This window comes from Rhopilema esculentum, chromosome 15, assembly GCF_057945365.1.
Source record: "Rhopilema esculentum isolate cy_ngs chromosome 15, ASM5794536v1, whole genome shotgun sequence".
NCBI classification, from domain to species: domain Eukaryota; kingdom Metazoa; phylum Cnidaria; class Scyphozoa; order Rhizostomeae; family Rhizostomatidae; genus Rhopilema; species Rhopilema esculentum.
In genome coordinates, this window is record NC_142829.1 from 3,757,297 (window position 1) to 3,968,665 (window position 211,369).

General features: G+C 35.9%; 13 protein-coding genes and 1 pseudogene across 22 annotated transcripts; 11 read left to right on the forward strand and 3 right to left on the reverse strand.

Annotated features, from left to right (window-relative positions):
* Positions 1–5,444: 5,444 nt before the first annotated feature.
* LOC135685298 (uncharacterized) lies at positions 5,445–18,974 on the forward strand. The gene is made up of 10 exons (XM_065201193.2): positions 5,445–5,757; positions 5,884–6,080; positions 12,509–12,598; positions 13,485–13,677; positions 14,453–14,567; positions 15,104–15,248; positions 15,572–15,795; positions 16,219–16,357; positions 17,445–17,687; positions 18,133–18,974. The coding sequence occupies exons 2-10, from the start codon at positions 5,957–5,959 to the stop codon at positions 18,327–18,329; spliced, it is 1,470 nt and encodes a 489-aa protein (XP_065057265.2). The 5' UTR covers positions 5,445–5,757; positions 5,884–5,956; the 3' UTR covers positions 18,330–18,974.
* A 650-nt stretch (positions 18,975–19,624) lies between these two features.
* On the forward strand, positions 19,625–36,186 carry LOC135685301 (5-cytosine rRNA methyltransferase NSUN4). 2 transcript variants are annotated; one of them, XM_065201196.2, is made up of 3 exons: positions 19,625–19,871; positions 22,664–23,170; positions 34,507–36,184. In XM_065201196.2, the coding sequence occupies exons 1-3, from the start codon at positions 19,767–19,769 to the stop codon at positions 35,008–35,010; spliced, it is 1,116 nt and encodes a 371-aa protein (XP_065057268.2). In that variant the 5' UTR covers positions 19,625–19,766; the 3' UTR covers positions 35,011–36,184. The 2 variants fall into 2 exon arrangements, with proteins under 2 accessions (XP_065057268.2, XP_065057269.2); XM_065201197.2 differs by lacking the exon at positions 19,625–19,871 and adding an exon at positions 20,119–20,212 and having other exon boundaries at positions 34,507–36,186.
* On the reverse strand, positions 24,784–33,594 carry LOC135685300 (acid-sensing ion channel 3). 2 transcript variants are annotated; one of them, XM_065201195.2, is made up of 7 exons: positions 31,752–33,594; positions 30,586–30,735; positions 29,106–29,262; positions 27,644–27,706; positions 27,036–27,225; positions 26,428–26,516; positions 24,784–25,307 (listed from the first exon to the last, which is right to left on the reverse strand). In XM_065201195.2, the coding sequence occupies exons 1-7, from the start codon at positions 32,367–32,369 to the stop codon at positions 25,138–25,140; spliced, it is 1,437 nt and encodes a 478-aa protein (XP_065057267.2). In that variant the 5' UTR covers positions 32,370–33,594; the 3' UTR covers positions 24,784–25,137. The 2 variants fall into 2 exon arrangements, with proteins under 2 accessions (XP_065057267.2, XP_065057266.2); XM_065201194.2 differs by having other exon boundaries at positions 26,428–26,519; positions 31,752–33,591.
* Positions 36,187–37,546: 1,360 nt separating the features above from the next.
* On the forward strand, positions 37,547–53,910 carry LOC135685676 (uncharacterized). 3 transcript variants are annotated; one of them, XM_065201678.2, is made up of 5 exons: positions 37,561–37,892; positions 44,281–44,364; positions 45,334–45,519; positions 50,498–50,647; positions 52,298–53,910. In XM_065201678.2, the coding sequence occupies exons 1-5, from the start codon at positions 37,685–37,687 to the stop codon at positions 52,894–52,896; spliced, it is 1,227 nt and encodes a 408-aa protein (XP_065057750.2). In that variant the 5' UTR covers positions 37,561–37,684; the 3' UTR covers positions 52,897–53,910. The 3 variants fall into 3 exon arrangements, with proteins under 3 accessions (XP_065057749.2, XP_065057750.2, XP_065057751.2); XM_065201677.2 differs by lacking the exons at positions 50,498–50,647; positions 52,298–53,910 and adding an exon at positions 46,827–48,725 and having other exon boundaries at positions 37,547–37,892; XM_065201679.2 differs by lacking the exons at positions 37,561–37,892; positions 44,281–44,364; positions 50,498–50,647; positions 52,298–53,910 and adding exons at positions 44,378–44,848; positions 46,827–48,725.
* Positions 39,127–44,274, forward strand: LOC148958440 (uncharacterized; annotated as a pseudogene).
* A 1,447-nt stretch (positions 53,911–55,357) lies between the features above and the next one.
* On the forward strand, positions 55,358–58,813 carry LOC148958441 (uncharacterized). The gene is made up of 2 exons (XM_089112791.1): positions 55,358–56,962; positions 57,496–58,813. Exons 1-2 carry the CDS (start codon positions 56,912–56,914, stop codon positions 57,943–57,945), a joined length of 501 nt encoding a protein of 166 aa, XP_088968917.1. The 5' UTR covers positions 55,358–56,911; the 3' UTR covers positions 57,946–58,813.
* A 9,847-nt stretch (positions 58,814–68,660) lies between these two features.
* LOC135685674 (uncharacterized) lies at positions 68,661–92,647 on the forward strand. The gene is made up of 10 exons (XM_065201674.2): positions 68,661–69,387; positions 77,544–77,836; positions 78,661–78,716; positions 80,666–80,828; positions 83,349–83,476; positions 86,151–86,379; positions 86,620–86,884; positions 87,033–87,383; positions 88,166–89,156; positions 89,658–92,647. Exons 1-10 carry the CDS (start codon positions 69,229–69,231, stop codon positions 90,287–90,289), a joined length of 3,267 nt encoding a protein of 1,088 aa, XP_065057746.2. The 5' UTR covers positions 68,661–69,228; the 3' UTR covers positions 90,290–92,647.
* A 132-nt stretch (positions 92,648–92,779) lies between these two features.
* On the forward strand, positions 92,780–113,394 carry LOC135685675 (uncharacterized). Its single transcript, XM_065201675.2, has 13 exons — positions 92,780–93,055; positions 96,023–96,093; positions 97,947–98,080; positions 100,007–100,122; positions 100,756–100,855; positions 101,201–101,258; positions 103,681–103,760; positions 108,537–108,601; positions 109,249–109,348; positions 109,679–109,726; positions 109,986–110,871; positions 111,695–111,723; positions 112,520–113,394. The coding sequence occupies exons 1-13, from the start codon at positions 92,997–92,999 to the stop codon at positions 112,586–112,588; spliced, it is 1,815 nt and encodes a 604-aa protein (XP_065057747.2). The 5' UTR covers positions 92,780–92,996; the 3' UTR covers positions 112,589–113,394.
* A 1,168-nt stretch (positions 113,395–114,562) lies between these two features.
* Positions 114,563–117,881, forward strand: LOC135685678 (cystatin-A). The gene is made up of 3 exons (XM_065201681.2): positions 114,563–114,732; positions 116,581–116,682; positions 117,500–117,881. Exons 1-3 carry the CDS (start codon positions 114,589–114,591, stop codon positions 117,638–117,640), a joined length of 387 nt encoding a protein of 128 aa, XP_065057753.2. The 5' UTR covers positions 114,563–114,588; the 3' UTR covers positions 117,641–117,881.
* Positions 117,882–118,029: 148 nt separating this feature from the next.
* Positions 118,030–125,423, forward strand: LOC135685677 (uncharacterized). Its single transcript, XM_065201680.2, has 6 exons — positions 118,030–119,154; positions 120,816–121,042; positions 121,520–121,754; positions 122,898–123,121; positions 124,517–124,719; positions 125,312–125,423. The coding sequence occupies exons 1-6, from the start codon at positions 119,121–119,123 to the stop codon at positions 125,391–125,393; spliced, it is 1,005 nt and encodes a 334-aa protein (XP_065057752.2). The 5' UTR covers positions 118,030–119,120; the 3' UTR covers positions 125,394–125,423.
* Positions 125,424–129,061: 3,638 nt separating this feature from the next.
* LOC148958442 (uncharacterized) lies at positions 129,062–133,550 on the forward strand. The gene is made up of 2 exons (XM_089112792.1): positions 129,062–129,516; positions 133,215–133,550. The coding sequence occupies exons 1-2, from the start codon at positions 129,394–129,396 to the stop codon at positions 133,413–133,415; spliced, it is 324 nt and encodes a 107-aa protein (XP_088968918.1). The 5' UTR covers positions 129,062–129,393; the 3' UTR covers positions 133,416–133,550.
* Positions 133,551–135,441: 1,891 nt separating this feature from the next.
* LOC135685679 (uncharacterized) lies at positions 135,442–142,676 on the reverse strand. 4 transcript variants are annotated; one of them, XM_089112790.1, is made up of 3 exons: positions 142,501–142,676; positions 138,755–138,823; positions 135,442–136,682 (listed from the first exon to the last, which is right to left on the reverse strand). In XM_089112790.1, the coding sequence occupies exons 2-3, from the start codon at positions 138,801–138,803 to the stop codon at positions 136,129–136,131; spliced, it is 603 nt and encodes a 200-aa protein (XP_088968916.1). In that variant the 5' UTR covers positions 138,804–138,823; positions 142,501–142,676; the 3' UTR covers positions 135,442–136,128. The 4 variants fall into 4 exon arrangements, with proteins under 4 accessions (XP_088968916.1, XP_088968914.1, XP_088968913.1 ...); XM_089112788.1 differs by having other exon boundaries at positions 135,442–136,734; XM_089112787.1 differs by lacking the exon at positions 142,501–142,676 and having other exon boundaries at positions 135,442–136,734; positions 138,755–141,158.
* Positions 142,677–153,247: 10,571 nt separating this feature from the next.
* Positions 153,248–170,183, forward strand: LOC135685460 (NADPH oxidase 4). Of its 2 annotated transcripts, XM_065201408.2 has the most exons (22): positions 153,248–153,743; positions 154,388–154,446; positions 156,676–156,771; positions 157,684–157,797; positions 158,295–158,379; positions 158,712–158,809; positions 159,513–159,540; positions 159,998–160,044; positions 160,238–160,263; positions 160,937–161,017; positions 161,163–161,292; positions 161,797–161,889; positions 162,348–162,419; positions 162,793–162,855; positions 163,190–163,250; positions 163,966–164,101; positions 165,064–165,100; positions 165,199–165,281; positions 165,763–165,883; positions 166,199–166,273; positions 166,640–166,746; positions 167,278–170,183. In XM_065201408.2, the coding sequence occupies exons 2-22, from the start codon at positions 154,390–154,392 to the stop codon at positions 167,393–167,395; spliced, it is 1,728 nt and encodes a 575-aa protein (XP_065057480.2). In that variant the 5' UTR covers positions 153,248–153,743; positions 154,388–154,389; the 3' UTR covers positions 167,396–170,183. The 2 variants fall into 2 exon arrangements, with proteins under 2 accessions (XP_065057480.2, XP_088968919.1); XM_089112793.1 differs by lacking the exon at positions 153,248–153,743 and having other exon boundaries at positions 154,035–154,446.
* A 20,805-nt stretch (positions 170,184–190,988) lies between these two features.
* Positions 190,989–207,540, reverse strand: LOC135685348 (intraflagellar transport protein 88 homolog). 2 transcript variants are annotated; one of them, XM_065201263.2, is made up of 25 exons: positions 207,386–207,540; positions 207,126–207,191; positions 206,515–206,556; positions 205,943–206,008; positions 205,304–205,370; positions 204,152–204,227; positions 203,705–203,795; positions 203,200–203,304; positions 202,357–202,574; positions 201,077–201,308; positions 200,424–200,494; positions 199,708–199,794; positions 198,762–198,861; positions 198,152–198,238; positions 197,886–197,955; positions 197,233–197,349; positions 196,716–196,824; positions 196,309–196,347; positions 195,865–195,976; positions 194,518–194,633; positions 193,827–193,945; positions 193,400–193,509; positions 192,965–193,088; positions 191,762–191,875; positions 190,989–191,190 (listed from the first exon to the last, which is right to left on the reverse strand). In XM_065201263.2, the coding sequence occupies exons 1-25, from the start codon at positions 207,461–207,463 to the stop codon at positions 191,063–191,065; spliced, it is 2,544 nt and encodes an 847-aa protein (XP_065057335.1). In that variant the 5' UTR covers positions 207,464–207,540; the 3' UTR covers positions 190,989–191,062. The 2 variants fall into 2 exon arrangements, with proteins under 2 accessions (XP_065057335.1, XP_065057334.1); XM_065201262.2 differs by having other exon boundaries at positions 204,152–204,230; positions 207,386–207,539.
* Between the last annotated feature and the right edge of the window lie 3,829 nt (positions 207,541–211,369).

The window sequence follows — 211,369 nt, forward strand, 5'->3', positions numbered from 1 at the left end:
ATTTCTACGGTTTGTTGCTCAGTTTAATTTAATAGAAGAGTGTGTTAGGGCACTGCTGGGTGTACACAGAATGTCAGGGAAAAACAGAAGCGAAGTAAAAGATCCTGGCTTTTTTTGCAACCTGTTGCGAAATTTAGAAGCAATCGAAGCAGAATTTTGGTGAACAAACGGTACAGAATAACGTAATCAATAAATGCTGGCATCGGCAAAATTAAGAAATTTATATATCAAGTAAAAGCACTTTATAAGCTGGATAAAGTCTGACTATTTTAATCGTCATTCGCAGAGTATTTCAAAGCTGTATTCGCTTTTTTTAATGTTTCAAAGTAATTTTTGATGTCATAGATCACATATTTCTTGGAAAGATTTTTTGTGTTCATCTCGGAAAATCGATCAATTACTAATATACAGAAATATCCCGATAACAGATGTAGCACTAGGTACTTACTTAGTTTGTCACAACAATTTCACTGTCTAAACTAAAACCTTACTGTATGTGTCAAAAGCACTAACACCACACCTGCAGATGTGTTGCGTTACCTGATCAAAGTGCAAGGTGCAAGTCTTCCCAATTATTTGAGATAATTTTCTTTAGCAAGTTTTTTCACGCTAATATTTGTTACTTAGTTACAAAAAACTCAAAATAGATGATAACACACCAGCTCACAGTCAAAATATTTGTTTGCTTTTACTTGAGTTGCACTAAAAATAAGCGATGTTATACTCCCATCTAAGTATCATAATAATTTAAGTACGAGATTCATATGACAATATATTAATTAGTTGGGTTCTGCTTCCGTAGACTTAGCTCTTAAATGCTGCAATATATTCCATTGACACAAAATATAGGCAATACATACGCACCCATTTGCTGCTGTAGTTGTCTTCTAACAGTAGAAAAATATATAAAAACACGAACACTATATTTACCACGCTGCATAAAATCAACATGATAATCGAAAAACGTCAACTTAGATGGTTAGGACATGCACTTTGTTTACCAGATAAAACCCCTGCAAAGCTAGCCTAAACATACGCGGATGAAAAATATATAAGACCAAGAGGCCTCCCCCATCTAACTTGGCTCTCAGTAAAAAAAATCAAACCTACGGGACATTTATAAAATCAAATGGAAAGAAGCTTGTGAACTAACAAAGGATAGACTTGCCTGGCAAAAAAATTTCATTTTGAGATCATGTTTACATTTAGTAAATCTGTTTACGAAAAAAGTGTTTTATAATAATAAAAGATTCAATATCCATGAAAAGATCAAGAATTTCCATTATTGTTTTCCTCGAAAATCAATCTCGAGACTTGGATAGATTTGAATTCTTATCAGTAATAACTTTTGCATTTTGGAATCATTTCTAAATCAAAGTTTGATTTGAATTTCATGGAAACCTTATTGAAAATACTTGAATAAATCAAAAGTTACCATATTTTATTGGTGTCCCGGACGAGTCAAGGCTCATACAGACATCTCCCAAACAGGACTGCCATAGACCTTGATGGTAGGTTCCCAGTGAGGTTTCCTTCTCCAACCAGTTTTTGTTAATAACAGCAATCAATAACATCACGAATACACTTGTATGTAATACCGTAATCATCAATTTTGAGAATCTTTCCCAAAAATTTGCCATTTTCTTCGTTATACCGTGTCCTCCTCGCGTCCGCTAAGAATTCGAACAAAAACTTTTTACATAGCCTGTTGCATAGAATTCTTTTGCTGCCTCGTTTTGACATTCGCATGCCCAGTGTACGCGGTCACACCTCTTTTGCCTCAAAAATGTTGTCATAGCATTGGGCTTATGTGCATTGAAGTTGACTACCTGTTTCAAATGCCACCTTTTACACTGACAATCGCTAATGCGTCACTCGACCCAGGTCACTTGGCCATAAACCTTTCTTCGAGCTCCAAATGATAAAGCTACTATCATTTTCTTCATCAGCGATGTAGGATTAATTTCAAAAGCAAAGTAAAACCAATAATAATATATTTGATAAGATATTTTGATGCAAAAAGTTTACTAAGACCCGATTTACACGGTGTCGGTACCATTCCGACATGTTTTGATGCCCGCATGAAACAATACCGGTATCGGTAATCCTTAGCTTTCTCGCGCCCTGTTTACACTATACCGGTATGGTATTGTATCGCTTCAGTGAAACATTAGCAGATTAGTCTTATTGTGCACTTGTACGCCTGCGCAATGACTCCAAAAAGGCGCCAAAATATGTGTAAACAAAGAACCGAGACTCAATGCGAAATTAAACGCTAAGCATAGCCAAAAACGAAGAAAGATACGAGATAGTAAAATGCACTAAAACATTGTCCAAAAATTCTGCCATTATTTCCCAGCTCTGCCTAGCCGAATCCAGAATCGTTTAGGTTTTTGATTTTAATTAACCTTCTGTACTTTTCGCTGAGAATGCACTCGAACGCCTTTTATAGTGAGCAGTTGTCTGCAAGATGAGTTGAAAATTGATTTGTAGGAGCACAGCAATAATTCTGATTTGACGACGAGAGTTCGTCAACTTGTAAAACATACTCGCTGTGGATATTTTTTAGCCTCGAGGAGAAAGCGACTTGAAATGATATCGGTTTTGTGTCGATACCATGCTGGTATGACCCGTTTTCACGATATCGTTACAACGCCGGTATGAACCTGTACCGGTATGTATACAGGTACAGGTTATCTGGCCATCCCTAAGACACCATTATTCTTAAACTTTTCTTGCCGCCAACCATGGTGGCGGCCTTTCCTAAGCCCTTTCAAAACTTTGATATTTTGGCCCCTCCATTTCCAAATACGTTTCGCCGGCCCTGCAAAACCGCTGAAATATTGAAGATATCTCGTTCTCATTATCAATGGGAGGTCAAGTAGCCGAAACAGTGGACTGGATCTATGCTAGTGTAAACGCGATCTAAATTGGACCCGTTCCAGCAAACACCAACAAAACTGGTCACGGACCCAAAGTGGATCCGTAACCATTTGGATTTCTCTAGTCAATCTCGGCTCTGTAGTTACTGGACACTTATATCTTAAATGAAGCAAAACAAATTGTTTCTCTTGTTGTACCAGAGTAGAAATATTGTTCCGGGCTGAGTAGCTGAAAAATCTCGTTTGGCATACTCAAGCCTCACCCTGGGTAAATGTAAACCATTTTCATTACTGTTACGATATTTGAGACCTTGAAATGGACAGATCCCTTATACTTTGCATTTTCGATCAATTTTTGCTTCATTCTGAAACCGATCTAATTTTATTTCTGATAGTTTGTTCAGCTAGGTGTAAACAATGACGTCGAGGGATAAACATAAATTAACTTTGTTAAAAAGCAACATTGTACATTGAAAAATAGGTTCAGTAACAGCGTTTCATCAGGTAAAAAGAGTTTGAAGAGTATGGTTGAAAAAAGACCAATTCTATTATCTTTGCTTTAATTTCTTCTTCTTTTTCCGCCCATTTTTGCATTTCACGCCTCATTATTTTCGCATTCTCTATCATATTTTTTGCTTCCTCTCTTTTCTTCTTTTTTTGCTTCTTTTCTTTATTTTGATTTCTTTTTTGTTTTTTATACAAGCAAAACCTAACTAAACGAAAAACATACATTACTTCCATGCCATTGACAGCAGGAAAAGACACAGGGTTACCTAGTTCTAATTATGAATGACATTTCTCCAACAATTCATTACCTGAGGAAACATACACGCTCCCCAATGCTCAAGTTCTCTATTCATATTTTCTTAAAATGGCTTTGAAAAAAAGCAAAAATTTCACATCACAATTCTAAAAACTGACACTTCACTCTCACAATTTTCGTCTGACATTCCTCAGAGTCTAAAACGTCAGAATAAAGGGTCCGAAAGAACAGGATGAAAATATATTGTTATCAATATTTTTATCCAAACCGCTTCGTCTTTTCGATGAACGAAATTGTGGCTTCAATTATTATTCTGTTCATTATGATACTCAGATCAGCGTTTTCATATAAAAGTAAAACACACGAAGCTTTTGATTCCGTATCTATAATATCTAAATCATGGACTTCTGACGGAAGAGATCCATGCGTTCCAGGCTAAAATGGGGGTAGTACAGAAAACAATGATCGTTATCCTCATCTCCAATTCCACATAATTTGACGTTATCTTAAGACGTTGTTTTGCGTTATAATGGACAGTTGTAGCCAAGCCATTCTTCTTAGTGAAACTGTCTTTAAACTTTCGCAAAGCTTCACAACAATAGCAAAGTATGATAGAAAATAACATGTATTGGAACATCATTTAACTGACAAAATCGTCGAAAAAAAAACAGGTGCTGTACCAAATCGGTTTAGACGCCGTATTTACCAGTAACTAAATTGATTCTATTTTTTATTGCACCTGGATAACACGCCGTATGAACCAGGCTTAAGTTAAACAAGAATAAACCTTAGACCCGGTTTACACGATGGCGGTACCACACCGGCATGCAATGACACCAGCACGGTATATTTTGTATTTAGGCCATCTGTTTACACGATATCGGTACCATGCAGGCATGAAAAGGTGTTAAGCCGGATATAAGCCACGTGGAATTTAGATATTTAGAATAACCACTATCATATAGCTCGTAATGAAACCTTTTTTAGATTTTTTAGAAGTACCCGAAATAAGATGGGGGAGAAAAATAAATGAAAACATGGATTAATAAAAAACATTAACATTGAAATATCAACAGAACTATCAACTAAAAATAAAAAGTTCAGCAATTTTGTACAGTTAAGATATAACTTTGTAACATTTAATCTTAACTTTCTCGGAAATGAAGTATTTGTCAATGAGTTTAAATAGAATTTATAATTGCGTCGATATTTTCTCTTTCTGAGTAGGAATGGATTATTCAAACGATCAAACTCTAAAGTTTTCTTCATGATAAACTTTTTAAGAACAAAACTTTATCTCTCATATCCTCAAAAAAGTTCTTTCCTGCTGTTTCTTTTCCTTCAACAGCTGATTTCTCTCTTTTTGTAATGTTTCTGAGAAAATTTTCGTTAACAAATAGACCTTGTGTGCCAACTTTAGGCAATTGAAAAAACGAAACTCCATCAATTTGTGCTGACACCAATCCTCTTCAAATTCAAAATCCAATTCAAAAGGTTTCTCGATCTATTTGCTAAGCCAAGCTGTTACTCGTTTTAAAACTTAGACAATGACCGATTTTTTCGATCTAATTCCCATTTTCAATGTTATGTATGTCTTCTATGGTAAAGACATAGCAACCAAGGTAAAGCTAAGGACACATTTAAGAGAATACTGGGCAAAGTTACTTACAGAGTCATACTACATTTATTTCCACTTTTGCCTAAAATTTTTCTTTAGCTCTGCAGAAAAGTGGGGGGGGGGGGGGGGAGGGGGGGGGGCAAATTTCATGCCTCGTATCCGAAGTGTAGGTACTTGGTTTTCGGTTCCAGCCGTTTACACTAGACCTAAACGGGAACGGATTCAAGTGATAACACCTTGGAAAGCGATCCCACACGGGTCCAGATAGCAGACCCAAATGAGTACGGATACAGCAGGTCTAGTGTAAACGAAAAGCCTACTTGTGCTAGTTTGGGTATTTGAGTACAGATCCATTTGGATCCGTGCTAGTGTAAATGGGGTCTAGACATCGAATTTAGAATTTTGCATTCGAATGTAGCGCAATTTGTCGTTTGAATTCGTCCCGTCTTCTCTTTTCATTGGAATTGGAAGTGGACTGCTATTATGAAAATACGGTAAGTTGTTTGATTAGATTTATCTAGCAGAAACTTCTGTCGGGTACTTATTTCTTGCTAAAGCCTTCAAAAAGGACTTTTCTTTTCCTTCAATATCTCAGGTTAATTCTGGAATTTTCCTTTCAGCGCTGCAACACTGTAGTAAACTGTTATCAGTGGTCCAAAATATTCAAAGAGCAGTTGTCTACAAAAAAACACCATGAGTCTCAACGAAAGTATAGCTTCTCTAAACAAGAGTATCGACTCACTTCAAGTGCAGCAAGATATTCTCATTGGCTCCACCGACACACTACTGCTTATGCTGTCTGGTGTTTTCATTTTGAGTAAGTTTTCAACTATACTGTTTCTTCATGAAGTAGGCCTACATATTTGTTGTGAACACAGTTAAGCATACTTTTCACAGAAAGTGAAGTACATCAGCGAAAGTTAAAGTAAAGAAGCTTTCTACAGTAGCATAAGCCTTTTTTAGTGTAGCTCGGTTATGGAACACCCTACCCATAGGCGTACGGCGTACGGGGTGAGTTCAGGTAGGGGGGCTGAATTTTTTTGCCCGAAAAAAAATAGCGCCAAAGTTTTTAAGGAGTATACTTTAACACATGTGAGCTTTTTATATTAGTCAAGAAATGATTGAAATGCAACGCCATTATAATATAACTATTAAGCCTTTTCAAAACTTCACACATTTTCATTAAAATAAGCGAATCTCTTTCACGACAGCGACCAAATATGTCGATTATTTTATCGTTATCTTTAGTGAACATGATTTGCATCATTTTCAGCAATTCATACACTTTTTTGCTTACCTGCCTATTCTTGTGATTATTGAACAGTTTGTGCTCCATTTCTAGAAGGTCAGCAAATAATTTGTTGAAGGAGCAAACCTTCGTGATGATTTCTGTCGAATTGTTAGCATTCACGCTTGCATTCCCTTATCACGGCCAATGGCGTAACACAGTTTAGGCCACCTTGATTTAGCGTTTTTCAACCTTTTTTCTACGGCACATTATTTGCGGATAGTTATCAATTTTGTTCAATTTTTTAGACCAATTAAGTAAAATTGGAGAATTTTTCACGGCACACTAGGCAATACCTCAAGGCATGCTAGTGTGTCATGACACAGTGTTTCAAAACATTGCCTTAGTTTGATAACCAAGGGCCCCCGACCAAAAGGGTGCATTAACGTCCAGATCTTTAAAGCTTTGCTCAATTTCAAATAACTTTTGAAAACTTTGAAAGTTCTTCAACTGAAGCTCTAAAACTCAGTTCTCCCTAGCTAACGAGAAAATAATTCTCATTTTTATCTTTTTCTATCGTGTTTGACATGCTCTAAACCATTTAATGTGATCTTCTTGTTGTCCGCGAATGAAAGTCCTGTAGCAGTTTTTTGCTTAGGGTCCTAAGTAGATGCCTCCGTTACGCCAAGGCACATAAAATTCGATAGTCACTATCACTAAATCGCGCATAGATTTCTCGCAAAACGTTATCCATTATATTGTAGAAACAATTGAACAAAGCTTTTCTTTCTAGATGGGTTTCGGGGTCTTTATCCTTGCATAATTGTCCTGTCCACTGCCTTCCCCCTCTGGCAAGCCTAGCGCGTTATGAGGGCATAATAGCCGCTTTCTTTTACATCTTCGACAATCCTCTCAAACATTATTTGGGCTGTGGCTGTTCTTGTCGCGTTTTTGTGTTTTTTCACCTAACAGATTTTTACCTTCTTCCTTCACTTCCGAAAGCGCTCACGATTAAGACAACTTGATTTTTTCATATCAGAGATTTTTAAACATGTTCCAAATGTAGTTTTTCTTATACTTTTTGTTTTTGAAGAAAGCTCCTGCCCGAATTTTGTCCGAAAAAATCAGCTGCCCGAATCTAGGAGGACTGAAGCCCCCCCCCCCCCAACCCCCCCCATTCCGTACGCCTATGACCGTACCAGAAGTAGTTAAAAATCAACAAACCTTTACCTCCTTGATAAAAGCAAAGGAACAACTGAATTGCTCTAATTTATTGCATTAATGCTCTATTATTAATATGTTATATTACCCAACTCTTTATTAATAAGGGTTTTGAAGTGGAATTAATAAATTTTGACCTTAGAACTGAAATGAAGAATTGAAACGGGCTATGAAGATACCCACGCGCGAAAATAAGTTGCTGACGTCTTGTCTTAAGTTGCTGGCTGTTTTTGATTTTTTTTCTGTGCTTAACTTGACCCAATTCATAAATATCGTTTGATCTTTTAGTAGGCTTAACGTAAAACTTTGGTTAGTAAAAGTTTATTACAGGGACGTTATTTTCTTTATGGGATTTTTGTTTGTAAGGAATTGATCATTCATAAAAATAAATGAATTTTAAAACACTGTAAAAGCAAAGTTGTCCTGGCCCTAGAAGGCCTTTCATCCCTCTGTAATTTTGAATACACCAAGGGGCAAGCATAAAAACAATCCAGGATTTAAAGAACCGATTTGTCAAATCCATCTGGTTACAAACTTCCTGCACTTAGCTTTACAGTTCTCCGACTAGGGGCAAAAATTTCAAAAGGTATGCCAAATATTTGGAGGCATGCTCTCCAGCATATTGAGAACCGAGAAACCTTCAATGCCTGCCAAAAGTACTTGGAACACCCACCAATTTACGCTGCATTTGATATCTTTCATTCCTTTCATGAAAAAAATTCGCTACTTCCGCCCCCTTCCCCCTCAAACAATGTTGATGATTTAGAGACATATCATAAAAGAAGCGCAAAAGAAAGTGCTTCCTAAAATCCTAATCCGTTTGATAGTAAACCAACATTGTTCCGTGGGGGAGAGGGGGATGATTGGTTTTGACCTTGGAAATTGATGTCAGTGTTCCAAGACTTTTGGCAGGCATTGTTGTTTTGAATCGAGCGTCAGCTTGCAGGAAGGCTGGTTTTTTAGGTTGGTTTGATGGGTTCGAAGAATCCTCAATGAGCAAGGGATCATTTGTTCAGACCAAATCTTCAGTTGTGATTTATCTGGATTCCTCCTTCAAGCTTGCTCTTCTAAGAAGGTTTGCGTTCAAAAAATGATAAGCCTGCTTTCAATCTTATCAATTCTACCAAGACTCTGATCACGACGCTTCAGTGCATTTCTCCCAGGTGGCCTAGTACTACTTCAAGCAGTGTATATTCGAGGAAAATTTTTAAACAAATTGTATTGCCCTGGCTTCTCAAAGAATGTCTACTTTGGATTTGCAGAGAACTGTTGGATGTAAACTTATCATCTTTATGTAACATGTACTGAACCAGAAATCGTACCTGAATCTTAAAGAAACCAAAAACAGCAAACTTGATTGTCTTCGTTTTTCTAACAATGCCGATTCTTCCATGTCTACAGCTTAGCCTACCAAGAATATTACACAAACTATACCTTAGGATTTACCATAAATTTCTGATGAACATAGTGTACTGAACAAAGGCTTTAAACTTGGTTAAGACATTGACGATTTCAAAACAAAAGAAGATACCATATCCTCGAAAACGAGCGAATTGCCAATGTACTTCTACAGAGATCAGATCTTTCTTTTCGGTTGGACAGACGCGCCGCACGCCTATGTATTCTCCGCCAAGTTGAAGAGAAAGTATTTCCACAAGATTAGTTTCTCTTCTAATCCCGTGGAACCATTTTCTGATCAAACAGCTACTACCTCAACCTGGCCAACAACATGCTGTGAATCTTTGCATCGACACAAATAGACATCAAATTTCTTAAGTCGATTTCAAAGCTCGACACAAACTATCCACCTTACTCGAGTAGAATGGGTAACTTTGAAACATCTTCAATCAAGAAATGATATTGTTATCAAACCAGCAGACAAGGTGGTAGTGTTGTCTTTTGGCGTAAGGATCTATACATTCAAGAAGGCAAATCACAGTTAAATACGTCATCCTATGGCGAACAAACAACCAATGCCACTGAATCCTTCAATAAAACAGTCATCAAAATCATTAAAGAAGAAATTAGTCTTGGAGACCTTCCTGAATACGCTGATCTATTTATTTTCAACACCCTCGCACGTCTGCTTTCTATATGCTCCCAAAGATACACAAACCTGATAACCCTGGCCTACCTATTGCATCTGTCATCGCCTGGCCTGCATCACAAATCGTACCCTACCTCGACAGCGTATTTACACCAATCAACCAACAACTTTCTACGTTTGTTAAAGATACATCTCATGTCCTGCTTCTATTCAAAACCTCAAATTCAAAGGCCCGAACAAAGATCTATTTATAGTGGACGTTAAATCACTATACACATGCATCCCTCATGCTGAAGAATGTCAAGCACTGAAGTTTTTCTCGATCAACACTCTAAACAAACCCCACCTACCAAGACTCTAGCCGAGCTTGTGTTAAATACAAAGTTAGGTTAGAGTATGCAAAGCGAGGTTTTTATTTCTCTGGTGTCAAAAACTGGAATGATATCCCTAACTACATTCGAGAAAAAGAATCCATCGCTCGTTTTAAAACAGGTTTTAGAGAGTATCTTTCGAACCTTCCACAGGACCCAAACACCGACCCCTTGGTAGAGCAGCAATATGCAAATAGCTCTTTTTTTAATAGTTCTTTTTTTTGTAAATAGTTCTTCTTTTGCTAAAAGGTATCTCGTGTAAATAAAAAAATAAAAAAAAATATTGACAAATGCATTTTTATTTAACGGAGTTTTTAGCTTCAAACCATTTGTGTGGCCATGGATAGCAAACTTTGTCCAAGCTCTGCCTGCCTTTTTGTTGGATACCAGGAGCATTTGATTTTCAATTCATAAGATGGTTCTTTTCCTTGCCTGATCAAAAAATATATTGATAATCATATTGTCGTTGCAACATCATTACCACTTGAATCTCTACAGAATTTCCAGCACTCCAATTCACCCATGCTATCTTTGAACACATTACTCTTTCTTGATATCTTGCTCACCATCCAAAACAACTTTATGCTACCAAGGAAACAGATTGCAAGGACTCTATGACATACTCCAAGCTACGTCACCTTCGTCGAATCTTCGCCATCAATGATAATTTTCAAGTAAAAGCTATTGAAATTCTATCCTTTTTCCGCCATGGTCGATAGTTAGGAAGTCCTTGTGTTATGTTTTGAAGCGAACATTTTCACGCGTATTTGTGAAAGCATTCGACAAAAGAACAAGACCAGATGTGGTCAAAACTTCCCTTTAGAACCAGGAGTCTGGCAAGTTAATCTACTGATCGTTTTGCATTCGCCTCCTCCTAAGTAACTGAAAGATTTGCTGGAAGAGATCGGTGGAAAGAAAATATAAAATCAAAGCAAATATAAGTTTTGAGGTGAATAAAATTGAAAATCGAGATAAGGAAAGAAACCAGATGGAAAGGATCACCAATTGTGAAAAAGATAAGGAAATGATTGACGAGAAGGAAAACAAAGTTCAATGGAGAATATGATCTAGAATACGAAGACGACGATAACTGGGTTCAATGCGACTATTGTAATTTCTGGTATCACATCATTTGCACCAACTGATACATCTAATCCTTGAAGAGATGGAGAATGCTGAATGGTTTAGTCCAGCCCACGAAAAATGTTTGCAACTCTTTTGCAATATTAATTTAAAAAGATTGATAAATGAATTATTACCCCCACGCAGTTAGGCAATGGGCCGCCGGGGTGCAGAATTGTGCTCTCGCCAAAATCTCCTAGTTTAAAACCTTTGTTTCCGACTCTTCCGATATTTCACTGGAATATTTTAAACCGCTTGTGACATAAAATCTTAGGGTCTTAACATTCCCTTAAACAGTAACCATCGTCAAATGATAGAAGACATCTGCCACGTCTTCATCAACTGCCCAATTGCATTCCCAGTAGTCTTCTACTCCTTGAAGCCGCTTTTCAGACTGCAGCTCGGCACATTGAATTCCCCAGCTTATATACAAAAGTAGCCTTTATACAAAAGCCTACCCTGGGTACCAGACTCACTATGTATTAAATAAAATAGTAAGTCTGGTACCCAGGGTAACAAAAGCCCTACCGAAATGTATAGGTATCCCCTATTGTCATTTTTGCAGTTAAGTTGTTTACAGTTAAAAGTAACCAGTTGAGCTTTATCATAATATCCCTAAAATATTTGCTGTTGAAATTAACTGGCTTAGTTTTAAAACAGGCTTCACAAACTTGCGTGGGTATCCCCTATCGTAGTTTTTCTTATGGATGCGTCATTTTTTTTCAAAGTCTTGTAATTTTTTTTAAGAAATTGAATAATTCAATTTAAAGAAACTTCATTATATGGCAAAGCAATTTCTTGGCATATTCAAGATTCTTGTCTTATTTTCAATTCTGAGCCCATCTGAGAAGGGTTTGATGTTTTTTGATGTGGACACCGCTGAAGGGAATTTCTTGATATTCTGTACCCCTTTAAGGGGACACCTTACAGCTAAGAGACTAGGCTGTGTTAGGGTTATGTATTCGTTTATGGGTTTTAAATGGCAAAACATCCTTGCTTCCCTTCAAGACCGATGGCCCGTTTTTAATTTCATTTGTTGTTTCTCTAATTCAATTTCAATGGTTCTTTGGAACTTTTTTTATTTACAGGTTTGTCAAAGGCATTCTTCGTAAAATCTGGAAATTTTTTAGCATGGACTATGAGAGGACTAGTTATCCTTATATGCGATTATCATTAATTAAATCATTAATTAAACTTCCTTTAAATAAATGTGCACAATTAATTTCTGTTTCCGTTGCTTCATTTTCTGTTTTTAGGTTTGCAAGCCGGTTTCGCCCTTCTTGAGGTTGGATGCATCAAAGTCACCAATGTGAATGAAATCTTGTTGAACAACATAGTCGACTTCTGTATGTGATTAGCGTTATTTCTTGACATTGCTCTTTTGACACAACTCATTTTTGCTGCAAAATGTAGCGTTTATACCTCGGTAACGTTTCCACAAAGCGAACAGTGACATATATTGTTAGAGATATAACGAGCAACAGCAACCTTTCGTCTAGATGCAGAATCTGCTGCACTCAAGTAATGTTAAGGTTCCTAGGTTCTGCATGCCAAGTAAATGCCAGTTTCCTGTCATAATCTGTTTGTATTGATCTCAAATAGCCTCTTTTGGTTCATTATATATCCATTGCCTTTCTTAGGCTGTATACCATACTGATGAAAGGTAAATATACCTCCATCTGATTCTTCAGTGTATGGTTGTTTGTAATGTTTCAGCATGTTTTTTTCTTGTTGAAATGGCTGTTTGCTATTACGATTAAATCATGAGCCCTTTTGAATATTGAAATTTGTGATAAAATTTCAAACCCCATTTTAATGAGAACGATGTATCAAATAAAGTAGACCCAAAAGTATACGTACTTTCCAGTGTCACTAGTTTGGCGATATTTTTTCGAATTTGAATGAAAAGGCTCATCTTCATAATAAACTGCATACTGTTTCGTCCGTTTTAGAAGTTCAAAATCAGAGAATTTTTCTGATCTCGGCCCAACCAGTTTATTACAGTAAATCCATAAATAACTGATTCTCAAATAGACCATTGCTTTGTAGGTGATTACAGGTATTGGAACCTCTTCATGAAAAAGTGCATGCTCAACAACGTTATTAGCAACTTACCGTTTCGATTAAGAAGAAGTTTTAGCTTTTGTAATTTTGTGAAAAATTTAGATACAATAAAATAACTCAATTTTATCAATAACTATTCAATTTGATAAACCTTGTTGCTTCCTAAAGGTATTGGTACTGTCGCTTATATACTTTTTGGTTTTGGCTTGTCATTTGGAAAGAGTGGCGGGCAGTTTGGTGGCGGCAGCTATGTCGCTTTGGTCGGCGCTGATAACATAGGATGGGTCTTCTTTCAGTATACATTTGCCGCTACTGCCACGGCTATTGTCTCATCTGTTATGGTTGGCAGAACTTCCTACAGGTAAATGCATTAATATGACTGTTATAATATGTTTGATTTAGTCGTTATTCATAAAAAATGCAACGTAAATGTAGAGGTTCTTATGGCATCAACTAAAGGTCCGTTTGAGATTTATTAAGGGATGATCTAGTAAAAGGAAATGCCAACTACTTCTAAGCCAGATTTCACCTTAGACAAAGTTTCACGGTCAGGCGAATTGTAAGTAAAGTACTGTATCGCAAGAGAAGAGTTTAGCTTTCCACTAGATCGAGTACTACCACAGAATTTGGAAGGGTACTTGACCCAACCTAAGAATAAGAAGAGCCCGGGGGTGCCCTACAGTGCTACAGAATGCCTGATATCATCATTAATAAATAAGCAAGAGGCTATGGGGCTGCTTGTTGTAAAAGTTGCTACTGAAATTTATCATCAGTTTGGCAGTCTTTGTTTTTCCGAATCCTAGAATGACTGCATATGCTACTGCTTCGATGAAAACTCTCCTTTCCACAATTAGCAGAATAACAACAGCAAAAAACTATAATCTACCTTTGCATCATGCCTCAAATATTATGGAACTTTCAGCGATCGGTCAATCTCGTTTGACCTCTTTTGAATGAAAGCTACCCCATTTTTTCTAATTGAATATTATAGTTCCTTCATGCTTTTTCTACAGTATCGGTAAAATAGGAGGTCACCGCTTTTTTCGGGATGGCAGTCGATCGATTTGTATTTTAGGGTTTCTGGTTGTGTTTTTCATGTTACAGTTTAAATTTTTTTATTATTACTTCGACTGCAGGGCATACCTTATATATTCCTTTATAACAACTGGCATCGTCTATCCAATTGCTGTCCACTGGGCCTGGTCTGGTGATGGATGGATGAGCAACGGGCCTGGCGGCGTTTCCTATCAGGTAAGCATGCCAATTAAATATTTGAAGTACATTAAAACATACAAGTAATTCATATTTTCTCTACTAGCGCCTTCAATGTTCGGATTCGTCATGCATTTTTATTTTGTAGTGACGTCCTCATTCTTAAAACTTTCTTTTAAACAGACAAAAATGTCCAATGTGTCTGCCGGTGTTCTACAAGGATCTATTCTAGGTCCTATTTTCTTTTCTGTCGCCTTATTAGACAGTCGGATGTGCAGCGTTAAAATTTTTGCAAATGATACATCAACCACATTCTTCACAAGCTTATGAAGAACTTTATTAAAGCAATGAAAACACATTTTCATCAAACAGTCAACCTTTACAGCTCTACCTATATGGCATCGAGCACTTATGCCAGACCGGTAAACAGTAATTTTTATTAGGAGAATTTATATATAGATTTGTAAAGAAAGAAAAGCAAAAATGAAGACAGGAAGCAAATTTATACTCCATCTGTAAAGAAAATGAATCCCTTTTAGCTTGTTATCGAATTAACAGAATTTATATTTTAAAAGGACTTTGCTGGATCCAGTGTGGTGCATTCACTCGGAGGGGCCTGTGGCGTTTGTGCCTCGATTGTTCTTGGTAAAAGAAAGTTAGAGGACGAAATCGTTGACACTGGCTCAATTCCACCTTCATCGCCTGCGTTGGTTACCCTTGGTTAGTTGCTTTTAATATGTTAAACCAAAGGGTCGTTTGCTTCTTATGAGTGGGCCATGGCGTGTTCACAGTTATAGATGTTTTGAGTTCTGGTTTCTATTCACTACTTTTTGTCATGCGCAAATAGAACCCTTGCGCATATAATGTATACAAAATCTCATATATCTGGACTCCTGATGATCACATCGGGTGCGATACTGGGAGTATCAGTTCAAAATGGTGCTGCTCTACACGCCATGGCATATACAGACTGGTTAACAATAATCTGGATTATGATCTAATAATTTTTTCACATTTTTCATGTGTCGTTGCTTTTTTGCCAGGATACTTCATCCTGATCAATGGCTTCTTCTGCTTCAACTCCGCATCTCAAGGCGCAGTATCGGGCGCCGATGATGTTGCTGTTATTACAAAAGTACTCATCAACACTGGTTTGGCAAATTCGTGCGGCACACTGATCACTCTTCTTGTCCAAGAGGTTATCCTTGGTGTTGAGCCCGGTTACTGGTTGTTGCTCGCTGTTGCAAACGGTGGTCTTTCCGGATGTGTAAGAATCTTTTTTAGATCTATTTAAAGTTTCTATACCCAATGTTGCAAGTATTATGTTTCTGCCACCTGCTCGACCTCAAGTATGATATTTTGGGGTCTTAAGGAACTTTGTAGAGATATTTCCACACCTCTAATATATGGATGACCTCGTTAATTTTTAACGTTCGGTGGTGGCTTCTCTTCACCCCGAATATTGAGATTTATCTGTTTGTTGTGGAGCCACCAGTAATTTCTTCTTTGCAATGAGGAAGGTTTGAATCATGTTTAACTGAAAGCAAACGACTCGAAAGTTACCAGCTGAAGCTTGGTAATGAAAATAACGTCAAATACATTTTCTCACAATTCGTTGGCAAATATGGCAAGTTTCCTCATTTTCGGTTGAAAAATCAGAGTACAGAACAAAGATATTTTGATGTTATAGGTATCTATATGTGCCGGCTGCAATGTTGTGTCCTTTGGAGGTGCTTGCATCATTGGTGCGATTGGTGGCCTAATTAGTATGTTGTGGGCAAAGATGTTTCACCTGACTGGCTTTGAAGATCCATGTGACAGTACAGCGGGTATGTTGAGCAAGTATAAATACCCTTGGTTTAACATGAGTGGTCTACAGTGAGGACATTGCTACGCAGGAGGAGAGGGAAATGAGGGAGGCTTTAGAAGCGAGTGCTCTGGGGGTAAACTAAGCCCAATTTTGGATGGGGACGTGCCATTTTGGTTAAAATGGGGGGACCATTATTCTGCAAATGTCTGAAAAAATGTGACCAATAATTGCGCAAAAATGATGAAACGACACACATAATTCTGCTAAGGAAAAAAATTTTTTAAAGCACATAAAAAATCATTAAACAAATTTTGCATGTCCTTTGCCCCAAAATCTCAATATTGCATATATTTCATACCTTTATTTCTAACTGGACATTCGTTCTGTTAATGCTAAATCTCCCTCCTAAATATTTTGCAATGTTATCCCTAAATGGTACCCATAGTAATACTGCATATTTCGTCAAATGGTCCCATAGTTCCTAACATATTTCAAAAACTGATACCGATAATCCCACACTTTTCAGAAAAAAGTACCCCTATATAATGACACGTCCCCGTACCTTAAAAAATTGTTAAGGTACACCCCCCCCCCCCCAGAGCGATTGTTTTGTAAAGGTGCATGGAAAAATGGATTTTAGGGGATGATTAAGGTGTTAGGGAAAAGGACAGGTGTCACAAAAGGAACGGGCTGTAAAGGTAGAAAAAGCATATACGAGGGGACCTAGAATTAAGGAGAAGAGAAAAGAGGTGTGGTCTGAGTTAAGGGAAAGTTGATACAATGAATGAATATAATTAGAAAGCGTTATAAGGCTTGTGTACGGGAAAGAAGGAGCTGTGAGAGAATGAAAAAGTTTAGGAGATGGAAGAACTGTTAGGGGAAGGAAGATAGAGTAAATTGAGAAATAAACGTTGGGACACAGTAGATAGGTGTGAAAAAATATTTTCAAATTCTCAGATTGATCCTTCATATTTTCAGTGGGCTTTCTCACTTAAATATCAAAAAAGCTCTTTTAGTTACTTTCTTGCCAGCCACAGATAATATTATTTTTACATATAAAGACAGTTTTCGAAACATTGACCGCACTGATAGTTTTTTTCCAACAGTACACTTGTCTTGTGGAATCTGGGGTACATTGGCCTGTCCATTGTTTGACGCCGAACAAGGGTTCTTCTACACTGGTAGCAGCAAATCGATGAAACAATTTGGTTGGAATATGCTCTGTTGCATGTGCTTTATACTCTGGGGCGTCTGCACTATGTTTCCAGTTTACAAGACGTTGGATATGATTGGCATTTTACGTGCTGATCACGAGAAAGTGGAGCACGAACTCGCTCTTCATGAGCACGGTGTGTATGCCAAGTTTCATACTCTATGTCCCTCAGTATTGAATGCCTTTATGTCAATTTATTGATGGGTATTCATTCTTAAAGGCAATAGCCATGTTTCAATAAATATTAACCAATCAAAAAGCGCGTGACTCCGCATCATGATGGCTGAAGGCTGATTTGCCAATTGTTGATTGACTGATGCCTTGACCTCGACTTGATTTAAATTTGGGGTACCTAATTGGTTCAAATGTCGCACTTCTCATGTACTTGTTCGGCACATGAGAAGTTCGACGCTTGAAATGGGCCTAAAAATTCATTACTATGTTTTCCCTGTTTGGAATTTTCTTATCGTCGGCTTTCTTTGTATAAAAGCATGAAATTTTTTAAAATAATACCCATATGATTTTGGTTACGGATATAAAAAGTTTTTCCTTCACGTTGCTTTTTGTCTTCACATCTTCAGATGATCCCCAACAACAGCACGAGCTGGAGAATATGGAAAGCTCCTTCGCCGCACTTCCTATCTCTTCACAACATTCAGCCAAAACAAAAGATTCACCGCCGAAGTACAAAGTTGCCTCAGTTGCAGCAGCTCCGTCAGATTTTTCTGATCATCTTTCTGACAGCACGAGGCAGGCAAATATAACCACCGAAATGTAAAGATAATTCCAATACAGTAAATGTCCGCATATGGTGTTTGATTTGTAGCTTATTCATGATTTTTCAAGAAAAAAGGCGATGAACTGTTTTATCTGGGTTGAACTTTCATAGTGAAGCGCAAGTTACTAACTGAGTTTCAAAAATGCTGATAAAAGATGTTGTAAGGCTTAATTTTTCACTCCGTAAAACCCAAATGGTTTATTATAAAGTAAATTATAGCTTAAAATTTGCTATCCACCATAGAGTACCAAAGTGGACGTCATCAAAAATGTATTTTCAGAATTTCTTGGTTTTGACAGCATTATATAAAAGTTCGGCATAAAATGCCTCTCAACATGCGAAATCAGCTAGGTATGTTTAAAATGGGGCGATATATGGCCAATGAAAGATTTCGAACTTGCTAACGGATTACAAACTTTTTTTTCGATATCAACAATGTTTAAATCTATCAGAATCAACAATTGAAAAAATTTGATTTTTCATTTCAGTGCCACTTTAACGGTGGTTTCACTTCTTTCCATGTTCTTTATTACTAGTGCTTACTGAAGATTTGAATATGGGATATAAAATCGCGCCAAAGCCAATCCACTAAATGATGTGAGCGGTAAAACGACAACATCTTTTCAACACTTTTGACTGCCTAGAAAATCTATTGAGCAATGCTCAACATCGCTGTACAAGACAGGACAAGGTGGCAGAACTATTCAAAATTTACGCTTGACATTTGTCTAGTGCTTGTTCAGTGAAAATTTCCAGTCGTTTTGCAAAGCCCTAAGACTCGCCATGATTTTTTCAGAAGAATATGCCAAGTTGTTGATAAAACCCATTATCTTCTTTTGCATCATATTCGGACATTTACTGCCTCTTCAACTTTGTTGTTTATATCTGTATGCGTTTCTTTTTTTTAAATTAGTGAAGTTAGAGCCATTAGTATTATGTCAACCAAACTTCAAGCAAGTTTTGAGAAGTTGTATTGATTGGTTGTACGATGATGGATTTTTAAAAAATAGTGTATAATTTCTGTTTGTCTGCTTCGTGTATTTTCCTAAAGAACTAAGAAATGTATATGAAAGCCTAAAATTATGACCCGTCCTGGAACAATATTCTGAAAACAGGATACCTTTGCTGGGATAAGTTTCTGGAAACTTGATACCTTCAGTCGGCATATCCTGTGCCAGAAAAAAGAGAGGAAAGGTAATGGTCCGGAATTTTCACCTGAAAATGACACCGTCTCGGCAGGCACGTCCCCGGATAGTCAGTGAATTAAGTGAACCCCCAGGGTTTTGCCGTGATTTCTTTCAAATTAAAACTAGTTTCGTCGACCAGAAAGCTAGTCAGTGATTATGAAAATTTAAAATTAGAACAGACCTAGTAGTTTGTTGCGAAAATATTCGCCTTTCCCCGGGATTCAACCTCGTTTTGATTCATTTCACTAGAATGAAAATGGCGGCAAATTATTTGCTCGGGAGGTGTTTTCACTGTAGTAAGAAGTCAATTGGCCTTTATATTTCAAAGAATATAGTTCCAGTTAATCAACCAGTGGTTAGTTCTTGTTAACTGTCATCCATTCTTTGTTTGTCAGGCTCGTAAAGTATTGTGTGGATAGGACTATTATGAGCTGAAGAATTGAATATGGAGGGCAGACGATTCCATCCAGTATGGAAAGTATGGCAAGCTACCAGGGCCGTAAAACTGTGTGGGGGGGGGGGGAGTGTGGGGGGGAAGTGTGGGGGGGGAGGAAGTGTGGGGGGGAGGAAGTGTGGGGGGGAGGAAGTGTGGGGGGGGGAGGAAGTGTGCAGTGGGTCATGGCACCACCAAGCAATTTATGGTATGTGTTATGAAAACAGTTTGACAACAAACTGGGTTTTTCAGCTCTATAGAAGGTATTTACAGATATTTCTTAGCACGTTGACTTTTTTCATAGTTGAGTTGATAACATTTTCAGAGACAGCTTGAAGAATTGAACCTGGGGGGCTGAGATTCACGCTTAGTGACGTAGGAGAACCCACCATGGTTGGGGCGGACTTGAAAGGAAATTTTTGAAATCATACCTTCTAAATAGCTAAAAAAGCATCTCCCAGACCAAGTTTAACAAAATACTATACCGTATCGGATTTGAAAAAATAAGGATGTGTCTAAAAACATATTCTTGCTCCAAATGAAAATTTTCTTAAAAAAATCGGGGCTGGGCACAATTTATTGCATTTTAATAATAAAGAGTTTAGTTATTGCTTCTCTTTATTATATGAAATGCAAAAGTACTTCTTTATTGACGTGGTACTTTTACGCAAATTAATTTTACTTCTTGCTCTCTTTGTCTTTTAGTTTTGGCCTTGTTCCTAGCTCACAGTTAAAAGCAAAAATCATAATTTCTTTTTTGTGTCTATGCTATTATCATGTCACTTAATGTGCAGTTAAAATTATAGAGGTGTTATGGAGGTCTTGGTACTGCAATTTCACTAATAGAGTACCAAAGTGTGACGTCATCAAAAATATATTTTTTGAATTTCTCAAATTTGGCCACATAATCTGAAAGAACGACATAAAATACCTCTCAATGTGCAAAATTAGCTAGATATGTTCCAAATTTGGCGAGATATGGCCAATAGGAGATTTCAAGTTTGTTAACGAATTTCTGTTATTCTGGCCTGGTTCATAAAGTTCACAAGAGCCTGTGCTCAAGTGGCCATATCTCAGCCAATTCGTAATGCCTTTAACTGACTTTGCATATTTAGAGGTACTTCATGATGCTCTTTTAGGTTCTGGGATAAATTTTTATGATGTCATCACTTTGGTACTCTACAGAAGTTCAGAAATTAGGAACTTTAAGACCTACGTTTTGAGTTAGGATTTTTATAAAAAGGCGTGCATGAAAATATGTGTAATGTGGGTTTGTCGAGATTTATGGCGACTTGAATGATTCTTTTCTTACACGTTTTTTTGAGATTTATTCAAGGGGTGACTGGTGGAGAGGATATTTGTGGCTAATCTTTTCCATGGGCATCGTCGCCAACTCGCCACCACTCTGCAAACATAAGTAACAGCTATCTACAATAGTCAACTTGCGCTTGACACCATGACATAGTGGCTGAGGTATGTTACAATAACACAGCAAAGTTTAGTTTGGTTCTAACCCAGCTACCAGCAATTCCTTTCTTTAAAAGAAAATGACGATAATTTCTAAAAAAAATCATTTAGCTCCAAACTTTTTTTGGGGGGGGGGTCCAGGCAAAGACCCCTCCCCCCAGAATTTACGGCCCTGGCAGCTACACAGCTGATATATTTTTTAAAGTTATCATTGCACACTTGGTAAAATGGGTTTGTATCAAATAGATTGGGTGTGGTTGGAAATAGAATTCAGGGAATTTTGTGGATCTAAATCCATAGTAATAAAATCGTAAAGATACCGTTTACCCAAAAAAAATCTTATCAAAAATGCCATACTTGTTTGCAGTATGCATATGTTTGCAGGAGTGCAGTCTTAAATAAATTTTGTCAGGACTAAAGCAGATAAATTTTCTGAAAAATTCTGAGAAAGAAGCAATAATGTTAAAATTTTCTGGTAAAACTTGCTCTTTATGAGAAGCATTATCCCTATGTGGTATAAATTTTTTTGACTATAGAAAACAAATTTCTTAAGTAAAGAATATATGTACTTGGTAAACTAATAGTGAAGAACTAATGGATAATTATTTCGCAGTAACTGTAGTTTTAGAAACAAATAATTCAGCTACATGCTCCTATGCAGTTACAGCAAAGCAAATCTTCCAGAGTGTGTAGGGGGGGGGGGGGGTATACGTTTTCTTGGTTTTAAGGAAAGATCTAAATAAATGCAAAGATGTGAAAGAAAGTGGTACAGAAGCTGGTACAAAAAATCCAGATTCATCAGGAAGCTGATTTAGCATAATAAGAAATCTGTCATTAAAAGCCTTGAATGATTTTTTCACATGTTTTGCAAATTTTTTTAAATTGGCAAAAGTTTTATAACTTTTGTAATATGGGCAAAACTAATATAAACTAATGTATAGAGAGTGAGTATAATATATATTGAAACAAGAAACGTTAAGGAAACAAACATTAAATTTTGACAAAAAATGTTTTTTTTCTGGTATATTGAGTTTCTTTGGAGGCAGCTGTTTGGTATATAGTTATAATCACCTCCTTGCTTGTGCCTATTGATAATATCAAATGCCTGGCCCTCAAATGGCATTATATTCTGAGAATGTGATTGTTTACAGATGAACCTGTTACTGTTTATCTGTGAAGCCCAGTCGTTGATCACATACAAGATAACAATATGCCTGTTTTACAATAAGATTTTCCTTTTATTACAGAGTATGTTCAGAGCTGAAAAATGTATGCAAGCATTAACAGACTGCTATCTTGACATATTTGGTAAAAACTGGTGGGAAATACTTAGTCATCTGAAGCAGGAAAAGTGGCAATGTGCTTTGCTGAACAAAATGTCACCTGAATGTAAACAAATGGAAGATCTGTTTGAACAATTAGGTGCAGAGAAAGTTCATTTGCATAATTTTCAGAGGGAAGGTGAAAATTCTGTGGCAAATTTGAATGATGACATAAGCGTTTACAAATTTGGATCCAAAATCTTTGATCCTCCAAGCATGTATTTAGATTCAAATGGAAAGATGAAATACTATCTATTAGATATGTCATCTATGATCCCTGTTTTGTCACTGGGCATTCAGCCATCTGAATTTGTTCTTGACATGTGTGCTGCACCAGGAGGAAAGTCTTTGGCTATCTTGATGCTCATGTTGGGAGACTGGCAGCTCATTTCAAATGAATATGATAAATCTCGACGGAAGAGGCTTCATAAGGTATTTTTGATCTTCACCTAAATTCGCAATATAGCATTCTTTTTTTCTCAACAATGTTAGGAAAAATGAATTTTATTAGAATCCCGTAATGTGATCTAGGCATAAGCATAGGAACAGAGTAATACAGGGGTGACATGCCTCAGTTCTTAAAATCAGAGAAAAAATGAACTATTCTCAGCTCATAATGGTGCATTATTTTGCCTACATGTAACCACCCAACTCCACCCCACTCCACCCCACTCCACCCCACTCCAATCTCTAAAATGCTTCTGACATCTATGGTTCTGGGAAGTGTTGAGGCATTGGATGTCTAGATTTATCCAATTTTATTTTTTATGCACTTTTGGATGCATTCAACAGCATGCCTTTTGCTAGGGTCTACTGTACTTAACAGGGTACAACTGAAATGTAGTTGAAAATAGATTGAATACAGTTTTTTAGACCAGCAGCTTTATCTCTGATAGAATTTATGAACTACTTCAATCCCTACTCAGGTAATGCTCTGGTGTTCCACAGGGCTCTGTCGTTTCTCCTGTTTTATTTATACTTTTAATGATCAACTAACTTTCATTGCTATAAGTTTAATTCTTTTGCCGATGACACTTATCTGACCTCTTCTTTCTCCTCCAATTCTCAGCATAATTCTGCTTTCAACATCCTCCTTCAAGGAAATATTTCAGCCTCACTTCTTACTTATGACCAGGCAATCATTGAGAATTGGGGTAAAAACAATCTGATTAGGTTTGATCAAATTGAAACCATGCAGGCTGTCGTTGCTTGTAACTTAAAAACTTGGATTCCTCTCTAGAGAACGTGGATTCCTCTCACCTTCTCACTCGACAATGCTCGACAGAATTCGCGCGATGTAAAGCTCTTTTAAAGAGGACTGGTCAAATGCTCTCGATTTTCGGATATCGCCTCGCAAGTCCGCTTTGCTTTTGGTTTAATTTTTAAAAAAACTTCTGTTTTTGTGATTGTGATTCTCCAAAAAAACTAGCATAAGTACTATGAAGATTTCATATTTAAAATATAAGGCATAGAACAGATATCATCATCAGGTACCATCTTCTATCCGAAGGTTGGCTACCATGACCCTCCAACTATCCCAAAATCTGAGTTTTGTTTTGGTTTGTTGTCATGGTCATAGATAAAACAGATAGCCCCAAACAAAAAGTGACATCGACGTTTGAATAGACAAAATATCGAACATTGCCGATTATAATGTCGAGAGTCAAATGGCCAAAGCTTAAAAAGATAAGAATCAAACACCATATCTATTTTGCCCTTGCATGCTATTTTGGACTGGAGCTCATTTCCTCAATGGTGCATCGACCATAACTTTGACACAAATGGTGAGACAAATCTGAAAGTTGTTACAGTTGCGTCATTAGGCACTGTGAATGACATTTGAGAATTTGTCCCAGGATGCTATTTTTTTAATCGGGGAAAGAGAGCTTAGCCCCTTCAAAGGGTATCACTGTAACTATGGCACAAATAAAGATCCAGTTTATTCTGCCCCCGAATGCTATTTCTAGAAAGAGGGTACTGGAGCCCAGACCCTTAAAAGTGTATCAACCATAAATAGGACACAAATGGCGAAACAAATCCGAAACTCTGTACATTTATGTAGTTTGATACGATGAATAAAAACTAAACCAGACCCTTTTAAAATCGCGTCGATAATATGAAATTAACAGCGAAAATAACTATTTGGTACGTTATCTATCCAGGGTACTTAATGAATTGTACGTAATTGCTATATGTTTGCAAAAGCTGATTACACTTTACTATTAAGATCTGAACTGCATGATAAAATAATGGTGTCAGTTTAATACATTTATCCATATTCATTGTATAATAGTTTCAAATGATATCCAGACAGATATAATTATTCAGGAATAAATTTAAAAACATTACACATGTAGATAAATTAAGCTGGTTAGTTAGTTGAAATTAAAATAATTATGCTAAATAGCAGCCATTGGTGAGCTGGTTGTTTCTTTGCTTGAGACAGAAGTTTGACTTTTCTTCTCTTTGGAGATTTTTTGAAAAAGGTAGAAAAACAGAAAATCAAGTAATTCGATGATAGTCAAGAAGCTTGCACCGAGTGAAATGCCAAGCAAACCTCCAATTTCAGCTAAAAATTAAAGAGTAAAAATGCTTTAAATTTTAAAAAATGAAAGGTCGAATGTAGGTTTTTTCTTAAAGATCGAATGTAGGTTTCTGCATATTAACTATCTAAGCAACTTTCACCCTTTATTCAGTGTTCACTCATTTGTGAAATTTTTATCAGCAAATAAATTCACCTAAAATTGTTTTGAAAATTGAACAATTTTTTGATTTTACAAAACTTGAAAATGGCTTTGAAAAGCAAGCGTTTCACAACATACTGAAACCGTTTTCGTCTGACTTCTCCTCAGAGTATTTAACCTCAGAATAAGTGTCCGAAAGAACAAGGGTTCCTTTGTATTCTGAGGAATGTCAGATGAAAAAGCTTTTTATAGACTGTAAAATTTTTGCTTTTATTAAAGCCACTTTCAAATTTTGTACCCGAAAAAACTATTCACACTTTTAGAACAATTTTAGCTGAATTTGGTTGTTAATAAACTCCTAAAATTAGTGAACCCCGAATGATGGGTGAAGATCCATTCAGTTAAATGGCGTTTTTGTCAGCAAGGGTGAAAATAGCAAGCACCCACAAGGGCATCACTTTTAAATTAGTTCTTAATCTTATTGCAGAAAAGTTTTACTGACCTATGTCGAATGAGCAGCAATCTACATTTCTAGGTGCATTCAACATAAAAAGATGTGGAACAAAATAGGCCAATCAGAAATGCGAGGAGTACATGACTGTAAATGTTACCCAATCATAATGCTACTAATGGAGTTCAGGGCAAAAACGAACTCCTTCTGTTTATACAAAAGTGGGTTTTGTCAAATTTATGCCCATCGACTCTCAAACTGCTAGATGGAACGACAACCAAGCTCTGTCAATTATCCGAAACATGTCGCCATTTAGTTCTTGGCTCAATCTGTGTTTTCTAGTAAATGATAAATATAGGTTACCAATTCATGGTACTTTTAGATGAACTCGGGACTTTCTATTCCAAGCTATTTTTCAACAAAAACGCTAGAAAAAATTTTGTTTTTGTATATGATTACATATTGGTATGGCCCTTATCAAAAGGATCTTTTCTAATTGATTAAGCTCTGAACTGAGTCCAGTTTTAGAATTCTATTATTGGGGAATTTCTCACCAATAAGGCCACCTCCGGTTGTTGCTGGAACATGCATCATAGTCAAGTAATCCAGTTGATGATAAAAGATGTCAATAATTATTTTGTTCCTTCTAAAAGGAGAAGCAAAAATGAAATTAAATGAATGAATCTAATGAACCTTATTAAACGATATCTTACTCATTGGATCTTAGCTCATTTTTTTACATTTTACCAACATGAAAAAAGGCAATATAATTAAAATGAAGAAGCTAGTTAATTTAAGTAAAACAATAGACTCCGCTTAAGTCACACTGCTGGTTACAGTCGCACAACTTGTATCCCAAACTTCCAAAACTGTTCAATTTAGCTCTGTTTATAGGTCACCCTTCGCTTTTAGTCATAACATTCCAAGCAACATCGAGCAACAAGAGTGGTATGACTATAACGGGAAACTACTGTAGCACCTCTCTTCTTTGATTCGTTTTTGTATTTACTTTTGTCTGATATTTTCATTATTTTTATAGCTGCATTAGAACGATGTCTCGCACATTTGTTTTTTGCTTATTTTCTTTCATATATAACCAACATAAGCAAAAACAATGGAAATGAAATAGAGAAGATAAGTAAATTAAACAGAACAATAGTACCTCTCCTCTTTGATAAATTCTTTTATTGCCTCTTCTGTGGCATTTTTCTTCATTTTTGTTAAATGCTTTATTGCTAATTTTCTACCCTCTATGTCTGAGGGGTATGGTGAATATGAAAGGGTCGGTATATACTCGGTAGATTCACAGGCAAATGGGCAAGAACACTTGATCTTCTGGTTATTAAATGTTTCTGAATAAGATAAATGGAAAAACATCAGACTTTATATTTTAAAAATTTGAAATCATTTGAGGTTGTGTTTGTCATAAATGCTTTTTTTAAGCTATGCTAAACAAAATGCTTATTTTTTTGAAGCTAAACAAAAATTATGTCATTATATGGTGCTCTTGTTAATTGTATTTTTCGCCAATATGAAGTTAATTGAAATATTTGTAATTTTTAAACTAAATTTGACAGCAAACATGCTGTCTTTAACCGTGAATGAGCCTCTAAATGAAAACAATGTCTCTGTTTCATAAATTTAGTCTCCTCTTCGTTTATTCATAACAATTTCCTTAGTCACCGACGTGAACCTAGTGGTGAAAATAGAAATGTGTCATTATTGCCAAGTGAATGATACAAATGAGGAAGACAAAATAGCTCGAATCACCTGTTGCAGCTGGTAAAGCACACATGAATGTCTGATCCATGTCACATCTTTTAATTCCAGTTTCTATTGTTGAAAAAGAAAAACAAAGAGTTTTGAGTGATCAGACCAAGAAATATGCCTCGAATGGATCTCAGGCCATTGTTTTTACTGGGTATTGTGACCTGCTTGTTGCCAAGATAAAATAAAGTTCTTTATCTCTTTATCTTGTTTTGGGGCAGTTCTAAATGAAGAAATGGACAGCAATATGATAAATAGCTAAAGAAAGAATATGCCAAATATTTTCTGTGCTCCGTTATTGATTTTATTAAGCGTTGTTATTGACAAGATATCATTGCTAAAGCACCCTCAGTGCCTCGTTCTTGATATGAAATAGTATAAACATCTTTCATTTGATATATTACATTCAGAAACTTTATCCAAGTCTGGTTCTGACCAATTATATATGATAAGATGCTGTGGTTCTATTCTTGCTCTGCTGTGGTTCTATTATTGCTCTGCTGTGGTTCTCCAGGTGCGCAATTCATTACCCATTTTTTGCTTAATAAGTTAGCAGTCGTTTATGAATTACTTCGGTTGCTCGTATTAATCCTTATTCTGTTAATATTTTCAATCTCATTAGCCCAGTCGCTTTGCACCAGTTTTCTACTTTTTTGTTCATGACTAACTAGTATCTTGCAATAGGATATTTGTCAGAGTATCTTGTCCATCCCTAATTACAACATTCCGTGTGTAAATCATTATTTCATAAAAGCTGGTTAGGTCGCTGTAATCCAGTGACTGGGAAATTCCTGTGTCCACTTACTGGCAAGGTTCCGGGTATTCTACTTGCACTACTAATTAATGCAATTTTTTTATATTTTTATGATCTATTCTTTCTTTCCCAAAAGATGATTAGAAACGAAAATATTTCTTTTAACCCTGTGAAGTTAATGAACAGGCCTAAATAGCATGCACTCCCCTCAAAAATTAAACAACGGTTGTTCTATGATGAGTTTATAGAGTTCCCAATTGTTATATTTTGAATGAAGTACTTTCAGTTTTTTCGATTTTTGATCACATAGATTTAAAGAACGCCATGATAATTAAAAATATATTAATTTGTAAATTGTTTTCATAATTTAGTGGAAATGATCAATAAAGATTTTGTTGTTTGTTGACGGATTGCAGTTTTATTGTCTTAGTTCATAATGTTTAAAACAGAGACAAAAGTAAATGATTTGATGGTGGAATGACCCCGTACTACTGTCGCAATGTGTCAGCCTTTTGAAACAAATTCAACTGATTTCAAGCATAATCTGTATATAATGATGCTCTCTTAGTTTATTCCATGCAAATTCAAAAGTTCTAAGCATAGATTTGATGACGTCATTACATAAAAATCTATTTTGTGGTGAACAATGTTCGTTTGACCATGAACTTTAAAAATGGCGAAGCTTTGTTTGATGCAAGATGAATAACTTACGATTTAAAATTGTATCGACGATATTATTGCATCCACATTTCTTGACAACAAACTTTTCTTGACATCTTCTCAGGCACCCCAGCCTTGAATATGGAACTCCGGGGCCTAGTTTCTTGTCATCGCATTCGGATTCGAAAGGATACTTTTTACTTTTGATCTAAAAGAATGAACTTTGTTGATTTGTTCAACGCTGAAAATACAATGACCTAAATCAGGGGTCGGCAACCTTTATAAAACAGGGGGCCAAATTTGATTTCTGAAATGCGGTGGAAATGCATACCAGGGCTGCAACTCAAAAAACCGTATAATTTTAACATATACCAATTCTACCTAACTGCTAATCTAATCAATGAAATTATATTTATCGGAAAATTATCTGTAACGTGGAAGCTGTACGTAAATAAAAACATAGATGTGAAGTACATGTTCACTGGTCAGTATATTACAAGAAGCTAATGTGCAAGTTGGTGCTGCATGTCCTTGTCGAACTTCTCAATATTTGGCAGAATTGTTGATGTTGGCAGCCGCAAGTTGCCTTCAAGGTGCTGCTCAATCATTCGAGATCGCAGTCGACTCTTCGCATACTTCATATTTGAGAAGAGACTTTCGCAAAGGTAAATACTTCCAAACATGCAACACATCATCCACCATGGAGATACTCCATATAAAACTGGATGATACGAGTTTCCTTGTATTTCTGTTTCAATTCACTGGTACCCTGCAGCTCGATCAAATTCATTTGAAGATGGAAAATGAACTAAGTTCCCTTGATTTAGCTTTGTTTTTCAAAAATGTAGCATTCCCAGGAACATGACAACATGCTCATACACGACATTAACAAATTGAACATGTCCTTGAAGCTTCTTTTTCAGCTTGTTCGAGTGACTAGTAATGACAACGAGGAATGCTAATCTAGACAAGACTTTAGGATCGCTGAATCCGGGCCGACACTCGTGCATTGGGCCAAATTATTTACAGGTTAACAGGGGCCTTCCGGGCCACACAAAAGTACCTTGCGGGCCGCATGTGGCCCGCGGGCCGCGGATTGCCGGGAAATATTTGAAGGGAGTGGTCCATTTTCGGACAATCCTTTTGTCCCCTTCCTTTCTTGTCTTCACTCAAGTCATATCCTTTGCATACTTCCTCGCATTTTATCGGTGAATCTTTTGCAACATGTTGTAATATCAAACCCAGATAAATCAGTAACGAAGCAAGAAATGACGAACCCTAGTGAATTATGTAATGGCTCATCGAAATAATGTGCAATCGACACCAAATATAAGGGAAATAAAGCAACGATTAGACTGCTTGTTCAGTATCTGCTGTGAAGGAAAAACCAAGAAATAACTGTCTTGGGTAATTTTGTTTTCAAAACACAAGCTACGTTTGTTGAGAATTGTATTTGTATGAAGACTAAAGTAATTAAGTAATTCTGCTACTGTGATCACGGCACCAATAAGCCTTTGGGATGGGGAATTACCTTTTGCTTACGTATACCAATAGATGCAGCCACGCCCGGCCCAATTGTCATGCCATGTGTATCTGCAAGAGGCGGATCCAGCTGATCGTGAACCAATAATCTTATACCTGTTGACGATGATTTTCCAATTGCCTCTGAATACTCATCAACCTGTGAAAGAACGCACTGGATCAAAGTCATGTGATCAAATCAGTTGGCACCAGGCTCAAACTACTTTCAAACTATTTGGTTTTTTTGCTGTAGACGTATGGCAAGTCAATGCTTCATATTTGTCTTTGTACAAGGGCTCCAAATTTATAGAGATTTAATTTTTAAACAAATATGTAGAAATTTATTTGAAAATCCTCAATTTGTCGTTATCTGGCTAACATAGTGCGCTGGTTTCCAAGATACCACAATAACCTAGAACCTATGTTGATAATCACAAAACTTGTCTTCCTAGTAAAGAATCATTTCATAGGTATTTTCAAAATTTAAGCCATTTCCTAAGCTCTCTAAATTTTCTAAAAACCTTCTATGTTACAGAATGTGCTGAATCATGTACTATGTGGCGCTAAATAAGAACGACGCGTTAATCAATGCGAGTCGAGAGACTTAACGTTTACTAAACCCACTTTAATTAGTGTTCCATGTTCAATGTATGTTGATGATCCCGTGTTTTTTAAAGTGCTTTGGTCTTTTTTACAATTGCTGAAATACCAAAATCGAGCGCCATTCTTTTTTTCCTATTGGAGCTCACCCGAAGCCCCTTGGAGTCTGTTTGCCTCCCTATTGAGCCTCCTCTTAACTTTCAAAGTTGAGTACCCCGGTAGCTTCATTCCCTAAATTTCATTAAGTGAACAGCTTCAAGTGCCTGTTTTTTAACTTTTCACAAATCAAAAATTCCTTTATTTACAAATCATTCAAAGTACGTTCTTATCAAAATGTAGAAACTGCGTGCAGACACCAAAACCTTTCCTACGTGAAATACTAGTAATTGAATTTGCATGCAGACTAAAACTTGGACCAAGTCATTAGTTTTCTAAAGAATTTTATCAAATTCCTAGGGTTTACAGGAAATATTATAAAGAACTCCAGATTTCATTTCAATCACCTAGAAGGTCTGCCTAATCACAATTTGAACAAATTGACTCAAATAGGTCGAGCATGGAAGTTATTTATTTTACCTGAGTTGAAAGGATAAGTCTTATGGACGCCAGGTTGCCAGAAAGACTCGAATATGCAGTCTTCATTTGCGCAGTTCGCATCGAGTTAAGGGTGTAGCATAGTCCAGCAAATGTTAACGTTCGCACAAAGTCCTTGGCGGAACATAGACTGCCGTCCGGCGTCCGGCAAAACTCCAGCATCCCACCGTCATCGATGTGCTCCATACTGTGACCATACTTGAAGTACAAGTCCCGTAGTTGTTGGCCAGTGATGTGGCCATCTGGAGTGCTCTTGTTTGAGGTACTGTTATCTAAAAACTTTCTTGTCATGTGCAGAAGCGATTGAATAATGGCATCGTGTTTATTTGCTTCCAGTTTGCTTTTACGTAAGGCATTCTGGTTGCAAATCGTGATGGCGGGAAATTTCGTATTTCCATCATTTGACAGGTATACAACAGTATTCACTTTAAACTTGAAGTAATTGCCTACTGTCTCTATGAACTGGGAGGCAAAAAGTGCGGTCCCTACGAGAACAAGTGCTCCCCAAAAAAGTCTTCTTTTCAAAGACTGTCCAAAGTTGACAAATCTTAGTCCATGCACAGTGGTTGCTTCTGAGAATTCTCTCCATAACGCTGCCATTTTGCAGCAAGGCAGCTGCTTAATGCCGTGCCTTTTTATGCTTTAGCGGTGCCTATTTAATTATTTATTTCACATTTTGATTCGCACTGTGATTTATATTTGTAAAGTTAAAATAACATCAGACCGTTTAGGCGGAAATGCGCTGTTGCCATCTGATCGCAATAACCTGTGTACTAACCTGGAGGATCTATATAAACAATCATATTGTGATCATAAACGATCTTTCTGTAACAACACATCTTGGTCTCTTTTAGCTGGAATTCATTGTTCAAAAGCTAATTCACAAATAATGTTTGTTTGCAAACAGAGCTACGTATGTTTGATTACGTATACTCCATTTCTATGCAATTCGTGCTCATTGAAAACCGCTGATTTATAAAAAGGAAGCATTTTATTTTGTTTTAAAGTTTTTGATTGATTTAGGCAAATCATGATTGAAATTTGGTAAAATTTGCGACCATTATGTTTTTACAAAGATTAAACAAAAATTATGAGCACAGAACGTTTTTTAGGATCTTAAATTTGTTGACTGTTCTCTGCGTAATGCATAACTGTGGCAATTAAAATATGCATGAGATGAGGTTTGACTCATTTGATTGGTTATGTTGTAGCCAATCGGTGCGTGCAGTCGATGCTTCATAGCGATAGTTTCATTACAAGAAACTAAAAGCAACCGTGCTATTTTTTCAGACGTTCTGTAGAAGGCCGCCCAAATTTTTTGTTCGAACAGAAAATTGCAATAATATTTTAACACAAAGAAGTATGACACAACAATGTTTAATCAATTTGGTTTTGAAAGTAGAAAACCTTTGAATTAGCCTCGCGCGCCAGATTTATACATGCTATCCAACCAGCTGATTGACGCTCAGTTGGAGCCCTTTGGTTGCAATCAAACGTAGGAAGCCGTGATCCTGTAATCATCCTCATTAATTTTAATAAGCCGTCATTTGTCTCTTTTGATTGCATCGTAATTAATAATGGTAACGGCATCAACTTAAGTGTGCTTGAGTTTTCGAAAACTATTATGTTGCTTAAATATTGAACTTCTCTATGTACCAAGGTTTTGCAATCATATTCATTAAGGTGAATTGTATTAAAACATATTGAGCTGAATTACATAAATCGTTTCCAATCTGATCGCAGTTGATAGTTCAAATAAAAGCTATGTCTTTAAGGTATTTTTGCTGTGTCGTTGCGAAATACACACATTATATGAAATCCGATGTTCAATTTGCCAAAAAACGTAAGAACGGAAAAGTTGGACGGAAAAGCTTTGAAAATGTGTTTTCTCGTACTGAAAATTTTGATAAATCAATTTTGAAATAAGAACTCAACTAAATGTTATCTGCATTTTGTCGTGGAAGCATTTGCGGACGCGGTTCAAAGTTGTTTTCAAAATTCATTAAGGACGATTGATTGGTTTTTCCTAGACCAACCTGTAGTCTACTATCTAGCCAATGTCACTGTTTAGAGTATTCATTGGAAGGCGAACCTTTAGCAGGTACAAATTATCGACCATTGGCAGACTTTGAATTTTTGTAGTGTTAGGACAAGCGCAGTGAATTGTGCTAGAAGCAAACCTGATTAAATTGTTATAACCTCTTCATCATTTCTATCTAAAGTCTAACAATCATCTTGTCAGAATCCATTGCTATTCATATTGCGAGTCATCGTTTTCATTTCGTGACTTTCATCAAAACAATGGACTATAGTCAATGTTACATGATAAGGGGGGGGGGGGGATAAGGGGGAGTTGCATCGTATTCGGAATCAGCTACGTGCCCATTGATCCAGTTGCTAAGTGGCTGGTTTTGATTGGTCAGGAGATAAATACATGTTCTGTGTACCAGTCATGTTAACAATAACCCTTTTTTATTGATATTCAAGAATTTCATGTTAAGAGTAATCTAGGACACACCATCGAAAATTGTCAGATATATCTATGCCTTTTTCCGATTCCATGTCATGTGATATGTACGTACATATTGTTTTTCTACTTGCTTTTGCTTAAAATTACCGACATTAATTTCATCATTTGATTATATTCCCGTGTTCCTTTGCTAAATAAGTTATAACCTGGCATTCATTGGTTATGTTACATAGTATTGAAATGATCAAAATCTACGCTCTATTCTAGGTGTTAAAAGAATACGTTCCGAATCGCAGATTGCAGAAAGTCAAGATCACAAACTTGAATGGTATCAAATTTGGCGAGCATGAGCCAAACACATTCGATAGGGTTCTTTTGGACGCTCCTTGTTCCTCCGATAGACATTTGATTCAAGACGATTTCCGGATGGCTGGCTGGTCAGTGAAAAAGTCACGAGAATTCGCAAAACTTCAAAAAGAACTTCTTGTATCGGCCCTGCGAACTGTGAAGGTTGGAGGGGTAGTCGTCTACTCCACATGTACACTGTCGCAAATAGAAAATGATGATGTAATTTCACTGGGCACTCAACAAGCATATGAAAGATACGGTATAAAGACAAAGATAGTTGATTTGTCACCTTCTGTTAAAGCTTTTGGTGGGAATGCATTCTTTCTTAGTCGATATGCGAATCTGGGTTGTTTAGTACTGCCAACCCCCGTGCAAAACTGGGGGCCTATGTACACGAGCAAATTAGTAAAACTTTCAGACTGATTTTTGCAGTAAGATATTACCTTTGTACCTTTGAACAGAAAAGGGGCCATTCCCCATATCCTTAACTTGAAAGGAACAGAGACAAGATATTCTATCTACATGTTGTGTTTCCAAGACAAGGTAGTAGTGAGTAAGACACCAAAGTATAGGATAGGCCATGAGGTAGTCATTGTCTTTCTCTCCTGATCGTATGCAGTATGATATCTTTTTCATTACTAAAAAAACCAAAGGATTGAATTTGCTGCACTTTAGAAGTGATTTTAACCTCTTTTTGGAGACTAGGTTATGAGTTTATTCGTTACCACACTTCCTGGTATCCCTGCTTTGAGCTATTTCCTAATTTTCTCTATTTCAGATCAATACGCATTTATTTTGCAATGGGGTCCTCCCAGACTTTCGACTAGGCTTTTCTGACCTTAGCAATTGATATCGCGAAGGAGATAGAAAACCTCCATTTGTGTATAGGGCTCCGGGACACATGGTGAGAAGGTCTCATCATATTTGACATTTTCGGCATCTCGTCGCATCACGCCCTCTCATGGTCAGTATTAAGAGCACGAGGCATGATCTCTCTTAAGTATAAATAATTACATATATATATATATATATCTTTTTATTAGAAAACATGTTTCTCTCTGTGGTACACACTTTTGTACCGCCCAAGTCACAACAGTTAAGATGAAATCATTTGAAATGTTTCTACGATACGTCCTATGCGTGAAAACATTATAAAGCAATAGGATTATTACAATTATTATTACAAACCAATAGAAATACTTCTTAAAAGCAAGTATTATATGTAAATTCTAAATAATTTTTACAGTAAAAATTAAACTGAAACCTTTTTATCACTTTTTTCTCTGCTATCGTTAATTTCTGGCAGACAGTTTAACAGTGAAAAGTTTTCCGGGAACTTAAAGGCAATAGAAAAAAAGCAAAGTGGCCCATCTGTTAATTGAATATTGCCCAATCAATAAGCTTGATACCACACAGACCTTGGATAATTGGCCAATAGTTGATTGACAGGTAGCTAAAGACTCATTGCTAACAATGAGCCATTGCGCTACGCAAGCATCCCATAATGCATTTTCAGACACTCTGAAATCAATTATAGTTAATCCGTAGAAATTTGCTGCCATTGTTGGGATTGTCACCTGGATAATTTGCCACCCTCGCAAAGGCTCATTGTTAGCAATGAGTCTTTAAGTATCTGTCGACTGTCTTTTAATCACTTTGACATGACTCGGTAATAACTGGTGTCTCAGGCACCGCGGAGCGTTGAGAAAAATGGGGGGTCTAAGAAAGTGGGGGGGGGGGCTAAAACCGTATAAAAAGAGGCTTTTCTGGTAGTTTGATAATTCATATTTGGCATTCTTTGCAAAAAGTGGGGGATGGGCTAAAGCCCCCCAGCCCCCCCCCCACCCGCTCCGCAGTGCCTGCTGTCTTTCGGATACATCGTATGTGAAAAAGAACATTTGTTTGTATTTGAAGTTGGACGTTCTGTACCAGGGTTGCATTTAGAGCTATACATTTTCGTGTCGTTCAGGCTTGAAGGCACGGCTTTCCATGCACACGAATCTAGATGCAAAACATATTATCGGGATTGCATCACTTTCACTTTTGAATGTACGCAGTCTTAGTACTTTTTTGCTATAAGCCATACACAATATTTGTCTAAAAGATTGAAAATGATGATTGCTCGCTAGGCTGCTGCAGATATCTTGATTCCTTATAGATTAAGTTGTACCTCTAACCTCAACACTACTTTCGAAGTCAATTACACTGCTCTCATTATCTTCCCAGAATCCATTTTAGTAATCACAAAGATATATTACGGTGACCACAGTGGCACAGTTTCTAGAAAGTAGGGGGTCTGGGGTAAAGAACTATTAATCGCATAATTTTACAGTATTTGAACCACTTGGCAGTATTTGAAAAAGATTCTTAATTACACTCGGGATTTTAACTTGTCAAAGTTCTACTGTAATTTTCAAAGCTCTGGAATTGTTGCTGATAATGAAAGAAAAGTTTCAATGGCTGCCACTTCACTACCATGGGTACCAGAGCTGCAAAAATTAAAATTAAAAAATAATGAGATTAAAATTAAAAATAATGAGAGCTGCGGAGGCGAAGGAGAGAGAAGAGAGAAGAATAAAACCGCTTTTCTTCTCCTCTCTTCTCTCTCTTCGCCTCCGCAGCTCTCATTATTTTTTAATTTTAATTTTTGCGGCTCTGGTACCCAGGGTACCACTTCACTAACCAGGATGCCAGAGCCGTAAAGATTCGAAGGAGCTTAGAACTTTGGGGGGAAATGGCAAAAAAGAAAATGGGAAAGGAGAAATAAGTACTGCACCACCATAGTTTTGTCTGTAAGTTCACCTTGCAGATGCAAATAAATCGTGCACTTGGAAGCAGAATCACAGTATTTTGAAAATCTTGCCTATCTAAATTTTTTTTTAAACAATTTTGAAAAAATAATGTTGGATCAGGATCATCGAGATTGGTGTTTGATTGACCGTGTGCCGCGTTGTGAAGCCGAGGCTTTGTTGTTGTGTCCTAACGGAACAAGAAGCGACGGTGGAGGAGGCCGCGGGCTGGGGAAGGTCAAGTGAAGAAACCGAAGATTCTGTATCGTTTTTTGAGAAAACGGCCTAAATATTGCTTAACAGAAACTATGTCGACAGGGACAATGAATTTCCCTTCGCCACAAATCGATTTATCTGGCAAGTTGATAATTAAAGCACAACTCGGAGATGATATACGAAGAATTCCGATCCACAACGAGGACATCACCTATGACGAACTGCTGTTGATGATGCAACGGCTCTTCCGAGGAAAAATAAGAAGCACTGATGACGTGCTGATCAAATATAAGGATGAAGGTACGACTGCAGTTTTTCCTCGATGGGTGAATAATCTGATTGATTGGAAAGATATGCTGTTATTCCCCTAAATAGTTCATCGTCTGGACTCCTAATTTTGAACAGCGCTTTCATTCGTTTCGTCAAACTGAGCTCAAACTCGCAAATACTTGATATCATTGAGTGTTTCATATCACTCGTAAAAGCCATATTAAAATACCGATGCACTGTCTTGGCTGTATGCTAAAACTTGTGAAACATTGTTGTAAGTTTCAAACCCTGGCATTTGTTGGTCACCTTTCTGTAGAATCCAGTTTTGATATTATTACCCCCTCCCGTCGAGACGACCGATTTTTTCTACATATGTTTAGAGATAATTGAGAAGTAAGATTTGTCCCGTTTAACCGATCTGGGATTTTAGAGGCAGGGGGTTTCAGGCGGAATTTATTAAAAGTTGTTTATTTCAGACTAAATTTACTTTCTTACCTTGCACCAATAGTCAAAAATTAATTTGTGCCACCTCGAAGTTTTAATTAAAACCCAGACCTTCCAAGTTTCGAATTTTATGCGTGAGACACAGGCATTTTGCCCTTGACTCACATTCATCAATGAAGAATTCTCACACAATCTACTAAAATTTTTTGGCGTCTTCAAACTTTTTATTTTGTTTTTTAAACTCTAGCCTAAACCTTTGTTTGTAAAAAGGCTTGGCTACAGGATAGAAAGTGACTCCAAGTAGGGTGGCAAACACAGCAAAGCCATACAATTAATGCCTCTGAGCGGACCCAACCTATCAGGAATTTGCTCAGTGTGACAAAGGGAAGTTCTTATCTGCAACCATAGGGAAAATTTCAACTAAAGACTTTGAGGGTTTGCACACTTTGCAAAGTGATAATTTGCTCAATCACTAGACCAATATAGAAGCGATGTTTTTGTTCTTTCCGGCAAAACCACTGGGCATTCTTTTGATTAAGACCAGTTGAAACCCATGATGGAGAAAAGAAGCGTTTCACTCGATTCAGAAAGAGATAGGTCTCTCTGAGATACTCTGTCAAAGAAAATGAAGTTTTCTGAACCTTCGTCTTCTAATAGACCATTCAATCCAAACTGGACATAGAAATGGACCTGTATAGATGGTATTACTGGATCAGAGCATAAATTTAGGTGCACAGTATGTTGCAAAATTTGTAGCTGTTCACATCAAGGCAAAGCAGATGTTTCTAGGCACTTAGATGGTGTAAAGGACAAGGTACGAATGAAAAGTGCATCATCATCTATAAAACTCTCAAGCCTTGGCTTCAGAACTGAAACAGACCCAGTTCAAGAGCAGGTAGGTTATTTCTTATAGACATTTCCCCCTGGAAGGGGGGGGGGTAATTTCAACCAAAAAATTACAGGGGCATGGCTCTCAAAATATGGAAAAATTACCTACGTTGAGTGTTTTGGATAAAAAATACCCAGTTTTAAGTTTTATGAAATCAACTGTAAGTACAGTGAAACCCTGTTAATATGGTCACCAAAAATTGTTGATATGTTAAATAACTAGTCCACAAACAAATCAAAAAGGAAGTCCTGGGTTCTTGGGCCTTAATCACCAAATCATGTTTTCATGATTTTGCAAAAAATCAGTGACTTTTGACTGGTTGGTTCTGCGTTCCAGCCAGTCACTTTGAGTGTGGACAATCACACCTGAAAGCAAGCAACTTTCATACTGAAAAGTTTATTTGTAAAATCAATGATATTTCGATTTTGTTACAGTTTTGCTAAATACAAATGGCTGTATCATCGCAAAATGTGGCTGCTGGCCGTATTAACGGGGTTTTTTATGAGACTATGTATAGCCGTTTTTCGAGGCCAAACAAATGTGGCTGTATTAACAAGGTGGCTGTATTAATAGGGTGACCGTATTCACGAAGTGGCTGTAAGGTTGGGTTCCACTGTAGCACGGAAGAGACCACATATCTTTGGGAATCAATGCATTTCGGATAACCATATTTAGAAATTTTTTGGACTTCCAACCCACCACTATTTCCACACAACCCAGTTTGGCCCCCCCCCCCTCCAGGACATCTCCCCATGGATATGTGACAGTGTTTTACTGCCCCAATTTCAGCTGCAACTTCTTACATTATTTCATTTTTGATAAAAGAATATTGTTTTAGATAATACATGCAGAAAACAACATCCAGATGGCTTTTGCAGACAAGCTTAGTGATATTTTTAAAGATATTTCACAGACAGCAAACTAGCCAAAGAATATGGATCAAAAAGGACCAAATCTACATGCATTTTGAATGAAGCATTGGCTCCACACTTTCTCAAGAACACTGTTCGGATTTCTTTTCATTGTCCACTGACGGTTCATATGACACAGATATTGAAAAGATGAATTCAGTCACTGCGTCTTGTTGACATTAACAAAATTGTGTTGTAACACAATTTTTGGATAAGTGTTGTACATCAGGGAAGGGCTATGGCAAAGCTCTAACGATATTTAATAAGATTTATGAAAAATTGGCTGCATTAGAAATGATGTGCCACGGAAAAACTATGTAAGTTTTTCTGTTGATAACACCAGTGTGTATTTTGGAGCACACAATTCTATTGTAAATCGAGTACTGAAAAAGAGCCCTACCTGCTACTTCATGAGCTGTCTGTGTCACATTATTCACAACACTGTTCATGCAAATGCTGCTGTATTTACTCAAGCTACTGGAGCAAACGAAAAGGTGTTTTGCAACAGTTTTGCAAATATGTTAATGTCAGATGGCTTGGTTTGGAGCAGGCAGTAGATTGTACCTTGAAACAATACCAAGGTCTTACAAGCTATTTTTCAAGTGAAGATGACTCCTGCTCTATATTTCAACGTCTGAAAAGCCACTTTGAAAGACCACTGACAGAAGTATATGTACTGTTTTATAATTCCATTATGCAGGCATTCTCGACAACAAATCGTTTTTTGCAGTGGGAAGACCCTTGTATCTAACTTGTCCATGAACAGCTTCAAACTTAATTAAACAATTAATGGGCAAATTCCTTACCTTAGATGCCATAAAAAGATCAGTCCATATCACAAGGCAAGATAAATCCTCGTTATTCATTTGTATTGTGACAAGAAGCAAACTACATGGGCTTCTGAATGATGGAATATTTCTACATATGAAAAAGACAAATTTGTGGATGCTGTTATACAGTTTTATTTCTGTCACAAGATATGGCATAGAAAAACTGCATCTTGGTGATGATTTATTAAAACATTCAGTTTTTGTCCATTTTAACAACAGAGAGTACTGTGATTTTGTGGATGTGGAATATTTCATTCATAGATTTGGACTAGAGTTTAGTCCCAAGGAACTAAATTAAATGCAAGAAGAATTTCTTGCATACCAATTACTGAGTGAAACAGACATTCTAAAAGATATTTGGAATGATGCTCTGATAATAGAAAAAGAAGGGGAAGAGAAAGTTAAGAGATTCTACAGGATGGTTGTTTTATAGGGGTTTTGTCTAAGGTGGCCTCAGTAGAAAGACAACTAATGTTTAAGAGGCTTTTCACAGAAGCCAAAGTTGCCTTGGTACTGCCTCATGCCAACGCTGGGGAAGAGAGGGTTTTGAGCATGGTTAGAAACAATAAAGCACCATTCCGTTCAAGTTTATCAATGTACTCTGTCCTCGATTCTTACTGTCAAGCTTGCAAATGCCAATGCTGTCAAGTTTCAACCCTCCAATGAACTGCTAAAGAAATCAAAAAGTAGTACATGGAACTATAATGAAAATCATTTACAAAAAATGACTTATAGCACTGGATAAACATATTGGAAATAATGAAGCAATTCTAATTCAAAGTCATTCTAATCTACTAATTACATTTAAGTACATTTTGGCTTTAGTACTGTACTATTAGGGTCACTCTGTATTTTATTTTCTGTTTCTTGAACAAATAAACCTTTGTTTTTAGTTCCTATTTTATCCTGTTAATGTCTCATATATCTGTTGTCATTCAATAAAAAGATATCTATGTTATCAAGTTCAAACATTACTATGTCAACGGGACAAAGAATCCTGAATTGTTAGAATGAAAAAAATGCTGAAGATTTCATGGACTGATAAGATATCAAATGAGCGAGTACTCATAATTGTTAACGTGAAGCGAAAATTGTTGCAGACCATCAAAAACAGGAAATGACATTTTTGGGACATGTTGTGCAGAAAAAGGCATAGAGAACCTATCGCCAACTGGAAAAGTAGAAGGTAAAAGAGCAAGAGGCAGACGGAGAATGATGTATTCGAGCAACATCAAAGAATGGACAAGCAGCAAAAATGGAAATGAACTCATTCAAGGAAGTAAAGATAGAGAAGTTTGGAGGAGCACAACCGTCAAGCCTGAGCACATGACACAAAGAAGAAATATAACTGTGTTGTGTGTGAAAATTGGGAATTTTCTTTTGTGTGTGCTTCGACATTCCATAACTGTTTGACCATCCCTGTGCTGCAGCACCAGTCACTAGGGTCAGGGGGGGGGGCGGTAAACAACAAATTCTAGGCCACACCCTTTTTACCGCCTCAACGCCGATGTTGCTCCTGTTTTTCTCGAAGCTCACTCATTTTCAAAACTGAAACTTGACAGGTCTGAAAACCTTACATATCTTTTCAACGATTCAATATTCAAATTATTAAATACAAAGTAACTTTAGCCTTCATAATTCACAGGCTGTTGTTTTATCCTGTTAAGTCATAGCATATTTTGGATTTGGCTTCAGCGTTTTTGTATGCAAACTAGGCCATTTTCACCAAGGCCCTGGTATGCAATTAGGTTCTACGATTCAGGTCGGAAAAATTCCAATTTTTCAAGAAAAGACAAATACCATGAAACCAAGACTTTAAACAGCTTACTAAAACTGTTCTGATGCCCAAATATATTTCATTTTTGTCACAAAATTTATTGTATTTGTATTCAAAGATAATGTTTTGTGGCCCTTTTGGATGATTTGCTGTAAAAATATATTTCTGAGGTTTATTAATCCATTGGGTGGTCATATTACCTTGCACTGAATATTACATCTATCTTTATCATAAATATGGCAGGGTACCAAAACTGTTTGATGTTCTCATTACTTTCATCTATCAGGCGCAAAGGATTTACATAATCATTAAAGTTTTGAATAAGTGTGGGAGAATTTAGCTCATTGACTCTTATACAAAGCTGTGTTTACATTGATAAATCTTATGGGTCCTGAATGTTATCAACCTGTTTTTTAAAGAGCACTGATTAGTGCTAATATTTTTTCTTGAAAACATTCACCTAGCAGGATTTTAAATCTCAAGGTTGGGGAAGGTTTTATCATTTTTAACAAAGCTCATTAAAAGCTTTTTAGCAAGATGAACCTTTCCAAGTGCTCAGTGGTGATGTTTGCAGACTATAAATCCAAAGGTCTTCTGTGGTTCTAGTCACTGACATGATCAATCTTCACTTTGAGTTACGATTGGGTCAGCAGCTCTATGTAATTTCAGGTGTGTGAATCATGAGGTGTGGTCTCATTGAGAGAAAAAGCCAGGTCATTATGTAAAAAGCACAGGTTCTCAGTGTCCTAAAAAACTATTTTGAGACGCAAGGTAGCAATAAACACAAGTACAGAACACATTTCCCATTGGTTGAGATCTTATCATCTAATGAGATTAATGTCTCCCAAATGTTTGACATTAGTTGTTCTATCCTGAAGCAGGCAGCCAATCTAGATAATAAACAGTCTTTATAAACTTTTTTATACACATTGGTTTTGCTAGCCAAAAATCATCAATTTTTAAGTTACCCTACTTTATTATCTAGTAATCCATCAAGTAAATTGATAAAGGGAATTAATTTTTATGTTTAAAACAACACAGTCATATAAGCTTCCTTTCATCTTCCAGGTTTTCAGATTTCAGCTCTTTATCTTATCGAATATTGATTTATACTTATTTGTGCTTGTAAAGGCTGACTGTCTGATAATGTTGGAAGGAGGATGAACATATTGTGTTATGTACATCATAATGCACATAGAAGTTTTGATAAAATCCAAGATTTTTCAGGCTAGATTTTTTTAAGTATCGAACAGGCAATCCAAACGGTTCAGTTTCAGGTTTTCTTTGGGTGATGGGGCTCAGGCCCCCAATTTTCTAACCAGAAGACAGACTCAACAAACAACCCGAACTAGAGGTCTCTAAGCCCAAAATTTCCAATAAAAGCATTGATTAAAGAGGCTTGTGAAACACTCAAAGTACTTTATGGCTGTTAGGCTGTTAGAAGTTAAGAAGTGTTGGGGAAAAATTGCTTACCATATGGCAATTATAAAAATTTTCATAGCCAATAACAGCTGGGCCTGAATGGACAGCTTTCTAGATCCAATAGTCATCTTTTTCTTTTTTGCAGATGGAGACTTGATAACAATATTTGATAGCACTGATCTTTCATTTGCAAAGTCGCTCAGCAGATACTTGAAGATCACTTTGTTTGGTGAGTAGAAACACCCATTTGGAGCTTTGTAGTGATTTTAATACTGTAAATAAGGCCATATTCCTACTTCATGCCATCACCATGACATCCAACTACGGCATTCACAGCATCACCTAGCACATGAAATTCCCTTTACCATTGATCACACGTTCACACATCTATGTCATGCTGATTTCTTTCCAAGCCTAGATCTTTCCTTCTCCATTGCATCATCATTACATCATCACAACATATCATTACTCAGCACATTTATTTTGTATATAAGTATATTAATTTGTATGTAATTCAGTCAGTCAAGTTCAGTCAAGTTCAGTTCACATCAGAGTTACACAGGCAACACACTGTCTCTCTCACTGGCTCCGTGTTCTCTGCACGTTAAATAAGATTCGTCGAAGCGAACACCAACGATGGAAAGTCACAGGATATGATAGGAACCATTGCAATTCTTGCTAAATAATAGCGTTCCTATAGCTTTTTGTGCAAGGTATTTGTACAAAGAGATGATTTACACAGTTACGTTTATAAAGTTACAGATAATTCACAGCCTGGCAATAAATGTTTCTTCACACTTCAGCAATTCATGTTGTATTTTTTGGTAATATTGCTGCTTTGGCTAACTTTTCATAATTCCATCATTTTTTCTTTTGTAATTTTCAATTATAAGACATTAGCTTTCTTCAAAAGTTCAAGTTGCTAGGATAGAAATTACATCTTCTGTTTGAGTACCTGATTATCTGTTTGGTCTTGTCCACTAAGTACTTTTTAGTTACCAAACATTATGTCATTCTTTTTTTTATATATATATTCCACTAAAAATTTACAAGACAAGTTACCTATTACGCTACCTACTAATTACTTCACAAACACTACAGGGACGTTGATACCACGGGGAGCAATAGACCATGACAACATTCTTTTTTCCCTGGATTCCAGAAGTGGATCAAGTGTGAATTTATATTATCTTTGCAGTGAATGATAAGCCAAAACCATTAGAACATGACCAGGTGAAGGAAATCAAAGCAGAGCTGCTTGTAATGAGGGATAAGCTTAATGATATGATAACCAGATTGGATGCATTCTCTGAGGAACGGACTGTAAACAAGCAGTTTGCAAGTAGAGAAGCAGAAGCCACAAAGGAAGTCTCCCCACCACAAGGTGTGTTCGGCACTCAAGCATTTGTTTCTCATTGCGTTTATTCCTATTTGCCTTATAGGTATTTTTTTTTCTAGGATTTGTTTTTGCTTTTGTATAACTATTTGTCCTTACGTTCTAATCCCTTTGATATCCCCCATCCAAACTACAGAAACTTGGTTTCGGTAATCTGCCCCCGCTATTGCATTTGCCCATTCCCTAAGAACTGAAGTTTGACTCTAAGCAAAGCATTTGATAGTGTTGTTTGTCAGAAAGGTTTAAATTGCATTTCTTAGGAAGAGTTTGTGACTTAAGCTCTATCTTCGCTGCAAATTCTATAAACTTTACCCCCGTTTTCTAATAAAAGAGATGTTATTTAATCATATTAATCATTATTAATCATAAACGCAAAAAAAAAGTTTCAAGGTAACCCTTTGTGATACAGAATCTAAAGATTGGCCGAAAAATGTATTTAGCACCATTCGCATATTTTAGGCACATTTTATCCGAAAGAGCCTAGGGCATAAAACTCCAGGTAATGACCAAAGGATGGAAAATTTTATATTTTTGAAAAGAATTTTAAAAAATCAAAATAAGAGATTTGCCAAAAGAAACTTAAGCTACGTTTAAGCTATTATTTAGAAAGCAATTTGGCCTTTTGAGGCTCATTCTCTAATGAAATGCCAAAAAATGAATCTCGTTTTTTTTATTTTTCATGGATCTTTAAGAATACCGCCTTACTCTTGTTGACACGATTTTACCAAGATTGGTATTTGCCTTTACCTATTTGAGGCAAGGAATTTTATTATTTTTTTTATACTTATCTTCACTGACATTGGGAAGTATGGAGAAAACTCTCGCTCAATCGATCTGCCATTTTGAATAAAGCCAGTTAGTTTGTTCTCAAGATGTTTATTTGAAAAAAATTATCTTACAATTAAGACATACAAAAAAAATGCTCCCCGATAGCTGTTTTAATTAGTCTGTCAGTGCTCTGTTATCAAATACATTTTCTATACTTAGGCTTTAACTAACACGAAGCGCTATAAGGCTGCCCATTCTTCATAATCTACTGTCCGAAAGCCCTGCGCATTTGACTGTCATCAGCGCATTTCAGCTAAATTAACAGCAGGTTTGATTTGAGCGAGGGTTTTACATACTTAGCGCGCTTTTCATGCTAAGTAATAAAGCTTTTTGGCGGCCTAAGTCTTCTGAATGTTTCGAGTTTCGAAGAAAGAAACATAACCAGCGAGAGTTTGATCCATATTGCCCGAACTGTTTGCTGTTAAGATGGTGGCATTGATCCTAAGCTTGGACATTTTTCATGGCAGCCCCTACGAACAACGATGAAACATCTCATATAGAAAATGCCATGGTGCTTAACTCGCTGAATCAGCATGTATACAGAGCCGATGAGTTACGTCAGCAGCCTCTTATTGCTGCGCAAGTGGTCCGAGCACAGTCGTCTGAAAATGTAAACATGTTGGACGCAGGGCTAGGAGCCAAAAAGAAAGCGTCGGCGACAGCTACCCGGAGAAGGTTAGAAGACTTGACGCATCAGCTCGGAATAAATCCGTTTCGTAAAAGAGACAATATAAGCACACAGGAAAATTTACAGCCACAACTATCGCTATTAAATACGCAACAGAGTGCGGAGAGACACGTGGTTGAAGAAGATAGTCAGCAGTCTAAAGCTGCAATGCAAGCGTCGTTCATGCGCACGGACTTCGAGGGACACGTACCGGTATTGCAAACTGAACAGCCTATGAATATGACAGAGAGTGCAGATGCTAGGCCGATGGGTAATATAGACACTGGCAACGCTCCAGGGCCTAGCAGGGACCAGCAAATCAGTGTGGCAGATAATAAGTCGGACAGGAGTACACAGCTTTTTAAACCGGGTGTGAATGGGAAGGAAGGGAACCAGGCAGCAAGCAAGAGGCAAAGAAAAGCTTGTGGGTTTAAGACCAGGTTTTCTGACTATACAAAAAATGTACTGGAACATGCATACGAATTTAACGCAGAGGGTGCGCCTGGTAGAAAGCACTTAGAGCCGGGTATTGTTAAGAAACTTTCCGATAAGTGTGGAATTTCTCATGAGCAAGTAAAACAGTGGGTACGAAATCGAAATAAAAAAGTGAGAAGACGCTGTCAGATCTCAGAAACGGAACTCGATTTAAGAGCAGATGAAGATAGTATGGAAGCAACCTATCAGTTTTCAAGGTTAAGAGAAGAAGGCATACGACCGTCCTTTACTCTGAACCAATAACTTTAGAAGCGTTTATCTAGTCCATATTTTGTTACAAGAAAGGCCAGGGTGCTAGCCTCCTGTATCCTGCGATTTTCAGCTCTTTTTTTAGGAAAACCCGACCACCATCCCCAAGCATTTATTTGTTCCTCTCGGTACTTGCAGTGAACTGGGCTGTGAAGTTTATATTCAACTTTCGAAATCGAACGGGTTTTAGCGATTTGGTTGTAAAAAACCTTTGAATATTGTCTTAGTGGTTTAAATGTTACCTGTTTGGTGTCGAAATTACAAATAAATTTTATTATTTGCAAAAGTTTATAATTTTGTGCAAAATAGCAATGTCCCCTTTATGAGGTAGAGGTAATTCATTTGGTGTGATAAGGAAAAAAAAGGAAAATAATAAAGGGAAGTTATGATGTTATGGGTTTGCTGCCTTCCAAATGTTACTTTACAAATTTTGATACAATTTAAAATTAGAACTATTTTTCAATAAGACAGTGCATTTTTCAAATCTTTTGCTTTCCTAAGAAAGTTAAAGCTTGATCAAGAGAGTTACTAGATTCGGGTTGGCTCGTCAGAAGTTAGTCGCCAGTATATAGGACTTCTTCCTAGGAGATAGAATGCCTAAATATTACCATAAAACCATCATAATTTCTTTTTTGTCCGCCTTGCTGTCTCGTAATGAACTTTTTTATTTCTTTTTTTGTAAAATTTCTTTTTTTGTAAAACATATGTGATGTGCTTTGATTCGTTGCTAGCTTTGTTTGTATTTTTGTCCTCCGGGCAATGTGATTTTGTCAAGAGATATTTTAGCGATAGATTTTATTTAGCAGAAAAATTATCTTTATGTTTTTTCTTTGTAAATACTTACATATGTTATGCTTTGTATATTTTGAAGCGAGTATGACGTATGTATATTAGAAGCTATTTCTCTTAAGGGGAATTCGGTAACACAGAAATGTACATTTCTTAGTTATTATTAGCCTTAGTGGTTTTTCTTTGGTTTTCTGCCTTGTTTTCACGGTGTTTGGGCCAACGTGGTGCATTCGGAACATCGATGATTTTACAATGGATTTCCGTGAAAATACTTGTCTCCCGTGAAAATACTTGTCTCCCGTGAAAATACTTGTCTCCAGTGAAAAAACTTGTCTCCAGTGAAAAAACTTGTCTCCAGTGAAAATACTTGTCTTCAGTGAAAATACTTGTCTCCAGTGAAAAAACTTGTCTCCAGTGAAAATACTTGTCTGCAGTGAAAATACTTGTCTCTAGTGAAAATACTTGTCTCTAGTGAAAATACTTGTCTCCAGTGAAAATACTTGTCTCTAGTGAAAATACTTGTCTCTAGTGAAAATACTTGTCTCTAGTGAAAATACTTGTCTCTAGTGAAAATACTTGTCTCTAGTGAAAATACTTGTCTCTAGTGAAAATACCTGTCTCCAGTGAAAATACTTGTCTCTAGTGAAAATACTTGTCTTCCGTGAAAATACTGTCTCCAGTGACATTAGCTAAACGCACCAACCAGATGAAAATGCTGAATGGAAGCATTTCTTGATTGAATTAATTCCGATGATTGTTACTCCATTTTCTGGAAGATAGAACTTTCAGAATAGATGGAACTGTTTAGAGATAAGACAGAGATTCATTTGGCTTGAGAAATCTTCGACCACATGTTTTCCTCTTGTTTTAGGGACATTTTCTCCATTTATCAACCACATATTGTCCTCCTGAGTTGAGGCAAGCGTTAATCAGACGTTTAGGCAGGTTTTTTGTTGCTGCGTCAGACAAAAGACAGCATTAGAGCTATCACCAAAAAAATTTTTCATCTTTAGATTATTTTGATGTGTTATCGACAATCGACTGTTTTGCGCCACCTGCTGCATTCTAGGGCCACCAAGCCACCTTTTGTCAATATTAATCATAACATAGCATCATTATTATTATCATTTTACATTTATTTACAGTAGAAAAAATATGTTGAAAGCGAAAAGCTAATTCAATGATACTAACCTAAACTATCTATTTTTGATAAATTATGAATGCTCAAGGTTTGTCAAATAATGCTCTCAAAGTGGTATAGTTAGAGCTGTATATTCTTTGGTGTAGAGAACAAGTTATATTGAGTGTGAAACTTCGAGTTGAAGCCAATGTAGAACCGCCCTGTTCTAAACACAAAATAATATTTTATTAATAGATGCAATATTTTTTACTGTTTTGCACAAAATTTTGCTATCTGAAAACGCTATTGAGGAAACCACCAAATGCCTCACAGGTTTAACCTAACCTGAAATTGCACTTGTTTCCATTCCATTGTGCTATGTTACTTTATTTGAAGTTTATCCTACTTTCAGGTCCCGAATAGGCGGGGGGTTCTAATAACCGCGGGGGGGGACTTCTTAAAATTCAATAAGCGGGGGGGGGGTCGAAATAAGCAGGGGGGTCGGAAATTTGGTTAATGTATCCGACCGCAATATAGCCCGCGCCTCACTTCTTAGATGTCTTAAAGAAAATTTTGACACATACGTAAATTAGACAAGTGGGTGCTAATTCAGCGCAACGAAGCACACGTCTCACTAAAGCTTACTATTGAGAATGGAAGGTGCTCATTCCTGATCTGGGTAAACTTATTCGGGACCTAAGAGTAACTTAAATTGCACTTATTTCCTTTTCATTGTGCTATATTACTTGATTTGCAGTCTCGAGTTTCCCTCTTATCTTTTTATACTGCCTGCTAGATTACAACGTGTATCTTTTTAGCACCGGAGACGAAGGCGCCTGCTAAGAAGCAGCAAGTGATTGATGGCAAGGCCCATGCTGCACTTTTTGATCCGTTGAAGACCATCAAGAATGAGGCCGATACTACAAACGAGGCTATAGATGTCAAGCCAGATCCATTTGCAGAAATAGGTATTTATTTTTACGTGCTTTGAGTTAATGAATTTCTACACGGTAAGAGCATTCACAGTTTGCCTGCCTGGTGCTTAGGTTGCAAATTTCCTAATTAAAAGGGGTCATAAGCACTGGTTCGTTGGTACTGATGCTCGAATGATTACTTCTCCGCATCCCCGATGCGTTTTCTAAGTCGCACGTTGTGTGTTACCTGCCTATCATCTTTTTAACTCCAGAAAGGTGTATATTTCGAAGAATAGTTTCAAAATTTAGCTTAAAGGTTTTTATGGATTTCTCTAAGAATCAAGGCTATTCTAAAAACCCTACATTTCATCCGGATAACTTGGACCTCCTGTATCTCGAACTTTCCTTTACTCGAACCATTTCCATCCCTTAGAAAAATTCCCCTATGCATATGAGCGCCCGATAACTCGAACGATAGGGACGTACACTTTGTATTGAGGTGGTTGGTTCGATTTAGTATTAAATTTAACTCGATCCTTAGTTGCCATAATATTCGCGCGCTAATAACATGTTATGAAACTCTGTTTGGCTGCAAGGGTTTACTAGGATTCCTGCTAGCTGAGAAGTACGAGAATATAAGTCCAAAATAATTCTTATAGTGGAAAAAATTTCATTTAATCAAGCAAATATACTTGTAAATTCGTAAGTTCAAAGTTTGCCAATATTATGGGCCTAGGACAGTAAATTTCCCCGATTTCAAAGAAAGAGACTTTATCATGTTTCTTAATGATAGTTACAGCTTTAGAAAACAGCCACTTTGAAAAAGGCTTAAGGTTGGTGTTGATAAAAACCTTTCAGTTACTTTTACAATTTGTGGGAATGCTTCATGGAGATGTCTCATCCACAACAAGGTCATACTTTTCCACCAATCGCATGCGTGTTGAGGTAACCTTCCATTTCCATGATCAATATGTTTTCCAGTGAAGAGCGACTTATTCTACTCATCTACGACTGATCTCCCTATCACTACTGTTTCTCTTTCCGGATTGTGTCTTTTACAGTAATTTGTTCCTTGAGCAAACTTTCTCATAACCCACAAAAGGAGATTGATTTCTTTTTGGAGTGATTCTCTTTTTCTTTGAATTGAGGCAATCAGCATCTGAAACTTCTTCTCTTATTCTAAGTTTGATGTCGTATTTCTCTAGACCTTCGTTTTATTGGAGCTTCCAAAAGCATTAACCTCGCACTTTGAAACACATTTTGCGGCATATATTGTTCTCTTAATCATGAGCCTACAATGGCGCTTGTTTTGGATTATTTGGCAGATTAAGTTTTAAGTATCAAGCCTGTATCATTTAAGAAAAATACCAAGGGATATAAAATTGCTAAGGTAAGATGAAAAGCAAGGAAATATTTCCTAGAGTAAAATCAAGGAGGATGTGTCTGATCAATCAATATCACAAATTTTTTTAGTGATATTTGCCATTGGAAAAACGGGGAGATTTTTGATTAATAGTAAATTGTGAATTGAGAAATTATTGAGGTTGAACAGACGTATAAAGTAACCTGATGGTACTTGAAAAGGTTATTTTGCCTCGAAAATTATCTTTGGTCGAATGATAAAGTCCTAATGCGGTACATTCATACGTGTCAAAGCAGCAGGTGCACCAATACGATAATGTACAATTTCGCTTATTGCTTTAGGGCAACAACGGCAGCAGTCTCAGCCATCTTCATTAACAAGCAACCAATCATACCCTTCCAGTGCTCCTGCTCCTTCTTCACAACAAGGCTATTCTGCGCAGCAACAGTCCTCTTATCCCACTCATTACCAACAGTATGGAAACTACCAAAGCAGTGGCAGCCAAGCAGTGAGCCAGAGCCAGGCTCAGCAAGGCCAATTCCCTGCGCAGGCCTCGGCTCAACAGGGTTATTACGGTACGGACTCCGCTGCCTATGCCAGCCAGTCACAACAAGCCAAGCCGGTCGACAGTAATGTGCCTCCTGGGCAGTATGATCAGTCGTATTCACAATACACCTCTCAGGGGTATGGGGCCGCTCCACAATCAGCATCGAGCTATGCCAGTCAGTCACCTTTTCCCCAAGACCCCAGTGCTGCCTATAGCCAATCAGGCAGTCAACCCTACCTGCCCGGTCAGCAATCACAGGCCTCACAGAACCCGTATGCCAGATCGATGTCACCAAGACAGCAGTATCCGCAACCAGCCAAAGGTTACGATGTGTATGGTATGTCAGCAGGACAGCCACAGAATCCTGGCTACCCGCAATATCCACAGCAGTGATCGAATGTGATTAAGGTATTATACAATATTTGACACCGTACAAATACGGGATTGAACACCGTATTACATGATAGTGTTTAGCAATGCCAATTAAAATAAATATTCGCTTTGTGTACTGCTTAATTTTCATATGTTTTTCAAATTGTGAATCATATTTGCTGTGTTCTATATTACTAGTTGTTTGATACCGTCACTGTGACTTTTGCTGTCTTGTTCTGAAGTTTACAAAACGCAAGTTTCGTCCATCCATTGTAATCAGAATTCCAAAAATTTTCTTTGTTTGCTGATATAGGATAAGCTATAAAAATCTCCTTGCCCATTCGGTATTAAAAGCTCAGCCAGCTTTTTGTCTTTTTCCTTGTGGTAGATACAATGTTTAGTAGCTATCTTTTTGTTATTCAACACCGTGTCCCTTAAAAAATTTCATGAATTTTCTTCAAAGCACTTTATATCATAAGCTTTCTTTATTACTTTCACTGTACCCACAGCCTGACACCCAGATCCAGATTTCAAAGGAAATAGGGGTATGGTTATCAGGCTGTTGTACCCTATCATTTACTAATTTTCCATCCGTTGTCCCATTTTTCATCCCTCGGAAACTGTACTTTTCCACAATTAGTTGAACTTAAGAGAGTTAAGTATTGTGGAAATAATGTTTTATTATTGGCTGCTTATATCGATTCTGAGCCCCAGCTTTTATTCTTCGACCCTTGGCTGGGTGTGAGAAGTTCGGATCAGATAAAGTTCCAAGAATCTAGAAACTTCACCCAGCAATGTACCCTGTGTATCTGATGAGTTTGGGTTTTTGTAAATCACTGGTTTTTTTCCATAAAGAGGTTCTGATGAATTTTCTTTATCCTATGTTGCAATTAAGTACTTCGTGTGAAAACCTGTACATGTTTACCTTTGCTAGTTTCCCGTTCTCGATAAATTTTCTTTATGTAATCAATGGGATGACATGATTTGATGGACTCCTGTTAATCAATATGCTAATTGCCATATCAGTCGGTCCTATCTTTTTGTGTTGTTTTTCGTGACCATAGAAATTTCGATAGTTTGAGACAATGTTGTAGGGTTTGCACAAAATAGCGTGATATCATATGGCCTTCGTTGGAACAGACTACCTTTGAGTTTTGCATCCTGTTTTTGAATTGAAGAATTAGATTGAAGATTAAGATCATGGGTGCCATAATGGAACCTTGAGAAGCATACTTTGCCAACACTGTATGAGTTTAAGTCAATTCTGCGTCCGCTGTTCCAAATTCTGGCAAATGTTCCGGCCCAATCATTAATGAAAATCTACAGATACTATTACGCTGATGCTATTAATGAAAACTGATAGACAGACTGACAGGTATTACGGTTGTTGATTGGCCAATTTTGATTGACAGATGACGTAAGCCACTCTAGACTCTGTCGACTGCTTTGAAGGACGCTTCTCAGATACGACCTTATATAGCATTTCGTGTTCCAAAGTAGCTGTTCAGCTAATCACGATGTGGAAATACCAAATTATTGTGCATTCTAGCAGCCAGATTAGAAAAATCTCGAACAAGTCTAGTCAAAGCTTCAGGGTCTCTGCATAGACACAGCGATATCAGAGAGCCCAAAAATATTAACATCCGTTGTTTTGATAGAGGATGATTTCAGTTACTTCCCATCGAACTCACCACCAGCAGTGTAAATTGCACTTTACTTGCCCTTTGTTAAACTAGTGTAATCATATATTAAAGTTTATATAAGTGCCAGCAAAGTCCTTCTCCGAAACTCAAGCTAGATACCCAGAATGTTTAAGGCTTTCAATAAGGTTTCAAAGGAGAAGGGTGGTGCCGGAAATTGTTCGACGAAGCTGGTGACTTTTTTATTTGTTCTGGATTTATTGTGTCTGTGAACCTGTTTGTAGATACTGACTTCTACCATACAGGCTCTTCCTATCCATTATTATTGCAAGAATTCTTAAAGGTTTGTACACGCTTACATTGTTTTATTAATCTAACAAATATTTAATACCCTGCGGTCAAAAGATTTCTTTCAGGCTTTTAGAAATGAATATCTTAATCAGTGGCTTGTCAAAGCATGCACAGTTTTCTAAAACAGCGTAACTTCTGTTTTTTCTGTTGATTCAAGTTTTTAGTCTTTTTTAACCTAAAACGCAGAATTCTAGCAAAGCCTAAAAAGTTGACAGACTATATGTGAGCTGTTCAATTTTTTAATTCTGTTTTTTGATGAAATTATTATTGATAAAATTAAATGTATCATAATCTTTTTAAATTATGTATTGCAAGATTGTGCATTAATTTTGTATCTTTTAAAGCTGTCTCCGCTACTTGATTACAATAAACAATGTTTGTGATGAAAAATATTTAATTTGCCCCTATCCGATTTTTTTCGTAAAGATTTCTAGATATTTGATCAAATGTCGTAAAGATATTTGATTTCTTGAAAATCGCTATTACATTCCATTAACACACATATTTTTACAAGAAGCTAGATTCGCGGTTAAGTACTCAGTCTTTTAATTTTTTGCCATTGATTTTGTAACTTTAAGTCTCTTCAAGATTTTTCAAAATATCTACTGCTTAAAAGTCTTTAGATATACAAAAACGCAACGTAAGATAACACAAAATATAACACCGAAACAGCTGCAATAGCATGAAAGAGACGCCCGATCGCAAAAAGAATCATTACACATAATCTTTAAAAAGTTCCGGGTGATTAGTAATAAGATTAGTAATTCTTACAGATCCGGGTGATTATTAATACGATTTTTTAATTTTTTGTCATCTTGAGGTTCGGTTTTTCTAGAGACGGTTTCTTACATAAGCGTGTATACCGCAACTGGGAATTACAAATCTATGTCACCTTTCCGCCCTTTCCGGACAATACGCTTATTTACATGCATTTACTCATTTATTCTGAAAGATAAACTTTATTGAAGAAGCAATAAAAAACAAGGTGGGGTTGGGATGTTTTATTTTAATTTCCGTGTGCTCGGCATATCAGGGGGTCTTTGTTTTTAAGTTGATTCTTGGAATTCTCCTTGCTTCTCTGTAATCATTACTAAATTCTCAGTTCAAATTATTTTCCGGGTTACACCCAAGTGTAGGAATTTCCTCTCAAGAGTTTCCGACTATCTTTCACAAAGTCTTTGCTCCCACCCCCAGTTTTCAACTTATGTTGGGAACCTTCTAAAAGCAAGATAAAATAAGAAAATCCTTATTTTGTCTTGCTTAAAGCTAATCATCCCATTCAGAGGTTTGTTTCAAACAGTTTTCGTTTTTCTGTGACAAATGTTTGCAATTTATGATATTGGCAACGTTTACTCAAAGAAACCTCTCCATAAATACATGCTGTAATCGACAAGGACCCGTTGTTGAACATTACTAAATATTGTAATTAAATCTCTAAATATTATTACTATGAAAATAAAAGCTTTTATAAAAATTATTGCGATTTTCCAAGTTAATCATACAGTTGGAATTTTGGTTATCAGAAATAAGAAACGGTTCGTTGGATTGCGTTATTCTTTTGCATAAAATTAGATTTTTGGAATTAAAGCAGTTGCACACGAAGAAAAACTCTTGTTATAAACCGTGCTGCTCCGCGCAACCAAACTGAGTCACTGTGCGTTCTTTTAGGCGTGGAAGAAGTTATTCTTTTCCTGGAAACACATATCCGCTCCAAAACGCAATCTCTAGCTGCTTCGAAAACAGACATCGCTCTTTTGCCACGCTTGAAGTCATTTGACTGGTTACAAATGCGTCTGACCCCTGAAATTAGGCTCAGTTGGACGTCGTTCCAGCGTTATTCGAAGTCATTTCTAAGCAGCTCTATCTATATTTATCTTCCACATTTCAAATGCAAATCCTCCTTATTGTCTCCAGTTTTTTCAGCTCCAGTCTTACAACATAGGTCAAACTTCAAGGCTTGTGCGTTTGAAAAGCCTGATATTTGATATCAACATTCTATTGGGAAAGTCTGCGAAGACCTAGATCTTTTAGGCCCTGTCGCTTGCATGGTTGGTTGCCAATTTTGGGTGAATTGCAGATTGGCAGAAGTATATCAGGTGTGCGTACTGTTTGCGTTTTCTACAATCGAAAGTGTTGAATTTGTATTTAATTTCTTGTTAACCATCATTAGATTGCTGGTGGTACTTTGTCTGGCAAACAACTTTGGTGTGATATATTTTTAAAGTTTATACTTTTCTTTGCTAGAGTTATACGCGTTAAATCCAATCTTCAATTTCATATGATGATCTTCTGGATGCGAACAAAGTCGTGAACCATTACTCAACATAAAAAGCGAACACTAAACAGGATCTTACTTTTACTTTTATGACGTCATTTCTGGATCCACCTGAAACAAGCCACGTGAACTCACGTTCAGCACCAACAAGGAAGTTGTTATTGTTTAGAAACAAGCTTAACTAAACGCTCGCATTTTTGGCAGCCTTCCTTTCCTTTCACGAGTGAACCACTTTGTGGTAATTGAGGGACAATTCAGTAACTTTAAAGAGGCCGCTATATTCCTGGTTGCCGCTGTTGTTGCATGATTCGTTCCTGAAACTGTATTTAAATATTTATTTTGATTTTCCATCAGACAATGATGGAGACACTTCGAAGCAACTTGAGTTCGTTTGAAGAAGACGAAGAGGAAGTTTTTTATAAAAGTACTCCAAGCTCGATTTTATCAGCAAAACCTTTGAAAGACTGCTCATTTGCAGAACAGGTTGTTTACATGGAAAAAGCTCTGACGTGGCTAAAATTCGAGATTTCTGAACTACAAAATCAAGACAAGCAGCTGATGAAGAAGTTTCGATCAATGATCAGCACTGTTCAAGCAATAAAGAAATTCAAAAACACGGTAGAAGAACAGAGCGGAATTCTAGGTGACATGCAATCGATCGATGGCATTGAAGTACAACCGAATTTCGTAGACTTGCCAGTTAGTGTTGTTACTAGCAAAGAAAATAGACTGAAAAGACAAGTTTCGGACTACAAAAGATACAAAAGAATTGGATATGAAGGGCGCCATGTTTCTTTCCACTGATCTCATCTTCAACAACAAGATTCTATTATGCGATATACTATGTTTGTTGCATAATTTTTATTTTCAAAGGGCAACGAGGGACATCAGAACGGCCTACGACAAGGTCCTAAAAAGTTTCTTTAAGGGTTGGTATTTTTAACTTAAGTCATGGTAGTAGTTAATCGGCAAGGAAGTGGTCTGGTCATGCGATGTTCATTGCTAAAATTTGCCAAAATTTTGCGAGGATTTGTTCAGGTTATATTTTTAAACTAGTATTAATTGCCTAAAACTGTGTCCATATTTAGAGTGCAGTTTTTGTTGTTGTTTGTCACTATTAAACGACACATTCTGTTGAAACATTTGCCACTTCAAAGTGGCTGCGCTCCAGACGATTGAATGTCCCTGGGCCAAGCTTTATGATGAGGAATGCACTCGTTTACTTTTCAGGGATGTATGTTGTATATAGTCAGATGTTGGGGTGGGGGCTGGATAATAGGCTGATGCATTTTGATACATCTCTGGTGCAAGTTGAAACGTAGTAAAGTTTCTTTGAAGTTGCAAACGGAAATGTTAGTTACCATTTTTTTATAACAAACAATTTTTGCTGCTCTTTATAAAGTAACAAGATGTAAAAAATTTGTTTTGAGACCAAGTCACTCTAAGAACATTTCACAACTCTTTTATAAGCGAGAAACACTTTGATGTTTTCATATCATCTTTTCTCGGATATCAGCTACTGACGTTGATTAGTATTTTGTGAAAATTGGTTAAACAAACTAGCTGCTTAGTGAGATGCGTTTGGGGTTTCAAGATCTTTTTTCTATGCCGGGGTTTTATCTGTGTAAATTAGTTTCCATTTGCAGGATATAACATAATTCAGAGAATTGCTCGTGGTTCATTTATTTGTCAAATATTTCTTTGTCTGCGACCTTTGTCTAGATTTTGTGTTGCTTAACGTGTGGGTACAGAACCCCTTAGATGTTTGCTGCGCAGCCAAGATGAAATGTGTCATAGCAACTAGAGTGGCAGCAAAAGGGCAAGGCTCCACTAAAACCTATGTCTTCTTCAATTTCCCTATTTAACTAGTATCGTAATTTCGAGATCATAATCTTTATCCCTTTTTCGTTATGTAATAAGCATTTAGTGCAGTGGCGTACCGCAGTTTAGGCACCTTCGTTCGATAACTAAGGGCCTCCGATCAAAAAGAGCCAAATTTTTTACTATCCATGTTTTTCGAACTTGCCCAGTTCAACTCACTTTCAAACAATACTACAATTTTGTCAACTGACGTTTCCATAACTCGAGCTCTCCTTAGTTAACGAGAAAATGTTCTCATAATCGCATTTTGCTATTGTGTTTGACATGCCCTTCAGCGTCGGATGTCACTTTTTTCCAATCGGGCCTAAAACCTGCAATGCTGGTGGTATATCGAATTTCTTGTAAAAGTTGTTTGATTTTCCTGCCAGGTTTCAAATTTTTGCAAGTGTTTGTCATCTTCTAAAGTTTTTAAAGATTAACCCCCAACCCCCATTTCCAATGGTAATTTGGAAACTTGAAAAGTGATGACGTGGTAAAAGTCTAAACTTGAAAATCTTTAAATTTAGATTATTTAATCTGAAAGTGACCACTATATACTACCTTATGAACGATACATACGATACAAAGTGACCAAATATGCAAAATCAGTCAAAAACAGAAGTAATTGTCTGAGATTTCATCAAAAAAATGTATGACCCTTGCTAGCAAGTTGGAGTTACCATGGCTTATAGTGATGTACAGTGAAAATGAGGCTGAACTCGTTTGGGTATATCTCAGCCAATTTTGGTCAGAGTAGTCTGCCTGTTCAGAGTCCATGTAGGAATATTTTATTTCATCAAACGTTTAAAGATCATAAACAATTTTTTTGATGTTACCACTTCACTAATGTAAACCTACACGAAAATGCAGTTTCATGCTGCTCAAATAAATTCTTCGAAGAGAAAAATTCAGGCCTTCTAATAACAAGGAAGGTTTTGTGTCTTTCCGAATATATCCACTTATCGTTCGATCACGCCCTATGAACATTTCTGTTATTGTAAATTGTGAAAAATATCTTTCTGCTTACACGATATTCGATAAATCAATTTTGTTTCATTTTGTTAATAGTTTATTGCTAAAATAACTACAGCATATACGGTCTTTACTTGTGTAAGTTATCTCGTGCTAAGTTTCTAGGGTCTAAATGAAGGAATGTAAGCTGTTGTGCATAGCGTTTATCAGCTGGGGTGTCATTTCTTTGTTTATAGGAGGTGAAAAACAATAATTTGTTGTTTTAAACAATGGAAGGTCGTTGGGGCTTGAGGAGGGATCCCCCCCTCCCCCTAGTTAGAAATGGCTAGTGAACTGTGAGAATTGTACGGAGCTGTGTATAATATTTTCTGTGTGGCTTGTCTGTTAATGTCTAAATATACATAACCGTCAGGGAACGAAGACGAAAGATGTTTGAATCAAAGAAAAAGTCTATTAGGAATTCTGGATTTTATAGAGAAATCTGAATGTAATTTCATTTCTAGCAAAATAACGTAAAATGTGTTTTTTGGTGTTGGATGTTCCATGTTTAGCTTTAAACGCAATGACAAGATTCAGAAAAAAGTTAATAGTTTTCGAGTGGCAAAAATGCAATGCAAGTAATCGGACGTATGAATGACAAAATTGTTAATGTTATTTAACCCCTTAAAGGTAGTCCCGCTGCTTTTTGATGTGACTTTAAGACTATGGTACGACCCACCTCAGTGGCAAAACCTATGGGAAAATTTACTTCGCCGAAAAATTTAAAATCTCTTTGTTTTTATTAGTCTTTCAATTATCAATTACCTACGGGATTGTTTACTTATAATATTTAGAATAAAAACGAATCAATACTATGCCCAACTCTCTTACCCCTTATAAAATATTAATGAAAAAGCTTGATAACCTGACCACAAAATTGGATACTTTTTCTTTCGAAAATATTTATTCTGCTTCACCCTGAGAAAAACTTCCATAATTTGAAATCCTTACAAGATTTTTAATTTCTTAAATGCCAATTTTATGATGAAAAGCATTATTTGTTATTCAAAATATGACTTTTGAATGTCAATAATCACCCAAAATCCCATGTTTATCCTTAAGAAAGCCAATCTGAAGATTGCTCTCAGGAATTGCTGCAATCTTGTGAAAGAGTGACCAAAAAGGTAGTCTGCGATCTTATAATTGTCTGCATAAAAAATTAAAAATTGCTGATAAGAAATATCCACGTAGATAAAACGAAACCTGGAAACCACTTTGACCAGTAATCTAAAGATAAGATAAATTCTCGCCTGACCCAATGTTATTTTATCTTAGCTTTGCTGTTCTACTACGGTGATCTTTCGGAGTTTTGAGAGCTCATTCTGCTAGATAATAAGTTTTATCAACGGGATAAATAGCGTCCAAGCTAAAATTTGGTCAGCGTGTGATAATGCATTGGAAAGCCTACTATTTTCCTGTCAATGACAAAGAATAAAAATACGTCATAACTTTGATTGCATGTCTATGGAAACCTGGAGGCAGGGTGGGATTACTTTCAAAGGATATGTTTCAAATTCTCTATTGCTCTTGTTTACAGCATTGTCTATTGCTGTTGATATACGAGTCATAATGATTCGATGTGAATTTTTAAAAATTAGACCTTCTGTCGTATTTTGATATCTTGCTCACACTGTACCTAGTTAAGACCAATGGTTAAAGGTCTAAACAGGTTAGAAAAAAGCGACAATTGTCAGCCTCATCTGTTGTTACCCGCCTTTAATAAGCTAACTAAGAAAAGATTTTTGATATCTTATGATCTTTGCCAGTGATTACACTCACTATTTCATTATAAAAGCTAAGCTGGTCAGAAGTGAATTGTCAAATCAAGGTTTTACCCAAAGAAAAACTCGTTTGACTTAGTCGGAATTATTCCTTCAGAGCCCTTGCTAATAACAACTGGGAGGTATAGACTGAATCTCTATCCTACACCAACCGTATTTAATACCAGTAATAGCCAGTGATCAAAAAAGGGGCGTTGTGCAAGGCAGATTTCTACGTGTAAAAATCTGTTGGTACGAGTTTTGTAGCCTTCTAGTAATTATGATGCTAACATCATTATTGACAATACAGTTTCTTGATCTATATTTATGCCTCTATTTATATCTACCTTTACTTGTAAAGCCCATTCTTTTCATTTTCTAGGCATCGCCTAGGTAGCTGTAATAATATAATACCTTTGTAGAGTTGTTTATATTCTTAGTGTGATGTCCTTCCAAGAGTTCTCGTTGAAACTCATTGAAACAAGATTCGACGAAAATAGCAGCTGCTCTTACAAGCATGTGATATTCAAGCCAACAATAAAAAGCTATTGCCTCTGCCAATGAAATTGAAACCCCGTGCTGGATGCAAAATAAATTTACTATTATAACATCGATATCAATAATGCGAGGCTCTTCGACCACCTCTTCCAACCCGTATGTATCGTTCTATATTAGAAACTTTTCGCTTGATGCCCTGTCTCCCTCCACCAACAGTATATATAGGCTTATCGAGAATATTTAAATTTTCGAACTCCCCTTTTTCAAATATGTCGTCTATATCATCGAGTATTTCCTGTTGCTCCTTGAATGCCTCGTTTACTCGTTTTAATTTCATCATGCTCTCTCTAATGCCTGTGAGATTTGCCAGCAAATCTTTATCAGCATCCTGTATAACCCGAAGCTCTCTGCGAATCCAGCAAATTGCATTTTCGACGTACGAAACTTTCTCCGTGAATCGACTGGACTCACTAGGCCTTTTAGGCTGCTCATTTCCCTGGCTAACAAGTCTCCCAGCAGCTTGATTATCGAGGGCACAACTTTCTGTTTCAAATACTCCTTTAGCGAACTTTGTTTCTCCTTTTTCATTATGAAACTGGTGCTTGTCATGCTCGCCGTAGGATGGCAAATCTAGACCTCCACATATTTTTGTGACAGAGTCACCTTCCACTGTAGAAATTGTCACTGTGCAAGGAATATACTCTTTGACACCGATAATGGTGCTTTCCTCGGGGAGTTCCTGAGGTTCTTGGTTTATTTTCTCGGCCCTGTTTGTTTTTTCAGTTCCAATCGGCATTGAATTCAGCTTTCTAGAAAATTCCAATCCCTTCATTCCAATTCTACTGATGCTTTTTTCATTTAAAATACTCGTCAAACCAGATCTTCGTGCTGAAATCTTATCTTTATGAAAGTTGTTGTTATTAATCTCGATACCGTCGTAAGAAGGCTCTTCAACGTTTCGATTATTGTCATTAGTTGTCCCTTCTTTATTAAAGACAATCTTCTTTGGCAATTGTTGCCAATCCGTCCCGTCCTTCGAACTTTCTACACACTCTTGTCGCTGCAAATCAGCTATTTCTCCATCACGCTCTCCTTTGCCGTTGTTCTCAATAATGACTTCAAAGGCACTTGTTTCTGATTTAGGTTCTGTTACCCTGATTCCACCCATAATACGATAAATATTTGGCGTGCTTTCATATCTACAATCCTTGACACTCTCTTTCTTGTTTATTTGAAAATTCTCAGCACTATTGTTATTTTCTGACATTTCTTTTGGCGTGTCCCTATCACGTTTACTTGCAGCATACATTTGCACTGACGTGACTTTTCTTTCCTCGCAATCTGGGATCCCTTGATTTCCAAGCCCTATTACGGCGTAGTCCTCCCAAAGCGCAATTGTAAACAAAGTTTCATTTGGTTTGCTCATTTTGAAACACAGCCATGCACCTCTTCACGTTGTATAATCTTACTTCTCTAGACAAATTTTGTTCTTTTTCCGCCAACCTTCAAAGGTACATTCGTAGTATTGTTCCTGTGACAGCAACTGCCTTGCAAAGACACACCCCTCGAATGTCACCCTGCTTTCTCGCCCATATCTGCAATTCTGGAGAGCCACTTCATCTGACTTCGAAGCTTAATACCTTCATTGATACTGAATACCATTCAATGTGTTTAACAACAAATAAACATCTATCTCTCGAATTTGGAAATCACCGCGGATTTTATTAAGCCCGACCTGCTATGGAGTTGTTTCCTGCTGCGAATCTCGAAGATAAATTAGAAGTCTCAATCTGAGCATTCGAAGAAATCTACCCTTTTTTAAATGCCAGTTCCGAACCTATCTTACGAAAAGTATTAGGTTTATTAATCATTTGTAGCTTCCAGCTAGATGTAGGTAGTAGTTAGGATTTCAAAGCTTTATTTCCACCGCTTCTTTCTGAAATCATTTATTCACCAAATTCTGCCTGCGAATTAAATATTGATGCTGATGATAAAGTAACCCTCTGGGTATCTGAAAAACTCTTCAATGAATATGCAGATAAACATTATTTATATTATTTACGCTGGATGTGGCGTCCTGCTTTCACTTTGAATGAATCCAGCAGTTCATCTGAGCAAGCACTCTTCACTCTTTCTATAAAGGCTCAAGCTGTCATATTAAGACAACCTTTTTTGCATTTACACTCTTTTTTTATAAGAGCAATTTTATAAGAACAAGGGCCACAAAAGTGGTCAAAAGTTAAGAACAAATTAGGAACAAGCTGAGACTTAGCTTCTGCAAAATTCAATTTTGAACAACGTTTTTTCTCAAAATCGAGGATTTTTAGCGATGTGTGGGTGCTTTTTCAGTGAATATTCAGATTTTTCAGCAAATTAAGGCTGTCTCACTCACTTTGTTGGCAAATGAGGCCTGTACACCACCCTAGAGTGAATAAGCTAGCACTCACACTGCTTACACCCTATTAGATTAAGAACAAATTAAGAACAATCCAGCCTCAGATTTTCGAAAAAATTAAGAACAGTCAGCCTGAACTTAAATTTTCTGGTTCTTATAAAAAAGAGTGTATATTTATGAAAAAACCAAAGTCTTGCTCTAGTATTCCGTGTTTTAAGCAATTTCTAACTAGATTTTGTGCTGAATGCTTTTTAGTTTCAAAATACATGTAAGGTATATTTTAATGCTGATCAAATGAAATTTTATCAGAGTTAATTTCACGAGGGATGTTGTAGAATTTGATTTCGCTAGTGGTTCTTCAGTTTGGTATTTAAGTCCTTGTGTGCTTCTTTGATGCCATTGGGAATAATAAAGAAGAAGGAGTTCTGTAGTTTGGGCTTCTGCGCGAAAGTGTGGGTCCCTTGACTCAGATCGTGCTTACTTCGTATGCTGTTTCCATGCTGTTCTCTTCTCCCGTCACACCCTCCTCTTTTGGTATTAAGCGTAGTGTGTTTCTTCGAATCCTTATTTATTCTATTGTATTAGGCTAGGGCCTGTTTACATCACGGGATTCATTTTAAAGTTCTTGTTATTTTTCGTTTAGGAAAGACTAGGCTTTTAATTAAGTCGTGTTTTCTTTTCCCCTCTCATACACTCTTTTTTTTATAAGAACAATTTTATAAGAACACGAGCCTCAAAACTGGTCAAAAGTTAAGAACAAGCTGAGGCTGAGCTTCTGCAAAATGCAATTTTGAACAATATTTTTTCTCAAAATTGAGGATTTTTAGCGATGTGTGGGTGCTTTCTCGGTGAATATTCAAATTTGTCAGCAAATTAAGGCTGTCTCACTCACTTTGTTGGCAAATGAGGCCTGAACACCTCCTTAGAGCAAAAAAGCTAGCAATCGCACATCTTAACCCTATAATCTAAGAACAAATTAAGAACCATACAGCCTCAGATTTTCGAAAAAATTAAGAACAGTCAGCCTGAACTTGACTGGTTCTTATAAAAAAAAGATTGTATTTTATGTATCTAAGGTAAGACTGGTGTATCAGCTCTATGGTGGGGAAAGGTGAACTTTTCTTGTCCATTCCCTGCCCAGAACTTTAAGCTGCTTGTACTTGAGTCTATTAAGCTAAATCAAAGGTTAGGATTCTGTTTGGGTTAGGTGAAGCAACATGTGCCGATGCACCAACGGCCCAACATTGCTTCCTGTGATGAGGGAATGTTGCCTCAAGACCTGATTTGATGAGAGATGTGGCAACGTCTTCTGAGGGAACATTTTTATTTCAATTGATGTAATGCATTGGTGGATGTTTTTTCCCCGACTAAGAAATTAACTGAAAATAAAAGATGATTGGAAACAGAGATCCCGTTTTTAGAGGCTGGCTTGTAATGAATGCAAAATCGTGGAACAAAATTGTAGAAAGTGACTCTTGCTAGGCTCTTGTGACCTTGTGACACGGGACCGAGTAATCCAGTCTAAAAATAGCATACAGGAGCATTTTTCGTCTGGATCCTAATTTTCAACGAATAAAACTATATATATCTACCTAGCTTCATGCTTCCATCCCGATTTGCACGGTTTAACAATATTTTGCCTTTTGCAGCCCTGATTGACGATGCAGCACCTTTATCTGCACTAATTTCTTCCCAAATGTTTGTTTTCTTTGCGGATCATGACTAGAGCTGGAATATCACATTTAGTTTCTCGTTCAGTTTGATTCGTTACTGTCACTGACTAGCATTACAAAACAAACGTTCACCTCGTTCTAGGAAAATCAATGAAAAATTATTTAACACCAAGAAAATAAACGCGGATAGATTCAATATTGAAAAATGTATTGGCTTTCCAATAAAAAAGTTGCTCGCTCTCTAGGCCAATGAGGCAGGCATTAATTTAACGTGTCTACGGGCACGGACGTGCCTCGTCGACCAAAATACGTGCTTGTCGATTTGATTAGAGTGCCTCAACTTTTCATGCAGCTCGAACATGAAATGTTTCGTGGTTATGATCGCTGATATATTCCATACTGTTGCAGAAACGGCCAAAAAAAAACGAAAACACAGGAAGGAAAATCTCAAATACACTCTTCTTTTCATAAGAACAATTTTACAAGAACACTAGTATCAAATTGGTCAAAATTTGAGAACAAATCAAGAACAAGCTGAGACTGAGCTTCTGCAAAATGCAATTTGGAACAACATTTTATCTCAAAAATGAGGATTTTTGGGCATTGTGTGTGTGCTTTTTCGGCAAATATTCAAACTTTTCGGCAAATGAAGGTTGTTTCACCCACTTTGTTGGCAAACGAGGCCTGAAAACCTCCCAGAGCAAAAAAGCTAGCAATTACGCTGCTTACACCCCCTATTAATATAAGAACAATTTAAGAACAATCCAGCCTCAGATTTTCGAGAGAAAAAAGAACAGTCGGCCTGAACTTACATATACTGGTTCTTATAAAAAATGATGTATACAAACTGTCACTTACCTAACAGCTGCGATACCTAACAGCAGCCTGGGCACAAGTACCAAAGTCTAAAAATAGCTTTTTGTGATGTTTTAAAGTTGGAGTTGCATCTTATTCTACTTAGCACGTCAAATTACGCCAGGAAACAATGATGGTTTAGTATTTTTTACTCAGTTTTGCTGACCGTGCATTTTTCACGCTTTCTGAAACATTACTTCCGGTCATTTGAAAGCATGTACCTAAGACTTAAAATGATCAGTGGCCTTTACTTCCATGACTTAAACTTTAAAAATTTCGGTTAGGCAGCTTGAAAGATGGTTATGCAAAATTCCCTGTATATTATGTAGTGTTGTCGTCACATTTAGCTTAGCTTAGCCGTGCTCGTCCAAAGAACCCTTAAATTAATCCCGGCAACAAGGTGAGGCGATTTTTATGAGAAGAAACTGAATTTAGGGTGGGCAGAATAGCAAGGCAAACAGCGTTGTCACACAAATATCAAGGTGCTATACCCTTTTCAGAAACTTAAAACAATGCTTTATCTCAGTACTAAAACTACTTGCTGGCTCCTATGAATATTTGGAGGGGGAGTAAGTGGGATATGTGATTTCCACATCCTCGATGGGATTAGGGAAATTGTTTTACTGTGCCAGCTTGAATTGCTGTGCACGTCAAAAAGGCCCTTTTCTCGAAAGGGAGGGAGTGGGGGTCGGGTGAAAAAACAACCTTTTCAACAAATGGTAGCTCAAACAAGCAAATGTGGATTAGGGCTAAATTTGTACAAGATTCTGCAAAAATCTTGAAGCCCAGAAATTGGTACATTAGATTTTCAGGTTTTGTGATTGCAAATCTAAGCATGATGTTTCTTTTTCAAAATATATATACATTTTCTATTGCAAGAAGAGAGTTTAAAGAATTATTGCCATAAAAGCTTTCTTATAATTTCGAGCCTCTCGACATTGCCGTCAGAGGACTAAGTAGCTAGAAATTTATTGCACCGTCAGTTCAAGGACTGGTACACTTATGAAATTGCAAGACAAAGCTGACAGATATCTAGTAGGTTTGTACGATCACCTAAAAAAAATCCGATGTGGCAGTGCCGTCGGAAAAAAATTCTATTGGAGGGGAAGGGGGGCTGCCCATTGTATTTCTTCTCATTCAGTACACAGTTATAAAGGAAACATACTACAGTTTGACAATTACTCCAGCCCCCCCTCCCCAACAACCCCAGCCCTCGGTTCCGACGGGCCTGCTGTGATGATAAGGTTTTCATTTTGAATCGAACTAGAATATCCATTCACAGACCTTGATGGCGGTGATGATGATGATGATGATTAAGGATTAGACATAAAATCAAATATTTGGCTTTTCCTTTCATCATTTCCGAAATTTTTATGTTAACTACTACCATAACCAAATATTCTCCGAAATATGAAATGTCTGAGATAAGTCGCCTAAAAAAAAATAAATCGAAAATTTTGGTGACTAATGTAGGAATCATTTGCGCACGTTTGAGAACAAGAAAACCATCATTATATGCGAAACGGAAGCCCTGTCATCTTGTATACTTTAATTGATGCTCATTGTCCTAGTAATCTCCTCAAAACATCGCGATCTCTATTCAAAAGGTGAGAAAATTCTTCTTCCAACAAGAGCTTACAAAGTTGCTTTCTAATTTTATCAGCGATAACAAATGACATGACATGGCCTGGGTAGAGGGAGATTCCCCTGGTTTTCTTTTTTGTATGTCCCCTGTGGCGGCTAACAGTTGTTTTCGTGGGGATATCAAACGAGTAATGTGCAGATATGCAGTCGATGATTAGAAATGCTCATGAACAAGCAACACATTACATAAATAGCAATACATTGCATTGTTTTTAAGTATATAACGACTCGTTACGTGTCTGTTATAATTTGTAAATGGAACTTGTTATTGATTGCTGAAAGATGTTTGGAATACGGTGATTTTTGACAACATTTTCGTGTTGTGTGTCCTGAGAAAATCGGATATCTACAGTTTTGCACGGAGAAATTTACCTTTCTTCGCTTTTTAAAGATGACCATCCTACCGGAGAGCGTGGTTAATGTTAGTAAAGATGAACTGGAAGCATTTGCCAATGGGAAAAGGGTTGGTAGTTATTTGCTGGGACGAACTATCGGACAGGGGTCGTTTGCCAAGGTGAAAGAGGCGATTCATGTTTCCACAGGAGAAAAAGTGAGTGAATACCAAATTGAATGTAACTTAGAAAATGTTATGCTTTATTTTCCAATAAACACAGAAGTTTACCGCTCAAAGACTTTTTTGCAATAAAAGCTTCGTAATTTTTCGATCAAAATGTTTATCCAGTTCTGTCCAATTTCCGCTGCATTTTAAGCATAACATTTTTCAAATGCTCTTGCTCTCGCACCAATATCGTATTTACAAATAAACACAAACCCAGACGAAATCTTGTTATGCGATTTAAAACTCTATCGTTTTCAATATTTTCTACTCTGTTTAAAAAAGAATGTACCACTGTTATTTTCAAATTTGTGGCCCAACCACTTGAGAGGCAGTTTTTGTTCTTATACATCGAATTTATATTTTTAGAAAACAGCGAGAACATCTGACTGTGAGCAAATGCGTTTGCCATGGGGATCTGTTTACAGCCAAAATTGAAAGGAAACCTTTCATAAGTTTGCGAAATCTGAACATTGACAAACACGCTACATGCTTGCAGCCTTTCCTGCGCCTCAGTACGGTTCACACTCCCTGTGGCTTTTGATTGCTTTCCGCAGGAAAAACGAGAACTTTGATTTCTTGTAATTGCATCTTAAAAATTTTTCAAGGCGCTCTTTATCTGTTTTACGACCCATTTGGATTCAATGGGTATTTGATCCAGGAATTGGGTGTTGTAAATAAAGACAAAAAGTAGGTTCGATATCGTTTTGTCGTTGTAAAGAAAGTGGTTGAGTTTTGCATGTCACTAGTTTCTCTGCCCTTGTCAGCGTTGATTTGTGGTTGGTCAGTGGTCACTTATAATTCTGACGGGAATAATTCTTAAAGCTGTGGCATCCAAGGAGTGTTCAAAGCTTTTTATGCCCGTATAAAAAAAGTAAACCTCACAGATATATTTGATTGGATCAATCACCAATGAGTCTGTCGAATGCAGGAGCAGCCCTCCTGACTTCCCCTTTTTATCGTGAAATCAATCTTCCCTGTTCCCAAGTCCATGCTTTCATGACTTTCGACAACTACTCACCGCCGTATGCAAAGTCCGTTAAATTCTCACCACCAAAAAGCACTTATTGCACGTTTCTCACAGATTTGCCTTATTCTTGGCTAAATATCTCATGCTCATCTAAAGTTACCATAGGATTTCAAAGTTGGATGAAATGGTATCCATATATATCCCATGCATAAATATAGCTTGTACACTATTTGCTTTTACGAAAGTTTTTGTGGTCTTTACCCTTTCATTATGTGCAAATTCATCTCTGCTCCGCTGCCAAGGGAAGTATTTTATTGCGAAATATGAAATTTCCTTCGAATCCTTGTTCATTACGCCCCTACTATAGATAAACCCAAATCGGTACCTCTTTCAAGTGGCTACCACTGTTGCCCCCTATTGAAGCTCGGTGTCCAATATGAGCTTTTCGTAAACAAACGTGGTTAACTAAGATTTGATAACGTAAACACATTTTTACATGTTCAAGAAGATTCATTCATTTTCCCGTCCGAGACTGCAGATTTTATCACCGCAGAGACAATTTGGTCCATACTGTTCAAAACGAATTCTTTGCTCATTAGGATCGTCCCTTTCAAAGAGATAAGGAAAACTTTCCACTGTTTGCCCGCTGAGAATAAGAAACGATTTAATTTACTGATATCAAAGAAGCTCATTGCTTTGTGCCCTGGTTGTTTCTAGCTAGCATCATGCCGATGCGTTGTTGATGATCGAAAAACCGCCCCTTGTTCCAGTAATAGGCGATTGCTGCGTAAATAAATGCAACTTTTGTTGTACCTATCACTGTAATCCCATAGAGGAAGACGACATGGCGCTCGTAAATACTTCGACAAATAATGTTTGTCTTATTGATATCCCAATTTATTGCTAATTAAACATAATAAACTTCATTTCTATCTCGGGCTCCAAAGCCAGCCAAGGTAAACAAGGGGCATTAAAACTCTAGTGGAGCATCAAATCGTTTTTCGGAATATCCAATAAAGATGGACAGGTCTGCAATGTGAGCGTTTTATCTTTGGAATGCTTGTTGGATCATCCAAGGTTTTGAGATCTGAGAATTGTCCAGACATGCAGCTTTCTGTTTGTATACATAAAAACCTAAGAATGTGGAAAAGATTTGAAGGCTCGAAAAGCTTAAATGAAATCCCCAGTAAGCCGTTAGAAACAAAGCTGATCATATTTATTCGATTGCATCACTTGCTTTGCTCTCCATCATTTTCATTACTTGATCCCCACCAAATTCCATTGCTTAGTTACATAAAGATTAAAATCTAGGTTGATATTTTCTACGGCTCGTTTTGTACGGCTTTCCTTTTTAATATTGCAAAACCTTCAAAACACACTATTTCTGCTTGCTCAAATGTGTAACATCGAGCTTCGAGTACTCGAGTCCATTTACAAATTACCGCCAGTGGGCTGATTTTCTGTTTTGTTTACCGCTCTGAACCACAATTGAAAAAGCGTTTGTTGGCTTTTAAAAAAACAGGAAACTTGACTGAGTCGGTTTGGACCGAAGCCGCCAGATCAGGTGTCGCATATTGACGCTGATCGCCTTTAAGTGCTGACCTCTGTTTGATGCCGATCGCCTTTTGGCGCCGGTTGCCTGTTGGCACCGGTTACCTGATGGCGCCGGTTGCCTGTTGGTGCCGGTTGCCTGTTGGTGCCGGTTACCTGTTGGTGCCGGTTGCCTGTTGGTGCCGGTTGCCTGTTGGTGCCGGTTGTCTTTTGACGCCCATCTTATCTTAGATATTGTGTCAGCATTAGATAGAATAGATGGTGGATAATTTAAGAGTCACCTGGCGTGAGTAGCAACACGAGTAGACTTTTGAGGTCTTGGTCTACCGAGACGAGAAGCTTTTCGAATCGAAAATCAATTTCATTTGTATTGTTGTACCGCTTGTTGCTTGTTATAACTTTTTAACAGTTATATTTCAGGTTAATGGTTGCCCATTCCTGCCACAAGTCGCCAAACACGAACATCGGGGAGAGCATTTCATTTTGTCTCTTCGTTTATAAACATTTCATTTTATCTGTACAACGTGAATGAATCACACATCCCTCTACCCTCAATTCATACTTGACTTTTTTCTGTTTCTCCAGCCGGTTTTTTAAGGTCATTTCTGGTTGACTCTTTTACTCAGGGAAGATATTCTAGAAGAATCATTTAGGGCGTGAGAGCTTAACCTTTCATTAAACGATCGTGCGGTATGTTCCTTGAACTCTTGCAGTTTCAACGTTCTCGCCTTATGTCAACTGTGAAAAATTCAAGGCCTTATATTCACGAGTTTTTTTAAATTTTCGAACACGAAATTGGGTATGCGCAAATGTTTCTTCTATCTAAACGCCCTCCTTTCGTTGTTTTTTGTCATTTGGTTCGATCTTTGCCAGTTCTGTAATTGACATTCGTTTTGCATGCTCTTGCTTTGGTTCTTCCTTTGAACAAGGATTCCATAAACTATGTACCAAGTGAACAAATTTTATACTGAATGTTTGTTTGTGGTCCTTTTCTTTCATATCCTTAAGCTTAAAATTCTCCAATTTCAACCTTGGTCGGCTTAATTATATCCTTTAACGACAGTGCTGGTTAGGCTCTATACAATATCATTTCCAATGTGTAGTCTACGCTATGAAGCTTGCTGTGTACTGGAGACCTTTGAAGTATTAGATAGGTCGTTTTATACGTGAGTAGCCTCTCAAAGAATTAGTGGTGCAGATTTCGAAGATCGTTTCGAATGGGATTTATCTTGGCATCTTAATAGTCACTTTCAACTCATGATGTCCTCTCTCGCTCCTTCGGAGGGACGTCCAGCCTCTCTCCGCTTAGAGACGCAGTGAAGAAAACAGCAAAAGAAACTGTTTAAAGAATGAAATTTTGTCCAAGTCCAGGAGCAATTTCTTGACGCCATCTTACGATCCTCATCTAATCATCATCCAATGTGGCAGATTTTCTATTTTTATCATCAAGGGTAATATTATTGACAGAAGAAAATTCGTCAAATAATTCAAGAGAAGGATAGATTTTAATTATAAAAAGGGAATGGTATATTTTAACCAGGGATATTTGTCACTTTTTAGCGTTTTTATGGAGGACAGTACCCTCGACGTCGCCCGCTCAACGCCAATCCTGTCATTATTGCTCTAGAACGGAACCCTTGATAGTGTTAATCTTCCTTGAAACCAGAAATATCTTCGCACTCCTTCTGGACAGTTTCCTCAAGTTTTGAAAGCTTTCCTAAGAAATAAAATAGAAGCTAGGCCAGGGTTGTGTGGGGTTTGGGTGGGGTTCTGGCGTGGTACTCTCATTTTATTTGTTTCCATTGAGTACTTACAAGTAGGATGGTTGTACCTTCTTAACTCTGCACTGAAAAACTGTTAGCTATGACAATTTTAAGTGTCATTAGGAATGTTTCCTTCAGTAAGCTTTGCCACGGACAACTGCACATAATTCCAATATGCAGATTTTAATCATCTATGAATGCATATAAGTATGAGAAAAATACCATCTGGGCTGGTCACCTACAAGTGTAAACGCTAGTTCCTTTTTGCGCTGCTTTGCAGTTGCAACTATTGGACTTGGTGTGATAAAATTAGTTTAATTTTCAACTTAGATCTTTGGCTTATTCTTTAAGCAAGAAGAAAAGATTCATTGTAGTCGGGTCCAATATTTTTAGTGTTCTGCATTCTTTTATTTATCAATGCTTGTCAAGTAAGGTGATGTATGACAGTCTAGTGTGTGAAGATTTAGGCCAAATCGCACATCGGATAGCGCACAAAGTGACATTTTGCGGAAGTCTGCAAGTTTATTCTGCAGAACCCAGGAGAGGTTGAAATTACAATGCAAACGATGCAATAAAGGTTATTGAGGAAGGCATTAAAAATAATTTTTCCGAAGGATTGATGAATTTTTTTCCAGAGTTCTGTTTGTATGGGCTTGAAAATTTGTCTGTTCTTCGAGTATACGCAGTCATGGACGTAGAAACATGGGGGGCGGGGGTCAGCATGGGGAGCGTATGTCCCAATTTTCGAAAAAATAGGTAAGGTGCCTCTATGCAGCTCATGAAGGTGCTTGTTTTCTCTTGCACATGCCATCTTCCACTGTGAAAACGCTATCTACGTCCTTGTACGAAGTTATCACCCGCAGCTGTTTGTTAGGATGGAAGCAACAAACCGGACTTTCAGGAAGATGTTTTTAACAAGACCCCTTGACCATTGCTATGATGTTTTGCTACGATCATATATTGCATCTGCTTTGCTAATGGGCCCATCGTGTGGTGAAAATGCACAGTGAACCCTCTCATTAACGCTTAGCTCAGCTGCCCTAGTGGTTTTCTCTCTAATACACCACTTTTCAATTTTCTCTTGTGTTATTGGATCGCTTATTAATCGCTTTAGATTTTCCGGTAATACCATTTATGATCAATAAGCTATTTCTTATTTTTCATTATCGATGTGTCTTTTAACAAGTGTTAAACGTTTCCGGAATTAGGTTAAGGTGACTGTGAAAATTTATCGATTGGATAATATTAGAAGGGAAAAAATTAAGCAATAAGGAGAACATATTTTAAACAAAATGTACTTTTCAGAGCTTTTTTGAGATTTTATCTTTCCACACTATGTTGCATCTTGAGATCCAAACTCCATAATTTTTTTTTCGTAATGCATTACAATTTTAGATGCAAGGAACTTTGCAAGTTGCTATATCCTTTACATACATGACTCGAGCATGTGCTAGAAATACGTTAAAACATAGAACTTGTGTTAAATTTGTCATAAAAGCAATACCAAAATATCTTTAAAGCCATACAAAAAAATTTGATATTCAGCTTTTCTCGCCGGGCATACGGGTGTGGTTGCTCCCTTGCCCTTATGAAATTTTCTTGGTATCTTGCCATTGCATCATTTTACACAATCAGTCTGTAACAACCTCTTATTTTTAGCAGTTTGTGTTCAGTTCGAGAACTAAGGGTTTTGTTAGATATCCTGTACTGCAAAGAGGTATTTGTAGATATTTTTGTAAATGGTGCTACCTGCAAAGTAGATTTTTGGCATCTTTTTACATCAGCTTTCTCGCATTTTGCAGGCTAGCAGAAAAGTTCATTCGCCTATTCTGTTGTTTACATTAGAGAAGAACTAACTCCATAGATCATAGGCAGGCACAGATAAAAGCACGTCTTTCGGGAAAAATATTTCGACCAATCTAAACCCATCATCTTTGCATGAGAAAATGGGTAACGATGCCATCTTTTTGTAATGAGATGTATCCGGATTAAAACTGCTCAGTTCGTATGTAATAATGCTAAACGACTTAAGTTGCTCAAAATGCGGGCTTAAGGTAATTTACCGTTTTTGTCTGTAGAGCACGAAAAGGCGGTATTGCCAATGCTATTACATGTAATTTAGACTTGTATTCTGTATTCAGACAAAGTCTTGTATTCAGTTGTACGTTTTAATTCGATATTTCTGCATGTTTGCTTGCAGCTTTCTCGACGTCTGAGCCCTTTGTTGCACCTAAGACCAGTTAATGCGAGGAAACCAGTAATACTTTGAAAATTATCAATTGAAATTTTAATTCCTCCGTATATAATAATTAGGTCTTGATTTCCCCTCCTATTTTCAGAGAAAAGAGTGAAAATGTCCTTTGATACTTAAATGATCTTGCGCAATGGACATGCTTTTCGGTAGCTGTTTTTTACGCAAGGAGAACTGGCCTGTACTTTGTATTTTCGTGCAGTCCGATATTTGGCCGGCTTCGAAAATTTAGTGGCAAGGAATGTCGGTGCGCAAGAGCCTAGTTTGAGATATGGGGGAGAACTGTGTTCCAAGAACAGCAAAGGATCCCGCAAAAATATATGAAAACACCTACTGCATTTTTGGATTATCAAAAGCTCTACATGAAAGAATAAGAGGGGGAGGGGTCAAAAGCTTTAGGGAAGCGCGTTGTATCTTGGTAGAAATGGGCTAAAACAGTATGGTGTGCCTTCCAAAAGATTCTGCTAACCAACGTCGTTTCTATTATCTTTGCCTTACAAAATGTATCCGAAACATCTTGTTGCTCGAGATGTCAAACACTTTTCTGTATAAAGACTTATTGTATAAAGATTTCTTTAATTATTGTATAAAGAATAATTCAAAATTGGAACGAATTACATGTCTAAGAATTCTTCAAAGACTGCTTACTGACTTGAGGGGCATATTACTTTAGTCAGTTTAATCAGTAATCACTTTAATCAGAAATTCATTTTTAAAGTGGGGTGGGGGTGGGGCAATGCCCACAAAAGCAAGCAAATTTGCCGACATATGGCAAAACCTGGGGGCGGTTGCCCCTCCACACCCCCGCAATTTCCGCCACTGACTTTTATTATCACTAACGTTTGACATCATTTTTCGGTATGGTGCTTTTATTATGATTTGTCAAGAAAAGGCTTGTTTCGTAGCGTAATGGTAGAGCAAAAGAAAAGTTTACTACATGCCGTGAATGGGTGGAGTTGAATGCATGTTAAACGTTAAACACGGAGTAGCGACTTAGAACTGCCATGTTCTATTAACAATAAGTGTTTACAGCTCTGCCTATTTGGCATCGAGCACGTTATGACAGACTGGTTGGTAAACGGTAATTCATTGAAGTTGAAGTTTGATATATTAGAAATTTCATTTAACAGTATTTCATTGAAGTTTGATATATATAAAAAGTTACTGTTTACCGGTCTTTGATAAAGTGCTCAATGCCATATAGGCAGAGCTGTACACGCTTTTGGTATTACTCCAAGTTTCACGCTTAATTCGATTATATGGGAACTGTAGCGTATTTCAAACGTCTATTCAAGTATACTTCTACTCGCACGCGTGTTCTCTCTTCTCTAAACTTGAATGTAAAGAAAACGGCGAAAGATGAGATTGGGTATGTTAGAAGGCAGCGTGTCACCAGACCTGTGGTCAGCCCTAAGAAGGCGAAGATTAGGCCCAAGTTCGCAAGAATGCGTTGCCTTCCATCGCTAACTTACGGCTAATTCGATCGCTTACTTGTGGTTATTGACAAATTTGGCCCTATAGCTAGTGATATATTTACGTAATTATATTGGATCTACCTTTTGCTGTTAGGTCATTCTTAAAGTTAATCAATTATTATCCTTTTTTATTTCTTAAGGTCGCAATCAAGATGATTAACAAGCGAAAAGCCAGGGAAGACCGCTACGTTAGCCGAAATTTGAAGAGAGAAGCAGATTTAATGCAAAGATTACGTCATCCACACATTGTGAGGCTGCTTGAAGTAATGGAGACAGATAGCTTCTACTATTTAGTAACAGAGCTGTGTACTGGAGGAGAGCTTCTTGATCTCATTTGTGAGCGAAAATATTTAGATGAGAACACAACGAGAAAGTACATTCAACAGCTTTTATCAGCCGTTAACAGTATGCATCTTAGCGGAGTTGTACATAGGTAATTTATAGCATTCTCACTTTGGCCAGACGTGCGTATAATGTTCTACTCAAATTTTCCTTGCCCCAATGAAAACAAATAGTTTTCTTCTGCTACAATGCTGCGGTAATCTTTTTCTTTTCAGGACTTTTCAATAATTCCTACCCTCAAAACAGGCTTAACTTCGTCTGTAAAACGTCCGGGTAAAAATCATAATTTTGTTACTATGTCCATGGTATGCTATGTTTCCATTACTGCCTGCCATCTTCACATTTTGTTACTGGAGAACTTTTGTTTCAAAAACAACCTTTAGCTTAAAAGTGTGCATAAAAGTTTATTGTTCAATCCCGTGACCGTAACTTTTCTGGACTATGATTAAAAACGAGGGAAGAATTTCATGTCAAAGGGACAATAAGTTATCGGTTAAAGCGAAAAATTAAATCGTTTAGGCCAAATATTAACGCCCCCTCTCTGCAAAAGTCTTAATGTGTTCCTGCAGGCTCAGGATTTCATCCGATTTGCTAGCGTTACAGTTTAATACACTTCCATTCAGGGTGTGTAGTTTGTTTCAAAGTAACGTCAAAGTTGCAGTTTCTTGCAAATTTAGCAAATATCTCAAATAGTGTAGCAATGTTTTTTTACCGCACGTATGTTCGGCATAGCAACTTTCACAACCCACAAATCAAATTTAGATTCTTCTCTTTATTTAGCAGTTCAAATTTGGCCTGACCACCCAGGATGTTTCTACTACAACGAATTATGTATTTGCTTACTGATTGGTTTTGCATTTTTTGAAATTTTGCTGTAATTTTCTAGCCTCTTACTTAGAATTGTTTACCTTGCAGAGATTTGAAGATAGAGAATTTTCTGTTGGATGAGAAAGATAATCTCAAGATTGTCGGTGAGCTTTTTCGATGAATCCTGTATTGATCTTGTCACATCCTTCTTAATACCTTGCATCTTACAATTTTGGCACTCCTTCCTATACATAAAGATCTGAAGCATGTCTTGGCTGGACGTGGGCACCATTATGAATAAGATGTTAACAATCAGTGTCCAGAAATGTGTTTATCTTTCTTGCAGAAGATTTTACAAAAGATGTGAAATTTTCCTGAGAAAGCAGGGAAAACTAAGAAATGTTGATTTGTTTTGTTTGCACTGGACCTCTTCATGGCTTTTGTTCTTGTGACCGCCATGTTTTGCTGGCTGTGCTACCTGCATGTTGTTAAGATGGTCGGATAATGGGGAGATATACTCCACAATAATATTTTGGTAGAGAATGTCGACATTGGTACGTGAATCGACTTGATGTTCATGTGGTCTATCACCAGATGACTTTGCTATTATGAAGGGAAGGGTGTATTCAGCCTTTTCCCATTTTAGCCATTTTTTCACTTCTATGACCTTTAATGTTAAGCCGTAGCAGTTCCTGTTGAATGACCCGACCTGCCTCTGCAACAAAAAGAACTCTTGAATCCCTTTCCAGTCTTAACCTATCCTTTCTTCAGTCTTGTATCCACTCAGATTTTATTCGTGTTCTTTGTTCTTTAGAGACGTATTTGTTCCTTGTCTTATGGAGGAGTCTCCTGTCAATATACTATATTTAAGCTTCCATACTTTTGCTATGTTTATTAGAGTTCAGAAGTATTTGCTTTCTTATGGATTCTGATTGAAACCGCTCTTTGCATACTACCGACATTGTTATGACGTAAAATCTGTTTGCTCGATGAAGATTTTCAGAGATTCGCTAGAATACCAAGCTTTATTTTTTACTCAATAAATGCAATCATTAAATTGTTTCTTATAAAGGGAATTTGCTATTACGTCAAAGTTATTTACTTGAATATTCAGAGAAAGGCATAGGTAATACATTTAAAGAGATCGCCTTCATTGTTATCAACAACCATTTTGAAATAGTCTCGTATTGTTCATACAGTACTTTAACTACCAACGACTTGAAAAACAGGAAATTTTGAAATCCCGCGCCTATAAGAATAGGATAAAAAATGTATCGTAGTTTCCCGCTGGAGGAAACAAAATTCCATTCCAAAGAAGATATAGCCGGGAAAGGAAGCTATGTTTAATTTGCTTGAAGGGATAAATCTTTCGCAAAGGAGTCAAAAATGAGTAGAAATAAAACTTAAATTGACACCGACTAACAAAGCGTCGCAGCTTTATCATTGGTTGAGATTTCTTAATAGCTTTACGACTGTGGTCGTGGAATCCCCAATCACAGTTGCCGAAAACCGCACAGCATCCTGAACGCTGCTAGAGCCTATCGATATATCAGCCATGGGCAGGGTTGCTACCGCCTTTTAATGGCATAAGAGATTTGCTGCTTGGGCATTATAAACAGAGAAAGTATGAGAATGTGAGGTGCCTAAAATGCGCTGTTTTAAAAAGGCTGGACCCGACAGACGCGCTGCTTGTCATTTATTTCCAATGTTTGAATGACTTTTCAAATAGACGTCTTTGTAACTTCTCTATTGGGTATATGCTAAGCAAATTGGGTTTTCAATCCACTTACCTTTTTAGATAACTTGCAAAATTTTAAAACTATATTCTTTTTAAAGACGCAAATATTTTTGCAACTTTATGCTAGCAGGTAATTGTGCTGTGCGAATGGCCTAAATATTTTTAAACCTGGTTTCAGCAAAAGTAGCGCTTTAACGATAAAGAGAATCACACTCGATTCAAAGCATAAAGATTTGAAAGAAAGTTCGGCTGAAAATTTTGATCAAAAGGGTTATCAAAGTGAAAATACTCCAAGACAACAACCTTCTTTTATTCAAGTTAAAGAAGACTGGTAAATTGAAGCCAACATCAAGTGATTTATTTTCTTTATTACAGATTTTGGTTTGAGCAACAAATTACCGTCTTCAGCTCTTGAGGCATGGGAACGAATCGGTATGTGTCCGTTGCTATTAACAACCCACTGTGGATCTCCAGCGTATGCGGCACCAGAACTGCTGGCCCAAAAGGCCTACGGTGCTCAAGTTGACATCTGGAGCATGTGAGTAGTTTAATGTGATTTCAGCAGTTGTTCTTGACGTGAAGTTTAATTATCGAGTTTGGTCCAGCTCAGGATTTTCTCCGAAAAACTTGTGCTACTGTTGCCTTTGTTGAATTTCTTTACTCTCTTCATTTACACTCCTTTTATGTGATCGATGAATTCATAGGTATTTAGCCTGGATTAAATTAAAGAATCAGCAATTTGAGGGCTCGACGAACAAGTGGCATGAAATGCATGAAAGTAACTAAACATCAAAGTTGTAAGGTATTTTAATTAGACTGTAAACTTGTTGTTGAGCAAGTCGATTCTACCTTGGAAAGCAAAGTTTCCTAAAATGTTTCACTAGAGGTTGCGATGAAGTTGTCAACCTTCTTGTAAATGGCTAAGCAATTTTAAACACTAGTAGAAAGTTTGCTAATAAAAGGAAAGTGAATCAGATTGCAGGGAAATAGAATCGACAATACTGCTTTATTGTTTACTATCAAACCATATTTACAAATAATTAAATGTAACTAAAACTTTTTAGATCAACTTAGAAATGGAACTCTTCATATTAAAGAAATAGGAACGTTCGTCGATCTTTAAGGCCTTTAGTTCAGTAACATGTCTGCAAAGACACTTTATTTATGACTGAGAAGAACCAGCATATGAAGGTTATTAAATGTCCAGCTGTTGCTTCCACCGCAATAATGCCTCAAAATTTTATCTTAAGCCTTTGTGCCTTTTTAATTAAAATTTCCGACAGGCTCCAATCCTCATTTTCCCTGCCACTTTTCCCAAATCTTGAGGATTTTTTAATAGTTTTGAGGTTAAAAAATAAATTTTGTTCGCATATGACGTTCGTCGAGTTGACAGACTGCATAGAAATTTATGACTGGAGATTAACATATCTCGACACCCACTTGGATTGATGGGAAAGTCTACATTTTTAGAAGATAAGAAGAGCTTTGTGACAGTAGTAATACTTCAAAGGCGCCACCTAGACGTTATCTCGAGGATATCTTTGCTTTCTTTGGATTCAACTGTGGATGTCATATGTCTTTATCAATATTAGTTTGACAATCTACCCGTTAATTAAAAGTAACAGAAATGATTGACTGTAAGGATAGTTTGCATCTCCCACCCAAGGCCCAGAAATTGCCCCGTTCGTGAGATACAAATGTTAAATTCATTCGCAATTTCACAAAAGGAAATCCATGTTTGGCCTTATGTAATTACGTTTTCTTGAAGACCAACCTCATAATCATCAGACGTGGTAGCAGCATATTTTTCTATACCGTGCTAGCAACCACTGCCCACTGGCATAATCCTTTTGAACGCCCTGTAACAAAAGAGCTGTTTTGAAGATCAAATTTTTTTGGGAATTGTAGGGGAGACTACTCTCTTCCCCTGTAGACAACGGTTTTCAAGTGGAGCTCTCTATCATAACTGTCCGATAGGAATCAATTTGACAACACTGAAACCCTGAAGTTCATATTAAACATGATTATTTGGCTGGGAAGAAGGAAAGCCGAGTTAAATTTGCAAAACGCCAGAGATTACTTGACAATAAAGCACTTACTCATAGTTTGAGGGGATTTAACCACCTCGATCTGCTTTCTCTTTTGAATTTGAATATCTGACTCGTTTATCTTGTCTGTTTCGAATGACGTCATGGAAGTACTTTTTTGGGCTACGGAGGGAAACTTTAATTTCTTAAAAGCTGATGTTTTGACCACGGTGCCACACATGTTTCTTTTGCCTACATAAAGAAGTCTCCTTGACAAAAATCGTAAGATTGGTAATTTTTCTTTAGGCTCGCGGCACTGATTGGTCAACTATACCGGTCTTGTGCTTGCGTTTTTCTGATTGGCCTATTTCGATCCACAACTGGGTATATATTTTTCAAACGTGTTTTTTCGGAACCTATTCTGACGTTTTATGCTCTGAGGAGTGTCAGACGAAAAAGCTTTAAGTATGTTGTAAAATGTTTGCTTTTTTCAAAGCCATTTTCAAATTCTGTACCGCAAAAAAATTGTTCAAAAATCGTAAGAGTGTCATATTAATTTGCGGATGCCAGTTACAATTTTGGAGTTGGTATGTTGCCATGTCGAATTATTGTATGGATAAACATGGGGAAACGCCCTCTGATGTGGGTTCCTTATGCACACGACTGTTTCGTGCTGGACATACCCTGTATCAAATAAGCTATCTTGACGACACAAACTAAGCCTCTTTAAGCAAATCCTTCTTGATGGACTTAATATCTCCTTTCTGAGCACAAAAATCCCTTTTTTAACCATGGTTCAAAAAAGAGCACCGCTCCTTTGTAGATACCATCCTTGTAAAGTTAACACGAACATATTTTTCTTCAACTTATGTTCAAGATACCCAAGCCCTGTTGACTTCTTTCTTCATCTTCTTATACGTCATACCAGGAAAAATACTCTAGCGATGTTTCATGATGACATGTCTATATAATTTCCCATTTTTGTTTCCATGTTGCAGTCTTTTGGTAACTGAGGTCGTTTTGTCTTTTAGTGGCGTGAATATGTTCGCAATGCTTACCGGGAATCTTCCATACAATCTAGAGAGATTCAATATCATAGATATGTACCAGAAGATGATGGATCGCCGAATGACGCCACTTCCGCAATATATAAGCCAAGGTTAGTATAACATATCAAGGTTAGCCTAGGTATAAGCTTCTTTCTCTTTTCATTGTACCCCTTGTGCCAGAACAGGTTATGCTCATCCAAAGGAGGTGAGGGGGGTCTGTTATAAGAAACTTGGTTGATAAGAAATCTGATTGGTTCTGTGCCTCCTTTTATGGATGATAACATTACTTTTTCAATTTAAACACCAACCAAATTCATCATTTGCGGAAATTATAGTATTGTGTATGTCCTTCCTACCATGTTGCAGCTACAGCACACGGCTAAAAGCACTTTGCCTATGAGATTCAGTATTTTATAAACCCTACAAGTAAGCCACCCCTACCACAGCCCTCCCCACCCCCCCCCCCCCTCCCGAAGAATTCATTTTAATTTATGAGACCTTCGCTCACGACATTTTAAATTTGACTAGCTTAGATATCAAGAAAGCTTCATTGAATGCTTTCATGAATTTTTAATTATCATTTCATTGATCAAATACCTGAATTTGTCAGAGTTCTGCCTTTCAACTGATATCACATTTTCCATAAAAGATTTCTAGAAATCCATGTACCACCGCTTGTATCTTCGCTACATAAAATATTTCACATTTGTTTCTGTACCTTTCACCTGGTATGAGAACTAAACCTGTAAACTAGGATGTGCTTATGTGTGACCTATAGTTTGATCTTTCTGAATTTATGCAACCAAACAGAATTCTAACCAGTTTTCTTTGCTTTTTCTTCATTATATCGTTTTCAACTTTAATCACCAAACAGCCTTATAAACTGGTACGCAAACATTACTTCAAGTTTATGTCTTGTTTCTTCCTAAGATTGTTTTAGTTCAAACCGCTACCAAACTTTGGGATTTTCCCCCAAAAATGCTCTCTCTCTCTCGGTGTCTTGGTTCACTTTTAATTACTGACTGTCTTTTTGTGGTACAGAATTTAAAATGGCTTTAAAAAAGCAAACATTTTGAAACACAGCACTAAAGCTTTTCGTCTGACACTCTTTAGAGCATAAAACGTCAGAACATAGATCGAAAGCTTTCATGTTTCGTTCAAGCTTTCATTGGCGACATGTTTCGAATTATTGGTAGAGCCCGATCGTCGTTCCAGCCAACAGTATTGGAATTTATCTGTTTAAACATGAAAAAGCCACTATTACTTAGACAGAATGAATTTGTTTTCAACTTAGGACTCCATTGACAACATTTTCAATAGGCAAGTGGCTCTGATTGGGCAACCTACATGTCTGCTTGCGTTTCTGATTTGCCATATGGTTCAAAGTTCTTTCTTTTTTCAAAACCATTTTTAGTAATTTCTGCCAGTTTTTCTGAGCTAAAGTGCAAAGAATTCCACAAACCAGATGATCGTGATCAAACATGATAATGTTTTTAAGAAAATCGTGAGATTTTCAAGATCTGTTTAAGATGGATATTCATGTCATTATCCTTTCATTGTTGAGAAAGCTTTAGTAGATTTTCAATTTTTAGAAGAAATCCAGGTTTTAGGATTGCCATTTGAAGATAACGAGTGAAATCGATTATGATTTTATTACAGTTTACGTCTAAATTGCTTAGCCAAGAAGAATGTTTAATTGACACTAATATACTTGAGTTCAGTTTGCGGCCAGTATCAAAAGGGATTCCACGAAGATTTTGTGCGAGTTTATGCACGTCAATTTATGTGTTATTGTTGAATCATGGGTGTTGTCTGAGCAAATATTCTCTCTATTAAGTCACTGATTCGGTTTCTGTTCTGAAATTTTGTGTGTTTTCTAGCTAGGAGCTCTTGTGGGTGTAGTTGATTTCGTCAATGAATTTTGTGTCTGAAGGCGGGTTTCCACTTGATTTGCTCTGGTCATTCATATAAACTAATGTACATTTAAGCTTACGCAATTGTTGCTTTCTCGTTTACTGTGAATACGCAACCATTTGCTGAGTAAGTAAGTAGTAGAACTACCGATTGTCACTGACATCCCGTGAATTTAAGTGGCAACCAGCAGTAGTCTTGATATTTTATTCATCCCTTGTCCTTGTAATAAAGCTCGGTGCTGGTCTACAATTACTGTTATTCCCCTTTCTGTTCAAATACTGTTATTCCCCTTTCTCTTGTATTTTAACCCTTCAGGGCTGGTCGTATGTTCCAGGGCTTGTTATGTTATCCTTCTAATTTCTGCAGATGTCCTCGCCATTAATCTGCTGTAGCATAACTAGCCTCATCAATTTGCTCCCTTTTTTGGCTACATAGAAAGCCATCAACAACCGTATTGTCATTATAATCGTTGTTACGCTTTTTCTTCATATAAAGACACTGTGTCCTGCTTAAAGTCAGTGTGAGATGTCAGCCTATAAAAGATATGAAAAAGGAAAGAAATTTTACCTTGTCACTGAGAAAACAAATTCGTATTAGAATTATGAAGTGAGAAAAAAATGAAACCTGATCCACATGCTGTATTATCTTGATCCAGTTTATAAAGTACATAATCAACCTGTTGACGGCCTAAGCTAGATAACTCCATACTTTACCTGAGTCGTGTTTATTACAGTATTGATATAGTATTCTTCTTCTGTAGTATACGAATCAAATTGAATTGAAAAATTGAATTGTATTGAAAGTTTGATCTCCTGCGTGTTATTGCACTGCTGACCTCATTTAAATATGTTTTTGTTCCTAATTTCTCAGAGGCTCGTGACTTGTTAATGCAGTTTTTGGATCCACTACCAGAAACTAGAATCACTCTGGAAGCAGCGTCAAATCACCCTTGGCTCAGGTCCTCAGCCAAGGTTCTGCTGCGCAGTGGTAGCCTGGGTAGCAGACTGGCACTAGAAGTTAACCAGGACATAGCCTTACACATGGCTGATAATATGGGGATGAGTATGAAAGAAGTGGTGAATTCAGTCACCCAAAACAGGTAAGATGGCTTTTATTGTTCTTTTAAAGGGCTTTTAGGCCAAGAAAGGGGTTGTTTGTGCAATCATTCGTAAGGACTTTGCAAATACTCAGTTATGTATAGAAGGTATAGTTAAGTACACTCAGCTTTTGGTAACTTATATCAGAAGGTAACATTACGAAGCTTAGTTGCGATGTGAGACTTTCCTGTGGCTGATATCTTCAGTGACTTGTTAACCCGTTCTTTGTCTTTACTTTTCAGAGCATGTCATTCGTTTGCAATTTACTATCTTCTAAACGAGCGATTCAAAAGATATGAATTACAGAAGAGGCAGAAGGATAAAGGACTGCTAGGGGAGTCATCTTTTGCAAAAGTTAAAGTTGTAAGGAAAGCTAAATTGAGAACGGATGTCAGCCCGAAGAGCAAGTTCACCTACAAAGGTGTCAAGATCACGAAAGATGGTTTATCACAGACCTGTATTATGGACGAAAATGACGACAATTTTGCAAGATCTGATGGAGAAAGTGTAAGTAATTTTGCCATGTTTGGCGCATGACTGACAAAAATAAAGTTTTTGTGGTAAGAATCAATTTGGTTCAATTTCTGTGTGCTGGGATCCTCTTTCGTTGACTGTAGGTATTTTCAAGCAGTTGAACTCAGTAATTTTCTTTCAGGAGCAAGATTTAACTGCCATTTACAGCAGCAACGATGGCTGGAACCAATATGCAACCTTTCCACGTGATCGTCGCACCTCAAGTTCTACGTCATCAAAATCGAATTCTAATCGTTTAGTCAACGCGACACTTGATAAGGGCTCTGATGACATCGATTATCAACGAAATTCGTCTCCTGAAACCACAGATAACTCCACCAGCAGCCTGGAATCCGCGCAAATTCTAAGAAACAAACTTTTAAACATGGAAACAGTAGATGTGTCCCTTCCAAGAAGTCGATCAAGAAAGGAAAGTGGCAGCGATGAAGAGCAGTTTTCAAGAGGCAGATCAAAAAGTCTAACGGGAAGAGAGGTGAGAGGGAACTTTTTTTGTTCTGGTAAAATGTTTCTTGTGAATGTTGCATTGCTTCCAGTTTATTTAGATTACTACTCACCTTAAATTCCAAAACGATGCCTCGGGGGTGAAGAATATATGTATTTACTATGGGATGAAGTTAGCATGACAGACGTCATTTTACTAGGTAGCATGAAAGGCGTCAGCAGAAGTGATGCTCTCTTGATTCAGTATTATCTCATGCTAAAGTTATTCTCTGGTAGAAGATATCTGGATTACTAATTTGACCACTCTCAATTACGAAACTGCTCTCCGTTTTGTAGATCTATGCTACCTTTGCAAATATCTAATATTTTTCACTTCCAAGTTCACTTCTTATGGCGGACTTAGTGCCGTTTATGCCAGTGTGCCTGACTCCTTGGGTGTCTGGGTGTCTTGATGCCTGAGTGCCTGGATGTCTTTATGCCTGAGTGCCTGGATGTCTTAATGCCCAAGTGCCTGGATGCCCGGGTACCAGGGTGCAAGATGCCTTGATTACCTATCTACTACCTATTCTATGGAACTTGACACCATGTGTTGACATAATGCAATATTGCTCTTTTGTCATAAGGACAAGGAAAAATCGATTAACTGCTACTCCAAGTTTAACGCGCTATGATTAAGTATTAGCTGCAGCTGTATCTATAGAGCATTGATCACCTCATAACAGATTTGTAACTTTATTCGTTATCAATGTTCAATTATATTACTACTAGATTGACGAACAATCTTTTGCTAATCTCACTTTTTTGACGTTCCAGGAGTATGATTATTCGCACAACCCCTCACCTTACATCGGCAGATCCAGAGCATTATCAATCGCAAATTCATTTCATCACATGGAAGCACCTTCCACAAAGCATGCTGTGTCCAACACTTTAAAGAACAATAGCCTCCAGTTTCGTACAGTAATTTCTCATCCGAAAAGCTTTAAATTACTTGAAGCAGATTTCAAAGACTTTGTTATTATTGAAAAGCAAGAACCTACTCGGGAAAACTCTCACCAAAAAGAAGGGACTTTAACAGTGAGAGATACACATGATTTGAATCTAAATAAGGACACTGATAACAATTCTGGGAAAACAGGAAATTCTTCTCATCGCAAAAAAGGCATCCTTAGATTAAATCAAACAAAAAGTGAAGAAGCAAAGGCATTAGATTCTAGTCAAGCAGTTAATGAAAATTTCACAGAAATTATTCCTCCACCAACTCCATTTAAAGACCGCGATTTAAAAGTGAACATTGAACTTGTTCAAACTCGTAAAGCTCCAAGTTGTCAAAAAGAAGCGAAGCTTGTATCGAAGCTCGAGAGAAAGACGGTTTCAGGAAGTAAGAGTGGTTCTAGTCATAGAGACAGTCGGCATATAAAAGGCAAAATCCGGAGTAGCGGGGATGGAGATAGTAAATTTCGAGAAGGAGTACCAAGGAGCCGTCGACAATGTGTACCGAGCAATTATGGCAATGAAAGCAGGGAGGTTAACCCCTTGCGAGGTGAGAGGTGTACAGGAGATGGGGACGGCACACCTTTGGAGAGTCATCAACAAGGATCAAAAGGCAAGAATCGCACTAGGGATAGAAGATTCAGTACCACAGACGTTGAGAGTCGAAGGCACGCACCAGATAGCAACCACAGCTCTAGAGGTTTGGAAGCTAGTCAAGTTGAAGGGAAGAAATTAAAAAAAATTGAGCTAGAGAAAGTGAGGAAAGTCGCCCTCGAGCCATTACGTAATTCTCCATTGCAAATTGCACCAGGTAAGATATATTTTGTGCTTTTGAAAAACACGCCCGTTTTTTCTTGCTAAAAACTTGAAATAGCTAAGAAGTAGCTACTACAGAAAAACCCTCGAATTTTTTACCAGACCCCTCTTAACCCTTTGGTGTGAAATGATGCTTTGATAAAGATATGTAATCTATTCTTTCATTATAGACAATAGCCAAAAAATGTTTGTGAAAAGGCATTGAGTAGGGAATGTCCAAACTGCTAAGAACTTTGCAATATCTCCAGAAATAATTTTTATGTCCAAAGATATTAAGCTACCATATTAAGTAAAAAATATTAATATTCCGCCGTAGCACACTGGGTCTCATGAGAGTGAATCTGACACACGTATCGAGAACAGGACTCGTTTTGACATGAAAACGAGTACATGCTCGAAATGTTATTCTATTTTTTTACTTAATTGATTCGCTCATTATTTTGTCATTATTTCGGTAAAGTAACAAACGCAACTTACATATTTTACTTTTTTCTAGTTCTTCAAACGGTGTCGCCATTTTCGTTACAAAGTGTTAGACAAGAAACCATGCCTAGCCCAGAGGTCGTTGTTGAAAGAATTCAATCAACTACAAAACCTTTTATCGACCTCAATAACAACGAACATGTAAACAACAACACAAAAGACAAGAAAACTGGCGCAACCCGTCTTGAAAGTCAGCCATTTAAGCTGAACGTTGTTAAACTTGCCAAATGCCAGTGTATACCTGTGTTTCGCCCGGAGGTTGTTGAGCCATTGCAGCTTAAGATAGGCAGGAAAGGTGTTGCCATGCCACTTACGTCCTCCAAAAGAGACTCGGCATTATCTTTACTCAAAGAAGCAGTGAGTACCCAGAATCCATACCGAGGCTCCGTAACGGATGAAAAAGTTCGGCGCTTTGTCGCTCAACAAGCAAGGCGAAAGAATGTTAGTAACAGTGGTAATAGGGAAACTTTAGCAGATACAACAAGCAAAACACAGACTTACACAAGAGACCGCAGATCAAGGAGTTTAAACGAGATCGATTTCTTAGAACAAATTGAGCGCCAAGAGAAAAGCCCCCCAAAACATAGGCTATGTTATCGAACTAACAGTGGCGGTAATTTTACGGAACTAGACTCAGAAAAATAGAAATTATCCTCTATTGGATTCGAAAAGCTAAATGCCAGATAAATTCTTTTTTGTAAAGAAGAGAGTGATGAAATTGTGAATAATCTAAATAATAGTAACTAATTGTATATAAGATCAAATTAATATTATTATTCTGCAATTTTTTGTGTACCTTAAAGTTTATCATGTAAATCAGTAAGCTGGAGTAAGCTTATTTATATCTTATTTTTGTAACCAAACGTCAAAATAATTTCGCATCCACTGTTCAGACATATTTATGTAACGAAATCATTATTATTTCAAACGTTTTGTAATTTTCTCGAATTCCAAAGGACTTCTCTACATCCTGTTAAGACGTTCTAGATCTTACATGTGAATAATCTGCTCAATTTCTAGATGGTTAATTCTATGATCTATAACGTGATTCAAACTTGTGTCTGTTAGATAAATTTTGAGCGCCTTCTCAAAAATAGATATGTTATTTAAGAGCGTATAAAGCTAAGCAAATGCCATTTACCAATCTGAATCCTGAATGCACTTAACAAGAATCCGCTTGATAAGAACCTTCTTGGTAACAGGAAACTTTTTGTTCTCTGATTCACAGGCACCAGTTATACAGGTGGCTCTATTATCCATTCGATTGTTATCTAAATATTGAATTGAACTCTACTTCTACCAATTTGGCTTTTTGCAAAATCACGCTCATTTTCATGTCAAAATCAAAGAGGTAAGGTAAACGCATTATATATGTTGTGGTACAAAATTTTAAGAATTGCTTTAAAAAAGGGACAGTTTAAGACATATTCGAGTTTTTCGTTCGCCCCCCCCCCCTCCCCTAAGAGCACAAAACGTTAGAAAAAAGTGATCGAAAATTGTCTTGAAATGTTTTTGTAAAGCTTTTAACATGACTTCTTAAATCTTCAAGTCAATGTCTAGTGGATGAAATCGTCACGTTAAAAGCTTTGCAATGGGAGAATGCAAAGGTCTTCGCCCCATGCGACGCATGGTATTTCAATGTCATCACAAGGCAAAATAACTCCAACACATTGAAAATACAGAACAACAGAACATGATATCTAAAAAGTAGCTCTCAAAATAGCTTTCAAAATGAAATTAGTTTCACTAGTCAGAAAATAGCCCCCCCCCCCTTTAAAGATAGGGAGAAAATGTTTCGATAAAATAAAAATTAACAACCAAGAAGAAAACCTTATATCAATGAATCCAGAACATGCAAGGATGTTAGATTAGAGGTGTGGGTAGAACCCTAATCAATAATAAAATAGTCAAGAAAATAACACAAGACTGAGTTTTTAGTTGTTTTGAAAGTTTTTATTACCAGATGCATGTATGGTACATGGATTATAAATTGCTAAAACAACACAGATGGAGTCAGAAAAGGAATGCTTGGGGGGGGGGGGCAAATACTGTCAGACTTCTTTTAGTGAGCGAAGCGAAGAAATATTTAGGGACCCAGCTGACTTAAAATACGATCACGCTCTCTAAAAACATAGCAAGCAAGCAAATAACCAAGTTCGAAACTGCACAAAGTCTACAATGCCTGCCAAAAGTCTAGGTACACGAACGTCAGTTTTCGAGGCCAAATTTAGCCTAAAAACTATGCTGGTTAACTACACAACGTTGTAGAAGATTAGGAAGTAACTTTTTTGTGATTTGTATGATATATTTTTCTGAACTATGTACAATATTGTTTTTTTGGGGGGAAGGGGTGCAAAAGAAGAAGAATTCAGGAAATGAATCGGAAAATATCAAAACATAGCGCAAATTTTTAGATGTTCAAAGTTCTTTTTGCAAGCATGGTAGATGAATTTTACAAGCAAAATTCAAGGGTTTGGAAATTTAAATTTAACATTCTCTATGATTGTATCTAAATCTAACGAGTTTGCTCATTCGCTCCGAATACAGCCACCGCGCAGTGTTGAGAAAAGTGAGGGGTCTAAAAAAGTGGGATGGGGGCTAGAACCGAATAAAATGAGGCTTTACTGGTTGTTTGCTTCTTAATAGTTTGCTTTTTTGCAAAAAGTGGTGTTTGGAATCCCCAACATCTACCTACACCAATGTTGAGTCTAGCATCGTCACTCATCCTACTTCGTATACAAGTTCGTATGTTCACTGAGATGAGAATGGTTCAAAGAAATTGGAATATAGCAAGTTACGTAAATGCAGACAGAGCAATCAAATTTAAAAAAATCTATGTGCCGAGGGCACCCTGCGCTTTTTGCCTCCCTTTCACCTATTGGTGCCATCCCTGTAAACGAATGGCACGCAAAAGGTGCTGAAATAAAGTCATTGACAACGTACAGTGAATTTTCTAAATATTTATTTGAAATTACATTCATTAAATATAATATGGGGTCAGTTTTTGATTAAGATGCGAAATTTGTGGCTAGCTTTGAGAAAACTTATGCCGACATTGTTGTTGTTGCTGAGTAACAATATGCAAATATATACCGAAGGAATATTGTGCGCCACCTTAATCAAGTCAAAAGTTTGTATTTATTCATGTTGTTAGAAGGTGTCAAGGACTTCAAGAGGAATATAGTCTGTTCGGACATTAACTTGTAGTTAATGAAATTACATATTTTATCTAGTGTTGCGTCAGCTTTTTTATCTACTCTTTTTTACTGAAGTATCGCGAAATCGTCCACAACGAATCAGCTCGAATCAGTTGTTAGGAGGACGGAAGAGATGCAAATTACTTGGACATATAATGTACAGTTTGATGGCTAACTGTTTCGATTGGATTAGAAAAAGGAAAGAGCCGAATAGGTTCGTATTCTGTTCAATATGAATTGTTCAACTTCAGTCATTGAAGTTATTTTTCAATCTTCTCAGTGAGTATTAACAAAATCCACACGAGCATTCATTATGACCACACAGACACCATCGTTTCTTCACTTTTAATTTATTAGCGCATAAAGTTATGAAAGGCATCTTTGATTACATGCAGCGAGCGCTTTGAATTTATCCTAAATATCATGATAGGTACGCTTGCAAATTCCAATTTTAACACAAGTTGATTTTGTTCGCAATCTGTCTGTGTAAACAAACAGGGTGAACATCTTGATACTGGCCTAAATAGCTACTTTCCCTTATTGACATAGTATCAAACACTTGTTCATGTAAGTTGCGCATGGAACTGGTGCCAATTTAACATCAATCTTCTAAACATGTGTCTTCTATCTTTTTACATACATTTTACATCAAGTTCTAAGCGTGAAAGATCTACAACAGTGTTTTGTCAACTGCATGTTTTCATTTTTTCTAAAATACCTTTCTCAGGGTCTCACCTTGTCTTCTATTTGTGAGTTATGCACACCTGGATCAAACTGGGCAAACTACTTCTGCGGTGTTTAATATGTGACATCTTCAAGCCTGACGTTTTAAAAATTTTGTAATCTTAAAATCAATGCAAAACAGCAAAGAAATCTTTTTCATCAAGGTTTACTGTCAACAGTAATGTCAAATGATTGTTTAGGGCTGTAGTTCTGGATAGACAGTGTTAAGATTACCCTCCTCTCTCCAATAGTTCAATGTTGAAAACTCTGTTATTTAAATGCATATGTAGATTATTCCATACCCACTGGCTACATAAGAGCTGAGATTGATATTTTTCATGTTATCTTTCATTTTGAAGAAAACATTTTATTTAGAATGAAACTTTATTTCTAAATTTTTCATCAAAGCCCATTCAGTATGCATAGTGATCATGACCAAGATGCAGACATGGTAGTACTGCTGGAACACCAGAAAACTAAACTTAAGATTTGGATCTTGAGATTGCAAAATATTTTCATACCCCTACCTGGACTTTGCAAAGTGGTTTTCCAATAGAATAAATAACTTGAATGTGAAAAATTTGCCTTTAGTAAGAGATATATATATATATATATTTTGAATTCATCTTCAAGAATCAGTATGTTTTGAACTTCCTGATGACATGTTTGACAGAGTGTCACCACTGACAATGTTACACACAGTGGTGGAAGTTTTTCTAAGGGATAAAATATATAATGTCTTAGGGCTTTTCCCTGGATATTTTCCAAAAGGCAATGGCCTGGGAAATCCCAGAAAACCCTATATATGTTTTACATCCAGCAAAGTACCGTGTTGTTATTTAAAAGGGATCTTAACTTTCTCTATAGATGTTTTAAGATTTAGAAATATTACTAATAGGTGAATGTCCCCTCACTCTCCCCATTTTCTACTTCAATTACCCTACAGCATGGTTTTGGCTTTTAATGGCTTTTTGAGGTTTTTTGACCCATCTAAACTTCCCCTTTCTTTAACTAGGTCAGTTATTAAAAAAATTGCTCACATCTTGCATATTTGGACAAAAATTGATAGCATTTGCACACCTAAATGCTGCACCTTGCAATTTCAGATGATTTTTGTGCACCTGATATGTGGAGATGTTGTGAACACCTGTCATTCACTGCAATAATAAATATCTCGAGAATACAAAACTTTATAAGACTAATGTCTCTTGACCTATAGCACTTTTAAAACAAACAGTTGTTACTGTCAGTTTCTGAAAGATACTTACCTACCTGAATGTGACACCAAAATGCATTATCCAGGAAAAATTTAAACTGATAAGATTTGGCTGCCCTCAATGCTATTGATATATTGAGGTACAACACAGGCAAATATAAATTTGAGCTTTTGCCTAAATTAACAATAGATATGTACCTGCATGGTTGTAAACAATGTTTCCTTTGTGAGCACACCAATATAATTTTCCTGTGCATAGTTTTTTGGGGGTTTCTAACAGGCCATAAAAGTTCTGACCTTGGGAGGTGGAGAAAGTCCAAATCAAGATATTCTGGACCCTATTAACTCCAATACGTATTGATGCACTATGTTTGCTAGTGCTCCTCAACATCTACAAACATTTTTGTGTACAAATACCAGCAGACCTAGTCATCATGTTATCAATTTGCAACGATCTGCAATTATAGACTGTTTTAAGTCTGTTGTTGACTGTGTTGATCTCCTTTTTTGTTTCTTCAATTACTGGTTATGTCTCTTAGATTCTCAAGTTTCTTAGTGATTAAAAGAGCAGTTTCCTTCAAATGCATGCACTCTTATAACAGCGTTTACTTATTTCAAATGCACTTAAGTAAAGCAGAGTATTAATAACTCTCTACCACACCGTGTAATAGTATAGAGTTCATCAAATTATCCATTAAGAAAATCCAAATAACATAGCCCATGTTAGACCTAACCATACAACATTTGGATCCAAAATTCTTATGTCAGTTGGGCCACAGATTTGGAATGGCCTACTGGACAAACTGAAATCCCTAGGAAGTTTGAAAAGTTTTAAGAATCTAGTAAAACAATGTGATGGACCAAATTGCAATTCTAGTGTCTCTCAGCTTCTGCCAGTAAATGCAAATTAATCTTTAACTTAGTATCTAGAATTACTTCAATGTACTAATTGGTAGCTACGTTCGATTTAATTAGTCAACATTGTATATGTATATGCATATATTGTTAGCTATTGTATGTATATTGAATTGAAATAAATCAACAAAGGGTAGGTTTGTAATATGTAGCACTTTTGCCTATTACCTCCCAAGGTAAAATGTCTATATTGAAGAGTCCATTGTATCGAAAAGTATGAATAAGGGGGAGGCAGAGTTAAAAGGTTAAAATGGTGTATGCCACTAGAGTTAATTATGGCTTATTTATTTTCTGATATTAACAAATTGTTGTGCTTTCTTTTTTTAGGGCAGTTACATTGATAATCATTGGCCTAGATGATGCTGGGAAAACTACAATGGTTGCTAGTTTAAAAGGAGGTAACAGCCTTTCTTGTCAAAATATAACACTTCAGGCTTTCGTTGGAAAGGCGTGCGATCGCACGCGCACGCCCTGGCGCATGCCTGCTGCTTTCCAGGAGTGCAAAACATCGCACGCCTTCTTTTATTATCGGAGCGAAATTCATAATTATTGGTTTTGTGGGTTTTTGAGATGAGTTAATAAATTGATCCCTCCTTGGTACTATTACTTCATGCCACTTAAAAAAGGCTTTACACCTTTTCAGGATTGCCGATTAAATATAAAATTTTGAAATAATCATAGAACTAATCTACAGTGGAATCCCGATATTATGAAACCTGACCTGGTTACAAGTATAACTAATTTTCCGGCATGACAAAAAATGTCTGGCCCCTTGAACTCTACCTCTGCACAACTCTCTTTTCTCGTTATTCTCGTTATAACGAAACTAATTTAGTCTCTTCATCATAATTTTCCTCAATATGACGAACTTTTCCCAAACCTTTACCGCTATTTTGGTCTACTTATTCCCGGTTTATATTTATAACTATTTCTCGGTGGAGTCATTATTGTCAGCGACAAAACATACATTGGCAAACATGCACTTTTAATGATGCAAAAAAGGAGAATAATTTGTGCAAACGTTTACACTTTTTCAAGGCTTTAAGGCATTTCATTGAACAAATCCAAACACAGAAGACTATAACAGACATTTTTTGTCCCCGAATTTTAAGAGGAACATTAAGTGTTTTGAACAAGACTTTCATTTTCTATCGCTAATGTACGAAAGTAGCCGATTATGCGATAAAATGGAGCCGATTTGCCAATGATGCGGAAAAAAATAACAGAGGAATTGCTGGATTTCGCTACCCCCTACAGCCCCCTCTTTAGACATCGCTATGCTTTAAATCTAGATTTTAGCAACATTTGATTTAATGAAAATTGGGCCATCATTATCTTTTATGCATCTGGCCAGTGAGGTACACAAAATAGCTGTCATGTTTGATAACAAAGGGCTCTCGATGCACTGATTTACAAGAAAAAACTGCCATTACAACCAGATGAACGCCAAAGCATCAATGATTCTGCTAAGGATTCATTATTGAAGCTAATGAAAACTGCTTACGACATGGCAAACATATTTCTATTCTTGAAGTGCTGTTTTTTTGGATATATTAAATAAGCTCAGTTTATACTTGTTTAGAAAATTGCTCAATTGCTAAAATGTAAGTAGTCATGGTAAGAATTCAGCGAAGTAAATTTCATTGAAATTTTTGCTGTCATCATTTTCGTGTTGGCCATTTCTCCGTAGATCTACCATAATTACCAAAATGTTTTGTGAAAAAATGTCACAAGCCATCACACGCCTGGATGTTTTCAGGGGTGCGGTGGTTAGCACGCCTGCTATATTTTTCCCACGAAAGCCTGCACTTCTAGAATCCAGCTACATGAAAATGAAAGACCACTATTATGTAGACAGGAAAAGAGTTTGTTTTCACCCTTGGGCCCCACCCATAATATTTTAAGCAGTCCAGCTACATTATTGGTCCACCTTTACAGTCAATGGGTCATTTCTAATATGCCTAATTTCATCTAAAACTTGTTATATATATATCCTTGCTTAAAGTTTGTGATGAATATTCTCACATTCTATACCCTGAAGAGTGTCAGGTGAAGATCTTTATGTTTAGAATTTTTTGCTTTTTTCCAAGCTATTATTAGCATTTAATGTAACCATATCCTCCAGTTGTAGTGGTTATTGTTTTCTCTAGTTGTGTATTGACATGCTTGTTGTGTACTGTGCACCTCTCAATTTTTTCTACCTGTTGCAAAAGTTGGAAGACTAAATTGTGACACTTTGTTTTATATTCAGAACCTCCTGATGGCATCACACCAACAATTGGATTCGCAAATGCAGAGTTCACACTCAGTCGCTGTAAAGTCACAGTGTATGATTTAGGTGGAGGGGTCAGAATCAGGGATGTATGGAAAAATTACTATGCAGAGGTAATGCTCTTACTTTCTATAGAAATTTACTAAAATGTTGTTTTGATGTTGCTTGTAGGTAGTTTGATTTATCACCTTGCTATTTTCACCCTAATCGTTTGGCTTCTCCTGTATTACTTCTAACTGTTATTTCAACAAAAATTCAGTTTTTAGTGCTTTCCTTCAAGTATTGTGAACATAATTTATTTTTTTATTTGCCCTTAAAGGTGAACTGACACGCAAAATTAACTTGACCTCAAATAAAAGCATATGAAGCATAAATACCTGATACATTATTATTTTTTTAATATTCAACACAGTTTTCTAGTTATTGAGCATCAAAGTTAGCCACCGAACAATTTCCGAGCACGGACGAGTTTGCCCGAGCCTTCCGCATAATCATGATGTCACAAACACCATGTTCAAATCACTTGAGCAACACGACAGTCTGGAAGGCGGTACTTTTATGACCTTGCAGATGAGCATCGATACATTAATTGAGTAGGTTTTGGCTCCATTTCAACAATCTGATTGGAAAGCAGATTATGACTCTTTTACAAACCTTTCATAATAAGATTTGCAAGAATATCGAATCATTCAACGCGTTTGAGGCCCTTCCTCCGTCTTGCAGGACCTAGTGTGTGGTGGGCCAACATATCATATAATGGTAGCGATAAATATATTGGCAGGATTTTTATTTTCTGGAAACCTAAAGTAAAATACTTTTTTTGTTAAATATGGCTGCTGTTAGACTAATTTATCAGGGCTGCCCCCTCCCCCCAAAAAAAAGTTAATTTTGTTCTTTGATCCTGGTTAACTTCAATATACGCAGTAAAAATTTCAAATTTAAGTCACTCCCAGGCCGCTGCACTCCTGTAACTCAGGTGAACCGATGAGTTTGCAAACCCAAAATAAAATAACATTCATGATTTATATGGATGTAGAAATAATCTATTGAAGTAATAATATTTTGAATTTATTCGTAAAAGAAGCTAGATTTATGATAAACTGATGACTGACTGACTTCAGAATTGAGAATTTCTCCGAGCAGCTCAAAGTGTCTATTCCTTCCAAACTTAAATTCCCTCCTAACATAACACAGTACCAGCCAGCACATATCCTTTGTACATTTCATTAGCCTCGAATTTTCATGTATCTTGGATCAAAGGCTACATAGATCTCCTCGAATAGTAACTGAACAAGATGAACTGAAATGTCCAATCCATGCATGATTTCCATTCAAGGAATAAAAACATGGTGTGTGACATCACACGCACTGGGTCAGATGAAATGCCGACAATGGACGAACACTCGACGATAATTTCATGAAATTTAGAGCCGAATGGCGTCAAAACGGAAAAAAATAATTAACCGAAAACTTTAAATTAAGATTCCATGCATCGTTTTCTGCATTATATCAAAAAATAGTTTTGCGTGTCAGTTCACCTTTAAAAGTACACAGGATATTTGGTAAGTGTCACAGCTAGTCAAATCTCATCACCTTTTTTAGAAAAACATTGCGAATTGCCTGGCAGACAATTTTTTTAGATAATGTCGATGAAGTATAAACATTTTAATGTGCAAAAAAAGAGAAGTGGAAATCATCACCTGTAAGAGGATGATTGAAAGAGGAATATAAAACTTGAAGATTGAAAAGATTAAAAACATAATAGGATTTATTGCTTAGCTTCTTACTGTTTTTATTTTTGCAATGAATTCAGAAAAGCATTATACTGTAATTCAATAATTCTTAATTTCTTGTTCTTGAGCCTTTAATGGAGCTTCTAAATGAGAAAGAAAATTAAGCAAAAATAGATTTTATTTATCTGTTACCTTTATTAAACATCCATACAAGGGCTCAGCCAAGACCACAATAGAGGCAGTCACACTAGAAGCAGTTACATTTTCCTGTTATATTTGACAAAGGATTTTTTTGTTTTTCTATAGGTATATGGTGTAGTTTTTGTATTAGATTCATGCAATGTTAAGCGACTAGATGAAACAAAAGAGGTCTTCCAGCAAGTTTTAGAAAGCTCAAAGATTCTTGGCAAACCATTCTTAATGTAAGTATTCATGGATGCAGAGAGTATTTTTTTCTAGTTTGAACCTCCTTTCCTGTGAATCTCCCTTGATGCTTAAAATTGAATTGTTCCAAGCAGGTGACTTTTTACTGTACCATGTATTTTATGAGTGATTTCATTCATTTATCTATAAGTAACAATGAAAGGTGTCCCCATAGATCTTAGATCTTTTCAACTTGACATATTTTGTTAAATTCTTGATAAATATTTAAGATTACAATGTAAAAAATTTTACTTATAGCTTTTTGAATCATAAAAATAACACTAAATGATATGAAAATAAAGTGAGGTAGACAGTTTTTCCTTTTTTCCTTCTAGTATGACCATTTATTTTCTTTCAAATGAGACAAACGTCTTAAAATATTTTTCATGCACCCTTATCATCCTGAAAATTCATCCTGATAGGGTTTCTCATCCACCTTCACGCAAAAAAATTCTGAAAAATAAGCAAATCATAGAAATCATGAAAATTCATGAAAAAGGTTATGCAAGAAAGCACTGCCAAATTTCCAGGAAACAGCAATTAATGATCATGTAAGAGAAAGCTGTCCAACCACTGTGCATAATTTGAAAGCTGTTTTTGGTTTTTCAATCAATCAATTCCTCAATTTGCAGATTCGCAAATAAGCAAGATAAAGTTGGTGCCTTAACAGCAGAAGATATAACTAATGCACTGGATTTACAAAATTCAAAGCACTCTTTTTCCTACAAAGTGGTATGTTTGCTCCATATTATAGCACGGCTATCATTCTTCATTAATACCTTCATACTGCATTTGTTATATATCTTTTATGTTGTATTTTATGCAAATTTATTCAATTCTGAAGCTGTTGTCTGCTTTTTAGTCTACCCTATTTGCACTGGATTTAGACAGTTACTCGTAAGAAATGTCAATAACTTGTTAATTATTATTTTTTTCTTGTATTGACATTTTTAACCTGTTTCCTTGCTTGCTTTTCTCTAAATTGATTTTTGTCCATAGCTAAGATGTATGTAGCTTGTTAAATCAATATTCATTTGAACCAAGCTGATCTACCCAGAATCTCCTTTTATCTTTCAGTTCACTTGTTCTGCTTTAAAAGGCTATGGAAGAGGAACGGACAAAAATATAAATGCGGGTAAGATTGTTTTTAAAATATTTTTGGTCATCTCCTTTATGTTTTGAAGAAAAAACAAAGATTGGGGTTTTACCATTTTATGTAGTTTGAATCATGCATCTGGATTTATATTATAACCAATTAGCAGCAAGACCTATAAATATGAATGCCGACAGAAATTTCTGCACCATGAAGTATGATCACTGCAAGAATTATTTCAACTCTTTAGTTCCAAAGAGTGACCACTATGTCGCCAAAATAGTTGTTTTTTATCAGCTTAACTGGTAATATTTTAGAAAATCTTCACACTATACAGAAATATATGTTTTTTGGATCTCCGTCAATCACCGAACTTGACCTGCACTTCTCCGGCTTTCTTAGGATTTTTTTAAAAAGGATTTCACCTAAAGCTTTTTTGTATCATTCTATTCTAATCTATTCTGCATTACCCTTTTTATACTATCTTTGTTAATAAATTTACCCCTCTAAAATGTAAGTGCATTTTCGTTCAGGAATTTAGAGAAAACAGTTCCATTTGCTAAGCTGTCATTCGTCATCAAATTTTTTCGATGTAAACATGACAATACTGTAAAATATAAACAAACTTCAACATGGACAGTTCTCTCACATCATCATTTTGAAATCAAAAATATGATTCTTGTACCTGACTTGTGTAACACGTGGCTCAAGTTTTGATTGGATGAGAGCTTTCTTTGAATCACATGACTCCCTGGGCACTGAGCCAATCATAGCCCCAGATAATGTAAATAAACTTAGGCCACGGCAAAAAGTTGGCCATTTATTATGCCCAACTTTCACTCCGTTGAAAAATGACGTATAAATCCAGAGGAATTATATTTCAAATATAATTAACCACTGCCTTTACTTAGCATAGCTTATTTTGCTTATTTGGCTATTAATTATTCAAATTCTCAAGAATATAATTTAAGGTCAAGACATTACAGGATTGAATCTTGCTATAACTGACTTATAAATCCTGCTCTACCTGTTTAATACAAAGATCACTGAGAGCTTGAAACCTTAACTAGAAAACCAATCTTAGATTATTTCTGTCGTTTTTTCTGAGGTGATGGCAGTAGGTATTTTGGCAATACCTACTATTTGGTATTTTCAGACAGGTTCTGGAATGACGTTTTTACCTATTTTTCGGGGCTCTGGTATGATAAATATTTGCTTTCTCGTGGGTCTTTTCACTGTCTTTCGGATATTTTGCTACTTCACCAGGAAACAATTCAAATTCACTTGACATTTCTAATTTACAGTTTTTATTTTGCTTTTGTTTTGACTTTTCACGATTTTCAAATTAAGTTCATTCCAAGACTCTCTTTTGTTGTCAAATGGCTTGTTTTAAGTACGCAACAGGTATCTTCAATGAAATCATGCATTTATTTCCATCTCAATCTCGCGTTTAGACATTTAAGGCCAAAACATTCAATATGAAACGATCTAATCTTTAGAGTGATTAAATCATTTGTTTCATACGCTTTAAACATGAAATATTAATCTATATATGGAAGCAATGATATTGTGATAACCTGCCATGACGTTGTTTCCAAGGTGAATTCTTTTCTCATTAAATGTTTTTGCTGTCAACATTTCAGCAAACAATTGAAAAAAATTACGCTAAGATTTCACTTGATTCTTGATTTTGTTTGTTTAGGGTATCTGATCTCACATTGTATTCTGTTTTGGTTTTCGGTTTTTAATTCGCACTAGATAGCTCAAGGATATTTACTTTGACCATTTTCTAGTTTAAAATATCAATATCAAACTTCCACCAGAACGTTGTGGGGCTTTGATATTCAACGTGACCTAAAGACAATACGTTCATAAAGGATGACAGACGTAGCCTTGGTCTTCTGTCTTCTGTATGCCATCTTTCTAACAAACGCACGATTCATGTGATCAGTTCTGTTTGCTTGTCGTCTTGCTAACTCATGCTTCATGTGATCAGTTACATCTTGGCAAATATAAGCCATCACATGTGCTTGCTTTTTATCTTTCTGATCCAAACAAACGCTACATGTGATCAGTTGTGTTTGCTTGTCGTCTTGCTAACTCATGCTTCATGTGATCAATGACACCTTTACAAATATAAGCCATCGCATGCCATGACCGATAGACTTCGAAGGCGTTGGTCAGGAGCCTACTGTAGTTTCTGCGCAATTGTATAGATTTCTTTTTGGCAGTTATATAGGTACAGGTCCCTTAACTTAGACGGGCTGCCTTTTATTGATAAATCTACGTATTTATGAATATTAAAGCCAGTCTAGTTAATCCTCGTTATGTTTTTGTTGGTTCAGCAATGTAATTTGTTTCCTCTGTACTTTGAGGTATTCAGCACAATATAAAACAAAGCTCTTGATAAGTATGGCATTCTTATGGTGTCTCAGTTTAATTGTTCTTTCTTATTGTTTCTTAGGTTTTCAGTGGCTACTAAATACAATATCAAATGAATTCGGAAAGATTTCATCTCGAGTGGAGCATGATGTTGCCATTCAGGTAGATTGCTTGTCACTTTTTTAAACTTCGGTATTTTAAGATAGTATACAAGGATTTTTTAAGATATATATAAAGTTTTACGTTTATGATTTAAACAAAGAATCCTTAATCTAAAGTGCGTATCAACTATACCGAAAATACGCGGTGCATGCGAGAGCTTGTTTTTCGGTCGGCCTAGTTCGCATGAGATATACTTTGCGTATGCTCGCAGTAGCGCAGACCTCGTGTTCTTTACTGACAGACACGGATTACGAAAAGGACATGTTTATTTATGTTGAATTATTCTAAACATTACACTAGGCTTTAATAATTATAGATACGTAGTCCTCCACATGACCAGGATGAAATACAAGTATCCCGTCACTATGTACAAAGAACACTAGTAGCGGGTAGTACGAAGTACTCTTATGATGCTGGTATGATGGTATTTACTTTTCATGAGTCATGTCCTTTTGGAATGGAAGCCGTTGATACGAACTGAAACGTCAAGAGCACATCACACGCAGAGGCACTGAGCCTTGTTATAAGATTAGAGACGCAACCACTGTTCAGAACACAAATTTAATATCTTGCATCTTCTTTTAAAATACTTAATTTCATTGCGTTTTCTGAATTCGGTTTCGGATTGAAGACCAGAGTGCTAGCCTGCGTTTCAGGATTCTAGTACTTGTGATATTGATTTTATGACGATAACAAGTTAAAAAATTTTCAAGGTCGTTATTAGACTGCTGGTGAATATTCACCTGCAATTTGACTCGCAGCCCTGCTCAGGACTCAGGAACAAAGACCTCAATCAGGCATGTCGAAGCCTTGCAAAGCTAGGCCGGGCCGAGGTAGAGAAAGAAATAGGACACAGGTTCTACGAGACCATATACAGATTCTTAAGAGGGCACGTCCGGGAACCTCCGGGCACCTTCGCCATAAGTAGCAATTTTTCAAAAAGCATATTGATTTCGACGTCGCTGACCCCTACTTCGTTTGTGCTGTATGCGTTCATTTTTTTATACTCAGCAGTTATATACATGTATGTGTTCATATATGCGTTCCCTGCAACCCACTACATATTGTCCTCAATTCTTCGTACACAAATGCTATTCAGCATCCACTCGTTCGAATACCAGCCTGAAGAAAATTGATTTTTAATCACGCGCTATGAAAGCCTTTGCCCACTCAGTCGTTGACTCTTGGCCACAGCCCTGATCCGGCATTTTTTGCTAGGAATTGTAAATGACCAAAGCTGCCAATTTGTCACTAGAAAATGTAGCTCAACTTGTCTGAAGATTCAGAGTATTTATGTTGTGCCAACATACTGTTAAACTGCTCATGATCTGAATGGGAGTGTCTTTGAGGTTGTCTTGTTGCCAATCAAAGTGAATCATTTCTCAAGCCCATTTTGCAAATTATTTAAGTACCAGATTAAAATAGCAAGCATTTGCTCCAAGATGGTACTTCTGCATCGCTAATGCGCCTTGTTTATTGGTCAAAGTATTTTACTTCATCTCATAAGGGAGTGTTTTTTTGGTTTTGCTTTGAACCTTTAATCCGTGTGAACAGCGCGTTAACTGCAAAAATACAAGTATTTTAAGACTCACAGTTAGCCCCATATACAGTTTTAGTAGGTAAAGGAACCAAAATACAACCAAACAAATAAATAATTGACCAAAAATCTAGTAGGACAGAGAGATCGCCTCAATGACGTCATGACTGTTTGTATATGTGTTAATCTGCTGTCATCCATTTTTGAAGATATGTTGACTTTTTAATCCTTGTTTTGCCGATTGATGCTAAAATGCTTGATTTGTCTCTCTCATTGCATATGTTATCTACCATGCAAAATTATGGTTACTTATGGAGGTCCCTTTTAAAACCAGCTTTACGAGTAGTGGCATTCTAATCTCTGCCACAGCAAGCATGTTAAATTTGAAGAATCGCCCGCCACAAACCTGTCACGATAATCCATAATATGATCTTCTGGGATAATGGCTTTTTTTGTCCACTCACCAACAGCATCTGCACTGATGATTGTGATTCGAAGGTTAACGAACGCATTAACGCCAGTTGAGAGTAATAGTAGTATTTGCTAGTCGAAGTTCAAGGCTTTGATGATCAAAGATTCTGATACACTGATTTGTACAAGAGATGGTGCTCATCAACCGATCTATATCTAAAAAGCCTTCGCGAGGGAAACTCAGTTTCAGTGGACAGCAGGTAAAAAAATTGTTAATAGCATCTGTTTTATCGGATCCAAATCAGATAGAGCTGAAAGTTCCTGTTAATTTTGCAATGCTGTCACCTGATTGTGATCTTGACAAACATTTCCGTTGCTTGTGTCGGAAATTTAGTAAAAGTTTTCTTGGCACTTCAAGTCTTCTCTCTGCGATTTGATTATGGTTGGATTTTGCTAATATGATTGAATTTCCCTTTGTTATTCCAAGTGGAAATTTGCAAGTGAAGTTAAAATCTGTGCGTTACTGTAAGACACAATGGTACATTTTTGGTACATTTTTGGTACAGTATTTTGTGCTCCTGCCTTTCAAGTTTCGGCAACATTAAGTTTCTGGTTTTTGAAAACCAAAAATCAAATTTCGCTTAGTTTACACCCGTAGTGTTTGAAATGGTTTATGGAGTTTGCTGCTCGAAACATCATACATAGATCAAACGGGGCAAATTTTATGTATTAATGTAGTTGAAATTTTGCATTATTTTTTAATTTAATTTAATTTATTTCATATATTAAGGAAAGTAGCTTTTGAGAAATATTGATTTTCAAGGGGCCCTCCGCTAAAAACTTACAGAAACTGTCATTGTATGAAAAATTAATTATCCTTATTGCAGTTCAAAATATGAACTTTATATTAATACCCTACTTTAATCTGAATTTAGTTTTATTTGATAAATAAACATCCACGATAATAAGACCAAATGATCAACACCTATTTACAATTGAGCAATATATATTTTAAGTTTTCTTGGGGAAGATGTCTATTTACACTCAGCTAAAAGCCATTCAAAGACCTCGCACCCCTAAACGAGAGGCATATCTGTCCCTTTTTAGAATTTTTCTTTGGTAGCCTTTGGAGTTTTTTGCTTCAGTTCCTTTAATATGGCGTTACTTTTCTTTATTCTGGTTAAGTAAGCAGCTAAAGATGTATGCAGTAGTCCTTAGAGACCCAATTCACCTCAGCTAGTTCTTTCTACTAGACTTAATGTCTCTCCAATGCGTTATTCTCTCCGTGCGTTTAACTCTTTCCCTGTCCCATTCAGCTTGCCAAAGTCTACTTTGGCACTGCATTTAGAGAGAACCTTAGCCTCTGAGAAGATCTACCAGCTCGGTTTGATCTCAAGTTTTCGGAAAAGGCTTATGGGTCTGTTTTAGGGCTTTGCAACCTCGTTTTGTAGAACAAGATTGTTTCAAGCTGTTTCGCCGAGACAGAATGCGATCATCAGACAGTTTGTTTAATCGTTCTATCATTGTACTAGTCATTTTCTCGTTCATACAATTTCAAAGAACTCGTGTGAGAATGATTTAAGAATCAACCCTGCCCTTTGCCAAACGAAATGCTTCACGTACTTCGGTCCATCGTCGGATTTACAGAACCTCGCGATGAAGAATATGTAAATAAACAGCGAACAGGAAGAACTGAAAGCTACGAAAATAATCCGTTATAACGAGATATAAACTTGTTATTCAAATATATATAAAACAGTTTTTTGGCGGTACAGAGCTTGAAAAATGGCTTTGAAAATAGCAAACATGTTTTTACTTTTCAAATGCCATTTTCAAATATGTATAACTAAAATAAAAATCAAAGAAGTAACATTTAGCCCGTTGTTATTAGAGTTTTTATTAGCTATTTACATGCTGAAATATCTTCATTAGTTGTTTGAATATCTTTCCTGTTTGTTGTAGTATAGACAGTCTGCTTTGCTCGCCCCGGCTGTCGTGTTTTTCTTCTATCATGAATGACTACCCAGTCAACAATGTCGTCGTTTTTTGCAGACAATCCTTGCAGTATCCTATTATTTCGCGGAGATCCCTCCTAAAGTCATTTGCTGTCTAGAAATAAGCTTACGGCTTTATTTTCAAGAAATTCCGTGTTTATTATACCAGAAAGTGGTCGTTAGAGCTCATCTCAGAAAATCGAGCTTCTATCAATATTTTAAATATTTAATAACCACTCTCTTCAGTAGATCCTGACTAGACTACAAAATGTATCTGTGGGTGGCGCACCCAACCCAAACAAATACACCAATCCGACTTGCGGCCTTGTTTTGGAAACTTCTCCAAACTTCATTGTACGACCTGTTTAAGCTCAGATTTGGTTTTATCACCATAATTTGAGGCTGGATACAATTTTCATATTGTTTGCGCTTGTATTTTTGATTTTACGGAGAAATGAAATCTTGTAACCGCAAAAATAATTATGGGGGAAACTACACCCCCCTAGTCACCAATCTGGGTCAAATCTCTTATAAAATTGTTATCTTTATATCGTCATAAAATCAATATCGTGAGCAATGCCATAATGAAAACTTCCAAGTAGACTTGAATCATTGCTGTCAATCCGAATCCTAGGTCAAACAGTTCGCATATTAGCTAGTGCCCCCCCTCCCGGATTGGCACCCCTACGTTCAAATTTAGATCCTTTCCTTGTTTATGGTGAGGATGGAGAGGAGATCGGTAACAACTTCTCAAAGAAGGTTTTCTACGTAGCTCCTGATCTTTTGTTGCATTTCTTTTGTTACCCTTTTCACCGTTCTCTATCTTTATTTTAGAAAGAAGAAGAAGAAAAAGAGAGAAAAGCTAGGCTAGAGCGTATACGAAAAATTAGAGAGGAAAGGTAAGTTGATTGACTATGATTCGAACAGCTTTCTCTCGTGTTTCTTTCATGTTTTTCAACGGATTCTTCGATGAAATGTAGAAGTAGAGCTTCTTTCTATATGATTGAGAACTCTGTTGTCAAAAGTTTACCCCTCTGAAGTAAGCTCTGAGAAACATTATGACAAAGTTCCTAGTCCATTGTGTTGAGCTATCCTTTGCAGAAGATGTTTGTTTATGTGCTTTTAATACCAAATTCTTCAATATTACTATTAAAACTACTGCTACCAATGGATGCTGTTCAATTTCTGATGACTCTTGTTAAATTAGTTGCATGCAGTGAAACTTCCAAATAACCGACATATGTCAGATTAGAGTTTAAGTTCGTTGTAGATGGAGTTTGAAGGTTAGTTCTGCAAAACTTTCTTAGGCCAATTGGTATAGCTGTTGTTTTGTTTTTGGTATTTGGAGATGCTCTTAATATAATCATTTCTTGTGGCTGAGTGATGCTGCTCCTACCTTGCTGCTTAATATACCTGCCATTGTACTCCATCGCAAAAACCTCTTGGCATAAAGTTGTTATGTTTTTTAAATGACATTTGATATCACAATTTTACACTGTTATTCTTTTGTAAGATATTTAACTACATTATCCACGTATTTCCTCAGAGATCGACAAGAAAGAGAAGCAGGGAATGACCCTGACAAAGAGGACTCGGATGATGACGTCATGATGGTGAATCCATTTCAGCCAATAGGGAAGCATCTGGTAATTAAGATGTTGGTCAATGTTATTGTGTATTGAGGGGGGAGTCTTTGCTTTTTGAGGGTGCCATTGCAAAGCGAAGTAGAAAGCTTTGATTGACAGTTGCACAGCCAAGAATTGACTTAGATTTTCTCCAATTTGGTCCAGCAAAATTATATTCTTTAACGAGAATCCCATTAAATTGCCTGGCTTGTAGAAAATTGCCAAAAACAAAAAAATGGCAAACAAAGTTTCAAATTGCATTTTTATGTTTGCCTTATTTTGGCATTTTGCTTATTATGGAAACTATTTCGGGATTTGCTAATACATTTCCGTGCAATTTTTCTTTCGCAGGAAAATATGAAATCCAAGGAAAGAAAAAAGAAACTTGAGAAAGAGAAGGTTAGAGAATTTTTTCGTTTATGTTTTTCTGGTAACTTTATCGTGTTATAGTATTGAGCAAAATATTTTTCGTTCAATCGTGAGCTTATTTCAGTAATAATTTCTTGTAATTCTTTAACAAGGAACGTAGATAGGTTTATTCAGAATTTAATGGTGTGTGGGTCCAGTAGAAAAATTTTAACGTTCGTATTCCTACATTGTTCAGATAAGCCGTAGATCTGTTGACTTATTAAATTTGAAATAATATTCCTTTGTCTAGAAACAAAAGGCTGAACAAACCAGGTTAGAAATGGAAGCTAAAGAAGACAACGAGCAACCTGAATCTTCCAATGTCAAGAAGAAAAAGAAGAAGAAAAAGAAAGCTGTAAAGGTTCAGGAGGAGGAAGATATGCAAGTGGATGTCAACAACGATGCACATGCTACTTCCACTGTTGATGCGGACGATCATCACCACGAGATACCTCAGCATTCCCACGATGAAGATAATGGGGTGGTTGTAAAGAAGAAGAAGAAAAAGAAGAAGATAGCAAAACATCTGGAAGATGAAAGTGCACATTGTGATAATACCGATGGAATTAAAAATTCCTGTTTTGATGAGAAAGATGAGCGCATGGAAGAAGATGTTCATAATTCGCACGATGAAGATAATAATACATTAGTGAAGAAAAAGAAGAAAAAACAAAGAATAAAAGTTGTTGAAGAGATTGATAGGGTACCGTCAGGAGAAGAGGAAAGTTTTAATCCATCACCAGTCATTAAAAAGCAAAAGAAGAAGAAGAAGACATTGACTAATTTTGACGAAGATATTGTGGAACGAAAATTTGAAATTGAAAGTGAAATGAAATTTCAGAATGGTAATTTAAAGGAAATCGAAGACATCGATTCTCACACACTTGAAAACGGAGAATCTGTGGAAGCAAGCGAATCTATTAGCAAAGTAAAGAAGCCGAAAACAAAGAAAAGGAAGAAGAAGAAAAATAGGACTGCACCGGTTGATCACGTCCCAGAAGACGAAGCTGCGTCACTTCCTGCTCCTGTTTGGAAAACACCCCCATCAAATTGGACATCGTTACCGCCAATCGGAAACAATGGGGACTCGACCAATATTGGGGGCTTACCACCTCTACGGAGCAACAAAACAAAAAGTAAGTGGTATATTTGATAGCCAAGGAAACTTTAAGAGGTGATATATCCTGATTTGCCTAATTCTTTTGACAAGTGGCAGTTGCTTTATACAACATGTCCCAATCATTGGCAACATTTAAAAAAGGAATTAAAAGCACACCCTATGAATGCGACTGTAGATTGTGTAAAATATTTATTGCTGGGTTAGGTTTTATTTAGGACATTATACCATAAACATTTTTAATATTGTAACGTTGCATAAACATTATATCACTATACCATATCAGTCGTTGCATAAACATTTTTAATATTGTATCATATATTTATTTAATACTAATTCTTTATAGATAGTTGGCCTTAATTAGCTTCTTTATAGCTATTAGACGTTCATTTAGTACGCCAACTTTAAACAAATTATTTATTATTATTTATTATTATTATATATATATGTTTTTGGTCACTGATTTTTTGGGCCAAGGATTTTATGAGATCCCGTGTGTTATATGACTAATTATATTTAGGTAACTTTGTACCTTTATTGTGTTAGAAACCACAATTAAAAACACACATAAACGATCAAAATTTGCTCTTAGAATTTAAACAATTTTTTCGTTTATAAATGAATATTTTCAAGTCGCTTCAAACGTATGCTGGCTGCTCCTTTTTCGTATTGACTTTCGGCGCCAACAATAAACTTTTTATGTTGCGAAAAATGCCAATCACGAGTTATGTTGCTATAGACGGATCGCCAGCCCTAAACCAATACTACGTTCTTCAGAATGAACAGCTTTCATTTTAATTTCTGCTTATTGAAATTAATCCTTATAATTTCGTTTTTTACAGAAACAATTGGGGATTCAACGATGCAACAAGTAAGTTTCGAATGACTTCTGGAAATGTATTTTCTGTTGTTTGCAATTCAATAAGGATTGCCACTTGTTTATCAGAAACTAAACTGAAAGTACAAGCCTTAAGGACTTTGATCTTTTCAAACGATTACTCCATAAAATGTTGTTAGAGGAACAGTTAGCATTAAAATCCCACTATAACCAATTACCAGGTAAACAAGTAATGCCAATTTTCTGTCTGAAAACTATTTCCCAAGAAAGTCAGCTTTTTTCAACAATTTATTTTTAAACTGTCTTGTTATGTAATATTTTCGTATATATCAGACTTGGTTTAAGATGAAATTTAGGCTTACCTAAAGTGTCATGAATAATACAAGAGATTTCGTCGGCAGTTTTCTCTCCATTCTGATACGATTTAAAAATATCCTTGGATAGAGATCTTATTGATCGCAACTTTAGAAAAAGTAGTTGATAAGAATAAGCACCATGCTATTTGTTTTTCATTATGATTTTCAAATAGCGCTGTGCTATAAAAGTACACATCAAAAATTGTTGTCTCTCTAATTAATTGACTGGTAATATCGAGACATAGTATTCTATCGTTAGCTGTTGAGTCAAAAGTCAGAAATTTTCCCGACAGCTTATATATGTTGAGTAACAACTACTTCCTCGAACTCAATTATTCTTAGCTGGGGCCTACAAAGTTTTGTAGCAAAGTGGTCAGCATTGATGTTGCTAGATGGGTTTGTAATGTAAACAAACTCTGTTCAGGATTAATGTAGTATTATTATGTTATAAAATGTTCTTGTTTTATTTCTAGCTTCCTTCGTCGTCGCCATCTTGGGCAAGAACAAGACCGAACAGCGAAGATTACGACCTTGTGACTTAGAATGGATGCACAGTCGATTTACCATGTTTATGTCATTTCTCTACAGTGCATTCAAAACCATGTAGGGGCCGTCCAAAATGTAACTGGGCACAATGTATGATTTGTTCAGTAGACCCAAACGCCGTTTGGGTTTAATTACGTCCATTTGTCCCTGAACGAGCAGAGATGTGTGTATTTTGTAGGATCATTTCAAAGTTATAAATAGTTGCATACTTTCTAACAAGCCTCGGGGCATGGCTTTGCCTATTTACAATGTTAATAGTATCTCTGTGGGGTTGAGAAGGGTATTCTTTTTGTACAACAGTGGGAATGTGTATAATATGTTAAAGATATGAAATTTTTCGTTGTCAATTCCTTTATTAAACTAGCAAAAGCTGTGCATCTAGAGAGAGTGTTGCCTATCATTTAGACATTTTACCTATATCACTCACGAATGGCTCATCTGTCAGTTATTAATTTTTGGGAAAATTGCAAATATTTTATGTCACCTGCTTTGTCTACAAACACACTAAAGTTCCAAGTAGATTTTCCAAGCAACCGTAAACTCTGAGAAATGCAACATAACTTCAGCCTAGATATGCAAAATAAGCAAAACTGGTAATGAGTGTGTTATTTTTCGAACATTATGAATTAATATTTATTGTAGTTGTTGTGTTTCTGAAACTTGCTCAGATGCTGGATAATGACGCTGGACATAAGGTCCTATTGTAATAATTTTTAAAAATAGTTGAAGTGATTTTAGATATAATTGTATGTTTCAGATTAATCTTGGCAGTTTGATGATTTAAGATACAGAAAAAATGTCCTATCTGCTTGTCTTTGTCCTTCTTCACAGTAACTACATCAATAAATAAAATTGATTCCTATATATTCTTCGACTTATTTGTTTAGTCTTTTTATTCATTATTTTTTGTTACCATTTTATTGTTTTTACACTAAATCTTCGCAAAGAACTGAGGAGTTTAAGAACCTTTGTCTAAAAAAAATATTGCCTGACAAATAGCTGAGATTTCGTTTTAAAGAGCTGGCCTTCTGAAACATTTATAATTTCCCCTACTTCCAAGCATCATCAACCAAATTCTTCATCAAAACCTCCTCTAGATAAGAATGTAAGAATCTCTGACCCTGCAGCTTTCATATGCAACATTAAAACAGAATCCAAGAACAAATTCAGGTTTCAAATTGCTGCAAAAAGAACTGCAAAAACAAATTGAGGTTTCAAATTCAAAGATTTCATTCGCAGCACAATAACTTACGTTAATTATTTTCATTGAAACTTACTGTAAAAATTACTAGAAATGAAGTACGATAAAATCGATAACGATGTAAGAAATAACAATATAGTATTTTTTCCTGATTCATTAGGCTGGGGGGGGGGGGGGGGGGTAATGGAAAAAACTCAGAAGCTATCTACACATGTCTCCGTTCGATTAGATTTCAGATAGAAATTTTCAATTGGAAGTATTTGATAAACTTTAAAAAGAGAAATAAATTGGTAAAATTGTAGAATCGCGATTTGAAGGTATAGCTTATATTCGAGTTTTTGTTTTTGTTTGTTGAATTCAAGGGGCCAATCATTCCGAATTATCAACCTTCGTTAATTTCTTTTTCAATTCTGTTTAGATTGATGAGAATGAGAAGTTTTTGTTGACGGATTGTATGATATTAAAAGTACGCAGGGAAAATGTTTTTATTCAATGTTTATCAAATCGATTCGAGTGTTTGTCTTGAAAATGTCAAACTTGAATTTGCTTACTGAATTTTGAATAGAAAATCAAAGGGTTTGGGTTAGAAAATAAGTGTTTTACTGGAAGCTGTTTTTTTCTTAAGTTTTGTTTTATGAGGTTTCTCGGATATGCGCTACCCCAATTGTCCGAAGTGTTTTGGTCCAAAGTGCAGGAGATATGGTTCCTCTTTCGTTGGTGTGAGCACCGTGCTCCTCCGTAGCGCAAACTATATAAGGCCTGTCACAGAATCAAAGTTCAGTTGCAAACGTCAAGATGGCGAAGTTTGCAGGACTTTTCTTGCTGGCAGTAGCAACTGTATTGCTGAGCGACAATGCTGAAGGATTTGGAATGTTGAGAGTGGGAGGCACGGGAAAGGAAAGACCAGCAAATGAGAAGATTCAACAACTTGTTTCGAAGGTACACCGAAAAAAACAGGGCCTCTTCATTTACAAGATGTTTTATGTTTTTATGGTCTTTAACTTTTCAGCAGCTTTCAATATTGAATATCTATGGTTTCGATGCGACAATGTGATAATTGATTAGAAAAGTGATGTTTCTTACCTGGTAGAAATATAATTTGCAGGGAATTTTAATATTAAGTTGGTTTTATAGGCTTAAAGTTTCAATATGTAATTACAAAATATACGCAATTCAGTTTCATTTTCGTTTTATTTTGAATTGAAAAAATGTATATCAGGCCTAAGAAGGGATTCTAGAAATCGAGACAGCACAGGTCAAGAATAGAATTGTCCTTTAATCGATACGAAATTGAGAATATATAAATCTAGAAGATCTATTATTGACAACTTTCTAGAGCAAAAATTGTAATTAATATTTTCAGTTTGATGTTGTATATAGATAGTATAGACAAGACTGCAGTGGGGTAATGAGGGGGGACCCCTCCAATGGCAAAAGATATCTTTGAATAGGGGTGTTTTCTGTCATTCAAAAGAGTATAGACCCCTAATTTTTCCTGGCTCCACTCACCTTTTTCCTCCAATCTTATCAGCCTAGCTATGCTACTGCAGGGCTGTACAAGCTTTTCAAGCTGGAAACTCTGTTTGGTGTTTATGTATTGCCTGGCTACTGATTGATGCAGTCTGCCATTCTGCTATCACTCTTGGGGGTTTTTACATGGAGAAAAATTACATGGATGTGCCTGCAAGAGAAAATTTTATGACCCTGTCCTGGAATAAATTTCTGAGAACAATTTTCAACTTCAGCTAACAATGAGGCCTTGTTGGCAGTCAGTGACTTAAGTAGCCATCACATGCTATTGTTGCATTTGTTTAAGTATTCTTACTTGACTGGAAAGTGTCTTGGCAAACAAACTTGAGTTAGCATATCGTCTTATATTGGCTGCACAAATTTTCTTAAAGTTTTAGTTCAAAGAGGGCAAAAAGTCTGTGTCTGATATCAAATCTCATCTCTTTGAGGGTTAGCAGAGACTGTAGATAATGAACTCAAACTAACCAAGAAGTCTTTCAATGTGAATTTAACTAACAGGATTTCATAATTTCCTTGCTTTGAAGTTTCACCATATTAGATCATCAAAATGACAGCAAAGCCTAAAAAGTGAAATTTGTTAAATTCTTAGGAATTCCTTTTGTTGAAGTATGCTCGCCAGAAGATTATTTCAGTTTCAAGTTTTAGTTTCAGTTTCAGATTCCAATCTAAAAATTTAACTAAAATAAGTGTACAAGACTATAATAAAATAATTATAAATCAGCTAATGCCCAATAGAAATGAAAAGGAGATTGTACAGCGATTTTGTTTTCAAATATTGAATTTAAATTTTTTTTAACTGGGACATTTTGATTAACAAATTGAAAAATGTAAGTGGTTTTAGTTGGAAGATATCATAATTTTAAGAAGCTCAATATCTTAAAGAGGTTGAGTGGTATGATATATCAAGACTTTCAACAGGGGAAAAGTACCAAAAAGAAGGGCAAGGCACTAACATCCATGGCTCTAGGCAAGCAGCTATGGCTCTAGGCAAACAGTTTTTTGCTAATTCCAATCAGCAAGCCTTGAAACAACTAAGCTAGCTAATCACATTAATTACCTGTATTCATCAGCTCTGCAGATTTCTTCATCAATTGAATGCCAACTGTCTTAAAAGTTTGATAGACCTACCTATGGATGATGTCAGGAAAAACCTCTAAAAATTATCCTCTTCATTTCATGTATTTTAAAGCTTTGTTTCAATTTATATCAAGAAATTTAAAGCTCTTCTTTTTATCCTCATCTTTTAATTTTTTCTAGATGAAAAGTAAAACAGAGGAGTTTTTGGATCGAAAGTTTGACAAGTTTGTGGGAGTATCTTACAAATCACAGATAGTTGCTGGGACAAATTATTTCATCAAAGTAAGTCATCCAAAAACTGTAAAGCATTCAAGAGTGTATCATTTCTTTATCTAAGCATTAGAATAATTTCCTGCTGATGTTTATGCTCCTTATATTGGATCAGATTAAGACCTCTCCAGATTAATGCTTTTAATTACCTATGAAAGTAAGTGTTTAGAACTGCACACACATAACTTTTTATGGCACTCATATGCACTTTATAACAAGCCAGAATCAGTGAAACGAGATAATAAGGACCAGAAGCTAATTGGTTAAAGACATTTGATGAAAACTATGCTGGATTGGCGATTCTAGAAAACAGAGGATTTTAGAGGTTTTGGAAGCCCTAGGGCAAAACTGAAAGACAAGGTCCTCTGGGACAAATACAAACTGAAAGTCTTAAATGGCCCCTTGCCCTTGCAAACTCAATCATTTTTCCTTGTTTTACTATTGTTTTGCCCTTTTTTGGCACTTTTCCCCATTGCTCTCTTCGAGTGTAGGCTTCCCTTCCCTGGTGTCTGTACCCCACATCCCCAGTAACTGTGAACCAGGTATGATGGTTATCTTGATTGCAAGTAGATTTTCACAAGATAGGAAAAAAAGGAACATTGCAAGCTCCCTCATGGACCAACCAATTGATGGTTGCAATAATGATGAAAAATTATTTGGTTAGAGGCAAACATTTTTATGGGTCTTTTTTGGGCTCGTTTGATATCACGTGGCAAGCATAACAAAAAATAAAATTTGAGTGTCAAACTAGCACTTGGATGATACACTTTTAAAGTATGGAAAACAAATTGTATTTATTTTATCCTTAATTAACTCATTTCTATTGTAGGTGAAAGTTGATAACAACGAGTATGTACACTTGCGTGTGTTTGTGCCCCTTCCATATATGCGTAGTGAACCTCAACTGGCTAATGCATTAGATGGCAAAGAGAAAACAGATCCTCTGAAATATATAAACCCCGCCAATTGATTGAATCAAAAGGTGCAAAGAAGTCAAAATAAAGAGCTTATTTTATAGAGATTTTCTGTTGCTAGTAATGCTTTTGCTCTATTTCTGTAAGGTATAATTTCTTGAAAATTGTTGAATCGCTTGCTAATTGGGAGATAAATTATTATTTTTTACTAAAATTGAGAGCTAGTATGTTTTTTGATTGATGAATATATAATATGTAAAATTTATTTTTTATAAATTTCAAGTCTAACTTTTGTAACTAGAGTATTTCTTGTATTTGTCCCCTCCAGCGTTAGCTTGTATTTTCGTAACCACATTGGTTTCCTATCCATATTCATTATCGTGTCCAAATTCGTTTGACATGCACTGGCACGCCCAGGCTTGGGAACATGAGTAGCAAACAGTCACGCGCATTGCCGCAAGCTCAGCCAAACGCGTATCTACTCGCACAGCAATGCGCACAGCTACACGTAAAGACATGCCACACGCAAATTCACATGGGAAGTTTCACGCAAAGCACGTTTAATTTTCGGACAGAAAATTTCGGAAAAAAAGTCTTGAACTCAGACAGTTTCGGGGTAAAATTTCGGACAAAATCGAAAAGACCCCAAGAAATTTCATATAATATCTTCAAATTTCATAACACAACACAGTAATATGATCTCGCACAAATGATTAAGCATCTGAACATTTTGCATTTTGATCTGATCTGATTTGTTTCATACAAGCCAATACAAGCCAATCAACCATCTTGCATGTACAGACTTGGTAGATATGATTCCGAACTTCTTGCTTACAACAGAAACAGTTCTTAGTTTTATCTGAACAACTAAAAGTAAATCTGAAAACGCAATCAAGTTTTCAGATAGTTATTGGCTGCATTGGCTGGCATGTGTATTGTTATTTCCAAATATTGCCTGGCTTTAGTGGCGGATTTAAGGGGGGCAACTAGGGGTATTTGCCCCTCCCTCAACGAGTTTAAGCAAGTCTGGCGCCCCTTTTATAGAAATTGTGCGCCCATTTTGAAAAATGAGAATCAGATGAAAAAGGTTCTTGGACCGATAGGTTAATTTGCTCCAAGGATTACCTCAAAGTTATGTTGTTTATTCTGAAAATGGATCTGAAATTGTTGTATACAGCGTACTCTCGTAATCAATTTTTGAAAATTGTTCAGGGCCCCCACAACCAACTGCCCTTCCTTCAAATTTGCTCTGGATCCGCCCCTGCCAGGTTTTGAATCTGCCACCCGCATCTGCTATTCCTTTCTTTTTCCCTAATTGGAAAATAAAATGACGTGATGATGGAATATTTCCGTACTTCCCCCTGATTATCATTAAGTTTTTGACGATTTTGATGTTGAGTTCAAACGAGAAAGGTGGTTACCTCCATTTACAGGTTATAGGGAGGCGTTTATTACACAGGCGCTTAATCAAACTTTTGTCTTTGCTGTTGCGAAGGAGGGTAGCCTGAAGACGAGACTTAATTTCTTAGAAACAAAATGGCATCGGCGGGAGGGAATGTAAATGATGAAGGTAAGCAGTCCTCTATGAGGAGACAGTCAAATACTTAATCCCAAAGAGTTTTTATGATATTAACTACCTACATCAACATTTTGGCGCCAATGCAGTAATGTACCTCTTGCCAAAATTTGAAAGTTTTTTGTCTTTGGCATGCTCATGCTGTAATTTGTTCTCGGTTCAGAAGTTTATTTGTGATACCTCCTTTTTAGCTAAACTTCAGACAGATTCTTTACTGGCTTTAGGAAAATCCATTTATATCGTATCTAGATAATTTTTTAGACAGTAAACCCTGCATAATGGAACTACAGCTTTCTGTAACAGGCTAAAGTGGCCATGTTTTCACATAATTGTTCTCTAAATGAATGTCAGCACAGAGTTTCTTAATTTGCAGTTTCATTGTACTGGTTTTTACTGTATTTAGGAAACTGTTGGTATTTTTGGAACCAAATTTAAAAGTTTTAAAATTTATTTTTCTAATGTCATTATTGTACCATTCTGTTATTGAGGACTTGCATACATTCAAGAACATGTTTCCTTTTCACATTTTCTATAGGAAGTAAACCAGGGTATGAATACTAAAAGGCTACTTAGTAGATTATAATCCAATAAACTTATGGTTGCTGTTAGTAGCCAGTTTGTGTTTACTTTATTTCTATGTGGGGAAGTCCATTGAACAGATAATTTATCTGCCATTTATAATCATTATAATCCCTTGAATGCAACGAAATGCATCTTATACTTTGGGAGAAATGCAGTCAACTAACTATGGTTTTTGAGGTGCATTCTATGATTTCTGCCACTTATCAAAGGAAGAATGTCTTGAAATTGAAACTAATCGAAATCGAATTAATATAGCTAAGAACAACTAATTCAGGAATCCCTGTATGCCAGGACGAAGTATTAGCGATCACTGATTTGTGTGTTTGTTGTTTTTTCTCATTGTGTTGTGGTGTTCCTTATATACTACTATTTTTATCGATTTTTCGCCGCAAGATTTCCTCCTGAGTCCTTCGAGCAGCCTGCTATTGCGGCCTCTCCTTTATTCGCACACAACTAATTCATGCCTGCCATTTTTGAATATTTGCTGTAGGAAGATAGCACCATGTTAAAATCACCCCCATGAATTAAGTGTGCAAAACAAATATTTCAGTTGTTACAGACAATCAGTATTATCTACCCAAATCCTGGTTCTTGAATTGGTATTACATTCCTATTTACTATTAAGCTTAGTAAAGGATATTGGCTAGGAAACATGAATGAATCTATGCTCATCATCTCAAGTATAGGAATTGTAAGTGGTCACTTCAAGAGGAAGGACCGGGGTATTGCTCGATATAGCTTCTCTTTGTCTTTAGAACAGCCTTCAACAGCTTGATATTAACAAACAAGGCAAAAAATACATCAAAATTGCACCTATTTCATCTATTTTATGTTGCCTTTGTTCCATCTTATGTATCTGGAGCAATAATTGTGACACATGTTAGCATCTTAGAGAGAAAAGACAAATGTTTAACAAAGAGAATTTGTAATGAGAATTCATTGCTGGCCATGAAAAACTATTGCTATCATCAATTTATTGTAATTGCCACTTTTAAGGTAGAGAGATCTTGGTAGCTTTATATTGTACTCTAATAATGCTTGATTATATTTTGACCATGTTCTGCTTTTCACAGATGTACCACCCCTTGAAGATATGTCAGACATTCTACAAAATTTTTCAGAGCTAGGATTGCAAAAAAGGCTACTGCAGAATAAAGTTGGACAAAAGATCAATTATTTAGAAGCAACTGAAACAGAAGAAGCAACCAGAATACATAGAATTCAAGAGCTTCTTGGGAAAGAGGAGCAAAATTCTAATCTCCAATTATCAGAAAAGACCAAGAAAGTCTCTAGTAGTGAGGTTTGTTTCTTTTCAATGCTTGATGCCTTGGAAATAGTTTAAAAAGAGGAAATATCATTTTGATCACTTCTTCCTGAGTGGAATATCATTTTGTGTTGAAACTTACTTCAAGTAGAGCATCAAAAATAGATGTGAATTTGGCTGAAATGAGGGAGTTTGCAAAAATGGTTAAGGAAATGCCTCTTCTTGTCTGATCTATTGCACAGCCTTTTGCAAGGAACTAAAGCTAAGAATTCAATTCTCTGCCCTTAGAAATGAAATGTCATTGGGGATGGAGAGGCCATTGCTTCCTAGGTAGTATGTTCAAGATACACTGATATATGTTTTCTCTGATTTGTTTGTTCTTACTTATTAGTGAACTGTAATGATAAATATTTGTCATGATGATGACTGTTACTGATGCATGAGCTTACTTTTTATACATATTTGAAATTTGCTGGCTTTGTTGTTTACTTACTTTCTCTTTTCCAAAACTAGGCTACCAGTAGCAAGCCAAAGAAAGCAGAGGCTAGCTTTGGTGGTTTTAAGAAAGGCTTTTTGCTTGCAAGTCCTAGCAAAAGTGATGTTAAGAAAAAACCAACCGAAGATAGCAATAAAGGAATGCAATTGGAGGAAGTCAAACAAAAAGCAGATAGTGGAAAACAAGACCCTCTTTTACTAGGTGAAGTTCAAGAGGCCCTTCAAAGTCAAGTGCCTCTTCTTCAATCAAAAGGTGAGTTCAATAAGCAATGCCTTTACATTTCTGGAGATTACAAAGTAGCAATGCTATAGCCAAAAGGCCCCAGGCAGTACCATAAGAAAAACAGGATTAATGGGTGGCACCAATTATTTGGGAACAATAGAAAAAAGATTTCATTGTTTGGGAACAAGTTTTATCGCATTGCAGTCCCCAAGAACAACAGTAGCTACAGCCCTGGTCTTAGGGATTGTACCCCCTCAAGGATTTTCATTTTGAATGAATCTAAAGGTGAATATTCTTTAATTACAGTAAGGCTCAATCTGCATTCCCCATGTATGCTCGCCATGTAAAACACTTCACCTCACTTTAATTTTATCATTGTGCTTCCATAATAGCTTGTATCCATTTCAACAGGAATGTCACATAGGAGCTAAAGTTAATACTTTATCAAAAAATTGAAGTTTTAGCAGACGTTACTTCCCAATTCTCTATGGTTGAGTTTTTTCAACTAATGTTTATTGATCATTGGCAACCCTCGCAGGTGCAATTGCTTGCTAAGGGGGCATGCAGGCAGACTATTTCCCCAAAAGTTCACTCGGGGTGTTCGTTGTAATTCCACGAAACTCAGTGAAAACGTGTTGACTTTAGAGAGCTGTTGTATCCTCTTCCCCATGCAACATTAAATTTTATTGACTGTATTGTCCTTCTCAATAAAAGAACTTTCTTCTAACATTTTGAAGGACGCATTTTCAAGAAATATGCGCTCGGATCCCTTGCAAATTTCTAGAATGAAAATCAAAACCAGAATGGAACAAAAAATCTATTGTGTAACCAACAGCTAAGTCGTCATTGACAGAAGGCTGTGTATGACTGAAAGTGTCTCAACGTAAATAATCGTTCTGTGGATTTCATCCCAATCTCAGTTACACCCTTGGTAACTATACCTAACTCATGTTGCTCTTGGCCAAACCCCTCCCCCCCCCCCGCCTTAGTAAATCAGGTATGGCAACGAATCTTGATTGCAGATATGTTCGTCTTGGAAAATGTTCGTCCATGAATTCAAGGTCGTCCTTGAACTTTCTTCAATATCCAGTTTTTTAGTTGGTTTGACTTAACAATCTTTGGCTAGTTCCTCAATTGTTTATTAACTCTTATCCAAATGTTATTTATTTTCAGAATGGATCACAGACGATCTTCTCTCGAAAGTGGCAAAGAACCCCAAACTCCTTAAGCAGTTGGAAGATCCAAAATTTTCTGAAGCGTTGGCAGCTTTTCAGAGCAATCCTAAAAGCATTGCACTTGTTATGCAAAAGGACCCTGAAGTGAGGGAGTTCATTCAAGACTTCTGTGCGCTTCTAGGAGATCATTTCACTCATCTTGGAGAAAAAGAACAAATATCTGTAGGTTAATGATTATATCTTTATTCTCTGAGATTTCAAAGATTTTCTGTAGCAGAGCCAACATATATAAAAATCTATTTTTTTTATTATTTTATTATAATAAGTAAAGGTTCCGTTTTGAATGAGAGTTTAAGAAATGTATCAGAAGGGAATAGACTACATTGTATTTGCCATTCAGAAAGAGAGAGGTTGCGTCATTGAGTTTCAATCATGACATTACTCAATTAGCCCTGCCCCATGTAGCACCCCTGGCTATTTGGCACTCAGCAGCAGCCAAATGTTTTTGCTGTTTTTGCAAAATTGTCATCTAAACTGTTTGTTTTCTTATCACGAACAATCTTAGTAACGACATAGGTTCCATGATATCCCAGCAAAATTAAGTTTATATTCTGTGTTAAAGCGCGATACAAGCTGTGGAAAGCGAGAACATATGTGGATAGGAATCATCTGGTAAATTTTGTATAGGCTAGCGACACTGATATGGCAACCTTTACCGTGCTGCGCTCGCTTTTCATAAAGAAGCTCAAAACAGAACAGTCGGCAGATGATTGTAATAAGCGTGAAACAAGGAGTAGCAGCTTACAAATGTCCTGTTCTGTACACCAATGCGTCAGTTCAGCTCTGCAAATACGACCATTTTACATCAGACCGGTAAAAAATCGTCATTAGAAGCGCAAAACATTTTTTTCAGAATTTGATCATTAAGAGAATTGATAACTCGTGATCATCAAAGTTCATCTCTTTTTTTGGTTCTTTTTCATCTTCTTTCTCGCTAGTAATCGCCGTTCTTATAGTTTTTATAAGGCTTTTTACCTCGAGATCGGAATTACATCCGGTTTGTCTCCCAGAAAGATATAGGTCGCCTCTGATGATGGTTTTTTCAACATTACACGCCAGGGTTTATCATCAAAGAAATGAACTATTCTCTCTTTCAATGTATCAACATTTGCAATAGTCGTATCCTCTTACAGTTTTTATTGTTTTTTAATTAATTAATGATTTTTATGATTTCTTGATTATTTCATCTGCTATTCTATTGCTTTTCGTTATTTCCTACAAGCTATTGTCCCATTATTTTCATTATTATCTTATAATCGCAATCACTTACAGTAATTAGAATGATTGCTATATACTTATGTTTGATTATAAACAGTAAATTCCCCTGCTTCTATCTATTCTTATTCTCTTTTGGCTAACAAACATCTCAGAACCATTTTGTTTTTATGATTAATATCAAGCGAATATTAACCAGAAAATGTTTACCAGTCATCTATAGAACTATAAAATTATCGAAGAAAGATCTCCAGTTTTAATGAAATACCCGTATAAAGGTAAGCTCTTTCGAGTATCAGTAACTTAATTAAAATTGTCTTGAAACTGATGCTTATTCTTTAGAAAAAGCCTCAAAAAGCATCTGAAACACTGGTGGTCAACTCATCACGACGCATTTTTCCAAACCCACCAGGAAACGTTAATGCAGAAGACGATGAAAAGTTTAAAAGGATTATAAATGATCCAGCGATACGAGATATCCTGTCTGATCCACAGATTCAAAATTTGATTACTGTGTTGAAGGAAAGGCCTGAAGCAGCCCAAAGGTATGCTACTTTAGAAACTTTGTGGGCGTACTTCTTGGTAAACTGAAACCCAGTGTTGTATTCTCTTCGGATATTGAAGTTTTCCCAAGACTTAGCAACTGATCTGAAGATAGATGGTTAAGCTTTTTGAAGGGAATGAAGCTTTAACCATCTTTTTTCATAAGTTTCTAGGTAAACAGCTAGTCTAGTTAGTTTCATTTTGCAATCAGCATAGGCGAAAAGTTTTGTTAACCTCATGTCTGTCTTTGATTTCACATTCAAGCTAAATTCTTTGAGAGAACAATTTGTTCACCGTATATGACAGCCATACAGTCAGCGTTAGAATACCAATTATTCAGTGTATTCCGATGACACTATGATAGTAACCCTTCTTCAGTGAGCAATAAAGAAAAGGCTAGATGCCTTGTGTATTCAAAAGTATTGATGTAGTACTAGAAAATATTACTAAGATTGGGGTATTCTCTCCTTGTATTTCTCTGAGAGGGTAAATAATTCAGACGAGATTGTTGTAAAATATAATATTTTTTGTATAGCTGATTCTCGTTAGGCTTCATATTTTTCAAACTGATGTTTTATTCTTTTGTTTTTTCAGAGCATTAGCTGAACTTGGACCAGAATATCATGGAAAAATCCAGCGTCTCATCGCGGCTGGGCTACTTGCGGTGTCCAGGTAGCACTGACAAGGTTGTAGGAGTCTTTTTATGGTGAGCACCTTCAGATTTTCTCACGTGTTTAATCTTAAAAAATATCTCAAGGGAAGCAATAGCACACAAGGGCAGATTCACCATTACTCAGATACTGTTTCACTCACGTATAAATATATAGAACGTGCTTATAACATTAGTCTCCAGGCAAAAATACTGTCTTTTAGCCGTGTTTTTTGAGAAACCATAGTACTGGTTACCCTCGACCAATAGAACCTGCTCGAAAGTGATTCTATTAAAAATGGGATCAAAGTTTTTATTTTAAACGATTAGGTGTCTATTTCTGGTACAACTGAAATAGAAAATTGAAAAAGAGCTATTTGCTACAGATTAGATATTCTATATCATGTTATTTGATACTACACTTTTGTGTTCTAAAATGAAGCTTTCTAGCACTTGGCATTAAAGGAATCTTTGATGAAGTTTTAGTATCAAAATGACTAATAAATTAAGAAACAGTGTACTTTTTCTGAGCTTAGTTTCTTATAGGAAAATCCCTGTATTTGTAAGTTCTAGTCACTGTAGATTACAGAAACCGCGGATGCGTGGGGGGGGGGGGGGGCTATGGGGAAAATTATGGGGTTCCCCAATAATTTCCAAAATATACTGAAAGTCATTCAAAAATCGCCCTGCTTTTGGTTCTAGCATGTCTAGTCCCACCAAAACGTTTTAGTCCCCTCAATCTGTAATATGCTCCGCGGTCGTTGGTAGATCGAAGTAAGATAATGAACTGCAATGGCATACCACGCCTATATACCAAACTACAATTACATACACCAAGCCTTCATTTCAAATCTGGCTCCTTGACGGTAAGTCTAAATCATTCGATGCTTTACATCTACCCATAGTCAATTTTCATCTTCGCCATGTTGTTTTTGTGTACAGTGTTGTTTTCAACCACGAAGTCCATCCCAAAGTTAGACGTTTTTCCGTTTGTGGTAGGCAAGTTATCTTAAACACATTTTAATCGAAATCTCATTGATCCTTCGAAGTGCTTTGTTTTATTTTATATTTCATTTTGTAAGCTTATTAAAAACCAACCAAAAGAAAATTAATTCCGTGATTCATTTCTGCATCCTGAATTGATAGATTGGTCTCATGCTTTTTTGTTATCAATTTTAATTTATTAAGTTTGGTAAATGCAATTTTGTATGACTATATGGCCTCTGCGTCAGTCGCCACAAAACCAAAGCTGTTTCTTCTCAAGGGAAAATTATTCACCATATGTTGTATTTGTATCGAGCCAAGATAATCAGAGATATTTTTACTCATGTTTTTAGTATGATGTCTTTTGAATATCCTTTAGCTGAGCAAGGCAGTGAAGCGATTTTTTGAGCAGCGTTATTGATTAGAAGGGCGTGATGTTTCTTGTTGCAATAGACTTCGGTTAAAGTCGCATGAAACGTTTTGTGACTGAAAGCGGAGTGTGACTATAAATGGAGCTACAAAAACTGTTGAAACTTTTCAAGAAAAGTTTATATTTTTTCTTTACTTTAAAATCTAGTTCTACCGCCCCCCATTACGATTTGCAAATTGTTAAATGTATCTACTTTTTCTTTCCGGTTCTTTCATCTTCGCTCATACGTAAATTCTAAGGCTACAGAGCCTAATTTTGTAGGTAGCATTCCTCATTGGTGGTGTGATGTGTCGTGGGATTTTTTCGATGTTAAATATTCCATGGCCTAAAAAAGATTAGTGCATCATTTATTAAATTCAATTTGAAATCGCTTCAGTGGTTTTACGCGAAGCAGATAAGAGTCGCAGTCATCGGTGTTCGGGCTAGGGTGGGAGGCGTTGGGCTGTGTCCCCCTAGATTTTGGGACGTGGTTATTGTCAGATAAGACGAATAACTGGGGACACAGCCTTGCAGAGGGCAAAAGGCAAGAGCTTCACAATAAGAGACTCGTGATTCTGTTTAAGTGCAAGGGCGGGAGCCGTGTTCCCTTCATCCAGATATCATTTCTAACAAGTCTCTTTTAATCCAAATCAATCAAAATAGACAAGACTGCTATTGTATGTTCTCTTAGGTCTGACATGACTGTTTGCTACTGTATTTATGTACAAGAATAACTTGAACATTTCAATTAAAGATTTACAGGCTGTTAACTTTTAGACGGAGGTGTAGTGCTATGAAGTATGCAAGGGGGGCTCTCACGCAAAAGGGTGCAAAGAACAACAGCAAAGGTGCAAATTGGTTCTTTTCATCCTTAGCAAGTCAGGCTCAGCCTTCCTAGAACCACACCCTTGCTTTCGTAATGTCAACGGATAAAACTTCATGTGTTTAGAATGGTATTGAAAAATGCAAAAATAGGGTGTTTGTGCACTGTAGAAGGACTCAGTTCCAGATTTCGACTCCAAGAACATTGAACTTTACTACTTAAGGAGAAGGCTCAGATTTATTTTAATCAATATTATTCCAATCCTCAAACATGACTAAATTGGATGAAGTTTTTTAGAATTTGTTGGGATGAAAACGCTAATGATTTAAACTTTTCGCTAATTAATGTGGCTAGATCTAGTTTGACTGTACCCCGTGTAAATTGTGAAATGGTACTTTATTCAGACCAACAGCGCTCAGCCATTCTACGCGAGTCCGGGCCGTACGCCTTCAATCACAGTTGATTCTGCAGGGGAATACTGTGCTTTCAGGCAGGCAGTGGTTTACAGGTACTCTACAGCCACTCCGCCCAGTGGCTAAGAGTCAATTGACTGGAACTGTTTTCATGCTGACCAAGGGCTTTGTCTATTTGATGAGCCTTTGGGCCTTAGGCCCTCTTTCCGTCGTAGGACTTTGGCGCTTGAAAATTTGTTAGAGAAGCCGAAATTAAAAATGTGCAAAAATGCAATACACTTTTTTAATGGGAACATATTTTTGACCCTATTTCAACCGGCACTGTTTCTTTGTTTAAAGTACATATTACATATGCATCGCATATGATTAATCTTACACTGCATCAACCTATGAGTAATTGCCCAGAAAAATCTAAATCACGAAACATCTTCATCACAAAATCTCTTCTTCACGAAGATAGACATGATATAAGAAACGCGAAAACTCTTCATCATTTAAACTCCTCTTCACGAAAACACTTTATTTACAAAAACTCTTCATGATGAGAAAATTTTGTAAAAAACGAAACAAATTCAAGCTGGATGAGTGTACATCGAAATTTCACCCTTAACTTGTTTTCTCAAAGAAACTCAGATACATAATAAGTCAAAATGTCGATAAACTTTAAAGTAGGCTATTATTTTAATTAATTTCATAAATTTCTCCAATTTAGAGCCTCAATATTCTTATAACTATTTTCTTTTAAAAAGTGTGTATTTCTGCAAATTTCAAGTCATTCACATCAATAAGAAATTCTTTGTGATCAACTTAATCTACATAAATTTCCTCATAGATCTATCTCCAATTTAATTTCGAAGATTTAACCGCAAGCAATGATTTTTCCCCAAATTAATTCAGAGTCTAAAAAGCAGCTTACGTGCTCACAAATTAAGTGCTCACAAAAGCGATATTCACAGACGAAAATGAACAAAAACCATTGTCTCTTTGTTGTCTATATTATATCAAACTTGTCTATTGCATGCCTTGACGTAACTGATTGATAATAATAAGAAATAGTTAATTATTTACAATAGAGACGAGTCATCGCGGATTAAGGGTTTCGGTTGCGGGGAAATGCCGCTTTTACTATGTGTGGGATAAACGTGAGATAAGATTTCAGCGTAAAGAATATTTGAACGAGCAACAGTGAGTCAGAGTTCTTCTTCTAATGTTCCTTGCTACCCGCAAGTTTGAAAGAAGCTCAGCATCCTGTTTTGTCGAGTTGTTCACCTGCTTGAGTTTAAACCCAACCCACTTTGCGTTTTGTGGCCAACAAACGGCGACTGCAAGACTACAAGCAAGTCATCTGCCCTTTTCCTGCTGAAAAAGTCACATTTTAGTCCTAATTTGAATCCAGCAATGGCTGAAGTCAGTAAAAGAGGTAGCCGAAGCACACATGGCTTGGACGATGTTATTATGGAAACGTCAGAGTCCGATTTAAAAGCGATTCGCAATGAAACCGCCGAGCTCATGGACAACTTTGTAAGATTATTTTCTTATTTACCTTTTTTATTTCCATATTGGCGAAGATCATTGTAATCTATTGCTATTGCTAATTGGATATATACACTGCAGCTTGCTTTCAAGTCATATTCACAGTCATCGATATCTTCATTCGAATAAAAGAAGGGGGAGAGGGGTTTGTAGTTGCGGCTTGAATAAGATTGCGGCAACATTTTTGAAATACATACCGCCGTTGCGTTGTTGGAAACCTTGTGAAATGTTGTTGATCATTTCAAAAATTTTTTACAGTATATTACGACATTAACCGTACTCTGTATAGTTTGTATAGCAAAATAAACCTCTTGTGATATTTAGGCCGGGTGATATTTAGGTCGATAGTGGGGGTTCATTCGTGCCCCCTGAACTTTTTTAAGTTAGCTTTTAATCAATGAAGAATGTTGACTGGGATGTTTCTCTTTTGTACAACAATATTACTTTTCAGACACAGGTTCACGTTTCAAAACCCTCTTCACTTTGAGTATTGACACGTGGGAAAGTGTTCGCTTTCATGCAGATAGTTTATCGTCGTATGGATGTTGCTCGCAATACGATACCACAACAATCACAGAAATATTTGACCTGTCGCTAAGCTAATTTTTTTAAGTAGGTGCTGAAATATGTTAATCCTTCAATTCTTTGCATATGTAGCTAACTCTTTGAATGTTATTTTTAAAGGCTATCAGATTAACATATTACTAAGGGAACAATTACTGTTTTTCGTGACAACAAATTCATGTCTTCAACCACGACGGTTTACTACGAAGGAGTATTGTTTTGGTAACTGCCCAAGCCAGTGTCTAGAACATTCTTTTCGCAGCATTCCATTTGGAATTTCCTCGGGGCTCTTATCTACCCAGTCTAGGACTTTAATAGCTAGATTTCCTGTAGAAATTCTTTGAAATGTTGTAATTGTCTGCTTTCCTGTCTGCTCGAGAGTCTCTGTATACTTTTCCCATAGTTTATTCATATGCTTCATCGCCTCCTCTCCGCATTGAGGCTCGTATTGCATTCGCAGCTCATTACGTTCTGACTAGAGATGTATCTCTATTCAATTGGCTTTTCCAACTCGTTCTTGACAGCAGTAAATCAAAATAGGAGTATATCCACCCCCATATGCCAATTTCCATCAGTTTTTATATGGAAAACTGTTTGCGGCAAACAGTGACTGCTATATTTTTCAAATATTTTTCAAGAAAACACCTGAAAATATCCCATCTTGTGTCTTTTCGTAGTTGTTTGTGATAGGGATATATCAGACCACCCATATTTAATTTACCACCATGGTTCTCCAATATTACCTGGAAAACCAAACAAGACTAAATACCTTTAATGAGCAAGGTCAATTTCTTCTTTTTCTATTCGCTCCCTTTTCGCCCCATTTTCAGGTATGTGCCGTGTTCCCTCTAATAAACGCCGCCCTCTGATAAACGCTACCATCTATTAAACGCCCCATCCAAAAATTTGATTTGTAATAAACGCCGCTGCATTCTTTAGAGGAAAACTGTATTGATAAACAAAAAATAGAAGGGAGATTGTCCAAATGTTGGCGACACCATTTCATGATAGCAGCCATTGACTACCAAGCACAGGTTGTTGTTTTAGCTGCATGCCTTTTTTGAAGTCACTTTCCAAACTGCACCCTTTTTAGCTGTTATTTGCAATAACCTGCTTATTTTATCAGCCATCACAAACGCAAGCTTCATTAATCAATCAACGTTAGGCGATTACGTTTTGCTTCGGAGCATTGCTTCTTCACCCCTATTTTCTTTGCCTTACTTTTTTTTACTCTTTCCACCTTTCGATTCTCTAAGTTGTACATTTATAGTTGTACAGAGATAATGTCAAGGTGTTGTCCATTCATTTTTGAAAATAAAGTTGTTCTTAGAAACTCAGAAACTCAGAAACTAAGGGAAAATCTCTTGTCATGCAATTCATCATGAAGGCAAGGGGTTGCATCCTGCTCAAAACACGAGTTACCAGGATATTCCTGCTTCTGCCGTCGTTCTTACATACATCATCACGTGATCTGTTGCACGTAACACCATATTTGATCATTCTGCTGTATCGTATGGAGAGTTTATTTGTTTATGTGTAACGGGTTCAGTGTAGGGATCCCCTCCACATGAACAGCGTCTCCTCTCCTCCCTCTCTGTTTCTCGATTTGCAAGAATGTGAATCAAAACAACTATGGCGAGATTAAATCGGGCTGGTGACTCCGAAACGCCATGTTTGGGTCCAATGCTATGTTTCTTTTGTCTCTTCTTCTTTGTATGGTATCAAATTTGACGCCTTATGTATTCTACACTTTCCCCACCCTAACCTTTGATAGGAGGAGCAAAGAGGTTGAATTAACGTTCCATTTTACATAAGCCTTTGTAATTATCAAGGGAATTCATATGACTTTCTGAATGTATTACTTTGTTTCAAGCAATGTTTTGTTTTGATGACGTATGCCAGAAATATGCACATTTGCAAATTGTCAGAAAATTTGCAAATTGGTAAAAGCTGCCAATCATTTTCAAACCTGCCCCCTTGCCCCATGGTGATCCCAGCATTTCTGATTATGTCGATAAGTTTGTCTTAGAGTGAATGCCCCCTACGCCTAATTTGAATTTTTTTTCCAATCTTGTGGTCAGAGATAAATTTGCAGGAGGGATGTGGGGGGGGGGGGGGGACGCGAACTCCCTCCCCAATATTTTTGTGTTTTTCGCTTAAATTTTGCTTCGATTCAGGATAAAGCATTTTGTGGTAGTCAGTAATAACAAAAGTGATGCAGAAAAATTGCTTTAGTTATCTTCTTATCTTCTTTATCTTAAAGTTTAAAACTGAATTTTAAAAATTGGCAGTCACTTTCCTGCCAACTGAAGGATGTGGCACAAAATCCAAGCATTTTCTAACGACCTCACCCCCCAACCCCCCCCCCTATCCTTGCCGCTTTAATCCATCCTTGCTTGTTCTCTTTCATTTTGATGGTGCGTTTAAAAGACTTGATGTCTACGGTGTTTTAATGCTGTACTTCTGTGTTTGCTTCCGATGTTTTCGACTTTTGTACTTATTGCTGTTATCTGTTGTGATTACCCTCATAAATCTACCTCCTATATTCGAAAGAGATGGGAAAATATTCTATTGGGTCGTTCCAAGACATTTCTTTTGTGTCTTTGGCTGTTTTAGTCTACTCGGTGTTATGCAGAGTCGAAGCTGCCCTATGGTGGGTTGGAAAAATTCCAGCTTGGCGTGCTGAAGTTTCTGCGTAAGATCACATCTCGGTATAAAAATGAATATTTGAGTATCTTCACTTCCCTTGCTGCACATTAAGGTGTCTAATGTTATGCACGAAGCCCAATCATCTATATCTAGGGCTTAGACCTCGTTCAACCGGCCTTGCCTTTATTTTTATTCCGTTTTTGTAGTCTACATCTAAATCTGCCTAGTTTAATCAGCCTGAAGGGCCTTCGCTGCTGATAGATTACGATTGACCAGCAGAAACGCTGTTTTGTTGGTATTGTGAAACAGGAAGAAAAACATCTGCTTTTTCTGAGATTTTTGAGAAAACGTCTGAATCTATGATTCTTAATCAAACTTCAGGCTCCTCAATGTTTCGAAATTTTGCTAGAGTAATTCAAACTTTGTAGCAATCCTTCAATATGTTATTTATGAATAAACTGAATCTTTCGCAGAACAAATTGAGGGAGATGAATGGAAATACTAGAAGACGAATGGCCTCTCTTCAATCTGAATTCGAAGGCGCAAAATCGAGGCTAGAAACCCTGATGCATCGACATCAAACTGCTACACCTGACTACAACGCCTACCAGATCATGCGCAGAATATCTCGATCATCGATGCCACGTAAGATTTCACATCAGAGCGACTCGTAAACGTTCAACCACAAACAATGTGTATACAACATCATTTTAATGTAATTAATTACAATTTTTCAGCAAGAGGTAGTTGGAGCTTCTTTTATAAATAGTGTAATTTTTGAATTAGCATTCAAGATTTCTTATTTCAAAGTTTATTTTCATTTTTCTTGATGATCTGTTTCTCAGTGACCTGTATCGGTCTAGACTACTGAAACAATGAATTGAATTGGAAATATTGACCCTCGAATCAAAAATTGTGTAGTGGAGGCCCTTCCTAATATAGGAGAAGGACCGTTAGATCATGATAAAACTACCACTTGCACACAAGGCCATTTTTATTTGTTTGCCTTTCATCACAGTGTCGTTGCTTTGTTTTTACCGAAGTGGAAGATCAGTTATATATTGCCAAAATGATTGGTTATTTGATTTGCAAATTTTTTTGGCTTAGTTTGGAAAATTAGTTGGGGTTGTAAAAATCTTCACTATTGGCAAAAAATTCGAGGCATTATTTTAACACAAGCCAAAAGAACACAGATTTTTGTTTTTTTAAGTGTACAAAACCGTCCATCCTGTTACTTGTTCTAGGCTGTCATCTTATTCAAAGATTCCGTTCTTCAAAGCGTTTTTCTAGGTGTTCTGAAAGTGGCATTTTACAAACTGTTCTTGACGTAAGTGCATTCCTGGGCGAGACGAACCTATTTTCTCTTTCTTCAAAGTTCACCTGAAGTGCAATGATAAAAAGGGACAGGCCTTTTCCACTAAGTAACCTGTCCCGTCAGATTACCCTCTCCATGATAAGAAGGCATTTGCTACTGATTGGCGAACTGCTGAGGTCTGAAAATTCGCAATGGGACGAAAATATCTTCCTTTACAATATCCTCAATTAAAGTGCAATTTCTTTGGCACAGTTTTCAAAACTTCTTGTTATAAGAGGGTACTGAAGGTCTTTTCCGTGATTTAGGATCTGTCTGTTCTCGTAAGCTGTGATTCGTGATTGATGGAAAATATCTTATCTCGTTACACCGAGGAGATGTGTAAAACGCTGTCAACAACAGCAACAATGATTTTATTTTGTAAATCGAAAAAATGGTTTATTTTTAATTTGAAATTCAATTATGTTTCCACCTGATTTCTAATTCTGACCACATCTCAACGCCATCGTTTTAAATTGCCAGAAGAATTCACTTCTCCCTATTTCTGGCTAATAGCAAATTTTACTAGTAAAAACACCACCAGATTTAGCTTGAAAGGACTTCAATATATTATTGAACATAGAGTTCCAAGGTGTACACTCATACAATCTAGTAGATCATTATATTTAAATGATTTTCCAGTAAATTTTTTTATTTAACAAAAAGCGAAAAAATTACTTCATAAACTTATTTAAATATTCTATATATGAATCGCTCAGTAATACACCAATGCAGGTTGCAGCCTTATGTTGCAAATTGAATACCAAATTGTGACGTCATCAAAAATCAATTTTTGAGTTTCTCAAATTTGAATTGATTCCTAAATTGTGAATTTTAATATTCCTGTTGGTTATCAACCGTGTGTATCCAAATAAGTTTTTTTCCGTTATTTGATTTTGTGTAAAATTTGAAAAAATTGTTTCCTAAGTAATGGAACATATTCGGGCATTGTTGAAAATCTCTTGTTTTGGTTTTCTCTTGTTTTCATGGATATGTCAAAAAAATTTTGAGCAAGGGGCTTTTCAAGGGGGTCTCAAAGGTAGCTTGTTTTATTTGTGTGTAGAAATGTATTCCCGTACCTACAAACAGGTAGTGCAATGTGCTTTAGGGTTTTAAGGCTTTCTTTCACTAATTTCATTGCTAAGGAATCGTTTTTTGTTTTTAGAAATTTCCTCATTCGATTTGATGAATAAAAAGCAAAAATAGCCGTGTGTTTAGTTTGCAGTGGCTGGCGAATCCATAATTCCTTGAAATAAATGTCGAGGTATTTTTGGTGCATGCAATCGATTTAATTCATATTGTATCTATATGTAAACAAGAATTAGGTTTAGATGCAGGAACGACAAATATTAGGTGCATACATTATCTGATCAGTGAATAGCGTAAGGTGAAATTGATACCAAAACGGTATGTAATTTCTACATTTAAAGCTAAATTCCAGCTTTTGGCAAAAATTTATATGAATGACATTTATATATTTGAATGTGTATGTTTAATTTGATAGCAGTAAAAATCCACAGATAAGGAACTCACTGATAAGAAGATAAAGGTGACTTTTTCAAATTTATGCACCAATATATTCGAAACTGTCGAGCCTGAGTTTCTCTAGTTTCTTATAAGTGCTTGTTTACAGAAAAAGCTTGTGAAGTAGAATGTTTTTAAGATGCAGTTTTCCATAAACAACCATTTTTCAACTAACTGAATTTGAATAACTGCTCTTTAATAGCTCATTTCATTCTGTCAAAGTGTAAAATTTCCATTTCGGGTTCTTTTATTTCGAAACTCGTTTTAATTAGTAACCGATCAGCCTCTTATCAAATCTATTCCTTTACAAGAAACTCATCAGCCTCTTTTCAAATCTATTTCTTTAGACGAAACCGTGTAGTCTGATTCGAACAACTTTTGGAGGAAAAAAATTTGAAAATGGCTTTAAAACAGCAAACACTTTACCACATACTAAAAGCTTTTCGAAGAAAAGTCTGATTCAAAGAGTATGAGCTTCTTATATGCGGTTTTTACTTTAAACTAGTGTGGACTTAATTTTCTACAGAGGTTTGCGTGCAAAGTTTCCCTTTACCGGACTGGACCACAAGGCTTCGAACTATGTACTTGTCCACCCAATGTTCATGAAGTGGTCCTGTTAAATTAGTTGGGCCATCTTTGGGCAGCTCTAAAATATTTTCCGCAATGAAACCTTTATCTATCAGCCCTTTTTTCTTTTTTGAGTGTTCTGGTAACAGCAAAATCAATATCTTTTTGGACAATCCTTCAGCATCAATCCGATCGCGAAGCTTTTGAAAATTGGTGCATACTTCTTCACCTGAGGCAAATATCTTCACTTCGGGATCTTCAATTCGTTCTGTTAGTAACTTTTCAAATCCATCCGTGCAAAGGATCAGAAGACTGCTTAAATGTTGCATGAAATCGACCAATTTGTCTGCATTTTCGTCTGGATTCGCAGAAGAAATTTTCAAGTCATCTTTGTGAAAGAGCCTTATCTGACCATTTCTTTTCAAACCTGTAATCAATTTTTTTGAATCTTCTCCGGCATCGTCATGAGACAAGAGGATAGTCCATTCTAGATCACTGCCTGCAAGAATAGATCTATCGATGATTTTTGTACTCTTCTTCTGAATTCTAAACTTGAAAAAGTTTGAAAAAGATCGATCAGTCGTGGTTAATAAACATTTCCCTCAGAATATAAAGGAGCCAATCTCTGGGAAGTTACAAATGCTCTTTTAACATTATAAAATTACCTACATCAAGCAAATTAGGTTAATGTATACACCTAATGACGTAGAAATTATACTTGGATGCTAAACGCAGCATTATATCTTCACAGAATTTACCTTTAATTAAAATATTGATGCGCCCATCTTAACGCAAGTTAAAATATATGTAAATAATTTGTAGTGGCTGAAAGTCAGTTTTATCTATTCGTGCAGCCGTTAAATCCTGTAAAATGGTTTTTGTTTTACTTCCTAGTTAAATTCATTCTTAAAGTGTCAATTGCTGTTTAGTTATTATCAGTTAGCATTAATATTGCAATAGCCCTACCTTATCGATCTATCTTATGTATAATAATAGATCTATAGGTCGAAATGGCCCTTAATCTACTACAACAAAACAAAACGTCGTAATTTTAAATGGTTAATTAAAATTGCTACATCTAAAATATTACTACAAATGGCTACAAAAATTATAACAGCTTAAATATACAACAGTAAACTGATCAGCACATTTTTTTCAAAAGGTCTGATAAATTTTGAAATGCTCGCCTTACTGTTATCCCAATAATTTGAATCAAATCAGTATCTTCTTGACTCATCAAAGGAGCCCCTTGTTTACAAAGAACGATTCCTTTTGTTCCTATTGCCCCCCTCCAAATAATTCTCTCCTTCCTAAGGTACTGGTAGTTCTTCGTTGCTTTGTCCATGAAAACTTTGATGCAATTTCGAAGCTTTTTGCAATTTTATGCTTGCTATTTTTTTATCGTTGCTAATCAGAAATGTTTTATCGGAGAATTGCATCGCTTCTTGGAAATGTAAGGAAATTAGTGAAACCTCACCTGTCGATCGTGGTTTTGTTATTTAATTTAAAAGTTAGTGCTAGTTTGTCAGTTATATGCCCTTGAAATTAGAATTCTTGTACAGAAAACCTCTTTATCAGAATGCTTGACATAAAGTTGTTTTCTCTTTCAAATACTTTTGAAAACTCAGAAAGTAACAACGTTGGATTTGAAGTTTTTACGCTTGGGTCCAAAGAGTGAGACATTCAATTACTGTCTTATTTTGTATTTTAATCGTCTGAATTTGGGTTGATACGCCAATGTCCACTTTTCAATTTTTTTCAGTTAATCATCTACATGCTAGCATCTTTTAACAAAAGTGGCGACTTGAATTCCAGCTCTCAGTTGTCTAAACGCAATGTTATAGTGACAAACCCCCTTCTCCACATAGTAGAACTGTATGTTGGGATGAATAACATAATTTCAAATTTGTTAAAATATGGGTTTAAGTTTCATATTGCACAATGGAGTTTTGTCGGCATTTCAATACTTCTTGAGTATCAAATCGTTCTTTGGACAAGCCCATATTGCCACTTTGGGTGAGCAAACTCTTGGGTGAGGCCACTTTGGGTGAAAAAATCTTGCCTGGACAGGACACGCCCTCTCATCCCTCTCTTGTACTATGTAAAAAACGTCTTTGCACTATGTCCTACTTACCTGCCCATGATGCAAATAGAGTTGTATTAAATCTTTATTGCAGATTTATACATTAAAACCACCGAATATAGATCTCTTTTCTGTGTTTAAGCTTAATTTTATGTCGATGATTATTTACAGGGAAGCTTGAACCTTACAGCGTATTTTTGCATTTTCATCCAGAATAATGCAAAGCATTTTGCAAAAAACTATGCACAGTTTCAAAACTCACTACAGTTCAAAACCCAGCATACTGTCGAAACTCGTCACCACAATATTCATGAGTAAATCTCCGGCTTAAGAACGTTTACAACAATTTTTTCTGTTGATAAAGTTCTTTTGTATCACCTGAATATCTTCTTGTGTTGTGTTTCAGAACGAACGATAGCCTGTAACGTCACATTCAAGAGAGAATATTCAATAAATACAAGTGCTTATATAAATTACTTATACTGTACCTCGCTCTGTTTCATACTCTATCTGTTCCTTTGCGGGTTTGTTCCCCATATTCAACAGCCAAAGTCTTCCTGCAAATAGGTAATTCCACAATTATGATATCCTTGATCACTAGGTTAGGCAAACGATACTAGTTGGTTCAAGTGGACTGCAATGTTAATTTCTCTCCTGATACTGTGAGCATACTGAGACCGTGTGTTTACATAGTATGTTTTGACTCCAATAAAGCCATTGAACTCAAGATGGAATTGAAAAGGGTCTCATCACATCACTCCATCAAACTGAAAAAGGCTAATCAATAATGAATGGCTCATTCAAAGGAATTTAATCTTTTAGAAGTGTTTGCAATATCAGAGTTCTCATAAATATTAATTTAGTTACTTCCAGATGTTACTGCTTGTGTTAGTTGAACACAAGAGCAACAAGTTAAATGTCCGCACATCATAGAAAGTTTGCTAGACTTATAGAATATATTTGGTATTACAGATTTGGTAGTAAACTCCTCTTCTTCAACCTTTAACAATTTGGTTGCTCATTTCTTCTGTGAAGAATTTGAAGTGAATGCTTCATTTATACTGTGTATGAATACTGCGACGGATCTAACAATATACTAGTAAACAGTGTTTGTTTTTGCATTATGTGAAGAATATTTCTGAATATGTTGTTTTTCGACTAAAGCTGAGTGATTAAGATGTTTAGGGCAGTTTTAGAATGCATTACAATAGTTTTAATGAGTTTAAGTTTAGACATAAGGCGACAGCTGCCATTTTAAAATAGGCATCTTGAGCCCTGTTTACACTATACAAACTAACCTGGGTTCACCCTAGGTTAAAAGTAACCCGGCGCGAATTTACACTTTAAACTATCGATTTTGTAGTGTAGACGGAATCAAGGGCAAACCTGGGTTAGTTTGGTAACGACGCATTCGTAACACGCAAAATTGAAGGTGAGGATAAACAAAATGGCGGCGGTCAACGTGTGTAATGTTTTGTGAACTTTACAGAAAACCATAAATCGACTTTAAACTACAATGATTCCGAGCACTGGCTTCGTACAATGAGAAAACATTGCATTAGCGCTTTGCTTTGTTTTGCATTCAGCGCAGTTTCTGTCAATGCGCATTCGTCGTGAAGAAACTAACCCATGTTCGCCGCAAGTTTGCGTTGGCATTGCACTTAACCCACCTTTCAAGACGGGTTGACTTAATCTGGGGCGAACTTTGCGTTTTTACTACGAAAATCCAACCCGGTTTAGTTATAGCCTGGGGCGAATCCAGGTTAGTTAGTTATTGTAGTATAACTAAGGCTTTGATCTCAATAATCTTAATGGTCATCGGCACGAACTTCAAATAAGGGAAAGGTGAGGTATCTGTAAATTACAAGGTTTGAATATTTTATATTGCTTCTCAAAAAAGTATTGGGGAAAGACATCACGAGTTTTATTCAAGGACAAATTGATACCTCTTCACTGGCAATAGCCATCTCTAGTGAATTTTCCAAAAGCCTCAGGGCGTTTTCATTATGCTTCAAAGATATTAAAAAGACTCACGAAATTCTCTTTGTTTAGTCATGTTGTTATATGTTGCCTTTTCAGTGGTCCAGATAGGATTTGCTGCTGTAGCATGATATTTACTTTGTTTGCATAAATTTGCATAAATTGACCAAAGTGCAATTTGTGTTAAAATCAATAATAGGTGCTAGTACACGCACTTTTTATTAGAAACAAAGTTCAAGATTAGTTCTCAATTTTTGAACTTTGCTTTTGTGCTAAAATTTCTTAAATGCCAAAATAATGACAATCTACTCTATAGAAGTTTAAAAACGTAACATGAAGTAACATAAAATTAAGTAACTTATCAGTCGATGAAATTTATTCTTTCTATTTTCTATGGCAATTGAACAGGGAAAAAGTCCTTTCCACCCAGTCCCTATAAGAAGGATTTTCACACGGTTTGAGGGGGATTGGCACCTTGGGTTTTGTTTCATATTTTAGCCATCTTAGGGCTCTAGTTTTTATAGGAGTTTAATTAAAAATCAAATACACATTCATGAAAAATTCTTAACTTTATGTATGCAGTGGACTTAAATCATCAAATAAATGTGTAAACACCTATCCGAGACCATATTGTCACGGATTCACAAAGAGGTCTTTTGTATGGCTGTTTCAGGTTATCGAGGCTTTGATTGTGGCGTAGCTACGTTGTCAAATTCTGAAGAAAAGGACATTCTGAAAACAAGGCGACGACAGAAAAAGCTTGTATTGTCTCCCAGTCCAAGCCTTCATTGGGCTTTGCAGTTTTGTAGTCTAAAATAACACTGAAAATTAAAGCCACCTTGTCGTCCGTCCAAGTAAAGTTTTTATCGGCCTTCCGCTCCATTTTAGCTCTCGATAAAATTTAGATTGTTGACTTCGGCGGCAAAATAAAAGCCTCGGTTGACTAAATACAGCTTCTTCTAAACATTGTTCTACCATTCAATTAAGGTCATACCGGTACAGTGTAAACGGAACGGCTAAACGGAACAATTTGGAACCGCGACAGTGTAACCACTTGCGAACCGTAACGGTACAAAATTGCCTCGGGACAGTGTAAACGGGGTCTAAAGCGCGAACTATTCTTATCAAACACATAGACGAAATTGTGTTTTAGGTGAGTAAACAATTTCTTTACCACCAATCTTGATTTCCAAGACCACTATTAGGGAATAAGGACTAGAATAGTTAGTCCTAACCAATAGAAAATCAGGACCATTTAAGGAATAGTTCTTCCGGTACCAAAAGGTTACTACCATGCCTGCAAAAGTATTGGTACATTACACTGATTTTTGAATATTTTGTACTGCATCTCCCTCTCCCCCTCCGAAAAATGTTGTTTTATGCATTATTTAAGGGTTCACTATGGTCCAATGGATTGATTTCATAACGTAAGCACTACAATCAACATTCGATTAGGGGAGGGCTGGTGCGGTACTTTTACCGGAAACTGTTTATTTGTTCAAAACAACACAAAAACCTAGGCGTTCAAGAGACTTTTGGCAAAAAGCCTTTTATGTCAAATACTAACATAAGCTGAAATGTCTCTTACATGCAGTTAAATAAACATGGCAATACATGATGCTTACGCCAAACGTGAAGAATCACAGGGCGCCCTTTGATTTGTAAACACGAGTTGCGATCGAATACGTAGGCCATTGCGTGAACACGGCAAATAAGGAAATATTGTTATGAATTATCACGTTAATTAGTATTTGTTTTGAAGTTTTTTCAAAAAAGATTCCTATACGGAGATTAGACAATTTTATTTTTTCTTTTAATCGTGCTTTTATCATTAACCAGCCAGCAAAGCTCAAGTTTGTACCTTCTTAGAAATTTCCACAAACTACTTAAATATAATTCAGGTTCTCTTCTAAATTGTATTTGCTTTTTTGGCTTTCTTTTGTTTATGTGGGTGGGAGCTCTCAGCATTTCTGAAAGAGCAATATAGTTATCACCTGTAGAAGGTTCAGAAGGACGTCATATTGCTACACCTTAACTTAGAAATTTGGCTTTCAAAATCTGGCTTTCAAAATCAGGCAGGCCTTAAAATTCATCCCTTATTTTGTTTGCAGGCTACCATATGAAATACCTTCCTATCGTAAGACCTATCTTTGCAATGCAGTTACTACAATTTTTCAAGCAAAAGGCAGTGCAGAAATAAAATACCACTGCAATCATATCACACAGTAATAAAATATCTATATTTATCACTTACCAAGTTGTTCAAATAAAGGTCTTCTTGGAGGTAGAAAATTGAGGAAAATTTCGCTGGCGATTTATTTATCGATCTTTTTTGTTCTTGTGTATGCGCAGCAGGATTCCTAGGTACACGTATATCATTTATTTTACCACATGTTTGATTTGGTCGATAGCATCCTCGAGAGCACGCTGATAAAATGGTCGTATGGTGAACACGCGGGTCAATTTATCATAAACTAAGACGTTTCGCTGGCATGAGCCTTTTTTAAGCCTAGATTGTACATTCGTCTTAAGACCAAGATGATACTCTATCTTAAGGAGAGTTAAGAGCTAAAAAGCCTGTGAAGGTTGCGAATTTGCTAACATTATCAAGCATTTCTTCCCAAAAAGAACTGACTTTTTTTATTAAAACGCCAGTAAATTGGTGTTAAGAAAGGCTGTTTTATTTCAATTCTTGAATTATTTGGTATGCAGAATGACATTGCATCAGTATAGCGTGGGTATTTTTTCTAAATAGTTTTTGCAAATGATATCCAGTCGGGAAAAATATATCATTAATGGCAATGTACTTTCTGATAATATACGTCTTAGTACTAATTAAAGTTTTTACACATTATCAGCTAGCTAAAAACCATATATGTTATAAAGAGTGTAGAGTTAGGCCTTTTTCTTTTAACGTGTTTTTTGGCTTATATGTCTAAAAATTCATGTAAATGTTCAATAATCATGCAGTTAGTAAAGTACCGACTTTGTGTTTAACTTGCTTTATGCTTCCAAAATTTTATGCCCACGCAAATAGTTGCTACCCACAGCCATCCTTCAGAAGGTTCAGGTCCTTCATAAGAGCCAGTGTTTTGTCTCTTTATCGTCAGTCTGTTGATGACCATTGTGTATATATTGCACAGTAATTATCTACAAAAGGCGTGGTCAAAAAATATCCCATTTGACTAACCCCCATTCACTTTCTGATATGTAGAAAATGTAGAACGATAGAGAAGGAAAACAACTTTCTTCAACACATCAAAATCATCATCATCCCCGTTTTGCAATATACCGATTATTACGAAAAACATGTCACGTGATTACTACTAAATTTGTAATTGGTCATGTTACAGTCATCGCCCCTACTCCTCGTTAGCTTAGGGTCCACTTCTCTTGATGAGTCAAATTGGAAAACGAGGGCTGATTTCCATTATTGTAGGCAATTGGCAGATACTTAATGGCTTAAATCACATCGTGAAACGGCCTATTGATTGGCCAATATTTGATTGACGGGTGGCTTAAGCCATTTTAGCCATTTTAGTATCTGTTGATTCCCTTTGCACTTCAACTTCTATGTTTGGAGATCTTTCGTGTTTGGAGAATCAGATCCAGAATAAGATTTAGATTTATATGTTCGCAAATAGGTCGAAGATTCGAAAAACTGTCATTTCGTTTAAAATGTAACTGGAAAGAGGATCTAACTCCTTTTAAAAGTATTTCACACTCAAGTAGCTGTCATAAACAATCTTAATATATTTCGTGAAGGAGTGTACCATATGAAGGTAGTTTTTAAAAGACTGGGAAGCTGTGCATGTCAAGCAGTGTCCTGGCCCTTCCTCATGATATGTCGACAATCCGTGTTTCGATCCACAAACCGTGGATCTGTAGCCCGCTACCCTAACCAAATCGGCTATCTTCACACCTGTCAGAGGACTTGACTTTTTAGTTCGTTTCATTGTAACTTGAGAAAGAAGAACACATAAATCAAGCCCCTTTCAGGTTATCAAAATGATAATTTTAGAAACATCCAAAGCTTAAGTAAGCGTTTAATCTTCAAAACAGCGAACAAGAACATCTTTTTCTTAAGCATTTATTTTAGCAGAAAAACAGCTGCTCGAGAGACGAGAAAACTAATGTTGCTGCAACAATCAACTTCAGGATGATAATCTTTCCTTGATCAAATAATGGAATTCTCTCAAGTATTGATTATTTTCTCTAGCAAAGCAAATTAAGGACTTTCTTTGAACAACGAAAGTTGCAGCTGTTCCTTGATCTTGTACTGATGGAATTTGCGACTGCAAAGGGCAGTCTTATTCTTAACAGAACAACATCTTATGTTGAATAAGCTTTACCTGTTCAAAAAAATTTACACAACAAAAAATGTGGTCCACCACATAAGGCTTTTTTTTTAAAAACAGACTCTGAAATTTAGAATTTCCTGCATATTCCAAGTATTTTCAGTTTGCTGATACCGGAAGGAATTAAGACCGGTCCGGCTTCTGCAAGTGTCTCTTTCTGTTTAGTTGCCGCTAAATACTTTTCAAATGTCGCTTAATGTCGCACTATGCCGCACTATGCCGCACTATGCCGTACTATGTCGCATTATGTCGCACTATGCAGCAATATGCCGCACTATGCCGCACTATGTCGCACTATGCCGCACTATGTCGCACTATGTCGCACTATGTCGCACTATGCCGCACTATGCCGCACTATGTCGCACTATGCCGCAATATGCCGCATTATGCCTTGTCAGTTGACCGTGCATAGTTGATCAGTATTGTTCTGTAAAGCCTAGGCAGCATCATCATTGTAACATAACGATGCATATCTCTATATCAATACGCTAACATGCTACCAAACAGCGGCCTAAGGGTACATTTATGCTGGCCATAAGTTGTTGTCCATCCAACAACTGACTTGTTCATATTTGACCGGCTGCGTTAATGTCTAGAGCTGCAAGAATCGGACATACAATCTTTCTCCGAATACAGGATTTGCTAAAAAGGAAGAAGGAGAAGAACCGATAGCCTTATCTGGTGGCTAAAGATACCAATTTCCTGACACATTTTCGCATAGGCATAGAAGTAACAAAGAAGGCCTCTTGTTTAACCAACATTTCACAAGATGTTTCCTACAGTTCTGACAAATTTTTGAACAGGGAGGAGGAATTAGTAACATCCACGATGTCTTCATTTCTTGTCATTCTCCGAACCAACGAACTTATGTCACCTTAACAGCAGAAGGAGAAAGACGTTAGGGCTGTTCGGCATCCAGTATACCTTTTTCTCGCTACGACCATGCTTCTCAAGAGTTTTGAAATATGAAGATCACCATCTAATGGACAGTGCAAAAATATCCAGATGAATTTCAAGCTTTTCCTATACGACGTCATGGCCAACCAACGTCATAATGATAGTCATGGGTTTAGCTTTCGGAAATTTTGGCCTAAAGTCACACCTGTATACAAAGTTACGGACTAGCGAACAACCTATTGCTTGACATGCTGTACATTTGGAGGTTAATGTCGGTTACTTTACGACTATTTGTTTAATTTATAGGAAATAATGAATAACATTTTAGGGAGAATTTGCGAAGTCCTTTGTGAACTGATGAAATATCAATCTTTGATGATGATTTATAGAATTTGAGCTCACTTGTCTCTCTTCCTTAGCTCTTATTAACGATTAATAATGAAATAAATTAAGAAAACACTGAAGATACTTGTTTGGAAAACCCTTAGTTTGATTGCTGATGCAATTCGATCCTTTCAACGTTCTTGCATAGAACGTGCTCATCAATTGCATCTATGTTCGGCACTGAGGTATTAAACCAACATGCCAATGATTTGAGAACTTGTAAATTATACCACAGCTCATTTGGTACGAATGCTCTACGTATAGACATTGCATTGGGTGATATTTTATCCACAGTGGGACCACTAGACGTCATGATAGCATCTGCAAACGTTTTCTTTACAACTGCTTTCTTAACTGTCCACGTAACAAAGGAAGCGAAATGCTAAAACTAGCTTGCCATGCAAAAAAACTGTTTTGCTGGCAATTTCAAAATATAAACAAGTTGATATCTGGAATGTAAACTAAGAAGAAAATGCCATTTAGCTAACTTTTAGACTTCTTTCGACTTCCCTCTTCTACGGAAGACTTAAGGCCGGATTCCATTTCACTTTGGACGCGCGACTTTGGCGATTTCAACTGAATTGAACTACTCAGCGAATGGTTGCGAATTCGCAGTAAATGGGCAAATTCAATTTGCGCATGCTCCAACATGCATTCGTTCAGTCGCAAGGCTAGAACCCCGCCTTGACTATGTAACAAATGGTGACATTTTCAAACCTCTTTTCAACCATTCCTCCCCTACCATATTCTCGATGATTTTGGATGATAGGAAAATTAAATCATTGGAGAAACTTGGGTGGACATGTCAACCCTAATCTTTCCCGTGGCGCCAACGGGGCGCTATCAAGCCTCGTATCAGATATGTAAACATAAAACATTATTTGGTTCAGCATTTTAACTTTAGCGTTTATCTCAGTGTGTCTATTTGAAGTTAGCTGTTGCATACAGTAGCAGCGCTACGGGAGGGGGGACTGGGGGTGGGGACACGTCACCCCAGTTTTCGGCAGGATCGATTTTGTATTTCGTTAAATTCTATGAGAAAATGTTTGGGAAGTGGTAATTTTTGGCAGCGTACTTTTTGTGATGTAATCCTGAGATTTTCAAACTGCCTTTACGCAGCCAAAAGTTAGTTATGAGCGTGCCCTTCAGAAAAATTGGCGTGCTTTTTTGTAAAAGAGCGTTTTTGAGCCTTAAAAAGGGCGTGGCCTAAATGTTTTATTCCCCCCCCCCCTTTTATTCAACTATAATAACAAAGTATTCAAAGGTTTCAAGGAGAGTAGATACTCGTTTATGTACCCCAAATGGTTTGCAAAATCCATCTTTTTAAAAACCAATGCTTGTTAAACTGTTAGCCGGTTTGCAGTAGCGTAGCCAGGGTGGGAAGATTGGGGGAGAGGGGACGGAAATTTGGGGTCACCTCCTTTTGAACGCCAGAAAACAATCGTTACTCGCATCGTACTGTTGATTTGATCCGACGGCTTCAATCATTTAGAGGAAGGACTGTTTCAATCGTTTCAGCCCTCCTCCGTCTCCTATAGTTTGCATTCCAGTACATGATTGTCGTATTTTGGTTTGTGGTGTATTGAGGAGTGTCTTTTTAATATAAATTTTCTACCCCCGGTTTTTTTGTGCAACGAAAGTAAGGCTGATATATTTCTTCTTGTATCGACCTATCCGCCACCCCATCAATGCGTGCAGAATTGCAGTCAACGCAGGTTCCGCAAATGGAACAAAAGCGCTGCGCAAGTCATTTATTATTGTTACATGCTCTTCAAATACTTGATGTATACAATCTTGACTGAAATTTACTGAAATTCAACAATAAGACAATGATTTTCTAGTTTATTAGGGGATTGAAATCTTCGGAAAGCTTTACTTGCTCTCGCAAAGTTCAGTGTTGCGGTGCAAGCGCTCTAACCGCTTCCAAGTAGGTCTGCGTCATAGAAAGCTTCAAAGATATTGCTGTTACCTTAGTTTTACTAGTATTCGACCAAAGTTTGGTACCTCTGTATATCTTCTTCTTATAACTTCTACAGTCGAACGTTTTGGAATCGTCAATGCCACTATAGAATGCAAGGAAATTTTTGACGTCACATACTATTTTCACCTTGCTACGTAATTTCAACGGAGGGTTTTTCCAACAGACGCTCAGGACGTGCTCTAAACCAAAATTTTGTGAGAAGAACAGGATGGCGTAGGATTTTGAAACTTGACATTGCTTACGCATTGAAATTACACTGATGTAATGAAATTAATTGTGGAATTCGAAAGTAATTGTTTAAAGATAAGTAGTTTTAATCAGCTTTCTGGTCTTGTCTAAAAGATGGGAGAACGCTTTTCTACAAAGCGTGCTTAATTTTTACTCATTGAGAAATTTCACAAAACGGTAAGTTTTCAAAATTATTGTATGAGACATTTGCACTGAGGCGATACATCTCGAAATCTTGGCAGGAGCACTCCTGAAGTAACTGCCAGCATCTTTAGATTTAGAATTTTCTATCTATGGATTTAGAATGCAGACATGCATCTCTGGAGGGTGGCTAAGTAATGCTTTTGAAGGTCGTGCTTATTTCACGTTTGGCTAAGTGAAGTAGCTATCTCTTCGAAGTAATAACAAAATGTTTCATCCAAGACGATGCTAAACTTTCGAAAAGATGATGCTGGGGTGTGCCCCGATCTTCTTGAACCCCTATATTGCAACCCCTGCCAACACTATATCCCTCTGCCTTACTTCTCCTTTCAGGTCATCCCTTTTTTCAACCGTTCACTGTTATCTTTTTTTACTCGTGCTTAAACTCTTCTTAAGCTTCCTGGTTCCATCTTTTACACTGAGTGTCGTCGAATGGAACTCGTATAAACAGAGAACATTAAGTAGTCACGTGTGCATATCTTCCTATAAATTTGTCATCCAGCAATCATTGGGCACGGCGGTGCCTGACTGGTTTGGCAGAAGACCATAAGTCTCATTCAAGGTTTGCAGTCTTGTCAGAGGTCAAGAGAAGAAGTTGGTGAGTGAATACACATGATTTATATCTTGTACAATCATATATAGATGACATCTTTACATACCTACAGAAATTACAAAATGCTGTTAATCTAGACCTCTATTTTTCTTTTCATATGCAACTAACTCAGTCGTTTATATGCTGTCCTTGCTTTTGCAAAAACTACGAAGAGAAATAAATAGAAATTGGTAACCAGAGTTGGCATTTTATGCGATTTTATTTCTGTCTCTATTGATTGTCCATCGAATGACTCCTTTTATGAAATGCGATCTTTTATACTGTCCTTTGCCCAATGTTTGTTAATTCCAAGTCGTTTCTTTTGGCATTGCCGCTGCTTTTTGCGATGCAGTGCTCCAAACTATAATTAAATTCTTTCTATCGTGACTAAAAGATATCGAAAACACTACACAACGGTATAAATTTGTAAAATGCGTTATACATCTATTTTATTTTCGTTTTATAAACTTACAATCCCAGACAAAATTGTTGAAACAAAGTGCAATTTTGCAATTTTCTACATTACGTTCCCCCCTGTATATACGAATCCCCCTTTCCCCCAAAATAAATGTTGGATTTTGTCGTTCTATCATTTCTCCTTCAAAATCAGGCATTCATCATTGAATTGGAGGAGGGGGAGTTATTCTTTAAAGGAAAGAGAAAATATCAACTTTCCTTGAAACATCTCAACTATTTTTTGTCTGGGGTTGTACTTATTTCGCAAAAGTTTTATTCTGCAGAAAATTCGATCATTTTTGTCATCATCAGCGAGTGCATACATATGTAGCAATAGCTGCACGTGCTCCCACCTTGTTGCATTTTTTTGGGACTAGTCGCATGCATTAATACACATACCAATAATTCATCTGATATTTTCCAACGGTAATCAAGCTTTCCAGCGGCATGTCCAAGCTAATTGTTTATATACAACCCACCGCAAAAATGTTAGTTGCCCGTTACAGCAGCGTGCTACGTTCTGTTGATGCAATAATTTTCTAGCGTCGCCCACTACTACGCTTGTCGTATTTCAAACATACACCGCACCGCAAGGTTCCGATTCGCCTTAGAGATACTCGTGTTTGCTATTTTAATCAGCTATTTTTACCTATTAAAGTGCACTCATTAATGTTTCAGCTGGTGCGGCAAATATTCTCCAATCAGAACTTTGCGGAAAATTTCACCTGCGCAAAACTTTTCCAGATGTTGTTTTTGACTTTAAGATCCCCCTGCGAGTCAAAAGTAAGCACTGCTTTAGTTGCTCGAGTCCTGGTGAATTTAATTTGAGCACGTATGCATGTTTTAATAGTTTTATTTATGCCTGAACGCTGAAATTTCATGGGTACACATACAGAATCTTTGATAAATGAGAACAATTGATGCCTCTAGTTTTAAGCCCCCATCTTCCCTGTTTGTGTAAAGCATAATTTGCAAAATTAATGTCCCTTGTTATTCTATTTGTTTCCACTAATGAAACTCACGTTTTCTACACTTACAGTACTAGATGAATTATCGAGAAATCGAGGGTTCGAAACAACTAGGGTTTGAACATTCAGGCTAGTTCTATACGTTTTTAGCAACCACGTAAATGGCTGACAAAAAACGATGTAAAATAGTAAAATACACAAATCGTCTAGTGATACCCCAATACTTGGACTGTTGCTAAAGAAGTTGAATATAAAAATCTGCCGAAGGTAAGACATAGTCAAAACTGGGCGACCTCGTCAGCGCATCATGGGGTGTTCGGCGTATCCATGCTCAACAAGCACACGGTATAATGGCCTTTGCCCAAGACCCCCAACCTGAAGGACGCATTGGCTACCGGAGACATTGTCTCATTTAATTGGGAGAAAAAACTTAGCAAAAATTGTCATTGCTTTAAGACGTCAGCTTTTATTCAAAAAAAGAAATTTTTTTTGAAAGAACACTAGAAGATTGTTTTCGTACACTTAATGTTCTCGTTTCAGCAGTCCCTGGACAACAAAAGCGGAAACGCAAATGAAGGTGTCATTGAAGACAAATATCGTTTTGCCAATATAAATGTATAGTAGCCAGCAAACACAAATATTTTTTTCGACGATCAGCCACAGAATCTCTATTCTGTCATTCAGACTTCGGCTCAGCCTTCGGTTCTATGCGGCTACTTGTAGTAAAAGGAGCGGGCCTTATGTTAATCAGCCGGTATAGGCGATGCCAATTTTTGGGTTATGGCGTCTCGAAAACTGTACTTTGTTATCTCCAAAAAGATTTCCCGTCGGACGCATTTTGCTTTGTCGCCACATTGAAAATGAAAATTTCTCCGAAATTGTAGTAAAAAGGCCTTCATCAGGCAGAGCTTGCAATTGTAAAAACCATTGTTCGCCCCGGTTTCATTACAGTTTGAATAGTGTACCGGGTTTTTTGAACCGGCAGGTCAAAGTGTCTTTGAATAAAGCACCCGATGTTACTTATGGTAGCGCCACACATCCCCAGTTCATGGCACGATCGATTTTGAGGCTCGACTTGCTAAAAAGGAAAAACGTGCCCAGCATCAGTTGTTTTATTAGATAAATGTATAGTATGTACTTGTAAAAACCCATTGTGTGAATAAAAACAATATTAAGAACAGCCGAGCTTCAAATTATCCAAAAAGTAAGAACACCGTGCATTGGCATAAGTTATCCGGTTCTTTTTAAAAAGTGTACAATCTCAATTAAACGCCTCCTCCATTAAACGCCTCCTCCATTAAACGCCCCCTTTTTAAACACCTCCATCTAAAAAGCCGTAACAAATTCCTCAAAAATATAATTAGCATTTATAAGATTAATCAAAGTATCCCGTATTCCAATCCACAACGAGGAAAAGGCCTTTTCATTGCTATGCTTGATCTAATTACTTTTAAAAAGCGGTTTTCTCCAACCTTCCCTGAATTTTACGTCCCTGATCTCGCTCCTTTTAAAGAAAATCTAATCAAATGTTTCGAACAGAAAAAAACAATGATTAAGATTAATTACGTTTAAATAAGTTAGTGTAACACATTAAACATGTTGCTGACAAAGGGAAAGTAATAATTGTCTCCCCAACATTTTTTGTGATTAATTGTCTCGTGCTCTTCCAAGCAATTCTCCGTAATTCACATGTGATGTTTATTCAAAACATAATTAATTGCCATGCCTTTAATTTTTTTGAGATGTAGACACGCCTTGGCATTACCGACGCCTTAATTTGTAGTGTTTACAATCATAATTGTGTTGCTTAGGACGATTTCAACAAGGGCTATTCGTCAAAGTCTAAATCGAGGATTCAGCAATCAGCCAATTTAGGAGGAGGTTTCTTGTTAATGGCACGATATCATTTAAGTTCACTAACACAGAAAGTTTTTACTTCATGAAAAGGTGCATAAGATTGGAAAGTAAAGACCCTTTGTAAGCTTTATTTGATATACCTATTTTTTCATTTGATGATATGTAATGCTGATACTCAATGCTTTATGAATGTTTTAAAATCGATCAACTTCAAATTTTGTTAGTTAAAATGGCTTTTTATGAAATACTTTAAAGTCCTTGTAAAACTTAGCAGGCAGCATATACATAAGCGTACGCTAGAGGTTAGTATGGTGTACGATGGATTCCCATGAAATGGGCGTTGTATCATATTTCATCAAATCTGCCTCTCTTTTCACCTGCTGTTAAGTAGAACTACAAATAAAACTTTTAAATGACATCCTAACAAGCATTTATGTTACAACTGCCCCACTTGCAACTTTGCTTAAATTGGAGAAAATCATCTTAGATAATAGGGATGTGATCTCTGGAATCGTGCTGCAAAAATGTGCATTCATATATATTCCTAACCACAAGAATTTGCTCCACAAATTCATAATTTTGTTGTTAATAAGTTGCATTTTATTGTTGTTTGTAATTCATTTACTGTATTTTCAAAGAGGTTGCTTGTCTCAGGCACCGTGGAGTAGGGGGCTGGGGGGGGGCTCCCCCCACTTTCGCAAAAAATGACCAATATTTAGTACTAAACTACCAGTAAAGCCTCTTTCTATAAGGTTTTAGCCCCCCACTTTTTTAGACCCCCCACTTTACTCAACCCTCCACGGTGCCTGTGTCTGGGCATAAAAAACTACCGTATTTTTGACTATGCGTCAATCCTCGATTCAACACCCCCTCATTTGTGCACCTCCTAGAAAGAATTTAAAATGAGCCCCCCCCCCTTTTGAACATGATTTTTCCAATTTAACCTCTCTAGAAAGTAGATTTCCAATTTAACCTCTCTTGAAATGAGCAGCCTATCCTCAAATGGATGCTTCCTTTTCACATTGATTATTAGGAAGTACCTTATATTTTAATTGGAAAGCCGTTTGCGATTTCGAAAAAACACCTCTCGAAAATGAAAGCTCCCGTCAAAACCCGGCTCTCTCCTACTTTTAATGCCTCCCCTTTCCAGAGAGTGTCTGAAATTTTAACATCCATGGTTTAGCAAAGTTTTGTCTAGACACTTCCAAGTCTAAGTTAACAAGAGCAATCATGTTATATTGACTGATGAAGCTATGCTAGTATCTTTTATAATTAGCTGTAATTCCTCTTTCCCTGGCCTGATATCGCTAAATTGTTTCATTGGTTTTTTATAAGGGTACTGCGCATTTCTGTTGCAATTTATTCTGTATCTTGTAAACCAGCTTTGACTTGGTAGCAATAGCGTATTTAATCTAATTATCATCTTTTGATAAAGAAGCTCGGAATAGAAAAGGAATTAATCATTTATATCGTGTGTAGGTCAAAGTTAAACGGTGTATAAGATATGTAACCAAGGAGGTATTTTTTCGATAGGTTTGCGCAAGTGGGTTACCGCAGTTTTTGCCAAGAAGTAAGGTAACTGAAATATTTTTCTTTTCCAAAGCATCCCTCAAATCTTGATTTAAAATGAAATCTAATAGTAATCCTGCACCTTGGGGGTGTTTCCTCACCCGCGTCCCTTATCAGTTATGCGAAAGGTTAATTGGAAATCAATCGTTGGCATAAAATCAACTTTGGTACTCCTTTAATGATAGATAATATTTTTGTACATGCTAGAAACATAAATGACATATTCCAGGCACCGCGGAGTGTTGAGAAAGTGGGGGATCTAAAAAGTGGGGGGGGCTAAAACCGCATAAAATTTATTGCTTAATATTTGGCATTTGTGTATGCACAACATTTGGCTAAACCATCCCAGCCCCCTGCTCGAAGGTGCCTATAATATCTTCTTCTTAATTTAGTATCCATTGTCATAATTTCATCTCAATGCATTAGAAGATACAGCAAAATTACGATGGTTTTGTATGCCAGCGGGTCTATTTCAAATGGGGGAAGTCGGACGGGTGCAACTTTTAACGGGAATTCTGTTTTTCGCATTTAACCCTTTTATAAAAATATATTCTATAGCTTAGTTCGTTCTGATATTTAAATTTCCATGAAAATATTTTCAATACACAAAACCAGATCATCTAAATCTTTTCTATTATCTCCAAATTTAGAAATGGCTTACAATATCAGAAGTGTTGTCCAGAATGAAGGAATGAAAATTTTCATATTGGTATGTTTACTTTCTAATATCGTTTTTTAAATATCGTAATATCGTAAGCCACGATCAGTTTTGGGAATGCCCATGGCTAATTTTTGGGTATATAGTGGCAGCGGCAGCTTCAATATCAAAGAACCACAAAAAGATATACTTTTCCAGAACAATGACCCTCACCCAGAATTTTCTCAGGAAATTGAGACGGATTGCAAACTGGATTCTGTCGAGGTCTTTGGGGGGGGGGGGGGCGTCTCAAACCCTTAGGCGTTACTTATCATTGAACTAATTCAAAGGATTTTGTAAGTGTGACATCATAAATTCATTTCTTAGATTTTAAGCTAAAAGAACAGAAACAACTCTGAACATCCGAAATAATTTAAACAGGTTCCAATTTTGTTGTGATATGGCTAATGAAAAGTCTAAAGCTTGCTCAGTCTGAGTGCTAAACAGTTTTTTAGGCTTGGTTCATTAAGTTTGTAACAGAGAACAAAGTAAAGTAAAATTTCCCACAGTCTAGATCTGCCCTCGCAGTAGTACGAATACCTCATATAATCAAATGAATGCTCTCCAGTTGAACTACTTTTGTTGTAAGTGTTGCTGCGTCGAAGCTGTTATTTTAGGACATTGTCTTACAGTTGTAGAATTTACCAAAAATAGGCTTTGGAAGAATCGAAAAGCACGATGTTTGGAGGGGAAAGATTATCTCTTGGCCAATTTGCAACACATTTTACATATTTAACTAAATAAAATATATTTCGAGATGGTCTCTCAAGATATTTGGTTCAAGTTAAAAGATTCTGAAAATAGATATGTATGGCTTCATCACTAGATAACTTTATTAAGAAATCTTAAGACTTTGCCGGGTATGGCATTACTGGGTACCAGAGACTCAGAGAGTCAAAGAAAGTAAGAATGTGGAAGAAGAATTGTGAACGTGAAGTGTGCTAGTTACCCCTCTTGCACTCAAAAATGGTCGAGGGTCCATGAAACCATATTAATTAGGCACAGTCATTGACATGATGTTCTAGTTATGGTATCCAGATAAGGGGTTTGTGTTTACTGTTTGTTTGCAAACAACCTGTGTTGTAGTCTTATCACTGAATAAAACTTTCAATTTTGGTTTAATAAGAATGTTGATTTGCACATGGAATATTGCATTTCGGGTGAATTTGGCAACCATGCCCTAATTTTGATTGGATACTTTGATTAACGTTTTGCACATTACCAAGAAGTTTTGTGCAATTTTCTGACGACAGCCAAAGAATAGAAATCACCCATGAGTATGTAAATAAATAATATTCTCGCATTAATTTTTTTGGATAAGGGTCCCTGGCTTTGGACCAGTCGTATTCCCTTATTTCAGTGAGACCGTTTATTGATAATTGAGAACTAAAGTTTTTCTCCTTATATCCAACAAGAAACTGTTTCTTGAAAACTTTAAATGCCTAAGAAAGCTTTTCTGTAGGTTGACCCTTTCATTTCAGAAGTACCTGAAGTCGAGCTAAGCAATTTTATTTCAGATGTACCTGAAGTAAAATGTTTCAAGCCAGTGTCAGAGAAGATGTTCATATCTCCTGCCACCAACGATAGCTAAATGCTCAATTCTGAAAAGCCATTGAAAGTAAGGCGTGGTCGGGGTGTGGGAGCTGAATTGCTTTCGCCGCTCTTCACCTATTTTTCATCATTAGACATGTGACCATCAAAGGATTTCACAACTGAAGGATCTGAATAAAGGGGGATTGGAAAGTCTAGAAAAATACCAAAATATAACTCTCTATCGGAAAGAAATGCACAACAGGGAAAATTATTTACAAAAAGCAAAAATCTAGAGAATGTAGCAACAGAATGATTGATTCAATAAAAAAATTATAGGCGGGGGAGGGGGGGGTATCCTCACTAGAGCAGAAGTCCCTACTAGTGTGGGGTTGGGAAAATTTTGGAAAAATTGACAAGAGGGATGCGTTTATTACGCGCTTAAAATACTAACGGCTTCTAGCATGTTCAATAAAAGTCACAACTAAGTGTTTATTCATCAATTATGACAATAAAAGATTTGCAAAAGTAAAAGCGTAGTATGCTTTCTAATCAATGCTTCTTATATATATCCTGATAATACAGTGTAATCGATTTAATTGATGATACAGGAAAAAGATAAAATCCCTTCAAGTTAACGAATGTTCGAGTTAACAGGAGTTATCGTTACTATCATTTACAATATTTTTTATGCTAGAGATTGTTTTCTAGGTACTGTGGATAATATCAAATGCTGTGATGTTCTACTTCTCGTACCAAAAGTATTGTAGTGGTGCTCAATACTACTACTTGCGTCGAATTCTTGGGGTAAGCAATCGTTTGTTTTTGGCCAATGCTTTTAATATATCTCTGATAAATGAAAATTAGCCGATCAAATGAAAGACGTTAAAATTCAATTTGCTTGCTCCAATTTTTGTAGAAATCACATTCTACAAATGGAAGCAAGCATTTTGTGGGTCAAAGGTTCACAAAATACAAGTTGCTCGACGGTTTATAAAACAAAGATTGATAAAACATTAGGTGTTTAGGACTCTGTCAAAAGAAACTCACTAATAATGGCGAAATGGCTTCGAAATTTTAAACTTCTAATGTTCACAGCCCAGATATCTAACTACCTACAGGCCTGCAGACCGTCCACTTTAATCTGGCCTAAATTTAGGCTATTATCTTGATAAAGTTGCGAATCACAAGTTGGACCGAAAACTTAGCTTTCACTTTTCTAAATAAGACTGAGAACAAAAGGACACAATTTTTATAGACAATTAGATTTATTTGTTATTGTTGTTGATACCATAGAGCACTCTTCAGAAAGGCTCACTTTTCATTCAAGTGTTTTGGGATCTGTTTGCAAAACAAAAGATCCCGAAGTTTCTTTGCCAATAAAAAATTAGTGTCTGAGACGATTGTCAGAAATGTGTTCATTGTTCGACCACCCTAGAAATAGATGTAATACTTTTCTAATAAAAGAACCTAAAGAATGTGCAACATGAAAGCATATAACAGTTACAGATGTAAATATAGACAGACCATTGTTTATATTGGGTATTTCTCAGAACGTGGCTTTGAATAAACATCGTTTAAAATGGCTTCTAATTACCACATGCTCATTACGCTGCTCTGAATGTAATATCAACTGTGAGTCATAATAATAATCATAATCATGAAATCAAAACATTTTACCTACCCCTACTTACTATTTCCGGTATTTTTCTTTTGCAGGAGTCATTGTGCGTTTCCCGAGCAACTGCATTTCTGCTATATTTTAACTGCTTTCTAATATTGTTACCTGTTTGTAAATCTTTGCTCACTTGGCTGAGAGTTCATATTCAAAAGGTAATCCATCGACGCATTTATATATACACATAATATTTATCAACGTCAAAAATTATTAGAGGATTGTCCTTTATTTTATTTGATCTTCAATTTTTATTAAAAGGTCAATCTGTATTTGATTTCTAACAATGCAAAATAAAATAAACGGCTTGCGTAGTATCAGAATTATTGGATCCAATGCTCATCAGCATTCATTGTTTCAAGCATCTTTTCCTTCTGTTAAAACGTTTCAAAGAAATAAGGTCTATAAGCAGTGGAGGCGCCAGGAGGTGGTATGGGGGGTTAATTTTTTCAAAACATGGTCTACATATTTCGTCTAAAAACGGGTTAAAAAGCACTAGGTAGGGGTAGATCGTATTTCCTAAGGAATTTTGATCTGGTACAAAGCACTGAAACGAGGTTATTAGGGCGTGGTCTCACTGGCCACGCCCATTACCCTCCCACTCGGCAGTAGCTGGTGCCGCCACTGTAAGACATCGTTTCTTTTCTATTTACAGCATATCAAAGGAGCACACAGAAGACTGTTCAACCACAACAACAAATTTCATATTGTTATTGGAATATCAGTAGTTGTATTATCACGTAAGAAATCTTCATTATATCTCCCTGCTTACAAACCCTGGCTTTATTCAAATGCATTGCTACGTCACTCAACATATTATTTGCAGTTGATATTTTTATCTTTCTCTTAGATAAAAAAACAACGATATGTACTAAAATTCTTCAATTCAAAACACAAATTAGCAAAATGAAGGCTAATTTCTACTGAAACAATTTTTCTATTGCCAGCACCTATCTATACTGCTAGGGAAAGAAGGTCATTTTGGGAAATTCTAGCACTATTTTCCTACAAATCAGAAATTTTGATTTTCATACTACAGTTGCTTATATATTTTATTGCTTTCCGATTGTAGTGATCCACACATTTTCACATGCTGCCAATTGTTATCGCTTCTATGTGCATTTCTCAGAAGATAATCCTGAACTAAACATTTCTGCAGACAAAGATAATGTAAGGGAAAATTTACTATAATTCTTACCTTCTAGACAGCAAGAGATATTGTCATTTTTGTCTCAAAATTAACGATCTTGGAATGATTGTCGTCTATTTTGTGAGCTACGCACTTTGAACAAAGGGATCTGTCATCAGGCTATTAGAGTATTGAACTGAAATGTTGATATTTTTTCAAACAATAAAATTGCAAAAATACGTGCTTTTTGTAAAGGAAGGAGTTATTTTGTGTCTATAGCGTCTTTTTGTTACACAATTTACAGTAAGATGTCTGATAAATACTTATTAGGTAAGGTTTTGAAGTTTATGTCATTCTGAAAGTTTCGATGCGTATATAGAGGAAGTCATTTAGTGCAAACCATCTCTCGCAGCCCCTTTTGACTCAAGTTTTCTTAAATTGTTACTAATGTTAATGTTGCTTATAAAATTCGTAAAATGTAAGTAATTATTACTTCACCCATGGCCCTCAATGGCATCCTTACTACCACAAACCCTTGCTTCTCAGGGACTGAGCACCCCCGATTCCGTTTGAAATATCCACTTACACCTCTGTTGTTGTCTTGATGCCTTCCGCGCTCTTTCTTGTTTCTGCAGTTTTGAATTAGAATTCTTTCAAAATTGAAGCAAAATTTAGCACTTGCTTTGCAGTGCATAAGATGTTAACAATTCTTGTTAACTGATGTTTCATTTCACTTTCTTCTAGATCAACATACTTCTATTTCTTAAAAAACGTAAGTTAATCTTCATTTTATATTTAAGATGTCTTGTGCAAATTATATGTAACGAAGACAAGTTTGAATTGTGAACGAAAAAAGCAATTGGGTAGTAACAGAATTTAAATGAATACGAGGCCTTTTTCTTTGAGAATGTGCATGAAATTATTTATCAAACCGAGGTTCCTATGAGGATTTTATAGCGTTGTTTTGTGCAATTTCCAAGTTTGTGTTTGTTAGCATAGATAAGTTTTGTATTGCTAGCGCTGTAACAATTATGTTTAACGTCAATATATGTATCTCTCTGTAGAAAGATCATTCTCCTATTCGTCTTCTATTTGCAAGAGATGATTGACTTAAATGCATCATACTATGTAAACCATTTCATCGAAACGGCTTTTTTGTCGCGATTGACTGTTAAATACCATGAGCAATTATGTTTAGGCACTAATAACCTTTAAATTGATTTTTACAGTGCCTGTTTACACAGGAATTGCGATGTTGCTTATTTTGGCTGTCCTGGTAAGTTGTCATCAGAAATATCCTTTACTTTGAAATCCAAGATTCTGGAGACAGTTTCAGATCTCCTTCGGCAAGACATTTTCTCATTATGAATCCAAAAAAATTATTAATGACTGTTATGTGCTAACTATTACGTATCTCAAAGTTTGATAATGCTCTTTTGGCTGTTCTAACTATTTTCGTTAAATTCTAGGTTTTTGGTTCTCTTCCACCTGTTAGGTAAGTACATCAATATATTTGATGCTCTTCTTGTCTCAAACTAGTTCTATGGGACAAAAATAAGGCTACCCTCACAAATATAATAAGGCTACCCTTACAAAAAGACAGCGAACAAAAAATTCCAAATCTTTCAAATTTTGAGACAAAGTGGCATTTATGAACTTGCGAACGATAGCAAATAGTCAATAGATCCATTGAAGCTACATCTACCCATCGAAAAGCAATGGTGAATATGTTGCAATGTTATAAGCAAGACCCTGTCTCATACGTAGAGTACTTAGGCTAGTCATAAACCATTCCTGTTAACTTGCTGAATCCTCAACCCTTGCAGTTTTGCATGAGGCTGATGGCTATGCAGTGCCATAACTTGACCTTCCAGACTAGTGGGTGTAAGCTAATCAATAGTAAAGTCCACCGACGAAGACATCGATGAAAAAAAATTGGGCGCTTTTCACCTATCAATAGGCTGTTTAACTGATGAAAAGAAGATTTTATAGACCAACTGAAGATTTTCTGGTCAAACATGAAAAATTGGAGGGAGTATCATAGCCCTTACAGTCATTGATACCTACACCACCTACCTGCCATGCCCCTGTAGATATTTTCGAGTGATAAATTCCGTTTCAAATTACATTACACTCCTTGTTATTGGTGAATTTTTTTTTATTTTTAGACGATCCCGTTTTGAAATATTTTGGTATTCACATCATTTATCCATTGCATTCTTTGCATTTTTGGTCGTGCATGGATTTGGGTAAGTTTGAAAGAATCTTGTGTTAAATTCAAAACACCTTTTTGTAAAAGACAAATTTCTCCTATATCGATTTATTTTTCCCACCCTTCATTCTTTCTCTTTTATGCTGAGTTTACTAGAATTCATTTTTCTGTTACATTTTTAGAGGAATAGTCAAATATCAAACCAATATTGAAGAGCACCATCCTGGCTGTGAGTTCATGATGAAGATGAAAAATTCTAATTTTACACAGCGCTGCGAGGGAAAGCCAAATTTTGCTCCTGATCCTCCGCAGGTACAAACTAGATTCCTTCAAAAGATAGTATTTTCGTGTACTATGATATTACAAAGCCTATCTACAATCTCATAAAATGACTGACAGAAAAAATTCGTGATAACTGTAAAGCTTTGCCAACAACCTGCAGCATTTTAAGTCATGCATTCCATCCTTTATGAAAATGTCCAAAATAATTCTGCACTGTTATGAGAGAGAAATATCTAGTATTTCAGCATTTGTATCCAACCTAAACCTTGCCAAATGACATTATTCGAAACAGTAGAAATGTCTATGTTTGTGTCCATATCTAATAGTTAAAACAGTTTTTGTAAAAAGCCCTTTGCTATGGGTTTGCTTAGTTGTGTTAACCAAAACAGACTTTTCAGTAAGGTAGATTTGAGAATTCAGACCGTAAGCTAAATAGCACTAGAAACTAAGTATGGGGCTGCTTTTCAAACTAGGCGTTACTAAGAGAGGTTATAATTGTTTTTTATCCATTAAATATTAAGATTTATCTGTTAGGCTTGGAAATGGATTGTTGCACCCCTCTTTCTTTACGCAATAGAAAAGATGGTCAGATTCATTTCTGCTAGAAAACCAATTCAAGTAACTAAGGTATGTTGCATATTTCTTAAGTTTTTTACCTCGTTGAGCAACCGTCTATATTGGAAGAAAAATATTCATTGAAATAAGTATTTGCAGCGGTTTCTTTGACTAGGAAGGCTTTAGATTAGGGTACCTTCTTCTTACCCGTGATGGTATGTACTATCTATTAACGCAAAATTCTCCTCAAAATTCAATTTATTGCTGCATCCCTCGCGGCAGTTACAATTTGTTATTGATACATTATCAGGTTTAAAAATGAATTGCAAAAAGCTTGGAAAATTATTGGGAATTTTTTATCAGGAAGATAATTAGATGACTTCTTGAGAGAGTCTGTAGTGAAGTCGCAAAAGGGAATAAGTGTCAAACAAATTTTCACAAAGAGCTTTCCAAAAGATTTGTTCGGTTTAAGACACATCTTTTATGTATCAGGTTTGAGAAAGTTGCAATGTGTTCTTTAATCATCATAGGCGATCTTTCACAGCGGAGAGATACTAGAGCTACGGATGAAAAAGCAGGGCTTTTCAGCTTTTCCAGGCCAGGTGAGCATTACCTTTGTACATCAGCGTACTTCAGCGTAGAATGTTTGCATGTTTTTCTCATTATGTGTACTCCATTTTATGGTCCTTGGTCCATGGGAAACTCTAAGAATATTCCTAGAATATTTGCCTATTTCACTCATCTTGTCTAAAACATTCTAGAATATTTAAAAATCACAAAGCGTTTTAAAATTCTATTCTGAAATTTATTTAGAGTTTACAACTAAATCCGAGGAATTAAATGTGAACATTGCTCTCTAATTTTCATCTAAGATAAAAAAAATTGTCAGGATTTTTAACTGCAGTATTTTTTGTTTCCTGCTTTTTATTCTAAAATTTATACGTTAAAGAAACCTTATGAGCTCATTCTTTATAGTTTGTTAGGCTGAATTGCCGGGACATTTCACACTTAGAATGGCATCCATTTACATTGACAGAGGTAACGATAACAGTTTTCAACACTTACTGGCTTGCTCCTTCTCTCTAATATTTAAAATACCAATTATAATTTTTATGCCAAGACACTTCAAGAAATAATTAATACTGCAATGATGCTACTGAAGCATAGTTCTTGTGGCCATGAGAACTACTGGCTCTTGCTAGCTCTAGAGTGTTTAAGATCTGCAATACAAATTTTCGTTTGCCTTCATTAGTTTGAACATTCATCTGAATGAAATTTATTTGCATTTTGCATCCCCTGTTTTTCTTTCTTTACTTTCTTTCCCACGTGATGCCAAAGTATCTAATTTGTTTATCTCGACTCATATTCCCAGTGTCCTACGGAAGAAAGCGGTGAATTCGCAGTGCATATCAAAGTTGCCGGAGATTGGACCGGTATGGTTATTTTTCTCTCCACCTTCATATGGATGATCTTTGTTGAATTGTCTGACCAGGTGCCTTTGATATTTGGAACTCGCCCCTTGAAAAACATCTTGCTAAAAGTAGCATTCTACTTCATCACCTTATGCAGTGTCGTTCCTTCCAAAAGTCATTCAAAATGCTCCTTAGACTTTTGTGGTTAAAAAAATTGACTCTGAGTTACTGCAAAGAAATCATTTTTTAGTCGTCTGCTCTACAAAACTCCCTTTTCCTCTTCCATCAAAGTCATTTAGCTAAATTAACGATCAAATTTACAGTCTCACAACTAATCTTGCCTTACAGCTTTACATACTTTTTTACAAAAGTTACGTTTACATCTTTTTTAAACTAAATTTAACAAAAATGATCCCATTTTTTAACAACCGCTCACTTGTAAAATTCTGCAATGGCACCTTAAAGCCTTCTGCCCACTTTTGACTTCAGTTATCTTGCCTTTTTCCCCGAATTTCTGATGTTTCATTTATGTGAAACCAAACCGTTTCTGTTCAAAACTTTCAATAGCCTTTCCTAGTTACAATAATTGACTAAAGACTGTTCAAATAAAAGACACGGGATAAAGGGGTGATGGGATTTAGGTCCCTGAAAGTGTTATTTCGAAGCTATAGTCCTCAAGTCTTTGAATACTTATCTGACCATTTCTGGCTACAATATTTAACACTTTTCATAACAGAACTTCTGGCCACTTTGCTGCAAAATATGGTGATAGTGAACAAGCATGTTAGTCGTGTTGGAGACTCGTGGACGATTTCTGTTCAAGATACCAATCCTGGAGTAGTGGCAATCCCAGTTGAAGAAACTATTATGAGGTGATTATAAATGCTATAATTGATGCTCTTTCTACAATTCAATGTTCAAAGAATGGCTATAACTGACCAGATTGTTACACTGATTGCAATTTACAAACACAGAATTGAAAAAAAACGGCTTGCTATGAAAAAAACGGCTTGCTTCCCTTTTTACATCAAACCATGGATTGATCAAATAGCATAAAATTTATGGCCTTTTCAAGCAATTCTATGATTACTATTATTTTCTAGTGGCCTTCACATCTATATCAGTAGATAAATTATGAATAAGTAACAACTCAAACGAAACATTTTCCACAAATCTAGAATTAATACATTGACAACAAAAGTGTGTTTTAATGTGTCTAAATTTACTTGTTCTATTCCTTTATATCTTACGCCTCGTTAACATAGATACAAGTGGATTTGAATGGGCTTGTAGCACACTGTCGTGTTTCCTTTAGATCAATACTGATATGTCTGCATTGTACACCATTTGATAGCACTGCATGGGCGCAGTGAATGCAAAACGCTTAGGGGAGCTACGTGTTGATCTTGCTCAAATGTTTGTGTTTTATTGAGATAGAATTGCCCTAATGGATCCAGCCTGAAATGCGATAGGTTTTGTCTGACTGCAGCCCTCCCTTGTCTCATAGGGAGGCTATGTATCATACGCCTCTATACCCTGGGTGCCAGAGCATTTTTTAACCATTTTAATCGTCTTTTTAATGGATTTTAAAAAAAGGTCTCCTCCTTTTCCTCTTCCATTCTCCTTCGTAATCCCTTTCCCCCGTTCTTCATCCTTTGACTCTCTGAGGCTCTGGCATCCAGGGTAACACCTCTGTAGCACTTACTGCATTTTTCCATGGGACATTGTCGATGATGTATTATGAAAAAGGCATGATGATGATGATGCTTAATATATCCAATTTAGTAGAGACTAAATTACATCATGTTAACTAAGTATTCCAATCAAATTCTAGGTTGCAAGTCGACGGGCCATATGGCAGTCCATTTCAGGTGAAACATTAATTAGCTTTGTTGTACAATATCTAAAGCTACTAATCGTTTTTTACCCTGTTGCCCTTTTTTAATCCCAAAGCTTTTATGTATTTCAGGACGTATCAAGGTTCAGAGTTGCCTTCATCATAACAACTGGCATTGGGGTGACCCCGTTTGCGGCTGTCCTTAACCATATAAGGTACATAGTCTATTTCATTTTCTGGTTCACTGCTTCCCATTTAATTCAACATTATTTGCATAACAGCCAGGTAATATTTATAAGAGGCTGGATATATTACGAAAAGAGGTTTGATTTGCTTTCTTGATAAAGAGGCAAACTTTACAGTTGAGAAGAGAGATCTCATTCTATTGCGTCAAAGAAGAAGAATCGTGTTTGCAATTAATCATTATGTGGTATCATTTCTTTTTTCTCAAGGTGTACCCGTTTTCTTTATTGTGATACCCCATGTTATACATGGTCGTCAGAAGCGTAGAGGTGGGAGCAGAAGTCCCAAAAACTGTTTCTTTTTCCTTTAGTGAGAATAATTGATAAAGAACATTCAAATGTGAACCCCTTTCTCGACATGACTTTCGTTCTGACAACAAAATCTCATTAAAGGTTCCCAGTAAAATATTTGTTGAAATCTAATTCAACTAATAATAACAAATTTAATTTTTAGACACACTATAGAGGAGTCGAAATCCTATGGAAAGCTTAGAAAGCTGTACTTTTTATGGGTCTGTAAAACCCACGATGACTTTTCATGGTTTCTTGACATTTTGTATCGAACAAATATTCAGGTAGTTATCATTATTATTATTATTATTATTCTCAATGTTTTGGTTTTATTGTATACTGGATTTTCATCATCGTTTTGCTTTGTTTCTGCTTGTTACTGTCATATAGTGCTTGATACTGTAAATGCAAAGCTGTACACACTTAGGTGTATAAAACCGGAAAGATCTACCTATGTTGCATCTCCGAGATTCACGACTTATGCGAGCATCAGATCAAATTTAGCCGAAAGTTATTTTCTAGGAAAATTTTAGTCGTACAAAGATTTTTAATATCTTGAAATTAAATAACTGTATGTGAATTTGTGACTTATCTTTCAGTTAAATTCAAATGCAGAAGAAGAAATGATGTCAACGCGCTTATTTGTGACACGATCTCAAGCACTTTCAGAAATGGCAAGTAAATCGTCCATCGTTATCGGAACAAATGCTTTTATTTCATTGAAAAGGTCCTATTTCTGCTCTTGTTTAGTTTAACTTTCAAATAAGCTACAAAAGGTATTTCCTCTTTCACTTTTATAAAATGAAGGTTATGATTTAAGGGGGGGGGGGGGGGTGGTTTATGAAAATTTATGTTAGTGTATTTCTATTGATTTCTGCAGACACTCGTGTTAAAATCTGTATTCTTTTCATGATCGACTTGTTTTTATCTGTTCTTATGACCCTGAAAATTCAATTGTGGGTGCCAAAATTTCATGCATCTCTGTTGGGACTGGCACCAACATTTTTAGGTTGATAACGGATTTTTGTTTTTACATTTAGGATCCATCTTTATATGATCAACGAAGACAATGGCTAGTCAACCATTTGCAATGTTGTCGACCTGTTTGGAAAGAGGAATTTGAGAAAATTGACTGTCAACACGAAAAGTAATAACTATTGACAATCAAGTCAATTTATTGAAATAAAGTTGATTAAGTTATAATGAAGATTTATTGCTTTTACTTCTTTAAACCGCTCGTTGAGGCGTGGGGGATCAACCACTTCCGTTGGCATTTGATAGGGAGGCATGGGGCCAATGTGCCCTTTCTATAGAAGTGTCCTTCGCATTTCCTCTCCCCCGTTCTTCATCCTTTGACTCTCTGAGGCTCTGGCACCCAGAGTAGAAGAAGCTGTGCTTATGGAGCAGTGAGATGGTTCTTCCTCTCGATGTGTCCACACCTTGTGATTCCTACGCCTGGCTGGTGACTCTCTTCACTCTAGTCGAAAATTTGTTCATGGTAGGGACTCGAACCCGAGACCCTTTTATCTGTAGTACGTGATCTTAGCCACTGGACCATTCTTAAAGAAAGTGGCTTTTTCAAACAAAAAAAACACGATTTTGACTTGAAGGGCCTCTTTTATGTGCTTTTTGGACATTATTACCTACTACTTTGCCTGAAAAATTCCTTGTTTTCTAGCGAAAGAATTGGAGTATTCTTCTGCGGTTCAAAGGCAATTCATCCTACATTGCATCAAATCTGTAACAAGAAGACAAATCAAAAGAATACATATGTATTTCACAAGGAAAGCTTCTGAACAAAGATTCTGTTGCTTTGAGAGCTCTTTGTAGTCGCTTGGCAATGCTGAAGTGCTTGTCCAATGGAAATGATATCCAGTTGTGGATTCGTTTCGTGGTACCGAACCGCTTCAAGGAAAGTAGATTCTAAATGATAACGTTGCCGTAAAGAATCCTGAACAAAGGACTGGACAGTACGAAGCTCATCGAAAATATTCGAGATTAGATTGATTTTAAGATTTCAGTTCTGACCTAAGGATTTATCGCAGCAGCAATATTGTTGCCAGATCGGTAACTCTTGCACACAAGACTCTTCCAAATGAGCAAATGCTTTTTTTCTTGAAATATAGAAACACCTTAGATATATAGTCAATAGTTAACTTGTTATTGTTTGCTTAGCCTAAGATAATCCCGTACTTATTTCTCAATCCTCTCTAGCAAGAAAAAAGGCTCTTGTTAAAACAAATTGCTACAGTACTATCCCGGTATCTCAAATCGCTAATATCTTGACCTTCGGTATCTCTAACCCCTGGTAACTCAACCCCCTGATCATTTGAACTGTTTTTCACTCTCCTAAACCTTCCTCAGCTAGAAGCCCTGATAACTCGAACCCTCAGTATCTCGAACTTTCCTTATCTCGTGCTGCTCTGCATCCCGTTTGAACCTTCTTCAGTACTTTCCAGCTCTGGATGGCTCGTTGACTCTAAAATTCATTAGCTCGCACTATTCTTGTTGATCCCTTCGTTCTCATACAGTGTTAAAACAAGGTTACAGGTAGAAAAGAACCGAGCTTTAAAGCAGACGAAATGCTCAAGTTTGTTGACGAGCTCGAGTTCCCATGATGAACCTCACATGAATGCCTTTAAGGTCAATTCAAATAAAATCCCTATACGTGAGTTTGCTTAAATTTTTATATTTCTGTATGATAAATCAACTTTTTCATGAAAGCCATTTGTTTCAAACTTGTTTCTGCTTTCGTCATATATTGGTATGATCCTTATGCCTGAGTTGACTCAAAATAATTTAAATTGTTTACATCAAGTATAAGGTGCAAGTCTGACACAGTATTAATGACAAAATTGACAAATATTTTTACGAAAATTTTTAGTTCAATAAACCTTGTAAATGTGACTCAAACCTTCACTTACATAATTAAAAGACGTTTTATTCATGGACAGTTTGTTTGGCTTGGAACTTTTGAGAAAAAAATTGGACTATAGTGCAATTGGATTTTAAAGTGCAATTACACATTAACCCTATCTAGACCGGGCTTTTTGAGTTGCTAGCAGATTAAGGAGGAACTCATTCAGCCCCCCTCCCCCTCCGACTCTAAAATCGTTGTTCCTTAGTCTATGTTGACAAAAATCACCATAGACATAGCAGAGGCTATGATGTTTCATTTTTAAAAGAAAGATGTCCAAAAAGAGAAATGACGTCATAATTATTCAAGACATTATGACAAGAGTACACGAAAAAAGGGTCATATTCAAAGTCACGAAAAACACGACTGGACTTAGAAAAATAAAAGAGACCGTACTTGTTGTGAATATAAGAGGTTACAAGAATTTCATTAAATTATTATGAGATGAACCTGAGATCAGCGCATCAAAAGATTCCTTACATTTTGACCTTAACCAATATAAAAAACAGCCAAATTCCCCCAAATTTAGTTTTTTTTAAACAAATTCACACTTTATATAGAGAGAATTTGAAAGTCAAAAAGCATCGTGCTAGTTGAGTCTACCAATGTGGAGCACTGCTTAATTAAATAAGTTGGGGGGCTGAATGAGCCCCCCCCAGTCTAGATAGAGTTAAAAGAGAATCCAACATCTACCATCAAATAATTAAAGACATTGGTAGTTTTAATGTTATTTTGCTCGTTTTTTTATTTTGGTGTCAGATCTACGAAAGGAAAATCATTTGAAACCTTCACCTGCATCTTTTCAAAGACTCTTTAAGTCTTTTTGGTCATTTTTCTTTACCTGTTTTTCTTAGGCAATGAAATACATCGATTTTTGATAGAAACAATTTCGAGCAATAACCCTCGTAAAACTGGTTTAAATTATCACTAGCATGCTTTTAATTATTCTGTTCATGTTTAGTTTGATTAAATTAAATTTAATCACGTTTAATATTTGACAAGGTACGCTTTTTCGGTGCCCCTTGGGCTTTTTATTTTGGCACAGATTACACGATTATTGAGTTTGTATTCATTGTAGTGCTGCTCGAGTAAGCATTACATTGTCTCTTTTATTCGGCCAAAGCAACAAGCGCGCAAGTGTGCATTGGCCTTTGGTTTATAAACTTTATGTTGCCATAGTTTCATCCTCACACGTTACAAGACTACCTGAAATTGGACTATGAAGGGCAAAAGTTTTACCTTGCGATGCAAACGACTAAATGGGCATTCTACCGGGCTGCATTCGATTCTATTGCTTACTTTAAAGCTGAAGTTGGTGAGCTCATTTTCAGTTCTATTTTTTATACGTTTTAAGCGCCAGAAAAAGGCCTATCAATTGGCTAAAGAGACTATGGAGAGAATCAGAATTGATAATACTATGCTGTGTAACGATACTTTGCTTACAGCTTACAGTATACTCTGGTAAATTCTATGCAGTAGTTTGTTGTGATTTTTCACTCCTGTATTTTTGAAAAAAACCCAATGCCATAAGCTATTTCAAATGTCGTTATTGATTAAATGATTTTGAATAAAAAGCCCTCCTAAAACTGGTTCAAACTATCACCTAGCATCACTTAATTCAGGTTTATAGTTAGTCTGGTCGAATAAATGGTTTAGTTTTTGACAATTTTTTCCGCTAAAATTTTGGAGACAAATGCAAGCCTATAGCGTTTACAAAATATTGAATTTTGATGAAAAATTTTCAGTGCAAAAGCCCCTATAGAAATTATTCAAACCATCACTAGGATCATTTAATTCACGTTTTGAGTTAGTCTCGTAGAATTCTTTGTTTTGTTTTTGTTGATTTTTTCAGCTAAAATTTTGAGAAAAAATGCAAAACTAAAGCCTTTGAAAAATATCGAATTTTGATGGAATATTTTCAGTGCAAAAGCCCCTTTAGAAATGATTCAAACCCTCAATAGGATCATTTAATTCACGTTTTCAGTTAGTCTGGTGGAATTTTTTGTTTTGTTTTTGTTGATTTTTCAGCTAAAATTTTGAGACAAAATGCAAGGCTATAGCCTTTGGATAATATCGACTTTTGATGGAATATTTTCAGTGCAAAAGCCCCTTTAGAAAAGATTCAAACCCTCACTAGGATCATTTAATTCACGTTTTGAGTTAGTCTGGTGGATTTTTTTGTTTTGTTTTTGTTGATTTTTTCAGCTAAAATTTTGAGAAAAAATGCAAGGCTATAGCCTTTGGAAAATATCGAATTTTGATGGAATATTTTCGGTGCAAAAGCACTTTTAGAAATGATTCAAACCCTCAATAGGATCATTCAATTCACGTTTTGAGTTAGTCTGGTGGAATTTTTTGTTTTGTTTTTGTTGATTTTTTTAGCTAAAATTTTGTGAAAAAATGCAAAACTAAAGCTTTTGAAAAATATCGAATTTTGATGGAATATTTTTAGTGCAAAATCCCTCGTAGAAATGATTCAAACCCTCACTAGGATCATTTAATTCACGTCTTGAGGTAGTCTGGTCGAATTTGAAATTTAGTTTTGATGTATTTTTCAGCTAAATTTTATTAGAAAAAATCGAATGCTATAGCCTTTGAAAAATGTCGATTTTTGTTCGAATATTTTCAGTGCAAAAGCTCCTTTAGAAATGATTTAAACCCTCACTCGGATCATTTAATTCAGCTTTTGAGATAGCCTGGTCGAATTTGAAGTTTAGTTTTGATGTATTTTTCAGCTAAATTTTTTTTGAACAAATGCAAGGCTATAGCCTTTGAAAAATGTCGAATCTTGATGGGAATTTTTAAGTGCAAAATCCCTGGTAGAAATGATTCAAACCCTCACTAGGATCATTTAATTGACGTTTTGAGTTAGCCTGGTCGACTTTTTTGTTTTGTTTTTGTTGATTTTTTCAGCTAAAATTTTGAGAAAAAATGCAAGGCTATAGCCTTTCAAAATATCGAATTTTGATGGTATATTTTCAGTGCAAAAGCCCTTTTAGAAATGATTCAAACCCTCACTAGGATCATTTAATTGACGTTTTGAGTTAGTCTGGTCGACTTTTTTGTTTTGTTTTTGTTGATTTTTTCAGCTAAAATTTTGAGAAAAAATGCAAGGCTATAGCCTTTGCATTTTCAGTGCAAAAGCCCCTATATAAATGATTCAAAACCTTACTAGGATCATTTAAATCATGTTTTGAGTTAATCTGGTAGAATTCTTTGTTTTGTTTTTGTTAAATTTTTCAGCTAAAATTTTGAGAAAAAATGCAAGGCTATAGCCTTTGGAAAATATCGAATTTTGATGGAATATTTTCAGTGCAAAAGCACTTTTAGAAATGATTCAAACCCTCAATAGGATCATTTAATTCACGTTTTGAGTTAGTCTGGTGGAATTTTTTGTTTTGTTTTTGTTGATTTTTTTAGCTAAAATTTTGTGAAAAAATGCAAAACTAAAGCTTATGAAAAATATCGAATTTTGATGGAATATTTTTAGTGCAAAATCCCTCGTAGAAATGATTCAAACCCTCACTAGGATCATTTAATTCACGTTTTGAGTTAGTTTGGTGGATTTTTTTGTTTTGTTTTTGTTGATTTTTTCAGCTAAAATTTTGAGAAAAAATGCAAGGCTATAGCCTTTGGAAAATGTCGCATTTTGATGGAATATTTTCAGTGCAAAAGCCCCTATAGAAATGATTCAAAACCTTACTAGGATCATTTAGATCATGTTTTGAGTTAATCTGGTAGAATTCTTTGTTTTGTTTTTGTTAATTTTTTCAGCTAAAATTTTGAGACAAAATGGAAGGCTATAGCCTTTGGATAATATCGACTTTTGATGGAATATTTTCAGTGCAAAAGCCCCTTTGGAAAAGATTCAAACCCTCAATAGGATCATTTAATTCACGTTTTGAGTTAGTCTGGTGGAATTTTTCTTTTGTTTTTGTTGATTTTTCAGCTAAAGTTTTGAGAAAAAATGCAAGGCTATAGCCTTTGGAAAATGTCGCATTTTGATGGAATATTTTCAGTGCAAAAGCCCCTATAGAAATGATTCAAAACCTTACTAGGATCATTTAAATCATGTTTTGAGTTAATCTGGTAGAATTCTTTGTTTTGTTTTTGTTAATTTTTTCAGCTAAAATTTTGAGAAAAAATGCAAGGCTATAGCCTTTGGAAAATATCGAATTTTGATGGAATATTTTCAGTGCAAAAGCACTTTTAGAAATGATTCAAACCCTCAATAGGATCCTTTAATTCACGTTTTGAGTTAGTCTGGTGGAATTTTTTGTTTTGTTTTTGTTGATTTTTTTAGCTAAAATTTTGTGAAAAAATGCAAAACTAAAGCTTATGAAAAATATCGAATTTTGATGGAATATTTTTAGTGCAAAATCCCTCGTAGAAATGATTCAAACCCTCACTAAAATCATTTAATTCACGTTTTGAGTTAGTCTGGTGGATTTTTTTGTTTTGTTTTTGTTGATTTTTTCAGCTAAAATTTTGAGAAAAAATGCAAAGCTATAGCCTTTGAAAAATGTCGAATTTTGATGGACATTTTTTTAGTGCAAAATCCCTCGTAAAAATGATTCAAACCCAAACTAGGATCATTTAATTCACGTCTTGAGGTAGTCTGGTCGAATTTGAAATTTAGTTTTGATGTATTTTTCAGCTAAATTTTATTAGAAAAAATCGAATGCTATAGCCTTTGAAAAATGTCGATTTTTGTTCGAATATTTTCAGTGCAAAAGCTCCTTTAGAAATGATTTAAACCCTCACTCGGATCATTTAATTCAGCTTTTGAGATAGCCTGGTCGAATTTGAAGTTTAGTTTTGATGTATTTTTCAGCTGAATTTTTTTTGAACAAATGCAAGGCTATAGCCTTTGAAAAATGTCGAATCTTGATGGGAATTTTTAAGTGCAAAATCCCTGGTAGAAATGATTCAAACCCTCACTAGGATCATTTAATTGACGTTTTGAGTTAGCCTGGTCGACTTTTTTGTTTTGTTTTTGTTGATTTTTTCAGCTAAAATTTTGAGAAAAAATGCAAGGCTAAAGCTTTTGAAAAATATCGAATTTTGATGGAATATTTTTAGTGCAAAATCCCTCGTAGAAATGATTCAAACCCTCACTAGGATCATTTAATTCACGTCTTGAGGTAGTCTGGTCGAATTTGAAATTTAGTTTTGATGTATTTTTCAGCTAAATTTTATTAGAAAAAATCGAATGCTATAGCCTTTGAAAAATGTCGATTTTTGTTCGAATATTTTCAGTGCAAAAGCTCCTTTAGAAATGATTTAAACCCTCACTCGGATCATTTAATTCAGCTTTTGAGATAGCCTGGTCGAATTTGAAGTTTAGTTTTGATGTATTTTTCAGCTAAATTTTTTTTGAACAAATGCAAGGCTATAGCCTTTGAAAAATGTCGAATCTTGATGGGAATTTTTAAGTGCAAAATCCCTGGTAGAAATGATTCAAACCCTCACTAGGATCATTTAATTGACGTTTTGAGTTAGCCTGGTCGACTTTTTTGTTTTGTTTTTGTTGATTTTTTCAGCTAAAATTTTGAGAAAAAATGCAAGGCTATAGCCTTTCAAAATATCGAATTTTGATGGTATATTTTCAGTGCAAAAGCCCTTTTAGAAATGATTCAAACCCTCACTAGGATCATTTAATTGACGTTTTGAGTTAGTCTGGTCGACTTTTTTGTTTTGTTTTTGTTGATTTTTTCAGCTAAAATTTTGAGAAAAAATGCAAGGCTATAGCCTTTGCATTTTCAGTGCAAAAGCCCCTATAGAAATGATTCAAAACCTTACTAGGATCATTTAAATCATGTTTTGAGTTAATCTGGTAGAATTCTTTGTTTTGTTTTTGTTAAATTTTTCAGCTAAAATTTTGAGAAAAAATGCAAGGCTATAGCCTTTGGAAAATATCGAATTTTGATGGAATATTTTCAGTGCAAAAGCACTTTTAGAAATGATTCAAACCCTCAATAGGATCATTTAATTCACGTTTTGAGTTAGTCTGGTGGAATTTTTTGTTTTGTTTTTGTTGATTTTTTTAGCTAAAATTTTGTGAAAAAATGCAAAACTAAAGCTTATGAAAAATATCGAATTTTGATGGAATATTTTTAGTGCAAAATCCCTCGTAGAAATGATTCAAACCCTCACTAGGATCATTTAATTCACGTTTTGAGTTAGTTTGGTGGATTTTTTTGTTTTGTTTTTGTTGATTTTTTCAGCTAAAATTTTGAGAAAAAATGCAAGGCTATAGCCTTTGGAAAATGTCGCATTTTGATGGAATATTTTCAGTGCAAAAGCCCCTATAGAAATGATTCAAAACCTTACTAGGATCATTTAGATCATGTTTTGAGTTAATCTGGTAGAATTCTTTGTTTTGTTTTTGTTAATTTTTTCAGCTAAAATTTTGAGACAAAATGGAAGGCTATAGCCTTTGGATAATATCGACTTTTGATGGAATATTTTCAGTGCAAAAGCCCCTTTGGAAAAGATTCAAACCCTCAATAGGATCATTTAATTCACGTTTTGAGTTAGTCTGGTGGAATTTTTCTTTTGTTTTTGTTGATTTTTCAGCTAAAGTTTTGAGAAAAAATGCAAGGCTATAGCCTTTGGAAAATGTCGCATTTTGATGGAATATTTTCAGTGCAAAAGCCCCTATAGAAATGATTCAAAACCTTACTAGGATCATTTAAATCATGTTTTGAGTTAATCTGGTAGAATTCTTTGTTTTGTTTTTGTTAATTTTTTCAGCTAAAATTTTGAGAAAAAATGCAAGGCTATAGCCTTTGGAAAATATCGAATTTTGATGGAATATTTTCAGTGCAAAAGCACTTTTAGAAATGATTCAAACCCTCAATAGGATCCTTTAATTCACGTTTTGAGTTAGTCTGGTGGAATTTTTTGTTTTGTTTTTGTTGATTTTTTTAGCTAAAATTTTGTGAAAAAATGCAAAACTAAAGCTTATGAAAAATATCGAATTTTGATGGAATATTTTCAGTGCAAAAGCCCTTTTAGAAATGATTCAAACCCTCACTAGGATCATTTAATTGACGTTTTGAGTTAGTCTGGTCGACTTTTTTGTTTTGTTTTTGTTGATTTTTTCAGCTAAAATTTTGAGAAAAAATGCAAAGCTATAGCCTTTGAAAAATGTCGAATTTTGATGGACATTTTTTTAGTGCAAAATCCCTCGTAAAAATGATTCAAACCCAAACTAGGATCATTTAATTCACGTCTTGAGGTAGTCTGGTCGAATTTGAAATTTAGTTTTGATGTATTTTTCAGCTAAATTTTATTAGAAAAAATCGAATGCTATAGCCTTTGAAAAATGTCGATTTTTGTTCGAATATTTTCAGTGCAAAAGCTCCTTTAGAAATGATTTAAACCCTCACTCGGATCATTTAATTCAGCTTTTGAGATAGCCTGGTCGAATTTGAAGTTTAGTTTTGATGTATTTTTCAGCTGAATTTTTTTTGAACAAATGCAAGGCTATAGCCTTTGAAAAATGTCGAATCTTGATGGGAATTTTTAAGTGCAAAATCCCTGGTAGAAATGATTCAAACCCTCACTAGGATCATTTAATTGACGTTTTGAGTTAGCCTGGTCGACTTTTTTGTTTTGTTTTTGTTGATTTTTTCAGCTAAAATTTTGAGAAAAAATGCAAGGCTATAGCCTTTCAAAATATCGAATTTTGATGGTATATTTTCAGTGCAAAAGCCCTTTTAGAAATGATTCAAACCCTCACTAGGATCATTTAATTGACGTTTTGAGTTAGTCTGGTCGACTTTTTTGTTTTGTTTTTGTTGATTTTTTCAGCTAAAATTTTGAGAAAAAATGCAAGGCTATAGCCTTTGCATTTTCAGTGCAAAAGCCCCTATAGAAATGATTCAAAACCTTACTAGGATCATTTAAATCATGTTTTGAGTTAATCTGGTAGAATTCTTTGTTTTGTTTTTGTTAAATTTTTCAGCTAAAATTTTGAGAAAAAATGCAAGGCTATAGCCTTTGGAAAATATCGAATTTTGATGGAATATTTTCAGTGCAAAAGCACTTTTAGAAATGATTCAAACCCTCAATAGGATCATTTAATTGACGTTTTGAGTTAGTCTGGTGGAATTTTTTGTTTTGTTTTTGTTGATTTTTTTAGCTAAAATTTTGTGAAAAAATGCAAAACTAAAGCTTATGAAAAATATCGAATTTTGATGGAATATTTTTAGTGCAAAATCCCTCGTAGAAATGATTCAAACCCTCACTAGGATCATTTAATTCACGTTTTGAGTTAGTCTGGTGGATTTTTTTGTTTTGTTTTTGTTGATTTTTTCAGCTAAAATTTTGAGAAAAAATGCAAGGCTATAGCCTTTGGAAAATGTCGCATTTTGATGGAATATTTTCAGTGCAAAAGCCCCTATAGAAATGATTCAAAACCTTACTAGGATCATTTAGATCATGTTTTGAGTTAATCTGGTAGAATTCTTTGTTTTGTTTTTGTTAATTTTTTCAGCTAAAATTTTGAGACAAAATGGAAGGCTATAGCCTTTGGATAATATCGACTTTTGATGGAATATTTTCAGTGCAAAAGCCCCTTTGGAAAAGATTCAAACCCTCAATAGGATCATTTAATTCACGTTTTGAGTTAGTCTGGTGGAATTTTTCTTTTGTTTTTGTTGATTTTTCAGCTAAAGTTTTGAGAAAAAATGCAAGGCTATAGCCTTTGGAAAATGTCGCATTTTGATGGAATATTTTCAGTGCAAAAGCCCCTATAGAAATGATTCAAAACCTTACTAGGATCATTTAAATCATGTTTTGAGTTGATCTGGTAGAATTCTTTGTTTTGTTTTTGTTAATTTTTTCAGCTAAAATTTTGAGAAAAAATGCAAGGCTATAGCCTTTGGAAAATATCGAATTTTGATGGAATATTTTCAGTGCAAAAGCACTTTTAGAAATGATTCAAACCCTCAATAGGATCCTTTAATTCACGTTTTGAGTTAGTCTGGTGGAATTTTTTGTTTTGTTTTTGTTGATTTTTTTAGCTAAAATTTTGTGAAAAAATGCAAAACTAAAGCTTATGAAAAATATCGAATTTTGATGGAATATTTTTAGTGCAAAATCCCTCGTAGAAATGATTCAAACCCTCACTAAGATCATTTAATTCACGTTTTGAGTTAGTCTGGTGGATTTTTTTGTTTTGTTTTTGTTGATTTTTTCAGCTAAAATTTTGAGAAAAAATGCAAGGCTATAGCCTTTGAAAAATGTCGAATTTTGATGGACATTTTTTTAGTGCAAAATCCCTCGTAAAAATGATTCAAACCCAAACTAGGATCATTTAATTCACCTCTTGAGGTAGTCTGGTCGAATTTGAAATTTAGTTTTGATGTATTTTTCAGCTAAATTTTATTAGAAAAAATCGAATGCTATAGCCTTTGAAAAATGTCGATTTTTGTTCGAATATTTTCAGTGCAAAAGCCCCTTTAGAAATGATTTAAACCCTCACTCGGATCATTTAATTCAGCTTTTGAGATAGCCTGGTCGAATTTGAAGTTTAGTTTTATTGTTTTTTTCAGCTATATTTTTTTTGAACAAATGCAAGGCTATAGTCTTTCAAAATATCGAATTTTGATCGTATATTTTCAGTGCAAAAGCCCTTTTAGAAATGATTCAAACCCTCACTAGGATCATTTAATTGACGTTTTGAGTTAGTCTGGTCGACTTTTTTGTTTTGTTTTTGTTGATTTTTTCAGCTAAAATTTTGAGAAGAAATGCAAGGCTATAGCCTTTGAAAAATGTCAAAGTTTGATGGGAAATTTTTAATGCAAAATCCCTCGTAGAAATGATTCAAACCATCACTAGGATCGTTTAATTCACGTTTTCAGTTAGTCTGGTGGAATTTTTTTTGTCTTGTTTTTGTTGATTTGTTCAGCTAAAACTTTGAGAAAAAATGCAAGGCTATAGCCTTTGGATAATATCGACTTTTGATGGAATATTTTCAGTGCAAAAGCCCCTTTAGAAAAGATTCAAACCCTCAATAGGATCATTTGATTCACGTTTTGAGTTAGTCTGGTGGAATTCTTTGTTTTGTTTTTGTTAAATTTTTCAGCTAAAATTTTGAGAAAAAATGCAAGGCTATAGCCTTTGGAAAATATCGAATTTTGATGGAATATTTTCAGTGCAAAAGCACTTTTAGAAATGATTCAAACCCAAACTAGGATCATTTAATTCACCTCTTGATGTAGTCTGGTTGAATTTGAAATTTAGTTTTGATGTATTTTTCAGCTAAATTTTATTAGAAAAAATCGAATGCTATAGCCTTTGGATAATATCGATTTTTGTTCGAATATTTTCAGTGCAAAAGCCCCTTTAGAAATGATTTAAACCCTCACTCGGATCATTTAATTCAGCTTTTGAGATAGCCTGGTCGAATTTGAAGTTTAGTTTTATTGTTTTTTTCAGCTAAATTTTTTTTGAACAAATGCAAGGCTATAGTCTTTCAAAATATCGAATTTTGATGGTATATTTTCAGTGCAAAAGCCCTTTTAGAAATGATTCAAACCCTCACTAGGATCATTTAATTGACGTTTTGAGTTAGTCTGGTCGACTTTTTTGTTTTGTTTTTGTTGATTTTTTCAGCTAAAATTTTGAGAAAAAATGCAAGGCTATAGCCTTTGAAAAATGTCAAAGTTTGATGGGAAATTTTTAATACAAAATCCCTCGTAGAAATGATTCAAACCCTCACTAGGATCATTTAATTCACGTTTTGAGTTAGTCTGGTGGATTTTTTTGTTTTGTTTTTGTTGATTTTTTCAGCTAAAATTTTGAGAAAAAATGCAAGGCTATAGCCTTTGGAAAATGTCGCATTTTGATGGAATATTTTCAGTGCAAAAGCCCCTATAGAAATGATTCAAAACCTTACTAGGATCATTTAAATCATGTTTTGAGTTAATCTGGTAGAATTCTTTGTTTTGTTTTTGTTAAATTTTTCAGCTAAAATTTTGAGAAAAAATGCAAGGCTATAGCCTTTGGAAAATATCGAATTTTGATGGAATATTTTCAGTGCAAAAGCACTTTTAGAAATGATTCAAACCCTCAATAGGATCATTTAATTCACGTTTTGAGTTAGTCTGGTGGAATTTTTTGTTTTGTTTTTGTTGATTTTTTTAGCTAAAATTTTGTGAAAAAATGCAAAACTAAAGCTTATGAAAAATATCGAATTTTGTTGGAATATTTTTAGTGCAAAATCCCTCGTAGAAATGATTCCAACCCTCACTAGGATCATTTAATTCACGTTTTGAGTTAGTCTGGTGGATTTTTTTGTTTTGTTTTTGTTGATTTTTTCAGCTAAAATTTTGAGAAAAAATGCAAGGCTATAGCCTTTGAAAAATGTCGAATTTTGATGGACATTTTTTTAGTGCAAAATCCCTCGTAGAAATGATTCAAACCCAAACTAGGATCATTTAATTCACGTCTTGAGGTAGTCTGGTCGAATTTGAAATTTAGTTTTGATGTATTTTTCAGCTAAATTTTATTAGAAAAAATCGAATGCTATAGCCTTTGAAAAATGTCGATTTTTGTTCGAATATTTTCAGTGCAAAAGCCCCTTTAGAAATGATTTAAACCCTCACTCGGATCATTTAATTCAGCTTTTGAGATAGCCTGGTCGAATTTGAAGTTTAGTTTTGATGTATTTTTCAGCTAAATTTTTTTTGAACAAATGCAAGGCTATAGCCTTTGAAAAATGTCAAAGTTTGATGGGAAATTTTTAATGCAAAATCCCTCGTAGAAATGATTCAAACCATCACTAGGATCGTTTAATTCACGTTTTCAGTTAGTCTGGTGGAATTTTTTTTGTCTTGTTTTTGTTGATTTGTTCAGCTAAAACTTTGAAAAAAATGCAAGGCTATAGCCTTTGGAAAATATCGAATTTTGATGGAATATTTTCAGTACAAAAGCCCCTTTAGAAAGGATTCAAACCCTCACTAGGATCATTTAATTCACGTTTTGAGTTAGTCTGGTGGATTTTTTTGTTTTGTTTTTGTTGATTTTTTCAGCTAAAATTTTGAGAAAAAATGCAAGGCTATCATCATCATCATCAGTAACGGAAGGGTCAAGGCTGACCCGCCGTGGCACACGCAATGGTTGTCCGCCAAGTGTCCTTGTCTTGCGCCTTCCGAAGCAGCTCGGCCATGGTCATTCCCAGTAAATCTTCCATGTCGTTCTCCAGTTTCCTTTGTGGTCTTCCTCGTTTCCTCTTTCCGTCTACCATTCCCGAAAGAATGTCATTTCCCAAGCCTTTACTTCTCGCAACATGGCCAATAAAAGATAACTTCCTTTTGTTGATGCTGTTTATGAGGGTTGCTTGGCCGATCCTTTCCAGGACCCATTCGTTCGTTTTCCTTTCTCTCCAACTTATACGCATAATTCTTCTGTAACACCATATCTCGAAGGACGTCAGTCTGTTCCTGTCACATTTCTTGAGGACCCAACATTCACATCCATAAGTTGCTACAGGAAATACTAGCGTATGGAGGATTCGGATTTTTGATTGGAGTGTGATCGAGCGGTCTTTCCAAATGTTGCTGAGGCTTACTACTGCACTTCTTGCTATGGCCAACCTTCTTCTGATTTCTTTGCTGTCATTGCAATCGTTAGTAAAGTTTGCACCGAGATAAATAAAATTATCCACTGTTTCAATGACTTCGCCGTTAACAGCAAGATCTCGCATTTCCATGTTGTCTGGATCACCAGCCATCTTCATGACTTTCGTCTTCTGCGTGTTTAGCATCAGTCCTGCCTGCTCGCTTGCTACTTTGACTCTTGTGACGAGGTCTTCCAGCTCTTGCATGGATCCAGCAATAAGGACAATGTCATCAGCGTACCTAAGGTTACTGACGGTTCTTCCTCCCACTTTTATGGATCCCTTGAATCCGTCTAGAGCTTCTCGCATAATTTTCTCAGAGTAGACATTAAAAAGATGCGGCGACAGTATACAACCTTGGCGGACTCCTTGACCGATGTTGAAGAAATCTGTCATGCCATAAGTGGTTCTTACAACTGCTTTCTGGTTGTCATAAAGATCTTTTATGAGATGGATGATGTGCGTTGGAAAGCCCATCTCAAACAGTGCTTTCCACAGTGTCTCGTGGTCGACTGTGTCAAATGCCTTCCTGTAGTCTATGAAGCACATATACAGGTTATGGCACCGCTCTCTGTGTTTTTCCATTATCAGCTTCAAGTTTAGAATTTGATCTCGTGTGCCTTTGTTTGCACGAAATCCACATTGTTCATCTGCAATTTCTTCATCTAGTTTACCTTTCATACGACCGGCTATAACTTTTAAAAGGATCTTGCTGCAATGGCTGATTAAAGATATTGTTCTGTTGTTACTGCATTCTAAAACGTCTCCTTTCTTTGGGATGGGTACAAAAACTGATGTAATCCAATCCTCTGGCCATTTTCTATCTTTCCAGATCTTTTTGCAGAGAACATGGAAAAACTCGACGACATTCTCTCCACCGTTCTTAGCAAGTTCCGCGGCCACTTCGTCGATACCTGTGCTTTTGTTGTTTTTCAAATCATTTATGGCTTTCTGGATTTCACTCCGCAGAGGGGGCGGTTCTTCTTCGGTTTGGTCGAACGCAAAGTTGTCGTGTGCTAAGTTGTCATTAATTTTATACAGATCTTCGCAATATGACTTCCATCTTTCTTTGACATCATCTCCTTGCACAAAGCATTACCGTTTTCATCTTTTATTGTGTCAATGGTTGGTTTGAACTTTTTGGTCAGATCTTTGATTCCTCGATACAGATCTCTGGTTGAATTAGTTATGGAGTTTTCTTCAATTTTCTTACAGACTCTGTCTATTTGCTGATTTTTGTCTTTTCTCATCATTCTTTGTACTGTTGCATTTTGTTTTTTGTATTCGTCGGTTGTTCCTTTCAGACATCTTCGTTTCTCGATTTCTGCTCTTGTTTCTTCTGAGATCCAATCATTTTTTATCTTTTTTCGCTTTTGGATAGTTTGCTTTGCAACTTCGACTAGACATTCCTTGCCTAACTTCCAGAAGTCGTTAGGGGGAATTTCTTCAGTTTCACACTCTAGCAGGGATTCGAATTTGTTGTTAATGTCAATCTCTTGTACTTGTCGCCTAGAGTGGAGAAATCTAGACGTAGCGTTGGTGGTGGTTGATCTAATTTCTTCAGTCGCATTCGGATCCTGGCGGACAGAAGTTGGTGATCACTGTTGCAGTCGGCTCCTGGTAGAGTTCTTGCATCTTTCAGGCAGCTTTTCCACTTCTGTTCGATCATGATGTAGTCGATTTGATTTCTGATCGTTCTGTCAGGCGATGTCCAAGTGTACAGTCTTCTTGGATGCTGATCAAAAAGCGTGTTGGCTACGACAAGATTGTTTACTTTACAGAAGTCGATGAGAGTTTCTCCTCTTTCGTTTCTGATGCCAAGTCCACAAGTTCCGTGAGTTGGTGTGGCTGTGTTTGCTGTTCCTACCTTGGCATTCAGGTCTCACATCACGATTTTAATGTCACGGCTGGGTATGGCGTCTAATGTCTCTTGCAGTTGGTTGTAGAATTCTTCAAGTTCATCGTCACTGGCAGTGCTTGTTGGAGCATAGCACTGTACAATGCTGAGATTGTATGGCTTGGCTTTGATACATACTTTCAGGATTCTGTCTGATATTGGCGAGTAACCTATCAATGCATTTGCTGCTTCTTTTGCAAGGATAATGGCTAGTCCATGGCTGTATCCGACTTCTTTTCCTGAGAAGACGACTTTGAAGGAGTCTCCGCTGACAAAACTGCCGCAGTTGTTCCAGTTTGTTTCTGCAATTCCCAGTATCTGGATCTTGCTTCGACTCATTTCTCTGCACACAGTGTCAAGCTTTCCTAGTTGTTTAAGTTTGCGTACATTCCAAGTGCCAATGCGCAACTCGTTCCGCATATTGTGGCATGGCAAGGCTATAGCCTTTGGAAAATGTCGATTTTTGTTCGAATATTTTCAGTGCAAAAGCCCCTTTAGAAATGATTTAAACCCTCACTCGGATCATTTAATTCAGCTTTTGAGATAGCCTGGTCGAATTTGAAGTTTAGTTTTGATGTATTTTTCAGCTAAATTTTTTTTGAACAAATGCAAGGCTATAGCCTTTGGAAAATATCGAATTTAGATGGAATATTTTCAGTGCAAAAGCCCCTTTAGAAAGGATTCAAACCCTCACTAGGATCATTTAATTCACGTTTTGAGTTAGTCTGGTGGAAATTTTTGTTTTGTTTCTATTGATTTTTTCAGCTAAAATTTTGAGAAAAAATGCAAGGCTATAGCCTTTCAAAATATCGAATTTTGATGGTATATTTTCAGTGCAAAAGCCCTTTTAGAAATGATTCAAACCCTCACTAGGATCATTTAATTGACGTTTTGAGTTAGTCTGGTCGACTTTTTTGTTTTGTTTTTGTTGATTTTTTCAGCTAAAATTTTGAGAAAAAATGCAAGGCTATAGCCTTTGAAAAATGTCAAAGTTTGATGAGAAATTTTTAATGCAAAATCCCTCGTAGAAATGATTCAAACCATCACTAGGATCATTTAATTCACGTCTTGAGGTAGTCTGGTGGAAATTTTTGTTTTGTTTCTATTGATTTTTTCAGCTAAAATTTTGAGAAAAAATGCAAGGCTATAGCCTTTCAAAATATCGAATTTTGATGGTATATTTTCAGTGCAAAAGCCCTTTTAGAAATGATTCAAACCCAAACTAGGATCATTTAATTCACGTCTTGAGTTAGTCTGGTGGAATTTGAAGTTTAGTTTTGATGTATTTTTCAGCTAAATTTTTTTTGAACAAATGCAAGGCTATAGCCTTTGAAAAATGTCGAATCTTGATGGGAATTTTTAAGTGCAAAATCCCTGGTAGAAATGATTCAAACCCTCACTAGGATCATTTAATTGACGTTTTGAGTTAGTCTGGTCGACTTTTTTGTTTTGTTTTTGTTGATTTTTTCAGCTAAAATTTTGAGAAAAAATGCAAGGCTATAGCCTTTGAAAAATGTCAAAGTTTGATGGGAAATTTTTAATGCAAAATCCCTCGTAGAAATGATTCAAACCATCACTAAGATCGTTTAATTCACGTTTTCAGTTAGTCTGGTGGAATTTTTTTTGTCTTGTTTTTGTTGATTTGTTCAGCTAAAACTTTGAAAAAAATGCAAGGCTATAGCCTTTGGAAAATATCGAATTTTGATGGAATATTTTCAGTACAAAAGCCCCTTTAGAAAAGATTCAAACCCTCAATAGGATCATTTAATTCACGTTTTGAGTTAGTCTGGTGGATTTTTTTGTTTTGTTTTTGTTGATTTTATCAGCTAAAATTTTGAGAAAAAATGCAAGGCTATAGCCTTTGGAAAATGTCGCATTTTGATGGAATATTTTCAGTGCAAAAGCCCCTATAGAAATGATTCAAAACCTTACTAGGATCATTTAAATCATGTTTTGAGTTAATCTGGTAGAATTCTTTGTTTTGTTTTTGTTAAATTTTTCAGCTAAAATTTTGAGAAAAAATGCAAGGCTATAGCCTTTGGAAAATATCGAATTTTGATGGAATATTTCAGTGCAAAAGCACTTTTAGAAATGATTCAAACCATCAATAGGATCATTTAATTCACGTTTTGAGTTAGTCTGGTGGAATTTTTTGTTTTGTTTTTGTTGATTTTTTTAGCTAAAATTTTGTGAAAAAATGCAAAACTAAAGCTTATGAAAAATATCGAATTTTGATGGAATATTTTTAGTGCAAAATCCCTCGTAGAAATGATTCAAACCCTCACTAGGATCATTTAATTCACGTTTTGAGTTAGTCTGGTGGATTTTTTTGTTTTGTTTGTGTTGATTTTTTCAGCTAAAATTTTGAGAAAAAATGCAAGGCTATAGCCTTTGAAAAATGTCGAATTTTGATGGACATTTTTTTAGTGCAAAATCCCTCGTAAAAATGATTCAAACCCAAACTAGGATCATTTAATTCACGTCTTGAGGTAGTCTGGTCGAATTTGAAATTTAGTTTTGATGTATTTTTCAGCTAAATTTTATTAGAAAAAATCGAATGCTATAGCCTTTGAAAAATGTCGATTTTTGTTCGAATATTTTCAGTGCAAAAGCCCCTTTAGAAATGATTTAAACCCTCACTCGGATCATTTAATTCAGCTTTTGAGATAGCCTGGTCGAATTCGAAGTTTAGTTTTGATGTATTTTTCAGCTAAATTTTTTTTGAACAAATGCAAGGCTATAGCCTTTCAAAATATCGAATTTTGATGGTATATTTTCAGTGCAAAAGCCCTTTTAGAAATGATTGAAACCCTCACTAGGATCATTTAATTGACGTTTTGAGTTAGTCTGGTCGACTTTTTTGTTTTGTTTTTGTTGATTTTTTCAGCTAAAATTTTGAGAAAAAATGCAAGGCTATAGCCTTTGAAAAATGTCAAAGTTTGATGGGAAATTTTTAATGCAAAATCCCTCGTAGAAATGATTCAAACCATCACTAAGATCGTTTAATTCACGTTTTCAGTTAGTCTGGTGGAATTTTTTTTGTCTTGTTTTTGTTGATTTGTTCAGCTAAAACTTTGAAAAAAATGCAAGGCTATAGCCTTTGGAAAATATCGAATTTTGATGGAATATTTTCAGTACAAAAGCCCCTTTAGAAAAGATTCAAACCCTCAAAAGGATCATTTAATTCACGTTTTGAGTTAGTCTGGTGGATTTTTTTGTTTTGTTTTTGTTGATTTTATCAGCTAAAATTTTGAGAAAAAATGCAAGGCTATAGCCTTTGGAAAATGTCGCATTTTGATGGAATATTTTCAGTGCAAAAGCCCCTATAGAAATGATTCAAAACCTTACTAGGATCATTTAAATCATGTTTTGAGTTAATCTGGTAGAATTCTTTGTTTTGTTTTTGTTAAATTTTTCAGCTAAAATTTTGAGAAAAAATGCAAGGCTATAGCCTTTGGAAAATATCGAATTTTGATGGAATATTTCAGTGCAAAAGCACTTTTAGAAATGATTCAAACCATCAATAGGATCATTTAATTCACGTTTTGAGTTAGTCTGGTGGAATTTTTTGTTTTGTTTTTGTTGATTTTTTTAGCTAAAATTTTGTGAAAAAATGCAAAACTAAAGCTTATGAAAAATATCGAATTTTGATGGAATATTTTTAGTGCAAAATCCCTGGTAGAAATGATTCAAACCCTCACTAGGATCATTTAATTCACGTTTTGAGTTAGTCTGGTGGATTTTTTTGTTTTGTTTTTGTTGATTTTTTCAGCTAAAATTTTGAGAAAAAATGCAAGGCTATAGCCTTTGAAAAATGTCGAATTTTGATGGACATTTTTTTAGTGCAAAATCCCTCGTAAAAATGATTCAAACCCAAACTAGGATCATTTAATTCACGTCTTGAGGTAGTCTGGTCGAATTTGAAATTTAGTTTTGATGTATTTTTCAGCTAAATTTTATTAGAAAAAATCGAATGCTATAGCCTTTGAAAAATGTCGATTTTTGTTCGAATATTTTCAGTGCAAAAGCCCCTTTAGAAATGATTTAAACCCTCACTCGGATCATTTAATTCAGCTTTTGAGATAGCCTGGTCGAATTCGAAGTTTAGTTTTGATGTATTTTTCAGCTAAATTTTTTTTGAACAAATGCAAGGCTATAGCCTTTCAAAATATCGAATTTTGATGGTATATTTTCAGTGCAAAAGCCCTTTTAGAAATGATTGAAACCCTCACTAGGATCATTTAATTGACGTTTTGAGTTAGTCTGGTCGACTTTTTTGTTTTGTTTTTGTTGATTTTTTCAGCTAAAATTTTGAGAAAAAATGCAAGGCTATAGCCTTTGAAAAATGTCGAATTTTGATGGACATCTTTTTAGTGCAAAAGCACTTTTAGAAATGATTCAAACCCTCAATAGGATCATTTAATTCACGTTTTGAGTTAGTCTGGTGGAATTTTTTGTTTTGTTTTTGTTGATTTTTTTAGCTAAAATTTTGTGAAAAAATGCAAAACTAAAGCTTATGAAAAATATCGAATTTTGATGGAATATTTTTAGTGCAAAATCCCTCGTAGAAATGATTCAAACCCTCACTAGGATCATTTAATTCACGTTTTGAGTTAGTCTGGTGGATTTTTTTGTTTTGTTTTTGTTGATTTTTTCAGCTAACATTTTGAGAAAAAATGCAAGGCTATAGCCTTTGAAAAATGTCGAATTTTGATGGACATTTTTTTAGTGCAAAATCCCTCGTAAAAATGATTCAAACCCAAACTAGGATCATTTAATTCACGTCTTGAGGTAGTCTGGTCGAATTTGAAATTTAGTTTTGATGTATTTTTCAGCTAAATTTTATTAGAAAAAATCGAATGCTATAGCCTTTGAAAAATGTCGATTTTTGTTCGAATATTTTCAGTGCAAAAGCCCCTTTAGAAATGATTTAAACCCTCACTCGGATCATTTAATTCAGCTTTTGAGATAGCCTGGTCGAATTCGAAGTTTAGTTTTGATGTATTTTTCAGCTAAATTTTTTTTGAACAAATGCAAGGCTATAGCCTTTCAAAATATCGAATTTTGATGGTATATTTTCAGTGCAAAAGCCCTTTTAGAAATGATTGAAACCCTCACTAGGATCATTTAATTGACGTTTTGAGTTAGTCTGGTCGACTTTTTTGTTTTGTTTTTGTTGATTTTTTCAGCTAAAATTTTGAGAAAAAATGCAAGGCTATAGCCTTTGAAAAATGTCGAATTTTGATGGACATCTTTTTAGTGCAAAATCCCTCGTAAAAATGATTCAAACCATCACTAGGATCATTTAATTCACGTTTTCAGTTAGTCTGGTGGAATTTTTTTTGTCTTGTTTTTGTTGATTTGTTCAGCTAAAACTTTGAAAAAAATGCAAGGCTATAGCCTTTGGAAAATATCGAATTTTGATGGAATATTTTCAGTGCAAAAGCCCCTTTAGAAAGGATTCAAACCCTCACTAGGATCATTTAATTCACGTTTTGAGTTAGTCTGGTGGATTTTTTTGTTTTGTTTTTGTTGATTTTTTCAGCTAAAATTTTGAGAAAAAATGCAAGGCTATAGCGTTTAGAAAATGTCGCATTTTGATGGAATATTTTCAGTGCAAAAGCCCCTATAGAAATGATTCAAAACCTTACTAGGATCATTTAAATCATGTTTTGAGTTAATCTGGTAGAATTCTTTGTTTTGTTTTTGTTAATTTTTTCAGCTAAAATTTTGAGAAAAAATGCAAGGCTATAGCCTTTGGAAAATGTCGCATTTTGATGGAATATTTTCAGTGCAAAAGCCCCTATAGAAATGATTCAAAACCTTACTAGGATCATTTAAATCATGTTTTGAGTTAATCTGGTAGAATTCTTTGTTTTGTTTTTGTTAATTTTTTCAGCTAAAATTTTGAGAAAAAATGCAAGGCTATAGCCTTTGGAAAATGTCGCATTTTGATGGAATATTTTCAGTGCAAAAGCCCCTATAGAAATGATTCAAAACCTTACTAGGATCATTTAAATCATGTTTTGAGTTAATCTGGTAGAATTCTTTGTTTTGTTTTTGTTAATTTTTTCAGCTAAAATTTTGAGAAAAAATGCAAGGCTATAGCCTTTGGAAATTATCGAATTTTGATGGAATATTTTCGGTGCAAAAGCACTTTTAGAAATGATTCAAACCCTCAATAGGATCATTCAATTCACGTTTTGAGTTAGTCTGGTGGAATTTTTTCTTTTGTTTTTGTTGATTTTTTCAGCTAAAATTTTGAGAAAAAATGCAAGGCTATAGCCTTTGAAAAATGTCAAAGTTTGATGAGAAATTTTTAATGCAAAATCCCTCGTAGAAATGATTCAAACCATCACTAGGATCATTTAATTCACGTTTTCAGTTAGTCTGGTGGAATTTTTTTTGTCTTGTTTTTGTTGATTTGTTCAGCTAAAACTTTGAAAAAAATGCAAGGCTATAGCCTTTGGAAAATGTCGAATTTTGATGGACATTTTTTTAGTGCAAAATCCCTCGTAAAAATGATTCAAAGCCAAACTAGGATCATTTAATTCACGTCTTGATGTAGTCTGGTTGAATTTGAAATTTAGTTTTGATGTATTTTTCAGCTAAATTTTATTAGAAAAAATCGAATGCTATAGCCTTTGAAAAATGTCGATTTTTGTTCAAATATTTTCAGTGCAAAAGCCCCTTTAGAAATGATTCAAACCCAAACTAGGATCATTTAATTCACGTCTTGAGTTAGTCTGGTGGAATTTGAAGTTTAGTTTTGATGTATTTTTCAGCTAAATTTTTTTTGAACAAATGCAAGGCTATAGCCTTTGAAAAATGTCGAATCTTGATGGGAATTTTTAAGTGCAAAATCCCTGGTAGAAATGATTCAAACCCTCACTAGGATCATTTAATTGACGTTTTGAGTTAGTCTGGTCGACTTTTTTGTTTTGTTTTTGTTGATTTTTTCAGCTAAAATTTTGAGAAAAAATGCAAGGCTATAGCCTTTGAAAAATGTCAAAGTTTGATGGGAAATTTTTAATGCAAAATCCCTCGTAGAAATGATTCAAACCATCACTAGGATCATTTAATTCACGTTTTCAGTTAGTCTGGTGGAATTTTTTTTGTCTTGTTTTTGTTGATTTGTTCAGCTAAAACTTTGAAAAAAATGCAAGGCTATAGCCTTTGGAAAATATCGAATTTTGATGGAATATTTTCAGTGCAAAAGCCCCTTTAGAAAGGATTCAAACCCTCACTAGGATCATTTAATTCACGTTTTGAGTTAGTCTGGTGGAAATTTTTTGTTTTGTTTCTATTGATTTTTTCAGCTAAATTTTTGAGAAAAAATGCAAGGCTACAGCCTTTGGAAAATTTCGAATTTTGAGGGACATTTTTTTAGTGCAAAATCCCTCGTAGAAATGATTCAAACCCTCACTAGGATCATTTAATTCACGTTTTGAGTTAGTCTGGTCGACTTTTTTGTTTTGTTTCTATTGATTTTTTGAGCTAAAATTTTGAGAAAAAATGCAAGGCTATAGCCTTTGGAAAATATCGAATTTTGATGGAATATTTTCAGTGCAAAAGCCCTTTTAGAAATGATTCAAACCCTCACTAGGATCATTTAATTCACGTTTTGAGTTATTCTGGTGGAAATTTTTGTTTTGTTTTTATTAATTTGTTGAGCTAAAATTTTGAGAAAAATCCAAGCCTATAGGCTTCAGGAAAATGCCAATTTTTATTGGAAATGTTTTAGTCCCATAACTTTGCTGAAAAGTTGGAACTTAAGTTTGCATGTTTCAAAAGGCATTTTGAATCGGCATTGTAAAGTTTTACCCTTTAGATTTTGTCGGTATCTTTTGTTTTAAATTTTAAATTTTCATAGTCATGGTCAGAAACATCACTTTAATGTTCTAATTAAAACACAAGAAACAAATTTACAACATACGACTTGAGTAGATTTTAGAATACTTCATACTTACTTTCATAATTTATTTTACATATAATTTATCTATTTACACCTACTGGCTTTATTCAGGCAAAAGATCATCTCCAAGTTCTTCATCCCCGAATTCATCTTCGATTTGCGGTGCCTTATTTCCACCAGCTGTTTTGGGCCTGGAAGGAGCCTCTCCTAGTGGGTCGGCATATGAAGCGTCTAAAGATAAAGGGAGCTAAAAGTCAGCCATGTGAAACATCAAATTGCAGTTATCGGATTAACCCATGTAGGAGCTCAAAGACTATTCAATTTGTAAAAATTTAAGCATTAACTTGGGAAATTCTAAGCCTTAACTACATGCAAATATTACATTTCTAGATAACACACCAAGTCAAATTTTGTTATCAAATTTTCAAGAAAACTTGAGAAAATGAAAATTTTGATGGTTTAGCGTGATTATTTGCTAGATGGAATTGGTTGATTGGCACTTTTATATTATGAAACATCAAATACAGCGAGCCCATATAAAATTGGACAAATTCTATGTAAAACAAACTCTTTATGCATGTTAATGAAAAAACGATTCTCATCAGAATGTGACTTGAATACGGAGCTTGGAATTGGTTACAATGCTGGTATCCTATAGGACCCTTTCCAATCGTTCACGCCATGGCACATTGATTGCTTCAGATTTAAAGAAAGAAGATGCCCTTTTTTAAAGTAATCTCACTTTTACTGCTCAAACTAAAAAGGAGGGAAAAGACAATATTAGGCAGTCTATCCATCATACCTATAACTCGATTGGAAGAGTTGAAATCGTTTCCATTGTTCTCTACCTCCCTTCTTCTGCCACCCTCCTTCTTCCGTGTTGTGTTCACTGGAAATAGCGAGTCCTCTTCGTTTTCTAATGAAACAAAAATTAGAATTCAAATGTTGATTTGGATCCATAAGACGACATGAAATTAAAGTTAAGTTATATCGAGTAATTACCGCTATTATGTTCATATTTGTAACAATGACAATAATCTTGAGGAACTGATACGACAAATTTACAAAAAGGTAAGATTTCCATGCCTCCTGACAGTATTTTCGCATTCAATGAAAAGAAACTACAGTTGAATTCTGTTAAGTCGTGCCTGCAGGGGGGGGGGGGGGGGTAAGGAAATAAGGAAATGGTCTTTGGACTTGAATAGGGTAGAGAAGTTCGATGGGGACTGAAAATTGCGTTAGCACTGATCTGTTTCATTTTCAAGTGTTATTAAAGCTGTGCTATAATAGGTATGCATTGATTTTTTTCTCGGAAAGAAAGAAGTACCAAAGGTATATATCACATATATGTCAAAGGTATACAAGAAGAGAGTTGGGAGTGTGTGAAATCTTTGATGATGTCCGAGAAATGAGACTCCGATGGTTTGGCCACGTAGAAAGAATGGAAGAAGACAACCCTGCAAAAAGAGCCATGAAAGATACAGTTCCTGGAAAGAGAGGAAGGGGAAGACCCAGACGGAGATGGCTAGACTGTGTCCGTATGGCATGTCTAGAAAAGGTCTACATGTATAAGATGCCCAAGATAGAGCAAAGTGGCGAACGAAAATTAAGGCGGCGGACCCTGCTGCAAGTGGGACAAGCGTGAAAGAAGAAAAAGAATATATCACTGATGCAAAAAGCTATCAAGCTTTACATAATATTATGTTGGATTAATAATCAAATGATACTTTAATCAGAAAAAAGTCTATTGAAAAAAATAAAGCGGTTATTGCAAGTTCTGGCAAATGAATATTTTGCTTTATATTAAAATTATAGCAGCCAAAGCGGCAGTGAATGGAGCGATAATTCAATAATCAGCATGACTGATTACACCATCTGGTAGACCGTCTACAGGGCCACTTTTATCGGAGTCCATTGCATTGATGATGGACATCAACAGGATAATATAAGAGGCAACCCTGAAATGAGAATCCACAAAGGGTACTTTAAAAAAAACAATTCATACCGGCTGAACTGCCAAGACTGTTTTCAGAAGTTGCTACTGTGCTCCTCCCGGAACCAGCCCGGCCTGATCCTGATCGACCGGAGTTGGCTCGACCGCTGCCTCGCCTGGTTCCGCTTTGTGCTCTCTAATAAAAAAGGCAAAAATGTTTTGATAACAAAGAAAATTACCGCAATACCCCATGGAAAAACTAATTTTGAAATCATTTAAGAAAAAGCATTAATACATAGATAAGAAATTGCAAATAATTTGCATATTATTTTGAAGTTTAAATGTCTTTATTGCCCCTTGGTCGAACGTAGCCGGGGTGATCTCAACTTAGCTGTTACTTCACCTTTCATAGGCAGGCATCGAATACTAGAATAGGATATCATTGATAGAATTACAACACAAATAATATTGTTTTTATGATACTGTAAACTAGCAATCTTAACGAACCTGCTCTCGTAATTCTTTTGCTTTTTCCGCTTTCTTCAGCTTAATTGCAAACTCTTGAACCTCTTTGTCTAGGCCTTGATCAGTGCATAAACGCACTAGGAACTTTAAACCTAAAACGAAACAGCATATGAAATCAAGCCGAATATAATACTCAGCAATACATTCAAACCTTAAAAATAAAAGTGACAGCTATTGAAGTAAACTCAATATTTACTGCAACTTTATGGCTTAAGGCCTAAAAATATAAACATGGCTTAAGGCCTACTTCATTTGGCCTAAAAATTCAAAGATTTGTTTAAAAGATACTTTGCTTTCAACGTGATGAAAATATAAACACATTTCAATGATATACAAAATCATAAGACTTTTCATAAGACATGGAAGTAAACTCAATATTTACTGCAACTTTATGACATGAATATCTTACACTCAATATTCTCCGGGAACTTTCGATGGATAGTTTTGTAAGCATCCAGAGCCAACTGGTAATTTCCAGTTCTTCGATGACAGCTGGCCACCATGAGTTGCCATTTCACTTCATTTGGCCTAAAAATTCAAAGATTTGTTTAAAAGTTACTTTGCCTTCAACATGATGAAAACATAAACACATTTCAATGATTTAAAAAATCATAAGACTTTTCTAAGAATACCATAGCATCATTAGTTAATATTCATTGAAAAATCACGAGGCACATCACCAACAGAAAATGTTAAATGGCGATAATATAAAGTTGTCTTACTCGAAGTTTCATGAGCAGAAATCAAATAAACGAAAAGAAAAAGTATTTTATAATGAAATAATTTCTCTTATTCACTCCATGTGAAATCTGGACATATTTTCTAGACCAATTAGAAGAAATTGGAAATTTCACGGTTCACTAGATAAATCTTATATCACACTAATATGTCACGGCATAGTGGTTGAAAAACACTGAGTTCAAGCATATAAAAAGGTCTGCTATGTTGAAAATACAGTCGTTGAAACTATTGGAGTAATATGACTTGAGTAGCGAAAGACTTAAAGACTTGAGTCTTTGAAAAACAAAGCATCAAGTAGACAACGTTTCATAGACAATTGCAACAAAGAAGTGAGATAATATTTATCCAAAATATCTTACTGTACAAGAGCAGCTCGTTCAAAATAATGCATGGCCTTCTCCACAAACTGAGCATCAACATAATATGCACCAAGCCAGGAAATCGTCTCGATGTTGGATGGATGGTACTTGAATGACTAGATTAACATAGGCAAAATTATATTGAATTTGGTGATAATGAATTTGGTACCTGTGTGTATAGCAAAATGAACATGACTTTAGCAATTGCTGGACATTGTAAAAGACTGGAGTTATAGGAAATCACTGCAAAGAAGCTTGCTTTAGGGATCCGTTCCGTAGGCAACGCTGCATAAAGCCAGACGCGCTTATGTAAGGTTCTTTTCTAAAAGTACATTTTGATGATGAATTTGGCCAGCGATGCTTGAAGATTAGGATGTCTCCTGACAGCATATGCTTCGGGACACAACGGCAATAAATCAAAAGACTTACTTTGTGAAAGGCTGAAATAGTAATGTAAACACAAGGTGCTCTTAAACTGTACCAAAGACATAGTCTTAGGTTCTTAACTCACGGGATTTTCTTTGTGCGGATCTGATGTGTCATGTGTGAAGCATGCTAATATTGCTTATTAAGGTCTATTTTATGAGACGGCTTTATGCTAGGTATGACATGACCAGCGAGGACGGCTTAGTGGTTATGGGCGCTGACTACAGACCCAAGGGTTTGAAATTCGAGTCCCTGGCATGACCAAACTTTCACCCAGAGTGAGGAAAGTTGCAAGCTCTCTGTAATTCTAGGCTTAGGAATCACGAGGTGTGGTCACATCGAGAGGAAGGACCAGGACACTGCTCGATAAGCATGAGCTTCTCAGTGTCCTAGAAGCTAGGTTGAAACAAATACAAATAAAATTCTAGCAAAAAATCTTTTATTCTGCCTGTACCATTATTAATATAACTCGCATTAACGTTCAAGTAGAATTTCGCAGCACAGCCATATTTCACATTAAGAGTGGGTTTTCAAACCCTAAAAAATCTTGTGCAAATAGGCTACTTTCAAAGACTTTAAGCATAAATTTTACTTCTTTCCTCAGGGGTTGGCAAAAGGGCATAAAGATAATTTTGTGCTATGCTTCCAACGTGTTCTTCATGCCTGATCAACCAATTAAAAGAAACGTGCTTCTCTATCCAGCTGATAATCGATATAGCTTATCGAGATGTTTCTTTCGACGCTATACAGATAATTTCCTTTGAAACATAAAATGTCGAGGAAAAAGCTTCTTCTTATCAGGACCTTTAAAAAATATTACCAAAATTCAAAGCTTATTTGAATATAACCTGCCAACCGCCAAGAAAAAACGACTTGCTATCAAAGAATTATGACTAAGGATGACATAAAGACAGAACTCACCTCAAAATAGTAATGAAAGGCCTGCGATTTCTCGTTTTCACTGTCATAGATTTCTCCTAGTTTGGAAAGAACAGCTGGGTCGCTTGGAACTAACGATAACAGTTGGTGATACCTTGAGACAAGAAGATAGCAATCAGAGATAATAGTTTTAGATATATTAGTTCGTATTGCCAAAAAATTAAGCGTTGGCAGTAGAGATACGGAAAGCAACGAAACTACAGCTGCTACTTATAAAACTTGGATATGATCAGAAATATTTTGGATAGTTTGCGAATACAGTCTTATTATTATTACGAAAACAAACCGGTTAATCAGGGATCACTCTTTAATGCAATAATCAAAGGGAACATTTTTGACCGAGTGGCATTTATTGTCTCTAAAATCTCGGCAAAAAAATGTCCTGCGTTTCAAAGATGCTAAATATAAAGTATAAAAATTTAATACCACTCCATCGCCTCTGGAAGATTTTCAGCTTTTTCGTAGCTGGTGAACGTCAAGGAAAATATCAAACTGTTACAAAGAACAGATTAACATTCTATTAATGAAAAACAAGAACTAATAGCACAATTTGAAGAGAAACGATGATGTAGCAGAAAAGTCACGTATGTGATTGACTTAAACTCAAATGAAAGAAGAAAACAAACACAGATCTATTTTTGACAAAAATTTGTAAGTCTATTGGCACAAGATCGGTTTATTAATCAAGATTGTTATGAATCAACTTAAGTTTACTACGGTGACACCAAGCTCACAAAAATGGCATTTATTTGTATGGGTCCTTTACATAACACGACATAAAAAATTCCTGATTGCAGAAGTTTTAAAAAATCAACATTCAATGAAAATGATACAGATCTGCAAGCTGGTATAAAACTTCAGGGTTATTTGGAATAATTGCTTGCAGTTTGTGAAAGCAGTCCAGAGCGTCGTCAATCTTTCCAAGTTTCTTGTGTACAAGGCCTAGAGACCACAAAAATATAAATCATTGCTTTTGTTAAACCAGTTGAATATAAACGAGAGAAATTTCAAGAAAAGAGTTACAGACAAAGATTAATGGAAGACAAAATAAAAAATAAGCGACGAAAATATGTTATATGAGGATAAATCAAAAAAGGCCAAATTCTAAAAAGGTTAAACAAATTGAGCTACGGAGTTAATTTTGAGGGTGATAACAAATAGGAAGAAACAATGTCTTATAAAGATTGACATCGATAAGACATATGCATCAGCAAGTTACACACACTTGAAATCAGTTAATATAGGCCTAAACTTTTAAGAATTCGTATATCTCTCAAACGTTGGGCAGCAATTCAGCCAACATACAGCTAAGATTTAATCTTCGTATGCTCGAAAAAAAAGATGACTGACCAAGGTTAAAAATCGCTTCTGTGCAAGATGCTTCGATATTTAGTGCTTCTTGATAAGAAATTTTGGCTCTGTCTAAATCTCCACTTTTGAAGGAACAATTCCCTTTATTGACCAAAGCTAGGAGAAAGAACAAGCAATGGATAGCTTAAGTAACTATGATCTAGGAGATAGAAGGTATAGAATTAGATTTTTAAAAGGAAAAAAGATTTAGTTTACAACAGGTGATTGAAAAGGAAAGGATATCTTAACAAAAGACAATTAGAAACTTGTGATGAAACATTGGCTTAAATACCGTCTTAAACTCACAATCTATTCGATTATTTGCATTAATTTGAGCAAATAAATAGGCTCACACAGTGTCTACATATAGCCTCCAATTTGAAACCAGCTTAAGTATTCGTTGCATATGTATATGGAGTGTTTTAATTGTGTTATTAGTAGTATTAAGATTCATTTCCAACCTCAAGGGGCAGTCATGATATATTTCTCTTCCTTGGTTCCGTCCTTGTTATGCAGTTTAGTAGTAAGTATGTAGTTTTCCAGGTAATTTGTTATTTTAAGTTTTTATACTGGATAAAAAAATGAGCATAAGGCTACTATATAAATCCAAAGATTAAATAAGTATACAGATAAAAACGTGTCAAGTCACAAACCTGCTGGATTATAATGGTCAGCCTCTATTGCGATATCTGCATGTTTATCCGCCTGTGCAGTGTCCCCTTCCTGCAAAGGTACGATTTCATAGTCATTCTGTAATCAGAAAGCATTTTTTCCATGGAGACTAGTATGAAGGGGGGGGGGGGGAGTATAGTTACGGGTGGGACTAGCATAGCATTGGTGATAACTCCATACAGTCCAAGGTACTGCAAAGATAAATTTGTCGATAAATATAAATAGATATAAATTAAAATAGTCTTACCAGAAAGTAGAGAAATGACAAATTAACAGCAGCCTGGGATGCCATCTTTGAATCTTTCTTTTCAAATGTCTTTAAAGTTTCAATAGCCTAAAAACAAGAGAGTGTATTCTAAACATATTCCTTTTAACAACTTTCCACACAAACTGATTTTACAATTGCTATGTTGACAAACTAAAAAAACTCATTCTCTGTAAACACAAAGCAGGAAATCAGAGAATTTAAACATTTTTAGGTTCCTTCTCCTGAAAAGAACAAGAGAACAAAATACCTTCCTTTATACATAAACATAAATATACGACTAATGGTGATTAAAAATAAGTGGGAATAACTTCTATGGGTATAATAAGTGGGTTTATTATATATTTTTCAGTTATGATAAATTTAAAAACTATTGTAAAATGATGAAATCATTTCTGAAAATTTATCCGGGTATGAAACAAGGCGTAGCTTATATAGCAAGTATTACAAACTTGCTTATTAATGAGCAATTTTATTTCTGTCGCTTGATTCCATTCTGCAACTCGGCCTCTGACGTGATTAAATATTAGCGCGCAAAATCTTGGCCCCTGTCATCTACATACAAAATAGATAAATCATGATGCAAACAAACCTTGGTGAAGTCTTTCATTTTCAGATATGTTATGGCCTTGGTGATTTCCAGCTCATTTGACAGTTCTATGTAAGGCGAACTTCTCACATTTTCAATACACCTGAAAGAAAGTTTACAGATAACATTCACCAAGGTCTTAGTTTACAGAGACTTTGGCGAATTTAATCTTTAACAAGTTTACAGATAATATTCTTTATGAGAAAGAAATTAATTATAAAATAAAAAAAGGAATATAAGCAAAAATAAAAAGATATCACGAAATACAAGATCAAAAGCGAAAATTTCCCATCTCAATCAGCAAATTAACCTGGGAGTAGTTGAACAGTTGACGATTCCTTAAACCCGTAATACACTCTAAACTTTTATCATACAAAGATTCCAATTATATGAAGGGGGAATCAGCCGATATAGTTGATTAGCAATCTGAAATCAACCACCCCTTGGCCACCAAAAGTCATATAACTGTGAAACATTAAATCATTTTTGTAGCCAGGGGATAGTTTTTGCTCCCAATTTCATAACTTTATTAGCATAACGTGAGTGCACTGCATTCCATGAGCTTAATTTTTGTGTAATTTAAATTCAGGCTTGTAACTCTCATAGTTTAAAAGCAGATAAATTCACTAGAAAAGGCTATTATAATAAAATAAAGAAAATTGACTGTTTCAAGATTGAATGCTCTTATCGGCGGAAGTGCTACCTACCCAAAGTAACTGACTATTTAAACACTAAAATCACTTATTTCACATATTTACTTTTTCTATCAGTCGATCAACAATCGAAATTATATATTCATGAAAGCAGCCTCGTTTCATTGAGAATAAGCTTTCATACAGCCGAGGCAATGTTTTGCTAGTGACACATAATATCAGAGATCTATTGCTTTACATATCTTCCTAAACACGATAGCTGATGAAAATTGGGAATTTCATAGCAAAAACCTTACCAGTCAAATCCCAAGTCAAAAGAAACTTCGATGACGGGAGATATCAGCTTAGAAGCAGCGATAATACATCTGTCAGCTGTCGATTTGCTGTCAAAAAGAAACCACAAAATATGCCTTTATAGAAAAAAATTATATAAAAGGGTAGGAGGCCATATTTTAATGATCAGCGAAGGGTGCGTTAACAAACGAGTTTTAAAAATGATTTGATAATACAGCTTTGAAGAAAACAGTTTTCAAGGAAATAACTAAAAAGCAGAGTTTTAAGCTACATTAAAGATTAAGGTTTTTTTTGTTATGTTGTATCAACAATTTAAGATGGCATTAAGTAACGTAAGACTATGCATTTACAACAGCAATTAAAAAGTCGAATTTTTCTACATGAAACCACTATTTATTATAACCTAAGGCAACAGATTATTTTACCTAAATAGAGAAATCAAATAACAGAGTGAAACTGCAATTGTTTGAAAAAGCAAGATCTTGAGTTTTTATGGCTCTCAGCAGTAGAGGATCACCGTGCACCTAAAAATCTTTTCACCACAAAAAAACTTTATAACTAACCAGAGTTCCAGAATCCTTACGTTAAAGCACAGGCTATGTATAACAAAATAATCGAAACTTTTCAACACTAGAGGGGAGTGCACAAAGTGCCCTAGAATATATTGAACCACAATTCTTTATCGTCGTTGGTCAACTCCTAATAAACATGTACTTACTTTTGCTTTTCCCATTGTCGCAGTGGATCGTTTCTTATTATTTCGACAATCAGAGATTGATGTGGATCATCCTGTAGAAAATGAATGTTCATGGAATGTTAGGAAGAGAACGCGTAGAAGATTTCTAATACCTAATGCGCAATACCGTTTCTGCGAATTCAATAATGCATCGTGAATCCAATATTCAGGGCAAATGCTAGTCTGATGACCTCATTGTCATTGCAATACATGCAAATTGATTGCTATAAACGTTCATCATCATAATCATCATTACATTTACATTTAACAACCCTTTGGGTCATACAAATGTCTGCCCAGTCAACTACAACATTAAAATTTTAAAATTTACTGAGGTGATTTCGACATAGGTTGTAAAAGGTATCCGAATTTGCTTGCATTACAATACTGTCTGGCAGGCTATTCCACGTTATAACGAATATTCCTTTTTTGTTTTATATTTTGATGCCATCAAACTTTAATTCCAAATTTTTCTTCTTAGAAACAGACGAAAAACATTAAGTAATGTAGTGCTGTATTCACCTCTTAACCTTATTAAACTAAATTTACTAGTAGTTTCAGGGCTTTTCTAGGGCACAGATAATGAGCGTCCCTTTTCGATAGGAGGTACCCAAGTAATGATAATCTAAACATACTAGCACCGGATTGTATTTCTCCTCATCTTCTGGGCCAACAGTGATTTGGACAAGCCTTTGGAACGTCTTTTTCATTTTCTCTCGATCACCCATTGCATAATAGCACAGCAGCAAATTAAAGCAACTTTCTACTTCAGGTTTTTCCCCCATGATGTGCTCATATGACGTAACAGCGTCAGAATACTGTCCAAGTTTAATGAAAACCAAGGCAATATTCTGCATAATCTTGATCCTAAAAACAAAACATTGCATCATTGATGACATCAGATCCCAAAACAACAGGTCATAACCTTCGACTCAAAACCCCCTTGACATTCCAAAAGCCAGAACTACCAATAATGGTATCAGATCATTAAGTTTTCAAGGGCCTAAAATCTGGAATTCACTCCCGGAATCAATAAAGGCAGCACAAAATACTAGACAACTTAAGAATTTGATCAAAACTTGGTTCCTTGAAAACAAGTGCGCATGCTCGTTTTGCAGTAAATGAACTGTCTTATGCAATCCTTGAAATTGCTTCATGTTAGTCTTAATTAGTGTGTATTCACTATTGTAAAAACTAACGTTAAATAATCTACAACACAATACATCATTTAAACAATTAAGAAAATTGAGTATGAAATAAGGAAATGCTGATGAAATTTGGACAAAGCGTACCAATTTCGATCTCTACACAAAAAAGTTTTTTTTCGGAAAAATAAAACGAAAAATGCAAGGTCGCTAAATAAACTGAGTAGATGAGGATCAACTTTTGAAAAGCCTTCATTAACTCTCGAAAAAATGGAAACTTTTTTTTAGCAGGTTTAGCATTGATAACAGGGCAGCGATAGTTTTATCTTTTGAAGCTTCTATCCTTTAAAATAATCGTGTTATCATACTATTATCATTTTTATCCTACTATCATACTTATCGGCTTATAATTTCAAAGTAGTATGGTTGCCTCGCAAAAGCTAAAAGTTACAATGCGGACAGATAAAACAGTGCTCTTGAAAAGTTACGTTACAGATAAACATCATAGCGTGACAAATCAACAAAACCAGCCAGAGGAAGGCAGTTAAAAAAGTGGCCCTTGAATAAAGTTCTTAAAGACTCGTTGCTAACAATGGGCCTTTGCGAGCGTGGCGACGATCCAAACAATGGCAGTAAACTTCTACGGATTAACCAAAGTTGATTTCAGACTGTCTAAAAATGCATTATGGGATGCTTGCGTGGCGCAATGGCTCATTGTTAGCAATGAGTCTTTAAAATTTTCGAACCAACGATCCAAAGAATACACTTACCTCATTTCCTTATGGGTATTTGGTATCTGGTCCAGGGCCATTCTGTACTGCTTAATAGCTTGGGAATATTTGCGTTGTTCAAAATAAATGTTACCCATATTCACCCTAAGCCTGCCTGCGTTGCTGAACATTTTGTTTCTGACAATTACTTGGTAAGAGTTTATCGCCTCCTGGTGCATCTGATTGGCATGGTATTGGTTGGCCAAATTGAACAGGACCTGCCAGAGAAGATCACGATTGTTTTCATTTTGGTGTAAGATACTTTTCAAACAGACTGAACTATGTACGTTTTCAAAGCTTTGCATGATGTTGTTACAACAAAATTAGCCACAGAGTTTTTAGACAGGACAAAATTTGAGGCTTTGATAGAAGCAAACAATTAAGCTTTAGGTCTGACACTCTTCAGGGTATAAAACTTCAGAATAATGATATAAAATAAAGATAGGCAGAACCAAAGCAGAAATTTAGAAAATACACAATGCATATGAGTTTTTAATCAACTCTTAGTATTAGCAAAGACACACAATGAAATTGATATATCCTTTTCAAACAACGATATGTTTTATGAAGCTTAAATTATTTAAACATCAATTCTGTGTTTATGGTTCTTCTTTAAACAAGGACTGGTACAAAGATCGCTAGATTCTGCATACATTGAATTTATTTGCAAAATTATTGACACTGACTTCAACATTAGTGTATTAAACTCACAGAGCCACAGACTCTCATGCAGAGTACAAATTTGTTACCAAAATCATTAGGCTGGTCATATTCTAACAGCATCTCAATGGCAGAGACAACGATGCCGTTGAGTAACATAGTGTTGATAGAATCTCCTCTTACCGAATAAGTAATATCAAGATTGACTTGATCACTCAATCCAGATTGTTCTCGCTGTTTGACAAGTAGCCTCTCTTTCTTTCCAGCCTCTTTGGCCTTCTCTAGTGCCTATTGAAGGAAAATTCATAAAAACTAGAAAACCATTAAGGAATTTAACCTTGAATTTTCGCCTTTTCATGGTTCTTTCTGTCAGTCAAACTTAGCATCCTTTCACGATAAATGAAGAGTTTTCACTACATCTTCGTAAAATTAAAAGTTTTTTGAAAACTATAATATAAACAAGACGTTAAATAAGTGTCAACAGTGTGCAAAAATGAAAATTTTTAAATTCCTGGATGCAAATGCTAAAGAAACAATCACCAAGTATTCATATTCTCAACTAAAACAGTATCTGGTTACTAAGGGAAAAAATGAGTTATTCTATCAGACAACGCTGATTATGCATGTGTGGTTTTTGTCTAACAAAATTGGACAGATCAGCTGGAAAATTCAGCTAATATTTACATACCAGTTTGAAATCACCAGCTTCATTTGCCTGGCAACTCTCTTCGATAAGCTCGTTTACTTTCTTCTCTAATTGCCGTATCTTCTCTTCTGGCCTGAAATGGTAGAATAGAGAATTATTTAACGAATCAGCTAGCAAATGAAATCATGTTTTTGAATATCAAAAGATAATTTTAGGTGTTTTAGGGGCCTACATGATATGGACTTTTAGTTTAGTTCAAGGTAAAGCTCAAGTTTATTTGAGTATATTTGAACGTTTCAAATCTTTTGAAGAATTCGTAAATAACCCTAAAGATATTTGATAGCAAAAACTGTCCACAAATTAGAAAATAAAGTAAATGAAAGTTTTAGAAATAGTTGAGGATGTGTACAAAAATGAGTTTTCATGGATATATAATGCAGATAAAATGAGGCAAAACTTTGGAATCATGCTTTGTTAAGGAAAACTTACGCATCTTCAGATTTTGATTCAAGAGGTGGCGCTGGTGCTCTTGACTGATTGAGAGGATCAAAATTTGCTCCCTGCACTGCTAAAAAAATAATTGTTGCTTGGATCATTGCTGATATTTATGCCTTGCTAGATAAATTAACAGACAGGTAAAAGAACTGAGTTATCTATCATAAGAGAGAGAAAGTTTTGGTTCTCATAAACTAAGTTGATAATAGAAAAACTGAAAGATTCATATAAGAATGATGAGTTCCTTTAACCCTACTGTATCAAAACCTGACTGTCTCTAACCAAGCTGCCAATGAAATAGTAAATAATGATTATGTAAGGCTATAGCCTCTCAGAAAAAAAGTTAAATACATTTTCCTTGTATCCTTTTACGTATTTTCTTGCAATTCTTTTTGTAAAATTATCCTACTAAACCTTAAAATCATCTTCTTCGCAGAAACACTATAGAAAAAATTGACAAATGACGTAAGAACAGGTGGTCAAAATCTAGACTGAAAATGGCAAAGGAACAACATATATAGCATTTATGCATTCCTTGTAGTGCACAGGGAAGATCTTCCTCACAACACCATATCAGACTGAAAATGACAAAGGAACAACATATATAGTATTTCTACATTCTTTGTAGTGCGCAGGGAGGATCTTCCTCCATCCACTAAATCAGCTTTCACACCCACCTAGGCCAAGTATTTGTAAAAGCTCTTCTCCCATCAGTTTTACTTAAATCATTGTTTATATTTACAAAATATCTAAAGCATGTTGCCATGTAGCTTGTAAAAAGAAGCAATCTTTCGCAGTCTAAAAAGGGATGGCATACAAATTCTTCCTAGGGATATAGACCCAAGCCCTTCCCTCCTGCTCTAGTCAAACTTGTCTTTGGACCTGAAATGCATCATTCAACTTAATAATAAACTTAGTAATGGATAGCTGAAAAATGATTACAAAATGTGCATAAACCTTTATTCAAGCATACTATCCATATCCTAATCGAGGGGCGCTTATTCAAAGGTTTGGGCTTGATTGAGGAGTTACAGTAATGGGCTTTCCCATGCAGAAATCAAGGAATGCAAACTGGGGTGTATGGACTGCTGGAAAATAATACAAAATGTCAATCTTCATTCCAACATTTGCAGATACTATCCATACCTCTGCCACCAGCAGATGAGTAACCAGCAGCTCTTACAGCTGTCATTGGCCTTGCTTGACTACCATCCTGAAGTAAAGGAAATCAAAAAATTCATGTAACTTGCAAGATAAATAAAAATCCAAATAGAGGTATGCTTCTTTATGTTGCAGCTCTTTAATGCAAAAAGCATATTCTTACATGGCAATGCCATTCAAAATAGATCAAAACTTGATTTTCTAATTTTTGTAATATTTTTGTTAATAAAACACAGAATCTTACAAGAGGTTTTCATTCTTGTATTCTTGCATAATCATCTTGTTAAGTGGAATATTAAAAACTCATACATTTGCACTTTCTGTGCTCTGAAGTTCTTGATTTTGAAATACTACCATAAAAAATGTTTCATATAGAAATTAGCTGTTAATCGTGGAAAAATATTACAGATAATGTATAACATTTCAACCAAGCATTAATGATAATAATATTAGTTATCACCAGACAGTTAACAAAGAGCTGCAGACAATAGCTGTGTTTTTAAACCAACAAAATACAATAGCCTAATGATTATCAGTCACTTCAAGAGAAACCAAAAAACAAAAAACTTTTCCATGCATATACTAGGTCAACAATTAACAAATAATATGTTATAAAATACTTACAGCAGCTAGCCCAGTGACTGGTCTTCCTCCCATTGAAGATCCTGGTACTCCCCCTCTACCTCTTCCCTGAACATGATAAATACTGATTTGTGAAATATTCATTTGTCACAGCTTTTGATATAAACTAAAATATTAAATGCTATATTCTTATGACCCATTTCTCTTGAAAACCAACATTTAAAGTAGGTTATTCTTAACAAAGAATTAATAAAAAACAAAAAAATTATAACTAGAAATCAGATGGAAAATTCTTTGACCTACAGGCAAGACATATTTTTTACTCATTGGCTGAATTACATAATATTTTCTTGAAAAAATATTATTGATAAACTCTGATGTTGTGTGTTTTTTTTACAATAAAATTGAAATGCCATTAAAAAAATCTTAAAACAGAACTGAAAATAACCAAAGGCTTTTGTGTGCGATTAACTTTCTGCAATTTACTTATAAAAATGCTTTTTAGTATTGTGAAAATTCAATTAATAAGAAGTGAGCCTGCTATAAATGTACCACCCTGGCACAAACAAGAAATCCCTTATCCAAACTCACCACTAATTAGTAAGCAAACTTACCATGGCAGTCCCAAGGGTCCCACCACCTCTGGCTGCTGTTCCCTGCAGAAGAAAAGGTTACTTTTCATGAACATTTGTCATGAACCAGATATTCTGCAAGAATGTAACCATAAATATAGTGTTACATGACAAGTGATTTTATATCACTTAAAAAGGAATTCATTAACAGGACTGAATCACTTTTGTCTGGAAAGAAACCTAGATATTAAATTTATGGGTAAATATTCAACATTTATCAAAGTCGACAAGTAATAGGCCAAAACACCCTTGCAATATATCATTTACATTAAAAACACCCGAGAAAAGGTTGTCTCTTCTTTAAATGGTAGTTTAAATCGAAAAACTGGCAGGATTTATGCTGCTATAATGGACAGCTCCTTTAAGGGTGGGGAACGTCGTAACTCCCTTTGATTTTAACCAAGTATACAAAAGCTTCATGTTCTATGGTACCAGCTGAATTAATATGATATTGAATTAAAAAGAATGTTCAATTAATGTGAAATTGCATTTGTATTACAATGAAAGCAGCAGAACACATTAGAATTCAATATGCAGTAAGCAGCATAGAAGTAGAAAATCTAGGCTAAAAAAAATTGATAGAAAATGCTCACCGGGACTGGTCTATTTCCATAGCTTGTTTTTAAAGCTTGTTGAAAGCCTTCATCTGCATAAAGCTCCTAAGAAACAATAAAATGATTTATGAAAAAACTTCTTGTTAGACACGTTGCCAGAAAAGTGAAAAATGCATCTCAATTTGTCGAATTTTAAAGTAAAAACTGAACTGTATGTAGAGTGGAACAAGCTTGCAGCAGTTCTTGATATGCACGTCTCAACATTTCAGCTAAAACTTTAAGTGAATACACTTTATTACCTCGGTATCTAACTCCTTGTATTCACTGTAAAGGTCATCTTCTTCATTTTCACCAACCAGATGTAGGTTTTTCAACATTTTGAGACACTGTAGTTAAATTCCTCGTCTGTTTTGACTAGGCCTATTTCAAATGCAGAGCATCCCAGAATCCACCAGTCATGACGACTGCAGCAACAACATATAAACAAAGACCTGGCAACCGCAGAAAGAGATTGTGTGGCAACAGAGGATAATGCCCAGGGGCCCAGCGGGCATACCCAAAAATCTCCAGGTTGGGGCAAATTCATAAATGCGCAATTATGAGAAAACAAGGGAATATTTTACATTGCTATCATGGAAGCTGTTTGTAATAAAGCTTCAATCTCATAAAGCTACGATAAGCCAACTGGACAAGTAAGGAAACATTTCCAACGACCACGGTAGAAGGATTGCACAACAGACCCCAAAGCCTAAATAAATTCTTCCAGCAAAGTGGATGTGGAATAGAAAACAAGAAACACCGCAATATGGCGAGATGGAATAAAAAAGCAGTTAAAAAGATAATTTTGTATAATGTTATATCGCCCGGACAGATCGGTTTTCTCATAGCTTGTCTCAAATGCTCAAAAAGGGGCATGCTTTGCAATTTTAGAAACCCAAAATCAATACTTTGTAATGCATCTATTCGAAATCTTAATTAAAAGCAAGTAAGCTTCTTGCGCTTCTCGCACGACGGAAGGCTTTCTTGAGAAGCGAGTCACAAAAATATGAAAATTACTGAAATGAAAAATACGAAAAATATGAAAAATATGAAAAAAATACGGAAATATTTTAGCATTTTCTTATAGTTATGACATTCTTGGGAAGACAACCAGCATTTCCAAAATATTTGACTTAGAAGAAATCTGGACGTTATCTTGAGGCTTTTTAATATGATAACAGAAAATTTAGTTTGCGTTTAGCTCAAAACCATTTGATCGTTCCCACGACACAGACTGTCCCGTCTTGTTCCCTAAACCAAAAGAACATTGAAAGTAATAGTTATTCAAATAGAAATGTTAGCCTAACGAAAAAGTCTAATTGCTTCTTTGATATATACTTCTATTTTAAGATCATAACGTGACGTAAAAATGAATTTCTAGACAGCTGGCTATGTTGGATGATCAAAGAGTTATTTTCTCCGCTTGCTTTGAAATATAAAGTAGTATATTTTCATCAAACATTTACTATAGATTCATTTTTGTCTTTTATCTTCTTCAATTTTGCTAAGTGTCAATATTAAATTTTGCATATTGCTTGTCGAAAAAAAATCTCTGTTAGAAAAGTCTACTATACTTGATTAAACTTTCATTGCTAGCAAGACAAACCTCATTGTTGTCTCTGATTACTGTAACTGGTCTGGTTCAGCTCAGAAGTTCTTTTGAATAAGTACATTTCATACTACTGCGACTCAAGGCAAACCCAGCCCCTGATAAAGTAACTTTAGAAGTTCTTCACCTCTGTATAACGAAAGAATAGCTTTTAAGCAAAATCAATATTACTATATCAAGCATAAATATGCCATCTCCACCAGACGCTGCGAAGGTGTCGGGCATGATATAAAATTCATTCCACTTGAAAAGGCTATCCATTGTTGAAAATGGAGCAATTTTTTTTATGCAACAAAATTTAAAAATGGCTATGCAAAAAGGAAATACTTCAGACACACTGAAGCTTTTCGTCCGACACAATTCAGAGTATAAACTTCACATAATGAAAACAGGAAATTTGCAACCAGATGAGGATCAAGAGTTATGTAAGAGGAAAAATGACGCGTTATGTAAGAGGAAAAGTTCCTTGCTTGTAACCAATCAGTGGCCGTTAACCTCCCACCTAGTTGAAGATTCAAGAGAAAAAACGAATTCCCTCTGTCTATACAAGCCGTGATATTTTTAGCCAGTTGTCATGTTTCTGATTGGCCTAGTATGTCTAAAAATATTTGCTTTCTTCAAAGGCCATTTTTAAACATTGACAAAACTGTCAAACAGATAAAACAAAAGTTAAAACCGTCCTTAATAACAATTTTTTTAATTTGATTTTCCTTCTAAGCTTTTAGGAAACTTTTGATAAAATGTAACAAAAAACTAGAAATGATGAGATAGTAATGATTAAAACACGAATTATCAAAGCTTGATTAACATTAAAGCACTGAAAAGTTTATCCTATTGCAAGAAATACAATTGGGGTTGAAAAAGGGATTATACATTAATATAAGCACTAAAATTTCTTAATGGTAAATTTTCCCCCTCTTGTAAACAATTTGGTCTAACTGGGGTACGGCTGAGGTAAAACTAGAAAAGAAAAAGCCATGACAGCTAGATACCCTATTTATCTTTTCCAATGACAGGCACATATTTTAAGGCAATTTTTCAAAGAGCGTGGTGCAATAATGACTTGAACAATTTGGTTTAAAGAGTTGATGAATATTTTCGTTTTATTACCATTTGCAAGCTAATAGTGTGGTGGAATTATGATTTTACCCGGGCAAAAAAAGTAAAAAGCTGTAATTTGGGACATGGGTTCCATACGATACTGGGAATAACCAGAAAGCCCCATCATTTGGACATTTGGATTTCCTTATTTGGGCAAATCCCATACGGCGCACTGATCAGCAGGGGTTCAAATTTTGATGTCGCTAAAACCACATTATATGTACATATTCTGAAAGACAGTTACATGCTGAACAACTTTTACTCAAAATACACGCCCTTACAATGTGGAAATAAGTACTTTCTGGTCAAAAATAGCAGATAGAGGGCAACTGGGCAATAGAATGTATACAGTGGTGGCGACAGGGGAGGGCTAGGGCGCTACAGTCCCTCCATCGGAAGCATCTAGCACCCCTATCGGAAGAAAATTTTAGGTTATTGTCGGAGCAAATTTGACAAAATAACGTACGAAAACTGCATATTATAGTCAATTTAGCCCCCCTGTTGGAAGCTCAAACCCCCTCTGTCGGAAGATTTCTGGCGCCACCTCTGAATGTATATAAGTTTATTTATGAACAACTTATATATTAACAAGATCAAAAAATGCGATGATGAAATCCTATCCAACAAGGAGCAGGTTAAGAATCCCGCTAAACATTTTGAAATTTCTGCAATCCGTGTATTATTTTGAGAAAATCTGCGTCCGGCAAGTGTGTAGAATTCTCTCGTTCCGTTGATAAATTGCCAGATTTCCGCAATCTACGACAAATTTCCCTAAAATTCTGTTCTTCCGCAAACACTGATGACATCTTCATTTGGAGAAAAAAGGCAAGGATCTACCCTGTTCCTTGGAGACAAATATTCTTGCCGGTAATAACTGCGGGTACGAAGGTCTTTTAATGCAGAACACGGGAAAAGGTGAACCACGTTGAATTATACATATTTGTCTCAGGATTTTCCAAATTCCAAGTCCGGGTTTTCCGTTTTTCATAACTATTTTCCGGGTTTTGGGTCCTAGGTATTCTCAAAACATCCTCTTTTTCATGTACGCACTTCTCAATTGAAAAGTTTGCATTTTGGGAATATACGTAATTTGGAAGTTATCTCTTGTTCTTGTAAAGAAGGGCATAAAGAAAATATTACTGGCCCAGCATCAAGCTGTAGTTTTGTGCAGCCACTTTGAATTTACACTGAATATGGCAGTGTTTTTTACGTCTTAGTAACAAAAATTACCAAGATGGAGGATGACAATGAAAAAGTTGAAAAACTGTCAGAATTGAAATCTTCAGCCCGGGCTGAGTGGGCCCGGGTTGAGTCAGCCCAGGCTGAATGGACCCGGGTTGAGTCAGCCCGGGCTGAGTGGGCCCGGGTTGAGTCAGCTCGGGCTGAGTGGGTATTATCATACTTTATTTTATTCACACACTAAATGATTTTGCATCGATAGATTTTGCGAGATAAAATGAAAATATTTCAGCAAGAGGATCAGCAATTTTTTCCGCGCGCTTTTCAATATTCACTCGTCTCACTTTGTTTCTGC

Bases quoted from the DNA above. Each gene is read 5' to 3' on its own strand.
- LOC148958442 (XM_089112792.1), top strand. From the start codon at position 129,394: ATGGCTGAAGTCAGTAAAAGAGGTAGCCGAAGCACACATGGCTTGGAC. The intron at 129,517-133,214 runs GTAAGATTATTT...AATCTTTCGCAG, and splicing joins CCGAGCTCATGGACAACTTT to AACAAATTGAGGGAGATGAA.
- LOC135685677 (XM_065201680.2), top strand. From the start codon at position 119,121: ATGGCATCGGCGGGAGGGAATGTAAATGATGAAG. The intron at 121,043-121,519 runs GTTTGTTTCTTT...TTCCAAAACTAG, and splicing joins AGAAAGTCTCTAGTAGTGAG to GCTACCAGTAGCAAGCCAAA. The intron at 123,122-124,516 runs GTAGGTTAATGA...CTTATTCTTTAG, and splicing joins GAGAAAAAGAACAAATATCT to AAAAAGCCTCAAAAAGCATC.
- LOC148958441 (XM_089112791.1), top strand. From the start codon at position 56,912: ATGGTTGGTTGCCAATTTTGGGTGAATTGCAGATTGGCAGAAGTATAT. The intron at 56,963-57,495 runs GTGTGCGTACTG...ATTTTCCATCAG, and splicing joins GATTGGCAGAAGTATATCAG to ACAATGATGGAGACACTTCG.
- LOC135685676 (XM_065201677.2), top strand. From the start codon at position 37,685: ATGTCGACAGGGACAATGAATTTCCCTTCGCCACAAATCGATTTATCT. The intron at 44,365-45,333 runs GTGAGTAGAAAC...TTATCTTTGCAG, and splicing joins CTTGAAGATCACTTTGTTTG to TGAATGATAAGCCAAAACCA. The intron at 45,520-46,826 runs GTGTGTTCGGCA...TTTTCATGGCAG, and splicing joins GGAAGTCTCCCCACCACAAG to CCCCTACGAACAACGATGAA.
- LOC135685300 (XM_065201194.2), bottom strand. From the start codon at position 32,369: ATGGCAGCGTTATGGAGAGAATTCTCAGAAGCAACCACTGTGCATGGA. The intron at 30,736-31,751 runs GTAAAATAAATA...GTTCTTTCACAG, and splicing joins GACTTATCCTTTCAACTCAG to GTTGATGAGTATTCAGAGGC. The intron at 25,308-26,427 runs GTGAGAAATTCC...TTTAATTTTTAG, and splicing joins AACCGGAGGTGGCCTTATTG to CTGAAATTGGAGGTTTGCTT.
- LOC135685348 (XM_065201262.2), bottom strand. From the start codon at position 207,463: ATGTTGAAAAACCTACATCTGGTTGGTGAAAATGAAGAAGATGACCTT. The intron at 196,825-197,232 runs GTCAGTCATCTT...TGTGGTCTCTAG, and splicing joins AGAAGCGATTTTTAACCTTG to GCCTTGTACACAAGAAACTT. The intron at 193,089-193,399 runs GTTCGTTAAGAT...CTTTTTTATTAG, and splicing joins CAAAAGAATTACGAGAGCAG to AGAGCACAAAGCGGAACCAG.
- LOC135685678 (XM_065201681.2), top strand. From the start codon at position 114,589: ATGGCGAAGTTTGCAGGACTTTTCTTGCTGGCAGTAGCAACTGTATTG. The intron at 114,733-116,580 runs GTACACCGAAAA...AATTTTTTCTAG, and splicing joins TTCAACAACTTGTTTCGAAG to ATGAAAAGTAAAACAGAGGA. The intron at 116,683-117,499 runs GTAAGTCATCCA...TTTCTATTGTAG, and splicing joins GGACAAATTATTTCATCAAA to GTGAAAGTTGATAACAACGA.
- LOC135685301 (XM_065201196.2), top strand. From the start codon at position 19,767: ATGAAAATGGCGGCAAATTATTTGCTCGGGAGGTGTTTTCACTGTAGT. The intron at 19,872-22,663 runs GTTAGTTCTTGT...CTTTTATTACAG, and splicing joins TTCCAGTTAATCAACCAGTG to AGTATGTTCAGAGCTGAAAA. The intron at 23,171-34,506 runs GTATTTTTGATC...GCTCTATTCTAG, and splicing joins GACGGAAGAGGCTTCATAAG to GTGTTAAAAGAATACGTTCC.
- LOC135685675 (XM_065201675.2), top strand. From the start codon at position 92,997: ATGTACAGTTTGATGGCTAACTGTTTCGATTGGATTAGAAAAAGGAAA. The intron at 93,056-96,022 runs GTTCGTATTCTG...TTCTTTTTTTAG, and splicing joins AAAAGGAAAGAGCCGAATAG to GGCAGTTACATTGATAATCA. The intron at 108,602-109,248 runs GTAAGTTGATTG...GTATTTCCTCAG, and splicing joins CGAAAAATTAGAGAGGAAAG to AGATCGACAAGAAAGAGAAG.
- LOC135685674 (XM_065201674.2), top strand. From the start codon at position 69,229: ATGACCATCCTACCGGAGAGCGTGGTTAATGTTAGTAAAGATGAACTG. The intron at 77,837-78,660 runs GTAATTTATAGC...TTTACCTTGCAG, and splicing joins CTTAGCGGAGTTGTACATAG to AGATTTGAAGATAGAGAATT. The intron at 78,717-80,665 runs GTGAGCTTTTTC...TCTTTATTACAG, and splicing joins AGATAATCTCAAGATTGTCG to ATTTTGGTTTGAGCAACAAA.
- LOC135685460 (XM_089112793.1), top strand. From the start codon at position 154,324: ATGAAAATATTTTCAATACACAAAACCAGATCATCTAAATCTTTTCTA. The intron at 158,810-159,512 runs GTAAGGGAAAAT...ACTTTCTTCTAG, and splicing joins TTTCTGCAGACAAAGATAAT to ATCAACATACTTCTATTTCT. The intron at 165,282-165,762 runs GTACATAGTCTA...TTTAATTTTTAG, and splicing joins GCTGTCCTTAACCATATAAG to ACACACTATAGAGGAGTCGA.
- LOC135685298 (XM_065201193.2), top strand. From the start codon at position 5,957: ATGAGTCTCAACGAAAGTATAGCTTCTCTAAACAAGAGTATCGACTCA. The intron at 6,081-12,508 runs GTAAGTTTTCAA...TTCTGTTTTTAG, and splicing joins GTCTGGTGTTTTCATTTTGA to GTTTGCAAGCCGGTTTCGCC. The intron at 15,796-16,218 runs GTAAGAATCTTT...TTGATGTTATAG, and splicing joins ACGGTGGTCTTTCCGGATGT to GTATCTATATGTGCCGGCTG.